This window comes from Bactrocera dorsalis, chromosome 4, assembly GCF_023373825.1.
Source record: "Bactrocera dorsalis isolate Fly_Bdor chromosome 4, ASM2337382v1, whole genome shotgun sequence".
NCBI lineage: Eukaryota > Metazoa > Arthropoda > Insecta > Diptera > Tephritidae > Bactrocera > Bactrocera dorsalis.
Window position 1 is genome coordinate 62,354,917 of NC_064306.1, and position 281,533 is coordinate 62,636,449.

General features: G+C 34.7%; 17 protein-coding genes across 42 annotated transcripts in view; 8 read left to right on the forward strand and 9 right to left on the reverse strand.

The window, feature by feature from the left end:
- The first annotated feature begins 33,212 nt into the window (after window positions 1–33,212).
- Window positions 33,213–49,439, forward strand: LOC105229783 (uncharacterized). Its single transcript, XM_011210233.4, has 3 exons — window positions 33,213–34,777; window positions 40,401–41,613; window positions 42,398–49,439. Exons 2-3 carry the CDS (start codon window positions 40,594–40,596, stop codon window positions 47,675–47,677), a joined length of 6,300 nt encoding a protein of 2,099 aa, XP_011208535.2. The 5' UTR covers window positions 33,213–34,777; window positions 40,401–40,593; the 3' UTR covers window positions 47,678–49,439.
- Window positions 49,440–50,585: 1,146 nt separating this feature from the next.
- Window positions 50,586–68,273, forward strand: LOC105229788 (NIF3-like protein 1). The gene is made up of 4 exons (XM_011210239.3): window positions 50,586–50,890; window positions 50,970–51,101; window positions 51,168–51,312; window positions 67,612–68,273. Exons 1-4 carry the CDS (start codon window positions 50,715–50,717, stop codon window positions 68,026–68,028), a joined length of 870 nt encoding a protein of 289 aa, XP_011208541.1. The 5' UTR covers window positions 50,586–50,714; the 3' UTR covers window positions 68,029–68,273.
- LOC105229786 (ileal sodium/bile acid cotransporter) lies at window positions 52,289–56,248 on the reverse strand. 4 transcript variants are annotated; one of them, XM_049454248.1, is made up of 3 exons: window positions 56,111–56,248; window positions 52,952–54,417; window positions 52,289–52,872 (listed from the first exon to the last, which is right to left on the reverse strand). In XM_049454248.1, the coding sequence occupies exons 2-3, from the start codon at window positions 53,975–53,977 to the stop codon at window positions 52,495–52,497; spliced, it is 1,404 nt and encodes a 467-aa protein (XP_049310205.1). In that variant the 5' UTR covers window positions 53,978–54,417; window positions 56,111–56,248; the 3' UTR covers window positions 52,289–52,494. The 4 variants fall into 4 exon arrangements, with proteins under 4 accessions (XP_049310205.1, XP_049310206.1, XP_049310207.1 ...); XM_049454249.1 differs by having other exon boundaries at window positions 52,952–54,403; window positions 55,939–56,231; XM_049454250.1 differs by lacking the exon at window positions 56,111–56,248 and adding an exon at window positions 55,927–56,075.
- On the reverse strand, window positions 62,221–64,400 carry LOC105229785 (sodium/bile acid cotransporter 4). The gene is made up of 2 exons (XM_011210235.4): window positions 63,054–64,400; window positions 62,221–62,988 (listed from the first exon to the last, which is right to left on the reverse strand). The coding sequence occupies exons 1-2, from the start codon at window positions 64,089–64,091 to the stop codon at window positions 62,602–62,604; spliced, it is 1,425 nt and encodes a 474-aa protein (XP_011208537.2). The 5' UTR covers window positions 64,092–64,400; the 3' UTR covers window positions 62,221–62,601.
- LOC105229784 (small nuclear ribonucleoprotein-associated protein B) lies at window positions 66,632–67,505 on the forward strand. Its single transcript, XM_011210234.4, has 2 exons — window positions 66,632–66,785; window positions 66,844–67,505. The coding sequence occupies exons 1-2, from the start codon at window positions 66,783–66,785 to the stop codon at window positions 67,432–67,434; spliced, it is 594 nt and encodes a 197-aa protein (XP_011208536.1). The 5' UTR covers window positions 66,632–66,782; the 3' UTR covers window positions 67,435–67,505.
- Window positions 68,274–68,488: 215 nt separating the features above from the next.
- On the reverse strand, window positions 68,489–73,204 carry LOC105229789 (actin-related protein 2). Of its 2 annotated transcripts, XM_011210240.4 has the most exons (8): window positions 72,911–73,204; window positions 72,082–72,192; window positions 71,741–71,755; window positions 70,477–70,692; window positions 70,203–70,412; window positions 69,979–70,128; window positions 69,644–69,922; window positions 68,489–69,194 (listed from the first exon to the last, which is right to left on the reverse strand). In XM_011210240.4, exons 1-8 carry the CDS (start codon window positions 72,956–72,958, stop codon window positions 69,024–69,026), a joined length of 1,200 nt encoding a protein of 399 aa, XP_011208542.1. In that variant the 5' UTR covers window positions 72,959–73,204; the 3' UTR covers window positions 68,489–69,023. The 2 variants fall into 2 exon arrangements, with proteins under 2 accessions (XP_011208542.1, XP_011208543.1); XM_011210241.4 differs by lacking the exon at window positions 71,741–71,755 and having other exon boundaries at window positions 72,911–73,203.
- Window positions 73,205–74,935: 1,731 nt separating this feature from the next.
- LOC105229790 (armadillo segment polarity protein) lies at window positions 74,936–89,279 on the reverse strand. 5 transcript variants are annotated; one of them, XM_011210243.4, is made up of 7 exons: window positions 89,123–89,279; window positions 87,437–87,496; window positions 81,506–83,145; window positions 81,229–81,429; window positions 80,895–81,167; window positions 79,344–79,437; window positions 74,936–75,917 (listed from the first exon to the last, which is right to left on the reverse strand). In XM_011210243.4, exons 2-7 carry the CDS (start codon window positions 87,465–87,467, stop codon window positions 75,682–75,684), a joined length of 2,475 nt encoding a protein of 824 aa, XP_011208545.1. In that variant the 5' UTR covers window positions 87,468–87,496; window positions 89,123–89,279; the 3' UTR covers window positions 74,936–75,681. The 5 variants fall into 5 exon arrangements, with proteins under 5 accessions (XP_011208545.1, XP_029407628.1, XP_029407630.1 ...); XM_029551768.2 differs by lacking the exon at window positions 89,123–89,279 and adding an exon at window positions 87,876–87,974; XM_011210244.4 differs by lacking the exon at window positions 74,936–75,917 and adding an exon at window positions 77,426–77,587.
- Window positions 89,280–90,770: 1,491 nt separating this feature from the next.
- On the reverse strand, window positions 90,771–91,991 carry LOC105229792 (protein-L-isoaspartate(D-aspartate) O-methyltransferase). The gene is made up of 4 exons (XM_011210247.4): window positions 91,810–91,991; window positions 91,611–91,747; window positions 91,314–91,554; window positions 90,771–91,250 (listed from the first exon to the last, which is right to left on the reverse strand). Exons 1-4 carry the CDS (start codon window positions 91,862–91,864, stop codon window positions 91,000–91,002), a joined length of 684 nt encoding a protein of 227 aa, XP_011208549.1. The 5' UTR covers window positions 91,865–91,991; the 3' UTR covers window positions 90,771–90,999.
- Window positions 91,992–92,426: 435 nt separating this feature from the next.
- On the forward strand, window positions 92,427–94,859 carry LOC105229795 (tether containing UBX domain for GLUT4). Its single transcript, XM_011210252.4, has 6 exons — window positions 92,427–92,686; window positions 92,742–93,160; window positions 93,218–93,593; window positions 93,655–94,009; window positions 94,100–94,310; window positions 94,363–94,859. The coding sequence occupies exons 1-6, from the start codon at window positions 92,606–92,608 to the stop codon at window positions 94,511–94,513; spliced, it is 1,593 nt and encodes a 530-aa protein (XP_011208554.2). The 5' UTR covers window positions 92,427–92,605; the 3' UTR covers window positions 94,514–94,859.
- LOC105229793 (FHIP family protein GJ17503) lies at window positions 94,815–102,783 on the reverse strand. Of its 6 annotated transcripts, none has more exons than XM_011210250.3 (7): window positions 102,306–102,783; window positions 101,266–102,204; window positions 100,803–101,199; window positions 99,141–100,227; window positions 98,552–99,073; window positions 97,889–97,927; window positions 94,815–96,077 (listed from the first exon to the last, which is right to left on the reverse strand). In XM_011210250.3, exons 2-7 carry the CDS (start codon window positions 102,015–102,017, stop codon window positions 95,611–95,613), a joined length of 3,264 nt encoding a protein of 1,087 aa, XP_011208552.2. In that variant the 5' UTR covers window positions 102,018–102,204; window positions 102,306–102,783; the 3' UTR covers window positions 94,815–95,610. The 6 variants fall into 6 exon arrangements, with proteins under 6 accessions (XP_011208552.2, XP_029407647.2, XP_011208551.2 ...); XM_029551787.2 differs by having other exon boundaries at window positions 99,141–100,251; window positions 102,446–102,782; XM_011210249.3 differs by having other exon boundaries at window positions 99,141–100,251; window positions 101,266–102,176; window positions 102,306–102,782.
- A 248-nt stretch (window positions 102,784–103,031) lies between these two features.
- On the forward strand, window positions 103,032–105,054 carry LOC125778433 (rabenosyn-5). The gene is made up of 4 exons (XM_049455843.1): window positions 103,032–103,716; window positions 103,780–103,927; window positions 103,988–104,625; window positions 104,688–105,054. Exons 1-4 carry the CDS (start codon window positions 103,171–103,173, stop codon window positions 104,931–104,933), a joined length of 1,578 nt encoding a protein of 525 aa, XP_049311800.1. The 5' UTR covers window positions 103,032–103,170; the 3' UTR covers window positions 104,934–105,054.
- Window positions 105,055–105,322: 268 nt separating this feature from the next.
- Window positions 105,323–106,525, reverse strand: LOC105229796 (acyl-CoA-binding protein). Its single transcript, XM_011210253.4, has 4 exons — window positions 106,419–106,525; window positions 106,280–106,328; window positions 106,064–106,178; window positions 105,323–105,725 (listed from the first exon to the last, which is right to left on the reverse strand). Exons 2-4 carry the CDS (start codon window positions 106,292–106,294, stop codon window positions 105,583–105,585), a joined length of 273 nt encoding a protein of 90 aa, XP_011208555.1. The 5' UTR covers window positions 106,295–106,328; window positions 106,419–106,525; the 3' UTR covers window positions 105,323–105,582.
- A 140-nt stretch (window positions 106,526–106,665) lies between these two features.
- Window positions 106,666–113,025, forward strand: LOC105229797 (BTB/POZ domain-containing protein KCTD5). Of its 2 annotated transcripts, none has more exons than XR_007422692.1 (6): window positions 106,666–107,254; window positions 107,335–107,592; window positions 108,075–108,260; window positions 108,340–108,405; window positions 108,468–109,154; window positions 109,211–110,552. XR_007422692.1 is itself a non-coding variant. In XM_049455845.1 (6 exons), the coding sequence occupies exons 2-6, from the start codon at window positions 107,410–107,412 to the stop codon at window positions 111,916–111,918; spliced, it is 639 nt and encodes a 212-aa protein (XP_049311802.1). In that variant the 5' UTR covers window positions 106,666–107,254; window positions 107,335–107,409; the 3' UTR covers window positions 111,919–113,025. The 2 variants fall into 2 exon arrangements, 1 of the variants encoding a protein (XP_049311802.1); XM_049455845.1 differs by lacking the exon at window positions 109,211–110,552 and adding an exon at window positions 111,906–113,025 and having other exon boundaries at window positions 108,468–108,658.
- Window positions 113,026–117,583: 4,558 nt separating this feature from the next.
- Window positions 117,584–240,999, forward strand: LOC105226921 (rhophilin-2). 2 transcript variants are annotated; one of them, XM_049456526.1, is made up of 13 exons: window positions 117,584–118,038; window positions 125,421–126,417; window positions 221,444–221,560; window positions 221,675–221,802; window positions 232,189–232,342; window positions 232,755–232,896; window positions 235,148–235,464; window positions 235,604–235,748; window positions 236,046–236,320; window positions 238,905–239,037; window positions 239,198–239,520; window positions 239,589–239,741; window positions 239,838–240,999. In XM_049456526.1, exons 2-13 carry the CDS (start codon window positions 126,301–126,303, stop codon window positions 240,039–240,041), a joined length of 2,208 nt encoding a protein of 735 aa, XP_049312483.1. In that variant the 5' UTR covers window positions 117,584–118,038; window positions 125,421–126,300; the 3' UTR covers window positions 240,042–240,999. The 2 variants fall into 2 exon arrangements, with proteins under 2 accessions (XP_049312483.1, XP_049312484.1); XM_049456527.1 differs by lacking the exons at window positions 117,584–118,038; window positions 125,421–126,417 and adding an exon at window positions 183,775–183,930.
- LOC105229798 (putative odorant-binding protein A10) lies at window positions 173,295–173,982 on the reverse strand. Of its 2 annotated transcripts, none has more exons than XM_011210256.4 (2): window positions 173,664–173,982; window positions 173,295–173,583 (listed from the first exon to the last, which is right to left on the reverse strand). In XM_011210256.4, exons 1-2 carry the CDS (start codon window positions 173,902–173,904, stop codon window positions 173,351–173,353), a joined length of 474 nt encoding a protein of 157 aa, XP_011208558.2. In that variant the 5' UTR covers window positions 173,905–173,982; the 3' UTR covers window positions 173,295–173,350. The 2 variants fall into 2 exon arrangements, with proteins under 2 accessions (XP_011208558.2, XP_011208559.2); XM_011210257.4 differs by having other exon boundaries at window positions 173,295–173,567; window positions 173,664–173,980.
- A 16,547-nt stretch (window positions 241,000–257,546) lies between the features above and the next one.
- Window positions 257,547–263,101, reverse strand: LOC105226922 (mucin-5AC). 7 transcript variants are annotated; one of them, XM_011206048.4, is made up of 4 exons: window positions 263,029–263,101; window positions 259,567–262,138; window positions 258,746–259,500; window positions 257,547–258,600 (listed from the first exon to the last, which is right to left on the reverse strand). In XM_011206048.4, the coding sequence occupies exons 2-4, from the start codon at window positions 261,312–261,314 to the stop codon at window positions 257,750–257,752; spliced, it is 3,354 nt and encodes a 1,117-aa protein (XP_011204350.2). In that variant the 5' UTR covers window positions 261,315–262,138; window positions 263,029–263,101; the 3' UTR covers window positions 257,547–257,749. The 7 variants fall into 7 exon arrangements, with proteins under 7 accessions (XP_011204350.2, XP_011204352.2, XP_049310896.1 ...); XM_011206050.4 differs by having other exon boundaries at window positions 259,567–262,044; window positions 263,029–263,090; XM_049454939.1 differs by having other exon boundaries at window positions 259,567–261,365; window positions 263,029–263,087.
- An 848-nt stretch (window positions 263,102–263,949) lies between these two features.
- Window positions 263,950–281,533, forward strand: part of LOC105226924 (homeobox protein 5) — a 137,395-nt gene continuing 119,811 nt past the window's right edge. The window contains exons 1-2 of one of the 4 annotated variants that reach the window (XM_029550504.2): window positions 263,950–264,961; window positions 265,825–266,929. In XM_029550504.2, the coding sequence (XP_029406364.2) occupies window positions 265,928–266,929 (1,002 nt within the window). In that variant the 5' untranslated portion in view covers window positions 263,950–264,961; window positions 265,825–265,927. Of the gene's footprint in view, window positions 264,962–265,799; window positions 266,930–281,533 lie in introns of all 4 variants that reach the window. The other 3 variants (XM_029550502.2, XM_029550501.2, XM_011206054.4) reach the window with 3 other exon arrangements.

Sequence of the window (281,533 nt, forward strand, 5' to 3'; positions counted from 1 at the left end):
AACGGTACAAACGAGTCATGCGGTCCATAAAAAGTATTACAGTAGTTCTGAAGGTATACATACATTTTGCATAAGATATAGATACAGGTCAAGGATGAAATCGGAAGATAATCCCGATCACTGCCCTTATAACGGTACTGTTCAAAACTACTAAAATCGCAGTGAAACAATCTCCGTTGTGCAACATTCGGTCCGGAAATGAAATTACAGTAATATTCTTCCGGTGTCCATCAACATCCCAACCGGAAACAATATTACGGTTTCCTATTTTCGGTTCGGGCATCCGACAGGAAGTTATAAACCGGAAAACCGGATGAAAATCTTAAGTATTTACAACATCCGGGCCGGAACTGAGATTACGGTAGTATGCTTCCAGTTCGAAAGTTTGTCCGGATGTTATAAAACGGAAATCATATCATTTACATCCGTGTCCGGTTTACAACTTCCGGTTATACTTTCGGACCGTAAGTATAGTACCCTAATTCCACTTACGGTCGAGGACCTGTTCCCTTTTCCGGACCGTATGCATGCCTGGAGCCGTGCTCCCTATTTAGCCTCTTTTGCATATGCTGCAGGCTACATGTCACACTGTGAAAATGGGTGATATCGGCCCACAACCACGCCTACTTCCCTTTTTAATTTTAAAATCCATCTGATTCTTTCACTTTCCAGTGCACAAATGAAGAAGTAAAAAATAGAACGTAGCGTATATACATATATAATACTATATATAAAACTGCTTACATTCCGATCCTCTGGTTGATGCGCATCCCAAAATACGGACGCCATAACCTTGTCAAGTTACTATTGCGTTTTTCTACGCTTTGAAGCGGGTTCTTCGCGTGCAGTCCACTCGGACGACTGTCGATTGAACTTTGAAGTGCAATGATGCAGCCACGTTTCATACATTGTTACATATCGTAGTGCCATCTACATATACATATGTCAGGCGAGGGACTTTTCAATTGACCTTTTAAAAGCGAACCGCAGTCCTTTAGATATTTGATTTGATTTTGAAAAAAAATATTTTATTTGACAATATACATACATGTCGAACGAGTGTTTTAGCTCATTGGCCGGTATGGCCGCCAGTATGCCGGTACAAGCCTTTTGAATGGCCTCTTCGTCTGCATAACGGTTTCCTTTCGTGGGCAAATGCATTTTCCAGAAAAGGAAGAAGTCGCACGGTGCCATATCAGGTGAATACGGGTAGTGCTTAATGGTTAAAATTTGATTTTTGGTCAAATAATCAGTCACAAGCGTGGATCGAATGTTGGATTCTGCGCAATTTTTGGTTGTCAGTCAATTTATGCGGAACAAACCGTGGACACACCTTTCGTAAGCCCAAATGTTCGGTCAAAATGCGATAAATCGATGTTTAAGAGATGTTCAATTCCATTTCCATGAATTACAATGATACTTAATTTTGACGGATTTTTGATGAATTCACGCACAGTTTCGATGGAATTTCCCGTGGTAACGGATTTTGATTGGTCCACATTTTGATCATCATTTATGCCTTAAGACCACTCTGAAAACGTTGAAACCACTTGTGCCTTCTGCTACGGGATAGGCCATCATCGCCATAAGCTTGTTTCATCAATTGAAACGTTATGGTAAAAGTTTCACCAATTTGAAAACAAAATTTAATGTTGGCTCTTTGTTTGAAGCTCATTTTCGTACCGATAACACGAACATACTGACACTTAAAACGCTATAAATCGCTTTATAAGGTAAGAGCGAATACTCGTATGTGAATCAGATTTCAGATCTACTATGAAAATTTTTCTCAAATACCGGCGTTTGCTAAGAAATGTTTAGCCATTAAAGTGCATATGATCTACAATCTTCACTATTTTACCTTCGCAGGCGTCTCCATTATCTAGGAGTTCTGTTCCTATTGCCACCAGCTCCAGATTTGTAGTGGAATTATATCGATATACATACATATCTGTAGGAACTTATTATTTTGGCCTTTTCGAGGACTCTTTACATAACCGGTGGGTACTGCTTTCGTTTTAACAGACCAATAATAATATTTTCTTCTTGTTTTGCGAATCAAAATAATTATCTTTGTAATCTATTAATTTAGGAATATTAAAATTGTTTTTGATATTAAAAAATAACTAAAAAGATAAAAATATATGTAATTATTTATTATTTCACAATTTCTATTTTTTTTATCAATAATTTTCTAAGATAAGGTGATGTGTTAAGTTCAGTAATTTTAGATGACACTTGGATACATACATACCTACCGGTTATTAGTTTTCACCCATTCCAAAAGTGGACAGTATCAATAATGATTACCATAAGCTCTAAGGGGACTATCTTTTTAAAATAACCATTTCAAACAGTTTCAGTGTTTCTCTATTTGGACCCTATGTGGATTGACCGATGTAAAGATAAAATTAAATTCTATTTTTGAGAACTACTGGCTGTCTACTCTCAGAAGTATGTACAACAAGAGAATAACTGAACGCTTCGCAAAACATACTTTTCTAGATCTCTGTAATCTGCTGGCTTTCTACGCTCAGAAATATCTACAAATCGTCTTCGTCTTACGTTCAGACGCTGGATTTGGTACTAAGGTTCTCGTGCGAAGTGTTTATGAATCTGATATCTTTTTGGAATTCGCTTTAACATTATTTGGTATTATACGAGGTCTAGTGGGTGAAGCAAAATACGAAACCAACTCAGTTTTAAAAATTTTATTTGCGCTCAAATAAATTTATTGTTGGTCTATGATATATACTCGTACAGACCTTTCTAGTAGATCTACTATATTTTCCTTAAAAATAGAAAATAGCCTCTTAAAGAGCTCTTGAGTTCAAATACTTCCCATACATGCTCTCAAAACGCAGAAAACGATCGAGAGCGTACATCAATACTCCTAGTTTGTAAAAATTATAATAATAACTTAGTCATGTGACTGAAAAGCACTCAGAGGGTATTTCAAAATATCCAAAATATCTAAACAGTAAAATATTGCCGAGCAATATCTCCAATATTTGAACAAGTACGAGCACATTATCCCATAAAAATACCAAATCTAAAAGAATTACTCATTGAGACATGTCGCAAATATTGAAGGGGTGATTTACTTTCAAATACCGAAAATCGATAAATATGTACATACATATGTACATGTGTATATACCTATGTATATATATGTACATACATATATGTAATGCAGAACAAGTACATAGTATATTTTTGAAAGAATAACTGTTGTCTTTGTGCTTGCAGGTGTTAAAATAAATACTTAAGTAAATAAAGATTGAACGACTATGAGGCAATAAATTTGTGGCAATAAACATCCCACCCTATTTCCTGCTCACAATACATACACATATGTATATTTACAATGAACATGCCCACATACATGTGTTGCATATTTACCGATCTAATGCAATGTGTGTTCAATAAAAAGATTTCCAGGTTAACACTTTTTTCCTTGAAATTCTGCTCGAAGTATTTGTAATACTCTCGTAGTCTCTTGCCATGTATCTGACTGCCCGAAGGCCGACTGAACTTACTGATAAGATGATAAATCGTTGTTCACCTGCAATTTGTCACATTTTCTGCGGCATTCTATCATTAGTTTATTTTAAGCTGTTATCGGTGATGAGGGTGCAAAATGCCCATTTATATATGGTGTGTCCGTATGTATGTATGTACATATGTAGCTTTTTAATCAATGTCCATCCAAGTCCACGTCTTTGCTATCTTTATGTTTCTCCGCGCGTATCTCATCGCTTATGATTTGAACGCATTGTTCGATTTCGAAACGCAATTTGCTTAAAGGTAATAAATAAAATTTCTGAAAGGAAAACCCGAAATATTTTATTACCCACATGCCAAGTGGTCGAATGGAATGGTGTGCTATGCTCTTTTACTTAAATTTACTAAAATCCCAAAATCTATGTATACAACATATAGGAAATTGAATATTCTTCTTCTTCTTTTAAATTCGGGATTCCGAATTTTTCGGGACTTATTGCAAACTTAATATATCTACCGATGGTTTAAAGTTAAGGCCAAACATTAAGAAATTGGATTTCGAGATTTTTATTTACGAAAATCGGTATCCCAAATTTTTCGGGACTTATTGCTATATTAATATATATTTCTATAGTTTCAAGTTAAAATCAATCCTTAAGTTTTGACATTTCGAGATTTTTACTTAAGAAAATCGGGATCCCGAATTTTTCTGAACTTATTGCAATAATCTTCCGATGGTTTCAAGTTAAGTCAATTCGTACTTTTTGGCATTTAGGAAAATCGGGATCCCGGAAATTTTCGAGACTCAATAAATTTTATTATTTCTTTGTATCTTGACGAGTTATATTAACGTATTAAGTACAAGGTTTCGGAATTTATAATTTTCAAATTCGAGTTCGCGAATTTTTCGGGACTTATTATAATATTAATATTTCTTCATATATTTTCGAGTTACATTCAATCCACCAAGTTTAAAGTTTTCGGGATTTTCATTCGGGATCCCAGCATTTCTTACAGGGTACAGCAGCTAAGACACTAAAATTTATGAAAACACCTGTATATGTATGTATAAAATCGTCTAGAAGAAGAATAAGTACCTATCAATCATCTGCGATCATTAGATACTCAATGTGTTCAACCTAAATATGGGAAGGTTGTGGGTTTGACAGCCGCCACTTTTTGAAGATTACAAAATCTAAGTGATAGACATATTGAAAACACTTCACCAATTCATTGCCTGATGATATTTCTAATTACCAAATTGGAAGAAAATTTCCCGGCATTGAAGCTGTTATTGAGGCACGTGATCGATATGATGGGATTTACCATCTCGAAATATCTTAAGGCGCAAATATGCCGGAATGTTCATTAGGGTGTTGTTCTAGAGTGGGATAAGTATTTTATAATATTGACAATTCAATTTATTGCACTTTTGAATTTGTCTAAAAACCATAAATCTTTTCATATTTATAAGTCCACTAAATCTCCTCGAACAAGTATCTTTGAGAACTGTTTTTAAAGGAAACTATTCGAGTGCAGTTCGACATCCAAGTGTCAGAGAACCAATGAATAAATAATAACAATAAACTGCACATTTAGACTTCCATATAAAAAATGAGTCAGCTTCATTTTCGACATAAATTAGTTTCGTGACACCTAAACCCATAAATTGAACCGTCATCGTTACCTTCAGAACACACCTAATATACGTATATGCACTTTCATGCGATACATACAAATAAAGGGTGATTTTTTAAGAGCTTGATAACTTTTTTTTTAAAAAAAAACGCATAAAATTTGCAAAATCTCATCGGTTCTTTATTTGAAAGATAATTTCATTTAAATGTTGACCGCGGCTGCGTCTTAGGTGGTCCATTCGGAAAGTCCAATTTTGGGCAACTTTTTCGAGCATTTCGGCCGGAATAACCCGAATTTCTTCGGAAATGTTGTCTTCCAAAGCTGGAATAGTTGCTGGCTTATTTCTGTAGACTTTAGACTTGACGTAGCCCCACAAAAAATAGTCTAAAGGCGTTAAATCGCATTATCTTGGTGGCCAACTTACGGGTCCATTTCTTGAGATGAATTGTTGTCCGAAGTTTTCCCTCAAAATGGCCATAGAATCGCGAGCTGTGTGGCATGTAGCGCCATCTTGTTGAAACCACATGTCAGCCAAGTTCAGTTCTTCCATTTTTGGCAACAAAAAGTTTGTTAGCATCGAACGATAGCGATCGCCATTCACCGTAACGTTGCGTCCAACAGCATCTTTGAAAAAATACGGTCCAATGATTCCACCAGCGTACAAACCACACCAAACAGTGCATTTTTCGGGATGCATGGGCAGTTCTTGAACGGCTTCTGGTTGCTCTTCACCCCAAATGCGGCAATTTTGCTTATTTACGTAGCCATTCAACCAGAAATGAGCCTCATCGCTGAACAAAATTTGTCGATAAAACACATTTCGAACCGAACACTGATTTTGGTAATAAAATTCAATGATTTGCAAGCGTTGCTCGTTAGTAAGTCTATTCATGATGAAATGTCAAAGCATACTGAGCATCTTTCTCTTTGACACCATGTCTGAAATCCCACGTGATCTGTCAAATACTAATGCATGAAAATCCTAACCTCAAAAAAATCACCCGTTATATCTGGGTAATTTGCTTAACGTATGTATGTATACTTAGATATGGGGCATCTCGAGGTGTGAAGTCGTCAAATTTGGAATTTAAGATAAGCGCTCTACAACAATAAAAACATCAACGAGACGTGAACACCTTCCGATAAGGCAATAACGTAGGAAATAACTAATAATAATAACAAAAAATTGGCCTGTCATCATCACTAGTATTCACTGGTAAGGCAATCAACCGCCAGATCCGAAGATATAAATGAAATTCTGTAGATATTTTATCCTTTCACCTTATTACTTTCATTTCTAGTATTGAATTTCTAACTAATTACCTCCAGTCCTGGGTGGGAAGAGAAGGATTGCACATCTCTTCAATTTCCACAGAGGTCGAGGGTTCGGCTGAAAGCCAGACACGAGTACGAGGCCGCATTGAGAGATCAGATTTGGCCGTCGCCTTGAGCTTTGCTTTCCTCCACACTTTCCACTCCCTGGCTACCACCTGCTTATAAAGGGATGCCGGCCGTCGTCGGCACACTTTGTTAGTTTGTGTATACCAAAGTGGCATCCGACACTCTCTAACATATGTGGAAGTTCAGGGTTTCCCCTGACCACCTAGCCGTTAGCCACTTCCATTCTGCATAGGAGGTGGCTCTATATCCGTTGCTGCGAGCGTACACGCCAAGCTCTACTGAGCAGTAAAGTTTCGCGATTTCCGATTCGATTTCGTTAGGGAGGATTCCCCTCTTGCGATCCCTGATGTTTAAACGAAAATTGAGGCCCGTTAGGTCCCGCTTTTCCTTAGCGCGCGCCACGTAACATCTTTTGGTTCACTGAGTTGTGTTAGAATGCTGGTCAGATTCCTGATCAACCTGCTTGCCACCGTAACACTCTCAAATTTTGACTACAGTCTGTTTTCAGCTGCGATCACACGTTTCCTCAAAGGGCTATTAGCGTTCGCTGGGGATTCCGTGATCCACTTAGCAGAGGTTTCTCTACTAATGCTGACGTTTCCGTCTCACACTTCTACACTACCTTTGGTTTATATTGGTAAATTTCTACCGACTCCCCCTAACTTGCCGCCTCTAACGACGGTAAGCCATACTCCCCTGGTATTGCTTTCACCCTTTTCGGGGGACGACTTCGCACCCTAGGTCCCTGCCGTAAGACCGACCGATGTCGTGTCCGACCTGATATCTCCCCCGTCCTTTTTTAATTAGTTGTCGTTATTAGAATTCATATTTATTGTGTCCCCCATCAGAGCAGCTATCCACCTTACGGAAAGGTAGTCGCCTTATATAGTCCCAAGGTTGCCCCAATTATGACACTAAGGTGATGATTGACCGATTCAGCGCCGACCAGCGCAAATTTATTTATCATTTTCCATTTGCCAACACACTTTCATCCATCTAAAGCCGACCACGACTCCCCCACAATAGGCACCGCACCTCCACAAACACCTGTCACCAACTACAAATCATGATCGGCAACTTCAGAACAACGTGTAAATCTCTTTTCTTGGCCGCCACATGAGCTGTATCTATTTATGTGTGTATACATGTTGCCGTTAGTTATTGACTCAGCTTATTTATCAATTTGATTTTAAGAATGATAAATTGCTATGGATTAAATGTAAATTCTGCGGGTAAATAACGTCTCAAAATTGCTTCGAGATAAAAGTCTCAAAACTTCAATGGTTCGGGTAGCCGGTGCGGGTGGGTATGCAGCCGGAAGGCTTACTGACATTTCGAGGTAAATCGATCGATTTACGTAAGAGAGCTATAGAATCACTTACTTGGTGCATGGCAAGTATTCTGTAGAGTTCTATTTCTTTATTAGTGTCGATACATACAGACACGTAGAGACGAAATGTATTCGTGTATGAAGTCGATTCAAAAAATTCCTCGTTTATTACCTATTGACACATTGATCGTTTAATATCGTGGAGAAATTTTCAACTTGTTCTTCTTTTATTTGAGAAAACCCTTTCGCATACACAAATAACTGAATATACTTATGTGCATATGTATATACCCAGTTTCAGACATATGTATGTATCTGTGTTTAATTGGGATTTTACGCCTGTTGCCAATTTTTATTTATGCACTACTCATGATCGCCATAAAATTGATCTCATCAGTCTATAGCACAAAATTCCAAATGATTCCGTCCAACAAGATTAGATAAGGAAATTGCTAAACGTTGAAATAATACTAAGTCAAAATAATCAATGAAATTAGAAAATCGTGAAAATAATTGTGAATAAGCAAAACGCATTTTAACATAGAAGAGTACGAATTATACTATATTTAGATATGTATGACTAATGTCCCTTACTGCTTAAATAAATTAAATCAGCCACTTTGGAACTGCCGATAAGATCTCAGAAATCAAAGAAAAACATTTGGTTATTAATGTTTAAAGAGAGTACATACATACATACGAGCTACTACTATGTTTAGGCTACAATGAGGTGTCAAGGGGGTATTCTAGTAAAGACGACCAAATTTTGATCTTTGGCAATCGACAAAAAAATTTATTCATCAATATTTTTACTATCAATTATTTAATTAATCATATTTCAAGAGTACATAAAATAAATATATTAGAAAAATCATAAATTTATGGCGAGTAAAGAGAGAAAGTAAAGACCACCGGATTAGGTATTACTTCATGGAAGAAAGAAAGAAACTCTTTAAGTTTTATCTGTCATACGGACTGACTGGCGCCTTAATACACATACTCTATATTTCTTCGTGTTGTCATAATTAGAGCTGACGCTTCTTTGACAGCTTTCAATTTACCAGAAGACTAAAACATGAGTGCTCCCAAATTTTCTACCGAAAAACTACCACCAAGTAAAATTCTTAACTTTTCCCTTGCATTTTAAAAACGAGAGCATTAAAAAAATACCTTATCAGAGTCTTCTATGCAATCTGTACACTCTGTCAGACAGTGCGGACTAAGATCGTAATGGAATCGAAACAGATAGCTTCTAAAGCATCCATGTCCACTCAATATTTGGGTTAGGTGGAAGTCTAGGTCCCCATGTTGTCTATCTATCTACGAATGAATGTCCGTCATTAATCTGGCCACCATCCTTTGGTTGGGGTTTGCAACCGTTGCTGTCACAATTTTATCCTTTTGGTTCTCTCCTCTTTTTCTACGCCCACAGATGGCTCCGATAGCTGATCCAATCGCGCGAATTCTTCTCCCTGAATATCAATGGACGGCATACTAGCTAGAACTTCAGCCGCGTCGCTTGAATATAACATGGTGTAAAAAGATCTTTATGCTGATTCTGATCGGTCAGTTCGTATGGCAACTATATACAGTAGTGGTCCGATCTGAATAATTAGTATGAAAATTGTAGCGTTTCCTAGGACAATAGTTATTGTATTAACATCCGTGCCAACTTTTGTGAACAAAAGCATATAGTCATGCGATGTTGGCGATTCCAATAAATGACCAGCTTCTAGGGGAGAAAAATATGTGTACAATTTCTTATCGATATCTCAAAAATTCAGGAACTACAATTACAAAGGAACATATTAACATAAAGCATGGCTAAATCGAACCAGCTCGTCACGTGGATCGGAGCTATGTATGCTCATTCACTTTCTAGAATATTTTGTGAAAAGATCTTGGCTTGCGGCCTCACAAAATTCAAGTCGTACAAGAGCTAAACTGAGAATGAGTCCAAAACAAAATGGTCCCCTCGCCGATTTTCACAGGAAAGTTTTATTCAGCGATGAAGCTCACTTTTGGTTGAAAAACTGTTGTGATGTTTATCCACAAGCCATTGTTGGGACGCCGTTTTATCCTCAAAAAGTCACTGTTAGGGTGCCCGGTCAGCAGTGGTAGTCATTAAAATATGAACTTCTTCTTTCAAAAAGGTTCCAACCAGACCGCCGTCTTACATACACATACATACTATAAAGCCAACAAAGCGAGAGTCTTCGAGTGTGGCCTCCAAGATCGTGCGATTTAGTACCGTTATGTGCAGTCGCTTGTCGGCGCAGATAAGCCCGAGAAGATTGACGTCTCGGAAAAGTTGCTTAGTTCAGACATGGCAGAACAAAAAGGAGGCTCGTTCCATATGAAAGTGCTATTACTCATATTTTCCTTTGGGACTAACCGTCGACTCATCTTGAACGCATTTTTTCCGCACTCGTGTAGTCATTTATTCGTTGTCACTAGTCGGCTTGAGAGAACCAACACCCACGCCTATACACATCTACAATACTATAGCAAGCCACATACATATGAAAATATGTTGCAACAGCATGGTAAGTCCGATTGTCAACGCGATTTACAAACTCTTGTATTTGCAGTGCAAATATATTAAAATGGAAATGAAAATGAGAAAACAAAAGAAAAATGCACAAATGACCAAAAACAAAAGGTAAATACAGGCCAAACTGATAAGCGTTCGCATTTTGTTTACAAATACTTATTGCCACAATTCACATTCACACACACACACACCTGCATATGTACATATGTAGATATAAGCATGTGACATCAGTTATGCAACGAGATAGCCGAGATTGATGACTGCATCCGCGTGAGCCGCATCGACGGGTACTTAGTCAGCATGTGCTTAGCGGAAGATTGGTGTGTGTGTGCGTGTATGTCATTATGCAAACTGATAAGGCAGGAAGTGTAAAAGTGAAAATCTCATTTTGACATTTACAACTGCATGTACCTGTGGAGCAATGAATGAGTTTATCTTATAAGTAAATAAATATTTAAAAATAAATATGTATTGCATATATAAACAACAACTACACACATCTATCCATGTATATGCATTCAATTTTGGATAGTGTTCGACCGAATAGATCGCGTCCAGTTCACAGTGAAGAAAATATAGCAGCCGTAGCTGAAAATGTACACGAACACCGTGAAGAGCCGATTCGGCGTCGTTCGCAACAACTCGGACTGACGTTAAACCGCATGATCATGGCGGCCAAATGACTGGGCCATTTCCCAAAATTAACGAGTCGACAAATTTTGCCCGCAATGTCTTCATGCTTGGACGTGAAACATGAAACGGCGCACCGTCTTGGTGAAAATAGAGATCGTTTGCGTCGACTTCATCGAATTCTGGGGAAAAAAAGTTGGTCAACATTATGTAATATGTACGGCTACTTATTCCTGGTAACGGTCTTTCCTGCGTCATTTCGAAAATAAGACCCGACGATGCCGCCATACCACATACCGCAACAAACGGTCAACTTTTAAGCATGGCATTGCAATTACTGAACCACACGACGATTTGTCTTAACCCGATGGCGACAATTTTGTTTGTTGGTGAAACCATTAAACCAAAAATGGGATTCTTCTAAGAAAATTAAGTGGCTCTTACAGTAGCCACCGGAGAATGTTGTGCCGAAATGTTCTGAATGTTGGCAAAGGCCTTCGGTGATATGACGGATGATTGCTTGTCGCGAGCAGGTGTTTTGTATTAATACAAAAATTATTCAAAGAGGTTCGGGAACGTGTTGACTATGAACCACGTCTAGGAAGGCCATCAACATCAACTGATGATCAACACGCCAAAAAAATAAAGGAATTGGTGCTTGAGAATCGACGATTAACAGTCAGATATCTTACTGACATCGTTGCAATATCGGAAGGTTCCGTGAAAACCATTTTGAAACAACATTTGGGCTTAAAAAAAGTGCAAGCACGATTGGTTTCAAAGTAACAAATTTTTTCGAAAAACAGCGTCGCGTTAATGTCCATGAAACAATGCTTTCCGACTACTAGGATATCATGAAACTTATTAATACTGTCGATGAGTCTTGGATCTATGCTTACGACCCGAAAACAAACGATCAATCGACCGAATATTGTGGCAAAGGTGAGCTGAAGCCGCGAAAGCCACGTCAAAGCAGGTCAAAATCCACGTTATATTGACAGTATTCTCCGATTATAGAGGTCTGGTGCACGCCGAATTCTTTTCGACCGGCCAAACTGTCAACAATGTTTACTATTTGAGTGTTATATGTCGTTTGCGCGAAGCTAATCGTAAAATGAGGGCAGAGTTATGCGCCGACAACTCTTGGTTTGGCAACGCGATAATGCACCACCGCATATTAGATTGATTCTTCGTGAATTTTTCGCCAAATACTTCAACCAATATCGTGCGGAACCACCATATTCGTCTGATGTAGCTTCGGGTGACTTCTGCCTATACAGCAAACTCAAACAACTGCTTCGGGGGAAACGCTTTTGGTGAACTGAAGCCATTAAACGAACATAGCTACGCGAATTGAAGGTTTTTTCGAATATTGACTTTACTAACTGTTTCGAGAATTGTAATAAACGTTGGCACAAGTGTATTGGTGCCAAGGGGAATTACTTTGAGAGGGATGACATAGATTTTGAAGAAGAAATGAAGAATTTTAAAATTATGAATTAAGTCTCACTGTGAAATTATGTTCATATGACCGATTTTTTAACATTTTGAATATAGTAACCACATACAAACATACACATATGTATGTATATGTATGTACATATGTATGTATCTGCAGTAAATCTTCTTTAACTGTCTTTCACTGCTCTCCATTTCAATAGTCATTCATTTTTATCTGAATTAAATCACTCAAATGCGCGTTTCTCGAATTACTTTAATTGGGGCTTAATTAAAATAATAATAAAAACGACAAACAAGCTAACAAATGATACATACATACATATTTACATATGCATACATACATACATAAGTATATGTGTCTTAAATCTTACTGAATTGCCAGCACACGCTCGAGCTTTGCCAACACACAACGAGACATGCTGACAGAGCATCAGGATCGCAATTTTCCCAGGCCTGCTGGACTTGACCAAAACTTTTCTCAAGCCACGCTTGCTGCTTGAAGGCATTTACTTGACTATATAGGTATATATGTACATGCTTATGTATGTACATATATGTATAGGAAAGGTAAACCACGTAGCACACCTGTACATAAGCGTTTACGTATGTATGTATGTGTATGTATGTACATATGTGTACAAATAGATGCTTGCTTTTTTACGTTTTTAATTTATTTTCATTTCACAGTCTCCAGCCCTTCTTGCTTGCCTTTTATATACGGCTTGCTTGATTTCGCGCTTTTCTCCATCTCCAACTTCATCTTCGACGCTCACATTTTCGTTTTACAATTGCAATTACACTTGTACAAACAAACATAAGCAAACAGAGCGACAATAATAATCGTAGCGAAAAAGTCAAACAACAATACGAACTAAAACAATAAACAAACCATAGACATATCTATATATAGATGCATGTACATATGTATCTGTGTATAACCCTAGCTGTTCGTGCGCTTGTGTGTGGAGTCCCACAATCGCGCATCCAAATTACCGTTTTTTTGTGCGGCTGATAAATCTCCATTGAAAGCTGAGAACTCGGCGAGATCACTTCTCAGTTGTATCTTTCGATTGAACGTGAAAAGTTAGCCGTGACTTTGTACTTTGCGCGCTCGGCACCGGAGCGATCACATAACACACACGCACACACACACTCATACTAAGTGCTTTATATAGATATATTTGGGTACTTTTGGACGCAGAATCCAAATGTTGTAGTGCCACGCAGCTTAAAACCATAACGGTAATTATGAAGACTTAATTTTAATATTAACTTAAAGTTTATATTTTTTGAATTTATAAATAAAGTTTTTCTTTTGTGCTTTTGTACAAGCTATCAAGGGCTAAGGTGTGTAGTCAGATTGTATTTCATGCAAATATGTACAGTGAACTCTCATTAGCACGAGCAATTCAAATTTTATTGTGCACGTGATAAGAATAATTGCCGATATTTGCTGATCATTGTACCCAAGTACTTAAGAGCCTTTCTCACTTCAATTCAGAGTGTAGACGATTTTGAAAATAAAGAGATTCTTCTAAAAGTCAACAGCTGTTCGAAAGTCGGTTATAACTAACGAAATCCCATATACGCTTTTTAAATATATCTTGATAGCAGACCGATAAGTACTAAGCCAAAATTTACAAATTTACACAAAATTTAGGAAAAATTGCGATTTATTGCTGTTTATAAATTCTTTTATCTTGATAGATCTGACCCAGTGATAGTACCACTTTTTGAACTAGTTTGATGGTAGTTAGCAAAATTTCTAACCGCTATTGGCCTCTTCCAATGTGGAAGCAAAAAGAAGTCTCACGGATCTCAAACTGCCAAACTCGAACAATTTGTCGGTACCGTGCGGTTTTTATGGTGGAAGATACCTTCTGCGTCAAATGGGAACATCTAGTGATTCTCCGAGTTTTCTTTAATCCTCTGAAAGATAACTTTCTTGGACGTTTAAAAATTAGACGCACGTACAAGTGATCAAAATATCTAATTCGGAAAGACTTTTCCAACTTTGAAAAGAAAATGAGGCCGCAAGGGAGCCAATTTGCTCAATACGGTGGATGGTTTTATCTATAACATAGCGTTTGAAGAGGAATTTTAAGAACTAGTAGGACCTCATTTTTTCGCAATAATTCAACTAGTAGAATCGCTGCCACCGTTTTGTTTTTTTCCAGTTAGTTCATATATCCCACAGTGGTTTGACAATTCGAGATCCAGTTTAGACCGAGCTCAAATAGATCTTCTATTAGACAGCGATCTCATACTTTAGATAATACTCGAAGGTATTATGAAAGTTTCAAAAACACTATTAACACAGAATACTATATTCGGTTGGATACTGAGTGGAATGGTTACGGAACCAGTTAACACAATGACAACTCAAGTTGAGAAAATCTCAAACGATCAATTCACAATTAAGAAAAATTTGCGAGTTAGAAGAACTCCCACCATTTCAATTACAACCCCGGAAGATCAGTATTGTGAAGACTTTTACAAAGCCACAACTACTAGATCAGATAACGGTTAACAATTTCCAGACACACTCGTCATAGGTCACTCTCGCATCTCTGCCATAAAGCAGTTTTCATTAAAGCATGAAAAAAAATCTATTTGGAAAGGGTGAGCTCAAGCAAGATTATGTTGGTGTCTAAGATGAATACCACCATATGGATATTAGCTTTGTTCCTTAAAAACCTAACGCGTGCTACCCTCGCAGTCGACAGAGTAGTTGAGAAGTAGTTGAGATTAATATTAGCCACCCTTACAAACTTTTGGTAGGGCCAAAGCGCTTCGACGATCTTTAACGGTATGGTGATCCATATCTAGGAATTTCGGCAATCACAAAACACCAGTTTCGAGTGGGATCTTGTGAAACCTTTGGTATGAGGTTCAGCCCCATATTCCTCCCTTCTAAAACATGAATCAAATCACGGACTGAAATTGCTCTCTTTCCATATTCATAAAATTAACAGTTATAAGCTCTTCGGCAGGATACAAAAACAAAACTAAGAGTTCGACTTGTACGAAATTTTGACAGTAATTGTCTACAAGAATTTATATATCTTTAATAGTTAACTTTTCTTGCGATAGTGAGACTATCGAATGGCGAAGCTACTTACCGAACCGCTCTCGTGTCTCTATATGCATACATACATATGTCTATCTCATTTGTATTTATTCTCTTGCGTTCTTATTACCGCTTTCAGCTACGAAGTTTATCTGTCAGTTAAGTTCTGGTTAGCTTAACCAGGACTCCTTCTTTGGGTAAAGTTAACCAGAACTGGTTGTTAGCCAGACATTGAGAAAATGGTCCTTAAAGATAGCAATAATATTTTGAATTTGATTTCGTGAATTTCGATTAATCACCAGTGGGAACATATTCACACTGATAACATTCAAAAACAACAGAAAACTTAAGGAATTGTGAAATAATTTTTTTTGAGTAAAAATTTGTTACTATATTTTTGAGTCAAAAAATTTCTTAGAGTAAATAAAATTTTTTGAGTAAAAAACATTTTTTGAGTAAAATTTTTTTGAGTAAAAAAAATTTTGAGTCAAATTTTTTGAGTAAAATTTTTTTGAGTAAAAATGTTTTTTTTTTCAATAAAAAAGGTTGGCTTTTTAGTAGTTCTAAGACTAGGATTTTATTCGCTTCTTTCAAAAAGTGTTCAAATCCTGTTGAAAATGAAATTAAATTTTATGAAATTTGAAGCATTTTTCTTAACACTGTCCCACTGTGCACTTTGTCTTATAAATTAATATGATTTATGACGATTTACTTTAACTTATCTCGTATTTACATGTATGTGTATAGCAAATAATGCAAATTTATGAGAAAATATTTTTTATTCCAACATTTTATGAAGTAAAATTCTAAACCTCTTTACAATCAAATTAGTCATTGTAAGCGATGAGTTAGGAAAATATTTGGAAAGTCTGCAATTGTACAAATAAGTCTGCACATTTTGGAAAAACCCTCACTCTGCAATCTCTTCGCAGCAATGATGGAATTTTTTTCAAAAGGGAACAGTTTTATTATTCGCATATTGACTTATGTAGATACGAATAGTCGGATAAAAACTTCAGAGAGCCGCCGACATGGAGATTTTATATCACAACGTCAATAGATTTCAAAGGTGTGTACGCTGACTTACTTATTTGCTCAAATGATAATTACTTTGGCACAAATAATATAGAAATCGCATTAGCGGTGCACGGCTATACCCTGTAGGAAATATTATGTTGTGTTGGAAAGTTTATTAATTTTTAAAATTATAAGAAATTCTATATTTAAATTCTATGTTTATTTACTTAATATTTGATATTAAAATATCTTCACATTAAAGCAGATTTTGATAATTCAATACTTTATATTTTTTCTACAAGGGTTTTACAGATATTATTCCTAAAAACCTAGAAAGGGTGTAGCATCTTTGCTTATATAATATATTATTTATGATTGTCTGGCTTTATGTTTACACATATGTACATATATACATATATATTCACGTGTTTGACGAGTGATAGCACTGGGTTTAAATGGATAACTATTACATATTATAAAGGATGATCCATTTTGTGGTTTTTACAGAAGAAAACACAGAAACTTCAAATTTAATGGGAATGTTTATTATCATGCGAAAGAACATTCGAGCATTTCGGCTGGTAACTGGCGAATGACAGGCTTCAAGACTTCAATCGAAACGGAATTGTTCGCAAATCCTTAAGCCTTTACATATCCCCAGAGGAAAAAGTCTAATGGTGTGATATCAAACGAACTTGATGGCCAATGGCCCCAAAGGGTGAAATTATCTGCACACCGAAGCATTTTCTTAATACATACATACATTGATTGATGCGATATGTGGGAAGTGACGCTGTCTTGTTGAAACCAAATATCGCCGAGAGCACGAACTTCAATTTCAGGCATCAAATAGTGGGTTATCATGGCGCAATAACGGTCGCCATTGACGATTAGGTCTTCCCCGGCATCATTTTTGAAGAAATGTGGACCGACCCACAAACCATATTAAACCGTTTTCTTTTTTTTTTTGTATGAAATGTCAGCTCTTGAATCTCTTCAGGCTGCTCTTCATTCCAAATTCGGTAATCTTGCTTGTTTACATACCTATTGAGTCGGAAATGGCCCTCATCGCTGAACAAAATTTGGCTCGAACACGTCGGATCCTCTTGATCTTTTTTCAAGAGCCCATCAATCGAAGCGATGTCGCTTAGGAAGGTCAAGTGGCTTCAGTTCTTACAAAAGCCGTATTTTGTACGCGGCAAGTCGTTCTATACATCAATCCGAGTTGTTGCGAACGGCACCGAATCGGCTCTACACGGTCTTCCTGTACACTCTTAGCTGCGGCTACTACATTTTCTTCACTATATGCTAGACATGGTCTATTCGGTCCATATTATCCAATAATAAATGGTGGGTGCCAAAAGGGGTGATGGTGTTGCGAATAGTATGCTAGTAGGCCGCTTATGTTGACCATAGATGTAGCGAAGCACAGTCTTTACAGAAAGAGAAATTTCGTGATAAGGTCGAACGAAAAGACAACGTCGTTCAGACGTAAGTCGCTCCACAATAAAATGCCAAACAATGCTGAACAAAAATAGCTTAGCAGCTTGACATGACTCACCCGCGATCTCTCAAAAAGAAGTTATTGATAAAAATACATCTACTTGGATCGCTCTTTATAACAGCTGAGAATGCCGGTCCTTTGTGAATTACTTCTTTCGATCAATAGAAAATACTCTCAAAAGTCAGCGAAGCCTCTTGGTCCTGCCACAAATTTGTTGAGACGGTTGATATAAATTTCGGCTATTTCAGCTCAACCTCAGACTCGCAAAAACTGGATAATGGAGGAGAAAGTACCTAGATGTTTTCACCTCACCTTGCTCCATACAACTTACACTTAGCGTTCGACAAAATTATCTGCCTCACCGCATATCTATTGAACAATGGAATTTCTACGATTGAGACAAGATGAACATTACTGAGAACGAGTAGTTCCGGACTAGGCCAAAAAGCTCTTGAAGTCGCACATGAATTAGCTATTGACCACGCCTGCTAAGCTCACGCGAAAACTAAACATGCAGCGCTAGAACGCTAGAGAGCAACGAAATCCCAACTTGTTCTCAATCCGATATAATCTGGACAAATGGCGAAAGAGGTCACGCCTTCATCTTTGCACTTTTCAGCAATTCCGACTGACCAGCCAACCAGATGCGGCTGATAATAAAGAAGCTTGATGCTATCGATAGTGAGGTCCGACACTTCTTAACTAACTTAGAACGTATAGTGAGCGAGCTCAAGATTAATGTTGCCACTCTCCTAACGATGTGAATGCTTACCTCTCTGAAGGAGGCTGCACTTCGAACTTTAATGGCAACCACCTCTGATTGAAAAACGCAACAGTGATCCGATAGCCTAAAATTATAATTGGGGAGGAGCTCCTTACAGAAAGCACCTCCCTCAACCTTCCCTCTGAGTTTTGACTCAATCATGAAAAAGCTTATTGTGCTCTTCTCCAGCGATTTCGATCATCCACATGTCCCTCAGCGGTAGATACTCTATAGAGCCCCTGAAATTTTTAAGAGGAGTTCTTTATAGAAAGCTACCCTTCAACCTTCCTTCTGAGTTTTGACTTAATCATGAAAAGGCTCTTCTTCAGAGATTTCGCCCAGCAATATGTCTCTCAGCGGTACGTATTCTATAAAGCCTTAATATTTCCGAAAAATCAGTATCAGCTCCTTATAGTCCCATGGTCATGATATACAAATATTTTTTCTCTTAAATAATCGACCTAGACATAACCCAAATGTGTTTCAGATAAACCACTCTTTGTTAGTGCCTACTCAACTCTCTTCTCAACACACCTATCCTCTCACTTCCTCATTTTAACCGCACTTACTTACAATTGTTTCTTTTCTCAAATAAAAGATATGTCAATTGTTGTCTTGAATAATGTATCCTTACGCCAAAGATTAAGCTATAAATGAATTACGTAATATTATCTCGCATAGGCAACAAATCACGCCGGCATTTGGCAAAAAGTACCCGACGCTGATTCATACCTTCGAAATATCTGCGCGTTTTATGGCAAAGCAATCATTAGTGATGCATACCAAATTCTACAAAGTCTTGCCTAAGCTATAGCACATCAATAGATATCGATGAAATATACATACATATGTATATGTGTGTGTATGTGTAAGTGCAGGCTTGTCAATAAGCGCCAAAGTCGCACAAGAAAAAACAAATAAGAAATTAAAATAAGTGAATGAAGTCAATGAAGTAAGAAAACCAGACAATCATACAAGTTTATACATGTGAGTATGTGTATGTGTGCGTGTTTATGTAGGCCTGAGCATTTGAAAGGAGGGCGCAAGGTATCTTATCAGCGTAAAACAAAATATTATACTAATGCCATAAACATAGCCAACCGCAAAAACAAACATAATAAAATTGTTAATGACCATTTCGATTTTATTTCGAATTTTTTCGCATTTTTTGTATTTTCTGCTGGCTACACTCACTACGTAATCACTGTGACCATCCGGCGTTGGCATGAGTCAATTAGTGTTAGGCGCACACAAACATACATATATATTTATGCACACACACAGCCACATACAGAGGCGCCTAGTTATGCCCTGCGATCAGCTTCTGTTGTCCTTGCTCTGCATATCCGGTACAGTGGCATCCTAATTGCCGCGCATGCGCAATATACTACATAACACCGTCACGCACACACACACACACAGGCACTTCCGTATATAAAAATATTTATGTATGTAGGCGGCAGGCGGCGTGTGTGTGGCTTCGCCGCAATCACTCGTAAATTAACCAAAGAAACATTACCCAATTCGGTATTGTCGCTCATAAATCGATCAGCTTGGAATTTCGGTCATTCCGCTGTTTAGACGAAATGTACCAGCAATGCGATAAACACTTACAAACAAATACGCACAAACATACATACATGTACATATGTATATAAATATTTAAGTAGCCAGAAGCCGAAATGTTATGGCACAGACACACTCCACTACAAAACAAAACAAAACAAAATGCATGCAATAACAAAAACAAGTGATTAGCACGAGAGTGGCGGGACGCCAGCGAAAAGTGGCCCCGTTGTGTTCATGCATAAGTCACGCCTCTTTGTTTGGTCATTCGTGTGCAATTGCAGCGGCCGATATTGCACTGGCTGCATGACGGTAGCGCCTGGAAGACGTGGCTCGTGGTGCCTTTGTTTAACTATGCAGTCCGCCATCCGGCCTCCAGGACGACTCAGCGCTTGTCTCAGTTTGATAATGGAAAATATGCAGCCGTCGTGTCGTCGCGTCGGGATGCTTCGGCGATGACGCTTTGTGCTCTAATTGCGTAGGCAAACAAACAATTACATCTTCGTACAGGTGACGGCTAATGAAGATGTCTGTCTACCTGTCGTGGCCGAGAGCGATCTTCGTTGGCTGTCGCCAGCATTTGTTTGTTGTGCGCAGTTTCCTGCATTGTGCCCAACCCAGACTTGTGGGAGAGCCGTGTCATAATTGAATTATCTTTGGTTGTCTGTTGTTGCCTTGTTTGTTTATGTAGTTATTTGGAGTTGGAAGTCCTTTGACTCTTTTCACACCAAATTAAGGTCGGATGTTATTCCAAAAGGCAATAATAATTGTAGTTTTAGGAGAGAGTATATTAAAGGTAGTGTCTACCTATACATATGTATATGTCATGATTTAGGGAACGCAGTGGTTGCGATTTCTGAAAGGTAAAATAGATCGAATAGATAAGTACCGGCAGACCTCCTCCACTTGTCGCTGAAGCATTAAATAATTGCAATACCTGAAGATATCATGCATAAATCTTCGTAAAATTTTACTCTCAAATACTTCTTAAAACTCGTCTCTAGAAATCTATCGATAAAACCATGTTTGGTCAGTCCTTCAAATAGTCAATGATATTGAACGCAATATGTGGCTTCGTCAGAATAGAACTAATTTCCAATAAATCCTAATTCGACTTAGTTTTTCCGTAAGCATACTAATATGGGTCCCGGGTCCTAATATTCTTAAAGACATTATTTAAAAAACTATGCTAACATGTTAAGGCGAACAATTTTTTGATTTGATGATGAAAAAGTAAGCTGAAACGGAAAAGTAATTAGTTTTTTTGTCTGAGTTTTAGATCACTTTTTCGAGCATCTCGAGCGATACGGGAATAGTTTAGAACAAATAGTTACCTTCAACTCGTTAATGCTCACTTTTACAATTTTCACATAGTGGCACAAAAATAAGTGGGGAGTCATGACCAGAGGTTTATTTTTCGCAATAAAAAAGTTTAACATACAAGGAATTGACTTCGGTCGGTCAGTTTGTATGTGCTCTAAAATCGGTGTTTTCGACAAATGAACAGCTTCGGGTCGATATATAAAATAATCTAAGGAACTGGTTCGAGTATATGCTACTGTGGGCAAAGAATAGTAAGACTTTTTAATTAAAATTTCACGTGAAAACCCATTTGTCTAAATTTTTTTTTCTAGATTGGTATGACTGCCAGTGGCATCTGTACCAAATGTCACATCAAAATATTCTTTAGTACTTAGTATACGCTTATCTTTCTGAAGTATGTACATAAAGAATATTATTCAGCGATGATGAATGAGTGAGCGGCTTTTATGAAGAATGAAATTCAATTCATTCAACAAAGAGTTCTATTAAATTTTCTGCGCAGAATCAAATTTCTGGTTCCGAAACGGTCAGAATGTTGGAAAGAGTCTTCGATGATAATTGTTTATCGCGAGCAAGTGTTTTTTTAATTTGTACAAATTACTTAAAGAGCTTCGAGAACTCGTTGACGACGAACCACGTCCAAGACATCAACTGAGGATCTTCTTTTATATAAGGCAATTGGTGCTTAAGAATCGACGACTAACTGTTAAAGATCTTATATCGGTGGAATATCAGAAGGATCAATGAAAACCATTTTGAAACATCACTCAGGTCTAAGAAAAGTAACTTGATTCCAATTCACGTTGACGTCTATGAAACAATGCTTTCCGACTACTTGTCATGAAACGTATTATTACTGGCAATTAGTCTTAGATCTATGCTTACAAACCGGAAACAGAGACTCAATCGGCCAAATATCGTGCCAAAGGTGAGCCGAAGCGAAAAACCACGTCAAAGCAGGTCAAAAATCAAGGTTATGTTGACAGATTTCTTCGACCATCGAGGTGTGGCCAGAGACCAGAATTATGGGCAGTGAGTTCGATAAGGTTTACAATTCTTTCATGTCATGTTTCATTTTAGTACAAAGCTTAGAAATTGCCCAGAATCGATTATGTAAATTCACGTTCTCCGATAGCTACTGTAAGAAGTCTTTGCTCAAAGCACTGTCGTCATAATGCTCCTTTCGAGCGCATAATTGCAAATTATTATAATCTCATCATTCGGTAGAATGTCGCTCTGCACAGTTGGATCTCTCTCCGATGACGACATGGTGAATTTTGCGATTGAGTTTGGCTCTTCAACCTTATAAGATTGTATTGGTACGAGAACTAAAGCCGACAGATTATTTAGGTAATTGCTGATTGGGTGCTGAAAATGAGGAAACCAACAAGGATTTTCATTAAAACATCATCTTCTCTGATGAGACCTATTTTTGACTTAATGGCTTCGGCAACAAAAAAAATGTTCATCACTGGGGTGCGTCTAATCGTCTTGTGGTTCAGGAAACGCAATTGAATCTCCAAAAGTTGACCGTTTAGTTTTTTGCTGATTGTAGCATGGTGGCATCCTGGCGCCTTATTTTCGAAAGAAACGCCATTACCATCAATAGTTAGTCTTATCACACGATATTGACCAAATTTTTTCACGGAATTCGATAAAGTCGACGCGGACGATCTCATCCAACAAGATGGTGCGTCGCCTCATATTTCCCGTCCGAACATAGAGACATTGTATGCAAAGTTTGGCGACTCCTAAATTTCGAGAAATAGTCCAGTCAAATGGCCGTCAAGATCATACGATTTAACGCCTTTAGATTATTTTCTCTGGGGGTATGTTAAATCAGCAACGCACGAGGAGCTCGAAGACAGCGTTCAGCGCACTATAGCCGAAATTCCTGTCGAAATGCTGCACCCAGTCATTGAAAATTGGCGTGAACGGGGGGAGATATGCAATCAGCGCCCTTGGTGGTCATTTGGCCGACACTTTCTTCAAATCATATGCTCTCAACTTAAGAGTTCTTACTGCAATTCTAAATTCAATTGTCGCTAACTGTAAACTTTGAAAGAAAAAAATATTTTCATAAACAAAAGTAAATTATTAACTTCTATCTAAAATTACAATAACAATACCAAAAGCATTGCTAAGCACCGTGTAACTTAATTAATTATGTAACAGCAAACACCTAGCAGTAGCAACGACAATACTTTAAACAACGTCACACTAAAACAACAACAAAACAAACTATGCTGATTCACACGCTCAACTTTGCCCATCGACAGCCAAACACGCTCGCGAAAAGATACAAAACACCTACATACATACATGCATAAGCACTTGAAGATATCAGCACACAAACAAACGCTGAGAGATACACGGGCGGAGACAGCGCTCGCGTTTCGCTTGCGAATAAATGTTCAAATCAAAAGTACAAAGTTTAATGACAACATTTGGATTGAAAAAAAAAATCGCTATCAATACAAATGAATAACAAAAGCAGCAACAACAACAAACGACCAGTATAAATAAAAGTGTGACTGGCGAAAAAATGAAATAAAATAGAAACACTTATAAAAAGTGACGAAAAAAGCCAGCAGAAAGCAGAAAGTGAACACTTTTTCCCAACAATCAGCATAGCAATGCCGCTCGCCCCTCCACAAGCGCTGTGGCAAGAAGCACTGTAAGCGGCAAGCAGCAGTGGCAATTTGCCAAAGAAAGAGTCGGCGCACGGTGGCGCTACACCATTTACCGTAATAGTTGAGACAATAGATTTATGCGCCACTCGCGCCTGCTCAGCTCACAAGTCTCAGGTTACAATTTGCCGCTCGGCAGCACTCGACAGTAAATTTACTGCGCGCAGACGCAGAGCAGACTTGCGCTGAAGGTGTGAATTCGTCGGCAAGTAGCTTCGTGTGGCGGAGTTCATTGCTTGTTGGGTGTTGCACTTGCTAAATAGCAAATATTAGATTAATTAACACGACGGCACAGCAACAACAACAACAATGTTGCTGTAAAGGGCACACGAAAGCGAGGTGATGAATTAGAAATGCAAAAACAATGCGCTGGTGGAAAAAGTGTGGATGTGTGAGTGTTTAGGTGCATAGTTTTGATCGTGTTGGCGCACAGTGTAACAAATGGTGATGTCATCAGTTTTCAATTGACGCAGATTTGGAAAGATAGTAACAATAAGATAGTTTCTCCTCGTTCTAACGGGTGATTTTTTTGAGGTTAGGATTTTCATGCATTAGTTATTGACAGATCACGTGGGATTTCAGACATGGTGTCAAAGAGAAAGATGCTCAGTATGCTTTGACATTTCATCATGAATAGACTTACTAACGAGCAACGCTTGCAAATCATTGAATTTTATTACCAAAATCAGTGTTCGGTTCGAACGCTTTTTTATCGACAAATTTTGTTCAGCGATGAGGCTCATTTCTGGTTGAATGGCTACGTAAATAAGCAAAATTGCCGCATTTGGGGTGAAGAGAAACCAGAAGCCGTTCAAGAACTGCCCATGCATCCCGAAAAATGCACTGTTTGGTGTGGTTTGTACGCTGGTGGAATCATTGGACCGTATTTTTTCAAAGATGCTGTTGGACGCAACGTTACGGTGAATGGCGATCGCTATCGTTCGATGCTAACAAACTTTTTGTTGCCAAAAATGGAAGAACTGAACTTGGTTGACATGTGGTTTCAACAAGATGGCGCTACATGCCACACAGCTCGCGATTCTATGGCCATTTTGAGGGAAAACTTCGGACAACAATTCATCTCAAGAAATGGACCCGTAAGTTGGCCACCAAGATCATGCGATTTAACGCCTTTAGACTATTTTTTGTGGGGCTACGTCAAGTCTAAAGTCTACAGAAATAAGCCAGCAACTATTCCAGCTTTGGAAGACAACATTTCCGAAGAAATTCGGGCTATTCCGGCCGAAATGCTCGAAAAAGTTGCCCAAAATTGGACTTTCCGAATGGACCACCTAAGACGCAGCCGCGGTCAACATTTAAATGAAATTATCTTCAAAAAGTAAATGTCATGAACCAATCTAACGTTTCAAATAAAGAACCGTTTTTTTTTTTCAAATTTTATGCGTTTTTTTTTAAAAAAAAGTTATCAAGCTCTTAAAAAATCACCCTTTATAATAATATAGAGATTATTATATAGAGATTGTTATAAATAATTTATGTGGGATCTCATGCCAGTTCTAAGTTGAATATGTGAAGCTGTAGAATCTAGCGAATTCCAACGAATGTATTTTACCAATTTTTTGAAGTTGGGACCTTAGAGGTTGGTGCCAAAACCTTTTCTTCTTTTTTACTGACGTAGACATCGCTTACGAGGTTATAGTGAACTAGTCTCCTCTGGTCTAAAAGTAGAAGTCTGTCCACCATGAACAGATATGTGATATGCCCTGTGTAACACTAGCAACAAGACCAGAGATGGTCCTCTAGAGTCCATTGCTTCAGGCAATTCTTGATGGAACTGAATGCGCTGGTGAAGCTTGAAGGATTTGTGTTCCCGGCTATAGCAAAAGCATTGCTAAATTTTCCGCAAAATGTGTCCACCTTCGCAGTATAGATCCCAAAACTGTTAGCTACAACCGATAACCGAAAAGACAAGTATTATTTGGCCCAAGTTAAGCTAAATTATCCGATTGGAAGCGAGTAGGGTTTTCGATTCTGGCGTTGGATCTTTGGACCTCCCGCGAGCTAAGCAAAAACTGGTCATCAACTGAAGGTGATCTGGCTGGGCACTATTCAATAGTTCACACGCGGTGTGGCTAAATATTCTGTCGGACGGTCTGTATAAAGGAAGGCAGGCTGAGATTGAAATATTTCGGTGAGATTGATATTAACCGCCTTAATAAATTTCTGGTAAGCTCAAAAGGCTTCGTCGATCTATGAGCTTCTGTGGATCCACTTTATTCTTATAAAATTATGTTTTATGTGATTATACCAGTTTAAGACACTTATACCAGTTTGTTCGATTCGATACTTTCCAAAATTTAGTACTAAGTTAGTACTTTACTAGTTTTTCTTACCAAATTAGAGATCATAAAAACTAATAAGACTATTTATTTCATTATACCAGTCTGCGAGACTTATACCAGTTACTTGCGCGATTCACAAAAATATATTTTTTCTCAGCAATATAAATGTAAGGAAAACAATAATAACTTAACCTATTTAATTATACCAGTTTATGTAATTTATACCAGTAGTTTACTATTCGCAAAAAATCGACCAGTATGTGTTTATACAATAAAAAGCATTTTTCTTTATCCAAGTAGATGTCATAAGAAAGCATTGCAATATTTCATTATAACGGTTCGTGTAATTTATACCAGTTGCTTAAATCTAGCTACTCTCCAAACGAACAAACTAACGAACTGAAAACTGGTCAAAGTAGGTACCTTAAAACATTAATAGCCTAACTATTTCATTATACCAGTCTATATGACCTATACCAGTTATTTGTGTGGTTCACTACTCCTCCACTAATCTAAGGAATCGAAGATTGGACAAATAGATGTATCAGAAAAAAAATTTTTCTTTATCAAAGTCGGTGTATTAAAAACCATTAAGCCTCCCCAAATGATTATAACAACTCCTGTGAGTTATACCAGTTGCTTATGCAATTCAAATTGCAGACTAGGATAATAGATTCTCAAAAAAAGTAACTTTCCTTCCCAAAATAGAGGTCATAGAAACCAATTAAAATTTTAATTTCTTTATACTAGTCTACGAGGTTTATACCAGTTGTTTCTCATTATACAAGAAAATTCATTTTTTTCATCAAAGTGGGTGTATTAAAAACATAAGCTTCCCTATATCATAATAACAGTTGCTGTGAGTTATACCAGATATTTGTGCGATTCGAATCTAAGACTAGGATATCAGGTTCTTAAGAAAAAAATTCGAATCTAAGACTAGGATAACAGATTCTTAAGAAAAAATATTTTTTTTCCTAAATAGAGATTTTTCTTCATCATAGTAGGTGTATTAAAAACCAGTAAGCCTCCTTAAATCGTTAAAACAGTTCGTATGAATTATACCAGTTGTTTAGCGATTCAAATCAAAAACTAGCATAGTAGATTCTCAAAAAAATATGTTTCCTTCCCGAAATAGAGGTCTTAAAAATTAATCAGAGTAATTTATTTCATTATACCAGTTTATGAGACTTATACCAGTTTTTTCTTCGAATCGCTACTCACCAATTTCTAAAAAAACGAAGACTTGGCAAACTCCAAAAGACAACTTTTACCCACTGTGCACTTGTAATTCGGAAAACATTTCTACCGTTGCATTAAAATATGCGAAAAATATATAAAAAAAGTGCAAAAGAAAACACAAAGAAAGGCCAAATGCTTAGATGAATACCAGTTCCAGTGAATGAATGAAAGTGAATTTCTTCTCACGAAAATCATAATTACCGACTTTAGTGGCGATTATGCCGCAGCTAAATGCTGCTAAACGGCTAAACGGGTTGTAATTACCGCCGTCACAACGGAATGGCATGGCATTTGCGTAGAAACGCCAGCGCTTGCAATAAAAACAACATTTTGAGCCAAACAAAAATGAAGGAAAAAAGCGCACTAACTACAAGTACGGCAAATTGGCGAGCACTTGAACTTTGCGTTTATTACGCGGCCACCGCTGAAGCAAAGTAAAAATGCACAAACAAAAAGAAAAACACTTAAAAAATAGCCAACTGAAAATAACAGTGAAAACACTGACACTTCGGCCACAATTCAATATTATTTAAATATGCGTGTGTATGTGTGTGTGTGTAAGCAAGTTTATTTATATACCAAACATACACGCATGTACATGTGTATATATGTATCAGCGGCGGCACATAAACAACGCCACACTTCCGCCGCGGCTACAAAGCAAGCGCTCAGCGCTCACCTGCCCGCCCACCAAGCATTCGCAAAGCGCATCGCCATGCAGAATGAAATCGAAAGCGTTTATGTGCTTTTATGTTTTTGTTATTGTTGTTTTTCTGTTTTTTGCTTTTAATGCCGCAAATTTGTGCTATAATTGCAATTTTTTAATGGGAAATGAACACGCATATAAGTTTTCCCCCGCCTTGCGCCACCACACCCCTTGCATTGCTTGTCGTGCCTACCCTTCTGTCCAAACATGTCTTCAGTAAGTGTTATAGGAGCCGGTCTATAAATCACCTTCGCCGCGACTGCCATTCGGGTGTATTGAACTCGCCAGCGCGAATATGTTTTGTCGCTTCTTCTTCTTCTTGTTCGTCGTCTTTTGTTTTTGTTTTGTGTCGTCTTGAATTAAATATTATAATTGTTAATTTGATCGCTTGGAATTTATTGGGAACGTCGAAAAATTACAGCTACACTGCGTCGCTGTTGAACAACGGTATATTAGCGCTCTAATTTGCCGCCTTCCTCATATACTTTAAGATTGTTTTTTTTTTTGGAATATGAGCTTTATGTGTTTTGGATGATACGGCGTAGACTTTTTTGATAACTGAAAACAAAATAAAGTAACGATGATTAAAAACATCAACTTAAGGATTGGAGAAATGATTGTTATGGGGTATAATTCCTTTCCGAATGAGGCAGTACAAAATACGAAAAACTAATAATGTAGACGCGTGATCTATAGCTTAAGGTATTATAGAGTCACTCAGAGAATTTTAACTGTAGTACATCTAAAGAGAAGACTGGTCAGTTCTATCATAAGATGCAGATACCAGACTTCCTTTATTGTGGACATGTGGCGTGTTATATGGTAAAACAAAAATTGAGAGAACCTACTTGTACGAGTATTATTTGTGGAACTAACCACCTAATTAGAAAACTTCCATGAAAACTTGAAGATTTGACCAAAAATCACATTTTAACCATTAACCACTACCCATATTCACCTGATATGGGACCGTGCGACTTCCTCCTTTTCGGAAAAATGCATTTGCCCATGAAAGGCTTGCCGGCATACTGGCGGCCATACCGGCCAACGAACTAAAACACTCGTTCGATATGGTTTTGGACCGTGCAAAAAGCTGTATTGAAGCAGAAGGAGACTATTTTGAATAAAATAAATTGATTTTGCCGAAAAAACCATTTGTTTACTTTGGAACACAACTTGTACGGAACGACTTCGTCGAGACATCAAATAGAAAGAACAAAATACAGCTTGTGCAAGAACTCAAGCCACTCGACCATCCCAAGTAACATCGCTTTGCTCTATGGGATCTTGAAAAGTTCCAAGAAGATCCGAGATATTCAAGAACTACCATTTCATCCAGAAGAAACAACGGTTTGTCGTTTGTGAACTGGTGCAATCATCGGTTCATAATTCTTTAAAAATGATGCCAGTGAGAACGTAACCGTTATCGTGCCATGATAGCCAACTACTTGATGCCTGAACTTGAAGCTCGTGATCTCGGCGACATTTGGTTTCAGCAAGACGGCGCCAGTTCTCACACATCGCATCGATCAATGGATTTATTGAGAGAACACTTCAGTGAGCAGATAATTTTACGTTTTGGGCCGATCGATTGGCCATCAAATTGACCGTTAGGTTTTTTTCTGTGGGGATATGTAAAAGTCTAAGGTATATGCGGACAATCCCGCTTCGATTCAGACCTCGGAGCAAAACATCACGCAATTCATTCGCCGGTAAAAGTCGAAATGCTGGAATGAGCCATCAAAAATTGGACTCAAAGAATGGACCATCTGAGACGGAGCCGCGGCCAGCATTTGAAAGAGATAAACTTCAAAAAATAAATGTCAATAATGTTTTTCAAATGATAATAAAAATTTCCCATTACATTTGAGATTTCCGTGTTTTTTCTTTATAAAGTAGAGAATGTCGAAATAGATCACCCTTTAGTTGAGAAATTTCTAAAATTTCATGTTTCTAATACTTATTGATTTCCTTCATTGCAAACACATATATATGTACATATGTTTTTATTCAATATCTCGTCAAAATATCGAAAATATTTACCTAATATTAGGTAAAAAAATTAGGTTTTAAATTTAATATATCTATGTATGTTGTAAGGGTTGTTTGAAATAAATATCATTACATTTCCAAACAATAGTAATAGGTATTTAAACTTGTAATGCAATTTACTATTGCTAAAATATAAATTAAATAAAAAAACGTTTTTTCCAAATGTACTTACGTAGGTGCTGTGTGCGTCAATTTGCTTTAGTAATTTTTCATTTTCACGAACTACACTAACGCTATTGCATTAAAGTTACACAAACAAATGCAAAATAATGAAATTACGTCATAAACTTAGCAGTTTCGGTTCACTCAATTTCAACCCCCTTCACATTTGAAGTCACTTGGTGAAGACACTTTTGCCACATTGACCTTGAAACTTTGATCTCTTTATGGCATAAGTTTATGCCGATATTCACAGGGGAAAAAAGACATTAATTGCTGCAGAACCCTTTTCGTCGTATCTATGGGGTGAATATGTGTGCATACTTGCATATTTCTTATGTAGATCAAGATTATTCCAAGGGGTAAAAATGTCTTCATTATGTATATAATGAGAAGTTTCCGTAAAAAAATGAACGAACGAGAAAACTATTTTTTGAAAGAAAATATTTCTTAAAACTAATTATATTTGTATTTTTTATCTTATGTTAAATAATATACTTTTTTCAATATTTTTGCATAATTCAAATTAATATTTTAAGTAGACTATTAACAATTTTATACAACAATCGTGTTCAAGACTGCAAAATCTCAATTTAGTTGATTAAAACTTCGTTTTCAGAGGTCCGATTTCCAAAAAGTAGTTTTTGTGGCTTAAAGAACTTTTTAGAATCACAGTTTATATATGCAATAGTAAAAAATTGTATTTCGTCTATCTTGGTACCAGTATTAATAACAACAGTGTCAGACTCGAAGTCGAACGTAGAATAACTCTTTCGAACAGGTGCTACTTCGGACTGAGTAGGCAATTGAGATCTCTCGACGATCAAAAACGAAACTATATAAGTTACTCATCATTCCCGTCCTACAATATGGTGCAGAAGCATGGACGATGACAACATCTGATGAGTCGCGTCGCGTCGTTACGAGTTTTCGAGAGAAAAGTTCTGAGGAAGATTTATGGTCCTTTGCACATTGGCAAAGGCGATTATCGCATACGATGGAACGATGAGATTCACGACGACATTGACATAGTTCAGCGAATTAAAAAACATCTGCTACGATGGCTAGGTCCACGTTTCTAGTTAGAAGTATATCTACATTAAAAATATGCAAAAGAAAGCGATTTTCTTAAACCGCGGAGATAGATGACCTCCTTAAGCAAAAACTAGTTAACTTTAAGGTAGAAAAATAGCAACAAGCGATAAATCAGTTTAAATACAATGGCCCGGCAAGTTGCACTTCCATACCTTTTATCAAAAAATTTCCAAACTCTAACTTGCTACCTATATATAAGAAATATGAGTTACTAATGATGAGAGGCTTGGAGCACTTTTTTACATTAACGCAGCAAAAAAATTTTCTCATGAAATAAACGAATCAATAATAAACGTCATTTGCACATCGATTTCTGCAAAAAAAGATACATACATACATATGCTCTTTCATTTTCCATTTTCTCAGCAGCAAATCAAGAGACACTGCCCTCTTAATCCGCAGCGAAGGGCATTACCATCCTCCATTTCCTGTCGCGGCCACGTCATTGGTGTTGCTGCTGTCTCGCTTCGGCCCATTGGCTACGTGCGGCAGCGCAGCATTCTAGCAGCTATGTTGCTCCTGCACTACTTAATGGCCAAACACAAGGCAAAATGAAAATTCCATCTTGCACCATCTCCGCGCAATGTGGAGACAAAAGCAAATACACGCAAATAGCGAATGCTTTAGCAACGCGGTTCATACCACACACGCTTATCTAAATATATGCGAGTTCGTTGTATGTGTGTAGGCACACAAATCTTCGAACCGCGTATGTGCGCGCCCAATATAGGCTTTCTCGCATCTGCTGTGCCATTGCTGCTGCTGGCGCTGCTCCTCATAGCGTACCCAATCCCGGTAGCGCACACTCCACCGCGTGATGACATCGCCGAAAGTTAATCCTATTTTCTCGACGGCGCGCTCACACACAGCTAAGCCCATGAGCTCCAATGATGGCTGCTTGTGATAGCAACGCACACACACACACACGTACAGGCATGTGAATGCATCATTTCCCCTTTCGTGCTGTGCTCGCATCGCGTCAGCGCTGCCAACGCGCCAGCCTGCGAGAACCACTCGGTCTCCTCTGTTTTGAGAGTGGTAGTTTATCTACAGCGTCTCATCCAACTAACACAAGCAAGCGCTGGCCAGCGTAGATAATTCTACTTTGTTTGTTTTTGCTTTTTCCGATTATTTCTTTGCTTGCGCGCGCTCTCTTCACATAAACGCGAACGCTGACTTATCTGTATGTGGGTAAGTATGCAGGTGTGTGTGAGTCTGCTCTGCAGCTCTGTGTGCCAGCTAAATCCAACCAGCCATCAGTTACACTCAACAGTTCAACTGGGGTTGGACGTCGACTGCAGTCGATTCGGGACTTGGTACTACTAGTTGTTGTTGTTGCGATGATGTTGCGCTTGTGCTAGTTGCTTGCTCACTACTGCTGCTACTCACAATTGGGATTAGTTGGATTTGTTTGTGTGCTGCTGTTGAAAGCGCTGGTCGTCCCCCTTTGCTTGACACACTCAGCCGCAGACGCGCTGTCGCAATTCATCCACCTCACCCATGCGCTCAGCGGCACACCAACTGGCTTTTACGATTTTCTTTAAATACTACTCCGTCGCTGGGCTCTCGCAACAGTCGTCTTTCATCTGGCCAACGGTAAAGGAAGTGTTGCTTGCGCCACTCTGTGATCGACCGTCGGATGCACTTACGAACTTGTTGTTAAAACCACCAAACGAAGTTATAGTAAACTGCTGCAACAACACTAAAGTGTTACAAAAAAGTATTTCAACAATTTTTGGTATGCCGTATATATATATGTACAACAAAAACAACAGCAAAGTGAAAAAGATAAGCAGACACTCATTGCTTTAGCTACCTTCAATTGCGTCTCCGGCTAACTCCACGCGCGCCCATCTTTTGTGCTCGTGTTCAACAACGTTTTTTTGTTGGTGTGTTTCGTATATGAAATTTATCGTCTTGCAGCCAGCCTTCATTGCGTGCGCGACGCACTGCGCTGCTCTTAGCTATCGCTGCTCTGCTCTGCTCTGAACTGAAGCGTCGTCTGCAGAGCTGAGCGCTACTTCGATCAAACTCATCGCGCGGCGAATGTATCATTCCGTGTGCGCCCGTGAACGTGGTTACATCCACAGCTCGAAATATCGGGTTCGCCCATCAGTCAGCTTCAGCTTAAGTTCAGTGGCATGAAATTTTGAAGTGAAGTGGCCAAAAAAATAAATACAAGAAGCGGAAGCACATTAGACTTCAATAAGAAATATAAAATAAAACAATTTGATCAAGTGCTGTGTATGCTCACAAATTATTTAGAAAAAAAAAAATAATATAAAATTACAAAAAATAAGACTACGAATTATATATTAATTATTATTTTAAGAAAAAATATTTAAAAGATTTTTTGTGTAAGTTGTAAGTGTTCAAGGGGAATTTGTGCGCCAAGTAATATAAGAAGTGCTCACTACTTTATTAAATTAAATTTCAACAAAAAATATGACGAACCAAAATTATAAATAAAAAATTAATATTGCATATTTGAATTAAAAAAATTATAAAAGTATAAAGTGGAGTTGTGTAACGACCTACCAAAGGATAACCAAACAATTGCGCGCTGCTACATTAGCTAAAAATATACGCTAACTATTAGTCAAGCAAATATATAATCATAATAAAAAGCCTAGAAAAACACAAAATATTTACTGTGACTCAGCGAAATTTTGAGTGTGAAACAAAAATCGAACAAAAATATGTTTATTTGTATTAAAACACGCTGGATTAAAAACTGCTAAGCAATTTCAAGCTAAACGGACAGAAAAGGTAATTATAAATGTTTTAACATTTTTTTTAATTATTAATAAAAGTCAGGAAAAAAAGAAAGCATAGATATTTTTTTGAATAGAACTAACAAAATGAACAGAGTATATCGTCATTTAAAAGGCAGAACAACGTATTATCATAGAAATCGAAAATAGCTGCCAGATAAAGTAACCATTTTAACTTAAACTTTGTATCAATTTGAGTGTGTGATAACCAATATATAACCATTTTATAACCAAAACTCAAATTTTGTTTCAATATGAGTGGTTTCTATTATAACGTTTTTCCTTCGTCTGTAAACTTATGAAAAGTGATTTTACGTTATTTTGCATTTTAGGTGACGATGTGTAAGGTATGTGGCAGATAGATTAAAGTATATTAAAAAAATATATTTTTTAAATATATGTAGGTAATAAAATAACAGCAAAGTACGGACAACATTTCTAGTTTAATACAAAATATATACATATATTTTTTTACTTCGAAAATCTCTTGGAGTTATTAGAACTCTTAACTATCTTAACGTTGAAATCAATATCAACTTCAGAAAAATATAAAATAGAAACGAAATTTTGAAGTAACTCAATTTATAAATATCAAAAATAAAATAAAAATAGTAATATCTATTACTAATAGCTAGTTTCCAATCACACATAAGCTTTGAGATTTTTGAGAAGTTTTTTGCGGCTTTTCTTGTATTGTATTATCCGTCTAATATACATATGTACAATTTCAAAAATTAGGTCTTTAGTTTTTTAGAATCGAAATTAGCTCAAAGCTTGCTGACAATAATAAAAAATATGATTTTTAAAAATAAAATAAAATATAAAAATATAAATAAAAATTTATAAAAACATAAAAAAATGTTATAAAAACATAAAAAAATGTATAAAAATATAAAATTATAAAAATATTTTTTATGCAGCTTCCAAAACTTATAAATATAGTTTAGAAAAAACCTTGTATATATGCCTTAATAAATACTAGAAAAGAAAATGTTTGAAACTTATTGAAAAAATCCCAATTAGCGAAATCTTTTAACTTTCTAGCACTGATTTTTATTATTTTATACTTTATTTTTTTTTTTTAAATGAATGTAAAATGTTTCATTATTTATTACAAGTATGGCAAGAAATTGATTTAAATTTTGTGCCAAAAAAAAATACTTTCTAAATTTGGATATTTGTGTTTTTTTTTGTAAATTTCTATTTCCAATTTCTTTATAAATATTTTTTATAATTTTGAGCAAACATTTTTTTGATTTGTTTTGAAAAAATTTGCATAAATTATGTTTTCGAAAAAATTATGCATTTTCGTAAATTTAGTTATTTGTAAATCTCTATTTTAAATATTGTATAAAAAAAATATATTAAAAAAAGAGCAAAAAATTTTTGATGTTTCTAAAAAAAATTTTATAAAATTTCTTTTCGAAAACATGCTTATTTTTTAAATTTAGTTGTTTGTAATTTCTTTTTTTTTTTGTAAATTTCTATTTTCGACTTTATTATTTTTTTTTTTTTGAGCAAAAAAATTTTTTGATTTGTTTCTAAAAAAATTGTATTCATTTTGTTTTCTAAATAAATTTCTATTTCTAATTTTATATATAATTTTTTTTTCTTTTTTCTTTGAGCAAACAATTTTTGGATTTTTATCTAAAAAAAAAATAGAAAATGTGTCAAAGCAGAATTAAATTAAGGCTTTGAAGAAATTTTAAAATATTTTTTTCATTTTTTATATTGGGCATTTCTAAACAGTTCTTCATTTGTGAAGATTTCCATATCTACCGTTTTTTTATTGTGCAAATGTATTTTTTGTGTTGTTGTTGTTTGCCGTCGCAAGCGTAATATATTGAAATAATCCCTTTTTAGAACACTAATGCTAACTTTCAATAAGATCACTTTGATTCCATATGTAAAAGTTCATATGTTTGTACATACATATGTAAAACGATTCACACTTAACAAAGCGGCTTTAGCTATGTACTTGTTAATATAATAAAAACAATTGTATTTACATACATACATATATACATACATACATAATACTGCGTTCGAATCCCTACTAACATTGGCGAGATACTCGCTTGTAAGCATGATGCAGCTATATACCTAGAGCAATAAGATTTCGATTTGCGTTTATGACGTGTTCATAAAATTGCATCCGCCCAGCGGCCACTGTAAGAGCATACCTACATATAACTATTTATATATACGTAGTTCGTATAGAAATATAGTTATGTATATATTATCACATATTCATAATTGCGCTAACAGCAATTTTTCGGCCGGGAAATCAATACACGTAATTAGTTCTAATCTAATTTATTTTACCTTGCACATGACTCAACGCTCCACTTTTCCAACCAAAGTTATAATCTTAGCTGCTTATATACATCCATATGTATGTATCTATCTACTTACATATAAACGTGTGTTAATGCCCAGTCATATGTTGATAGATAAGAATTTGCTTAGGTATATGTAAATCAATGAAGGCTTATCAGCAATATTGACGAAGCAAAACAAAAATTGCACATAGATAGTTATAAGAATGTTTGCACGTACATAGATATTTGTATGTATGTGTGTATATAGCTACATACATATGTATATATTTACATACTGAAATGTATTACAAGTGTCTGAATCATATTAAATTCATTATAAATTGATAATTAGCGAAACTCCCAAGCTAAATGGAAGGTGAAAACTTTTCAGCTTTACCGTCGGGAAATCAATTATACTCCCTCATAAGTTATATCAATAGTATTTTTTGAATGTAATTTTATTTTAATACCCTGAACTTGGTATATGAAGCTTGCTACTAAGTTTACAACACCCAGTAGATAACGCGAAAGAGCCTATAAAATATATGTAGTATATGTATATGTATGTATAAATGGTCAGCATGATGTGCTAAGTCGATATAACCATAGCCGTCTGTCTGAAAATACGCGAACTTGTATCTAAGTTTTTGAGATATCAATCTGCACACGCCCTTTTCTCCATCTAATTTTCAATAAAATTTATATTTTATTTTTTGCAAGCTCAATTATGCCAAATTTTATTACATTTTGATTGCATATACTTACACAAACATACATAGAAATGAGCTAAACGAAACCTGTATACACTCCAGTCCATCTAAATTGATTTCTCATCCACAACATTTCATTTCATCCCATGTAAGCCAGCCAATATAAAGGGTGATTTTTTAAGAGCTTGATAACTTTTTTTAAAAAAAAAACGCATAAAATTTGCAAAATCTCATCGGTTCTTTATTTGAAACGTTAGATTGGTTCATGACATTTACTTTTTGAAGATAATTTCATTTAAATGTTGACCGCGGCTGCGTCTTAGGTGGTCCATTCGGAAAGTCCAATTTTGGGCAACTTTTTCGAGCATTTCGGCCGGAATAGCCCGAATTTCTTCGGAAATGTTGTCTTCCAAAGCTGGAATAGTTGCTGGCTTATTTCTGTAGACTTTAGACTTGACGTAGCCCCACAAAAAATAGTCTAAAGGCGTTAAATCGCATGATCTTGGTGGCCAACTTACGGGTCCATTTCTTGAGATGAATTGTTGTCCGAAGTTTTCCCTCAAAATGGCCATAGAATCGCGAGCTGTGTGGCATGTAGCGCCATCTTGTTGAAACCACATGTCAACCAAGTTCAGTTCTTCCATTTTTGGCAACAAAAAGTTTGTTAGCATCGAACGATAGCGATCGCCATTCACCGTAACGTTGCGTCCAACAGCATCTTTGAAAAAATACGGTCCAATGATTCCACCAGCGTACAAACCACACCAAACAGTGCATTTTTCGGGATGCATGGGCAGTTCTTGAACGGCTTCTGGTTGCTCTTCACCCCAAATGCGGCAATTTTGCTTATTTACGTAGCCATTCAACCAGAAATGAGCCTCATCGCTGAACAAAACACGCGCGCGAAACACATTTCGAACCGAACACTGATTTTGGTAATAAAATTCAATGATTTGCAAGCGTTGCTCGTTAGTAAGTCTATTCATGATGAAATGTCAAAGCATACTGAGCATCTTTCTCTTTGACACCATGTCTGAAATCCCACGTGATCTGTCAAATACTAATGCATGAAAATCCTAACCTCAAAAAAATCACTCGTTATTTTCTATTTGTTTATTTCTGCTTAGCCACCTGCCTGTATGCATATACATATGTAAGCATTTAATCACAAATATACATATGTATCTATGTATCTATGTACATGCGCTACTACACACATACATAGTACAGCACGAAAAGTAGCCAACAAGATAACACTCATAGGCAGGCAGCAGACAGCGCTCTCTCTTGTCTAATCACAAGGTACATATGTTTGTATGTACACATGTAATAGCTACCCGATCGAATTCGTCGCATTCGTAGATTTCAAACTTGATATGTATTTATTTTATTTGTTGCTACACACACATATATGGGCTACTGTATTTGTGTGTGCGTGTGTGAATGTACAACCGAAGCAGCAATACGAAACGAAGACGTCCCAGAAGACATTACCGTTGCGACGGCTGTCAATGATGGCCAATGGCTGCACAGCCGCAGCGATTCGAAGGTTCGTTTACTTGTTTGCTTTTACGATGGTTGTTAGAGGCTTATTGTGACATATTTTTGTGCATATGCATGCATGCATGTGTGTGTACATGTTGACATGTGTATTGCGGTTGGTACATTTGTAGCGGTGTGAATGCAATACATACTTGTACATAGATAGTATAATATGTACAATGCATCCACTTTATATATTTTGTTACATATTGTACAATACCGTTATTTGCTGTATAGATATACATAGGTAATTTTATTATAAATTTTACACTGAAATACACAAGTATGTAAAATTGTTTAACCGTCACACATACTGGCCGAACAAAATCTGGCCAAAGATTTTTTCATACCTTTTTGATACAAAAACTGCTTAGAGTGAACCTGTGAGGGGTATTATAGCTTCATTGCATACGAAGTTAACGTTTTTGCTTGTTTTTATTTTTATTTACAACTATAATTTTAGTTTCGTTTCTACCTAAATTATTTAGCATTTAAATCCGAAAGCTATGAATGTTTTTGTTGTTTTTGTTTTTTACTTAAACTATTTAGTATTAAAATATGGAATCCATGAGTCAGAAAATGTTTTATATTTAATCAAATATGATTAAGATTTTAACTAAAAATAAAAAACGAACCAAAAAAACTTTTCTCAGCGAAACCCAGAAGCTGTAAGCCTGTCAGACAGCATATAAATATTTGCGGTTATGTTAATAAGCGATAAGGCCAATATATACATACATACATATGTATGTAGGTCAATATATTTCTATGGATTTTATCAAGGCAAAATTACATAATGGAAAACCCTCAATTTTTATATACACATAAGTACATTAAATACATATAAACAACGCTAGCATTTACATTATAAACACAAATATAAAATGCATACATACATATATCTGATATATAATGTACACCAAAATTTACAATTTCGCCACCTTGTCATGCCGCACTTGTCAGCTCATTTCAGATATTTTCATCTCAACGCACACAGATCGAAGAATCTAATCACGTTACCGTTTTATTTCCGCTCTCATTTCAGATTTATTTCAGTCTCGTCTCGCATAGCTCAGTTTCTCAGCCAAAAATTTCAGCAAATAAAAAGCAACTAAAGGAATTCTGCTTCAGCAACGAATCGAACCAATCAAACAGTGGCACGCGCCTGCATACAACGCACACAAACACACATACATACATTAATATATAACATAATTATATCGAATAAGAACAACGAAATGCTCGCCACAGCAGCCGCCAGCACACAAGCAGCATTGGATGCCATACAAACGAGCGTCACCAAAATGGAGCGACGTGACTCAACGACTTCGGAATCATCGTTGGAACACTTGGATTTGGGACGCACACCAAAGAAGCTCAGCGCACACTCATCGGCCACATCGACGCCGCATACAAACACCAACAGCACCAGCAGCAGCAACAACAGAGCCAACGGCAACGATGTGCTTGCAAAAGATGCCAACAACACAAATGCCACAACAGCAACTGTTGGCTGTAGTGCCACCACCAAGCCCGTGCTACCACATCAGCAGCGACACATCAACGACTCCGATGAGGCGAATGATTATGACGATGACGATGAGGAGTCGCCCGACGAACAGTGCCTTGGCAAGTCGAATGCACACAATTCACGATCACAGCGTCATCACAAGCGTCGCAGCACAGCGCCACGTCTAGACAAACGCACCAGCGTACATTTGGAATTCAATGCAGACGATCCCAATTCGCTGCGCAAGAAGTTTCGCTTTAATCGCAGCAACTCTGCATCCGAACAAATGTCGAGCAATAATGAGTCTGGCTTTGTGGACGCCAGCTGTAGCAGTCATTACCTGAATGCCTCGGCAGTGTCATTGGCGGCGGCAGCAGCGGTGGCAGCGGCAGCCGCGACGACGACGTCGACAACAGGCACCACAGCTGCAATTAACATGACGCCAACAGTGCATAGCTCAATCTCTGCGTCGGCATCGGCATCGGGTTCGGTCTCGGCGACAGGCTCGCACAGTTCGTCGTCGGCCGCTTCTTCGCCGCGTGGCTGTGGCGCCGGTTTGGCTACATCCTCCGCCTCGGTGTCGAGTCCCGAATCGGGTATTGGCGATAGGGAACGCGAGGACATGAAGTTCGTGTGCACCATTTGCGATGTGGTGTCGGCGACGCGTCACGAGTTCACAAATCACATACGCTGTCACAATTACGCCTCCGGGGATACGGAGAACTACACATGTGCTATTTGCTCCAAGGTAAGTGCGATCTTGGGGTGTAATAATTGTGAGAGAAGAGTTATAAGAAATATTTGTTTAGAGTTCTTTAAATAGTATATTTCCCTGTGAAGGATTCGTTCAATTAACTGAAGAGAACAATTAGAGGTTTGCCTTAGTCTACGTAGTTTTTCATTTACGGTTAATAAGCCTTTCTAAGACTCTTCTTAGTTGGTTTTTAGAGAGTTTGAGTTAAGTTTCCACAAAGCCTAGGTCGACTTTGGAGCTTCAAAGCATTGGATTTTCCGCTATTCGTTATAAATTTTCATTTACAACTGATTATGCTTCATAAGATGATTCGGGTCACTCTCATAACTTCAAATCTCACTAAGTTTTGGCAGAAAACCATAAAACGAGGGAAACGTCTTCTACTATTTTCGTTAATATTTCAAAATTCTTAAAATGTATAAACCGTTTGAGAATTATGCTTCATAAGACGATTCGGGTCACTTTCGTAACTTCGAATCTCTGTAAGATTTAGTAGTGTACCATAAGACATTGGAAACTTCTCCTACTATTTTCGTTAATATTTCAAAATTCTTAAAATGTATAAGAATTCTTAAAATGTTTGAGAATTATATCAAACTATGAAGCACTTGAATGAATTCTGAGTAAACCACGCGTCTTTCTTGACATAAGGCACAATTTTTGTTGGAACCAACATATTTTCTATTGCAATCATTTACCAATTACACAATTATTTAAATTTCTCTTTTCCTTCAATCATTTCTCTTCCACTCTACTCTCTCTCTCTCTCGCTGTGTAGGTGCTCTCGTCGGCCTCCTCACTGGATCGGCATGTGCTGGTGCACACGGGCGAACGACCATTCAATTGCAAATATTGTCACCTCACCTTCACCACCAACGGCAACATGCACCGGCACATGCGCACACACAAGCAGCATCAGCACAATCATCATCATCGCCGCAACTCGAATGGAACAAAGCAAAGCAGTCATAGTCACAACAATAACAACAACAGTGCCGCCGGTATGCCCGCCAGCAGTGGCGGAACCGACGCTTTCGCCTCAGCCACCAACAATTATGCGCAATTAGGTAATGGCTTGATTGGTGAAGGCGTCAAAACAGCAACAGCATCAGCCGAGGCTTTAGCGCTCACGAACGATGGCAGTACGGCCGCCACTGCGCAAGCTGGTGGTGACGCCGCCGCGACCATCGGTGCAGGTGTTAATGGTAAACGCTTACACAGTAGTGGCGTAGAAAGTTGCGAAAGTGACGGCGGTTGCTCAACAGACTCCTCATCAAGTGCCATCAGCCATAGCTCAAATAATAACCATAGCAACAAAAACAATAACAGCGACAATATTAACAACAATGCCACAAATAATTACAATAACAATATGAACGCGAAGCGTAGTCGTTTAGGTAACTTTAAGCGTAAAAGTAGTGAACAACATGACGAAGACAACGCGGACGCCGAAGCTGACGGTCTGACAATGATGACAGCGACGAAGCGACGCGTGAAGACCACCATAAACAACAACATAATCGGCGAGGATGTGGATGAGCTTGATGCGCGCATGGTCGCGCATAATAATGAGAGCGCCATGGTAAACACAAAAGCCAGCGCATCCTCTTCCGCATCGGCCATGTCGGCAGATGAACGTGATGACGATGATGAGGACGTCGAGCACAAGCCATACTTCGCCTGTCCAGTCTGTCCAGTGTGCAATGCGGCTGACTTTGCCGATACACGCGCCTTGGACAACCACTTGGACAGCGAACACGCGGACATACCCGCCAAGTGCCGACACTGTGAGGTGGTCTTTCGCACACACCGCCAACTGAGCTTGCATCCGTGCACGCAGCGCTTGCTGGGCAGTCGTCCGATGCCACTAGTGGAGTGCGTGAAATGTGGTCAGAGCTTTGAGACTGCCGACGCTTTGGAGCTGCATGCGCGCGATTGCCATACCCACGAGTTGAGGCATGCGCGTCGTAGTCGCAGCCTAAGCGATAGTTTCGTAGCAGCGCCTCTGACGGAAGCCGAAATTGAGGATAAGACAAACCAAATACGCAACAATTTCTTACGTCAGCTGTATCTGCAAAGTCAGAAGCCTTTCTGCGCGCAGAGTTTGATCTCGCTACCGTCGCCGCAGCACTCCGCACACGACGAAGTGGATTCGGCGAACATGAGCAATACCGATATCAAAGTTGAAGCAGCCGACACTGAGCCAACCGACCAATTGACAAGTAATTTACTTTCACAACAATCGCACGACTCGAAGGATCTTGCCGATATACAATCGATACTCAATATGACTTCGTCGTCCTCAACATCCAATTTTCTGAAGAACTTCGAGCAATCAGTGAACACACCATCCAGCAATTATAGCATGGACAAGGACGAGGAGGAAGCGCAAGATGCCTTCACGTCGGAGTTTCGTAAAATGAAATTGCGTGGTGAGTTTCCATGCAAGCTCTGTACGGCCGTCTTCCCGAACTTACGTGCGCTAAAGGGACACAATCGTGTGCATTTGAGCGCCGTGGGCCCGGCAGGACCGTTCCGTTGCAACATGTGCCCTTACTCGATATGCGATAAGGCTGCTTTGGTGCGCCACATGCGTACACATAATGGCGATCGGCCATACGAATGTGCCGAGTGCAATTATGCCTTCACTACGAAGGCTAACTGCGAACGCCATTTGCGTAATAGGCATGCGAAGACTACACGTGACGAGGTCAAACGTGCCATTATTTATCATCCATCCGAAGATTCGACCTGCGATGATCCCGCCAAAAAGCTGCATATGTTCTCGTCGCCCGACTTCGATGACGATATGGAGTTGCAATATCAGCAACATCATCCCAAAGATCGCTCGACGCCCGTGTCGCACCTTAAGGAAATCTTAACCGCCGAAAGTCCACTTGCCAAACCGATCAAGATACAGGTTAAGAGTTTGGAGCAATTGTTGGACAAGTCAACCGGTTCAGTTGGCAGCTACAATGACTCGTTCGAAGAACGTACACCAGCGCCGTCCAGCTTGCAACACAACGAGACAGCACCCATCGACTTGAGTATGGATGTTTTGGACCTTAGCAAGAAACCCACAGCTAAGCCCGTCGAAAAGGAGACCATTGCTGCGCCAGCGCCACCAGTTACGGAAAATGGCATTGATCCGGAAAAGAAGCTGGATCTATTTTCTTATGTGAAAGAAAATTTAAACATGCCAAAAATGCTGGAACTCTGGAGTTTGTCCGCACAATTCCCATTCATGCCCGATTTCGCGCCACTAATGAATCAGATGTTTGGCGGCAACGCTGCTGCTAATCCATTTCTACCACCCGGTCTGGACCTAAATAAAAGCATGCAAGCTTCGGCGAACATGACACCACCAATGTTACCGAATTTGAACTCCCTCATGGCCGACAAACTAAACACACATCCGCATACCACACCAGATCCCAATATAATGAATCAAATGTTGCCCACATCCATGATGACGCCACCTCCACCGAACACCGGAATGAATATGCCGCGTCACTCGCACATCCCACCCACGGTATTGCCAGGTGGCCCCGTCAAAATGGTGATCAAGAACGGCGTACTGATGCCCAAGCAAAAGCAGCGTCGTTACCGCACCGAACGGCCCTTCGCCTGTGAGCATTGCTCTGCGCGTTTTACGCTCCGCTCAAATATGGAGCGACACGTGAAGCAACAACACCCACAGTACTACGCACAACGTCACCGCACCGGCCACCACAGCATGCGTGGACGTGGCGCCACCAGTGCAACGACAATGAATAGCATTTCCCATTTACAAGCGGCAATTGCTCAAGCGCACAATAACGCCACTCAAGCACAAGGCAATGGACTGGGCGCCGCGCCGATATCGGAACAAGTGAAATACGCCATACTAGCGCAGCAGCTGAAGGCGCGCAAGGACACCGACTTGCTGCAACAGGCGCTGGCGCACGGCTCCAGTAGCATTGCAAATAGTCATCATATGTTGCTGAATGCTGCCGGCGCTGCTATCGGACCGCTGGGTCCTCCAAACGGTCTTCAGTTCCCATTCAACCATTTGGGTCAGCCTGTGAACATTAACGGTAACGCGGAAGACGATGAGCCCAAATTGATTATTGATGAGGATGAAGATGACGACGTCGAAGAGATACTGGACGACAATGAAGAGGACGAAGAGTTCCAAGTGTCGAACGAACACTTCGAACATGTGCGCAAATTTCAAGCGCCTGCACCCGTCGTGGAGGAAGTAAAGACTGCACCTCCAGCTACCAATGAGTCAAACAATGAGACAGCCAAGAAAGTTGCAGAAACCATACTGGAACAGGCGAAGAAGACTGTTCAAAAAACAAATCAAACGACCAGCAAATCCAACGCAAACTTTACCGCCAAACCCACACCTACTAAGTCCGCTGCACCAGCGACCACACCGGCAGCACCTGCGGCGCCTGTCACGCCGGCCAACACAATGAAAGCCATGATCGCACAAGCCGAGTCGGTGGGCAAATTTCTGAAAGAGGTCGCCAGTTCACCTTTCAAAGATGAATCGCAAGATCTGGTGCCGGTTGCCAAACTGGTGGACAATGCCACCAGCAACGCCGTTTCATTCAACAACTATTTCCGTCCCAGCGATGTAGCCAATCACATGGAACAAAGTGACGAAGAGGGGCTGGTGGCCTCAGGTAGCGCCAGCGAAAGCAACCACTCCGGCACCGAAGACGTAGCCGCACCAGCCGAGCCGAAAAAGAAATCAGCCTATAGTCTGGCGCCAAATCGTGTCTCATGCCCCTACTGCCAACGCATGTTCCCCTGGTCCAGCTCACTGCGACGCCACATACTCACACATACCGGCCAAAAACCCTTCAAATGTTCGCACTGTCCACTGCTCTTCACCACCAAAAGCAATTGTGATCGACATTTGTTGCGCAAACATGGCGACGTTGAGTCAGCGGTGTCGGTCTATGTGCCAACCGAAGATGTCAACGAGCCGATACCAGTGCCAAAATCCGTCGAGGAGATCGAACAGCAGCAGCGACAACGCGAAGAGGAGCAACGCAAACGCAAAGCTGAAGAGGTGAAATTGGAGCGCGAGCGTCGTGAGAAGGAGCAACGCTTACAGCAGGAGAAGGAACAACAAAACAAACTCTTCAAACAATTGGCTGTCGCCCAACTGCAACAGCAGCTCAATGTCTCAATGAGCGCGGCCGCTAACGCGACCAGCAACGCCGAAGCTGATGCACGCGCCAAAGAGAATCTCTCACAGCTCAACGCCGACTTGCCATACAAATGTCATTTGTGTGAGAACTCTTTCGCCGAGCGCTTCAACTGTCTGGAGCACATCAAGAAGCAACATGCGCCCGAATTCACATTGCTACTCAGCAAGGGCGCAATCGTCAGCGATGCCGAAGCCAACCAGACGCAACTGCTCGAGGACGAGGAACGACGTGTGGGCGAAGAGGCAAACAACTTTGCGCTGCTGCCGAAACTACCGGCCTACACCAATCGCAAAGTGATTTGCGCCTTCTGCGTGCGTCGCTTCTGGTCCACCGAGGACTTGCGCCGACACATGCGCACACACTCGGGCGAACGTCCCTTTCAATGCGAAATCTGCTTGCGTAAATTCACGCTGAAACATAGCATGCTGCGTCACATGAAAAAGCACACAAGCCGCGGTCAAAATGGCGCCGCCGGCAGCGATGGTGCCTCGCCAATGGGTAATAGTGGCTCGGACTTTTCGGACGATGAACAAATGCCGATACCAACGTCTACAGCTACAACTCCATCGGCCCTCACGAGCGCCGCTACGGCAACGACAACGTCACCGGCGACCACAGCAACAGCGGCAACCCTGCGTTCACCCAAAATACAGGAGCTGCTGAGCAAAACCAACGAGTGGCGTAGCGCTCACTTGGCTGGCGAACAAAAGGAGAATATTGCCGAAGAACAACCGAATGGACTGCACAGCGATCTGATCGGCAATCTGTTGGGCATTAGCGATCAAGGTATACTCAATAAATTGCTGTCGTCGCCCGACGAAGCGGCCAAACTGTTGGGTGTGGAGAAGTAAGCTAACGCGGCAGTGGCTGCCTTAGTGCAGTCGGGTTAATGGAAATGCGAGAAAGTGCAAGAAAATGCGTTTAACTTTTTCGTTTGAGAGTCATCTGTGGCTGATGCAACGCTCAGCATTCTCTACGCTGTCTCGTTCTAGTCAAAACTGTAACAAATTATTACAACAACAAATAAGTTGTTGATATTTCTCATTGCAAAAATGGTAGTGGGCTATAATTTTGGTGGCGTTAGGCGGCAAGGCAGGCAGCTAGCGCCAAAATACGTAATTTTTAATACAAAAACACGCAGTGTTGCATTTTGGGTGCAACTTGCTGCCGTTAAAAAATAGTAAATAAATATTTTAATAACTAAAAAATAGCATTGTTAGCTTTTCAAAAAAAAAAAATATTTTTACTTTTTTAATTATATATTTTTTTTTTATAAATGCACCAATTATTTTTGAAAATTACTAAAAAAAACTAAAATAAAGATCTTTTACCAGCCGGCTTAGCACGCTCAAAATTATTTTCGCACAAAAATGCTTGGAAAAGTCAATTCTGCGCATTTTTTGCTGAAAATTTTTGGCGGCGCAGCTACTAACGGTCAACTGGCACTCGATCTTTGCCTGCAAACTACTTTTAACGCGCTTAAAATAATCGAAAAATATTTATTATTATACAACAACGAAAAATAGACTTAAATGTTGCTGCTGCTCTGATATTCAAAGCAATCGCAAACTGATTTTCATGTACTATAAAATTTTATAGCAACCTCTCTCTATATATACGCCACCACTGTTGCTACTTGTCAAACAGTAATACATAAGCACTGTTAGCTATTAAGCATTACATCTTAATTACTTGCATTACTTGTAGTAAATATTTGTAATTATAGCAATTTTAATTACTTTAAAGCACAAAAGTGCAAAATTTCCCCACAAAAAATATACCAAAGCTTTTCTATATAAAAAAAAAAACATTGTAATATATTATGCATAAAAAATCGTAAGCAAACATTGTTTTTGCACTTGCAGCAAAACTTATATACATATAGTATACATACATACATATATAAAAATAAGTCATTTATTGTCTCAATTATTGTAGTTTTACATGTTTTCATAGACTTTTGCCTAATTTTGAGGTTATGCTTGACAAAACAAAAGACTTAAATCTAAAGTATAGCATAGTTAAATACATAATATATAAATAAGCGTTATGTTTAAGCAACGAATAACTGTAAAATGCCTTCAATACAATTGATATGTACTTAATAGAATACTTAATTAAAGCAAACTATTATAAATAACTATAAATATAATTAGTTTTTTTTTTGTTTGGTTTTGAATTATGACGAAACACTTGAATTACAGTTATGTATGTTTGGGTGAGGCCTTCAAACCGCAAAGTGGCTTATAAAATATTAAAAAAGAATAGGTAACAAAGACAAAAACACAAATACAAAAACAAAAACAAACTTAAACTACTTAAACTAATGTTAATTAAAAATTCATGAAATTCTCTAAGGATCAATTAAAACTATTATAATATTAAATGTCGCTTTGTAGTTGTTAGTGTTAATCATATTGATGTTATACGATCGATTTTTGCTTTACATGCATGCGCATGTAATTTTTATATATTTATTATAAATTATAAGCAGTGAGAATTGGAAAATATGGCCTTAAATTACTCAATAACAAGTGAAAGTCTAATAAAGAACTATATACAGCAATAACCAAAGTATTCTTTTGTCAAAATCTTATTAGAATTTACAAAACCATATAGCTGCGGTTATATTAAGCAGAGTTTGACTAAAATATATATAATAATTATTTAAGTTAAAGTTAAAAAAATACTTGAAATTGTAATGTACGTAAAGAAAAAGTGAAATAAAGCATGGTACTTAATAAAATTATTTGAAAAGAACGAAAAAATTTGGCGTTTTTGTATTAAATTTACAGATACATAATTACAAGAACATACATACATACATATGTACATACATACATATGTACATATATAGACAGAAAAGTAATAAATTATCAGATAATTATTTTCATTTTATTAACTAAAACGAGGACTAAACCATTGAGCGATGGCCGAACGTTGATTTTTGAAAATAACCTCAAAACCGTTTCTTTCTTTTTAATTCTAACTTTTTGGTTAAAAGACTTATTAATAAAATTTAATCCCAGCTTTTTTGATGTAAAAATTAGGTTTTCAATTTTTGTTTCCAAATTCGGAAATATGTACTTATATTTGGGTTTTTGAATTAAAAATTAAATTTTCACAATGGTGGAATTAAAATTGAAAATTTAATTTTTAATTATAAAATTTACAATTCTCATAAATGCACATGCAATTGTAATATTTAGTTTCTTTTCATCAATTCAATTTCTTTGAATTTTCATTATCCTACACTCGAGCAGAGAATGTTAATTAAATTTAATTAACAGAAACATCAATGAAAACATTCTCTGCTAATCCAGTCAATAACATTCTAGAATGTTAATTAGATTTCATTAACAGAGACAAATGAAAATAAATGAAAACATGCTCTGCTAATCCATTCATTAACATTTCTGTACCAATGTTGACATTTCTTATTGGCAATATAAATAACGACAACAGCTGGGCCATCGTCAATAATATTGTGCAATATTCCATGAGTATTGCACTTGTTGAGCAATATATACTTATCGATAACAAAATATCGGTTTAGATACAACGAAATATTTCTTATGAGAAGCAACGCCGAAAGAGCTGCTTTCAATAAATTAATTTTAAAATATATTAATAATAATTAATATAATATAAATATACCGAACCACCGCTTACAAATTATTCCAATTATTTTCTTAATACTTCTTCATTCTTACAATTAATCTATCGCCAATTGTTGCACATTGCGTTAATACCATCACTAACGCACAACAGCTGATTTTGTTTGTCCTCCCGGTTTTTTATTTTGCAGTGATATCATCATCGTGTACATATTTGTATATATTTTTTTAACAATTTTGAGTGCAATTCGACATACGTTGAGTTATTTTTATGCTTACCAATTTACTTAATAGCACTGCGTCTTTAGTTTTTAAACGCACTTTATCCAAAATGACTCGCGGAAGAACACTACAAAACGTTGTATCGGAGTTGAATAAATTTGCGCCACTCAATTTAGCCGAGAAATGGGACAATGTTGGACTCCTGATCGAACCTTATAAAGCAAGGTATTGTACAGTGTTTCATATAATACTTTGTTCATATAATATTTGTATAATATATGTATATAATTTATTTATCTTTAAGACAAATACGCAACATTCTGTTAACCAATGATTTGACGGAGAATGTCATGCAAGAAGCTGTCGATACAGGCACTGACCTAATTGTGTCTTATCATCCGCCAATATTTGCACCACTTAAACGCATTACACAAAAGTAAGTGGATATAAATTGTTATGTTTGTTATATTGCTTGTAAAGCAATTTTCTTTTTCTTCTATAGAAACTGGAAGGAACGCATCGTTTCCATTTGTTTGGCTGAGGGTATTGCTTTATACTCGCCGCACACAGCTTGGGATGCAGTTCCTGGCGGCGTGAACGATTGGCTTGCCTCTGCACTGCCGTGTGTTGATATGCAACCAATACAGGTAAGAACATTTTGTGAAAATTTTTACAAACAGGGAGGAAAGTGTTTATTTTATAGATTTATTAAAAAATATGTGTCCTTTAAATACATATTTGTGTAATACTGTGAAGTGTTTAGTGCCATTGCGAATCGCCTTAAAATGTGTTACTCTTATTATTGTGACTCATTTAGCCGCAGTACGTTGATGTGTTTTTTATTTATTTTTGTGTAGCCGAATTCTATATGCTTTCAATTTCAATGAAGATTATTCTCGTATCTACAACACACTTTTTGGAGTAAAACCACTCATTTTAAATGAGCGTATATTTATTTCTCTTCTCACATTGCAAAGACAAATATTATTTTTTCACATTCTTCGCTCTAGCTTTCTGGTTAATAAATATAAACAAAATAAATGCAAAGAAATATCACTTTACAATTTTTATGCAAAAACCATAACAAAATAATTTTATATGTGTATAGTGAAATTAGTACCTTAAAATCGTCTTTGTAGATTGAGCGGTAGAAAACAAGTTCTGAGGTTTGAAAAGTAATAAACTTACATATAAAGAAATATTTACTACATTTTCATATTAAACAAGAAAAATACCCTTCACAAATAAAAATGTTTTCATACAAAAACTTGACTTTGATCGTTCAGTTTGCATGGCAGCTATATGCTATAGTAGTTCCATGCCGAATCGTGAAGATATCTCGTGTCTAAAAGAAGTAGACATTAATCGTTTCGTTTGTATGGCAGCTATCGTTTCCGTCTGTATGGTAGCTATATACTATAGTCGTCCGATATCAGCGGTTCCGATAAATAGAATGCTTCTTGGGTAGAAAAGAACGCATACAAAATTTCAGAACGATATTTCAAAAACTAGACACAGACCAACAGACGGTTATGGCTACATCAACCCAACTCGGCATGCTGATCGTGTAAAATCATATTTTATAAGGTCTCGGGCGTTTCCTTCTTTCTCATAACAATATACTATACATACATAGTACATAAATATTTACAAAATATTACATTTCTTATAAATTATTATTTTTTACTTAAAATCTAAAATTGTTGAATTGTCAAGCTTGCATTTTAAAAATAAATGCAACAACTTTAAAAACTACAACAATTTAGTTACAATGGCAATAACAACGAATTAAACTAAAATTTAATTTGATCACAAACGACACGCACAATTCACTGAGGATATTTTGAATTCACTTTCTCCATCCCATTCTCCATAAAAGTGACCAGCTCACTTTCTTTGGCTTCCTTTGCGTTTGCTTCGGCATCCACTGATTTCTCACGCTTGCGACAAAAGCACAATTTCAGAAAATAGATTAGTAGCAGAGGCAGTGGCGTCACCATAGAATTGGCCATTGGCACCGCACTCGTCATATCGGCCTGCGGCTGTGGCAATGTGAAGTTCAACATGAAAATCGCAATGCCAATATTCTGTATGCCCGTCTCAATGGCAATGGTGATGGCGTCCTTAGGTGGCTGACGCAAAACTGTAGCTATAAGCCAGCCAATAACATAGCCCAACCATGGCAGAATGCAGCTGCCGATGAGGATCTGTGGAAAATATACATATATAGTTTGAAATATATATTTTTATATATGTGATTTGAAAGGCAATCAGCAACTCGCTTACCTTCGTTGTGAACAGTTTCCACATATACGAATTGAGCACACAGCCGAAAATCGTTATCGCCAATATGAGCACCAATGAAACGGGTTTGAGCAGCTTGGACATCTTTTTAGTCACCTCCGGTGCATACTTCTGCAGCATAACGCCGATGGCGATGGGCACCACCAACGTGCAAGAGACCGAGGCTATCGATTTATAGGGAATCGCAAAATTACCATCGCGGAATATCAAAGCGCCCAATGTAAAGATCCATAACGGCATCATGCCGAATGCCGCTAAATTGCTAATAGCGGTCATTGTGATAGACAAGCTGAGATTACCATTCAACAGCACCGCGAATATATTCGACGAGCCACCCGCTGGTGACACGCCCAAAAAGAACAAGCCCAAGCGTAATTCGATCATTTCGCGAAAGAGAAAGTAGCCGATGACAAAGCTGAGTACAGGCATCACCAAAAACTGACAAAACAAGCCGATCGCCGGTCCAACCGGTCGTATAACTATGCGCTTCAGATCCTCCAAATCCAAAACGGCGCCGAAGTTCACATAAATCACCATCACAAAGCAGGCAATCGAAATATTGAAAATGATATCGGCCAAATTCAAGGAACGTGTCACAATAACTCTCAAACTTTCCGCTGAGCGTACCGCTTCATAGCCAGTGCGTTGCAACTCCACATAAACCTGTGTATAACCCAAAAGCGTCGCATGCAAAGTGAAATTACCTTTGACCTTTGCAACGCCATTCGTATTGCTTGACACCGTCGTCACTTCGTCTATGTAGGCGACATCGCCGTTATCATTCAACACACGAAATTCGAAATCACTTCCCAAAGCCGGTTCAACGGCCGTGATAACGAACGAAACTTTTTGCGCATTTCGCATTGTCATATTTAACTGTTCGTATTCAAATTGCACAGCCCAAAGTGGCGGCTGCAAGTGATCTGTATCAACTGTGTTCACCGCGCCGCTGACAACATGCGCCGCGCTGATTATGGCCAACACCACGTAACCCGGCCAGTAGTGCATTTTCACTTTTATTAGTTGTTGCTGTTGTTGTTTTTCGTAAATAATTTCGGTTTTTCGCGTGTACGCCAACGCCGCAAGCGCGATGCAAGTGTTCACCGTCGCAAGATCGCTTATTGAATAACCTGTTAATTGATCAGTTCAAATTATAGTACCGTTGATTCTTGTAGTCGGCACGCCGACCACAACCACCTTCTTGCAAATATGTGTTTGTATGTATGTGTGGATTATTTAATCATTATTGTGGTTTAACTTTTTCCGATAACTTTTACCGACAGCTTTGCCGATTTACCAGCTCTGGCTCTTAGTTTATAAACACTCACAAATACATTTACCGTTATACGCGTATTTTGGTTGTATTCAAATATTTATAGCACTTTGTTTTGAATTCTTCCTGGATATCAGAGTTCAGTTTTTTATCAGCATGATCTGGCAAATTTGATCTGAAAATAAGGTGTTATAAATTTTAGCGCCAGTTTTGATATCAAATGTTTAATTTTAAATAATATACATACATTTATTTTTTTATAACTAAAAAATCTTTATAACTAAAAAATCTTTTTTTATAAGGAAAAAATTCGTTTTCCTCTCCGACTCTCAAACTTAAAAACGTTTTAGTTCTCTTTGCTCTTAGCCTTTATTAATATTAACGGTTTCATTGTCACTCTCAATTACCGTGAATTAATTGATAGTGCTTATCAAATAATCTCGTCTACTTAGTCTTATCACTAAACAACATGCTTAAACAATATTAAAATCACTATTGCTTATTAGTTGCAAAAATAAGTTCAATAACGTTGAGAGAGCAGCAGAAACTTATCAAAACATGATTGCACTATCTTCAAAAATCTGAAAGTTTAGTCAAATACTCCTATACGGCGAAAATTTTAACCCTTTTTTCTTTAGTTGAAAAAAAATCACTTTTCTATCATCTGATCAAATTTGACCCAGACTGACAAGAAACTTTATTTTCACATTTTTTAGGACAAATCTTAACCCTTTTTTCTTTAGTTGTAAAAAAAATCACTTTTCTATCATCTGATCTAATTTGACCCGGACTGGCAAGAAACTTTATTTTCACATCTTTTAGGACAAAGCTTTACTATAAACTTCAAAATGTCCGATCTTGTTAGAAGTGCCTTTGTCCCACTCAAATACTTGTTTTCGTCATAAAGTAAACTTTCCAAAGAGCTTCTGCGACATTTTCAACGCTTCAGTAGTCGTGATTCCATCAAAAATACAAAGTCTTCTTTAGTTAAAAAAAAACATTTTTCCAACGTTATAATTAATTTGAAACTTAATGTATTATATGATCAAATTTGACCCGGACCGGAAAAAAATACATTTTCACGTCTTTTAAGACAAATTTTTACTATAGCTTTCAAAATATGCACCTGAGTCCATGAGTTAATGAGAGCTTTCCAACGACCTTGTCTCGTAGCTTTGTGCCTGTATTTGTATTCGTCATAAACTAAACTCTCCAAAGCGCTTGGGGGACATTTTCAACGATTCCGTGGCCGTAAATCCATTGAAAACACAAAATTTCCGGCAAAGTCGAAATACAATTTTATTTTTCATAATAAAAATCGCCAGTCAATTCGCGTCGTAAACAAACAGCTGTCAGCCACACTCTATTTGGCATATGGAGATCTAACTTCATAACAATATTAAAATTGCGGTGAAAAAAGTGTCGTTTGATATTATCCGGGTCAAATTTGATCAAAGAGAATATGTATCAATACTTTTCGCGTCGTAAACAAACAGCTCTCATGTGTCAATTCAGACCAAACTTCATACTTCTACATTAAATTTAGCGAAAAAAAAAATTTGGATTGATATTATCCGGGTCAAATTTGATCAAAGGGAATATGTATCAATATCTACTTCAGTTTAAGCATCCTTAATTTTCCACAATTATTTCTAAGTTTAGTAGGAAAACATATTTTAATTACTTTATTTTTAACTTCACTTTAACATGTCTCTTTTTTATTGGACAGCGCTGTATTAAAATTTCGGCTTATTTTGTTTAAATTTTTTCTGAAATTTTACTTGTTATCCAATACTTTTCACTTATTAATTTTTATTTTCACACTCCAAAAAAAAAAAATTAATGAAAACAATTATTTTTTTACGCACGAAAACAACTTCGATTCCTCTGTTGCCACTATAAATGCGTTTAATTTACTTAATTTGAATATAACTAGATCTGTATCTCGTGAGCGCAGAACCAGACACCGCCGCGCTCAGTGCATTTTTGCAACTGTATATCGAACCTGTATGTTTTCTATTTTAATAAAATCTGCAATAAAGTAAAGCTCAACTTAATTTTCTCACATGTGCTTGTATGTATGTATGTGTGTGTGTTTGTAAAGAAAGCTTAATAGAAATAAATATTAAAATTTATCACATTTTTGTTTATAATATGCCTGGGTAAAAGTTAGCCCAGTTGGTACGCACTTAGAATTCTATGGAATATATGCCTTATACACATATTTAGTCAATGACCCAAGCAGTTTAGCTCTTCTAATTATTCTAATTTTGACTAGAGGTTTCCCGTTACTTATTGCTAACATATTTAGTAAGTCGCCGCGTATTAGTTGAAGGTTGAACTCTGCCCCAGCCAGCAAAAACAAACCATAAATAACAGGTTTCTTAAATGCCGTACAGACCATATGAGCACTAAAGACCATAGACTGGGTATCCAAAAGTTGCTATATCCGAGGAAAACATCTGAAAATTGCGAAAAATATGCTTAGATAATTCTCTAAAAATATTAAAGGACCATGTTGACCATCTTGTTTAGAAATATTGAGGTATGCGAAAGCTCTACTTAAGGTGAATGCGCCTCTGGCTCACTATTGACCTGATAGACGTATAAGAAGCGATACAAAATTGCATGAATTACGCTTTGATCTGTTTCAACATTGTCCGAATCAGTTGCCCAGCGGGTTTCCCTATCCTCAAAACTCAAGAGAAGAAGCTTGAAGAAAATTTAGTAACAATGTTAGGTTATCACCGAGACTGAAGCCTATTTCGAAACAATTAAGCAATTCAAAGTTTTACAAAAAGTAAAGTTTTCTATAAAACGACTCCATCTGGGGTCCCCACAGTACAATACACGGGACGAGGTATCAATAGCGAGGTCGCAAAGTCTGTTAAAATTCGCGTCAAGCGCAGGCATCCTAAACGATGACAACTCGTCTTGGACTTAGCAAGCGAACTCCATCTGGTATCTCAAAGGATCAAATTGATCTAAGCGTGGCTTATGGGTCTACCAGACTTACCTAAACTAACACGTTTCCAACATTTCCAACGGCCTGATACAATTTATAAGAGATCACGTTATAAGATTATGAGCCAGTCAATATAATATTGGCCACCCCCTCTCTTTTAGTTATTTTATTACTGAGCTCTAACTTTCCTAAGAGGCACATTTATTGCATACTTATGTCCCATGTGCACCTCGTAGATAAGCCAAACTAGCTATTTTATAAATTAATCAAGTTTAAGCACCAGCTGATAATAAAAGAAAAGCTCGCCTTTTTTTTGCCAAGCTTGTTATATATTTTTACACCGTTAAGTTGAAGTGCAAATAGACACATGTTTGTTTTTATAGAGCACAAGCTTTTAAGGGGTGCGGGAGCAGCTCAATAAATTAAAATTCATCTCGTTCAGAGATGCATTTTACGTTACACAACTAAAAAATGTATTAGAGGAGGGACGCACGAAAGATATTTTATGAGTTTAAAAAATGTTGACAAGGTTTAAGCTCAGGCAATAACTGTGTTTCCATAATCATACCCTAAACCGGGTAGATAGAGTTTGCCAGCAGGAAACGTGGGTTACACTATAAAATACTTATATAAATGAGCAGCACGACGAGCTAAGTCAATTTAGCCAAATCCGTCTTTACACAATTCGGGGCGGGTTGTTGTCTATGGCAATAATGCAAACCTTGAATAAATTCTTGCCATGCTGATACATGCCAAACTGAATGGTAAAAATGAAGTTCTTGTTAATAACCTTCGGTACTTGTGAAGAGTATTAGAGCTTCTTTAAAGTTAACGTTTTCTCTTCTATTTTTTTTCTTTTTTCAGTTGATTAATATTTTCTTTTACCATTTGCTTTCTAAAGCAGTTTTTGAAGTAATTTCTAAGCAATAAGTATCGAACTTTTTCGTATTCCTCATTAATGTGCAGTTAAATGCTATGTGCGAGGGTTACAATTTACATTTCTGACCTAACTATGGAAAAATTAATACTCTTCATTGAAAGTTTCATTGTTTTCAAAATATGCTTCAGGTCAGGTATGTAAAAGGCACATCGATATAAACCGATTAATGAATCCAGCAAAAATGGATTAATTCCGTTTAAAATTTATCGAAAATTATTTTAAAGTCGCTTCAAAATACTGCTGAGTGCATTTAAAGTAGCATACAATATGATAAAATTTGACTCGGACTTACAAGAAAGAAAAGATATTTTTATATATGTATATACATATATATTTTTATTGATTTTAATATGTATATCACTCTTTATTATCTGCTTCAAAACAAACTCTTGAGCCAAAAATCATTCCTGAAGTAATTTCGAAGCAAGATACCGAGTTGACAGTCCTTGGCCGGATAAAAATCCGGGTCCGTTCCGGTTACTTACACCCGACTGTCGTGGGAACGGCTGGCATGACCTTCAACGCCTTCAGCAGTTTAGATTCTTGGGCAGTTTCTGCGTAATATTTATAGACCCATCGCGACCTATGTATTTTCGATATCGTTTTTGCAAAAGATTCAGCTCTGTAGGTTAGTACGAGTCCACCATTTACATAAACCAAAATTGATGAGTCGCTCAATAACAGATGTTCTGATCCTCTGATAACTCTCTCAATCCAATACAACGATTTTAAAGCCCTGTTTTGTTAACTTTTTCAATGTCATAATTAAAAAAGGCGGATGAACGACTCGTATGAGGCAAGTTTGACTGAATTCTTGACCTCGACGGAATGCTTTGTGCCACTCAAAATCTTCAAAACACTTATTCAACATGTTTAACGAATCTGTTGTCGTTATTTCATTAGCAATAGACACAATTTGATGCAAACTCTTCCCATTTTTTTATCGAGATAAAAATTACCAGGCCAACTTTTCGCGTTGTAAATTAACAACTCTACGACAAAGACAAAATAATTTGTCTTTGATTTCGTTTTCTCACGCACTTTAAATAGACCAGTCCGGGTCAAATTTGATCTGATGATACATACAACTGTGTTCGAAATAATAGCAGTGGCATATCCAGAAATTCACCTCTATTAAACTTCTCACCTAATAACGCTACAATTGCCATGAACAATAATATGGCAGGCAACCCTTGTATTTTGAAGCTCATTTTAGAAATGTAAACAAATAGTAATTACTATTATGCATGTTAATTTGTTTCGTAGAAAATTTTTATAATTATTTTAAATGCATTTCCTTTAGTTTTTCTCATTTGCATATATGCTCTCAATTCAGGGAACTAATGTACAGAATACACCAGTTAACTAGCGTAAAGTTGTGCAACCTATTAACAGTTAGATAAATATTTCGCATATAAATACTTTCAAGTTTATGTAAATTTCGTAATTAAACAAAAAAACTAAAATATCGTTCACAGTTCTAAAATGTTCATTTTTTAATTCAAAAATTTTTTGTTTACCTTTTTAAAGTGATTAGCGTGAGTTAATAAATTAAAATTGCTATAAAAATATACAGTAATTTATAGAACAGTTCGATTCGCCACTTCTCAAGATTTATAGCAACAATAGAGTTGTCTCTCCCAAGTATATTCAATAACTTTGAGCTCTAGTCTGTTGTCAAAAGAATAAAGATTGAAAGTGATTCTGTTGAAATAAATGCAAGGAGAATATGAACTATATATCTTAGTTGTACAGAGAAGATGTTTTTCTCTCTCTCACTCTCTCTATTTTGCTTCTCTCGATGACTATGAAATGGTATAAAATTCGCCCGTTCGATTCGCCAGTCTTCAAGCTTTGATAATTCGCGAATACAGCTATTAAGAACTAAGAATCAGTAAGCTCAATTAAGCGGGAACTACTGTATTGTTTTCATTGTCACTAATGTAAATTTGTAACAAATATTTTCTACGTTAGCATTTATACTGGCAGTGTGAACATGATCACACCTCTTTTTAACATTTCTAGTGAAAACACACGTTTTAGATCTCAATTACTTTATTATTATTACTACAACATGTTGGCTTTATGTAATTTGTACGAGGGATAACACTTAGCTCTAATGTAGTAAATTCTTTACAACATACAAGTATAACAACAACCATTACAGCAGACTAATCACTAAAAACTAGTACCCTGGTGTATTTGTGCTAAAAATTTTCACCTATAGAGCTACTGTCCTTGGCTAGATATAGTCTCACAGTTCAAACTAACAATTTGATAGTTGGTATATAAGGGTGATCCATTTCGAGGTTCTCTACTTTTTTTAGAACAAACATAGAAACTTGAAATTTAAAGAGGAATGTTTATTATAACTCGAAAGAACATTCTTTTGCATTTATGTTTTGAAGACTATCTCTCAGACGATTCATCCGTTGAGTCCAATTTTCGATGACCCGTTCGAGCATTTCGACTGGTAACTGGCGAATGACACGTGTGATGTTTCGTTCCAAGGCCTGAGTCGAAGCGGGATTGTCCGCATACACTAAGACTTTACAATTCTCACAGGAAAAAGTCTAACGATGTGATATCACACGATCTTGGTGGCCAATCAAACGGCCCAAAACGTGATTTTATCTACTCACCGAAGTATTCTCTCAATATATCCATTGATTGATGCAATGTGTTTGAAGTGGCGACGTCTTGTTGAAATCAAATGTCGCCGAGATCAATAGCTTCATATTCGAACATCAAATATTCGGTTGTCATGGAGCGATAAGGATCGCCATTGACGGTTACGCACTCACCGGCATCATTTTTGAAGCAATGTGGACCAATGATTCCACCGGCCTACAAACTAGTACACCAAACCGTTGTTTTTTCTGGATGACATGTCAGCTCTTGAATCTCTTTAGGTTACTATTCGTCCCAAATGCAGCAATTTCGTTGTTACATACCCATTGAGCCAGAAATGGACCTCATCTCTGAACCAAAATTTGGCTCGAAACGTCGGATTTTCTTGGAACTTTTCAAGAGTCTATAGATCGAAGCGATATCACTTGGCAAGTTGGAGCGGCTTTAATTCTTGCCCAAGCTGTATTTTGTACAATTTCAATTTAAGATATCGACTTAAAAAGCGTCAAGTCGTTCCATACGTCAGTCCGAGTTGCTGCGAACGGTGCCGAATCGGCCCTCTACGGGCTTGGTGTACACTCTCAGCTTCAGCTGCTATATTTTGCTGCTGGACGTGGTCTATTCGGTCGAATATAATCCAATAATGAATGCTAGGTCTCAAGGATGGCTAGGTGATCGGGTCGTGAATAGTACGCTCAGTATCGCGATTATTCTTTACAGAACGTGAATTTTCGTAATAAAGTTGAACGATTTGTAAACGTTGTTCAGGCGTGAGTCTTTCAATGATGATATGCCTAACAATACTTAACAAAAATAACATGACGTGACTGATGCGTGATGGATAGCAGAGGATCTGAATATTTCTTATGTATCGACCTAACACAGTGTTAATGTTGGACTCGTACCAAAAAAAAAAACTGTATACCTAAAAACAACTTCAAGTAGAGGTCGCAAAAAAGTTGATTGACAACTGAGGACTCTGCATTCATCAAACGCATCATTACTGGTGACGAAACGTAGGTTTTTGCATATGACGTCGAAACTGTATAACAATCCAGCGAATGGTGCTTCAAAATTGAGCCGAAGCCGAAAATAAACAAAATTCCTTGAAAACACTGAAGGCCAACCCAGCCGGGGCTTCTAAGTAGCAAGTGTATGGGAAATTGGATTAAATATTGGTTAGCTCAGGAGAAAATATTGAATGCCATAATAAATATTTGTAACAAAATATGGGAAAATATTGTTTTTTCTGTCAGTCCGGGGCAAATTTAATCTGTTGGTAGTTTTTGTTGAAATAGCTATGGGGAAATAATTTTTAATAACCTTATAGTCGATATTGTCCAAATTACAATATATGTATGGCACTTAATTTCTCATAAAATGTTTATAAAATATGTTTAATTTTTTATTATTTTTGTTTTATTTCAATCGTTTTCACTACGAAGAGTAAATACTTTATATAAATTGAAATTGTTTTTGCGTATAAAAATCGATTATCGATACTTAAATGCTATGCCAATTAAAAGCTATAATTAAATAACTTGTATCTATGTTAATTTAATCTTATAAATATTGCCTCAAACTGTCTGGGCCTCTTTTACGTCGTTTCAACTCAGACAAGTTTGATAAAAATCTCGACATTGGTTGCGTTGAATTGCCGTTCATTAGGGTGAGTCGACTGTTTTATACCGAACGGAAATCCAATCGTAAATTTAGAACTCGCAAATTATCGCAAGCTTCGTTTGTATAAATAAAAATTTCGATGCGTAAAATGATTTGATATGATAAGAATCTAAAAAATATATGATCTAACTTTTCTACTGTTATAATGCGGTTTTCTCATTTTGATATGATATATGCGAAACAATGATTTCCTCCTTAATGTGTTCGTCGAAACTTATGAGCTCCACCTTCGACGCAAAAGCATCACCATCAAGATTCTTATTCCAGCCGAATATTCGACGTACGGTATAAATGACAATCATCATTGCCAAAGAATTGAGAGCAGCCGTAATTGGCACGATAAGCGTCATGTCGGCTCTCACTTCGTCGAAGCAATGCTGCAGCAACATAATGGGCACGGTCATATTTAGGACACTCGTCTCGACGGAGATCGTCAGCGCGTCTGCTGCGGAACAGCGCAACAGCTTTGCAATGCCATAAGAGAGAAAATAACCACATATGGGCAAGAAGAGAGCCGCTAAATAAATCTACAAAAATAAGTCAAATTATTAGACACCAAATAATTTAATTAACTCCCTAATTGTATGCTCACCATTCCGGTTAGTTCTTTGAACGCAAACGCATTTATGCCCACCGTCATGGCAATCAGACCCAAACTGACGCACGCGCAGAACGGTTTGAGGAATCGGAAAATATACGCTGTCGTCTTTGGTAAGAAAATGCGCGCCAGCATACCCAAAGCGATGGCGCAGACCAATGCTAAAGCGCTGCCGGCGAGATCCAGAAACGGCACATCCAGTTCGGTGTTTGTAAAGATTGTTCGCACGAGTATAAGTATCCACAGCGGAAATATCGCCAGCGACATAAGACTGTTGATCGTTGTCGTGGCAATCGAGAGATTCACATTACCTTTGAGAAAAATCGCACAAATATTCGCCAAACCGCCGCTGGGCGACAGTGCTGTGAAGAAAAGCGCCAAATGCAGCTCTTGATGTTTGGCCAGGAAACAGTAACCGATCGCAATAGCCAGTACTGGCATTAAAATATAACTGGTACAAAAGCCGATGGTCACAGCAATCGGACGCAACATAATCGCCTTCAAACGTTCCAAATCCAGCACACCGCCCAAATTCAGAAACATCAACAACAAGAGCGCCGAAGCGGTATAAGCGAAAATTTTCTCATCCAAACGGTCTCTGCGTGCTATTATAAGCGTTAGGTCGTCGGGCGAACGTTCCGCGTTGGCGCCGTCACTTGTGTTTAGTGTCACATAAATACTTGTAAAACCGAAGTGCCGCGTTTGTACGGGCACTGGGCCTTGCCATGAAGCTGGCGTACCCGTTAACTCACTTCGTTCAATGCGTTTTTCGATTGACGCCAATTTCGGGTCGCTAGCGTGCACTTCGAAATAAAAGTCTGCTCCAGAAGTTAGATCCACATTGTGTATTACTAAATCCACGTACTGTATGTCATTCGAAATGGTGAGCTGTTGCTCATTGCCACCATCCTGGTAGGTGATATTCCACGCGCCTGCGACTTGTCCATATTGTCCTTGAACCTCGCGGTAAGTCAAACAAATAACGACCATAAATATCAGTCGTGCGCGGTTAAAAGTAGCGACTTGTTTCATGTTGTTTTCACTTCGAAATGAGCTCTCACAATAATCGCAGACCTCTTGTATACCTTATCGAGCGTCAAAACCTTTAGAACCATTGAACTTTTTTGTATAATTGTATAGTATGTTCATAAACTGACTTATATACGACATGCGTGGCTTGTCAATAAATATCAGCAAGAGGGGCCTTGATGGCTAAATGTTCCCCACTCTAATCGGCTACGGCGATAGATTAGGCTTTGACTGATATGCAGCGATTTGTTGAAGAAGTGTTATTCCATCGCGTTTTTCTATTTATTAGCGTGGGATTAAGGCTTTTCTTTATCATTGCCGAATACTTGGAATAGTTGTTGTGACGTCGGAGAGTCGTGTGTCGTCTTAAAATGAGTCATCGACTTGTTTATTGAGTTCCCACGAAAAAATTTTCAACTCTCTCTACTACAGTTAGATCGAAATCATATAGGATCACATGAGAGATCGAACAAATTTATTAAGACTAAATTTTGTCCAGAAAATAATGGTATTCCTGAAGCATGAAATGCCGTTTCTAACCTGAAAAAGGTGCTCTTGAAAGTCCATTACTGCTAGGACGATTTGAACATTCTGTAAAGCTTTATTTTACCGGTGTATTTGGAAGTCTAGAACTCCCTAAAATTTTTATTTTTTCTTCATGTCTTCAAAAATCAAAGGATCACATTTCCCCTAACATTTAAACTTTAACGGTCGGACGCCCATGTCTGGCTCCAAAGATAACCACGTTTCTTTAAGTATCGCGTCTAGTTAGAAGATAGTAAATTCCAGTAGCAGGTGTAGACATGTCACGTTATTTTTGCCTATACAGTATGTTACATGCATCCAAAATTATATACATTCGTGCATACAGGTGTCTGTATGTCAATGGCCGAGATTAATTTTTAAATAATTTATTGCACTATTTTATCAATTCTACGTATGGACGCACATACGGATTGCTACCGATGGTTCATCGTGAGTTATTTTAGTACTTGAGTACGAGGGTTACTCATGTCGCCGGCTATACCGGCTTGTTTTTCAAAGTTTGTTTACAAAAAATTGAGCATAGTAAGCAGAGAAGCCTGAATCATAAATATCTCTTTCGATTTTGCGAACAAACAACCGGAAATATTTATTGTTTATTCTTGAAAATATCCGCCTCACTGCACCACAACCTATAGTATATACACTTCCAAAGAAAAACATGTCTCGACAGACAGTAGATTTTTGACAATTGACATAATCGTAATTGGAAACAGTTTTTTATGTTAAGCGGAACTAGTATTGAACTTAAACCATGCGGAGTTGTAGTGCGAACCTCTAACTACAACTTTTGGGTGGCCTCTTCCTGGCAAGGAAGGGATCATATGTACTTAAAATCCCTTCCAGCGACAGTAGCTTGCATGTAATCGAAACGGACCTGGTTTTTTAACCGAATAAGGGTTGGATATTCGGCAAGATTCTTAAAAATTATTCGAGCAATATATTATGCTGCTACAACAGTCAGGTCTGCTTGGAATTTTATTTAAAGCTGAATTTTACCAAAAATCTAATCACAAGTTGGTGCAATAAGTACTTAGCTTACAAAAGAACAATGAAAATTTTGGAAGATGCCGATTTATTCTCAACAAACAACACTCTTGCCCCAACAGTGGTCCAACTTCATTAATCCTTCGGATAAATACATTTTATAGTGATCTGTAAGTGGTCCTCCGAGGCAGAAATAACCTTCTCCCTGAACTCGACTGAAGCTTCTGGCTGCTAGTGACTTTTGCAGTTCGGAAACAAAAGAAAGTCGCACGGGACCACATATGGAGAATAAGATGAATGAAGTAACAGATCGTAGCCAATTTTGGTCAATTTGGACGTATGAGACGGCACATTGTGATAGTAGAAGAGTGTGAAGGGACCATCGGTTACGCTAGCGTACGGGACCATATCTGGAGAATACAGTGAATGAAGTAACAGTTCGTGGCCTATTTCGATCAATTTGGAGGTACGAGACGGCACTTTGTCATAGTAGAAGCGCATTTGTTTCGAATAGTCAATGTAGACTTCATAAATCGCAACACCTTTCCCATCGTTGGGACAGTCTTCGCCTTCTTCATTCGTCTTCTAATGAATCCACTGTATCAATTACTTCTTGATCTTGTTCCACTGGATTCTTAGATTGGCGATGGCCACAAATTGAGGTCGAAACTCAATATGATTGCGCTTAAACAGAGTCAAGAGAAGGGATTATCGGTTATTTTTCTTGCAATAATGGCGCCAACAGACGGTGAGACTAAGTACTTATCGGACTCACTCGTACTTGGCATTTACATTATAGGTATACGCCTAAATTTGTTTAGTTCAAAAGCTACCCCAAGAACAAAATTTAAATTTGGTACTAATAAGAAAACAAAAATAAAATATAATAAACAAAAATTTTATAAAAAAGTTAGTCATTAGCCTACTAATATGTATAAAGATGCTTGTAAATTAGTAAAAATGCCCAAATATCAATATATACGGCAACACCATTGCAATTGCAACTCTGCTTGAATTGTTTTGTGCAAATAAGTTTTTCTTGCGACTGGCAACACTGAAAATTTTCATTAAAGCGGTGTGTATGACAGATCTTTCACAAAACGCCAAAAATTCGGCAGATAATCGTTTATTTTTCGGTGCTATTTCTAAAATAATTAAGCAGCCATGGTGAGTTATATATAAATCAATTGTAAATACATGCAATTACAATGTTATCAATTTGCAGACGATTGGAAAGAACAATAAAATGATCCAGCACCTTAACTATAGGGTGCGGATCATGCTGCAAGACTCGCGCACTTTCATTGGCACATTTAAAGCATTCGACAAACACATGAATTTAATACTTGGAGATTGTGAAGAATTTCGTAAAATCCGTTCGAAGAACTCAAAAGTGCCGGAACGTGAAGAGAAGCGTGTTTTAGGTTTCGTGCTGTTACGTGGTGATAATATAGTCTCATTGACCGTCGAAGGACCACCGCCACCAGAGGAGGGACTACCGCGTGTGCCGATGCCCGGTGCAGTTGCTGGCCCTGGGTTAGGACGTGCTGCTGGCCGTGGTGTGCCGGTTAATATTGCTTCGGCACCGGCTGGTTTACAAGGACCTGTGCGCGGTGTAGGCGGTCCAGCTCAACAACATATGACGCCAATGGGTAGAGGCGTACCACGAAATCCCATGATTGGTGCACCCTTACCCGGTATGGTGCCCGGCGTGATGCCACCAATGCCTGGTGGTATGGGGCGTGGTGGCCCACCACTACGTGGACCTCCACCCGGCATGATGCGCGCTCCACCACCGGGACGTGGCGGTTATTAATTGTATTCATATGTATTTTCCATAAAGTCTATTTTACCTAAATAAATAAAATGAATTATGTAAACACTCTGTGGAATATTTTTGTGTTATTGTTGGTGTAAGGTTTCTGACAGCTCAAATAAACAAATCTTGAAATTATAGAATGACTTAAATTATTAATTATTTTTATGTTTTCAGCCTAATGCCTTGGGTGGTGAGTTTGGCGGCGCCGGACGTACTTTCACCACATCGGTGACTTTGAGCCAGGCCGTGGCTAGCGTTCAGCGACACATTGGTCTCGATGTACATTTGTCATTGGGTGTAAATCATAATCTAGAGACACCAATTACTGTCGTGGCGGTTTGTGCTGGCTCTGGTGCATCTGTACTTAAAGGCTTCGAGGCGGATCTTTATATTACAGGCGAAATGTCTCATCACGACTTACTGGATGCAAGTCATCAAAATGTTTCCGTGATCTTGTGCAATCATAGCAACTCCGAACGCGGCTTTCTACGTAAATTCGAGACGAAACTGTACGATATGCTAAAGGGTGATTGCGAAGTGACTATTTCAGAAAAAGACAAAGATCCCTTAAAAACGATCGTTAAAACTTAAATTTCGACGATAATGATTCACATGGGCATTTACTTAAAAGTTGCATTTCTTGGTGATTTTCGATTGAAAGTTTATTTAAAAAGTTTAAAATTCATTTAATAAGTTTTTATTATTATTGTTTATATTATGCAAAGTCTAACAGTACAGCGGCTGTTGTGGTAGCGGCAGAATTCTGTCTAACAGTATAACAGCTGTTGCTTTATTTACTGCCTCGAAATAAAAATTTTTGCAAAGCAACATTTTAATATTGTGTGTTTTTTATGAAAATGTGAAAATTTGTTATATTGTTATCGAAAAAGGATTTTCGAAAATTTATTGGCAAACTAAGCATAAAAATTAATAACTTTAGTATAAACATTTTGTAGCGTGTAAAACAAATCTCTTCAGCGACTAGTTATTAAAACTCTTACCATTTATTTTTGATTTTTTTCCAATTAGTTAAGAAACAACCAATACCAGCTTAGATTAAATAAAAATATTTCATTTTTTATCTTTTAAATTATAGCAACAGTGAAAACTTGTTTTCGTGCTAAGTAGAATTGGCATACAATGGGATAGAAGTAGTAAGATTTTTTAGTTTACAGTACATTTAAAAATGGTTTTTCATAGCTTACGCACACAAAAATTAAATGCATTTTTTAAAATTACCTTCCTACACAAAGCGTATATGTAAATAATATTTGTATCTTACGGCAATAGTGGCGAGCAAGTCATAAAAAACGAATGTTTACCATTTTATTTTAAAATAGAAAAAAAGGTTTAGAAACTAGAAAGTTAAAAGCGTGTGAGGAATAATCATTTTCACAAGTAGAGGTTGTTAATATAGACTGTTTGAAAATTATTTATAGATAACAGTACTGTCTTGTCATTTTTTAACTTAAATATACATATTTGTAGTACTACAAGTTATAAAAACATAGTACAAAACGCAACTGTAGGTATAACTTGATTGCTAACAATATTAATTTCTTTCCATAATTCTTTAGCCTTTGCTACTACTGTGTGCTCTTCGTAAGTTTTTGTAATACTTTGAGTCCTTGTTCTTGATACTCTTGTTTCGACATCCAAAAGCCATCGCGATCTTTTGTCACTTCAGCCAAAACAGCGCCACCAATGAAAACCATATCTTTTCGTCGTGGCGGATCTTCAATACGAATTTTGAATTTCTGCAAAGAAATATATTTTTATATTTTTTTTTGTTCAATATTAATTATTTTTTTTTTGTTAAATTTTTTATTTGTTTATTGTTAAATTTTAATTTTTTTAATTGTTTTTAGTTCCTTTTATTTTTTTTAATACCTTTTATTTTTTTTATTCCTTTTTAATTTTTTTTTTAATTTTTTATAATTTTTTTAAATTTTTTATAATTTTTTTTTTTTATTTTTTATAATTTTTTTTAATTTTTTATATTTTTTTTTTTTAATTTTTTTTTTTAATTTCTTCCTAATTTTTTTAAATTTCTTTTTATTTCTTTTCTTAATTTTTTTTCTTAATTTCTTTTTATTATTATTTTTGTTTTATTCTTTTTTATTATTTTTTTTTATTTTTTTTTATTTAGCTTTTTTTTGTTAAAGTATTATTTTTTTATTAATTTTTTGTTTTTACTTTTACGTACCGCTAATTTATCTATATCGTTCTTGAGCACTCGTTCCAAATATAATTGCTTAATTTCACGTTCCAATCGACTAGGAAGACCTGGATACATGGTTGAACCTCCAGATAGCACAATATGCTTATACAATTCCGGGCGCATATCGATATCGGCCGCTTGTATCGTGTTAAACACTAACTCAGCGATACCTTGCCCTTCTACATTTATTAAATGTGGTTGGAATAGCGCCTCGGGCGCCTCAAAACGCTCACCGCCTACCTTTATCACACGACCATCGGGTAACTATAGTTAGAAAAATTAATATTATATTGTTCAAACAATTCGCGAGTATTACGCACCGTATACGACTCAACCAGCACAGTGGTTTCCAACGCCAAACGCTGTTCCATCTCGATGTCATAGCCAATATAACAGAGCTTTTCTTTCATCATGCGCACGGTTTCAAAGTCAGCGGAATGATTAAAAGCATAACCACGTAACAGCAGTAACTGTAAAAAAATCAATTTACAAATTTTAAAATTTTTTTAAACTTTAGTAACATTAAAATGTTAAGATAACTAACCTTAATCAGATATCGTGTGATATCGCGACCGGCAATGTCCAGTCGTCTGGTTAAATGTGGCAATGCGAATTCCTCGTACACTGGACAAATGTGAGTCACACCGTCACCCGAGTCGATGACCACGCCCGAAATCAGACCCTGCGCGTAGAGCGTTAACACCGCTTGTATTGCAATATAAGCCGAATCGAAACCGTACTTTTCAAACATCACCTGCGGAATATTATTGTATTATTAAAATTGCATGCATTGTAAAAGCCATTTTTAGTAGACTTACTTCGATCATCTTTTCCCGATTTTTCAGTGGATTCATGGGCGGCTCTGTAAGCAGAATTTTTGTATTCTTTGGATCAATATTCATTTTTTTCGGTCCAAAAGTGTAGTCCCACACGTGACACATATCCTCCCAATTGCGTACCACACCATTCTCCATTGGATAGGACACCTCTAGAAGCGAACGCAGCTGTGAGGCTTCATCACCCACCATAAGATCCTGTAAAAGTTTTGTTGTGCGACACCAATAATAGAAGCATTTAGTAAACCAAGCATGCGAATACAAAATTACAATTTATAGAACGCATAACAAATTAATCGGGAAATTGCTGAAACACTGTACAAACAATAATTATGTATATGTATTGTATATAAAGCTCTATCTAGACTAAAACGCGATTTCAGCTTCGGTTATTTGCAACTACGAATATATACAATCAGGTTCCGTCCGCTAGGACTAAGTGGCAGATTGGGGATCTAAATATAACAGCACACAGTGAAAATGTATTGTGGAAATGTTTGCAACAAAAAATATTTTGCGAGTTGATAAATTTGAAGAGATTTTGAATTTTTATACTTTTGCTTGAAATACTAGCTCAAGATAGTCTAAATTGTAGGCAGATATTTCGAATATTTGTGTTTTATAAATTTGCTTGAATATTTACTTTTTAAGCTGAGAAATTTCAAATAATTTTTATCCAACCAAATATTTATTTTCTGTCCAAAATGTTCACACTTACTATATAACTCGAAAAGTAAAAAAATATTTATATTTTATTTTTTCAAATTCAAACTGCGCTTGAAAAACACTGACATGCGAAAAATGTTAGTATTAGCTACTTTGTTAGTACGAAGATGTCAACGCCTTTTTACACCATAAAGTAAAAGTGGAATATCTTAATGTAAACACGAAAAACATTCTGCATTGAAATAATAACAGTAGATAAACAAACTAGCATAATATTAGATTTTCTCGAACATTCAAAAAACAATAACAGATGCTTAGCTAGCAGCGGCTTTCTATGCAAGGTGGTCGAGTTAGTCAATAGGTATGCGCCAAAAGTAGCCTCAACATTTGTCTAGCAAACAATTTTTACATGAGTTGCAGCTGTTTGCGAAGCGTTAGCACTTGCATACAGTTTTTATATTTTAGTAATTATCAAGACATTTGGCAATTATATAAACTGAAGGCATTGCTAAATTAAACTAATAACTCTAATTTGTTCACAATTTTAAGTTTAATGGTGTCACTAAAACTAGAGACTTACATCGACATGTAAATCCTGTAAAAATATTTATAAAAAAGTCAATGAAAAGAACAGAAAAATACGTAAGAATAGTCTTTTAATATAAATGTAATAGTTTTGTTATTTAACTTTTAGTTACATTCAGTTTTTTATGTATGTTTGTATGTAATAAGAAAAAAGCACTATAGCACATTAACTAACGACATATTTTCAATCGAATATTGAAACTTTTATCAACAACTTATTTAAGTTGAATTTTAAATATTACTCACAAATTGTTGATAAAAACTTAATTTCTAAAAATATTGAAGACCTAAGTAAACTTAAGTAAATTTATAAATTTGTAACAATTTCAAACTCACCTTCACTTCGATGTCACCAATTTTATTAACCGCGCGTATGATCGGTCTGCCTACCATGGAGGGAAATATGTGCGCGGGGAAGTTGCTGCCAGCATAACCGCATTTGACAAACTGCAAAGAATTAAGAGTAAAACATATGAGAGCGAGTAGCACAAATGTACACAAATTCATGTACAAGCGAGTGTTTTCAGTGCAAAGACTTTGGAACTGTGAAAGTTTAAATTTTTAGGAAATTAATTAAACCCGTTTAAATATAAAGCCAACAAGCTTAACATCATATTAGTATAACAAATAGCATATATAAAATATATAGCTTTGAAATGAAAGAATTAGTGATTTAATTTTCTTATAAATAACACCAGCATGTTACTAACAATGACTTCAAATATGTATTGTAAGCAAACTCAAAATCATAGATAATAAAAAGCAGATAAAGAAAGCCCCATTTATGGCTGCTTTCAATAGCCACTTGGCGTGACTAATGCAACAGACCTTCTTTTTTACTAATTTCAAACATTATATCGGCATGGTACTTGCATATGCCAGCATAAAGTTAAAAACGACATTTATTAGCACAGCACTAAATGCATTTTGGAGCCACACGTATCACGTATGTATGTAAATATTTAAATTTGCTTTTGGGCAGCTTTGCATGTACATAGGGCCAAGTTGGCAAACAACCAACCAAACAAATACTTCAATGCAAAGTGACATTATGCACAAGTTTAATTTTGATAAGGTAAACTTGTATTGTAAGTATTTTAGAAACACTTCGCGTAAAAATGAAATCTGTATAGGTGTGGTCAGACCTATAAACCATAATACATACACCGGTTCCATTATCGCACACGATAACATTGCGTCCCTTGCTATCCATTTCCTCTGTTGGTAATGTTGACTGGTCCACCAACAATTACTGCTATCAAATACTTCTCTTGCAGATCCAACCGCTGCTATATTTTTGCTGTTTTTATACACTATTACACTTTTTACTTCACAGTTAATAGATGAAAAAATAATATAATTATATTGTCAGCCGCGAATTTGTGAACAATTGGAATTTCTTTAACTTCTTTTCTGCGGCGATGACTAACGTCAAAATCCGTGGGGCCATTTCTTTTCAAGCGAACAGCACTTGTGTAGTAATCAGGGTTGCCAATACTTTGTAACAAACGATTTTTTAAATGTCAAATTGAATAATATTATTATTTTTCTATTGAAATGTAATATTTTATACCTAGTGAAAAGTAAATATTTTATATTTTCACTGAGAAGTATTTACTATTTTCAACATTTAGCTATTAATGTGTTTCTGCAAAAAAGCGGCAGCGCCAAATTACTGTCAAAAATTCCTTATAACCATAGATTTTGTATTGCGTATACCTAAATAAACGCGGCGGCAACGCTGAGCGTTGAAAAATTCGAATTTTGACAGCACGTTAAGGAGTAAAATTGGCTTCAAAAAAGGAAAGAATTCTCATTTTAAGAATCAAACAAATTATAAAAACTTTTTGAAAAACTTTTTGTCGCGCGATGTTTATTGCTTGCATAAACAAAATTCTTTTATGTTCTCTGGTTCAACGCTTTTATTTAAGTACGCTAGTAAATGTGGCAATAATTGTTAATGTTCAAATCTTAAGCAAAGACTTAAACCAAATAACAAGGTACAACAAATGCAAAATTGTAGTATCGAAAATAAATTTTTAATGCGGATTTTAAAAATTACGGTACATACATCTACCTAAAACGTTGGTTAACGGCGATTTCAATAAAATCCTATTACGGTTTAGTAGTCAAGTAACGAAGAAAGTGCACTGTCGATATTACAGCTCTTAATACGAGTTCCTGTTTTATTTATTTTTGTAAAAATAGTTGTTTTTGTTGTAACGCCTACCGAGCTCTTCGTCTGCAATGGGTGATAGTTTGACTCCAAGAATGCCATTCACTGAGAGGGAATCCGAAGTCTAGTCGGCGTATTGTTTAATATCGTCAACCTAGTTGAGGAAGGACCTCTTGATGCCCCTAAGACGCGGTTCCGCTCAAGTAGGTGCCTACAGGGATGTTTTTTGCGAAAGCACCCCAGTAGAAACAATTCGGGATCGGCATGGCATGAGGTTTCGCCTTCATTAGCTGAAACAGCTGCTTCGGCAGGGAAATTTGGGCGGAGTCCAGCGATTCTTTCAACCGGGATGAAGCGAGCGGTAGCTGCTGTGATCACCTTGCGAAATTGATGCTCGCCAACGAGTACGTCCGTAGGAATGGGAAAGCGGTGAGGTGTTCTAAGTAAATACTGTGAAGCTGACCCAGTTAGCTTTGTTAAATTTAACGAAGGTGTGGTTGTCTACAGAAATAAAGTCGGGAAGTTTCTCAATCGATATAATTATGGGCAGATGGTCGGATGGGAGAATTAGCAGAGGTCGCCAGGTTATGCTATTTATCAAACCACCACTATCGGGCGAGCTATTACAGGTGCCCATATTTCTGGGGGGGGCTTCATAAAAATATTTGTTGAGGTTGCTTGTATAATTTTGTGGAATGCTGCTGATGAGTTGTTGTAGCGGCAGAAAACATTCATTCCCGACTACCGAGGAAACGGTCCGAATGAGTCTACTCCATATGATCGGTTTGAGTCCATCATTAATATAAATCCCAACCGCTCAGACTACATAGACATGATTGTTTTGAGAGTGCCTGTAATGGAAGTTGTTGTACGGCTACAACGTTATTCCTGAAACAGCGCAAAAGATCACTTGAATTATTGGGAGCAGGTGACATCTTATTCAGGTATCGTAGGAACATTATTAATAATACTTACAATTTCCATTGATTGCATATTTAATTAAACACTTTGAAATTTAATTCCATAAAATGTGAAAACATTCACATATTTATTCAAATCGCGCTTACGCTTACACTTGTTACAGATAAGATTTTTTTGTTTTCATGAAAAAAATAACACATATGTAAATGTGTAATTTTGTAAGTTCAGTAAGTATGTATGTAAGTGTCTTATCTGTGGATATGCTTGTACATTTAAGTAATTTTTAATTTATTCCTTCTACAAAAATTCTTGATAATACTCATTTTTCAAATTGTGGCTGATTTTCTTTCATAGATATTTTGGATTACAGTGATGTGTTGTTTATTTCTTATGTAATTTATTTTTTAACTTTCAAATTTCAAATTTTTAATCGGTTTTTAATGTATCTATATGTTTTAAGACTTAAGATTCGATGCACTTGAATATTTGAATCTTCTAAATGCGTTTATATGTTTGTGTGTACGTATTTTTTGTTCTTATTTAAATAGCCTTTCGGTAATTTGGCGACATTGCGTTGCGGAAAATAAAAATGCTTGCTTCGTTTTAGATGCCGAAAAAAATGTGTGTTTTAATAAAAATCAATATGTAATTATAAAATGTAAATAGTGTATGTATGTTTGTATGAATGTAAAAGGAGTAATTCATAAGCTTAATCCTCGAATGGAAGCAGAAACTTAATACTATCGTAAATAAAGAATACGAACTCATATAATCAAATAAGAACAGTAGAGTCGACTTTAAAATGTTTGATTTTGTTTTGTTTTCATAATATTAGCTTATTAACAATCGGTGTCATACCAAGCGGCCAAGTTGTTGTTGTCATTTGGGGGAGTCGGCATTGCATCCAAATCAAAATTCAAGGCCCCAGCATCGATTTCACCTACATCCATATCCATTGAATATGGTGAAGTTGGTGCACCGCTTGGTGGCACACTGTTACCACCGCCGCCGCCACCACCAACTGGGCTGCTTATTTCCAAGCCTTGCATTGAATCTATTGGTAAAGTATCATATCCTGTGAAAAAAGTGTTGCAATAGTGAGTATTCAGTTATAATAGAGATTTCTTTTAAACGTAGTTTCACTTTTTTATACAAGTGGATTTGGTTTTGGTTACATAACGAAATCACATGCAAAAAATCAGGTGTCATTTGCGCAAAAGTAATTTGATTTCAGCAAAAAACAAAAACAAAACAAATCGGTTTCCAAGTATTTTCATGCAAATTTAAAACATCACTTTCCTATGAAGTCTTCTTGGATTTATGTTAATACCTGGAAGTTGTTTACCTTTATAAGCTCGCAAGAATTGCAGAGTATCTTTTTGTAATTACTTTTGATCTAGGAAAAAATTAATAGCAAATTCCTTGAGCGGGAAACTAGCAACAAGAATAATCACATTTGATAAATATGGCAGTTGGATTGTGTGAATTTAAGAGTATAAACGCGCTTTACCCTAGTGGCGGATACTGATCGGAAGCGATATAACAATCTTAGGTACCAAAATCACATTTTTAAATTTATTATTTTCTTTAATGCTATGAAAGGATGGATATCGCGTTATAGCAATTGTAATATCAATTATCGAACATTAATCGATTAAACATCAAATGACAACAAATGTCAGTTTCTTTTTTTTTTTAAATACATCTAATGAATTGTTGGTTTTCATATTTTAGATTTTAACAGAAAGTCGAATACTAATGAAGATTTGCTTCATTTAGTGTACATAATTTCCATAATCAGAAAAAAGTTTTATCGAAAACTTAAGAGAGTGCAATAAAGCCATGCACAGACATGAATGCACAAAAAATTCTACAATTTAAGCATAAAGGGAATATACATATACATAATACACATGAGTGTATATAAGTATGTACATAAATTTCATTTCAAAAATTTAATAATAACGTGTGCAAGAGTCAAATGTACAAAATAAAGCTGCAAAAGTACTAACGAAGAACTAAAATTTTATGCTAAATTCTAAATCAAAAGAAGTTAAAATTAAATTAAAATTCACGAAATAAATCTACTGCCAACTTACTACGCACTAAATTTAATTTAAATTACATACCGAAAGTCTATAAAATTGATAAATTATAAAATGAAAGCAAAATCAAAATCTCATAACTGTACGGTAAAACAAAAGGCACAACAAATTCATTTTTAGTCACCTATGTGGAGGAATTTGTCATTGCTTGTACGCGCAAAGCGAGTGCCATTCCTAAGCTGGCTGGCTGTTTGGTTTGTTTGTTTCTTTGACTGGCTGGTGGTTTGGATTATTGATTTCGGATGAGTAATCTTAGCTTTAAAGCATTCAACGGGTACGCTACAGTTGCTTTTTTGTTTGTGTTTTTGTTTTTTTTTTTTTGGAATTTTCATTTTTACTTTCTTGCTTTTGGTTTCGAAATTCAGTGAGTATGCTTGCTCGCAATGCAAAACTTGTAAATCTTAAATCTTACTGCCTACGAATACTTTGAGTAATGTATACATGATACGTTTTAATACATTTTACTTATGTTTACTAATTTTTTTTTGACTAAAATTTGTATCGCTTTAATATTTTGTTTTTAAATTAGATATATTTTTTAAATAATTTTATTTATTTGGTTTGGTTTCTTGCTTTAAATTCGTTTATCGTTCAGAGATTGTATTTATTTTTAGTGATGATATATGTTAGGCTGGCTTAACTGTTTATCAGTAATTAATTGATAACAATTTAAGTATTATGTATTTATTATAATTTACATTATTAACGAGCAAGCAAGCGATCCGTTGAGAAATAGCGAGTAGAGTAAACGAGCGAGAGATAGAGAGAGAGAAAGAGAGAGAGAACGTTTGGTTAATTCTTCGTTACGATATTTTTTGCACAATTTACGACTACATAGTATAGGTAATTGAATCGATTGCTTTACTTTGCTTTTTGGATGAGTGAATTTGGTGAATGGATGGATGTTGGTTGGTTGTACTACTACTAGCTTTGTGAGCGTTCTTCTACATATCAATACATGGCATGGTAAAGCACGGCATGAGTGATTAATTGGCAAATGAATGGCTATTAAACCCCTACTAATTTATGCATACGCACTAATTGTTATATTTATATAGTAATTGCATTGTAATAACTGAAAAATTCGTGGAAATTAACTGAAAAAGCAGAAATAACGGAGATAACGCATTATTTAAGGTGAATGAACTTGTAGCGTTACTCTCAAATGCTTGGATTTCATAAAGGATTTTCAATACTACAACTTGCGGTGAGATTATTGTGACTTGGTTCAGGTTGCATGGATATATGGTAGTAGGCTATTATTTATTATTGTTTTTTTTTCAAAAATATTTTTTGGGGTATTAAAACAGCTAACTGAAGTGAAATATTTTTGTTATGAGTAACTGGCTTAGACTTTCGAACACAAAGTTGTAGCGTTCGAAAAATTCTTACTATTTAGTTACTAATTTATATTGCAAAATTTAATTTAATAATTGGTAAATTTTCAAAATCTATGTGTGGCGGTATGATTTACACATTCGAGCTTAAAAATATATAGTGCTCGAAAACCGATTGGAAAACTAAGATAAATTTATGTTCAAATTAAATTTTAATGAACAACATAATTAACTTTTTTAATATATTTTAAGTACTTTTAAATTTTGACACTTATATTTCTTATTTAGTACGTTGAACGCCTCAATGTAGGCAACACTTAAATTTTAAATTGAATTTGAGATGTTAGCACATTTGTTTCAAAGAGTTGCTAGCTATTTCTTTGGTTACCACTAATACAAACAATGTTTTTCTTAAAAAAAGTTGTATAACTAAAATATTTCACTTCATTGGCACGGGTTTAATATAGGTGTATATTTATAAGGTTGAACGTGTATTTTAGCATCGGATTTGTGTGCATTATTTTATGTTACTGTGCTTTGTCCAATTTCGGTTGATGTGAAGCATTTTTCCAAATACTTTAATTTTATTTATTTGGATGATAAAACGTCAAACAAGCGTATACAACCTCATTTCAAGTGGTTTTAATAACATTTAACTAAACAGGGTTGATGATTAAAGGGTAATTAGACGTTTACTTCAATCTGGCAGTGAAGGGCGATGTTTAATGTGTGAGTTGAAGAAAATGTAAAAGAAACAATTTTAATGATTTAGCATAATTATTATGGTATAATTTTGTTTTGCAGCTCTCAATCGAAGTTACGTAATTACGCTGTTAATGAATTTTGATCTCTTTTTTTCATTTCATATTATGTTTTTTAGTTTTCGTTTTTTTTTTTATTTATTAGTTTGACGAACGAACGCATCATGCTGTCGTAACGAGTTTACATATTTACGAAAACCGCAAGTTAACGGAAAATATTTCAACTTGTATTTTTTTATTCAATTTGGTTATTTTTCTTTAACTGGCGTGAGTGGGTCTGGGAACTCATCATACATACCTTGTTGGAATGCTCGACCTCCATGTGAGCTGTGCACACTCGGCGGGCCCTGCCCATATAAACCTTCATATGCTTGTTCGGGTCCAAGCATATCCTGTGTGTGACGTTGCGAAAATTGCAAAAAGTTGTTAGGATACAAATGATTTTCAAGGAAGTGCAATTGGACAGGTGTTGGACAAGGTTTCAGTGGTGATATGGTGTTGGTTGTGGCATTTAAACGTTTAATGTTTGTTTTTTTCATATTTCATTAATTGCAATTGAATTAGAATTGTAGCGATAGTCGTTGTGATTTCGTGATGGTTATGCGAATTGTTTAAATTTTCAACGTTTTAGCACAAATTGCGGTGTTTGGTCAACATAATTGCGACGGTGTTTATGGTAGTAAGGTGAACGGTTGTTTTTGTGATTGTGTTACAAACGAAGTACATAAAAAAGGAACAAAGAAGAAATCAAAATTATAAGTTAATTAACAAAAAATAATAACAAAAATTAATAAACTTAAAGCTAATACAAGAATAAAACTAAATAACGGTTGCAAAACCAAAAAACTACGCTATGCCAATACAAGTATAGTGGTCCTGTAAACATATTTATTAGTGGCTCACTGTTAACTAATGTGCTTTAATGCTAGCGCTGGATTAGTAGGCAAGTGTCAGGTTTAAAAATTAGGCCTCAAACCTGTTTTGTAGGAGTTAAGTGCCTAAATGTATACTACAGTGATCAGGTGTGGAAAAATGGAAATTTTCTTTGAATATTGTAGCCTTGCCTTCGAAAATAAAAGTAAAAAAGTTTTTCAGACAAGGACTTAACGATCAGTTTGCATTGCAGCTATATGCTATAGGTGTCTGATAATGGCGGTTTTGGTAAATGAGCAGCTTGTGCAAAATTTCAAAGCGACATCTCAAAAACTGAGAGGCTCTTTCGCGTTTATACAGACAAATAGACGGACATGGCTAAATAGACATAGCTCGTCACGCTAATAATTTACATATGACGATCTCTATATACATATATACTTTATAGGGTCCTTCTCAATATACTTTATTTAGGGTATAAAAAAAACTGTGCTCAACTCTAATAAAAATTTCGACAGTGAACCGCTTTGAGGACCGCCTATTACTTGCGTGAATAATTTATAAAAATTTAATTAAATCTGTTTTATTGTTTAATTAAATAAAAATTAATGTTTCCAAGCATAAACGCTTATATTATTTATATTTACAATTTCCGCTATGCTCTAAGTAAATAAAGGTTGTAACAAAATATAGGTTATGTTGAAGCGAAATAAAAATTGTAGACTAGGGTAATTTATTTATGTTGGTATGTATGTATACAAGTAAACAGTTGGAATACTTTAAATACGCATACAGAGAGTTTTTGAGCAGACCAATTCGTTGATTTTTTTTTTATTTTATGATTATTTACTTTTGCTAAGTTTACAAAGAGATAAGCGTCTAATTTACGCTACGATAGCTTAGAGTTTTCTTTGCTTTACACGCTAAAAACTCACAAATGGTACTACAGTGCACTAAATTCACACTGATGACTCACCTGTAGATCCGGACCCATGCCTAAATCAGCATTTCCCCACATATTGTTGTCTTCGCGCAACAGCGAATTGGTCAATTCAATAGAAAGACGCTTTTTGTAATCTTGTGGCTTATCCTCGCTCATGCGGAATAGCACGGCTGCTGCATAGGTGGCAACACCTTCGTTACGCGAGTGCAATAGGTCGGTAAGCGGACCAGTGGCACCTTCTTGCTCGATCATTTCGGCGCCTTCTTTATCGGCGGCCAACTCACAAAGTACGCCGGCGGCAACGCGCTGCAAAAGACATTGTAGATTTAAATAGACACAAAATACAATAAGCGTATGGCAGACTAACCTGTATATTTTCGATTTCATTGAAAAGTAGACGCACAAATATCGGTATGACAGATTGTTGCCGTATCAAAGCGCGATTGTGTGATTCACGTGCTAATATGTGTAGAGCACCGACGGTGCCCTCGACGATCTCCTCCATGCGTACGCCGTCGGCATAAGCGGATGGCTGTTGGGAGCCAGTAGTGGCAACAGAAGAACGTTGCTGCAAGTAAATCATTAAAATCATTATACAAATTTAGTAAGGAATTTGATTTTTAACAAAATATTTGGCCACTTACGCGTTCAGTATCCTGGAATGCGCGCATTAAGAGGCGCACCAAATTGTGTATGGCGCCATGTTCGCGCAGTGGTGCATGGTTGGCCGAGCACAAGGCCAAGTTGCGTATCAAGCCGATGACGGCCTTGATTAGCGGCCAACGTGATGGTGGATGCAAAAGCTTTACAATCACTGACAGTCCATAGTTGAGACGTACGGCGTTCTGTGCCGATTCCGAGTCCACATGACGTGAGGTCAAGTGGCGCAATGCGCACACAGCCGGCTCGGTGATCTCTTCACGGTCACCGGCATTTATAATGGTGCGCACCAGTGCATCGACACCACCAACTTGACAAACGATAGCCTTGTTGCGTTGGTTATTGCAAGTTAAATTCGAAAGTATGCCAGCGGCACAAGTGACAACATTCACGTCCGTCGAGGCTAATACCTGCACCAAGGATTGCAGTAGTGGTTCGAGACCATCTACCTTGGTGGCGGCATCGGATAGATTACGCAATGTCCACAAGCAGTTTTGCACTAAACGTGGTGAAGGATTGGCTAAATGCATAGCCAAAGCCTGCATGCCACCAGCATCAACAATGGCTGGCTTATTGCTCGAGCATACGGAGAGTACCTTCAGCACACGTGAAGTAGTCCAAAGCAACTTCTCGTAGTCGTACGAACGCATAATTCGTACCAGTTCATTGGGACCGCCCGAAGCCAGTATGATCAATTTGCTCTCCTGATTGCCATAGGCCAAAATTTGCAAGCAATCCGTAACGATGGCTAAGAATTTCACATTATTGCGCTGCAACAAGGTGACCATCTTTTGCAGGCCACCAGCCAGGCGTACGGCCATTTTCGAACCATCCTGATGCAACAACAGATTATGTAGTGTAGTAATTGCATAGAAGAGCACACTCTCAACAGGTGATGACAGCAATTTCACCAAAGCCGGTATGCCACCACTCTTGAAGATAGCCAACAGGCCCTGACGATGATGTGACAAATTGTGTAGCGTACCGACGGCAGCTTTGGTGCTCTCCAAGTCATTGCTGTTAGAGATGGCACGCACTAAAGCGGCAACCATTTGAGGACTATTCATGATGGCATGGCGAGAAGCCTCTTTCTTCGACAATTGATGGACCATCATGGCTGCTTGTGAAACAACTACTTGATCTTCATCATTCAACAACTTGATCAATTCGGGTATGGCACGTGTGGCCAACTCGGCATCATCTTGATAGTTGATAAGATTTACTACGGCATGTTTCAGCATTTGTGATGGCTCCGACAAGCGCTGCACTGCAGTGGGCTGTTGTGGATCGAACTGAGTCGATGGTATTTCGATGCCCTCCTCCAAGGTCTCGGGGAACATGGCGGCACGTACACGCTGCGAACGTGTCTGACTCAGCTGTTGATTCATATCGTCCACCTGCTCTTGGGTGAAGTTCTGTGGAAAGCCAGTATCCAAATCGAACATAAGTGGATCGTCCTCCATTTGTTCATCCTCTTTGCCCGACAACGATGGTACTTGTGTGACCGCACCGGAATGAATACCAGAATCGCCCAGATACGAATTCTGCTGCCACATTAACGTTTGCTCCTTGGCCGAGACCATGGGCGGCAGGTCCGGAGGATTGTATTGATTGTTATGCGACACTGAAATTGAAGAACGATTATATTAAATATAATGCATATAGGTAATTTCCCTAATTTTTTGTTTTTGCATTTTGTTTCAACTTTTACTATTATTTTCAAGATTGTTTATAAATTAAATTTTTTTAAATTTTATTTATACCTAAATTAAGAATTTTTAAGATAACTTTTTCAACTTTTTGTTTTCAAATAAAATTTCCTTACTGATTTTATGCCGGACATTCTTCATAAGTTAACGCTTACGCCTAAATGTAGGCAACATATAATTAAATTTTAGCAAATTTTAGTCCCTTTACAAAAATATTTTCCGGGAATGTATTTTGAAGAGCTGCCAAATGGATGTGACTGTGCCATTCACACTTCAGTCGGATCTATATTACCGGAACATACCCGAGAAATCGTATTCATCTCCAGTTTCAATAACTTTTTACTCTGATTAATTATTAATTTCACTTTAGAAAAGCACCCAGCATCTTCTATTGTTAACGCATTAAATTTCTACTAAAAAAAAGAAAAACAAGAACAAGTCAGGAGAGTGGAAGCGCAGTCACTGACACTTCCTGAACGAAGACTACGTAAATGGATACGTAAGCTCATAGGTAAAACTCAACGCATAGTGTGAATGAGAACATTATTTTAAAGTAAACTAAATGGCCAGAAGCGCCGACCACGGATATTACGACACATTGTCACAAAATGACAACGAAAAGAACAAAACCAGCATTGACATTAAAACATTACAAAGCAGTGACAAGCACTGGGATTACAAAGCGACACGAATGCAAACACAACAACGGTAACAGATATGTTGACAGCATAGTACATACATACATACATGATTCTTAGAGAAAAAGTTAAGAAAAATATAGAAATATGTATGTAAATGTAAAAAGTATAGCACTCCAAAGTGCATTGGTCAGGTTGGTTAGTATGTGTGTAGGTGTGTAGGCATAGCCGGCAGTCGAGTCGTCACACTTTGTTAGAGTGACAACAGTTGCATTGTGCTGACAAAGGTCTGCCAACCGCACCGCCTACTGGCAGCCCACACCAACCACGTTGGGAAATGGGGGTTGGTCGTTGGCGTGGCGAGCGCATAAAAAATTAATAGAAGTAGAAGATTTGGCAGTGTGAAGCTGAGTACATTTTTAACGGTTTCAAGTTAACAGCACATAATTATTGCAATCATAATGCTGACGATTTTGCTGTTTATGATGATGATGATGTTTCGATATGCAAGGCCTTGTGATATTCAAACACTTGTTCAGTTACATTTATACATATTGAATTTCCATCAAAAGAACAATTTTGCTGATGCAAACCCATTTGTGTGCATAAAGTGTTTGATGATATTGATGCTGTCAGACATATTGGTCTGCTGTGCCAGACACTTGAAAGAAAGGAATTTTTTAAAGCCAGACAGTTTAAAATTCAACGATTCATACAAATCAACCAGACCACAACACTAAAAAGGACGCAGCGGTGTAGCAATGCTGTGTGTGTGTATCGAAGGCACGAAAAGTAAATGCGACCAAATTATGACGTTGGCGATTTTTAATATACCCTAAAAGCTCAATATTTATATTGTCCCCCTTAATAATTCTTCTTAAATATTAAAATGGAAGAATTATCGCAAAGATGTAAATTTTTAGTCTCCGAACAAGTTGTCCAGATCGGACAACTATTACATATAGCTGCCATAGTAACTGACCGGTCAAAATCAAGTTCTGATATGGAATCATTTGTATTTGTGAAGTGTTGTTGTTATTGATGTTGTTGTACCGACAACATTAGAAAATTCCTGAAGTAGTTTGGAGGAATGTCGCGATTTGGCAGTCCTTGACTGGATAAAAATCTCCCGGTTATAGCCTTGACAGAAGGCAGGCAACGCTGACAGCTGTTTTTAAAATTTTCAATAACAAAACAAGAAGTTTTATGTTATGATGAAGTTTTAAAAATAATGTGTTGATATGTTTTTGTAATAAAAAATGATTTTGTAACCGCAATGTTTATCTTCTATCCATTTTCATTGAAAATATTATAAAAATGACAATCAGCTGTTTACGAGAGTTCCATAGCTGCCGTCTGTCACTTAATTAAGGTAAGACCCAACTGTCGTAAGAACTTGAAGGGCACTACAGCTTCGGTGCAAACGAAATTAACGTTTTTTCTTTTAGTGTAATTTAAGTTTTTCGTTATTTCTTAAATTGAAAAATTTTATTTATGGGTAAACTGTTCGCATATATGTATGTATAGTGCGTTAGACATATTGACTGTAAAGTTGACTTTAAATAACAAAACTGCTAAATATGTTTAAATTGACTTAATGCCACCAAAGGAGATCATATAAAGAGGTTTTCCATGCGATAAACTAGAGGTAGCGAAACGAACAAACAATCGGCTTATATAATATCAAAGAGACCGGCATCAGCAACTGGTATAAATTCAATGCAACTACATAGTATAATGGAGGATGAATGGAGATGGAATAAAAAATTGTTAATTGATATGACAAGTAGAAAAACAGGAAAACATCTGAGGACATGTCAGCCAAATTAAAAGCATTAGCTAAACAAATTTGTTCTTTTTATTTATTTAGAAGATTTGTATTTAACATATAAATGCTTACTATGTATATACCCATACAAATAAGAGTTTGCTAACTACCAAACAGGGTGGAAACGACAATTCAACTGCATGAACACCCTATATACATACATACATAGTATATGCATATCAATGTATATGTGTTTCATGCATCTCCAAAGGAGCAAAACTTTGGTTAATCAAAGCGTAAAAATCGTATTTTTATGTAAGTCAGCCCAAAAAAGTGGCAGTAAAAATCAAACACTGATGCATGTCAAAAGCGCAGACATTGCAGTGTGAATGGCCAACATGGATCTAAAGAGCAGCACAATGTAATATACCATATATGAGCATAAGTTTTCTTTGTATACTCCAGTTGTTGCTGGCAATGCGCCTTCATCAAATTACAGCATTACAAGAGCTCTTCAACGGGCTTAATGATAGCTTGATAATAAAGAAAAATTTCCAACCGACATATGCCACCCAAAGCACTTTTAGATTCATATGCAAATATATATCAAGATTTCAGAAAAGTACGCGTGCATGCGCATGCATTTCTCCCATTGACAGTGGTTAATTTAAAATGCCTGCTGGCAAAAGTCCGCATCAATTGCCTTTGAAATGAAGTATTGGCATAAAAACCCATCGAACTAAAATGGGGGTGGTTCGCATGCGTTCATACATACATATGTACATATGTATCCACTTGTGTACTCGTGTCAAGTATAAACACAGTTCCACCAAATGTCGTGAAAAGTCTACGTTTGCAATATTAACAAGTAGGCATACATACAAACATAATTTTAAGGACTCGATTTAGTCATACTGCACTTTTTTTGAAACCATACATTTATATACATGTACATACATATATACTACAAGTAATATGGGTACTCAAGAATTTGCGTTTTGTCGACAAAAATTTAATATTTTTCACACATATGTTGTATGCGTATACATACGTACGTATTGAAGTAAATATAAAAAAGCTGAGAGAAATTGCAACACATGTTGCATTTAAACATACATACATTATCGATATATAATATAATTCTAAAGATCAGGAATTAGGTTAAAGAAATATTACTTGTTTAAAATTAGTTTGACTTCAGTAACACTTTGAAAATACTGTATTTAGTACTTTGGGACTTTACCCAAGACACTGTGCTATTTTCGTGAACACAACTGTGCATGTGGAAATAATGTGGGTAGCATTATATATGTATGATTGCATTTTTAACTCCCGCAACCCTTCTTTTATATTCTCCTGGAAATGAAATTGTATGCGTAATCAATTTAACGACTTTCAAGTATATAATTTCAGCAATTTCTAAAATTATTATGGAGGAAATATACTTCATTTTACCGGAAAAGCACTTTAGCCTACAGACTGAGAAATGCCAACCAAGAAAATTTAATAAAAATAAATAAATTTAATAAAAAAAAAATTAATAAAAAATAAAATAAATTTAATAAAAAAAAAATTAATAAAAAATAAAATAAATTTAATAAAATAATATTATTACAAATTTAGAGCATTCAAAAACACATTTTGTATATATAAATATGTTGAACAACATCGGTTTTAAATACATTTCCCATTGTAGTAATATTCACATACACTTAAATTTTATTCCTATAAGTATGTTTACCAAATCATTCGAAATAGTTTGTTTACATTTGTGAATTTATTCTTTAATTTTCAACTTACTTGTACGGTTTTGCGCTGGCATGTAACTCATCTTGGTGATTTAGGAAGAGCACACCACACCTAAAAAATAAAAATTAAATACATATATTTAATAATAAACTCTAGATAATAAGGCATTTATAAAAGCTATTATGCTACATATTGCCTGAAGGAAAGCTTTTGTCCGAAGATATTTTATTATTATTTTACCCCAATAAAGTACCAAACGCTATAACTAAATTTGTACGGCACGCAAACAATACTATAATTTTAATGAATTAGTCAATGCTATAGACAATCTCAGAGTACGTGGATCACACAGAACTACAAAAATCTTTCACCCACTTAATGAATATGTGATGTGTAAGCATTTATACAGAAGGAACAAAAACAAACAAAAGGTGTATTTTTTCTTGCTTTTACAGGTAAATATTTTTCAAAACATGTTAATTTGACTCACGTTTTACACTATACGACGTTTTAGCGATTTGTTTATTGATGTATGCAAGCCGACAACGAACAGTCGAGTAAAACAGAAAAATGCCAAAGAAGCCCAAACACAATCGGCCCTTGCAAGACAATGAAGCAGGCAAGAATTGTGCACAAGCGCAGGTCAGTCAGTCAATGCAAGAGTTACCAGCAAAGCGATAGCATACATTTTTTTAAATGTTAGTTAAAAACTATTTCTTCGAATTGCATAATCTTTTATAAATAAATTTATGCGTGAATCTGTATGTACAAATAATAAAGGAATGCCCGGAAATTGAACCTGCTTTTCACAACCATATTGTAACATAATAATTTTGACCCATCTTAAGATTGATAGACGGCAACTCTATTTAATATGATTGGAGTTAAAAAATAGTGCATGCATTTCTATTGGCTTACTTTTTTTGTTACCTGCAGGAAATAACTCCCCTAGACTTGGGACTCCTTATTTTATTAATTAGACGTTAGTTATTCAAAGAATACATCAATTCGAAACAATTATAAATGCACTATATCATGAGAATAGAGCAGTATGAGAAATATATATGGACTTTTTAAACATATCTTCCACTTTTAAAGATACAAAAATGTCAATATCAAACCAAATACCTTCTTGCAGATAACTACTACTAACTTCAACAGTTTCAAGATGGCTACTATGTACATAAATGCAGAGACTTGCCGCAGGTTAATTACTTTATGGAACGGGTTGTAGTTTTTCAAATTCAGGTAGAAATTGATATGGATTTTTATATTGCATTAAGAATTAGACTAGTATTTACAAATCGTTTCATGAAAACATTTACGATTTCAAAAAATACACAAAATACCTGCTAAAATACTTGAAACGTATATATGTATGTATATCGCCACAATTTCAGAAAGATACGATGAAATCAATGCAAGATTATAAACATGGATAATGATTATCCATGATTATAAATACGTACTGCAGTTCCCTCAGAAGAATTGGTTATGGAATGTGTAAGAAATGCTGAATGCAACGTTTCGACAAGTAAAAACAAATATATGACCACACATGTATACACACAAAGCATTGCACCAGCGGAAGCAGCAACAACATCAAGTGCGAGACTTCGTACACCTCTTTTATGCACCACACCTCCAGCAAATACACTTCACTTCCAAATACCCAACTATTTACGAATCGATATTGCTCGAAAAAACATATATCTCTTTTCACATTTATTAACTTACCGCTTAGTTTATATAAGAAGACCCTTTTTCACACTTTTTAATTAATTCAATGCACTATTTTATTATAAAAAACAAATTTTCGCGGAGAAGAAAATTTTGAAGACAATACGAGTTCACGCAAATTACACGAATGCTTTGCTGAAATATTCAACACCACTCGTGAAAGTGCTGAATATGTAGAGCTGCATTTACAAAATCTGATTATGAATTCTTAACAATATCGATAACTAAAGAATTAATCGAGTTGTAACAACTTTTCGTATAAGAAATATTTTTTCTTCCCTCTAATGTTAATACTAAAATTTAAGAGATATGTTGGTAAAGTTGAAACAAAAAAATTTTAATTTTTATATTTCGCTTACGTTCTATTGTTATCGTTTTAATCCATTTAACAATAATAAACAATATTTGTATATATGTATGTATATAGAGTTAGTATGTATTTATTATTTCAGTAGTCTTTTTATACATTTCCATTAGTTGATTCATTTCTTCTTTCTATAATATAATCAATAAACACAATTTTCAAGTGCACTCCAATAATTTAATCATTGTTTCTAACTTAACTTTGTCTCCATTAGTTCTTTCCAGAATTTCATTAAACAAAAACTCTTAAAACCTTATTTTATGTTCGATTTAGTTGCTTTAAAAATAGCACCACTAAAATTAAGGAACCCAAACAACCAATCAGTAGCATTGCAATTATGGTCAATATTACACCTTGAAATTAAAAAGATCATAAAATTTACTTAAAATGTCAAAAGGTACAGGTGTGGGCGTATATACCTTCTAAAACCAAAAATCCGGTGAGTGTCATCAATAGAGTCGAAAGTCCAATACCCAACATTAACAAAAATGGTAGTAAAAAGGCCAAAAAAGCTGCAAATATACAAATGGCTTTATGAGGATTTCTAAGACTCCATTGCACAAGCCTGTCGAGCAATTGATAACCGCCAAGATCAACCATTACAAATGATGCTAGAAGCTTTAGTTGGACCCCTATAAGAATAACCAATATTACACCAAATGCAAATGAGGGAAGAACATAAAATGTATCATACATAGTTTCCAGAAAGCATCCAAAATCATTTTTACCAACAAATCAGAACTTTCTTCAGGGCTTTCGGGTCCACCAGCTCCTTCAGTACTGGGTGGTAACGTTTGAATTTTGCATTCAACTTCCTTTTGTGGTAGTTTCATACTGGTCGCCTTAAATCTACTACTTGAAAGAAGTATATTGTTTTTGTTTAATTAATATGTTGATTTCGTTTTTATCCCGATGTCCTTTTTATCCTACATATGCTTCGATGCAATATCTCAATCACCGGTTTCAGCAAATAGACTTGAGGAATCGAAAACATTGAAATTCATATACCTGGACAACTAAAATTAATATAAACAAATGAGAAATTCAGGGTTGCATAAACAATCTTACCGCAGGTCTGTACTGTCAACGCTAAAACTTCGTTTGCTATCGATAAATCTATTATTATTAAGCAAGGTAGAAATAAATTTTAATGGGTAACTGAAATGGTTTAATGGGTCCTGTTGTCAGGAAATATCCAAATAGAATATTGGCCATATATTCTAATATAATCTCGAATATACTTGTGTCGTGAACTAGAAAATTTTCAAAAAACAATAGCAATTATATTCCAAGCAGAATTAACAATAAATATATTATTTAAGTAAAGATGTTTTCACATTTTTGATACATGCAATAACTAAGCCTTTTCATATTGTATTGAACAAAAATACTTGCTGATAGCGATATGCTATATTTAAGCTCTGTCCTCGATTGGTAGCTTTGTCCATATTTTAAAGATGATTATTCCCATAATTAGCAAACCGATGCATATTTTTAAAGCTAACACTTGTCAAGATCGGTTTAGGTCTGTTAGCGGCACATACATAACACCCATAAGACGTGTTTCTTTTACTTTTCCGTCGGTGTCCTTATCATACTGAGTCATATACTGTTCTCCACCTTCTGGACCAACTGGAACAATTAACCGTCCTCCAAGTGCCAATTGCTCTAAGAGTGCGTTTGGCGTTATAGCAGCAGCTGCACCGACATGAATGGCATCATAGGGAGCATATTGTGGAACACCTTTACGTCCATCGCCCTCTGAGTGCATTTGTAAAATATATGTTTAAGAAAAAAACTTATTTACTTTTCTATTAATCTCACCAACAATAATCAACCTTCCTGACTCTAGCATTTTTGGATCATCTGTGTTTAGGTTTTTTACACTTTGTTGTACGAGTTCAGGCTGATGTTCTATGCCTACTACTTTCGTATTAGGGTCCTCTCCTTTTTCTTGAATATATCGCAGAAAGCAAGCTGTTAAGTAACCGGAACCACTGCCAACATCTAAAACACGAGCACCAGGATGTAGATGATCACGCAGATATTCCAACGCGAAAGCATGCTGGTAAGTAAAACAATAAACACTGGAACTTTTCACAAATAAAATTTTTGATTTACCATATGAGGAGCTGAAATGGTGACACCATATCCGATCGACTGCGGCGCATCCATATACGGGTTTCGAGGGGAATAATACTTTCTATCTGTCTTCATCATTGCCTGTGCTACAGTTTCAGATGCAATTATTCCAAAATCTGCAACAAGTAGATTGATACAAATGTATATCCTCTTTTCCAAATATTCGTATTTACACTACCCCTCATTTTGCGAATGAGATCTGCATTGTCTGCACCAACTGAGCGCCAAGCCATTCTGCGAATTGCAGCGCGATGTTTTTCTATAAGTTTTTTAAGCACTTTAAATTTTAAATTTTAATTTTTGAAGAGAAAAGTTGAGAAATTTATTTGCTTGTTTACGGAAAAAACAAAGATGATATTGACCTAGATTAAGGGCCATGTATATCGATTGTAAAATTCAGTGATGCTCATTTTAAAACTTTATTTAAATTTATGTAAAAATTGGGCCTTATTTAATCTAACGGTCACATATTTAATTATGTACGTTAAATAATACATTAATCGTATTATTTTAATAATAACAACAATTTAAGTTTGTTAAGCAAATATTATAATTTTTTATCCATTATGTACATATATATTTGGTTTAACATAGTATTTTTATTTATTTATCTTCAATGCTTTATTTTCGTTGTTAAAATTAATATTATCAATATCAATATTATTTTAAATGTTTACATTTGGATTTTCGTGTATATTTTTTTATTTCATGTTATTTTTTTAATTTATTGTTCAACACTGAAATCAGCTGTAAATCATGATATTTTCATTTACTTTTATATGTTTTCTTTGCTGTGTTCTTAATGAAACAATAACAACATTACAATTCGAATATTGCAATCACAAATATATGCAGTTTTTTGACATTTCAATTTTTATTATTCTACGTTTTGTCTGATTGCAATTTATATTAAGCCGGCAGGCGAAATTTGACGTGGTTTGTAAAATTAAATAAATATATTTCAAGTGAATAATATGGAAGGAAAGGTGACCGTATTGACACCAAATTTTCGGAGACAAAATGTAAAAGTCACACCTAATACAACCATTCTACAGGTATATTGTTTATAATCACATTCCTTTGGATCATTGCTCATCTAAAAAATTTTAGATTTTGGAAGAGGTTTGCCTGAAGCATGGCTTAGACAGCCATGAATATTGTCTAAAGCATCATAATAAAGAGGTTGGCCTTACGCAAATGTTTCGATTTAGTGGATTACCCAACAATTGCTTATTGGAAATGTCACAAACTGAACGCAGAAGAACCGAGTCTGTGGTAAACATCTGCATTCAACTAGAAGATGGTTCTCGAGTTCAGGGAGAGTTTAAACCAAGCAATAGCCTTTGGCAGGTTATAGAAGAGCTTGACTCGGAGGTATTGAAAACTTACTCTAGCCCGGTCGCGATTTATATGCGTCAAGAAATTATTGGAAAGGAACGTATGACGGAAACTACACTTAAATCTTTAGGTATCATTGAAGGACGTGCCATGGTGCGTGTTATAAATAAAACAGCTGAAGATTTGAAGTCGTACGTGTGTAACAAAATATATATTTAATTGATTTATTGACATTTTTCACTTTTAAGTCAAGCTAACGTCTACGTACCACCAACGGTTAAAGAGAAGCCAAAAGAAGATGAAGAAAAGGGAATACTAACACAACAAAATTCCACAAAAACTAGTGATAGCGGTAGTGGTGGTTTTAAAATTACAAAAGATTTAGTGCAATCTCTAAAGAAATCAACATCTAATGCAAACGCTGAAAACGACGCAGCATTAGTAAATACGACTAGTACAGCGGCGAGCAAGGAGATTGAGCCGGAAAAGCCCAAATATGACTGGGGTTCAGGTGTGGGTTATTCCATACAAAGCTCAAGGCATGAGCAGGATTCCGCAAAGGACCTCAACAATTTGAATGAGGACGATGCAGCCGAAATGGATATTGAACCGGAAGTAAACATTGTAAGTTCTTCAAATCATATGCTTATATCATCAATGTTAATTATGATTTTTTTTAATTTAGATTGGCGAACGAAACGCCGTATTATATTCGCTCGACGAGACTCAAACTCAGGCTGAAGAATTGCCTGATTCATTTTTCGATTTAACAGTTGAGGATCTTAAATTGGTATTAAGAGATTTAAAAAAGGCATCTCGAGGTGATGAAGATGCACCGTTACTTACGGAACGTTTGCGTCAATTAGAAGGACAGAAGACAATGCTAAATAAAATTGCGCAGTACAAGAATTGTGTGATAAGAATTCAGTTCCCAGATCGACTTGTTCTACAGGGTATCTTCAAGCCCATTGATAAAGTTTCCGATGTCATGGACTTTGTGCGAAAATTTCTGCATGACGCTCAAGCAGATTTTCATTTGTGTGAGTGAACGTTATACATTATTACCTTTACGTTGAAGAATAGTTATTAATTATTACATTGTTTTTTATTATTGTTTTGCATTTTTGTAGTTACTATACCGCCGAAATATATTTTACCCCTGGATAAAACGCTGTTGGAATTGGATTTCGTACCTACAGCTGTCGTGCACTTTGTCTTCCAAGATAAAGAAGAAAATGCTACTGCAGCTGATCCAACGCTGGAGCCAAAATATTTGAGGTTGGAGTTGAAGGAAAAATTAACCACTGTAGAGGGCGCTTTTTATGCAGCAAATAAAATGCGGTAAGCATGTATGGACTTTCTGCAGATGAATCTAATATGGCTTCTATTTTAGTTCAACGGTTGCACGAGGTTCAAAACCTAATTCGAACGATGCTGTAAATGAAGCATCACTGCAGGCGCAGAGTGAACGTCGAAACCCAGACACATCATTGGGCGCCATACCAAAAAAGCAGCGCAATGATAATGTCAACAATGTAATTTGATCAACATAAAAAATAAGAAACGATTTTTTTGTATCGGACCAGGGATAATACTACTTGCTTATTTTGAATTTTATTAGTAAATCGATGTAATCTTTTTTTATATACACATTTTACATGCATTTTCAAAATAATCAAGAATAACTAATTTTCACACAATAATAATATACAATATGTAAAATCATGTTAGACTGTATCAACTAAATCTGGCTTATTTATGGGATTGTATGGATATTTTTTTATTTGAAAATTTACAGCAAAGTGCATTTTACCACTACACATAAATATATTTATATTACATGTAAATGTTATTTATTATATATATTATTTGTTTTTTTTTTGTGTTTGTATAAGCAATGTTTTCAAAAAATACCACATTTTCTTTAATATTTGACAATACCTCGCCCTCAGCATAGTTTATATATATTTTTTCTATATTACATCTTGTTCGCGTAGAAAAAAGTACACACGGAGTCATGAGGCACTTTCTGCTTTGTTCGATTTCGTCTTAATATTTTGCGCCTAATCTTAATTTATTATTCTATATCAAACTACAAATCATAAACATGAATACAAATCTTTGATCTTCTCGTTATCAATATATGCTAAGCAAAATAGATCGCATTTATATAAACTTTAAATTATAACAAATATTAAAATAATTGAACAAGATAATAAAATACTTTGCATTTGTTGCAAGCGGTGAATCTCAGAAATTATTTATGAAAGCATCATTAACTTTGTGTACAAATTTTTGTGTAGCTAAAACTTACAATTTATATTTATTTAATTATTTTTTGTTTTATATAAAATGGGGATATACAATAAAATTAAATAATATAGGTACAAAGTAACTGGAAATTGCTTTTCGACCAATTTGGTGTGTATATATATATATAATCATTCGTTAATTGGCATTGTTCTTTTCAACCATTTACGAAATTTTCCTTAAGGATAAAGCTTTTATTATACGAATCTGTACAATCGTATGCATATATGTATTGCATACATAAAAAAATGTATATGCGTATTAATTTAGCGCGCAATATCACTTCCAGTCAGCAACATACCTTACGACTGCGACGCCGTTTACACAACCATCAAATATTTTCATTAATTAAAACCACACTCTGCTCCTGCGCAATCGCGGCCAACTCCTTCAGCCATTCGTCAAGTAGTACAGCACATAAAGCCAGATCACGTGTGCGTTCTGTGCCGCTTGTATTGGCTATAGCGCCCATGGATGAGAGCGAGTCCAAGGAGACGGGTTCCGAACCGGAGCCGCCAAGCGTGGTCACACTACTATTCGACACGAGTAGCGTACCCGCACCGTGTGGTGTGTATGTTGTATGCGTATTGTGCGTGATGTTCGTAGAAAATGAACCGGACGGTGTTGTGCTGCTTGTCATTTGGCTACTGTGCGTTCCAGCGCCTTCAGCTGATTGTTCAGCAGAAGACGTTGTTGAAGGTATGGTTGTTAAACTTGTTTCACGCGTGCTTGTGCCGCTTTGCTGTTGTGTTGTTGTGCTACTGCCGCTATTGGCGAAAGGAGATCCCGTTGAGCCGCCTAAAACAAAATCGGCAAGCGTTAAAATTATAAGATATGTACATATGTATGTAGTATAAAGAGTACTATAAAACACGGATATGTGCAAAAAGTGGGCGAATTGCAAATTTTACGAAAGTGAATAGTTTACAAGTGCAATGTGTAGTTTGAGGGTTAGACAACTGAGCGCTATTGTTGTTATGATCAAAGTAACAACTAAATAATATTTATACCATGTACAGGGGTATATTAAGTTTGCCACAAAGTCAACGAAACGTCTGAGCTTCTATAAAATGTATTTACAAATGAACACCGAACTAGTTCCCCGTTTTTCGAGATATCTATATGAAGTTTTGCACATTTTGCACACCATACAAATTGAACATGTGCTTGTATGGAAAACTTTTTCATTTTACGGATTACCTTCATGAAATTTAGCATGGATTGTTTTCTAAGGTAACAGTACAATCTCCCAAGAAATTATTCAGATCGGACCACTATAGCATATAGCTACCATACAAACTGTACACGTCCTTATATGGAAAACTTTCGTATTTGAGGAGTTATCTTCACGAAATTTAGCATGGATTATTTTCTGAGGCAACTGTACAATCTCCCAAAAAATTATTCAGATCGGACCACTATAGCATATAGCTACCATACAAACTGTACACGTCCTTATATGGAAAGCTTTCTTATTTGAGGAGTTATCTTCATGAAATTTAATCTGTATTATTATCTAAGGCAACGGTACAAGCTCCAAGGAAATTATATTGAACGGTCCACTATAGCCATACAAACTGACCGACCAAGAAGTCAAGATGAAGATCTTTATATACCCTTTTCTGCTATTAGAAATGCACACGTTAAAGGCGTTATAACTTCAATGCAGCCAAAGTTAACTTTTTTTATTATTGAAAGCGTTCAAACAATTAATTTTGTTTAAATTTATGTACATAATCGCTAGATAATTTTTTTGCGATATTGTTATTTTGATCATAGCTAAAATATAGGGTATTAATATAGAAAGGCATGCATTATTAAATAGTTGGTTTATATACATATGTATATTAATAATTAATCAGTTCAAGCAAAAATATTTTCTATTTTAAAAAATTTAACAAAAATTACATTCAAAGTAGTTTTGCAGGTATTTAACTTGTTATTGTAAATTACCATATATACACCCTTGTTAAATCTATATGTTAGAGCTTCTGGCTAAAGAAAAATATTTTACTTACTTTCAATAAACTCCACTACCATCTACATTATTATGATCTTTAAAAATACTTTTAATATAATAAACAATGAAAGGATTGAACTACCAACTCAGTAGGGATTTAAAAAACACTCGTTATTAGTAAAATGTTTCGACAAAGTTAAAAGCAATTACTAGATAGCACTAGATATGATATGAAGATCCAATTTTACAATGAAATATAAATCAATAAACTTAAAAAAATTTTTTTATTCTTATTTTTCCTTGAAATGTTCTAACGAAACTCGATAGAATTGTGAGTGAACTTCAAATTTAGAAGCAAACCTTTTCTACGACAATTTGATTGGCACTGTATTAAAATGAAATGTTTGTGGTTTAAATCTCAATAATTTATCAATGCAAAAACACAAAAGAAATCACAATATATAGCAACAACAATATATACAGCAACTCATACTTGTGCTAAATAAAGATATCAACAAACATACATATGAAGCTATTGTAGCAACTACAAACGCATAAGAAGGTGAAAAGTATAAAATATCAAAATTGCGAACGTTTACATAGTATGCATATAGATAAATCACGTAATTTGTCACTGTGAAATATTTACCGGTGAAGAATGCGTAAATTTGTGATAAGCCAGATGAAGCTAGGAATTCAGAAAATACAAGAAATAATAAAAATAAGTATCTATTTTACCATTGGTCTTTTGGATTTTCAAAAGAGTCAAAAAATCACATATACATACATACATGTGTCACATAGTGGCCTTGACAAGATTTACAGCCAAATAAATATACAATTATTAAATTATTGTTAATAAATTAATTTACTGAGAATTTTGTCAAGACCCAAACTTAATATTCAAAGTGTGCAATGTGTAAAAATGCATTTAGAATATATGAAAAATGAATGAACTAATATTATAACGTAACAAAAACAAAACACCAAGCCATATGGTGAGACATTCAGTATTTGTAAATTATTTGTATGTGAAAAATATACTGCAAATAATACCATACATTAGAATCATTATGAAAATAAAAATTATGAATGTGAGCCATAACCAAAAAACAAAACAAAAACAATAAAAAACGGTAAAAATTAATAGCGGTAATATGTAAAAAAAAAATAAAAAAAAGATTTAAATTCCCATTAACAGAAAGGTATTGCGCTGCTAATTAGTTCAATTAAGACGCGGACAACTTGTGATGTGTGTTGTCAATGTGTGGCAAATAGTATAACGGTTTATGTGTGGGCGTTAACAACTTACCGCTAGCTTTGCGACTAAACATATTTGTTATGGACTTGCTGATGCTTTTGCGCTTATTATCGTTACGATGGAAGGGATCATACGACGAGGAGGGCGTCACTTGTACTGGCGACGCTGACGATATGTTTGCGAATGTCGTTTGTTGAGAGAGTCGTTGTTGCTGATGCTGTGGTGGCAGCGTATTTTTGGCAATGTGCACTGGTGAATTGTCAGTCGCCTTGCGAGCGTTTATCAAACGAAATTCGCGATCAATGAGATAAGAGCGCGCCACGTCGACAATTTCAAGTGAATCCTCACACATGGGCAGTTCCGCATCGATTTGTTGCTTAAGTATACGTAACATTTGATGGAACGATGGCGTATCCGAAGTGATAACTATATCTGGACGCAATAGTATAGAGTGCACCAGCGGTAGCGGATAGCAGGAGAGGCGCGTTATCAAACCAGTGAGATGCAAATTTACATATAAGGTATTGCTGGTGAACGTTTGCAGTTTACCCCATATCGCATTCAAGAAGGGACCTGAACGAGTAAGATTTTATTTTTAGTTTTTTTTTTGTATAATTTATATAAGATTTAAAGTAAATACCTAAGCTTACTGTCCCTTGCGCGAAAAGATCCTCCGAAAAATCCAAGTCGGTGAGCACTAATTCACTATGATTACTTGAGACGCGCCAAATTTCCTTTCTATATTGTTTTTGTAGCGTGCCCAAACTATTACCATTGCCGCTACTACTGCCACTATGATCCAACTCAACATCGCCGGTGTTCGTGCTTACCATTTGCATAGTAGAATTGGCAGCAGAGTCATTACATTCGCCGCCTTCATCTTCTACGGGCCGCCATCTAAACGATTCATAGCCACTGGACTCACCAATGGACTGCAGGCTGTCCGGTTGCGCTGTTTTCTCCACAGCACTTCTTGTGCCCAACACAGTGTGCGTACTATCATATACATGCGACGCGTCCGCCATTGCGCCCACACTGAATTCATTGAAGAACTGTTTCACCAGCTCCAATGTTTGTGCTTGTTGAGCGCGTATATTCTTTGGCGGCCACTTTTGATATTTATATGCATTGGCCCATTTGGCGCAGGCGTTCTTGCATTGTGTGATGCGACAGTGTGCCTCGAACAGATACGCATGGAAGTTGGCATAGAGACTGGTGCCCGTATGTAAGCCATAGTAGTTCCAATTTGCACCGATCGTTTTACTCATTGTAGACGTTGGCGACGGCAGCGCCGCGTGTGATGGTTGTGTGGTCACGGTGTCGCCAAGTGATTTATGCTTGGTCAATTCGCGGGCGCGTTTCATTACGTCCGGCGTCAGGTCTAGAAAGAATTCGACGGTATTTATATAAGGATCGATTTTGTTGATCTTGTGTCGATGCGAAATCGGTACATGCTTGCCGGGCAGTATGTACTTCAATAGCAGTTCCAGCATTAAATCCTCACAATGTAGGCCAATCAATGTGTCGAACAACGCCATTGTTACCATACACAAATTTGCGTCAGTGGCGCCCAAACGGTCGATTAAGGTGTCCAAAATGCGTTCGCCATCGAATTTTTCTGTGTCCAGAAGGAATTTTACAAAAGCGCGCAGTAAACTGGGCTCGGTAACGGACCTGAGTATAAGGTCCAAATAGGACATAGCCGATATTTGTGACTCAATGTTTGTCTGGAAATGTTTGCCTTTCAATGTCTGTAAAAATTATTTATGAATTGTTTCGATTTTTCGCTTGGTGTTGATTAAACTTATATGGGTGAATAACATACATACATAAGATCACAGAGGAGTTAGCAAAATAGAAAAATGAATACAAAATAAAATATAAGCAATGAAATAGTTATGATTAAAACATTTTACATTGAAATTAAAGAAAAAAAAAACTCAAAAAATTTAGGTAATAAAAAATCGTTTTTGTCCGTTTTTTTTAGTAAAAAAACTCACAGTCGACGTTATAAATCATTGGTATTAAAATTTATTGCTGACGATATCTTCGAATCGGTGAATCACATTCAGCGAATAATGTGTTACAAATTTTTATAACAAATGCTTACATATACTTATGTTTGTATGTATGTACAGCTTTGGGTGATTCGAGTTCTTAAATATTTACTCAGAGAGATAATATTTTGCAACACAAAGGGTTACCTAGCATAAATTAAAAATAATAAAATTGTTCATGAACCAACACCACAGACAAATCGAAGACAATTCGACAAATGTGAAAAGAGCACGCAAATGCTTACCTGTAATATTGCCGGCCCCAGTACCGGGACAATAAAGCCCTGATATAGAAAGTCTAATAACTGGTTCTTTATCATTTCATGCGCCACTTGCACCACAGCATTGCAGAACTCCAAAGCATTCATAAATAATGTCAGTTCGGGTATTTCCGTAACATCGTCCGGGGTTATGCGATGCCAATCTATCGATGTTAATTCTATAGAGTTCGGTAGGCGTGAATACAAGCCGCCTAGGCCGGTTACCAAAAGCGGGCACATGGATGAATACTGCGCAATGTAGGTGCCGACATTAGAATTTTTCTGCGATAGAGACATGCAGAGTAATAGCGCATCTCGCGCCTGATGACCGATGCTTCCTTCACGATGCACGTACGGTATAAGTAAGGAGAATATGATGAAACTGTAAAAAATTATGATAGCAATAAATAATTGAAATAAAAAAACTGCAATATGTGTGTATAATTACTTGGTGCCAGAACTGTTTCTGCTTGAGCGTTGTATTTCGTCACTGTTTGTTGTTTGCTTGTGTTGCTCTTGCTCCGCCGAGAAGAAGAATAGATCAAGTAGATGCACATTTTGCATTAATACTACGCAGAGTTGGTTGAGCAATATTACTAAACGTTTTTCCAAATCTGCTTGGAAAATTTCACCTTGGCTTGAAGCGAGTATTTTCAAAAGTGGCCTTAAGAAAGGTTCATGACAGAGTAACTGATGTCGCGAGTGACTTACAAGTAGTTCATACAATTTAAGTTGTTCTAGGCGTACAGCATCAGCATAACGTCCCGTTGTACGACCCCATTCATAGAGTTTATCTAGCAGATTTTCACTAAGCATATATTCCAAACATGGCGCAGGTGGAGGTGCAGCATCAGCGGAAGGTAGTGCAACTTTATTGCAATGATGTAGTTCCACCAAAAGCAGTGTCACCATAAAGTCCAAATGTGATACTACACCTAATACATCGTCGTGAGACGGTAGTCGTTGTGGTGGCTCTGAACGTTGTATGATTTCGTAGGCTTGTTGCCAATGTTTACAAAAGCTATCATAACATGCTCGCGGATCACAATCTGTCGCAGCGTCGATTGGCCTTTGCCTGAGAGCTGTTGCGGTGCTGGTGACACCAGTACCATTGCCATTGGTTGAAGAAAGAAATGATATACCATTTCCGCTGTTGCGTGTTAAACTCTGCCGCAGGGGGCTAGAACGTAGCCAACTCATTTAGTATGTATTTAAAAGTTATAGATAATTGAACGCAGTAGTTGTGGTTGGCTTAAGATAGCAACTTAGCCTCTGGGTAGAATTTGTTATCAATGTAACATTAGTCACAAATGCGAATAAAAATGTGCACTTGTACAGTGGTCTGGTGTATTTGGCGAACTATACATTTAAACAAGATAATTTAAATCTAAAAATAAAAAAATATTAAAACCATTACAATTTAGGATAACAATATAAAAATACACTTGTCAAGGTAGCATAAACAATTACACAAACACAGATACATACATTTACACATATTATTATCATCCAATATTATCATTTACTTCGATGTCAATGTGGCCAGTAACGAAAATGGATGGTACACCTTATTTTGATATCTATTTACTGTGTCACTACAGATATTTGCACTTTGAAATAGTAGTTACATTTGAGTGTAGCTCCATGAAGCAGCGAACTAAATTTGTACACCCTTCCTCCACAAGCCCCTCTTTTGTATCAAAATACTCCACCTCTATTATTCGCACTATACTATGTGTGTTGTTTTCTATATCAGCATAACAATTTTTCGTTTATATTTTCACTTGAGCAATTTCAAATATTTGTGCATTTTCGAGAACGGATGTAGGATTTTGTACGAACAATGTTAAAATATAGTTTTAAAATTTAATTAAACTACGTTTTAAAACCATATTTAATACGAGCAAATTTTTAATCAACCATCCGAATAGAGGAAAAAGAAAGTCCGTGACTAAAGTCACTCGTTCACAATAGTCAGAAATGACTGATTCTCGCTAGTGATGCACAAATTTATAACAAAAATTTTATGAGATAACAGTGTTTGTATTAAAAAAGTTGTTTAAGAAAAATTAATTTTATTTTAAATAAGAAAGGCTTATTGGTTTCATAACTACAAGTTCCAGCAGGACATTAAAATATAAATTGTAAACAAATTTATTCGATACGTACTTAAACAATCTATCGATTGATTCTCGATATAGTGCAATAAACAGCTGATTTACTTGTGATTTTGCAATTAAACGCCCACATACAATTAATTGTTATTTACTTCTGAATAAATGTGTTTGACTGTTTAATTTTTGGCACTTAATGTATTTATAAGTTAGAGGAGAGTACTGTGAGCTATAAGAAAATGTCCAATCCGTTCGGGGAACCAGATGATGACGAATCTTGTGAGATTTTGGAAGGTTTTCTCTGTCCAATCTGTAGAGAAGATCTCAAATCAGCTGAATTCTTAACTGTGCATTTCGAAAGGTCTCATGCAGAACAGCAGGATGCTCTTAAATCAGTTTTTAAAGATATAATATCAAAAGCTAAAAATAAAATCCTTAATTTCGACGAAACCTTTGACCTCTCCAGAAGCTTCGATAAAAATGCGACTATTAGCGGAGCCGCTAGTAGTGGAGGGACATCAGGTAATGTGGCGGCAAATGCAACTTCGGGAGCTGATAATAATGGGTTAAAAATGAGTAATGCGCGAACACGTATGAATGTCTTCAATTTTATGGATCGCCAAGAAGTTGGCGCCGAGCATAACCATTTGGAGTATTTTCAATCAATAAGAAACCCACGACTGGAGCGATATGCAAGTGAAACGAATAAATTGATTATTCGGCTACATAAATTATTAACCAATTTACCAATGGATCCCGTACTGCGAAAACAACATGAACGCAATGTGAGAAATTAATTTAAACCGTATATAATATTTACCTACTTTTATTTAATTATGAATTCGTAGATTGTTACATGGTTGGATGGTAGCTCAGTGAAATTATGCCCTAGTTGCGCCAAAAACTTTCACATTGCTCGCCGTCAACATCACTGCCGTTTGTGTGGAAGTATTATGTGTAACGATTGTTCAAAGTTCCTTCCAATAGAAACTGCGTGTAAGTAATTTAATTGTCTCTTGTTCTTATGCGATAACAAATATTTTACTCACTAATTAGTGCAACTTGCCAGTTTGGCTACATCACAAAGCGAAGCTATCAAGGAAATGCAAAGTTCTTCCGATGCGAATAAATCAAATCCACAACACCATGGTATCCGTTCCTGTGACCATTGTTTGTGGCTTCTAGAAACTCGGCAAGAAATGCATGAGAGTCGAACATACCGTCCGCTTATTTCACAAATTTATGCAGACATACAAAAACTGCGCAAAGATGTATTACCCGATATAGAAATGTATTTAAAGATTGTTGGTAGTCTTTACGATGGAGAGTCTATTTTCACCATTGCCGACGCAAGTGCGTTAAGGGGAAAAATTGGTCATGTAGCTGAAGCTATTGATTTGAGGAGTAAACGTATATTAGCTATACCTTGTCAAGAAGGTAGTCGAGAAGGGGCCCTAAAAAAAGCCATACGTTTATCATGCAGCCAACTAATCAAAGACAAAATTTTGTCAATACCACCCCTACCTGAGGAAGAAGATATACGAAAAATTCAAGATCGTAAACGAATGGAGGCAGAACAACGTATTGAAACCGAACGCCGTCAAGCAATGGAAGCATATGAACGACAAGCATTAGCAAATAACGCTAGTGGCGGTCAAACCAGAGTAAATAATGAGAACGATTACGCTTACGGGGTAATTTTTTTTTTTTGATATTAATACGTATGAAGTAACTGTTATTGTATTTTCCTTTGCAGTCTGACTTGCGATCTTTAGATAATTGGTCGGCGCAACCAGTAAATATATCACAAAGTGAAGATCCACTTGTTGAGCAAATAAATATTATTAAGGGCTACATAAAACAAGCTCGACAAGAAATGAATTTCGAAGTAGTGGAGACATTAGAACTAAATTTACGAGAACTGCAAAGAGAATTCTACGAAAGGCAAAGAGCTTCTAGAGAACTGAATCAGGACGCGGGAAGAAGCAAACAAGCAACATAGAGGAGAACTTACAAAACAAATATTATACACATAATAGGGATAATTGTAAGTGAACATTGTTTGCCAAAAGAAGGTATCCAAACTTGGCTTAAGACAAACTTATAATTGGCTATACCTTAAATTTTAGCAAACAAGAAAACGAGGCATGACATTATAAATTTCTCAATGTTTTCTTAATTAAATGACAAAGAATGTTCACCCTAATTGGTATTTTTACACTGAAAGTGTAATGTATTATAGTATAAACCATACATGAGCATTGCGTTTCAATTAAAATGGCATTTTCATCAATACTATGAGATTGTTATTCATATAATGAAAATATATTCCTACATTCCGCATCCAACAAGTTCTTGCTTTAAATATTTTCAGAGAAATGTATACGTAAATTGTTTTTTGATCGTTGCCTTTATTATAATTTACTAAAGAATACAAAGATTTATAAATATATTTTCATGTTAATAATCTATAAAAAATTGTGCATTAAAGTGCGTTTGAAAATAGACGGCTTTTTTCTTAGTGTTTATAATATTTGCAAGATTTAAAAACCAATTTATAGCAAATGCAATATTGCTAAAATGATTAAACTGCTATGCAATAGCATATTTTTTGGTTCTAAATTTCAGATGTATATTAGTATATAAAATTCTTAAGCTTTTAGCCCGTGGGTTTCTACTAAAGCCTTAACCTTCTCCACATAAGCAGTTTTAGCATCATCCTGGGATGTACCTTTGCGAGTGTTCCATGCTTCCCACTTAGCTTTGCCCTTGAAGTCCAAGAAACCAGGCTTATCTGTAAGTCAATATAAATAGAAAAATCGTATTAGTAGTAAGAATCAAATATAGTTTTATATGCGCGGAAATTTTGTATAATAATAACAGATAACACTTAAATAGAAACATTGAGTCACGTTATATGACATTGGGTTTAACAAATTTTATAAGTATGAGTGAAATAAATAAAAGCTATCAATTCTCTACTTTAATCATAATCGTATTAAAACAATAATATCATATATAAAAATTATCAATTCATCGGTTTAATCATAATCGCATTAAAATTATAAAAAGATAAGGAGCAATTATGGTAAACTTCCGTGAATGGCACTAGTTACTGAGTTAATGATATACCTGTATTGCAATCTCCTACAGTAGCCTGTTTAAATAAACTGTAAAGTTCCAATAAATCATTATCGGATGGCGTAGAGTTTAGATTCTTTACATTCTCAGCGGCTTTATCAAATTCCTGCGAAGAAAGAGACAAGGTCAAAGTTTAAGCTATGTAAAAACAGGCCATGGGTGACCGCACCCTGGTACCCGTTAGCTAGATGAAAAATTTATATTCACCTCTTGGCTAGCCATTTTGTAGATCGTTAAATTCTTTGTAGAACGAGAACTGCAAATAAATATTTCCAATTGTTAACAAAAATACTATATATATATGAATATTTTAATCTTAAATTAGTATACGTATAAAAAAATGTACCTGCTGTTAGCTTAACGCCTGATGTATAATTGATAAGTGAAATTAGCCGGTGTGTTTTTTCCCATGTGTGTGAACTGAACAATGGAGCCAGATTAGTTTGAATATAATTTACAATTTTCAATAGTAAAGGGAAGTAAAGTCAATAAATTGACGTCAATTGAAAATCAGTGATAGTTGGTTGTATAATAAATATAACGTTTTTAAATTTTTTAAATGAATCAATGATAAATTTCACACAGTATTCGGTAGTATCGGTATTTTATCGAATTATCGTTTCGAATTCATTTTGGAACAAAATACAACACTGTTAGCTCTCGCAGAGCGAGAAAAATATATAAGCTACGAATGAACACGATAAGCAAATGAATGGCAGAAAAGAAAAACATTTTTTTAGTAAAAAAGAAGTAAACGAGTGATTATTGAATGAAGAGTGGTGAATAGGCATGTAATCTGTATTATTAACAAATTAAAAGTAATTTGTGGCGGAATTGATTACAAAGATTGATTGTGAAGAATTATAAGATAAAACAGAAATATTTCCTTTAAAAGATAAGATACTCGTAAATGTAAGAATACCCAGAATTTGCGGAGTATTATTGAGTGCCACAGATTTTAAATCAATTAAAAGAAAAACATAATTGCAGTTAAGTGCTCCATAAATTGCACCTTTGTCCGGGTAGAGTTCAGTTTAAGAGAGTGGAAAACATTCCACAACTGCTGAAGGTTAACAGGCACCAATTGTACTACTAAATCGCAGTTGCAACGAATTCAGTGGTATATAATCAAACCTTGAAAGAAAGTACGTGGTCCACAAAATATACACAGCCATTGGCCAGGTGCGCAAACATGTGGAATTTGATGTATTCTTAATGTGTTTTAATTCATTTAACAATTGTTGTTTGTTGTCTTCTTACAGATTTAGAGTGCTACAAAACTTAAGCAAGGAAATATACGGAAAAGGAATTAAGACTCAATACTTTCAAATTTAATTATGACCACAATAAATATAAATTCACGAAAAAGTCCAATGCTAAAAAAGCAGGGCACGGACCAATGGGTGAAGCTTAATGTGGGTGGCACATATTTCCTTACAACAAAGACTACGCTATCCCGTGACCCAAATTCGTTTCTTTCGCGTCTAATACAAGAAGATTGTGATTTAATATCAGATCGGGTAAGCAGCCAAACTAATCATATTAGTGGTAAAATAGTCACCCATAAAATATCGTGTGTAAAAAAGATTAGATGTATTATTGATAGTGGCCATAATGCTTATTGATTTAAATTCAATTCCTTGACAATTCGAAAAACTGCACGCGACTAATAACAGCACTTAGATATGTGTGCAGTTATGTGAGCTAAAGCAGGTTATTATATTCAGGGCAAAAGTGGGGGTGGCGAACATGTACCAGCACACATAAACAAAAATGCGCCCCAATTTGCTATTTAGTTCAAAGTCAAACGAAATATTCTAAAATAATGATTTTGATATCTCTGTTCTGGTTTTTTACTTCACCTGAACGCAATATATACATACATACGTATGTAGCGATAGTGTTCATTCAATGCACTTTTACCACTGCATTAAGGCTATTTCATTAGTTCATTTCTTTTATATTTGTTTACTGTGTATTTCATCTGTTGGTCTGTTTTTAGGATGAAACAGGTGCTTACTTGATTGATAGAGACCCAAAATACTTTGCGCCTGTGTTGAACTACTTGCGACATGGTAAACTCGTTTTAGACGGTGTGTCCGAGGAAGGCGTTCTAGAGGAAGCCGAATTTTATAATGTCACACAACTCATAACATTATTGAAGGAGTGTATAAATCATAGAGATCAGGTGGGTGTCACTAAATTTTATTTATTTACATAGCAGCGTTGCAATGATTATATGTAATGATTTTTATTACTCATTTTAGCGACCACAAGCCGATAAAAAGCGTGTATATCGTGTATTGCAGTGTCGTGAACAAGAGTTAACACAGGTAAATACAAGCGTACAGCACAAGTTTATATATTAATTTGTAATTAATTTTCTTGCTAATAGATGATCTCAACATTATCGGATGGTTGGCGTTTTGAGCAATTAATTAGTGTGGGAATGCAATATACGAATTATGGACCATTCGAAAATAATGAATTTTTATGCGTAGTCTCAAAAGAATGTGGCACAACGTCAGGTCGTGAATTGGAACTGAACGATCGTGCCAAAGTGCTACAGCAGAAAGGATCTAGAATGTAAGAATTTGTGTATTCAAACTAATAATTCATCACTGCAGTCGTATATATATGTATTTATTAAGTAAACAATTTTTTTTTATATATAGTACATACATAAATACATACATGTTATGTGTGTAGTATTGGGTAGTCGATAAAACAAGATTATTAAATGCAAAACTTATATAGGAAACTTTTCGTGCGTGGAAGATAATACTTTCAATCGTATATTTTAGTGAATAGCGCGAATTTGTATTTACCGTTATAATGACGGGTAGTAGTAAGTGATTACTGCGCAAAAGCAGTTATATGCTGCTTATAAAGTAGATTGCCACTTCATTACTCTCTTATATAGTTTCTTAAGTTAATTTTTCACTAACAGAGTCACTACATTGGGTTATGTGTTTGTTTTTTCCTTTTTTGTATTAATTCTTACACAAGTAATTAACTTTTGTCATTAATCATTATCATTTAAAATTTAAAAATCGTATGCTGGTTGAAAAGACAAATATAGGTTATTTTTTATCAAATCATTTGAAAAAAAAATATTCTTGGGAAATTCAAATATAGGTTATGTTTTCCCACATTGACATAATTAAATGTATAAGATAAAATAGATAATTTATCTTGTTTGTAGCACTGAAAATGTAGCCTTAGCACCCCGTTGCAATCATCGCTTTTGATATTCGAAAAATGTGGACTGAAAAACTTTAAACTCAATACGCAGCAAAAATAATTAAATTCTGAATACTATTAATGCCACCAAAATTAGTTCCCCACCGAAAATGTGGTGAAAAATTCTTTGTTGGATCAACTGGAAATAATTAGAAATTATTCAGAGCGCGTTTTAAAATGTGAATGCGTTAGGTGGGCTATTATTAATAAGTAGGGAATTTGTGAACATTTTTTTGTTACAAATCAAATCAAATTAAAAAGTTACAGATACACATACTTTTTTTTGCATATTTCAAGTAAAATAAGAGAATCAAAGTTATTAAGATAACCAGAAATTCTCTAAAAATTTCTAATAAAAGTAACATATGGCATTTAGGCCGCCGTGTTTGCCACTTTAGCCCTTATTTTGACTAATGTAATAAATGAATAAATGATTGTACCGCGGGGGAGCTAGTGAATGTAGTACGCACAAAAATCCAAGTAAATGCCTCGTTTACGAACATTTTTGTCTTATACAAGTTATTAAAAAAACTATTGCAAAAAAAAAAAAACAAAATATAATAACAAATAAAATAAAACCAATAGAGATATACTCTTGCTATAATAAGTTAGGTCATGTCCACATGAAAATATTCAATAATCTCTATAACAAATTAATATATTCAAATAGTAATATGTATGTATATTTAAGGCAATAATGATAGTTTCTGTTGCATAAGATACATAATTACGAAGCCAAGCGCAATTATGCAAGTGTACAGCGTACTTATTGTAGCGTATATATAAGTATATACATATATTTATATGCAATAACTTTATATGTAACTAGTATACGTTGTTAAATCTGGCAACCAGCAGCTTTTATCCACATATACGCGCGATGAAAATCCTGAAAACCGCTTTAAACACTAAAAATATTTATATTTGAGAACACACTTAGCAAGATTTTTATAGCAAAATGTGAAAGCATTATTTTTCGATTAGCAACTTCAAAATAATTTTCAAAAAAGCAATAATTTGAAGACTAAATTTACGTACATACATATATTTGTGTATATATATATTGTATGTTGTATATTTTATATATGTATAGTTATAACTATAACTATAGTTGTGTGAGCGATTTATAGCTTTTTGTATGTGTATGTGTGTGTATGTCTGAGTGCATGTGTGCGCAGTATTAGAACTCACCGCTTTTTAGTTTGAAAAACGTTAATGTTTACAGCTTTACAATGAATGCATACATCCCGTGAGGCAAATATGTATATTTTGTGCTTTTTAGTTTGTAGTAATTGGTCAAGTGCAGGCTTTTTTAAGTACAGCTATGGTTATATAAGTATAAGTCTTCGGACTTTTAGGCAAAAAGGCTTCAATTTAAAAGATACGTCGCAATAAAACGCCATTTTCTTAATCAAAGCTCATGAAAACTGAATTCTACATTTAATTATTTGTTTTTGTCTATTTAAAAAGTTGTGCATTAGCATTAATTTTCTATACTATTAAAAAATAATAGTGTTCAAATGGCAAACCTTAAAGAAAGTCAGAAAAACGATCTCAAACAAATACTAGAAGACGCCTTGCTTTTAATATATAACTAGTATTTCTTTAAAAAATCCAGAAACGAAGAAAACCAATTAGTTCACATTCCGTATATGAGTGAAATAATAAAATTAAAATCCATTGCATTCTACTTGCATTTAAATCTATATCAATGCTGATTTTTGCATTCAAGTGTTCTAATATTTATTTTATTTTTTATGCCTTGATTTACATATGTATATATTCACGAACTAGTCTCTCCGTTTTCGAGATAGCAATCTGAACTTTAGCTCACGTCTTTTTTTCGTCGAAAAGCTACACATTTGTCGGAAACGCCGATATCGGACTTCTATATCATATAGTTGCCGTAAAAACTGTTCGATCAAATAAAGCTCTTGTATGGGAAATTTTTTCATTTGACGATATATCTTCACGAAATTTCGCAGGGATTATTGTCCAACGCGCGTGTACAATCTCTGCACAAATTGTTCAGATCGGACTACTATAGCATATAGTTGATACAAACTGATTGAGCCAAACAAGTTTTTATATTGATATTTTTGTATTTGTAAAGGGTGATACAGTTTTGAGGCCACCGAAGTTTTTTATTTACTTTTTCTTATATATATTTTTTTTGGTAATTTTTTTAAAATACAATTTTTTTTTAATTTTTTATTTTATTTTTTTAACTTTTTTAATTATATTATATTTTTTATTTTTTTAAATTTTTTTTTATTTTTATTAATTTTTTTCAAATAAAAACTTCTTCCCCAACTTAAAAAATCTCAATTGAATTTAATAATTTGTTCGTTATTAAAATTTAGCACATTTATACATACATGCATCCAGTCATGCTGGGTCCTTTCATCTATTTCATATTAGCGCGTGCTTGTGTTGTAGTAAATTCGTATGTGTGTATTTATACATGGCTTTTGTGCATAAAATTGTAGTATTTAGTAAACATATAATTATAAATATATCACCACAATTTTTTCTTATTGAAATTTAATGCATTTTCTTATTTCTTACTTGTTTTTTTCTTTAATTGCAGTCTCGGAATTTAAAGTAGAAAGAAAGCGAATTCTCACACCAACTCCAACATCCTCCCACACCACCACCCTAGAAACTGTATAGCGAAAACCTTTGCGTAATAGTGTGCCCCCCTCACAAAGCTTACCACCTACCACCAACACCACAACCACCGCCCGCAAGCGCCACGACCAAATAGCCACCATCATCACCAAAACACACACATTCATGTAAACACGCCCACTTTAAACAATCATCTGGCATTGTCACCTTAGGTTCACCAAGTAATACTTTCAACATAACAGACGGCAATCACCGCTAACACCAAACAACACCATCAATGATTCAATGATTGTACCGCTTTAAGAGTGCAAAAACAAAGCAATGCGTAGTTAACCACGTGCTCAGTAGTCGCTCACAATGACACACACATATGTATATTTATATTAATATATACTTGAATAACTGCAAATTTATAGAAAAGAAAAACGATATTATAACAGTACATGTTTCATAATTCTACTCACACATGCAAATTATTATCATTTTGTTGTGATTAACTCATTAATTCATCAGAAGCGCAAAACTGCAACAAAAAAATTGTGAAATTTTTTAAATTTATTTAAGTAATAGAAAACGTATTAAGCATTGGTGTAAGTAGTATGTCAGCAACGTTGAAACGCGTTAAATGTGAAGCTGTCGAGTGATTAAAAACACTTTGTTTCCTTAATAATAATAAACAAGAAAATAATTACAAGAAAAAAATAAAAATAAAATAAAAAACAATACTGTAAATCCTTACTTATATAATGAAAATGCAAATGTAAAAGAAATTGCACGTCAAGTTGCCGTTAGGAAAAGCTATAGCGTAGTTGCAGAGGCAAATCCCGTCAGAAGTTACATACAAACACACATATAGTGCATATTAGGCGAAAAATTAAAAAAAATAATGAGAGAAAAACTGAAAACAATAATCAGCAACTGTTATATACAATATTTTGCTATTAAAACGATATTAAAGTTTTTGAATATGTATTTCTTAAGTTTATTAAACGCGCCTAGGCGCTCTTGTAACTTTGCGGGAAATGCAAAAATCAAATATACTTTATTTTGGTATTAATAAACAAAAAATCGCAAAAGTATATTGAAGTTCTAAATCACTATATAAACAAACCCACATAACTGCAAATATGTATAAGCACGAGTTTCGAAAAAAATGAATAATAATAATTTTTTGGCTTTTAAACTTTGCTGCTCAGTGTGCGTAAATTGTTGATATTTCGTTGAAAATTAATATTGGCTATTGGTTGAAAATGTTATTTTCATACTTTAGCTGTTGAGGCAATTTTTTTATGTTTTTGATTATTTAATGCAATAATAGAAAATTTGATCGAGTTTGGGGGTTTATTTAATTTTTTTATAACTAAATTAAAAATACTAATGCTAAAAAAATATTCTGTTATGTTTTACAAATCGAAAATATTCACTACTCACTAAATAAAAATTGGAAAAAAATTTAAATTTGAAACAAAAAATATTTAATTTGGAAAAAAATAAGTTTTGAAAAAAAAATTAAATTTGGAAAAAATTAAATTTTGAAAAAAATTAAATTTTGAAAAAAAAAATTAAATTTTGAAAAAAAATTTATATTTTATCTGGAAGCAAGTTTTTCTTAAATTGGTTATGTTCTGAATCAGTTTCTTATAATTAAACTTTGTCGCATTAATATTTAACTATGAAGTGCATATTTTATGAATATTTGACAGTTTGTTGTTAAAAAGACTGTATTCAAGGTATTCTTGTCTGAAAAAGAACCATTATTTCAGAAATAAACAGAAATTTGAATTGGAAATAAAAAATGTGTAATATGTAAAAATGATAATTTAAAAATTAAAACATTAAAATTATTTTAAAAATATAATTAAATTAAAATATAGTAAATTGAATTTCAAAAATTATGATTTACAAATTTTAAATCAAATATTATAAAAAAATTAATTTTATTTTAAATTAATTAATTTAATAAAATTTAAAATTAATTAAGATTAAAATTTTAAAATTTAATAAATTTAACTGAAAACTTTTAAAATTAAATTTTAATTAAAATTGTTAATTAAAATTTTTCAAATTTTAATTTTAATTTATTATTCGAATTTTTGATAGTTTTTAGTTTACAAACTTTAAATCAAACTAAAATATTTTAAATCAAAAAATTTAAATTTTTAATTTTTAAAATTTAGTAAATTTAACTGAAAACTTCATCAAAAAATTAAAAAATTTAATGTTTAAAATTTAAAAATTTTAACTGAAAACTTAATCAAAAAATGTTAATTTTAAAATTTTTAATTAACAATTTTAATTAAAATTTAATTAACAATTTTAATTAACAGTTAACAATTTTAATTAAAATGTAATTTTAAAAAATAAATTTTTTGATTAAGTTTTCAGTTAAATTTATTGAATTTTAATCAAAAATTTTAATTTTTTGATTTAAAATTTTTTAGTTTGATTTAAAATTTGTAAACTAAAAACTACCAAACATTCGAATATTAAATTTTCATTAAATTAAAATGGAACTGTATAAATTTAATATTTTCATAGATACATAACTATACACATATAAAATTGTATTTGCGTTAATTTTTTTAAATTTATTTAGTTATGCTAAGCACCCTCTTGCTGAGCAGCAATGTTACATATAAAAGCACCGTGTGAAAACCAATAAAATTTATGCAAAAACAACTTATTCACAACAATGAACCGTTAGAATTAAAACATTAACATTTATACACACACATACATATGTAAGCAAAAAAAAAGTTGCCAACACTCATACTTACATACATGCAATTGTAAAAGTGAAACAATGAAAACTTTCCGTTATGCATAGCAACTGTAAATTTAGGCGCGAAACTCTTTAAGACACACACACATACACACAAAAAATGTTGCAACACATAGAAAACGCTACGAATGCGAATTTATTATATTAAACATCTAATTATAAGTTGAAACATTTTGCACCCATTCTTACGCAACGTTCGCGCAACATAAGCTTTTCTTATGTTTCGTTCCGTTATGCCGCGTCTTGTATTCACTGAAGTTTTATATGCTATAGTCTAAATAAAGCAAATGTAGAATTTACTCGTAAATAATTCCGACTGACTTAAAAACAAAAACAAAAAAAACAAACAAAAAACACGTAAAAATTATAAAAATGCTGCGCATGCGCTCCCCACACCCCCGCCGCGATATGGCGCTGCTTTGTGCGGGCTGGTGGGGCAGCAGTAGCAGCCAAGTGAAATACATAAACAAATTAAAATTTTAATTAGATATGCAATGAAAAAAACAGAAATTTACATTTAACAAAAATAAATAATTGACAAATTATTTAAAAAAATATTGTGACACTCATATTAGCAAAGACAAAATGCATTGCGTTTGTTCGAATATTTAAGATTTTTCGTTTTATTTACAGTCTTACATGCAGACATACATACATATATAAAAAAACAATTGCCTCTACATAAAAAAACAACAGATATTTGTGTAACGTTATAAGCTGCATGAGCTTGTATAAATGATATATTGATTCAATAAAACAAAATCCTTTTTTCTAAAAAAATATATGCATTTTTTAACTATTTAATCTACACTGTGAAACAAATTGAAAGCGACACGCAATTTTCATATACATAGTTTGTGGTATTTGTCAAGTTTTTCGGTGCGACAGCAGAGGGCAGTATCACCGTCAAAACGTGTTTTGATCCACTTATGTTAGATGGCTGATCAAAGATCACTGGCCCCCTCCTCCAACGGCTTTTTTCCACCCGCAACTCTCTCGTCGACATATGGACAGAGAAGGAGCCGCCAGAGTTCGTTTTGCCGACTCCATGAACCAAGTTATCCGGCATGAAGTCAAAGTGTGTGTGGATATGTTCAGATACATACGTGTTCTTTGAAGAACCCAAATTCTCAGAGTGTGATAGTAATTTTTATAGCCATACACCTTCCGTCGATGTCTACGGGCACTATGGACAAGATGGTCTTTCCTTTGACCATAAGTGCTACATCGTCTGCAAAAGCAATCACCCGGCAGCCACGATCCTCAAGTTTTTTAAACAGGTCGTTAACCACCAGGATCCATAGAAGAGGAGCGAGAACTCCACCTTGTTGAACCCCACAACTCACATTTCGCAGAGCGCGTGCCCCATACCATTTCTGTCGCACCGTAACGACAGCTTCCAGCAGGACGTTATTGAAAGCTAACTTAATATCAAGAGGGATCCCAACAGTGAATTCCTTAACCCTAATGGCTTCCTCAAGACATGACACGATAGTATGCAGGGCAGTATCCATTGACTTAACTTTACAATAAGCATGTTGCGCACCTGATAAATAGTCTCTCGGAATGTCCATCAGTCTATCCAGAGTTTTCAGTAAGAAGGACGAGCCTAAAGTTCTTGACCGTAACGTGGGAGCCCCTACCAGCCTTCGGGATGAACGTAACTCTGACTAGTCTCCATGCCCCCGGGATGTTACCCAGTCTTATGCAGTTCGCAGTTAGGTGACAACCAACTGAATGACATCTTAACAGCCTGCTGCAGCTGCGCTGGTATAAGGCCATCCGGCCCCAGGGGACTTGAAAGGTTTGAACAAATTGATCCCCCAGGTCAAGTACCGTTCATCCAGAAAGTAAACAAAGGCCGTGCAATCGCTTTGTAGCACTCCGAGAGAAATTCCTCCAGAGGACGTATTGCTCAGGAAATGAGCATCAAGGGGTATCCGAAGTGTATATTCACCAGCCCAGGATTCTATCAGTACAGTAGTAAATATAATATTTGTACACGACTGCTCCTTCCAACCAACCTCCAGTAGTTTCTGACGACCCATTGTCGGTGGCCCGGGGTCGTTCTGACCTAGAAAGCACACCAAACAGATATAAAAACCTTCTTGAAAGTCAGGCTATACCAACTGTCGACAATGAGACTTCCAGAGCGTGATGTATCTTTAACCAATAACACTATCTACATGACTTCAGTGACCTCTATATAACTTGATAAAACATCGTGATCATTCCAGCTAATAAAAGAAAGGTCTGTGAAGATTTATACTCCTGAGGCATGTTATATGCTAGGATGACGTCCAGATGTCCAAGAAGCATGTTCTACCATTTTAACTGGTCCTATCCAACCCGTTCGAAAACTACTATAAAACAGTGCTGTAACAACATTATTTGATGCAAAATTATATAATCGGCTAATTTGCTTGAACTGGGTAATATTATTTATTCTTCTAGTGTTTATTTTTTTATTGAAACTTAACAGTAAAACCTAAACTTAAAAAAATGTTGTCGGCAAACTTTTATTGAACAGTGTCTTTCGTGCCGCGCCATTATATTTTACGACTTTCAACAAGCTACCAATAAGTTTAGCAAAACGTGAGAGAGCGCTATTACTCCCTCAACGAACTGCATAGGGAATTGTAGCAGTTAGCGCCACAGTGGCTTCAAAACGTCGATACACAACAGGTGAGTTCAGCTCTTGCACTTACTGTACTACGCTCATACACATACACTCGCTCTCTCTCGCTAACTGGCTCCCCATTAAGCGATGGAAACTCACCTGGTGAGTAACTTTACGTGCACGGTTTTACTTCAACTGACATTTCACCACAGTTAAGACGACAAGCTAAACAATTCGGTTTAGTTTTTAACGAATCAGCGACAATTGCGGACGTGAAAATTCGATACGGTGGCGGTTGTATCAACATATAACCTTTTCATACCCAAACTCATTTCATATTTCGTATCATTTATTTACAAGTGGTTGTCAAACAGAGCTACGGGCGCACTGCTCTGTGCCGAGTCGGTATCAAATTCCACGATTGAGTCGTGTTACAGTTTCGGTTCGAAAAAAATAAATAAACAAAAAAAGTAATTAAATTATGCTTATGGCTTTTTATACAAAATTCAAATACATGCAATAAACGTTGGTATAATAAAAACAATAACAACAATAACTGTTAGTGGCGACAAGTATAGCGTGGCTATAACTAGACGTGGCAAATAGTGCAACAACAAACAATATAATAATATACATATACGCGTGAAATAACTGTGAACGGTTGGGAAGAGTTATTTAACACACCGGAAGGTAAATAAATATATATATTAACAGATGTACATAAGTATGTGTGCTATGTAAATGAATATCAATGCAAATGCAGCCCACTTAATTGTAGTGAAAATAGGCTGCAATATACAAACATAAAATAAATCAGACCTGATATACATATTGTATGTATGTATTATATATGATAATAAGTATATATGCAGCAAAACATACCGACATTCATCGTTTAAGGCGCGTTCTGTGCAAATAACTGAGTTGTGGGTGTGAATTGATCCCCAGTGTTGTGGAATGTTGCTGGTTAGACTACAACAACAATATACCAACAGCAATAAAGTGGAAGTTTGTTTGTACATGTGTATGATTTATTCAAATTTGAGCGCATTAAGAAGTGCTTGTTAATGATATTTATGCGAAATCGTGTGGAAAACTTTTGAGTGTGAATTTATTAAGGAAAATTTTAATTAAATCGTGAAAATGTATATAAAATTTATTAGAGCTGGAGCAAATATTTCATAAAAAATAATTATAAAACAAATTGTCGAGACAAAAAGCAGGTTTGATTGAATAATTTTTTATATGTATACACTTTTTGTCCGGGGTAAATTCCTAAACTAATGAACCGATTTTAGTAAAATTTGGGAGGCGGTGTTCAGTTTGACCCAACTTAAAATATTGGACAGTTAATATCTCAATGGTAATATTCAAAACAATTTATAAATTAAAAAAAATAGTAATAAAATTTCAAAAATGATATAATAATTATTATAATTTGAAGTAAACATTTTGTCCGGAGTAAACTCCTAAACTAATGAACCGATTTTAGTAAAATTTAGCAGGCGGTATCCAATGTGATCTAAGTTAAAAGATAGGATAGTTTATATCTCAATAATAAAAGTCAAACCAAATCTATAAATAAAAAAATAGTAATAAAAATTAAAAAAAAAAATATTTAATAATTATTATAATTTTAAGTAAAATATCAAATAGAAATTTGAATATTTTTTCCTTTGACAACTATTTAAATAAACTATTTTCAATATTGAAAATTTAGTAATATATTATATAGTCACCAATTTGTTTTTCTGTTGAAATTTTATATAAAAATTGCGAGCGATAGCTTGAGTTTAGACAACCTTCCCTTTATTATTCCATGGGTAATTTTGTACGCATTTATTTGTTGGGTGATTAACTATGATCGGGGACGTTAATTATTAAAAATCAGAGGCCTCGGTTTTAAGTCTCCGAAAAAAGCCTTGATAAAAATTTCAGATCCTTTGAAGTTAAAATAAATGGAATACGAAGTCATTGGTCTCACTATTATACAAAGCTTTCTTATTTCACTACTTATGTCATTATCTGAAATGAAAAACAACGTATCATACAACAAAAATCGAAAACTACATATAATAACTTATATATAACCATTTTATAACCAAAATATGAGTGTATGATAACCTATATATAACCAATTTATAACCAAAACTCAAATTTTGTTTCAATATGAGTGGTTTCTATTATAACGGTTTTCCTTTGCCTGCAAAATTATGAAAAGTGATGTTACGTTATTTTGTATTTTAGGTGACGATATATATAATATTTCCTGCATGACCTTGAGATTTTACCGGGATCCACTCCTCATCTATAAATAATTTAGAACTGATCTTTCTTTTTCTAACAACTTTCGTTTTCAAATTTGGGGTTTTTTATAGCCGAGGAATGGCTTGTGAGACTCTCAACTCTTTGTTGAAATCTATTGCATCTAAGCTTAGATATCCTGATTGTGGTCATGAATTATCCGTTCTTTAATCCGTTACCTAAATAACTATTATGATTATTTCACAAAAAAAGGAAATTTTTGAAAAAACGAATTGTTCACATAAAATTGTTGTGTAATTATTCCATTCATATTATACATACATATGTGTATGCACTACAAGTTCCAGCCAATTATAAAGAGATAAGCATTGTTGATAAAGATTGCATAAAAGATAGTGAGTATGATAATGTAGTAGGAGTGTTTATTTATTCATAGTATAAATACGGCTAAAATATGAATAGTGAGTCATTGTGAAATTTTATTAAACACACTATATATGGTCTTAAATTTATTGTCAATTGAAATACTTGCCATAAAAGGAATTTTGAGACACAATATAGTTAATAAAGTTGAAGTTTGGATAGAACGAAAGCTGCTTTTTACACTGGTACCCAGGCCTGTAGAGAGAAAATCAGGTCCCGGTGAGGCTATACAATGCGGATCCGTTGATTCATCAATTTTTGGTGGAAAAAATCCGCAAAAAATGGAAGGAATTGTCGCCGATTTCTGCCCTCTCTTGATCACTGCTGATATCCATATAATTCCTTTATTGAGAGTTACGGTTCCCGGGAAGGGAAAAGTAAACTACAACTCTCATAAAATTCAAAATCTTCAGTTTGGTTGGCATTAGAACTCTTCGTAATTAGTTTTAATACTTCACCTAACGAATTTTTAGACACTGACATATTCAATTTAAGCCTATATTTGTAGTTTGCCCTGCTAAAAAGCTCTTTTGATGCCAGACAGTTATGTCGAATACTCCACAGAACTAAGGTATTCGATTTTGAAGACTGATAAAAAAATGAAATATTGTTAGATATTTATAAAATAATTAGATCTTAACGTTGGAGAAACTTCTTCAACTTCCTATAAACTTATTTGGTTTAGAAGTCTTCCGAAAAACTGCAAGATTTTGTATTGCTTAAAGGCAAGTTTTTTTCAAAAGTAGCCTACAAATGATCAAATGATCAAGCGAGCTCTCATAGTCGTCTCTCTGTGCTCCAAAGTTCTCTCCGACTGCTAAGTTCTTATCCTACCTCGGGCAAAAAAAAAAAAATTTACTACCTATAATCTATAAAAGTGCCTCAAGAAATTTTTTAAAAATTTTATGACTCGCACACCTTATGTATGTTTATCTCAGAAAAATCAACGCTTTCGGGCTATCACTGATGGCTTTGAGGCATAACGGCCACACTGCTTTGGTGGTCACTTAAAAAAATATTTTTTTGAAACATATTTACATACAATTGTTGGTGTGAATCTGTGCAAATTATTTGAGTGTTAATTTAATTCATCAGAAATTGCATGACGACACCACAAAAATATGTGAAGAAGGGTTGGCGCCCGTAGCCAACATAAATTTTTTAAGTAAACTTAATGTAGGTACAAGCAAATACATCAAAATAAACACACTCACACAAACACACATGCGCAATGATGCTTGAAAATAGCTTTAAGAAGAATTTAATCTCCAACGTAAAGTTTTGCCAGCGATCGGCCGCGAGATATAATATCTTCAAAGGAAGATTTATACTTTTTATATAAATATGCATGTGTGTGTGTTTGTGTAATTAAATGGACGTAAGTGCTTGACGCATCAAATTTTAGGCAAGTTCAAGGCGACTTAACAACAACTTAGGGTTAAGGCATATCAAATTGACACGTTAACAACAAATATTTCCTCACACGGAGCTTTTGATGGCCGGGAACTAAGCTACCTGCCTATTGGAAATGTGTCTACTATTATTCATGCTGCTCACATATGTACATACACTCATGTATGTATATTTTATTTTTATTTCTGCGCTTGGTTTTTCAGTTGAATTAAAACGCCTTTATAGCTGGTGGGTGTGGTCCACTGCGGATGAGTAGTTCGCCGCATCTTTGTTTTGCTTGCTGTGATTTATCAATACTTAATGTGAGGTGGTTGGACTTTTAATTGTTGATTGATTGCTGGGAAATCGTTAAATAAATTTTATACGCATCTATTATGTCTAGTAGATATGCGTAGCTTTTTATTCGTAATTAGTCTTTGTGCGTTTAATGTGTAAACGGTCATTTTAATGACAATTAAAGTGATTGCGCCATTGATCTGAAGTTTATGTTCGTATTATTTACTATTAAGGAGCGATAACCGACAGCATGGTTCAAGTACCTGTTACCTGAGTAGTTTTGTTGTAGAGGTTAACACGTTTGTTTCGAAATTCGTTGCCATTCACTTGGTTATCGCATGATAAGAATATTTCATGAATGCACTTAATAGCAGGAATAGCAGACAGATCATATAAACTAAAGAAGGCTTAAGTTAAAAGTTTGTAATTGAATGTTAAATAAAAAGGTGGCAACTCTTCTCAAGTTTTATTTATCAAATACTTTGATGTTTATATGCTAATTTCACTCGAAATAGTTCAGTTGGCTCGAAAACATTTTTTAAAACAATATTCGAACAGGTGGCAACTCTTCTCAAAATATTTTTATATTTTTTACCTAACTACTTTGATGCTCATGTTCTAATTTTACTTGAAATAGTTCAGTTGGTTCGAAAACATTTCTTAAAACAATATTCGAACAGGTGGCAACTCTTCTTAATTTTTTTTACCTAAAATCTTTGATAACTTTTACTTATCTTGTAATAATTCGTTTATCTTTTAAATTTATTTTAATAGAGATTTTCAAACAGGTGGCAACTCTTCTCAAAATGTTTCCGACAATTTTTTTGACTAAATGCTTTGATGCTCATATTCCACTTTCACTCGAAATTTCAATTTGTATGAAAACATATGTTAAAACCATGTTCGAACAGGTAGCAACGCTTCTCAAATTTTTTTTATCAAAATAAAAACTATGCTCATATTCTAATTCTACTCTAAACTGCAAAAAAATATTTCACTTTTAATCTAAACAAAAAAATTATATTTTGTATCGAATTTAAAAGGGTCAGCCCGGGTCAAATTTGATCAGCTGGTATATCATTCAATATAGAATGCATATAGCGCGAAGAAATATTTTTGGTTTACAAAATTTCCTTGCAGTTGACCGCACTTAAAAGTATTTCACTTAAAAAGACAAACAAATTTTGACCAGCAAAGTAAATTGTTTGTCTTGTCTGTGGTAAATATTAAATTTGTTGTTTTAACATCGGAATATTTGGTATATGATAAGAAATTAATAACAACAACCTTGAAGCTTATCGGTGCAATTATTTATTTATTTCTGTTGTGTACCTTGTTCGATAATCAAATATCTTATTTTTAGCCTACCTCGTATTCTTCTGATTAAATGAAACATTTTAAGGAATGCCAGGTTTGCTTTCCTGGCTATGCTTCTACATTTATTAAACCTTGTCACTAGGAAAGTCTAGACTCTTATCTTTATTAAACCAATATTTAAAAGAAAAAATGTAATTTGTAGGTTAGGCGATTATCACTAAAAACTGTAATTATACTCATTTGTAAATGATTTAAGGCACGCAACATTTTTAAGGGAGTCATTCGAGTGAGGCACATCACTATGTCCGGATGTTATGTCTTATTAATTTTTCATATTAGAGTAGATTAATTCGCTAAACTAAGGCAATGTCGTGCAATATTCGACGTTGCCAATGCAAAAAGAATCATAAATCTTCAGCAGAACCTCGTAAAGTTGGCTCATCAGATGTTGTCATCGTCCATGCTTCTGCACCATATAGCAGGACGGATATGATGAGTGACTTGTAGAATTTGGTCTTTGTTCGCCAAGTAAAGTCTTCTATTTCTCAATCGCCTACACAGTCCGAAGTAGCACCTGTTGGAAAGAGATATTCTGCATTGGATTTCGATTCTGCTACGACTTCGAAGTTATGACTGTCAACAGAGACGTGGGAAGTCGCCAGTGTGACTACTGTTTGTTTGATGACAGGAGATATGTATTTCGCTTTGCCCTCGTTCACTACCAGACCCATCTGCTTCGCTTCCTTATACAGTTTGGAGAAAGCAGAACTAACAGCGCTGGTGTTGAGGCTAATGATATCAATATCATCGACGTACGCCAGCAGCTGTACACTGTGCCTTCTCGATTCAGCTCAGCAGCACAAATTATTTTCTCCAGGAGTAGATTGAAGAAGTCGCACGATAGGAAATCGCCTTGTCGTAAACCTCGTTTGGTATCGAACAGCTCGGAAATGTCCTTACCGATCCTGACGGACCTTTTAGTAGTATTCAGCGTCAGTTTATACAGCCGTATTAAGTTTGTGCGGATGGCAAATTCAGACATCGCGGCATAAAGGCAGCTCCTTTTCGTGCTGTCAAAAGTAGTTGTAAAATATACGAAGATTTGGTGTGTGTCGATCCTCTTTTCACAGTTTTTTTTTTTTTTTAATTTGGCGCATCGTGAATATACATATGTTCATTTTCTAGGCCCAAAGCTTCACTGATAGGGCCAATCAGTTCGATGACGGTGAGCTTTAATCTTTCCCACAGTAACCTCGATAGAACTTTATATGCGGTAGTTGGTGCACATTGTGGGGTCTTAAATTTCAATCGTCGGGCATGCTTTCATCTGAAAATATTCTAACTACAAAGAAGCTGATGCATGGTCTTTATCAGTTCTTCGCCGCCGAATTAATGAATAGCGTGGCCGGCAATTCATCGGCCGCCGCCGCTTTGTTGTCCTTTAGACAGGTAATTGCTATTCGAACTTCTTCATGGTTTGGCAATGGAAAGTCCACTCCATCCTCATCGATTGTGGAATCGGGTTCACTATCTCCTGGTGTTATTCTTTCACTGCCATTCAGCAGGTTGGAGAATTGTTCCCTCCAGAATTTTAGTTTGCTCTTGGCATCAGTTACTAGATCACCTCTGGGGGTTCTACAAGAGTGTGCTCCGGTTTTGAAGCCTTCTGTGAGTTACCGCATCTTTTCGTAGAATTTTCGAGTACTACTCCTGTCGGCCAGCTTTTCAAGGTCTTTGTACTCTCGCATTTCGGTCTTTCTTCAAATGCGTCTCGCTTTCGTCTAACTACTTTTTTAATTATCATATGTTAGGTTACCTAAGGTTACACTCTCTAAGTTACTAAGTTATTTTAAGTTTAGTTAATGAGTAATATAAGAGCATACACTCAATTGTGGTAACAGACGTACATATGTATGTGCATTCTAAGGCCCATTGTACATGAGTATACATGTCTAAATAATATCGAGAGTTTTTGTCACTTTTTCATGTGACGTCATTGCAAATATTAGCATAAGATTAATCATTGTGCCTAATTATATTTTTATTACATTAACTAATTCAGTCTATTGCTGGCCACTAAGGCGATAAGCCTTTATTTGTTCCTTCCGCTTTCAATTCAATTATACAGCCTATTTCTCAATTAAATCATTGTCTTTTCGTTGAGCTAACGCGGTCGGGTCGGTCCTACAACATAAATATTTGTTTTGAGAAATTAACTTTGCTTAGTATAAAATAATAATTATAGTATATATTTTATATGAATTTTTTTCCATAAGTAACTATTTGAATATTTTAAATAATAATTATTATAATAATTTAATAAAATTTCTAATTATTTTAAATAAAACTAAATAATCTCTCTGTATTTTTCTTTCCAGCTCCGGCAATAAGAACAAACATCCGTTTGTGTTTTAGCTTAAAACATAAAATACAGTTATTATTAATTCCAATCGGAAGAAATTAACAAATTGGCAAACAAGAAAAGCCGCAAAACAACAAAATTTTCAAAAGTCTCACGCAACACTTTCGTGTTTAGACCACTTCGTGCGAGTTTCCGTGGCTCCACTGCATGTTTTTCGGTCTTCAAATGTTCCGCTCGTGTGTTTGTGCTTGATTTTGTGCAAATTAATGGAAAGTAATTAAAAATCGGTGCATGTGTACATATTAATGAAAATTAGAAATAACAAAAAAAAAATATTTACAAAATCGAAAACGAGAATTAAGTGAGTTTTCAGTGCAGAAATAAGCAAGTAACAGTTGTTTTGCTTTTCTAACGGCAAAGCAAAGAAATCTAAAGAAAATTGCAACTGCTGTGCAACACGCTGAAAGTGAATATTTTTATCGCTTAACTCATACTCATGCAGATTGCATGCATTTGCCAGCCGCTGCTGTGTGTATGTGTGTGTGTGAGTAGCTGTGAAAGTGTGCGTGCGTGTGCATGAAATACTTGCAGTAACGAGGAAGCCGTGAACAGGTGCGCGAGTGAGAGTGAAAAACCAACGTCCATTGCGGAACTTCGAGGTATCTGCTTTCGCACAACACGAAAAACAAAAGAAATATAAAATTAACAACAACAACAACTTAAGCTAAAATACGCGCAGTTACTTGCTTCTGCACGCGATTTTTTTGTTTTTGTTTGTATTGGCTCTTTAATACTTTATAGCGCCAACAGAATAACATAACGGTGTTGGTGCGCAGATAACAGCATCTTCGCCAATCGTACTGTGTGAGCGTACTAACAAACACAACAACAGCAACATGGATAACACATCTTCAAGCAGCACCGCCGATACGGCCAACAGTAGCGGCAGCAGCAGCAGCGCCAACAGTAACAGCAACAACTCAGATGCCAATTTATCTTTCAGTTTCGTACGGGTGAGTTTCACTTTTTAAACATACTCAATGGTGTATGTGCATATGTATGTATGTATGTATTTGTGTTTTGGGAAAGGAATTTTTTGCTTATGCCCATATGTGTGTGAGTATTTGTAATTTTTATAGCAATTAAACTGCAGGAAGAACAATAATAATCGATTGAATGTATTCGAATTAGAAAAAGTTTTCGTAATTATTGTTCATTAATCATTATTAAAAAGTGATTGCAATCACATATGAAAAAGTTTACGAACAATTTATGAGAAATAGTAGTAAAATGATTGTAGAGCGTAGTATTTAGGTTAACCTCCCATTTTTTTATTTTCTTGGTCTTTTTTTTAATTTTATATTTTATTTTTAAACAGTTTCTAAATATATTGAAGTTAAAAAAAAAAATTATTTGATTAAATATTATGCATGCATGCATGTTGAATATTAAGAAAATTATACTTCATATCATTCTTCGGGGATTTCTAAATTAATTAATTAATTTTCTAAAGCAAATATTTGTTTCAATACTTCATTTTACTATCAGTAAGTTCATTGAGACTATTTCAAGTTGAGCAATTTCATTTTAGTTTACAGAAATAGTATTACAATTGCGTATCTGATATGCTATAAGTAGTGCAGTTTCAGTATGAATGTGCATAATTCATCTATGATCAGTCTGTCTAAATCTAAGACCAACTATTTTAACATTCGAGTGAATATCGTGAATATATCGTGAATAACTTCATTCTCATCGGAAAGAAAAACAAATCGAGAATAGAACAATATAAAAAATAACATTGGAAGCTGCTAACTTATAAATTTTGAGGTTGTGCTCAAGCTTAGTAGATTATTTGTTGAGAGGAATTATTTTTGGAGTAAAGTTCCGCTGTCACTCTTAATAGAAAATATTCTGGCGATAAAAAGTATATATCATATCAATATACACTGTGTGTAAAAAATAGTAAGACTTTGTTCATAATTTTAAAATTCTTAATTTGCTCTTCAAAATCCCCATTGGCCCAATATATGTACTTGTGCCAACGTTTTTTTCAATCCTCGAAACAGTTGTCAAAGACAATTTCCGGAATAGCCTTCAATGGGCGTAGCGATTCATGTTTAATGTCTTCAATTGACACAAAAGAGTTTTTCCGGAGCGGTCGTTTGAGTTTGCCAAAAGTCGAACGGGCGAAAAACTCATGAAAAATCATACGACGGTTTATTATCCTAGTGGACAAAAACAAGAATTGTCGGTCCATAATTCCGGTCTCTTTTAAGAATAGCTTCGCACAAACGACGCATATTATTCAAATAGTATTCCTTGTTGACAGTTTGATGGGCGGAAAGAATTCGTAGTGCACCACACCCCGATAATCGAAGAAAACTGTCAACATAACCTTGATTTTTGACCTGCTTTGACGTGATTTTTTGGCTTCGGCTCACCTTTGCCATGATATTCGACCGATTGATCGTCTATTTTCGGTACGTAAGCATAGATCCAAGAGTCATCGTCAGAATAATACATTTCATGACATTCTGGTAGTCGGAAAGCATTATTTTACATGACGTGGGCGGACGTGGTTTCTCGTCAAAGCTTTTGGGACCCTCTTTGAATAAATTTACCGATCAAAAACACTTCGTCGCAACAAAAAATTATCAACGAAGGCCTTTTTATAACATTCTGAAGGTGATTCCACACACAAAATTTAATGGTACTTCTTTGTTGACGTATTTCACTCATCTCAAAAAGTGTAAGGAAAAGTATAGACACTATTTGCACTTCAGAAAGACAAGCGTATACTAAACACTGATGATTATTTTGATATGACGTTTGACACAGATGCCACAGACTGTCATACCAACCTAGAAAAAAATAGTTTGATGAATGGGTTTCCGCGCGTAATTTGAATTAAGGAGACTCACTATTTTTTGCCCACATATAATTGTACCAGGATTTCGTCGGTCTACAAATTATAGCTTTCTCTTTATATACAAAAAATATTCCTCTTTGTGATCAGAGAACTAATCATAGATACTAACTACATACATTAGGGTGGTCCAAAACACCTTTTCAACGCTTTTTATGTCAATTAAATATTGAATTATCATGAAAAAAATAAACCGACGTTTTCTTTTGCGTGCTAAAAACATTATATCAAACTTAACATATCTTGTTTAGAATATGAATATTTTTGTGAGAAACTTTTAAAATTAAGCTAAAATCCCAAAATGCAAAAATTGTTCTTTAATGTTCTTAGTATCACTGCATCCTCAAATATTGGTCTCCGATTTTAAAAACTTTGGCCTCTCCACTGCATACATACATAATATAACTAAATTTCACATATGTACATCAAGAATTTATTATATAAAATTTATTATAAAAATTTGTCCGCACTTTCAATAACATTAAAAATTTATTTACACACAAAGAATGTGCTTGCTTTTTCACTCCAACCCATTGGTGAGTGTCTCCATGCAAAATTCGACAAAGTGCCAACGACTAACTTCTTGTTCTAGTTTTTTTCCTATACTCACTTAAGTCTAAGTAAACATTATACAATCGAAATAAAATAAAAGAAAAACATTAGCAGTACTAATAACAGTAATAATCGCACTTTCCCTTTCACTAAACACCAATAAACGTAATACGCGAGGAATCGAGAGTTGTACACTTCATTCATTCACCGTTTTCAGCTCCACATTTTATGCGCTTTTGGTGGTAGCAGGCGATTGAAGTTTTGATGTGTGCAACAACAAAAAATGTGCCACTCACTATTTTTCCGCCATGAACGCGTTTTGTTTTTATTATTGTTATTTTAAATTCATTTCAGTTTCCAATGGCGAGCTCAGTCTAAAAGTATTGGTTGGTACGCCTGGCTTGCGAGCCAGCCAGCCAGCCAGTCTGTGGGGCTTTTTATCTCCACCGAAAAACCAGTCTTTGTGATTGTACTCAACATTCATATATAAAATACATACTTTGCTGCATACATACATATACATATATAGTATTTTATGTGTTTGTATATAAGGTATGCAGGTTCATGTACATATACTGTATTTATGTTTTTGTTTGTATTTTTGTGGCTTTGTTTTTATTGTTAGCTATTTTGTTCAGCAGCAAATGATTTTGATCTGACGAACCATATAAACCATAAATATATTTATGAATCAAGTATGTATGTGTATATGTTTGTACATATATTTTAATGTTGTGGTTTGGCGTCCGCTCGATTAACAGCCGCATGAATGATTTTGGGGTATTTACAGATTTGATAGTCGGCAGTGCACTTTTGTATATAAATGTGTAATTAAAATACTTTAGGTGGTTTTTAGGCAACACCAAACAGGTTGCAGTAGTTGAATTTGGAAAAAACTTGTTTAGAGAATAAAATATATTTTATTTATGTATTTTTGGTGAATAAAATAATTTTTGATAAAGGTTTATCAGCTGCATTAAATATTGCTCTTTTTCAAGAGAATGCCGATATTATGTATGAAAACATGTGGTCAAAATCTTAATCTAGAACTTCAGTTCTATGTTTGATTGAAATGTGTGAATCGGTTAGCTTATTGTTATTTTATTTAACTGGTTACTTCCTTGTTGATTCGAATAGAAGAACATTTTTCTAAGGTATTTGTACTATTTTTGATTTGATATTATGGTTTCCTGTATGGAAATATGCCTTTAAATAACTTTATGAGTACAAAGGCCGCCGGAAAAATATTTTAAATTACATACAAGCAACAAATCCTTAAGAGAAAATTAAAAAGGAGAACAATTTTTAATAAGGAAGCCTAAAATACAATATTCTTAAGAGCATTCGCTAATATGACGTCAGCAAAGCAACTGTGGTCGCCCATTAACACTAAAATATTATCAATAAATTAACATCAAATATTGTGTTTTAATTTGAAAACATTATTTTTTAACCTAGTATTTCAATGTAGGCATTTCTTTTCGATATTTCATAAAAAGTTGTCGATCAACCTGAACGACCTTTCCATTCTGTTGCCATTCCGATGATTGTTGACTTGTTTGCCCATGTCTCATCGCCAGTTATAATGCTCTCTATAAATGTGGGATCGGAATTCGCACGATCAAGCATGTTCAAAGGGACCTGTTTGTGGTACTCTTTTTGAAAAAAAAAATCAGCTTTATCGGCAGAACTCGAGCAAGAACACGTTTCATCCCCAAAATATACATACACCAAAATGTTTCAAATGGACTCACGAGTGATGCCAAACTCTCTTACCCTACAATTTATACATATTATGTATACTTTATATATACTTCACTGTTTTCTTTTAGGATCCACAATCTTCGTGTAAACTTAGTATAGGGTAGTCGAAAAAGTCTTTTCGCATTTCTAACCAAACTTCAACTTATTTCTTTTATATTTATAATGAACCAAATACATACCATTTTGGTCGACCACTTTTTGCTATTTTTCCGCTATAGACATTATTCCATCAGTGTAAAGTTTTTCTGGTTTCTCGGCGAAAAACTGCGACAAGTAATTTTCATAGGCTTCTCTTCAAGCCAACTTTACTGCATTAAGCGAGTTCTGCATTGACTGAAACAAATGATATTCCGATGGTGCAAAGTCAGGGCTATAATGTGGATAAATCAAACCTTCCCAGCCAAGCTCTCCCCGTTTTTCCCGAGTCACCAAAGAAGTGTGTGATCTAGTGTTGTCCTAATGGAAGACGAAGCCCTTTCTGTTGATCAGTTCTGGCCGCTTTTTTTTGATTGCTTGTTTCAATCTCATCAGTTGTTGTCAGTAAAATGTAGAATCAATCGTTCGACCAGACTGTAGCAGCTCAGAGTGGATGATTCCTTTCCAATTCCACCAAACACTCAGCATAACCTTTCTAGTCCTCAATCCTGGTTTTGCGACCATTTGTTGAGCTTTACCATACTTGGATCATGATCTTTTTCGCACGTTATTGTCGTATTTGAACGACTTTTTGTCTCTTGTTACCATTCGCTTTAGAAATGGTTCGATTTCATTTCGTTTCAGCAAAGAATCGCAGATGTTAATTCGGTCCATTAAATTTTTCACAGACAATTCATGTGGTACCCAAACATTGAGGTTCTTTTTGTAGCCAGCCTTTTTTAAATGATTGAAAACTGTTTGATGATGAATGTCAAGTTCCTTAGCGATGTCATGGCTGCTTATGTGATGGTCCTGGTCCTTCTTTTCATCGACGTTTTGAACGATAGGTCGACCAGAGCGAGGTTTCACATCGGAATTTCGAGAACGGAAGCAAGCGAACCATAGTTGTTAAAGAAAATTAATAATTTTATCTAAACACGGTTTTTTCAATATCAATTTCCATAAAACCCATTCGCTATGAGCTCAGACACCCAAGACGATAGCAAGATATATCATTACTTACGCCCTTGTCTTATTTTTAGCAAACATTATGTTTTCTTTCACTTAAAATGACTTCAAATGTTTTTCCTGGACATTTTTTAGTATTTTCGCAAAGAGGTTCCCTTTTTTAGAATATTACGGATGAACGCTTCAGCGCAAACGCTGCCAAGCATGACCGCAGACAATTAAATCTAGAAAAACACTTACAAGAAATGCATGCTGGGTGTTTTAGGGATATATCTGTATGAAAACAAGTGCTAGAAAGTATGAGTACGATTGTTTCAGAACACGAAAACATAATTATGCACTTGCAAACTTTATTTACACTCGTACACGCCAAGAGAGAATCATACATTACATATGATAATGATGAGTTCCGTCTGCGCATGCGCAGAAATGCCGGTAAGCCACCACCCAATACTAATTAAAAAGTTTTGAAATGCACATTGTTGCTCTTGCGAGTTATTTATACACTTATTAAGCATTTCCTTAATTTTAAGAAGCACCAACGGGCGCTGAAGCGTAGGGACGTGCAAGTGAAAAGAATCGCACTTGCTGCAGGAAAGAAAACAAAATTAAATAAAATTACGAAAATACAAAACAAACATGAAAACTATACTGTAGCTGTCTTCCTGCTGTCACGGAGACAGTTTGGAGGGAATGTGATTGTGTGTGTGTGCTGGTGAAGTGCTTTCAAGTGTGGCACCCACTTGACGGCCAACGGGTAACTTCAGAACTCATTCATTGTCTCGGTTACGGTTGTGGGCATAAGAACAGTAGCGCAACAATAACAACAATAAACGCCAACAACCAGCAGTCAACAGGCAACTACTTTGCCTGCTGCCTACTCCTATAAGGGTCTTAAACACTTTTGTGAGCCGCAACGCTGCCATTAACGCAGCTGGCGTGCGCGTTGCTGTTGGTGTTGATGCCCGACGACAAACTACATGATTCATTGACCCTTTTGTGAAAAGCCAAACTGCGTCATTATGCGTGTGCCTCTTGGCAGTTAAAATTCTGAAAATTAAAAAAAAAATTCTCTGAGTCAAATTACTAGCACATTTTTCCCGCATTTGAGGCGTCCAGAAAACAAAGCCAAGTTAAATCCATGCCGGTATATAAATCTCTGTGGCATTTATAGTTTGGTTATGTGCATGTTGGATAGTTACCCTGTAGGAATATACTTATGTACAATGTGTATAGTTCAAAATCTAATTCTTGTATGAAAAACTTTTTGATTTAAAGAGATATCTTCACGAAATCTAGCTTGGGTTATTGTTCAAAGGAACGGTGCTATTTGCAAGGAAAACTTTCAGATCGGACTAATATATCATATAGCTGCCATATAAATTGGGCGATCAAAATGAATTCCTTGTATAAAAAACTTTTTGATTTGAAGAGTTATCCTCACGAAATTTGGCATGGATAATAGTAATGATGTTATCTTTAAAGAAAACTTTCAGATCAGATCACTATATCACATAGCTGTTATACAAACTGATCGTTCAAAAGCAAGCTTTTTATGGATTTTTTTATTTGTGAAGAGCATTTTGGGTTATAAATTAAACTGACTGAATTTTAACTTCTTCTAAAAATAGGTGTGTGATTTGGCTAAAATATGAATATTTGCCTAAATGTAGGCAACAATGTTGCAATATCTTTTTCCACATCAATCAACTCAATAGTGTCTACATCTAAGAAATTGTCGAATGATCATTGTAAAAATCGGCGCAAACTTAATAAAAAATACTGACGATTTAAATCAAGGAAACATTTGTGAATTTAAAGGTCCTCATTTACGTAATACCTCTTCACAATACTCCGAAATCATTACGGTTTTCCTCGCAGGCCTACTCTTACCTCCAGGTCAATGCTTTAACTTCACCTTCAAGCACATTTCACCCCCTTCTTAAGTATTATTAATGCTAAGCACCTTCATGTGTGTGAATGTAACTCGGTTATTGACACTAATTTACTTATGCGCATTTCGGGCAGTTGACCAGCGTACCCAAATACACACTCACACGCACATACATATGTATTTTCCCAGCATATCTTGTGTCTTCTCAAAATCTTCTCAAATTCACCGGCAATCTTTTTGACCATTTGGCTGCTTTTGGGAAAAATATTGCATTGCTTTTAATTTTCTTATTGTTTTTGCTGCCTGAAACCCTGCTCCTCTGCAACGCATCACCAACTTTGAGCGACTTCACACCGTAATTATGATAACATAAACACCGCGCACCGAACACCGAACACCGAAATTACGTGATGCCCAATTTCGTGTGCGTGCAGCAAGCGACGCGTAGCCACAACAACAAACACACAACTGCACGAATTGTCTTGCATTACCCACTAAGTTTGGTAGTTGTTGTTATTGTTGTTTTTAACAAATTTTTGGTAGTTGCTTTGGTGTTTGAGGGCGACTTGCAGACCGTCGTGCTGCCATTAAATCATAATTTTTGTTTGGTATATGAAATTGTTGTTGTTGTTCATGCTTTATCACTTTGTAAATTTGTTTGTGTGTGTGTGTGTGATTCTTTTATTTTCACTGTGTCGCTACTTTTTACGGCAAACACTTTGTAGTTAGCCACTCTTTATTCTTTAGCACTGCTATGTAAAATGTGTTTGTGTGAAATATTTTTTTATGATTTTTCTGCACAATTTTTCTTTGTTCTTTATTCTTCGTTGCGTGACAAAATTATTAACAAAAATAACGCTAAAAAATGTGAAAAAATACAGTACTCATTAAATCGTTAAAATTACTTTTGATGCTTGCTTTTGTTTTTGTAGTGGCACTGTGCTTCAGCTCTAAACAAAAGTGTCTTTATGTGTCTACAATTAATTTCCGTGGCTTTAGAACTTTCTTCTGCTGCTTATTTTGTCATTTCGTTATTTCTTTATTAACAAATTAGCTACTGGAAATAACTGTAATTACAATTAACATATTTAATAGACACTATTTTAATAATTTATGTGCGAATAATCAAGAGAGAAAACCAAAGGCATCACGAAATTTTAGAAAGCATTTTTGAAAATTTTTAATAAAATATAAAAACCGTATATTCGTACTTCTTCAAATACTGGAGGTAGCTTGTTTCTGAAAATAAAATTAAAATTAAAGCTAAGTTAGAGGGAAGAGAGAGCTAAAATTACATATTCTGTTTCAAGGGTCAAAAGAAAGTTTGAAGAATTCAGCGAAACTTGACATTATCTATCAGATAATTGACTGAGACTGGCCTCATATCGCTTCGGCCATAAAACATAAAGTTCGAACATTTTATATTCGGCAGTAATTAGTGTATCTAAGAGCTGCCACTAGTTTAGTAAGGATCTCTCCAATCCTCGTCTATTTATCTCCTCTGCGACGTATTACGTGGGCTGCTATATACATATATTTCTGGCCTAATAATGAAAATAGGCATATTTATCAACGAAAATGTTTTTTTTTTTTTCGTTGGATTTGGCTCGTCTTGGAAGATCCGCACGGGTCTACTATAATCCAATAAGTACCAATAATATGAACAGATTGAAGCGAATACTTAGACTTCATGTCGATGTGGTACGAAGACTGAGTCTATAGTATGAAATTTTAGTCGAAACTATTAAGCATTGAAATCTCATACAGTTCCCCGCAATAGAGGTTCGACCCCACATAGAGTTTGATAATATACATCATAGACATTATAACTTTCTTTCAGTTCATAATAATGCTCTGAACTGTGCATATTCAGTTTGCTATGATGTTTGTAATGTCCAGAAGGAATTGTCGGAATCTCCATCATGTACTACTGTGATCAAATTGAAAGGTGAATGTTGTCCCTTTTATCCCATACCGCTGCAATACAATTATGCCAACAAAATTTCCAATCATCAAAGCACTTGGAAAAATCCTCCGTCACGATGGCCATCAGAGCCTTCTTCGATTCAGCTTTTTTTTACTCAATTGACTCAAAATGGTGTCCTCAGAGTGGTCATGTGAGTTTTCTGAATAGCCAGAAGTTATGCGAAGGTTAATCAGGCGAATGCGGTAGTTGCGACTCGATATTAGTTGAAAGTGTGGCGAAATGATCACGAATAACCAATGCAGTATGAGATGGTGCATGATCGCACTTCTTTGTTCAAAAATTCAGACCTAATAAAAATCCAAGAATTCACTTTTAGAGCCTCACAAAACGACCAGTAACTATTAATGAATCTTTTGATTTGAAATTTGGCATAGGTGTCACTAACAGTATTACCAACTTACAGAAAAAAAAATTTACCGATTCGAAAAACACGCGAAGTATAAATAAAAATTCAATTTCACCTTTCAATTTGATCACAGTAGTATATAGATGATCAGCCTGATAAGCTCAGTCGATGTCCGCCAATCTGTCTGAATATACGCCAACGGCGATGTCGGACCACTATATGATAAAGCTGCCATACAAACTGCTCGGTTAAAATAAAGTCTTTGTATAGACAACATTCGAATTGGATAATAACTCTTCACGAAATTTTGCATAAATTATTGCCCAAGACAATATTACAATCTCCAAACATATTGTTCAAACCAGACCACTTTAGCATATAGGTTGGAGAGACTTGATTCAATGGGAGCCAAAAAATTAACAAATTGAGTATGCAAAATTGTTCTTCGGATCATTATGAGAAACTTTGTCTAAGAGACAATGGATCTGAAACCGATTTTCAGCCAGTGATTTTTAAAGCGTAAGTTTTTTGTTAGTTTTTGAAATTAAATAACGGGTACCTAGTCCCGATTAGGATTCTAAGGAATTGATAAGTTGTTCTATATTCTATTGACCATTTGTCGGAAACAGTCAGACCAGGCAACTGTATCAGAATCTTGCGTAAAACCTTTTATTCATATTTTTTAAACTTCCACTTAAAAATTGAAACCCGCTTTTGAGACTATGGGTAAGCAAAGTTTTTCAGAAGATGATCCGTTGAACATTTCCCGCATACGCGATTTTATAGACAAAAAAAATTGACCCGCTCTAAAATCACTATATAGATTTTATAAGAAATACACTCGTGAATAATTATAGCTTTGTTCCGGCGAAGTTTTTTCCTCTTTTTGAACTAAAAATTTTAGGTTTACTTCTACTCTATTACTCAGGCGACGTTTCGACAAAGTTCTTTGGGATCTAGAGAGCGATACAAATCAGAACTTTTTGTTTATCAGTGTAACCATAGCTATGAAACTTACTATAGAATTATGAAGGTATACTGATTGTGAAAGCAAATTTTACAGATGCCTCCGAAAGATAGGGTAGAATAAATTGAAGTACACTAGTTTCTGTTTACTCAAAAGTAGAATAAAGTTTAAAAATTTCAGTAGCAGTCAGTAATTTCATTAAAAACACCAGAAGATCATCTACACTGATTATAGAATAGATATATGGTATTATACCTGTGCGCAAATATTTCATGCTAATACTACTTCCTATGTTAATTGTATACATTTCAAAATATTGTATAGTTCGCTCAATAACTCGAACTTAAAGCAACAATTTTCAAAATCCGTATTTTTTTGTAATAAATAAATCTGAGGCACGCCCTTTTTTTATGCGGCACTCTTAATGCAGTTATGGTTTTGCATTGAAGATGCAGTCTTAGAGAAATTTTTGGATAATATTTACATATTTCACCATTGGAATCCATACAAATAAAACAACAAAAACTAAGTGTTATCACAGTGAAAAATGTCGACAAAAGCTCGTGGAACAATAGTCTCGTCACACACGGCGACAGTAGAGTCTGCTGCTTGATGTTAAGTGATTTCGAAAAAGCGGCAAAACAAGCCAAGAAAAGCAGCCACCACCATGTGGTCCTAAGCATAAATGAGCAGCAAAACGGGTTGTGAAAAAAATGCAAATGCAAAGCGGAGGGTCCAAGCGAGTGTGCGCAGACCAGACCAAAATTTATATGCATATGAGGCAAATGTTTGTGTGTAAGTATGTGGAGATTTGTTTGTTAGTATGTTTGTGCGTGGCGCGAGTATCTTGAAATACAGGTGAGATTTGCATAAGACAACAACAACTATGAACTATGCAAAACTAACTGCGGCGGGCGACGGTTGCGTCGCATATGCTTGCGCCGTTTTGTTTGGAAAATAATTGTTTGAAGAAATGAGCACAGTAGACAACAACAATAAACAAAACACAGGCGAAAGATTTTTAAGCAATTTTTTGTTGGTTTTGCTTGCAGCATAAAAATAAAAACGAAAACTTGTTGGCTAAGTTATGACATGGCAACAAAAAAAAACACTCACACATATACGAATATAGAAATACTGCTGGCCCAAGTCTTAATCGCGTTGGTTGTTGTGAAAAAAATGATTGCCACACTGCAGAGGTACTCAAAAATTTCTCAGATAACAAATTTTCACCTGTTCGCTCAAAACAAAAACAAAAAAATTATAATAATAAAAAAAAGATAAGCCATTTTAGGGCAGGTTCTCTTCCGGTTGTCTAGCCTAGGCGGTGACAGAGTTTTGCAGATTTTTTATGCGTGATTAATTGTGTAAATAACTGTTTATCAGCAAATTTTAGCGCCAACTCAGCCTTTTTTCTGATAAAAAATATTAAAAAATAATATAAATATATGTACATATTCTCACCTAAAATTCGAAATAATGTAACATTATTTTTCATAAGTTGACAGGCGAGTGAAAAACGATATAATAAAACCATTCATATTGAAAAAAAAGAGTTTTGGTTATAAACTGGTTACTATAACTGGTTAACTGGTTATATATTGGTTAGCGAAAATGGTTATATCGGTTATATATTGGTTATATCTGGCAGCGGAAGCTGAAAATTGAGTGCTACATATATGTAGTATGATGAGTGAAACGTAAACAATAAAAAATTCAATTTCGATTTTTTTGACGATATGTCATTTTCCATTTTAAGTGACGATATCCACTTCTATAAATAAATCAAATCGGCCTTCATTCAAAAGTTAGCAATTAATCACCATAACTCGGTGAATGGAATTCAATTCTGTGGCAGTGAGGCCTAAACCAAACGCTCGCATTTCATAACCATAACTGACTTCGTAGAAAAATTACCGTTATCAAACCAAATAAACAAATATGTATAGTATATATGTATGTATATCCCGCGAAATTATTTTTAATTGTTTTTGCCTTTAATGCTGGCATACTACAACAAAAACTTGTTGTCTCTACTCTGCCACATATTTTTGCTACATTGCAACTTCGCCGCTGCAACTTGTTGCATTTTGTGAAAGCTACTCACATTTCTTATAAACATTGTTTGTGGCGCGTTTTAGTGCTATATTTTCGCATTTTTATGTTTATGTGTTTTTTTTGTGTTACAACTTTAACTTGCGTCTGTGGCACTGTTTGCAGAGCGAGTGTTTTTCACTCGCACTTTTATTGGCAATTTGCTGGCGAATTGTTTTTGCAAAATGTTGTTAATTTGTATGGTTTATGTAGAAAAATGTTTTATTATTTGCTGTAAGACATACTAAAGAAAAATAATATAAATGGTTAGGGCAGTACAGTGGCGTGACAGAGGCTAATGACTTGGGGGGGTACGGTGATGGTGTGAGCGGATTTTATGAGTAGATAAGCCGAATACTAACGAGATGTGATTAAAAAGTCCGGTTTTGGATTTTTTTTATAGAAGTAGCCAACAGTTTTGCTTTTCATTAGGGTGGTTTCTAACATGCCGGGTCCCAAACCCAGCGTACAACTTTGGGAAGGGATGGTTCACCTTCTTACTTGAGCTCGCCTTCAAACGACTGTTCTTTGGCCAGTAAAGAAGAAAAATAACAAACTATTTTAAAACATGAGAGATCCAACAACTATAGCATATATCTTCCATACAACTGATCATTCAGATTTTTGCAATTTACTAGGGTAACCAGCATTGAGCTGGCTGACGAACTAGCCCGCTTAGCGGCAGCGTCCAGGGCCAGAACCGTGCATTGCGGTGGGGTTCCATACAATATAGAAGCTGCTCCGCATGTAGGAGAGAGTGGAAAGAGAACGGTAATGGCAGTAGGCAGCAGGAATCCGCCACGTTCATGTCTCCTCCAAGACATTTTCCGTCTTCTTTACGCGCTCTATACAGGCCACTGCAGGCTCAGAAAGTACTGTCAACATGAGCATGGTCTTTTGCGGAAACTTCCGGCTTAGCGACATGGAACAGGAACCTTCAGAACACGAGATTCTAGATTGCTCAGCAATTTGTAGAAGCAGGCTCAAGACCCTAGATTCCATCTAAATGGACACGGACCACATCGCCTTAGTCGCGCCCAGCAAGTTCCTGTTCAGGGTGCTGGACCTTTGTGGCCATATGTGATACGAGTATAGGAGAGGGCACAATAGATCATAGATCGCAGTGCAAAGCCTCAATTATTTTCTATCTATCTAACTTAAAAATATGGATAAGTTAAAGTTTTTGAACTAATATTGTTCGAGAAGTTCACCACACTTTACTAGCTTACAAAATTTGTTTAATAAAACCCTTTTGCTTTTACATTTTAGATCAAGTCAACTAATGTTTTCTATGTTGTATTTTGTTTTTCTCAATTCGCATATTTTAATTTCTACTTATTTTAAAAACATCTTAGATTGCGTGCCGGAATTCGAAACACCTGTTTAGCCAGTCAAATGTTTGACACTTACACGCACTGTAAATACACCTGACATGCAAGCATAGCTACATATACACCAATCTGACCAAAATTTCCATGCTCATTCCCCTGCAGACACCCGACATTGCGTAAATTGAATCCGTAAATAGAAAACGTTACAAGCTTATGTGGCTCGTTGGCGTCTCAGCTCCACTACTTTGACGTGTTCGGCACTTCGGCTTCGTAGAAGCAGGCACACGCTGACTTTTGGATGGTTTCTGCAGCAGCGATTGGCAGTTGATTTTGAATTTCCAACTTTTTCCAACCGCTTGTGGTTGGACAATTTTTTAATTGGCGAATTAAAATTAAAAAGTAATTAGAATTTAGCGATTGAGTTGTTTTTTCTATACCATAGAACGTGGCGTGAGGCTACAATTAATGTCTCTGAAGCGTGGCTTAGAAAGGTATAGTTTTATGTAAAGTAGGGAGTCTCGAAATGAATCACCTGTTAGAAACAAATATTTATATATCTTAATTATGAAACTGACTACTCTTTCTACTATTCAGAACTGCTGGGTATACATCAGCAATATTTAAATTGCGTGTTGGTAATTGAAACTGCTACTGTACAAGTGATTTGAAAGCAAATCGAGCATATCCATTACACCTGCCATATTTCAGTAATTAAAATGAGCAAATCGTAAAAAAACGCTTTACGAGTTTGTATGTATGTATGTATGTCTAATGTAAAATTGTGCATTGAAATAAAAAAGGCAAGCATTGAACTATGCGACAGGCAAAGCAACAATCGATTTTATTGAAATGCACAAAAAAGTCACTTTTCCGCTTGGCTGCTTTGGTCGTTGGTCGGTTGTAAATAGTTTTTGGGCGTTTTGCCCGTAGGCTGTCGCTTGTCGCCGTTGCTTACACGCTGCGCCGTGGCCGTCTGTCCACCATTTGTACTTATGTACACAAAGGTGTGTTGTATTTGTGAATACAAACTTGGTGGCAACCATTAAAGCCAACTGACTAACTGTTGCCAGTAATGGCTTAGGCGAGCAGTCAGACTTGCTAATCTATAGTCACATTTATGGGTGAAAGTCGTCGTATTCGCGGAGATGAAAACAAGTAGCACCAATCCGAGACGCAAGCACCTGTTTGCTGCTGGAAAAAGGCCAAAAAATTTAAATTTAATTTTCGAGGAATGCGCCGCTGCCAGAGACAAAAATAGAAGTGATAAAATAACTGGTACGTGCTATTTGCTGCTTGCGATGACTGAAAAGGTGGTCAAAGTTATTGGAAGCTAAAGTTAGTATTTTAAATTTATTTTTCAAAAGACATGAAAAATATTATTAAAATAGTTTAATATTGTCAAAAATAAAAGGAAAATAAATTTAATGGAAATTTGCCGAATGTTTCTCTCAATAAGATGCTGGTGAAATTTGGCGAAACATTCAAGAAGAAGCAATGCAGTTTGCGACGGTGCCTTATCGTTGTGCAAAAACCAAGAGTTGTCGGTTATAATTACGGCTTCTTTTTACGAATAGCTTCAAGCAAACGACGCATAACTTTCAAATAGTATTTCTTGTTGACAGTTTTGTCGGTCGGAAGGACTTCGGTGTGCACCATACCTCGATAATCGAAGAAAACTGTCAACATAATCTTGATTCTTGATCGGCTTTGATGAGGGTTTTTAGGCTTCGGCTTACCTTTGAAATTATATTCGGCCGTTTATCGTCTGCTTTTGGGTCATAATCATAGATCCGAGACTCACCGCCAGTAATAATAAGTGGTCTGGCATCTTGATAGTCGGAAAGCATTGTTTCACAGACGTTAACGCGACGCTGTTTTTCGAAAAAAATTCGTGATTTTGAAACCAATCGTGCTTTCACTTTTCTTAGGCCCAAATGATCTTTCAAAATGGTTTTAACTGATCCTTCCGATATTCCAACGATGCCAGTAAGATCTCTGACTTTTAATCTTTGAGTCCCAAGCACCAATTCCTTTGATTTATTGACGAGTTGATCATCGATTGAAGTTGATGGTCGTCCTGTATGTCGTTCGTCGTCAACGCGTTCTTCAATAATTTGTACCAATCAAAAATATTTTAATGTTTTTGATGTGACATTTGGCACAGATGTCACTGTCGAATGACTTTTCTTGGGGATTAAAAAGTCGTACTATTTTTTGCCCACAGTATTATATCAATATAAATATTTATAGTAAAAACGTCTACATTTCTTTAAAAAATGTATATCCTTCACAAATAAAAAGCTTTTCATACAAGAACTTGGTTTTTATGGCAGCTTCATTTCATAGAGTTTCGACATCGGTGGTTCCGACAAATGAGCAGCTTCTTGGGGGAAAAAGATGTGTCTAAAATTCTAGATCAAACTGCATAGACGGAGTTCGTCACGTGGATTTTGTATATTTAAATATTTTACAATTTCATTCCAAATACTTTCCAACTGAGAAATGCCTCGCAAGGCATATTCGAATGACTAACTTCCTCACGCCAATATTTGTTATGCTAATGCTGTCATTCCAGCCAGCAACAATAACTCCCCCAACGTGAGATTTCACTTGTTTTGGTTGCAATGCAACGCAGGTAAGTATATTTTAAAGATGGCGAAACAGCAACAACACAACATACAGTAACCCAATATCAGCTATCAATATTTTGACATTTCTCTTAAATCAAGCGGTAGACAGCAAAGCGGCGAAATGAAAACGAGAGTGCGTCCGAGGAAAGGTGAGCCCTGCTGTCATGTTACGCAATGCATTTCGGCTGTCACCCGTCAATTTCGGTGAGTTGCTGCCGTGGTTGTTGTTGACTGCCTGCCTACCACCGAAATGCCATAAAGAGAAATTTTGTAAATTTCAAATGAAAGTTTTCGGAGTCAGCCGCGCTAGGTTGGTCGCAAGATCGATAACACAGCAAGTTATGCGTAACCGGTTTTTGTAAAACAAAAACAAGACTGAGAATATTTCATTCCGATTTTTGTTTTTGTTTTAGACAATTGCGACGCTTACACAGGTCATGTGCTGCTTGGCGATCGCAATGTATTGTAGTGAAGATGTCTGTGAGGGTGTACCTCGCACCACCAAGCAATTTGCTGGGCATTTTGCCCATTTGTTGCGCGTGTACATGCGTGGTTAATTGTTAAATCTATTAAAATCGCATTTAGACTTTTTGGACAAGCGAAACGAAATTGTTTTGTGTATGAACTAAAGGGATTTGGTGCGTGTTTTCTACCCTTGAGTCAGTGTTGATATGCAGTAGGGGATTCTATGAGTGCATTGTAGATATTTAGCTATTTCATAACAAAAATTGTTTTCCCTTTTTTCATAACCTGGTGTTTAGTTTATGCTTACAAAGTATCTGATACTACATAATCCACAATGACTTCATAATAGGACTTTCGAAACCTGCTCCGTTTTCATCTATTGCATTTTCAAGGCTATATCAATTCTTGCATAAATTTAAATAAGAGTTCTTAGTGAATTTTACTAAGCGCCATGTGATTACACTGTGCAATAATTGACTTCATACAGAACTAAATAAATTGCTCTCGAGAGAGGGTTCCCATATTTTTACACTGTTAGGAAGGAAAAGGCAAACATTTCGAACATGGAGGCTAACTTCGAAAAACGGTGGAAATAGTTTTTCTACCAAAACCAATTTCTTTCGGAGAAGGTGCCCATATTTTTACACTGTTAGGAAGGAAAAGGCAAACATTTCGAACATGGAGGCTAACTTCGAAAAAGATAAAATTAGTTTTTTACTTAGCTCTCTCGAAAAAATTGGTTTGGTGTAATATCTAGGAGAGTCGATCTTGCCGTATGATGTCGTAAGGACATTTTGCGTATTTCTATATTTATCTCTATCTCTCTCGGAATCTTTCTGTTTTCACAGAAAAATCATTATGACGTTGAAAACAAAGATTAAACTCGCTACGAAAGAGCTCTGAGAGCTGTACTGGGTACTGAAAACCGTTAGATTCCATAAAACTTTAAGGAAAGGTAGGCTTAAGGCCTACTGTTTTCTAAGATTTTTAGGCATAATTCTCATGCAGCTCCTACCTTCAACTCCTACACAATGTTTTAATCGTAATATTCACCACATTCAGCTTCTACCTTCAACTTTTTGCTTTGTATAAAATTAAAATTACCTCTTAAGATAAAGTAGCCATCAGAAGATCTTTGAGGATTGGAAGACGAGTTGATATTAATTTGAAGAGGGACATATCTTGATGAACAAGTACGCATTTTTTGGGAAAAATGGAAATCGTATAACTTATAAAATTATTTATAAATGAAGTATATCTATTCTAGCGTTACCTAGCGGTCACATCTGTGCATTACACTGGACAGTAAAAGAACACACTCAATCATTTAATCTGTTTAACAACTATAAGTATAGGCTTTGACTGATCACACTGCCTTTCCCATTAAAGTGTCGCGCTTCACAGCCCACAATTTTCCCATAACATCACATTTTCCAGCAATTTGCTACAAAGTAACAAAATTTCCAACTGGGTGTCCAGCATCCTCATACATGCAATCGCCAATAAAGTGCCATAATTTCCAAGTGCCATTTAAAGCAAATGCCCTTTTTGATTAAAATGGTAGTAAGTTAACTAGAAGCTATAAAAAGGGTTTCTACATGAACATATCAGGCTTTGTACTACATGCATATGTATGAGAAATTTATACGTCGGCATAAATGCGTACCGCCCATGCCGCCTTTGAAACGCTATTAGCCTCGTTTAGGCTTGCTTTCCAACGTTTGGCCGTTTGGTTTGGTGCGCAGCATCCAGCAGTCACCATATCCGCCTCGTTCGGCACTTACACGTTGGTGTCATGCGTTATTGCCAAGTCTGTTGGTCGCTGCTTTTGGCTAGGCCCACTTCCCGCTTTTGCTGTCGCCCAACAATGTTGTCAAAAGCGTTCGTGTGCGTGCATACACATATTCACAGCTGCATTGTGCGCCTCTGCCGCTTGTCTGGCCGTCTGATGCGTGCGCACGCGCAAAAAGGAATTTCACTCAGGTTTTTCACGCCACATATGGTGAGTTGTACAAATTTTTACTAAAAGGAAAATCGCTTGACAAACAAGTCGCAAGTTGGCTGTTGGTTGCTGCGGCTGTGTTGCAAATGCAGCGTGTTGAAGACAAAGCAAAAATAAATACAAAGTATGCAGCTTATAAAGCAGGCGTAACAAGCTTAGCTAACAAGCAGAAAGCGTTTGCTGAATTTCTATGGTAAAAATGCATGGAGGAGGCATAAAAGATGGAGGAGGAATAAAGTTTGGCGGAGGAAAAATGCATGGAGGAGGTCTGCTTGTAATTTCTTGGCGTTTTTGTTTTTATTATAGAGAGTTATGGTTTATTAACTTACGGCAGAAAACATATTCTTCAAAATGAAAACAAAAACGATAATTTCGCAACACTGAAATGTCATTAATGTCATGTAAAACACGCTGAGAGACTTGAAGAATAATGATTTGGAATGCGTAAGAGGAAAGTTATGGTGAAGTGTCAATTGCTAAAATGATAATAGAATGGTTAATAAAAATCAAAAGCTAAGACGTTTTTCGATAATATGTATTGTCGAAATAGGTATTGTCTCTAACTTTTAGTCTTGTATTTATTTTTCCTCTTGAATATAAAACGATGGTGTCAGTGGAGCTGGCTCAAACGTCTAGACCAAACATTAGTAGACAAACGGTTCACTTTAGCCATGTTTTCTTAATCGGAAAGTTCAATTGCTGACCCTATTTGAAAATAAGCGGCTGGATGAACAACCCCTCACTCACTTACCCTACTTTTTTAAAGAAAAAACCAAGAAACTTCAAATTTAATGGGGAATGTTTATTATCATTCGAAAGAACATTCTTTGGCATTTATTTTTTGAAGATTATCTCTTTCAAATGTTGGCCGCAACAACGGCTCAGATGGTTCATCCATTGAGTTCACTTTCTATTACTCGTTCGAGCATTTCGACTGGTAACTGGTGAATGAAGCGCGTGATTTTTTGCTCCAAGACCGAATCGAAGCGGAATTGTCTGAATAGACCTTATACTTTATATATCCTTACAGGAAACAGTCTAACGGTGTGATATCACCCCAACTTGGTGGGCAATCGACTGGCCCAAAACGTGAAATTATCTGCTCATCAGAGAGTTCTCTCAATAAATCCATTGGTTGATGCGATGTGTGGGTAGTGTCGCCGTCTTCTTGAAATCAAATGTCGCCGAGATCACGAACTTCAATTTCAGGTATCAAATAGTTGTTAACAAAGCGCCGGTATCATTTTTGAAGAAAAATGGACCAATGATTCCAGCAGCTCACAAACCGTTATTTTTTCTGGATGAAATGGCAGCTCATCAATGTCTTCAGGTTGCTTTTCGTCCCAAATGCGGCAATTTTGTTTGTTCCATTGAGCCAGAAATGGGCCTAATCGCTGAACAAAATTTGGCTCGAAAACGTGGGATCTTCTTGGAACTTTTCTAAAGCCTATAGACCTATAGAGCGAAGTGATATCGCTTGGGAAGGTCAAGGGGCTTCAGTTCTTGCAGAAGCTGTATTTTGTACGCTTTCAGATCTCGTCATAAAATGCGCCAAGTAAATCATTTCTTCAGTCCGAGTTGCTGCGAAAGGCGCCGAATTGACTTTCCACGGTCTTCGTGTACACTCTCAGCTACGGCTGCAAATTCGTCGCTGATAACTCGTTATGAATTTAGGCAGTTGATACTCCACCAAAAGACACGCTTAAGCCAAATTAATAGATCGCGATATTAAACAAGAAAAATGCGGAAAGCGAATTTTTGATAACAATCGACAATTAACATTCAGGATACATAAGCCGTTCAGGTACACAAAGTAAAGAAAATAAACAACATATCGGTATTGTTTGAGTATGCATATACGTGTAGATATGTATGTACACAGATATGCAGTGAAATGGAAAGTTTTCTTAAGCCAATTAAAGTCCATTACAAACTAACATCGATATCAATTTCTGTGTATGACGAAACGCTTGTAATTATCTTATCAACATAACACTATTACAATAACAAATTGTTACAACATACATATGTACATACAAACATGTATATATACATATATGACTGAGGTTATTTTTCTATTAGTGAGCCATCGATCGTTAACTGGCACCCTATTGCATTAGATGTCGCACTGAGTCAATTAAATTACCGGTAAACAAGGTAAATGTTGCAACATCACTTTTATCTTCGTAAACAAGCTGTTTGTTTAAGCGAAATTTCGAAATGCCGATAAAAAATTTTTTTGTTTTTTAATGAAAAAAACCATAGACATTTCGTAACACTTTGATAAGCACTACAATGTCATCGTGTACCCGTACTGACATACCAAAGTAAACCTAACGCTAAGTGGCTGAGGTTGCACCCAAGGAGAGCGATATCATCGCTTTTGGCGATTTACTGAAATATTTGTGGAAGATTTGTAAGTACGCGAGCGCTAATGTTGGCACACTAGCGGATATATGTATGTATGTATGTGTGCACCTAGTACATTCAAGAGTAGACACAACTATGTATATAACTCTACTCATAGAAAACCTGATTGCCTGCCGCAATGAGAAAAAATGTAGTTTCGGTTTGACAACTTTTTAGATTTGCCAATTTAGTTGCATATACACACATTCGAATACACATACAAATACATACTAACACTCATATATGCACATATATACTCACAGATATACATACATATGTACGGTATGTCTTTTTGTTTTTTTGTACCTTTTCGGGCACTTAAGCCAACAAAGCCTCACAAATAACTCAAAATTCGATAATAAAACATGAGATAAGCAGAAATTTTTAATTCGAAAAATTGTCTTTACTTTTTATTGTGTACAAATTTTTTACCAGTACAAATAATATCAAATTTTTATTGAGTCAAAATTAGTTATTTGGCATGACCCTTGGTGGCAATTAACACGTAGTTGCGCACCCCATCGATTAATTGAACACTTGAGATGTTGTGGAATGTGTCATATAGTTGTGAGTTGCCTGTGAACTCGCCGCTCATTAAAAACAACAACAACGACAACTGAAAAGTCAAACAATGCCAACAAATTATAAATGCTTTTTTATGTAAACAAAGTAAAAATCATAATAAGACGAGGTTCACACCTTGCTCAATGGGGCTTTTAAGCACCTCTTTCAAAATGTACTAATTTTTACTTAAAATTTTGAGAAGTACAAGTTGTCTTAAGTTACCTCGGTAGATATATTGAATAATTATTATGAAAATTCATCTTATTACAAAAATCGAAGTTATATTATATAACCGTTGATAGACTATAACCGGACGAACGGAAGAATTTCAATAAATTTTAGCCAACAATTCCATAGTCCTATTCTTGTTATGTTCGGTTATTTTACGTTTTCGAGGCATTCGTGCCTAATCAAAGTTGTTAACGGTCGCCTACGAAAGGTGTGTAATAGACAGCATATAACATCATTTGCCTTCAAGGTGCTATTTCCCTTAAAAAACAGGGATCGAATTTCGCCTGACCGACCAGTATTGCTCCTTTTCCGTTTTTTTAAAATCCGCGAATACGTCCGTACGAAGTTAAAACCAAATCACAGATCCTATTTGGCTGAAATTTTGATAAAAGAAGTATTGCATAATAGTCTGAGACTGTACTCCGTTATAGGAGATAATTGCCTTCGGGTAGTGAGGTTAATGCATTGACGGACCCGAAAAGAAACGTCAGATATCCGTTTGACAAGATATCTTCACGAAATCTGGCATGGGTTATTGTTGTTGTAACGGGTACCTAACTCCCGTTATTCACTGAGAGGGAGTCGGTGAAGGTGTTAGTGGCTCCACGGTGAATGGCGATAATCAATCAATCCCACAACAGCCGGTGCTACATTATCGAAATTGACCCGGATTTAATCCGGCCAAAGACTGTATTTTCGAAGATCTAACCTCGTTTGGATCAGTAAGTTTTAGAATAAGATTGTTATGGGTTTTTGACTATGGCATTGGTGCAGTCTTCAATGAAATTGTTTAAATTGGGTATTTATATTTTCGAACGCAACACATTCGTGTTCTTTGGAAGCTTTAAAGATACATATGTATTCGGTTCTAGTGGTAACTTCTCGATTAATTATTAAGTACTTTTCAGTCTTTCAGTGATATGAAATAAATGATGATACATTCCTTACTTCAAAAAGCATAGAAACTTTTAAATGGGGAAGGTTAGGTTAGGTTAGATGGCTGATCAAGAGATCGCACATGGACTAATAGAAGTAGTCCGTTGTGAAGCCATTGAAAAAGAAACGAACTCCCATGTTCGGACTTAGATATCGGCAAACCGTTTAGTATCCAATACAAATTTGCAGAGGCGCTTAATTTCTATATCTGAAGCTATGTGCCCCCAAGTGTCTAAGTCTTGACCTCCCAAAAGCAGGGCAGCCAAGAAGGAAGTGCTGGCTAGTTTCTACTGCATCTTATTCCAAGCAGCTTCTGCATGCGGCCTCCGGTAAGATTCCCAGTCTTACAGCATGTATGCCAATAGGGCAGTGGCCCGTCAGGAGCCTCATCATTAATGAGAGGCTAACCTTACTGAGGGCAAAGAGATCACCAGATCTTCTGCGATCTATCTTGGGCCAAAAGGCCTTTGCGACCGCACAGGTACCAATGCTGGACCATCGTTGACCGAGCAGTCGCGAGGCCCAGCCATCCAGTAGTAGAGAACAGGAGGATGCAGGAGCACCTACCCGTTCCCATTCTACCGATAGCGATTCTAGGGTGCTTTTCCTTGTCAGCTCATCAGCCTTGCAGTTACCTACGATTCCGCTGTGGCCCTAAAATGGGGAATATTTATTATCATTTGAAAGAACATTCTTTGGTATTTATTTTTTGAACATTGGTCTATCCGTTGAGTCCAAATTTCGATGACTTCTTCGAACATTTCGACTGGTAACTAGCGAATGACACTTGTGATGTCTTGCTCCAAAGCCTAAAACGAATCATTATTGTAAAAAAATTGTTTACAATGTTAATCTCAAGAATATCAATTTCACAATATTTGCTTTAATAAAACGCCAACATCTCAACTTCTAACCTTCAAAGCACGTATTCTCGCAAAAAATATTTAATTTTTAATTTGTGAGTAATATAGGCAAGTAAATACTTTGTTCATAAATTTATGTGTGTTAAAGTTGAAGATCGCTTACAAGATTTTAAACTGGCGATCCCAGTCTTCACTTATCTGGTCTGGTGACTTTTCGGGTACAAGTACAAGTATTTATATATGAAGATAACCGCATGAAAGGCAGACAAGCTAATTGCGCTGACGCACTTACAAGAGTATTACATGTGCAACAACACACAGCTGAATATATGCTTACTGACAAATATTTATGTAGAAAAAAATTTTATATATAGTCATAGTATATATTATATTTATATCTTTAGTATGCGTCTGCTTACAGCTGTTTAAATAAATTTGCTTGTGGAACTTGAATTTTCGTTGCGGCACTTTAATAATAACGCATTTCGAAAGAAAAGCTAGTATAGATGTCAAGTTCACTTAGCGCGCTGCTTTTTGGAGCGCACAATTAAATTATAAAAATTTGGAAAACCAACAACAAGCACACAACGCCGCCGAGTGCAGTAAAAGTTCACTAGCACCTGAGTGTTTGAGTGTGTGTGTGTCTATGTAAGTTGGTATGCTTTTCGTGATTTACTGACTGGAAAATCGCTGGCTACAATGCTTTAGAATGAAAAAAGAAAAATAAAATAAATAAAACCAAAAACGTAAAATACCAAATAGATAACAAAACGTGGTCGAGGCGCCGAAATATTTGCATTACAGCGGTGATAAAAAAAAATTACAACATATTCACCTGCTTGCTAGCGTAAGTGTGTTTATCTATATATAGTATATATGTGTTTATGCATATGTAGGTATGTCAATAAATACTCGCTGCATTTAAGCAAATACGAGTACTCGTGTTGAAGCGAAAAGCGATTTTATCAACGACTGTCAATTGCGACTCAGGGACTTTGCACGTTTTAAGGGCATTTAAAAATAAAATTTAATTCTCATATTCTTAACAAAAAATGTCTTAATTTACTTTAAGATAAAAGGTGCAGTTAATAATATTATTCACTTGTTTACATGAACAGTTCAAGGTTGCGAGGCGCTTATTCATGTTTTGTTAAATAAAATGAAGTAAAAATTCTTAACTGATTTTCAAAAAAAAAATAATGATAATAAACAAGAAAAGGCGTTAATTTCGGCTGCACCGAAGCTGAATACCCTTCACAGGTGCATTTCTTACAGCACAAAAGGGTACAAGAAAAATCCTGATATTGATTTTCATCGATTGGTATGCATGGTAGCTGCATGCTGTGGTGCTCAGATCTGAAAAATTTCTTCGGAGATTGTACCGTTACCTTGTAAAATATTCTCTATCAAATTTCGTGCAGATAATTTTTTAAATAAAATAATTTTCCATACAGGAACTTGAATATGTTCAGTCAGTTTGTATTGCAGCTATTGTATATCCTATAGTGCGCCGATATCGCCGGTTCCGACAAATAATCAGCTTCTTAAGTAGAAAAAGACGTGTAAAAATTTTCAAATCGATATCTCATAAACTGAGATGGACGAGCATTTAGATATGTCGAAATCGATTCAGCTGTCGCTAACTGTTAATAAAATTCGAAATATTTATTTCTTCGCCTTCAAAGTAATCTACACCATATAGAATCCACTTATGACAACGAGTTTTCTAGTCCTCGAAATACTAGCACATTTTGGGATGGCCTTCAGCCCCTTCAGCGAATTTTATTTCTTCGATCGCCTGAAAACGGATTCCATGTTACGGCAATTTCTTTGTGGGGAACAAGAAAAAATCAAACCGAGCCACCGTGAAAACGGCAGTTGATCGATGGTATTCATTGCGTTTTTGGCTTTAAATGCGGTCACAATCGTAGCTCGAAGCCATGGTGTATTATCATCGTGTAAAATCCATGAATTGTTCTTCCACAATTCCGTCCGCCCGTCGTCATGACAGCGACAGATGTCCTCACGCAAACGCCTCAATACGGTCAACTCCATATTACCGTCTGTTCCTCCGGAACAAATTGATGATGCACCAAACCACGAATATCGGAAAAACAATAAGCATTATCTTGATTTTTGAACGGCTTTGGCGTGGCTTTTTTTTGGTTCCGGCTCGTTTTCCCCCCTCTATTCCGATAATTATTGACTTATTTGTCGAAAATAACCCATGTCTCATCTACAGTTGTAACGCTCTCCATGAATGTGGGATCAAAATTCGTACGATCAAACATGTTCATAGAAATCTGCTTATGGTACTCTTTTTGAAAAAAAAAATCAGCTTTATCGGAACGTGTCGGGCAAGAACACGTTTCATACCCAAAATATTCACCAAAATCGTTCAAACAGACTCGCGAGAACTGTCGAGCTGTCTTGCCTTCTCTCTAACACATGCCTGACGATTTTCAAGCACCATATCCTTCGCTTTTTTTTAATATTTTCATCAGTAGAAGAGTCGTCTAGAATAAGACATGTTTTCAACCATCTCTGGACAATAAATTCTTTGTTCGATAATTTTATCCATTGTAAAAATCGCTACGCACTACTAAGGTGTACCGACTTAAGCAGCTGCTGTAAACAAGCTGGTTGACAGATCGCGCTCATATTTGGCATAGTAATTAAGGACAGCCCAACCAAATTAGCAAAATACATTTTTTTGAAATGTCATTTAAATTTTGAGTTACACCGATTTCATATTTTTCTGTTCCCACCATCTTCTTTATTAACTTCATGAAATGGTTTAAAAAACGGCTTCTAAAAGAAGTTTTACTACTTATATAAGGTATATAGATTTTCTTTGGTGTTAAATACGAGCTTTTTTGCTGTCCCCACATTTACACAAGAAAACAGAAGTCAAACACAGTAAGCAGATCAATAATGTTCAGTATATGGTACAAGTTGTGTTCACTATAAAGTTTACATGACGGATAAAAAATGTATAAATCGACCGCTTAATATTAGTTTCGTAATTGTGATTAATTGCTGTCACAGCCATGCACCAGTCTAATTATGCAAACAAACTCGCTTTGACATTCCCACTATTGCCAATAGCCTTTTAAGGCCTTAGCTGCTGCTGCTCATGCCATGAATGCCCTTAAATATTTTTGGCGCCGTTCGATGCCATCTACGTGAATAATGAGGTTGTGACTTGACTCTGAGCAATGTCAATTCCTTACTTGTGACATTCGAATATTTATGTTAATTTCTTTTTCGCTTTGTTTTATGCGTTTTGTACGCAAAAACTTAATTTTAAATCCAAAATTTGTATCCATAAAATTGCAAAAACTCAACTAAAAATTTGAAATTTAGTTTTTGATCCAAAATCGGAGTTAGGAATTAATAAAATATTTTTTAATTAAAAAATGGAGCAAAAAAAAATTTTTTAATAATAAACTAGAGTTGATAGAGGTAAAAAAAGTTAAATTTACTTGGGCAGAGAGGAAGATTGTGACAAAAAAGTACCCGGAAATTGTAAATAAAATGCAAAATTTGAAATTATTCAATATTTAATTTCTCTTCATCAAAATATTTCAACGATATTTCTAGTCCTCGAAACACTTTTCATAGGCATTTTTTGGCATGGCCTTCATCTTCTTCAGCGAATTTTGTTTTATATCTTCGATCTACTACAAAAGTGTTCCACGGAACAGTAATTTCAGTTTAAGAAACAAGAACGGAAGAACAAGAAAAGTCCCACGGAGCCAAATCTAGTGAATATGCTGGTTGATCGATGGTATTCATTGCGTTTTTAGCTTTAAATTCGGTTACAATCGTTCTCTTTTTGAAAAAAATTCAGCTTTGTTGGGACAAGTCGAGCGAGAACACGTTTCATGCCCAAAATATTCAACAAAATCATTCGAAAGTACGCGAAGATGTCCAGCTCTCTTGACATCTCTCTAACACTAGCCTGACGATTTTCAAGCACCACATCCTTCAGTTTTTAAAAGTTTTATCAGTCGAAGGTCGTCCAGAACGAGGCATGTCTTCTACGGTCTCTCGGCCGTCTCTGAAGGCTTTAAAGTTTTACGATTTTTCTGCTTGACAAACGTGCTGATAAAAATGGTTGCACTGATGGTCAAACATTTTCATATATAAAAATACTAATTAATTAACTCATCTAAGCTGTATAAGAATGGACCTGACCTACATATAAAAACCATGTAGGCTTTTGATTAATCACCATGTTCTATAACACTCAGTGTTTTCATGCCATTCGTTTTTAACTCACCTACATACATACACATATTTTTATTGGCCAACTCACCATAGAATACTTTCATACTGATGTACTAAACACATAACGACGACCAGACGACAAACGACAAACGAGAGTACGAAAGTGAAATGAAAACAAAACAACGCATGTACACAAACAACGCAGCTGTCCATTTTGCATGTACACAATTTCGTTGCCATACTAATACCTTGCACTTCTAAGAAATTTTAATATTTTGTTCAAAGTTAATTTTTTTTATGCAAAAAATAAGTAAATAGGTATATATTTTTGTTTTAAATTATCAATTGTTATTACAAATGATATAATAGAGCTATTTTATGCTTTTATTTGTAAAATAACGCGAAGTTTGTAAGAGCTGTGAATAATTTTACATTTTACATATTAGTGGCATCACCACTCTTCCTCATCTCTCTTCTTCCATTCTACTGTCGTTCTACTCTCGTTGGCAAATAGGAATTAGCGAGAATGACAACTGTCGGCCTACAGTCGTGTTTTCGTGTCGTCATCGAAATAAGTGTCCATAAGAACGTGTGTAATATTTGACAGTCGTCTGTCGTCGTATTGTGTTTAGAGCTTCAATGTCACTAATTGTGGGAAGCTTTATCTTGGCTGCAATAATAAATAACCCGCTAACAAAACGCTTCGACAGCATTAATTATTTATATGTTCTGAGTATATGTACATAAGTATGTATATATGTATATATACATATATAAATGTGCAAACGCTAACGGAGCATATCTCTTAACTGCCAGTAAAACATACATAACGGTTAACATTTTATTATATATGCCTTCCTTCCGTTTTTGTTGCAATTGTTGCTGTTGTTGCTTATATTCTTAATGTGTCTTTTTATTGCTTTGCCATTGTGCGCTTTTCTAACGCAGACCATCTTTGTAGGTACATATATAGATGTCTCGTTGTATGTGTGTGTCCGAACGTGACCGCGCAAACTAAATTAACTTGTTCTTTAGAGCCACCAGCAACAGTAAATATAGCTACTAGATTGTACATCATAATAAATATTGTGTGTTAACACTGAAGAGAACAAAGTTGTGATACGAATTAATTTTTGCGGAAGAAGACTGCATTTAAGAATATATTAATAAATATGAATTTTATTTGCAATTTCAAAAAATAAAAAATAAAAAAAAATTAAAGTTTGAAATATACAAAAAAAAATTCCCATTTATTAATAAAAATTTAAAATTAAAAAAAATATAAAATTTTAATAAAAATTTAATATTGAAAAAAATAAAATTTGAAAAAGAGTTTTTTGAAATTTTCAAAACATTATCTTCTTTAATTAAATTTGAAACATTCAAAATTTTTTTTTTTAATTTCACATTTGAAAAAAATTAAATCAACAAAAAATTTCAATATTTTATTAAATTTAAAATCTTTTTTCTTCAATTTTAACATTTGACAAGCAAATTTGTACTTATATATAATACTTATTATACTTACATTTGAAATACATATGTACTGAAATTGAAGAAAAAAATTGAGAATTCACAAAATTAAAAAAGATAGATTTCAAATTTATAAAAAAAATTTTAAAGAAAAAAACTATTAAAAAAAAAATGATTTTTGAAAATTTCATATAAAAATTAAAATTTTACGTTTAAAAGAAAATTAAGAAAAAAAAAACTATTTTTGAAATCTTTTGAAAAATTTGAACTTTCGACTTATATGCATTTTCTTTATATACTTACATTTTAATTGAAATAAAAAAATAAGTTCCAAGTATAAAAATATTAAATTTCGAATTTAAAAAAAAATTAAAATACATAATGAATATGATTAGTTATTTTCAAATAATTCAATTTTAATAAAAAAAAAAATATTTAAAACAAGTAAGGAAGGGCTAAGTTCGGGTGTCACCGAACATTTTATACTCTCGCATGATAAAGTGATAATCGAGATTTCATTATCCGTCACTTACATATTTTCATACACATATTTATATTTTCTATTTTGGTTCCTAATGTATACAGCCATGGACACATAAATAGCACACATCTGAATCCCATATTAATTCAATTTTTTTTTTAATCCTAAAGTAGCTGAACAATAAAAATTTGGTATGTATATACTTGTCACTGTTATGAGGCTCATTTCCCTGCATAAAAATACTGTTTATTTTCTATTAAATTTTGTACGCGACAATTTTATTGCGTATAGTGTTGATTTGAGGTGGACACATAAATAGCACATTTTTAAGTTCGTACTTTTTTTTAATTTTGTGTGAGGTTCTCGCATATTTTTAGTTTAATTCTGCGAATATATAATTATTTCATCGATATTTCGTTAAAATGAGAAGGAAAAAAACATTCCACGCCGGAAAAGGGAGTCCTTATATCCAATATGAGCAAAAAAGGAAAAGATCCTGTCAAAATTGCTAAAATAATATATTGCTCTCCAAAAATGTTATAAAATGCTCTTTATGCAACAAAACAGACCCACCTTGTGTCAATAAAAAGATACCAAGAAAACCAGGACCACGTAAATCCGATATTAGTGTTGACAAATACATAGTACGGAAGAGCAAAGCGGATCCTTTTAAGTCAACCAGAGAAATTATGATCGAAATTAATGACGAATATGGTGTGGACGTGTCCAGAAAGCTTGTAGGAAGACGACTCAACTTATCTCAACTTTTTGGACAAATTACCAGCAAGAAACCACTCCTGTCAAAACGCCACATCAAAATTCGACTGGCATTTGGAAAGGCCCACGGAGACAAACCAGCACAATTTTGGAAGAACGTGTTTTTGAACGACAAAACCAAGATAAATAGGAAGGTTCCAGTTGAAAAATCATTTTTACGTCGGCCACAAGGTCAATCCCTTAAACCTAGGTATACCAAAAAAACCATTAAGCACGGCGGTGGAAGTATCATGGTCTGGAGCGTGTTTTCATGGCATGGCATCGTGCCAATTGTTCGAATAAATGGTAAAATGGACCAGTTTTAGTTTTTGGATATACTGAAAAATAAAATGTATTTTAATCCATGCCCATAAACTGGACATTTATGCAAGACAATAATCCGAAGCACTCCGCAAAGGTAGTAAAGTATGGTCTCGGCAATAAAAAATTTAAAATATATGAGTGGCCTGCGCAAAACCCAAACTCCTTTTCAGATTGTGCTATTTATGTGACCAAGCTGTCATATAGGAGATTGAGGTTTTCGTCTTTTTTTGGCGATAATAAAATATTTATTGTTTCAGTGTTATAGTTATATTAAAGTGAATAATTTTTAAAATAAAACGCATTCCTCTTTAAATCCGTAAGTGATAAACCTAAGGAATAAATAAATGTTTTCTTATTTGATGACCAAGTGTGCTATTTATGTGTCCATAGCTGTATATTGTACTATACAGAGAAGGCATCAGATAGAATTCAAAATAGCGTTATATTGGAAGAAGGCGTGTTTGTGAACCGATTTCCTCCATATTTCGTACATGTCATCAGGGTATTAAAAAAGTATTATATACCGAATTTCATTGAAATCGGTCAAGTAGTTCCTGAGATACGGTTTTTGGTCCATAAGTGGGCGACGCCACGCCCATTTTCAATTTTTAAAAGAAGTCTGAGTGCAGCTTTCTTTTGCCATTTCTACGGTAAAATTTAGTGTTTCTAAGGTTTTTCGTTAGTCAGTTAACGCACTTTTAGTAGTTTTCAACATAACCTTTGTATGGGAGGTGGGCGTGGTTATTATCCGATTTCTTCCCTTTTTGAACTGTATATGGAAATGCCTGAAAGAAACAACCCTATAGAGTTTGGTTGACATAGCTATAGTAGTTTCCGAGATATATACAAAAAACTAAGTAGGGCGCGTGGCCACGCCCACTTTCCAAAAAAAATAACGTACAAATATGCCCCTCCCTAATGCGATCCTTCGTGCGAAATTTCACTTTAATACCTTTATATATGGCTTAGTTTTGACACTTTATAGGTTTTCGGTTTCCGCCATTTTGTGGGCGTGGCAGTGGGCCGATTTTGCCCATCTTCGAACTTAACCTTCCTATGAAGCCAAGAAATACGTGTACCAAGTTTCATCACGATATCTCAATTTTTACTCAAGTTACAGCTTGCACGGACGGACGGACGGACAGACGGACGGACGGACAGACAGACATCCGGATTTCAACTCTACTCGTCACCCTGATCACTTTGGTATATATAACCCTATATCTGACTCTTTTAGTTTTAGGACTTACAAACAACCGTTATGTGAACAAAACTATAATACTCTCTTTAGCAACTTTGTTGCGAGAGTATAAAAATTAAAAAAGAAATTGAAATTTGAAAAATTCATAAGAAATTAAAATTAAAAAAAATATTAAAAATTTTAACATTTGACAAAAAAGAATATACTTATTATACTTTCATATGAAATATGTACAGTAGAACTCCAATTATGCGAATTAATGGGGACCGGGACCCATTCGGATAATCAAATATTCCGATAAACGGTTTTTTTTTTTAAAATTGCCATTGGAGAGAATAAGAGGTACGTTTTGATATTTTTTTTTGTTCTTCTCAGACGGTAGGCCTTTCAGTTTATTCCACGCACGTCTTAGCGTCACTGGCGTAACTAAACTCCAAGCTTCCGCTACCATGTAACAGCAGTCCTTTAAATTTATTTTGTTATGATTTGCCAAAACCAATTCTTCATCTTCAGTATTCAGAATAATAGCGCACTTAGACTTTTTTGGACAATTTTTTGTGATTCGGATAATCGGCGATTCGGATAGTCGGAGTTCGGATAGTTGGAGTTCTACTGTATTAAAATTTAAGAATTCACAGAATAAAAAAAAAAATAAATTTAAAATTAAAAAAAAAATGTTAAATTCAAAAGTTGAAAACACGCATATTTTATATTAAACTTATGCATATTTATATATATAAATGTTAAAAACAAGTTTTATTTTAGTTTATTTTCATTTTTCATATTTTGTTTTACTATTTTTGTACGCTTGATTGCGCTTCCGGTTCGTGGTAGTTAGTTTGTCGCGTCGCTTCATCAAAAACCTGTCAATTATATGCGTTTCTCTGTTTTTCCAACGCCAATATTTGAATATTGCATCTCTTGTTGTAGCTTCGCTTTCTGTAATATTTATAGTTTGTCAATCAATGCACTTGACAACCATTGTTTAGACTCAACGAACCTTTTCACAGGCGAGGTGAGGCATTATAACGGGTGATTTTTTTGAGGTTAGGATTTTCATGCATTAGTATTTGACAGATCACGTGGGATTTCAGACATGGTGTCAAAGAGAAAGATGCTCAGTATGCTTTGACATTTCATCATGAATAGACTTACTAACGAGCAACGCTTGCAAATCATTGAATTTTATTACCAAAATCAGTGTTCGGTTCGAAATGTGTTTATCCACAAATTTTGTTCAGCGATGAGGCTCATTTCTGGTTGAATGGCTACGTAAATAAGCAAAATTGCCGCATTTGGGGTGAAGAGCAACCAGAAGCCGTTCAAGAACTGCCCATGCATCCCGAAAAATGCACTGTTTGGTGTGGTTTGTACGCTGGTGGAATCATTGGACCGTATTTTTTCAAAGATGCTGTTGGACGCAACGTTACGGTGAATGGCGATCGCTATCGTTCGATGCTAACAAACTTTTTGTTGCCAAAAATGGAAGAACTGAACTTGGTTGACATGTGGTTTCAACAAGATGGCGCTACATGCCACACAGCTCGCGATTCTATGGCCATTTTGAGGGAAAACTTCGGACAACAATTCATCTCAAGAAATGGACCCGTAAGTTGGCCACCAAGATCATGCGATTTAACGCCTTTAGACTATTTTTTGTGGGGCTACGTCAAGTCTAAAGTCTACAGAAATAAGCCAGCAACTATTCCAGCTTTGGAAGACAACATTTCCGAAGAAATTCGCGCTATTCCGGCCGAAATGCACGAAAAAGTTGCCCAAAATTGGACTTTCCGAATGGACCACCTAAGACGCAGCCGCGGTCAACATTTAAATGAAATTATCTTCAAAAAGTAAATGTCATGAACCAATCTAACGTTTCAAATAAAGAACCGATGAGATTTTGCAAATTTTATGCGTTTTTTTTTTTAAAAAAGTTATCAAGCTCTTAAAAAATCACCCTTTACTTATGTTGTTTGTTTGCTTATAGCTAATGAAGGGTGTTGGCTAAAAGGGCTTACAAAATTTATTTATTTAAAAACGCTGGTATATATATATATATATTTATCCATTTACATATATAAATATATGTATATTGGAATTCTTCTAACCTGTTAGAGCAGTTCATTGCAGTATAAAAGTTTCGGTCGTTTCAACTATTCAGACTGCATGAAGATTAGTGATCATCTTCTTCTTCTGAGAATTTTCTCAATTTGTCATTTATTTGGTGAATTGCTGCTCAGAGATTCTCGCTTCTGCTTTTTCAATAGCAATAGTTGATTTTATCAACTCTCTAGCCTTTGTTGTCTCTGCATCTCTGCTGTCTCAGTAGTTTTTGAGTTATAAACTGACTGTTGCTTCTAAGATTAAGCAATAAATAAACCTACAAGAAGTTATCAACTTCACTACCATTCACAACTAAGAGATTATTATCCTATATTTCAAGCCTTTCGATTATCGTTTCAAATCTCCATTAAATACTCTTAGACGCTTGTCATAAGTTAAATAAAACCACGCTTTTATTGCCATATAAAATTTAAATCCAATCAAAGTCCCACCAACGTGCCCCACATATAACTATTAGTACATATACCCACACACACACACATAGATAAAATCTCGAACTCGTTCAATAATCATAAATTGCTGCGGAAAAAATCAGCGTTATTTAAGCGCAAATCTCTTGCGGTTACGCGCTTATCACTGACTTCTGCAGTAGCTTAAAGAAAAATCTATTTTTTCCGCCAATGTAGCGCACAGTATTTATTATGTGCCACATTCCACAGCAAGCAGCTAACATTTGGTGCATTGTCACTGCGCGATTTTGCGGTGCACCATAATCATAATCACCATAACCATCATCATAATCGTCATCATTGTCATCATCACGATCAACGTCAGTTGCAGATTGCACGATCCAATCGCTCTTAATTGAACTAACCAGTTCACTGACTACAAACAACTTGCCACTCGGGCTGACACTCCTCTTCCATCAGACATCGAACGCCGCCAACGTGATTGCAATGGCATGCCATTGAAGGAGGGGTGATGAAAAAATTCATATTGGCAGTGTTATTTAGCGAAAAATGTGGAGCATTTTTGGTTTCTCTAATGGTAGGCTTAATTTGTGGGTTTGCAGTTTGAATACAACTCTTTTTTTTGCTGGATTTTTTGCATTCCAGAATATTTTGATCTTTTTTAGTGTCATTAGATTGTTTCATTGTTTGTAGGCGTTTCAGACAGCCGCTTAATTGAGTCAATTATCATAGACTCAGCATTCGTATAAGAAAATACTGTTAATTGTCTAAATAACAGAGCTCTCTGAAACACCCGTTGCTGTTATGTTCGATTGAGTCTAATGAAATGTTTTACAGTTATTTTCACCTCTGAAAAATTTTTGTTTTCTTCACTTTGGAAAACGTGTTTAAGTACTGATGAGTAATCTTTTAATTTATTCTAATTTCTTCATATAAAATAATCAAAAAATTACTAAAATCTTTCAATCTCCCCACCTCTGCAGATTCAGTTACCATTTTGTTGTTGCTTCATTTTTTCATAATCTCAACTACAATGCGCTTCTTCGCCTATTACACATTGCACTCGTTTCCTATTGCTGCTACTCGTCACGGTTCAATGCAATTTATTTCAAAAGGCTGCTTGTCGGTATTGCTGTTGTTCGAAAGGGAAATGAAAATGCAAATCTGTAAAGATATTGAAGCGAAGTATGCGAAGTTATGTTGTAATAATTAACAAAAAAAGGTGGAAGTTAAAATGGTGTTGCTTATGATCAAATTGTAACTGTGATGATTTTTTTTATGGTGCTGGCGCTTTTTCATCATTGGATAACGGAAGATTTAATCGAAATCGTTAAAAATATGAGGGAAATATTCACATAACCTTATACAAGGTGCCTTCCAAAGTAATCAGGACTTTTTGAATCTAGCGCCCCCTGGTAGCGCCATCTATATGTCGACTAGTGCGTTCGAATCTGCTATCTTTATCGATTGTCCGGTGAGATTTCATGACACTTCATCGATTGTATGTGAAATTATTGCGTCTTAAGTATCAGTATGTTTGTGTTATCGGTGCGAAAATGAGCTTCGAACAAAGTGCCAACATTAAATTTTATTTTAAAATTGGTAAAATTTTTACCGAAGCCTTTCAATTGATAAAACAAGTTTATGGCGTTGATTGCCTATCCTATAGCAGAGTCCACAAGTGGTTTAAACGTTTTCAAAGTGGTCGTGAGGACGTAAATGACGATTAATATGTGGGTCAATCAAAATCCGTGATCACTGGAAATGTGATCCGGCATACTGGCGGCCATACCGGCCAATGAGCTAAAACACTCGTTCGACATGCTTTTGGACCGTGCAAAAAGCTGTATTGAAGCTGAAGGAGACTATTTTGAATAAAATAAATTGGTTTTGCCGAAAACACTATTTGATCTGTTTTTTTAAGTCCTGTTTACTTTGGAAAGCACTTTGTAGTAATTATCATCAAAGTTTTCACAATCTCTTGAAAAGCACTGGTTTCGTCCAATACTGACTTGTACACTGCTACTGTACAATATAAGGTCCGTTTTCTCATTGTCTATATAGCAACCAGTGGTCTGTTAAGTTCTGGTTAAAAAAAGCTTTTTCTTATCGAAAGAAGGAGTCCTGGTTAAGTTAACCAGAACATAACTGATACATGCACGAAACCAGACATTAGGAAAACGGTCTCAACCATCTGTCAGTCAAGTTCTGGTTAAAAAAAATTCTCTACCGAGAGAAGGAGTCTTAGTTCAGTTAAACGGAATTTCATTTATAGATGGCTACTAACCGGTCATTGAGAAAACGGTCTCAACCATCTGTCAGTCAAGTTCTGGTTTAAAAAAAATTGTCTACCGAGAGAAGGAGTCTTGGTTCAGTTAAACGGAATTTCATTTACAGATGGCTACTAACCGGCCATTGAGAAAGAGTATTTCGTTAGCGTTAGTTAGCCGTCGAAAAAATGCAGCTTATAAATTAGCTTGACGACGTATAAAACTATATAAGTATAAAAATGTTTTTACTAATTAAATAATTATAAACATAAGCCCAACCATTTATGTAGTTAGCTTCAGCAAGTGTCCTGTATGCCGTCTGCCTCACAGCGCGGAAACCATAAAGTAGTCAATACGTCAAGCGTTCAATTGCCAGCAAAAAAAGGGACTCGCTTCAAATTTATGCTAATTGATACCGAACCCTTTGGCTAATAAACTGTAACTCGCTCCCTTTTCAAGACTTACAATTACTATATTTCATGGAGTGTGAATTGGCAGCGCGAAAAACGGACGCTGAAGGGTTGTGGCGTTAAAAAACTGCAACAGAAAAAAGTGTGTTGGAAAAAAGTGCATACATAAGTATATACATGCATATGTTGATATGTACTTTAGCTAAAGTTATGGCATTGTAATCCTAGTTAATTTCACTGTTTGTGGAACAACAGGTTTCTTAAGCGCCCCAACAATTTCTGGTTTCCTGTGACAAGTGGGAAACACTGTGCTGACTAAATACATGTCATAGACTAGTTAGTATCATAAATATAGAGCAACACATATACAATTAAGATATATGTACTATATATCTATATACTTGTATGTGTACGTATGTATATTTCTTTTTATATATACATACATACATATGTACTATACTACACGTACTATATATTTTCATGAGTGTTTACCCACTTTTGTATGCGGCTTGTAATATATCATTTTTATCAAATTTCTTTTGCTCCATTGTTCTCATTTCCACGGCGGCATTTGTTGAATCGGGTCGCACCAATTACGAAAGTTAGGTTAGCGAGTCAATTTTTCTATACTTTTACCCATACACATATAGTTTGTTTAGCATGGTATAATTACATATGGATACTTGTATATTTGTTTGCTTTTATATAAGATTAAATATTGTTATAAAAGGTAAACTTTTATTCAAGCTTTAATATTACATTTGTTTCAGCCAACCATTTTATAAGGATACTCCAAGTTTTCCGTACAAATACTAATTTTCTTCCGCAATTATGTTTGGTCATTTGGCATTAATATGTAAAAATCTATAACAAAACACCTACGTACTTTTACCTCTGTAAATACTCAAGTATATTTTATATTCATAAACATGTACATTCATACATATTTACGCCTATTTTTCTGTTTTTTGCTTTTTTATTAACACGTTTTTTCACGCTTTTAAGCTCGTTAGCGTTGGTTATTGAACTGTTGCTGTTACAATTTCCCGCTTTTTCACACTTACACTTTCCGTTCGCCATAATTGCCGGAACTTATTTATAAGCGATTAGCATATATGGGTCCATATCAAAAAAGGTTGTACTACGAGTTCATATCAAAAAAGTCCATATCATTAAACGTTAATAGTTTGTCGGGTATATTATATTTTCATTTATTTTAGGAGAAAAAACAATGGCATTCTACACCAGAATTTTTTGTACAGTAAAAATCGCGATCTGGTAATTTTCCTCTTTTTCTTTAGTTCATCGACATTTTGCCGAGTTTATCAAAACAAACGTCGGTTACAGTGAAGTGTAGACACTCTTCCATACATCTTCCAAAAAATAATCGTTTCACTTCTACCAGAGTTACTGCAACCGAATTTTTATTAAAACTTCAAAAGCTTTTCTGTTGAGCTTAAAGTTGAAAGCTCTGAATTTTTTAATGCTTCAAAAGCTCCTTGTTGAACTTAGGGATGAAAGCTTTGAATTTTTATTAAAGCTTCAAAAGCTTTTCTATGTGACTCAAATGTGAAAGCTCTGAATTTTTATTAAAATTTCAAAAGCTTTTCTGTTGAACTTAAGAGTGAAAGCTCCGAATTTTTATTAAAGCTTCAAAAGCTTTTCTGTGGAACTTAATGGCGAAAGTGAAAGCTCTGAATTTTATTACAACTCGGGACAGTTGTAGTTTACTAATTATTTTATCGACAACAGCTTTTGAAACTATTAAAGCTCAATGTTGCATATTTCATGGTTAGTGTTGAAGGTTTATAAAAGCTTTAAAAGCTTTACAGTTAAACCTACGAATTAATGCTTCAAATTTTATAAAAAAAATTAATACAGTTGAAGTTTTCTAACCATTTTAATATTAAAAGCTCTGGAAGTTCAATCGCATTAAACTTTTCAAAATTGGTGTTAAAATCTGGAAATTTTATTAAACCTTTAAGAGATTTAAAATCATTAACCCTTAAATGCATGATGATGTATATATACATCAGTGTTTTCTTCCTTACATAATTTCTAAACGGTAACTCAAACACAGTATTTTTTACTTTTATTAGGTGCTAAAAATATCTGTGTTGACTTTTGAATGCAAACTTTCATGATATGACATTTCACTTTTTAATTTTAATAATTTGACAGCTTGGCGCGCCAATTAAAAAATACACACTTGGTATTTAAAAAGGAAAAACCATGCATTTAAGGGTTAAAGCTCAATAATATTACATTTTTCATGTTTAGTGTTGAAGGTTCAAAAAAGCTTCAAAAGTTTTTCAGTTAAATGTACTAATGAAAGCTCCAATTTTATAAAAAATTAATACAGTTGAAGTTTTCTAACCATTTTAATATTAAAAGCTCTGGAAGTTCAATCACATATGACTGCTATACATACATATGTCGTAAATATATACTTTAAATTTTACGTTTTTTGTGAAATGTGAATGTGAGCTGAAAAATTTACCACATAATGTCTTTACTGATTTCTTCCACACAACTATTCGACTAACTCATATTCCCTTTGAAAAGCGTTAAATGCTTTCCAGCCAACCAACCAATAAATCTTTATATCAATTAGGAATCATCACTTGCAACTAAAATTAATCATAATCTATTAGGTAAAAAATAAGAATATATCAAATTTCCGCCCCCTAAGTGCTTCATAAAACCATTTGCAAAAGCTTTAGGGAAAATAAGCTCCCCACAGCACAATAAATCATAAGCGATTGGCATTGCGTCTGTTTCAAATTACATATGCTCAAAAGTTTTCATGTGTTAACACATTCAATATATGACTACATTAAGACCAAAAGACAGGTAACAAGCTTCTTAGCCAAAAACCAGCCCTCTAACTGCTTAGTTTGCTGGGCTGAAGCCCTCCAAATGCCCTTTCAATTCTTATTATGCGCTGCATAATATGACCGACCGTCTTAAAATATATCTGAGACATTCTAAATTGCACACAGTTGGCTAAATTTGCATGCATTAGCATAGACTGTACACTGTCTTCAATGACTGACACTAAGTAGTCTAACAACCTGTCACCTTTTACCTTTGCATTGACATGCCTGAGTGAATGACAAGCAATGAAGGAAGCGTGGAGAATAACATTTAAGGGGTTCTTTGTATGGAAAATATGAAATAAATATACTAGAAATACTGAACTAACATAGCAGCAACAACTGAAATTGACAAAAATGTTCCTGTATTCTAATAAAATTAACAAAAAAAATTTATTTATATTTTTATTTTTTGTTTTTATTATTAAAGCTTTTCAAGCCTACATTTCTAATGAATTTAATGGTGTAAGCCTTAAATTTTATTAGAATAAAAAAGAATTCAAGTTTTCGAATTTGCTGAATAGTGAAAGCTCTGAAATTTATTAAAGCTCTAAAAGTTTTGATTTTTTATTTTGCTTAAAGGTGAAAGCTCAATTTGATTAACAATAAAAGCTCAATAATGTATTTAAAGCTTGTTTATTTTAAATTAATTTTTAAAAGTTAGAATAGTGAAAGCTCTGAAATTCATTAAAGCTCCAAAATCTTCAATTTTCTGGTAAACTTAAAGCTGAAAGCTGCTCGTCTTCACAATTTTGTAACCAACTTAGCTATGGAAGCCCCAAAAGTTTTGAGTATTTTATTTTACTTAAAGGTGGAAGCTCAATTTTTTTACAACTTTTACCAAGTGTAACAATAAAAGCTCCATAATGTATTAAACGCCCGTTCTTTAAAAATAATTTTTATAAGTTAGAATAGTGAAATCTCTGAAATTTATTAAAACAAAAACTGGATTTTCTGTTAAATTTCAAGTGAAAAGCTTCTCTTCTTTACAGTTTTGTAAGAAATTTGGCAATAAAAGCTTCAAAAGCTTCAATTTTTTATTTAACTTAAAGGTGAAAGCTCAAATTGTTTAAAATTGAAAGCTCCATAATTTTTTAAATGCTTGTTCTTTTAAAATAATTTCTTTATGTTGTAATAATGAAAGCTCTGAAATTTTTTAAGGCTCCATAAACTTTGATTTTCTTTTAAACTTAAAGCTTAAAGCTCCTTTTCCTTACAATTTTGTAAGAAACTTACTTATAAAAGCTCCAAAAGGTGCTAAATTTAAATGCGATTGTCCTCATAATCATTTTAAAAAGTTCGAGTGGTGAAAGCTCCAAAGCCTTATCCCTTATTGTAGCATATAGAATGAAAGCTCTTTATCTTACGAATCATATTATTTCTAGTAAAATTATATTTCTTTTAGAGCAGACATTGATCTCTACATATAATCCTTTGAAATGCTTTCAAATCGTTTTTATAATGGAATTACTCTATTTTTCAATGAAATATCCGGTACACACATAGACAGATGTACGAAAAAATTAAAAAAAAAGCTTTTAGCATTTAATATCCCATACTTTAAACAAAAAAATTTCATAATTATGATTACAGTAAGGTTAATATATTTAGGTGTGCAATAATTGTTAGCGTCCCGCCGAACTTAATGCTAGACTATTAAGAAAATATTATGGAAATTGCAAAAAGTTTATGAGTTCCTATAATAATATTATCCATATTAATTTATTCTAGTTTTTATTCATATACTTATTTGCATTACACAGTTACGGTCAATTGTATGTGAGCTTTTTTATAAAAGTATTAGATAAGCGCCATTAAACTTTGATAGTATCAAGCGGAAATGTTTATTTCAAATTAGCTGTTACTCCATGCTCGTGACAACAACAAATAATTGCAACTAATTGTTAATTAATGTGCTTGAGTATCTGGGAGCTTATAAGTCCAGATTATAAAACTTTCTTAAATATATATTTGTTTTTAATCGCGAAATTCAACTAATATTTGTGCTCTTTATTTATTGAAGAAATTGTTTTTACTCATTTACTAGTCATTATTGACTAATTTCAGTGTTATAACTATTTTCATGGATATTCTTTTGTTTATTTCCTTATAATTATGCAATTATATTTGCTATTTATCCTAATTTGATTATAATTTATTTCTCTTGTCTACTTTATTTTATTTGTCTCAATTATTTGTATTTTATTTACCTTTTTTTGATGTAACATATTTACTAATTCTGCTCTACTCTCTTTCCTTTTAGGTAAGCATCAAATTGAAATGACATAAGTTCTTGCGTTAATGTGAAAATGTTCTATAAGTAAGTAGAAAATATGTACGTATGCATATATTTTGCCGTTTCATACAATTCAGACCTAAATTCCGTCATGTTCAGCACGCTTTTTTGCCGGTGTGATAGTTAGAGCACAAAAAAGCTACTCGTACTCGGTAGCTCGTTCCATCGAGTTTTAATTTTCTTTACCATGCTTCTGTCAAGATCGTCGTATAGACAATGCATGGGCTTTCCAATGCTGATTACGTTTTCGATTGTTAGTCACACACCTTTCTTGGCAATTTTGTCCACTATTTCATTGCTCTCGATGCATTTGTGACCTGGCACCCAGTAGAAGTGAAGTTGTTTACTTTTGGTAACTCTGCTTCCCTGCTTTCCAAGACTTTTCTGGTCAATATGCGATACGAAGTTACTGCCTTGATTTCTGGTTGGCTGTCTACGTAGATGTTGACTTTGGAATTACCAGTAGGTGCATTAGAGGCCAGTCTGCTGCTTCCTAACAGCAAACACAGCTCAGCTTGAAATATACTGCAGTGGTCCGGCAATTTAAAAGGTTGTCTTATGCCTAACTCTGGACTGTATATCCCCGCACCAACTCCATTATCTATTTTCGAGTCATCCGTATAGATGTTTAGAATGTTGCGCGTAGCTAATATACCTTCACACCAGTCATATTTTTCTTTGTTTACTTTGAACCTTCTTTCCCAATTGAACAGTGGGGTCATGTAGTCGGCGTTTGCCCAAACGCCATTACCCATCGAGCTATGCCCGAAGGTTCTATGTGTAAATTCTCCTGCAGCCATTTGTCGTCTCGGCGATTTTGCTGCGCAGTTTTCAGCGAAGAGGTCTGTAGGTGACAGGTTTAGAGTACGAGTTGAAGAGTCGCCGTTGGAGTTAAAGGTCTCATTATGCACAGCACAGTGAGCCTCTGAACCCTTTCCATTAACTTCCGGTAGGTGGATTTTCGTACGCCTCTTTTCTATGTAGTCAGAGCAAGAAATTTTCTAGCAAAATTATTTTATTTCAATTGAAATTGTCTCTTCGGAAAAATTTAGTATATTATACTACTAGCTGGAAAATTAAGAACTTGCGCTGTCTTTTTAAAATATTTGATACTCGTATATGTAAGATATTCTCCCAAACAATAATAGATGATGGGTTTGATATATAGTAAATAATATCGTAAATATACTTGCTAGTTTTCCTTGAGTGATTACCAGTTTTAATTTTTTCACTCATATCTATCAATATTTGTGCAGCTTCATTGGGCAAATGTAGTTGAAAACAATAAAATCGATGTAAATGTGATACATTAGAGGCTAGCTTACATGGTGAACTACATGGTTTTACCGTTAACATATATACATACATACATATCTAAGTCATATGCATGTAAATGCTAATCAGTTTGTTTCATACTCCTCAGATAGTTGGCTAATGCATCAATTAATTCATGCAGCACATTAAATTGTGGACCAACTTTCCTCATAGGAATTCGTAGCAAAAGATAACAGCAACAAAAATAAATAAGAAACCAAAAAATTATAACAGAAACATAATAAACAAATTAACGACTGAAGGCAAAACTTCAAAAGAAAATCGAAGCTCAGAAATTTTTGGCGTGTTAATTTAATGGCCATCAAATTGCGTATAAAAACTCAAATATTAAGACTAATATGAATACATACATATGTATGTAGATCTTAATATTTGAATTTTTATACGCAATATTTTTTTTTTGTTTTTTACTAGTATAAATCTATCTTCATACATAGCTATGTGACAACTCAGTAAGCCGCCGAAATGAAAGCAATCGCATAGAAGAAAAGATTATGATAACAAAACCAAATTGGTGACCGAAATCCTAATGAAGTGCATATTTCATCCAAAGCCAACAACAATGCTGCTGATATATGCAAATTAGTAAAAAAGCTTCAAAACATGCACAGACACACTTACACTTACATACATATACAAGTATAACTAGCGGTAGGCTCAGCGTGTGAGCGAAATTGGGCACAAGCTTCATTGAAAACTAATAATTATATTCATCCATGATTATATACTCATATATATTTGCTTATGATTAATTTTGGTGTATTATAATTTAGTATGCACCGCATTTCTTATTTAATCAAGCGGTTTATTTATGCGCGGCGAAAACAATTTGGTGGTTGTGTGCATCTCTACAAACCGCTTGGACCTGTTTCAAGTTGTTTTGAGTGTTTATTGTGCTTTCCATTTCATTAATTACAACTACTAATTGATTGAAAAAACATAATTGAATTCTAAATGGCTGCGATGTGTGAGCAATTCAATATGCTTTCAAAGAAATGTCTACTTTCTTTAGAGGATTGATTTGTTTTCTGCGCTTTTCACAATAAAAGGAAAAAAATATTAATTATTTCATTTTTGTAATTTTTTATTTGTGTTGTAGGTTCTAGAATTAGTGAGAGAAAAATTATTTACCGTAATTAAAAAAAAAAAAAACAAAAAAAGCTGTTTTCTTGTCATTTGCGGACTTAGTATAAAGGGAAAGTTAAAAAATTCTCTGGCACCCTGTGAACTCTAATCAATTTTCTCATAATTTCTTCATTTGATCTTCAAATAACAACAGTGTGTAGCTGTTACTTGCAAGCCTTTACTTAAAAATATACTCGTAATTCGGTTACAAAAATTCTTAAAATACCTTATCAAATCACCCTATAAACCTATAACTAAAAAAAATATTTTTTAAAGTTGGCAATTCTATTCAAAATCACATTAGGATTTAAATGTGTTTTTAAGAAAATAAATTCCAAATAACTGCACTTACACTAACGACTAATAAATTTTATTATGTGGCAACTCTTTTTCAATATAACATAGTTTTAAAATAGGTACCTCAGGAAAGTAATTTTCAAATGCCTACACTATAACTGAACATTAAAAATTGTTTATATATGTATTATATGGCAACTCTGTTGCTTATTTTCTAATGTGAGTTTTCTATAGTTGAAAAAATATACAAATTGGATTTAAAAACCATTAATACACTTTATCGAGTCACCCTATGTACTACAACTAAAATCTTAAAAAATAATTATTTTATTATATGGCAACTCTGTTTGAAATCACATGTGGGTTTAAATTTGTTTTCAAGGATACGAATTTCTAACAACTGCACTAGAAATAAAAACTAAAAAAATAATATTTTATTATATGGCAACTCTGTTTTCGTAAAAAAAAATACTGAAACTGTCTTTAAAAACCATTAACACACCTTATCAAGTCACCCTATAATCTATAACTAAAATGTATAAAAAAAATATTTTGTTATATGGCAACTCTGTTCGAAATTACACATGGGTTACAATTTTTTTTTTTAGGATGCGAATTCCGATTAACTTAAAATAAAAAAATAATAAAATTATTTTAATATCTGGCAACACTTTTTAATTTAAAAACCAGCTATCTCATAAAATTTCCTAATGACTGCAATACATCTAAGAAGTGGAACAAATTCATTCTCTTATATGGTAACAATGTTCAGAATTTCAACAGAGTTTAAAATTGCCTGAATATTTATGTTGGTCTTCTACACTCGAAGGCAAATATTTATGCTTTGTATTATATGTATACTAATGCTTAGCCGAAGTTTTCACCTAAATTTCTTAAAATCTTTAGCGTACTTCTTGTGACATATGGTGTGTCTGTTGAGGCCAAATGCTTTCCGAAAGAAACACTTTAAAAATATAATATTTGAAGACAGTTGGCAACTATGCTCTTCACTCATTTTGTGCAAGATTTATTTTTTTTAGAACTTTTTGCTGAATTTTTGTTATGATTTTTTTTTTTTAATTTTTGTTTTGCTTTTTTATATTTTTTTTGTACTTTTTGGAATGCATCTAAAACTAAAAACATGTCCTTTTAATATTGAGCCATTCAGTGTAAGTTTTATAAAATACAACGCTGTTCAATTGAGTACTACATATAACGGTCCATGTTTGCGTACAGTTGATATAGCATTATGGTTCAGGCTTGTGTCTTAGTAACCGCTTCCGTAGTTTTCTCCACGCCATCGCCTTTGTCCTTCGCCGCCAAATAGTTCAAACGGTAATTGCCTTGCGGATCGTATATCTGCTCCAAACGTGCCCAATCCTCCGGACGATTGTCGATCAAAAAGTGCGTCACCTTCGCTGAGCCAAGCCTCTGCTTCTCCGAGCATTTGGCGCAATCGGTTGAAATAGCGTCGGGGAGTATCTCTGAAATTGGCGAAACCTCAAAATATACATACATATATATAACATAATACAAAAATATTACTGTTAGCTGCACGATCATAGTATATGCGTACATACCTTTCAACATTTTGGAATCGGGCGTGCAGGGACCTGTGTTCTCCAGGCACTTAATGTAGTTGCGCAGCAGACGCTCTTGGTTCAAAACCTCGTCCAGATCGATGTTATCGAATTTCGTGTCGTAGGCTGCCTGATTGGCCACCAGTGGCGCTGCTGTGGTCGGTGGATGCGGTGCAGCACTTGTGGTTGTCACATGGTAAACGGCGCAAATCAGCACCGAAGCGGCTACGAAGCGCAACATGCTTTTAGAGCCTTTGCTTTACCGCTAATAAATTAGTGTTTTGAGTTGACACTTGAATACTTACTTTAGTCGCACTGTGTGGTCCATCTAGCGCATTGCAGTTTTTATAGCCAGATTGTAATTTTGGACTGTTAGATGAGCTAGTTGGGATGTGATTGCGTGTTGTGCTTGCAATTGTTCTAAATTGAAGATGATGAGGCACACAAATTGCAACTCGATTAATTTGAGCCATTTATGGAATTAACGGCAATTGTTTTAATGAAAATATAGTTACTGTAAAATAATTATTTGGAGGTGGGGAAGAAATTGTTAAAAAAAGACCTTGCGTAATACAATATTTTCAAGTTAATTCGTAATTTTTAAATTTTTTCAGTTTATGTCCCTTATTGAACACGAACATGTGATAAGATTCGTAAATGCCGGCTAAAACGTGTATGATTCACTTCATTTTCTGTATTGTCGTAGACAACGCTTACGCAATTACAGCCGTCTTACAACAGCGCCTCAATCGTTCTTCCTTTCTGCTGTTTGGCGCCAGATTCCAAGCGAAGCTAAGACCTTCTCTACCTGGTCTTTCCAACGAAGTGAAAGTCTTCCTCTTTCTCTGCCCGCCGGGTACTGCGTCGAATACTTTCAGAGCTGGAGTGTTTCCATGCATTCGGACGATAAGATCTAGCCAACAGCCGCTGTCTCTTGATTCGCTGAACTTTGTCTAGTGCAGCTTATCGTTCCATCGAATGCGCTATTTGCCATTGACTTTGAGGCTCACATTGTTCTTGGTGTCGCGAGTGCGACGACTGTTTGTTTGATGACAGAAGATATTTCACCTTGTCCTCGTTCACAACCAGACCCATTCGTTTCGCTTTCTTATCCAGTCTGGAGAAAGTAGAACTAACGGGGCAGTTGTTAAGGTCAATATCATCGTCGTGCGCAAGAAACTGTACACTTTTATAGAAGGTTGGACCTTCCTTATTCAGCTCTGCAGCATGAACTATTTTCAGTCACCTTGTCAGAAACCTCGTTTGGTATCGAACAACACAGAGAGGTTCTTTTCGATCCTGTTGGTGCTTTTGGTATTGCCCAATGTCACTTTCCACAGCCGTATTAGTTTTTCAGGGATACCAAATTCAGGCATAGCGACATAATGGCAGCTCCTTTCCTTTTCCTTTCCAAGATTTGGCGCATGGTGAATATCTGGTTAGTTGTTTATTTCCCAGGCTTAAAGCTACACTGATAAGGTCCAATCAGTGCTTTGACGGTGGGCTTTAATTTTTCACACAATACGCTCGATAGAACCGTATCGATGTTTTGGAGGGTTTTGCCATGATAATTGGCGCAAATTGTAGAGTCCCCCTTTTCATGGATTGGGCAGAGCACACTTAAATGGGCATGATTACCATATACTAACTACAAATAATCTGATGCATGCTCCTTATCAGTTCTTCGCCGTCGTATTTCAATAGCTTATCCAGCAATCCATCGGTTCCCGCCGCTTTGTTGTCATTAGATGAGTAATTACTATTCGAACATCTTCATGTTCGGGCAATGGAATGTCTGCTCCATTGCAATCGATTGGGGAATCTGGTTCACCATCCCCTGATGTTATGATTTCGCTGCCATTCAGCAGGCTGTAGAAGGTTTTCCTCCATAAATTTAGTATTCTCTTGATAAAATGTCGCATGATATTTTTGGAAAATCTCATGAAATGTAAAAACTTGGATTTTTAGACCGACACTTTTGCCCACAATTAAAGACCGCCAGTATAAAAATATGAAAGTAAAACGATTTGAAATGGAAAATAATTATGATTACGGGAACCCCTAGCAAGTTAAATATTTAATAATCTATTTTGATAATTTTGACTTAATTAGATCACATTCAATGGAGTTTGAAATTAAAATTACGCAATTATTTTGAAGTCAGCAGTTGGTGTAATGAAAAAACACTTAAATCACTCTAATATCTGTTAATGGCTATCAAGTATCTTTATAATTTTTGTGGCGTGCACATAAAGTAGAGTTTATCTCCGGCTCAGCTCAATTTGATTTAATGAAACTTAAATACAAAACTTACATCACACACATACAAAAGTTTGAGGCAAAGTTTATAAATACATACATATGTATGCATACGTATGTTTGTATTTATGTATACTCGTTTAAATGCCATATAAGCATGCAGTTATGTGTTTACATAGTAGCAAACATATTCATTTATGCCCACATATGCATGTCATGTAAACTCTGCTTATTCGCGGCGCATCAAAGTCACTGTACTCGCAGTTACAACTCACGAAATCTCATTAAGAAATATTTATGCCAAGCAATAAATTTAATTTACACTTAAGCCTTTATTTGTGATATTTTAAATGGCTCTTTATATGTCATATTTGCGCGCTAAAGGTAAATATTGTACACAGAAGTCATAAATACGCGACTAAAAATACAGCAAAAATAATAAATAAAAGTCGCAAGAAATCTGCAAAAAAAAGTAAGACTAAAGAGAGCAAAACTAGCGTAAATATGGGTAGATGCTGAAGAAGAAGAAGAAAAAGAGGGTAATTTTAAGTAGACAAATGAGAAATTAAATGGCTTTTACAGAAATATGTAGCAAAACAAATAGTCAAATAAAATGTGCGCGATTTCTATGCAGTCAGTAATGCTTTTTATTCGGCACTCACTTGTTCAGTATGTGTATGACTTGCTAAAATATTTGTATGTAACGCAAATTTATAGCGTCGCCAACAGAAATTCGCACAAGCGAATGTTTATGTGAATGGTAATTTGCTGCATTTAGGGCACACGCACCAATGGTCCTCACATACCCTTTCGAAACTTTTCTTTAAAATTGTCAAAAAAATGTATTTAAACTTTCAAAAATGTTCCTTAAATTTTCAAAAAAATTTTACTATTACTTTTAAAAGTTTTCTGAAAAATTTAAATTTTATTTTTAATTTTCAATTTTTTTTATTTCCAAAATATTCTTTAAAATTTTTTATTAAAGTTTCTTTAAAATTTTCAAAAAAATTTTATAAAATTTTCAAACATTTTCTTTAAAATTAAAAACTTTAAAATATTAAAAAATAATTCTTTAAAACTTTCCAAACATTTTCTTTAAAAATTTCAAAAGTTTTATTAAGACTTTCAAAATTTTCAATTTTTTTTTTAACTTTAAAATTTACAAAAAATATTAATAAATTTTCTTTAAAATTAAAAAAATTCTCTTTTTGTTTAACTTTCAAAAATTTTCAAAAAAAAAAAAAATTTTTTTCAAAAATTTTCTTTAAAATTTCCAAACATTTTTTTTAATTTTCAAAACTTTTCAATGAAATTTTCAAAAATGTTAAATAATACTTTCAAAGTTTTTTTTAAATTGTCAAAAAATTTTAATATTTTCAAAAATCTTTTTTTTTTGTGAATATGAAAGAAATGTTGAACCTTATTTTGTTATTTCATACTCACAAAGTAGTGCCAAAAATAAATATTTTTAGATTAGATTGCTTCTAATAAGCTACTTATTTGGTTTCATTATCGTTGCAAAAATATTTATAAAAAATTATAATATTTTTAATTTATTTTTTTTTGGCACTTTTCACTAGTCGCTGCCCACTGTGGAATACATACAAATGTATATGTACATGCGTATGCCGCCACATAAAAAACAATTCACGCATCTAACGACCTGCCAGTTTGCATAGTTGCCGTTTCCACTTCTCCTTTCAAAGCAATGAAAAAGATATTTATGCGAATCGCGGCTGCAGATCATTAACAGTGCTTTAACTCTCTGCACGCCTCGCTGCTACACACAACTATGTACAGATGGCGAAGTGTGTGCACGCAACAAATTATGCTGCTTTACGGTGGCGGCCTGTTTACGATGCGTTAATTTGCCGCACAAACTCAATTTGAGATTTTCTTTCTACATTTCTTTGGGCGCTTTTGCGAAGACACTGTGGCACTTGCGGCTGCTTTGTAGAGGAAATGTGGATTTGTTTAGGCATTTTTTTGTGCACAGTCAAATATACATATATGTGCCATATATGGTTATATATTTGGGTAGTGTGTATTTCACCTATTTCGTATATTACCAAAAAATTGAAATTTATGCTCTGATTACAGTACACTTGTGCAGTTAACGGGTTTTGTTTTTTTTACGCTAACTTTTTGGGCGTTGCGGCATTTGCATCTGTTCAAGGTGTGAATTCCCAGCATGTAGCACTCATAGTAAAATCACGCAACCCTTTTGAGGTTGGAATTTGTTTTGGACTTCCCCTTTGTTTTATCTAAATTTACATTTATTTAATTTGATTAAATTCGTAAACTAAAATAATATCTAACACTTAGCTTTTAGGTGTGAAAAGTTATTAATATTTCACAATATTTTTTTTTTAATTTTTTTGTTCACCTATGGGTTACATTTAACTGGAAAACGATACTTAAACTACTGAACCTTTCCTTAATTTCATTACATAAAAAAATTAAACATGTGGCAACACTGCTTAAATATTTTTAGCTGTAAAATTTATTATTCGTGGATAAATTTAATTGCATTAAAATTTTTAAACTGTGGCAAGCCCCTTCACAAAATGTGGCAACACTGCTTACATATTTTTAAATATTTATTTTATATTTGATATTGTTAATATTATTATTTTTTCTTTATTTCTTTGAAAAAAATGAAACATGTGGCAACCTCTACATAAAATTTCAAGTTCAGGAAAAGGCTTACTCAAAATTCTTCACTTGACACTCATGGCATTTGTTATGCAATCCATTTATTGGTGTTCTAATTTTTTAACAGGTGGCAGCACTTTACAAAAAAATGTTTTAAAACGAAAGCTATAATCGATATTACTAGTTATACTACTTTTATCAGACAAATTATTTTACTTAAATAATTTCAAACAGGTGGCAACCTGCCAAAAATTTTTTTGCAAAGAACTAACGGTATTATATAATACTTGGATAAAATATACCTACATATGTATATAAACTGTATAAATATTCTAGCTTTCACTGTAGTGGCGCACTATATGCTGTGAGTGTGACGGAATTTCGTTGCGTTACACTATTTCGCTGCACTCTAAGGCCTTTACTAACATACCTAAAGTTGTTTATTCTTAAACTATTACTGTTAGACTTTGAAACAATTTGTTCAACTTACCCAAATCTGAATTCCCTTTCTAGCTAAATACAATTTACTAAGACTTAGTGTCTTCATTGACTTAATTAACAATATTTTACAGCCATTAATTAAGTAAATTAACACGTCGCCATTTCAAAAATAATTTGAATTTGCATATTCCGCTACCTAAAGATATATTATATATACATATGTATATACTATTCAAGTTGAACCTTTCTTCGCCCATCTGTTCACTTTTTTCTCACCTATTGCTAATGCTCAGAATTTATGCCACCAAATTTCCAAAAACATAATTTACTAACATGATTTATGAGGAGTTGAAAAATATGCTAATCTACCTCTAGTATGCTAATCTAGTAGGTAGGGCATAACAACTACAAACAAAATTAGAATGCGACCTAAAAGTCATTATTAGACTAAAGACTTAAGCAGCAAACTCGATGTGTGAAAGCTAGAAAGATTTAATAAACGGGAGAAAGAAGCACAGTGACGTGTGAACCATTGAATTTAATAACAGGCAATAAAATGTATCGTTTGTAGTAAATTAAAATTTATTTTAGCTGAATTTTAATGTGAGCATGGGTTGGTGCTGGTGTTCTTGTAAGAAATCTGCTAAACTGTTGTTTGTTGATTAATCAAAAGGGCGATTAAATCTGAAAACAATGTTTTGTGTTTTTTCGCAGACTTAAGGCTTTTGCGCTTTAATATGCTTAATTTTTTTTAATTTTTTATGTTTTAGTTAAAGTCAGAATTTTACGGTAAATAATTTATAATTGAACTCATTTAACCTTTAGTCTAATATAACTCTTCTCACGTACTTTTTTCTAACTTTCTTAGAAGATTTATAAAAAAAGTGATGTATTCGGTTTTTTATATAGAAATCCACGAACTTCACTTTAAATTTCATAAATATCTGTCAAATAAATCTAACATATGTGCATATATTTGTATGTCATAGATGTAATGAAGGGTTTTTTCAGATGTTTATAGTATAATGGAAGAATTCAGCTTTGCCAACAACTACATACACTCTTTTAGTTTGAGGTCAATTTACCAGAATTTTTTGTGGAAACTTTTTATTTGAAAAAAGTTTAATTTTGTTGAACAGTGTTATTATTTTCAATAAAATACTTGGAAAGTTTCTCAATGACTACAGTTTAATAGCCATATATTGTCATAAGTTATGATTTTTTTAGAATTAAAAACCAGGTGGCAACATAATTAATTAATTTTTTCATAAAATTTTTTCCACTATCAAAAAACTATAAAACAATATTTACGTTAATATGACAAATCATCATGTTTTTCAAACATATTTAATCGGCTGGCAACTCTATAAATTTTCTTTTGCAATAAATTTTATTTTTTTCTGACTTCTGTAGCAACTGTACATTTATTTCTAAAAATTATTTAAGGTAATATGGCAAATTTTCGTATTTTTTAACAAATTTAAGCAGCTGGCAACTCCATTAATTTTTTTTCGCAATAAATTTTCATTTTCAAGACTTTTGTGCTAACTTTAGTTTAATTCTAACAATTATTTACGGTAATATGGCAAATTTTCATATTTTTCAAACAAATTTAATCAGCTGGCAACTCCATAAATTTTATTTCGCAAAAAGTTTTAGTTTTTCTAGACTTCTGTGTCAAATTTAATTTAATTCTAACAATTATTTACGGTAATATAACAAATTTTCTTAATTTTCAAACAAATTTAATCGGCTGGCAGCACCATAAATTTTCTTTCGCAATAAGTTCTCACTTTTCTATACTTTTGTGCCAACTTTAATTTAATGCTAACAATCATTTACGATAATATAGCAAATTTTCACACTTTTTAAGCAAATTTAATCGGCTGGCAACTATACAAATTTTTTCGCATTAAATTTTAATTTTTCAAGACTTTTGTGCCAACTACAATTTGATTTTAACAATTATTTACGGTATTATGGCAAATTTTCATATTTTTCAAACAAATTTAATCGGCTGGCAGCACCATAAATTTTCTTTCGCAATAAGTTCTCACTTTTCTATACTTTTGTGCCAACTTTAATTTAATTCTAACAATTATTTACGGTAGAAGAGCACATTTTAAAATTTTTTAAACAAATTTAATCAGCTGGCAACTCCATAAATTTTCTTTCGCAATAAATTTTAATTTTTTCTATATTTTCTCATTCTTTCACTAGACTTTGTGCCTTTAATTTAAAAATATATAATATTTATATTTAAAAATATAAATATACCAAACATTTTAAATAATATGGCAACTGTGTTTTAAGTTCTTATTAAACTCTAATATTGGTACAAAAAATATTTAAAACTTTTACTTTTGTTCCTACAACTTATATTTAAATTTTGGGTGGGGTAAATATTAAAAAAAATCCTCACTAATATTGTGACCTTCAAATTTTCAAAAAATTTGAAACCAGCTGGCAACTCCAAACATACCTTTTTCATATATACATATATATATATTTTTTTCTAAAAATATATACTAGGCACTTTCAATTACTTTAATTTTAAAATTTAAATAATTTAATTTTTTTAAAAAGTGTGGCAACCTTGTTAGAATGTATAATTGTTTTTTTATGATTATTATTAGTATTTTTTATTTATATTATATAAAAAAAAATTTGATTTTAATAATTAGTATAACAATTTCAAATTAGCTGGCAACTCTATAAAATAATATTTTTGCAGTAACACCTATTAAAATACAAATTTTCAAAGAAAAACATATTTTCATTGTATTTGCATCCTATTATCCCATCTTTTTTTTGTATTTTCTTTGTAATTTTTACAAAAACAATTAAGTATAGAAAGTAGAATTTGTAGTCGTAATCGATTTTACTCGGTCATAGCAGCGTATGCGATGTCTAAGCTATTAAAGAAGAATCGATTGACGACGATATTGCAGCTTAGCTGAGCTCAAATAATCTTCATTGAACTAAGTAATCAATATATACATATTTTTTGTTGTTGTGTAATTATTGTTGTTGTTCAAATCTGCTGTCAAAATTGTTATTCCACTATTTAATCTTCATAATTGTTCTTTTGTGCTGGAATGTTGCAACGCTTGAGCTAAGAGCAGCCGCTCCTCTAAATGCAATGTCATCACTAACGCCACGAACAACACGCCAACATGCCACACCAAATATGGCTGCAACAAAAAAAACAAAGCAACAAAATATAAATGTTCTATGCTCATACAAAAATGTTGTAATAACAATAATAATAAAACATAAAATAAATGCCGGCATGATGCTGCAGTACTTAACAGCGTTAGTGGTATATATCTATATACATATATATATATGTGTGTACGTATGTTTGTATATATGTTTGTTTAAGTGCATGCTCGCATACATTTCTTTTAAGAACCGGAAAACGCATGCAACGCTGCGACCGCTGGCAACTACTTAGAGAAATGCACTCCACACACGTATACATGAAACAATAAGAACAACAATGATGGCGCAAAAAAGCCACGCGCCCGCTTTGCCGCATGATGTAAGCCTAAACGCTGGGAAACTGGGAAATCAGGCAACTAAACGCCATAAATGACAGCTGCCCAAGCGCACTGCCGCCGCCAACGCTGCCACTCAACGATAATTACTTCTTTAGCGCCGATTTAAGAGTGCAGCGAGCCAGCCCACCTGTTTCTTTCACCAACGCTCGCCACTCTCGCCATCGCTTTGGCCATAGCCTGTGCGCCCCTTTTCGTGCTTATACGCGCGCTTTGCGAGCATGTTTGCATTAGAATAAATGAGGAGACGAAAGCGTAGAGCGAGTGTAGCAAAATGAGCAGCACAATTGAAGAAGATAGCGAAGATATGTGTATAAACAAAGCAGCGAACACAGAAATTAATAAGCAAGCTTGAGGAAGAAAAGAACGACAACGGTCCATTGATGACTTTCTTCCATGCTCAGCGCGAACAAGAAAGCCTCGACTAACACATGCAAAGCAAATACATATATGTAAATAAATATACGCATGTGAGTGTGTATGTATCTGTCTGTGCACCACACATGCATTCCCATACATTCCCGCGCATCTTGCTTATTTGTACGCGCTGCTCTGCGCTCTTGCCTTAGCTTGGCTCGCTAACTCGGCACTCTGTACTAGGCTGGTCCAAGAATGATTCTCAATTCGACTTCTGAGCCGGCTGGACGTGACGCGCAACACTTTTGCATCTCGCCAGTTCATTTCTCTTGTCTGTAGTGCATTGAAATATATATTTTTTAATAAGAAAAATAAGTGCGCTTGCAAACGAACGCGCTTGTGTCTATTAATAAAATTGGTGCGCCGTGTTTATTTTGAAAATTAGCACTTTGCTTATCTGTTTGCTTTTTGCGAAATTAACTGTAGTTAAGTGGCGGTTGCAACGCATTGCAATTGCCCGTTGTTGCCGAGTAAGTGCCGCAGTGTCCGCTTGCAACGGAAACAATGGCGGCTGTGATGTTGTTTACATTGTTGCTTCTAAGCTGAGGAAGCCTCATGAAAATACAACAACAACTTAATAATACAATATGAATGTAGCGCTTTTATAGCGTTGTTGCTTGTGTGTGTCTGTGCGCGCATATAACGGTTTTGTCACAACGGTTGCGTACTGCGGAAAACGTGGTTTTTGCTAACAAGTTCGTTTCTTAAGTCTTTTGTGTAATAAGTTCCTGTGTTTTTACTTGTATATAAACGCAGTTTTTGAAGAGAGCTGAGAGTATACATGTATATTTCAGTGTGCGTTGTCTCAATACAATAATTTTGTATTTTTATTGCAAAATAGTGATATTGAAAAAATTGTGTTAAAAGTGTTTTGCTTATTGGAATATAAATTTCTTATTATGAATTTGGATTATATTAATAAACTGGAGCAAATGGTAAGCAGCAATTTGTAGTTTAAAGCATTAAGTTCTATTGTAAATTATAGTTTAGGTGTCTTTATTTTACTATAACTGAGAAATTGCATTAAAAATTTTTGTAGTTGCCATATATTCAATAAGAAAAGGTTCTAAAAATATATGAAACTGTCCCAAAAGGAGCTTAGGCATTTGTTGTTCTATGGTTCAGTGATGAAAATTAAATATAAATTTAAAATTAAAATATATTTAAAATTAGAATTTTTTCGAAAAGTATATTCTTTATACTGCAAACTCATACTTTTATTCATTAACCAATCTTAAAAAAATCAACCTTTTGTTTTTTGAGTTTTCCAAAATGACTTTAGCTCCAAGTTTGTCAAATAATTTTTTGGCAACTCTCAATTAATTTTTTTTTAGCATCAGAACACTGTTGGAGCAAGTATAAAGTTACCGCAGTTAAGAAAGCCAGGGTTTCTTGGTGATTTATGGCTCGTTATTAAGTTTAAATATTTCTTGCTGCGCTACTAAAAATAGATTTACTTTTCACGTATTTAAATAGAAATATTTGGCGTTCTAAATAGATTCTTGAGCCAATAAACATAAACAGGCTTACACTGACACCAATTTTCCTTACACTTGCTATAAATCTGTTGTTGTTATTTTTGTAGCGGTGGAATTTTGCTGAGTTGACAGTCCTTGGTCGGATAAAAAATCCGGGTTACGTAGACCTATTGTAAGAACGGTTGTTACAAGTCTCGGCTGGGGTGGTCTTCAGTGTCTTTCGCAAATTCTATGTTTATCGTTTTTGGTAAATTTTTGGTGCATCACTCGCTAAATTTTTGTACAATTTCGAAGCTGCATTTATAAATATACTAGTACATTATCAAATAACTCTTTTGCGAACTATACTCGTCTTCGTTTTTGTAAAAGCTCTGGTTCGGGTTCGGGTCTAGCTCTGATTCAAATCTAAAATGTATTGATGCGGTCCTCTTATATAGGGTGGGCCATCTAAAGTTTTAAATTTGAATTATCTATATTTCGACATTGGAAACGTCGAATACCATTCGGAAAGTGGCAGATATTCAGCAAAAAGTCTAAAATTTACGAAAAGGTGTTGCTATTTACTAGAAGAAAACTGAAAAATACTTCGCAGATTGGGCAGAAGATCGTTTGACCGAGGATGGTCAATTTTACCGAAAAATCATCTTTTCGGACGATGGCGAGCGATATCGCGAACCGAACCGAATTTTTCTTCAAGCAAATTGAAGAGGAAGACTTGGACAACTTTTGGTTCGAGCAGGACGGCTACGTGCCATAAAGCAAACGCTACACTCAATCTTTTACGCCCTATCTTTAAATTTAAAATTTTATATGGCCCAGAGTTGATATCACGACCTTCACTGCATACTTTGTGCCGCTCAAATACTTGTGTTTCTGCTAAAATAGGCTCCCCAGAACTTATCTGCAATATTCTTAATGATTCTGCAACCACGATTTCACTGGTAAAAATTCATTTTTTCCTTGGTAAAAATCGCCAGAAAAGCATTCGATTTTTTTACCGATTCGGTTAGCAAGAATAAATTTGGTGATTTCATATGGAAGGAAATAAAACCTATCTTAAAGAGTTCTTCATTACATTATCATTTATATTATTAAAGCAAAATGTAATATGATTATTATTATTGAAAACATTATTAGTCGTATTCTCTTATATAAAACTTCTCAATCCAATAATACTTGCGAACTATTCCTTTACAGCAGCAATTTTTTGGAGTATTTCCTACAGCAGAGTACTACAGCTATGATATGCATCTAATATACACTGCTAAAGTTCCTTAGTACTCAATTTTACTTGCCTTCACTATACTGCTAAAGATTGTTAATACATCATTTTACTTGCCTTCCCCAGTTAAAGAATTATTGTCATACCGAAAAATAATTTTTTTTTTATTTCAAGAGTTTTGCATAAGGTGAATTTTGAATTATGATTGTGAGATGATTACATGTTCATGTCTTTAGACGAAATATGTTTTTTCCTTACTTGCCTCACGAAAGAAAAACTTTCCAAAGTAATAAATACAGACATGAATCTAAATATCGTCAGTTAAAATGCAAAATAACAGGACATCACTGTTCAGAAGTTTACAGGCTAAGGAAAAACAATATAATGAAACCACTGATATTAAAAGAAAATTTGAGTATTGGTTATAAAATGGTTATATATTGGTTATACATGGGTTATATATTGGTTATATCTGAGAACAAAAGCTTGAAAAACTTACATATATAATATGATGTAGTGAATCGTAAGCGATAAAAAACTTTTTATTATTATTTTTAATTTTATTATTATTGTCAGTTTATTTAGTAGGTAAATTACAAAAATAAACTTAATACTAAAATGCGCCATCGACCGAAAATATATTTTTTGATAAAAAGTTATTATCAAATCGAAATTCATTTTAGATACGATTTTTGTACGCATCAAAAGAAATTACTGGCAGTACATATTATGGTTGATAAATAGGCTTAAATAATTGCCATTATTTCTTCATTATTATTTTATTTTCTGTTAGCGGCGCTTTTCTATATTTTTCTCAGAAAAGTAAAGTAAAGCAACATATTACAATTGCTTCAAATAAATAATGAAAAATTAAAAAACTCATTGATATTTGAAAACCAAAAGGCAAAATACATCCAAAACTTTGCTTGCACACAAGTCTTCAGTAGCTTATTCTACTACATTGCAGTATACCGTAGATAATTTACAAATTTATCATTTTCTACAAAAAATTTGGATCACTTTTACCATATATGACAGCTCGCTCTACTTTACCGCCGTCATAAATTTTCGAAACAGTTGATAAAAAAGACCCTCAATTATAGCAATAAAAGCAAAAAATTGTCATGACCTCGTCTACAAGAATTATTTACAAATCATTAGAATTTGTTTTCTGTACCACAGCTGACATTTAAATGGGAACGCTTAAGAAAAATGAATACAATCATTAATGAAAATTACACATACTTTGTTTCGCAAAAGAAAATTACTATGGAAATTCTTAAAAACGCCAATTATTCACGCTGTCAACGCTACTAACAACTGGTCATTAGATACAGCAGACAATTGTCAAAATAACGCACAAAAAATGCTAGAAAAAGAACTGACATATTTTTCGTTGATAAAATGCCTTTTGAGTTGACGAAAGACAAGAACGCTTTGTAGCAACACGCACACGATTAAGTGCGAGTATGCAAAGTTTCGTGAAGTACAGCGTAAGCAAATAAGCACTGAGTAATCAAAAGCACAACGCAATTTTGCGCATGCGCACAGGTGTTCTCTCCCACAAACAAGTATAATGCTACAAAGTACTTGTATTTGTACTTTTAAGTATGCATGTAGTGGCAGTTATGTGTGGGAAGCGAATCTTATGTTTTGAAGCAAAAATATTTCATTCAAACTCTCGGCAATATTCAATTGTGCAAATATTTGCGCAGGCGTTGTGGGCTCTAATTGTTAAAGAGATTTAATTTTGCGATTCATTGAATAAGTAGCAGTGAATTAAGCGACTCTGTGGCTTACAAAAATGGATAATCAATGGGTTTACACTTCATTTGCCAAAGCATTACTGTAAACAAGTTTATTTATTTTATTTATTTTCAAAATATTTGCGCCAAAAGTAGAGTTTTTGCATGAATGCGTGTTTATGTATACCGTAGGTTGCTTTGGCTTTTTCATTTGTTGCTGTTTTTGTGCTTGTAATGACGAAAAACCTGCTCAAAAATCAAATATGTGCCAGCAATGTGGTTTAATCGATATTTTGGGCAATAAAATTAACTTGTTTCAATCAATCGAAATTTAGGTTTATGGCTAAAAAATTTAGTGCAGAAAAAAAATTTCCAGAAAAACCAAAAAAAAATTTTAAATACAAATCGCTATACCGTTAAATTGAATACCGTTAAATTGAAAGCGCGATTTTGATTTATTTATTTTAAAATATTTAGTAAAAGAAAATTATAAAAGTATTAAAGGCGGCAACCCTACAAAATTTCTTTTCTGTTTACTTCGGTTTGTAATTTGATTTTACAATTTTTTTTACTTAAAAAAAAATTTCAAATATGTAATATTTTAATTGAAAAAACTAACAGGTGGCAACCCTTGCAAAAATTATGATTTGATATCAATATCAAGCATTTTATAACTATAAACGAAGTGAAAAATTATTAAAGGTGGCAACTCTAAAAAAAATATTCTCTGTTTACTCCAGTTTGAAACTTTATCCAATTATTTTTTACTAAAAATTTCAAAAATGTTAAAATTTAAATTTTGTGGAATGTCTAAGAAGTATACCGAACAGCAAAATAAAAACTAAAATAAAGAAAAAAAATTAAATTGAATAATATGAATAATTAAAATAAATCCGAAAAAATAAAATTAAAATAATTAAATTAAGTTAATCAAGTTACTTACATAATATTATATATATTAGAGTAATTCAATATAAAATAAAATTAAATTAAATAAAAAAAAAATAAAAACTAAATTAAATTAAATTAAATAAAAATCAAAATAAAGAAAAATTTATTAAAATAAAAGAATAAAAAAAACTAAATTAAGCAAAAAATATTAAGAAAATTTTTTTCAAAAAAAGATTAATTATTTGTATATAAATAATTTTTCTAATACAGAAATAAACCTTAAATTTATAATTGAATTCAATTCCAAAAATCTTTATCAATAATTTTTCAATATTATACTAAGAAATAATCCTTCCATTAAGACATTAGTGTCAATATGCCATCGATATTTCAAAATCGAGTTCGTCGCTTAAGTCTTTCGTTTGTTTAGCACCGCTTTCATCGGCTTCTGACTATTCAGTCGATAAACAAATTCGTTTTGTTTTTGTTGTTTTTCAATGAGCTTACATATTTAAATAATTCCACCCAAATAGTTTACCGTTGCGCCACCACAACCGTAAATTCCAGCACATCACTCGCAGAAGGTGCCAAAGTGGGAAAACAAATACCCAACAACAATTGAATACAAATACACTTAGTCAACTTGGCAACAATGCGTTCGTTAGAGATTCGTGCGCCATTGACGACGCCACATTTTGTGGCAACATGCGTCAGTGCTACCATATTTCAGTTGTTGATATTGTTGTTGTTGTTGCTATTGCCATACAGCACTACAGCAAACATTCTTAATGCCAGTGCGCAGGCCTAGCTGTACAATAACAGCTGCGATAAGTCGACAAACACAAAATTGCTACTTAGCAACACACACACATACAGCCACATACGATACATATTTACATACAACCATACAAACATAAAGTGTGCGCCAGCATTTTGCCGCTATGTGCTCATTTAGCTGCACAGCTGTGTGTGTGGCAGCTCTGTCTCTACAACGCCGGTTGAGTTGAGTTGCCGCCATTGCATCGAGGCCCGACTGTTGCTGATAAAATAGCGCGACAGCGGTAGTATAAACAACAACAACAACTGCAAATGCAGTAAGCGCTGTGCGGCAGCCACTTGCAAGTGGCATCCAACTGACCTACATAATTTTCTAAACCGAATGTCAGCAATGAATTTCGCTAAATAAATACTTCACAACAAGTTAGGCATGCGCAGACAAACAGTAGCTATACATGCGGGTATGAAATATTTATGTATGCACATACATATGTGTAAACTTATATATAGTATATATATACATTTGTTTATTGGCTTTGTATTATTTGGTAAGCAAAGAGGCATTTCATGAAATGGTCTCTGCTGGATTTTTCTCAAATATTTCCTGCAGAAATATTGAGCTGCTGTACATTATGACGAAACCATTAAAGTGGCAATAAAAGTATAGTATTTTGAGAGAAATATATGAAATATTTTTCTTTATTAATATATAATCATATTGATTTAGATTTAAAATTTTTAAAAATTAACAAATAAGGAAGGATTTTAATTCAAAATTTTTTCCAAAATTTTAAGAAAGTATTCCGAGAGACATTGCCTTCTACTGAGGGGCATTTCGATAAAGTTCAAATAATTCTTCGAAAAGGTGGCAACACCTTCATTTTGAACAATCATATTTTCATAAAAGAATATGCAAAGGGTCTGACATTTAATAAAAATATCTCAAAACAATCAAATCAAATTATGATTTCAGCCGAGTTGCCACAATGTTAAAACGCTGAGCATAAAAATTAGCTTAAGAAAATATATGTGTCAAATCTATGTTTTATATGTAGATATCTAACAGAAGGCATTTAAAAACATTTTGGGCTGAAAAAGTTTAGGAATAGAGTTGCCACATTTTTCAAAAAATTAAAAGTGGTAAATTAGTGTTGATATTGATATCATTTCAATACATCAAAATGTTAGTTTAATAATTTTATTGAAGTCAGAATTAATTAGTTAATAATATGTAATATAAAGATAAAGTATTTAAGCTCATATTAATTAGCAAAATATTTTATTTACAATGGCTTCAAAATAGTTTTTGTAATATTAAAAATTTACAAAATTCAAAAACAAAAAATTGAAATGTCTAAACACCAAATAGATAATTGCTGCTTTTTTTTTTGTTTTTATTTGCTTGTAGAGATTTTAGCATATTTTCCCACACACAGTTGGCGAAAAATATAATCATTTTTTGAAAAAAAGTGCAATACACCCGTTTAGTAAGTGGAATACTAAAAATCTCTTAAGAAGAAAATATCTCCAGCTTGAACTCAGAAAAACCGCTCAAAGTTGATATTTTCTAATTTTATTATTTTTAATATTTTCCGTTATTTAAAATAAAAACTATTATTTTTTGATTTTTTTTTTGTAATTTTTGTTGCTACCAAATTTACTTTTTACGTATACATGCTTTATCATTTACATTTTCCTTCTCAAATAATTCAAAAACCCTCCATACTTCAAACTTATATTATATTTAACTAACTGCTCTGTACTGTTATCTCCACAATTTGTTCATACACACGTAGTAAGTGGTCATAAAATGCACCTATATATTTATTATATATTGTATTTATGCATACCCACATAACTCAAAAATTCATGAGAAAATGCTCATTTATGTATTTTCCTCTCAAATAACAGTTAACAAATTCCTGTGCCCACTTCCTTTAACAGCCACTGCTGCTAAAGTGGCCTCTGTTATCTCTCGTTGCAGTAGCAGCGTCATCTGTTGCTCACAACAGTTGCACTGAGGATTTTCAGTGCTGTAAAGTGCTTGCAAATATTATTCACTTTTTGGTTTGTTTCTCATTCCACTTTTAACTATTTGCATATTGCAAGCGCTATTAGCCTACAACTGCAGCTATGCAATAAAAATATTTTACTTTGCATTTCGCAATTTCTAAGCGCTTTTTACGTGCTCTTCGGTTGTCAACGACACATTTCGTTAGTTACGAGACTGGAAATTCGACTATTTTGACTGAAAGGCTTATAAGAAATTTAAATGCTGTCGAGTTGTTAGAATAAGGTTTAAAGGTTACAAGGCTTAAATACGATTATAGTGAAGTATCTAAAGATTTCAAAAGATGCCAGTTGTTTGGATGATTATTGATAACTGTTGAGGACATTTATGACCTATAAAATCTTCTCATAAGAATCTTCATAAGAAGTATCGTCCAGTTAGAAAATTTGGAACTTACTAGGTTTCACAATTAAAAGATTCGTTGATAATCTCAAGTCCAACGAACAACCCAGGGGAGGGATATTTCGCCTTCTTACCTTAACTCGCCTTCAAACGCATATTTTTTGGCTACTCAGAGGATACTTGGTTTAAGACCGGAAGTCGTGAACTGCTTGAGCCATATGTAAAAGAATCAATTCTGGCTACTCTCAAGTGAATAGCGCTCAGAGAACTTTCGTCACTTGCTTGAACTTCTACAAATGATTCTATCCTCATTCTCATCCATCTAAATATATTCTTGATAAATCCTCGACAAAAATAAGTTGGATCGGTGCGGTGTTATGACCATATATTCTAACTTGTATTTTCCTGCAGGTTATACGTCTTTGGCATGAGCTTCCCTGTATATGTGTGTGCCGTATTTTAATTTTATTTTCAACATGCCATCAAGTTTTCCACTGGTTTCCCAAAGCCAACCGGCAACGGCATAGCAAAACATTTATTCTTGATTCTCTAAGTGGGTCACTCAGGCAATGTAGCAATCTTGTGACTACAAATTTTCATATATACATACTACATGCAAACAAAATGTAGATATATATGCAGTTTTAATGTACATATGTCTATATAAATATGTTCTCTAGTATTTTAGTTATGTCAGCAGTGTGAGCAGCTATTTTGTACTCCTTTGCATATCAAGTCTGAGTATATTTGCAAATATTTCTCATAAATTCTGAATATTGGCGGCTTGATTTATAAGCGCAACATCATAAATATCTTACGTACAAATATATTGGTATTCAGTTGAGAAATTTGCCGAAGTTGATAGACTAGTTTCGGTGTTTTAGGAATATCAGTTAAATATGTATAATATACAAATATATAATATAAAGTGTTTACATATAAACAATCACAACTATTTATTGCAAAACTATATAATATATGTAAGTATATAAAAGCGCATGTAATGGCAAGTTTGTTTCGGTCAATGCAAGCATTCCGTGGCACACTGTAATTTAAACAGCGGAGATTTGAGTTAGCAAATGAGAAATAGAACTACTTGCTGTGATGAATATGTGGATATGTCTATTTGCTCTTAACTATTATATTGCTATAAATTGGTAACTGCGCAATTCGGTAGTTGGCTTTTCACCATAAACCATGTTTGACACATAAATTGTGACAAAAAATTTAAGAAATTGTAAAGAAAACGCAAAATATTTCATTATTCATCAATATTTATTTTGCAACCTTCAAAATAATCCCCAGCAGGAGTAAGCACTTAAGTCAACGATTTTTCCAGTACTCGATACACTTTTCACATGTACTTTTTGGGATGGCCTTCAGCGAATTTTATTTAATCTCGTCTATCGACTGAAAGTGGGTTCCCTGGAGTGGCAATTTTAATTTGGGGAACAAACGAAAATCACACGGACCCAAATCTGGTGATCACGTTGATTGATCGATGGTATTTATTGCGTTTTTGGATTTAAAAATTCGGTCACAATCGTGGCTCAATGCGATGGTGCATTATCATCGTATAAAAACCATGAATTGTTCTTCCATAAATCCGGCCGTTTTCGACGGATGTTCGCACGCAAATGCTTTAATTGGGCCAAATAGAACTCTTTATAGACCGTCTTTTCCTCCGGAACAATTTCTTGATGCACCAAACCACGAATATCGTAAAAACCAATGAGCAATACCTTAATTTTTATGCGGCTTTGACGTGTTTATTTTCGGTTTTAGCTCGTTTTTTCCCTTCATTCCGATGATTGTTGACTTGTTTGCACGTCAAACTCATAAACTCATGCCTCATCGGGGGTTATATTGCTCTTCATGAATGTGGGATCGGAATTCGCACGATCAAACTTGAACAAAGATACCTGCTTATGGTACTCTTTTTGAAAAAAAAAAATCACTTTTATCGTGATGAGTCGAGCAAGAACGCGTTTCATGCCAAAAATATCCACCAAAATCATTTGAATGAACCCGCAAGAGTTGTCGAGCTCTCTTGGCATTTATCGAACACTTGCCTCACGATTTTAAAGAACCATATCCTTCACTTTTTTTTAATATTTCCATCAGTATGTTTTTCACTATCTCTCGGTCGTCTTTGAAGGCTTTGTTCCACTTGTAGGCTTGTATTTTTGATAAAACTGAATCTTTGTAAGATGAATATGAGGTTAGACATACAAAATTTGAGACAAATTCTTTGTTCGATATATTTATTTATTGTAAAAATCGCAGCGCAATGCTGAGGTGTACCGACTTAAGCAGCTGCTGTAAGCAAACTGGTTGACAGATCGCGCTCATATTTGGGATAGTAATGAAGGAAAGTCCTGCCAACTTAGCAAACACCATTTATTTTTAAAATATTATTAACCGGGGAATTTAAATTACAACTTTCCGGGTGCTTTTTTTCACAATGTATACCATATAGTATATAGAAAAGATCATAGTTGACCCAGAATTTCTTAAAAATTAAATTAAGAAGTCGTGGCAGTTGAATTTAAATAAAAATTTCTAACTGTAGTTTTGGCTTAACGTGAATTGCAAATAGCGACTATTCTCTTCTTACTCATTTAGAAGAGATGCTGTAAGTATTCACTTCTTCTCTTCGCGTTTAACTAGTTAGCATCTCAGTGTTACTTTTAGTTAAGCCCAAAATATGCGACTTTTTGCATATATGTATTTCACTTTTTGGAGAGCAATTCGTAAAATTTGTTGAATTATTTCGAATATTTATTAAACACGTGTTAGTTAGTTTACTTTTCCTAATTATATAATACATTCTTAGTCTTTTTACAACATTTTAAAAATGAACACTAAAATAATATAACTAATACATCCATAAATTCGTAATTATGATTGATATATACGCTTTATCCTACTAATTTTATTGACACAATATTTATACAGCTTAAGCATTTCGAAAAACAAATACAGGTCAAAATTATAACTTAGCTATTTATCATAAATTTCTGTTTAAAAGTAGTCACTGTCTTTAACTTCTCCAAGCGCCTAGGCAATAGGTCAACTCAAATCTTTTGTTTCGAATTTCGTTTCATGCAAATTGATGCTAATGAGTTTTGCGGCATTTTTTGCTGCTGCCTTTTCACTGCGCCACAAAAGTGAAGTTTTTTTCAAACTTTTGATGTCTGACGATTTGTAAAAAAATATGGCTTCATTCCACATATGACTTTGTACAATTTCCGTATATGTGTGTGTGCGTGTATTGGGCACATTAGAGACGCATAACTTTCTACCACTTTTTCATAAAGCAAAAGAACTTTGCAGAAAAGAAAACAACAATAAATTAAGCAAAAACAATGCAGCTTTGAATGCATGGAACAAAAGCTAATGAAAAACGGCAGTGACAAAACATAAAACAAAGCGCGAAATAGACACAAAACAAAACAAAAACTAGAAGTTATCTGCTGACATATACGTATATGTGGATGTGTGTGTTTTTGTAAACAAAGCGAAGTCAAAAGTGTCACTCATTGATGCTGCGAATATGCTAAATAATTGCGAACGCTTCAAAAAATTACTTTCACCCATTTCATTTTCGCATTTTTAAATACCCACGTATGGCTGTGTGTCTGCTCTATGTGTAATTTGTTTAACTGCGGGTGTGTGAAGTTGTTGTGACGGTAGTTAAAAGCGACAAGTGGCAATTAATGTCAGGCCATTGTGCTTTACTAACTTATTTTCTTTCATATTTTTTTCAGTACAATGTAAAAATAGACAATAATGTAAATTTCTGTATATAGGGAAGTGTCTCCAATGGCATTGAAATGTTTCTTTTTTGTTTTTTTTTTTTAAGTCTTCTATTCATAAATGAACTTTGACGTTTGTGGGAAAAATAAATCTTCATTTTGTAACCTCAATTTAGTTTAAGTTTGTGAATATTCTTTTATTCATATGAAAATTGATATGATTTATATTTTCCAATTGGAGTTTACTATGGACTAAGATATGAGAAAAGAATTTAGAAATTTATGAAGGTTGTGTGAGTAAGCTTTCTTCGTGCTGCTTCTATGTCTCGTGCAGTAATTCATGCTGCAATGTCGTCCGCGTAGCCAATTAAGTAAGGCTGGTCTGGCATTTCGAGTTTTAGTATAGCGTCGTAGCTGATGTTCCATAAGTATAGGCCTAAAATCGAACCTTGTGCTGCTTCTGACGTGATTGCTATCTGACGTGATCCCTTTCTAGCATGGTACAGCAGTTTTATTTTACTAATGTACCTCCGTACCATCGTCCTGAGGTAGTCGGGGATTTTAAAGCGTGGATCCTATCAACCCATCTAGCACTGTTGAAGGCGTTTCGGGCATTTCAAGCCGCCAGCAAAACAATTTGTTTTTATGCCATTACGTTGTGCTTCTTCTACACTTTCCATGACGCATTTTATAGCACCTAGAGTTGATCGGGCATGTCTAAAGCCCTGCTGTCTAGAGGAGAGTACTCCAGCTTCGTTGATAGCCACTTCGAGTCTGGGTTTAGGTAGCTTTTCATACAAGTTAAGTAGCCTTTCATATTGGACGTTATGCTGATGTCAAGTTGGGATCTTCTTTTCCTTTACTGATTAGTACCAGCCGGATACTCTACAGTGATTATTTTCAGTATTTCTGTTGGAATTCCGTCCGAACCGGGTAATTTGTTGGCTTGAGCTTGCCAGTGGCTAGCTGCAGCTCTTCGATCTTCGAGGGTAAGCTGAGGGATTTCCGGAAATCTTAGAGTCTGTTCTGGATCACTAACTCTTTTTCGTCTGAGGGAAAGAGTACGTTTACGATGTGATCCATTTTGGTAGGGGTTAAGTCAGATGGCTTTGCTCGAGCGCCGAGTTTCTTCATTACCATTTTATACCCAAGTCTCCAGGGATTTTTATTAATATCCTCGCGTAGTTCCCACCGTTTTTTCTTTTTGCTATCATGGATTCATGCTTCAGCTTCTTTTTTTACTCGGCTTCTCGGGTGCGGCTCCTCTGCGCCTAGCTCGTGTGCGATCTGCAAAGGCGGAAGCATGTGCGTCTGAGTTAGGCGATATTTTCAGCCCATCAGTAAACTACTGCTTTATGCTTGCTATGGGAAGCCTTGGTCATTTAGTTTTGACAGTCTCTTGTTATATTAAACAATGTGTGCTCGACCATTTTCCTTGCAATTTTGGGATTACATTCTGTCTTTATTTTGGTCAATGTTACACTCACTTTCTTTCGACCACTGCTTTGTTGCCAGCAAATAGTCGATGAAGAAATTCTTTTATGTTTTTTTTTTTAATGTAGATACGTGGTCGCTGTGTTATATGTATGTATTTATACCTATAGAGACTATATGTGTTTATGTATATTAATTTCTGTGCTCTTAAAATATTGCTCATTCGCGCCAATCACTGCCAACTAATGCCTTTTTAATGACTACTCTTTCGTTATAAATAGTTTTCCACTCATTTTGGCATGAAAGAGGAATGAAAATTATTTTTTGGGCAATTTTTAATGGCTCAGTTGTAGTAAAATTAGCACAAATTGTATTTCTGTTTTATTAGCTTGCCATTTTTCCCCCAAAATACATGACTACTATGCAACAATAGAAAGTTCTACATCTCTTTGCGAAATGCTTAATGTGCTTGGTAATTATTGTTATGTATTTGCGGTTGTAAATTTCAGACACGCGCGTAGTTTATTTCAAAAATCGATGAAATAATAATAACAATAATTGCTGGCAGAATAAAGCTTTGAAATTTGATTTTTTAGTATGATTAAATTTGCGAATATAAAAATTTTTTCTAGTTTATGATATCATATGAGATTACACCATATTTTGTAAAATTTTATTTTTGGTTTCTTGTTAAAATGCAATACTAAAGCTGCTGGTGTTGATAGCAGTAAAGAAATAAAATAAATTATATCGATACCGTTATTTATACACTTTTGCCATCACGAAATTAACCACCTCCTGGCATGCCTCGCCAAATCAACTCACCTAACGCCTCTCCCTCTTTGGTCAGACTCCATCGAAACAGCTCGTTTCTTGGATCTTCCGTTGGTGGATTTGGTTTAATTTTGCGCTTTTCCTCAAAAAAGTTTTAGATACAACAACAAAACCATTCTACAATGTTCTAAATGTCTATAAAGAGATCATTTTTTGTAAGAATTCATGTAGAAATGTTATTTCTTGCCTAAAATATCGCATGTTTTGGCTGTTGGTGGTTTTTCATTGGGGGTGTTTTTTACGTGGCGGGTCCCAAACCCAGCGCACAACCCTATGCAGGGAGAACATATGTATAACCGATTTTTACTGCCCGAAGCCAATTGAGTTGATTACTGTGTGTGCAGAACTCGAATTATTAAAATACGCGTCAAGCACAGATATCCTAAAGGATGACTTGACTACTCCTCGTGGACATAGCAACTGAATTCCATATGGTATCGCTCGTCTATGCGTGGCTTATTGGCCTACCAGATTAACCTAACCTAACCTATCAGAACTCAAGTTTATATTTATCATTTTACATAGAATATCGGATATCCTCATACACTTCGACTTCATACCTGATCACTTGGATCATGGAGCCTCCAAACCGAACCCTGGCAGCTCCTTCTCTGCCCATATACCAGAGAGGGAGTTTTTGGTGGGAAGAAGCCGTTGCAGGAGGGGGGCAGTGAGCTTCTTTATTGTTGCGTTAAAACTTGGAGGGCAGGTTAGTGGATGGGTTTCCTGTCAAGAGCTCTCTATCAACTCCATTTTCAGACTTCCTGACTACTGCATTTTTTTCCTAGCAAGAAAATACACCCTAGAACCGCTATCGGTAGTGTGGAAGCGGGTCGGTGCTCTAGTAAACTCTTGTCTTCTACTACTAGATAGCCCTGAGTTACCATTCGTAACACCAAGATCGATTGCAACTGATCTAGTGATCTCCTTACCCTCAGTAAGGCTAGCCTCTCCCTAGTTCTGGTTCTTTTAACAGGTCAATGGCCTATTGACGTCCACGCCGTAAGGCGGGGAATCTCACCAGACGGCATCTGCATAAGCTGTGTGGAAAAAGTCGAGATGGAAACAACTCAACACTTCCTTTTTGACTGTCCCCCGTTTGGGAGGTCAAGGTTCGGGGCCTACTGAACTGGCGGGAATGTAAATTAAACAAATCCGTATTGGCAACTATGCGTTTTGCTAATTTATAAATTCGAACACAGGTGTTCTTCTTTTCTATGACTTGACAAAGGACGATATTAAGCGGTCCATGTGCTATCTCTCAAAATCAGCTACCTATGCCAACCGAACCTAACTTAATATATATTATATTAGAGAATCATATTATACTTAAACTCATGTTATACTTATATATGTGTGTTCATATTTACTCACGTATATCTTTCCTAAGCGCCTTAAGAAGCCCTTCTTTATGGCAAACTTAAAATTCCCCAAGTGAATGTACTCCAATACTTAGCGGCAAAAACTACTTTCAGCATTAAATAGGTTTACAAAATGAAATTTAAGCCATTTGGCTGTAAGATTTGCAATCTTTTCGAAAGAAAAAACCGAAATCCGCTTATATAATTTATATGTCAGCTTGTAAGTACAATGTATAAATTACAATAATTTCCTTTCCCATAGCGCTAATAACTGTTGCCAAAGAAAAACCGTAGCAAATGGAGCATTTTTTTTTTTTTGTTTTTGTTGGCTATTTTTCTAGCCGAGCAATGGAATATGGAAAAGTTTTGTTTCAGCGTTCAAAGATTTGGAAACCCGCCAAATGCTTTCTATACGCTTGCTCCCTTTAAGTGTTTTTCCCTAGCATTTTGCATAAATACCCACTTGTTGCAATAACAGTAAAAAAAAGTGAAAGAAAAAATTAAGTTTTCTTTGTAAAACCACCGACAAACAGTCAAAGCATTGCAAACGCTTGCCGCGGCTGCCGCTTGAGTGGCGTTAGTGGCTTGCATATATTGCCAGGTCCAAGTCTATTGTTGTGTTTGTGTAGTGGTTCGGGTTAAATGGCACCGACACATTTTATATACAGATACATACATACATATGCACAAATACATATTTACACATATGTATGTACAAATAGATAACTGCCTTGCGGCATTATTTGACAATGTCACCGTCACTTCACGGCCAACCAACAATGAGACATACGGCGACAAATTGCAGCAACGCGTACAGCAACAAGCAACCGTTATTGTATGGCATACACGCTCGCGACACACGCTTTTCAAAATCGAGCCTTTGTAGTATCACTTTGAAAGATGGTCTATGCAAAGCGTTTACCAACTACTGGAATAACGCATAACCACTTGAGTTAAATGTGAGTTAAATAATCAAACATTTGGGTTAATGTTTTACGCCGATTTGCACAAATCCGCATTTCAATGGCGCGTAACTCCGTGAGTTCGGACGATTTTTTGGCGATTTTTAGCAATTATTATTGAACACAATCACGAGTAGATAATAGATAGATTGCTCAATTATTTCAGCCGAACATTAAATTTTTTTTTCAAACAAAAGTTAATAATAGATTTGCTCAATTACTTTATGTGAACGTTTAAATTTTTAACAATTTTTTTTATTTTTTTTTAATTTTTTTTTTTTTTTAATTTTTTTCTATTAATAATTTTTTTTTCACATTTGCAGTTTAGTTTTTATTTTTTTTTTAATTTTTTTTGGATTTTTTTTTCTTTTTTATGCATTGTACTCAAGCACCTTCCATTAAAAAAAAAAACCAATCATCCCAATTTCGTTTAACGGTTTTGAACTCTGCATTGCCTTACCGCTAATTATTTAATTTAGCCGAGCCGCAATCACTGCAAGGCATCCGGTTGTAACATGAGTTATCGCCGGTAGTAGCAATGGTCAATGTACTTTTCGCCGTTGAATTTTATTAATCTTTCCATTTTTGGTTTTTCTAATTTTTCATCTCTTTTTACAACACATTTTTTAAGTGCTTGATTGATATTGTTTTTGTCACGCTTTGCTAATATTTTTTTATACCCAGGCTAAAGATATTTCTTAAGTATTTTCAAGTGTTGTGTACTTAGTGGTTACTAACCAAATCTAGCCATATTTTCTATGGAATGATAACTCGAGTAGATCGAGTTAAAGCAAACTACATTTTGGTATTGAACATTTAATCAAGATCGGAAACATGTTGAGATGTTAAAGCTTCTGAGACTTTCTGACTTACGATTACGATTGCGTAAATAACTATGTATGAAAGAAAACATAACCTCAATAGCATGTATAACCAGAGGTAGATCCATGAGGACGGGAACTGCAGGAGAAAAAAAATAAATGTTGAAATATGTATCAAAAATAAAATTATAGTATACAGTTACACATTGCTCAAATCAAGTAAAAAATTATATAGGTACCAAAAAGTTCTACTCTGGATCCGCCCCTGTTATAACAAGGCCGACTTTTAGGCATCTCGGAAACCACATAATTTCATTGAAAAATTCTCAAACAGAGTTAATGTTCAAAGAGTTCTAAGTTTGTTATGCTAACTCTACCAATCAGAATTTATACAAGCTTTCTTGACTCAAATATATACCGGAAAAGATACCTCGACATGGCAAAAACGAGTACTCTATAGATAATTTCCAGATCTGCTGGTCTCGAAAGTGAAAAATTAGGGTCATTGTTGTGCACCGCAAAATAATAAATACTGGGATGTTTTTTAGCAACCGCAGCCAATACTATTCAAAACATTGGCAACAAGATCTGTAGTCTTCTTCTTCTTCGTTGACAGTTCAGTTTGTCATAAATATATTTATACACAAACGTTTTTGAAATCGCTAAATTCTCTTAGGGTTTCAGCAAGGATAGTGAAGAAATGCCTTACTCCCTTAGTGCATCTAACAACTTATTTCTCGATAAACTTGCAATGAGTTCCAGAACATTTTGATAATCCTAGTAAATGCGAAGCAGGTCACTAGCCAGAGCAGGCACCTCCTTTCCTTTACACTTCGATAAAGAAGTTTTTGGCTATTGGTAGATATTTAAACGAAAAACATGTTATAAGATTTAACTAAGCCTCAGTGGAGTCAAGCCTTAACCTGATCAGCAAGCAGTCAAACGCGGCATAAATGTAATATTGGCCGCACATAAGGACTATTAAAATTGAAAAAGAATGACATAAGAACTTTGGTCGAAGTACTAACAGGTCACTGTCCAATTGGCAGAAACGCTAGCTAGACTGGCTAAAGTAGATGTTTTCAGGAGGTAGAAGAAGAAGAGACTATAGAATGTCTTCTATACGAATGCAAGACTTTGTAAAAAAATAGAAACGCAACTATCGGTCGAGGGTTTTTTGAGGATTTATCGAAGGTTGCACATATAAAACTATTTGTATTTATGAATTTTATCTGACACACGTGGATATCCAGAGAGAACATAATAAAGTGAGAGGATTCTAATGCTCGGCGGTTTCACAATGGGCTTTCTAAAGGCCTAGGTGCGTAGTCAGACATCCACTCTACCTACCTACCTATTAAAGATATACAACCAAATGAAATCTCAAGTGAAAATAGGAGCTGTAATCTGAATATTAATAAAGTTTGTAAAATGAAATGTAGTATGAGAATATTATCCGGTTACAAAGTCGTAAATTTCATAACCAAACCAAAAAAATTGATTATAAATAAATTCAGCCTAATTTTTTCTAACCTAACCTCATTTTAAGAGCACATAAATAAAATATACAGTATAATATACAAGCTCCAGCTGAATTTATAACCTCCTTACTAGTAATTTATGCACATTATACATCATCTGCATATTTGCGTCGCTCATTCGCTCGTGTGTCCACTGCAAACTGCAGTCTAACGGTGTGCTGCATGCTGGCAGCGTGCTACAAGTCAGTTGCCAGAAAGGGTCCATTTCACCAGCAAACGAGCCATAAATATTCAGATTTGCATTTTGCATTTTGCATTTTTTTACAACTATTTTTTTACAACTACAGAGCGTTTTTGCATATTTTTTGCAAAATATTTTTTTGTGGATTTTCTATTTTGCTTGACTAATTGGCAGTGTTGAAAAATTTGTGACTCGTGATGGCTGGAGTATAGAAGAAAGTGCACTGAATTATTAACTATATGCAATAAAGATATCAGTATGTATATATGGATGCATGTACATATATATGGATGCATTTATGTATATGCAGCAAAATGCTGCAGTGACGGTGGGCCAAGTGCAGTTATCGTGCATTAAAGGCCAGTGTAATATGCTGTTGGCGCCGCCTCTATAAATGGAAAGCTGTTAGACGTCGTTGGACTTTTGCATACAAATTTTCTCTGCTTCATTTACAGCGTTAATAAAAATTTATTTAGTGTAACAAATGTTGCTATTACGAGTATGCATATTTTACCAAAAAGATAAGCTTATGAGGTTTTATGCATTTATTACCTTTATTGCTGTTATAATTAAACGAGCTGCATCATATACGGACAGGATTGTAAAAAACAAATATTTAATGCCTTTTACATTCGCCTTCGAAATTTGATTAGTTCAATATAATTATAGCAAATGGAGGTAATTTTCAATATAATTATAGCAAATCAACGTTTGCATGGAATATTTAATCCAGTATTCCATGCAAACGCCGATCTGCATGAGCTTAAGTTCAGCCATTGCCTTTCTGATTGAGGCGGTATAAACCTTAATCGACTGCTGAGCTGATATTTTGATTTCCGGAACAGAAGAAACTCATAGAAATACAGCGATAGCTTTTCTTGGTTTTGTTAAGAAGACTACATTTTATATTCAGCACATATTCAGCTCTAGCGTCCGTTAGCTGAATAATGCACTGAAAACCAACGCCCCTGTAAAAGTTGTTCTGAAGTTATACTCTCACATTTTTCATGACATTTTAAGCAAATGTAAACTCATTTTTACTAAAAAGCCTTATCAAACCCTCAGCGAGAAAGCCATGACAATTTTATGAAAGTAAAAATGGTGAAAACAATGATGAAAGTGCGCTTGACATATTTTTCCTTGCTTCCTGGCGAGGTCATTGAAGCTTGCCAATTACCTTCACCGTTGCATATAATTTTCTTTTGTGACCAAACCAATCATTAATTTTGTTAACTCCAATTTTAGTTTTCATTTTTATTTTCACACTTTTAGCTCTTTTTGGTTTGGATTTTGGTTTTGCCGTTGACAGCGGCATTTTTTGTTTGGCCGCCTCGCTTCGTGTTGGTCAACAACTTTATCGCATCTAATCAATATGGCTGACAACGACAACGGGCAATGACGTGCATTATAATTTTAGTCAATTTGTAACTTGTGTGTCTAAATTTAAGTCGCGTCAAAGTTAAATCACAAATACAGCACGTGTTATGTGTACAGATGTGTCTATTTATGAAAGCAAGCGGTTATGATGGCGAGTGCATAAGGAATTATATATATAACGATATGTAAAAAAATACGAGGGTAGGCGCTATATATGTTTTTGTGGAGCTCAGGTTTCGTAGCATAAAGGTTACGGGATAAAATGTGTCTTGCTTCTTGGATATCCTTTTTGGCTTATGAATTACGGAAATTTCTTGATAGTGGATCAAATATTCATTTAAATTTAACTTAGATGAAGGTTAGGTCAGATAGGTTAGCCTGGTAGGCCAATGAGCCACGCATAGAACAGTTTTGGTCCCTTGCGATACCAGATGGAGTTCAGTTCTATGAGGAGTAGTCATACTTTAGGATTAACGCGAGTTTTAACAGACTCTGTGGCCTCACTATCGATACCTCCTCCAATGTATTATACCGTGGGGATGCCCTGTTTCCCTTACTTAGTTGAAGGGTCAAAAAAAGTAAGAGTTATTGATATAAGCAAGAGTTTCCAATATTAGAGATAGTAAGAAGCCATGAGAGTCCATGGTCAATAGAGCAGATCGTTTCTTTTCTATAAAATTAATCTATAAAACCTTCTACGGATCATTCTTAACAACTTTACCTAAGGAACTGTGAGTTTAAAACCGATTACCAACCTGCAATTTTTGAGGCGATGTTCAAAAATTTTGAATAATCCGTTGTATGAGAGAAATTTATACATTTTATAATCAATTATTTATAAATCCCGAAACAAATCTAGTAACCCTCGCATCAGTTACAATTTTACCCATCAATTAATTTCATTTCAAGCAGCCATTTCTTCAAAGTAAGTGCTTTCTATTTGTTTTGAATGCGGCTGCATACAAATACAGCTAAGCTAGATTACTTCATACAAATTTATAGCATTTTCTCCACATTGAGTGTCAACGAGAAAAACAAAAACAACCGCCTAATAAGCGCCCATTCCACGCAGGCGCCCAAATTGATTTGCTATTCAGCGCCGACTACTGTGGGCAAGAAAAAGGGGGCGAAAAGGCAGCAGGCCTTCAGCCAAACAGTTTCGATTTCAATGGAATTTCGACTGCCGAGCTACAAACATATTCAAGCAGATTTATGTATTACCGATCACGTTTAGTATGGAATGCTAAGTAGCTGATTTATAGCGATTTCATAACTCCATGAACGATTCGAGTATTTTGCAAGGTAATTGGAATTTTTTAAACAACTACTGGAGCTGCTTACTTCGCGTGGGAGGAAAGCTTGCTACTAGTTTTTTTGGGGTTTTTGTGGCAAAAAATCATGTCTTCTAAATATTCTTGGTGAATTTGGATATTTAGTGAAGTAATGAAGTAATGAAGAGTCGAATTTATTCGACTAACCGTCCATAAGCTAGATAAATCCAGAGCCAAGAGCAACATTTAACCCATTTTCAGCAATTTTGATTAATCGTGGCTTTTGAGCTCATCTTCTTTACATTTAAGCTTTCGTCAGAGACCACATTGTATTTGTAATCAAATAATACTCAGGGCTTTTTTGCATTATGAAGTTTAATTTTGTAATTAAATATGCTTGATTGTTTCGCCAGCTTCTTTCCCACCGCTGCGTAATATTTCATTCCATTATTTCTTAATTCGAATTTTCATTATATTTGCGGTGGATTTACATAGCTTATTTACGTAGAACCGCCTTTAAGTGAAAAAATCACCGGTTTTTATACATTCTTTCTAATTGACTTTTAATATCTTTGTATTGAATTTAATGCGATTTGTTTTCATTCATTTCAAGTACTCGGCAATTACCGTCGTCTGCGGTGAGTTCCGGTTCTCTAGCGATGTTTTATTATTTAAATAACAAATTGAGAAGCGTATAAAAAATGATAATTAAACAATTGTAATAAAAAAGTGGCATTTTTAATCAAATCTACAATAAAGATGGGTACAAAATGTGGCACAGTGGTGTAGTTTAAGTGATGTGGCATACAAATATGCATTAAAAAATGTATATATAATGTCTCAGTTGTATGAAACTCTCAACTTCAGCTCTTCAAAAATTAAAATTATTTTTAATAAATATTTAATTTTTCTATTTGATTATGGAAAATAGTCGTAATATCTGCATATGTTATCTAAACTGACCGCCTTCGATTCGCCATATTGCTTTGAGAAGAGTTCTCTTGTCAACAATTTTATATGTAAAAGCAAATACAAATTTATTGTAGGCAGATATGGAGGTAGAATTCTGCCAAGTTTTGTTTCACACATTTTAGATTAGTCTTAGTATTGGGAAAGACTGTTATGAGAAATTACAGCCTTTTTCAAATAGCTGTTATATTTTGTTCAATACTCTACTGCCAAGCGTTTGCCAAATCAAAGGCCAAGTAAAGTCAAAACTTAATCTAAATTGAAGTTTAAAGTTGATCCCTATTTGAAAACATGGACACAAGGCCTTTATCCTGCGCCTACAGACTGCTGTGAAGTCAATTAGCTGGTGTTCTGGACTTTCAGGATCCATGTCGCAGAACCGGCAATTCGCACAAGAAGCTAGGCCCAAGTTATATAAGAACTTCTTGAGGCGAAAAATAACCTGAGTTTGTCTCTAAGGAGGTTGATTGCTTATTTAAACCTTTTAAGATTGTAACCTCCCTACTCACTCATTCCTCCTTTATGGTATGGCAGCAACTGCAATGAAAGGCTCAGGTTCTACGATGTTGGTGGATGCCGTGGAGCATGTGAGCTCATAGGCAGTTCATTCCCGGCTATACCTTTGTGACCAGACAAGATAAGGTGCACTTGCTTACGATCTGACTAATGTCTATCTATACACTCCTGTATAGCGATTTGATCTCGTATGCAGAGATCGCTTTTAGTGCCGTTGACTGTCGCTGAGTATAACTATACGTTCATTACTATTCAGCCATCAGTACGGGTACCTCAACACCTTGGCTTAGGGTGGTGCTGGTGCGTTTATCCTCATACTTCCACATAAGAAGATGGGCGTAAAACCTAGGGTTTATTCATTCATATCACCATTGTGGGAATGATGAGGTGTCCCTCTTAGTTTATAAGAGTAGAGTGCGTTTCCTTTGGGATGCACACTTTACTATTACTTAAGCCCCAGCGCCACGGCAAGGCGACCAACATTAAAGGAATAGTATTTGATTGCACTAACCCTAAGCAGTAGCTCGAGAGCGGAATCGTTCCATTCAGCCTTACTGCTGAAGGTAACCTTAAACTTTCTAATGAAGTTGCCACTTTTGGTAAAATTTTAAGGTACATAAAGCTGAGTTTTTAAGTCTCATATTTACTTTACAAAATAAACCAATTGCTTTATATTCCAACTTAGTATACTTTTCGCTTTCGATGCGTTAAATTGAAGTCTAAAGTAGTCCTTTTGCCTTAAGAAGGCTTAATCAATTATTGTAAACAAGCCATATAATAATTTATCCCATAAATGTATATAAAACTCGTTAATTATGAGGCTTCAAATCGAAAAAGTTAACAGAGAAGCTCCGAACTTCAGCATACTTTGCCTCGTCAAGATAATAGACAACTATTACCAACTCTTATAATATAATATAATAAATATATAATAACTATCAGACACAAAACACAGTACATGAATACCCAAAGGTTATCTAAGTATAAAAGAACAAGTAAAATGCTTAGCTCATCACTTCGTCAACACTCGAGTATCAACGTCAAGTCGCATTCCGCGCCGCAACACGTGCACACCGCCGATCTCTAGCACCGTAGGTGTGTCCGGCCAGTTTGCTTGTTCTATTCACTACGTTAATTTATTTTGTATTGGCACATACAATACACTCATGCACACAAATATATGCGTACATGCTGTGACGAGGTAATCGCCTTTGACTTTAGCAAGCATTAACTCCTTCTGCGTAAGCGAGCGATGTCTACGAGTATGCTATTTTTAACTTGAGTATGCGAACTTCTTTTTAGCTGCTTTCCTCATTGTTTTTTTTTTTTTTTGTATAGACAAATTTATTGTTTCTTAATTTAACATAATTTGTGTTTATATTGTGCTTTTAATTACATATTCATATGAGTGTAGACAGGTTGGTGAGTATTTTGAGACTACAACAAGGAATTGTCTATTGAAAGTGAAAAATGAGCAATTAAATTGTTGTTAAAAAAAGAAAAACCTTCAAAAGAGGAATGTTTGTTATTATTAGTAAGCATTAATTGATCGATGACGCACTAAAAGTGTATGCAAGAACGATCTTTATACTGGAAATATAAATTTTTCGTAAAGAATGTTGCCTACATTTCGGCGCGATGATCAAAAGATGAGGAGTTAAAAATACAGGTTAAAAATTTTTATTGTCTAAAATGGTGTATTAAATTTTCCACGAAGTTTTTAACACCCATAAAAAAACGTCATATAAATATTCAGTGTGACGAGCTGAGTCGATTTAGTCTTGGCCGTCTGAACATGGCGAACTGAAGGACTTTTTTCGCACACGTTCTTTTCTCAAAAAGTTTCTTATTTGTCGGAACCGATACCGATGTATAATCGCGTAAACGGTGTCTACGCCAGTAAAGCAGAAGAAGATATCAGACCACTTTAGCATATAGATGCCATACAAAGTGAATGAAATCGGGATCTTATATGAGAGACTTTTTTATTTAACGAAATATCCTCACTAAAATTTACCACGAACTATTTTCCAAAACAACGGTTCAATATCCGTATCAATTGCTTAGATTCGATCACTATAATATATACCTGCCATACAAACCGACTGATCACAATCAAGTTCTTGAGTGAAACCTTTTTATTTCTAAGAGGTATTATAGCTTCGGAGCAACCAAAAAAATATCCACTTCAAAAATTATGAGAAACAAAGGTACCAGAAATTCACCGTGTCATTTCATTTAGTCTAATTGGTCATATAAGTCTGTAGATCCAGCTATGAATCAGTCTTTCTTCACAAAGATATAATTTTCTCAGTAGAATTAACTCATGACCATAAATTATAAGAAATTGCTCTACTCCAGTTCAAACTCGCTCGACAGTTCACTTATACGCCTGTCGGCAGTGAGAGTTTCTACGTAATTCTGTTGCTTGGTGCGTATTCTTTATACAGTTATGGGAGTTCTCAACAAATTAAATAAAAATAATGGCTGCAGTCTTGCCGGTAACAATAAAATAATTAATGCAGATTAAGTCAGTACAGTTAGCCTTTTCTTTTAGCTGGCTAAGAACGAGAGAAGCAAGCACACAATTTACACACATGAATATGTTACATACACACATACAAATGCAAGCAAGTAAAAGTGTGGTGTGGTAAAATGCTAATTTAATTAATATGCCATACATACATGTTTACCTATTAATTAATTTATTATTAAATTAATGTGGCTGGAGTTACACCTTAGTTCTTCAGCTTTCATTTTACTCAGCAACAACAATACAGCATTGTAGTTTGTAAAGGCTGCAGTGTGAGTTTATCAACTTAATGCTGCTGCGTGGCTTCCAATACGAGTTAAGCCGAGCGGCGGAGACCACCTTGTAGTAAAAGCAGATGAAAATAAAGGGGGAAATTTTGAAGCATTTTATACCCTCAATAATTGGACAAAGCTAGATACTGAAAATCTACATACTGGAAAAAATTGTGATGCAATATCAAAAGTCGACACGTACACAATACACAGATCACCGATTTATAAGATTTAGTTCAAATCAAAAGGTAGTGAGATTGCCACCTGTTTGCAAAACTTAACTCAAATATATTAATAAGGTAAAAAATAAACAATATAACTGAAATGAACTTCAAATAGCTCAGAAAAAAACATATGTTTGAAAGGGGTTGCCACTTAGTGAAATATTTTTACTGCAAAAAAATTATAAATATGTAGGGATATTAAGCTAAAGGTGTTTAATAAGACTTACAGTTGAAAATGTGAACTTGAAAAAACTCACCGATAAAAATATTTTTGAAAAAGGTTGCCACTTAGTGAATTATTTTAGTTCATCCAGTTTAATATCGCAAGCAACTTATAAATATGAATGCTTATTAAACTAAAAGTGTTTAAGAAGATTTACAGCTTAAAGATAGTTTTAAGAAGTGTTGCCACCTGTTCAAACTTTTTAAACAATCAAATAGATAAAATGTATGGATACTAAACTAATGGCGATTAAGAAGACATATACATATGTAGTTAAAAACTCGTTTGCGAAGTGTTGCCACCTGTTCCAACTTTTAAGAAAAGTTACATTTGAAAATTAATTTGAGAAGTGCTGCCACCTGTTCAAAATTTGTACACAATTAAATTGATATAATACATGAAATGTTGGAATGCGTGTAGTAAACTAAATAAGTGGAACAAATATTTCTTTATACATAGAACAAAAATGGGTGCGGGTTGCCACCTTTTTGAATTTTTTTTATAAAAATGTTTAAAGTAACCAAACTCAAAAATGACTATTAGATAACAGCTGAAAGATACATTACAAACTATTATTTTTTTGAGGGGTTGCCACCTATTTAAAAGAGAATTTTATAGCAATTTATAAGGTAACGAAACTCAAAAATAGGTTTATTAACATTAACATTACATATCAAAATATGATATCTTTGGGGTTGTCACCATAGTTCTGTGTTGCCTAAAGAAAATTTACTCTAAACATTTCAAAACCAAAACTCATTGTTTATACCATATAAATAATCTATATATAACCTAAATACCAGACCACTAAGTTAAGTATGTTAAACAAATTGCCACACACATGGCCATCAAGAAAATATCGGCACAGGAAAATATTAATTGTGTGTGACAAGCGTAGAATCGTTGTTGTTGCTGAGGATGCGATGCTCAACCAAAGCAATGTGGCACGCTGTTGCAACATTGGGCTATATTTTTACGCCGTTTTCAACAATATTGCAAGATTGTGTTGCACCTATATATACTGTGTATGTATGTTGCAAGTGTTGCATGTGTTCTTCAACAGATTTTACGGCAGCATGCCAACACAATCACGTGCCCGAGCGAATTGTTTCCACTTCAGCAACACAACGCGGCAACTAGCTGCTACACACATGTAAAATATGTGTGGTATCAGACCGCAATGCCCAGCAGCCAATATTTGTAACGCGGCGATGCGCCTGTCGGCTTGTGTATTCTTGGCTTATCGCAGTGTTTGCAATTCTTGCAAATTTATTTAACTTTGAGTGCCACTGCTGGTTTGTGTGATTACGCTGATGTTGTTGTTGCTACCGCTGGTGGTACTTGTTGCTACCTATATCTGTTGTTGTTGTTGTTGCTACCACTGCTTTTGTTTTTGTTGTTGCAGTTGTTGCTGGTTCTTGTGTTTGCTGCTGCTAATGAAGCAATCGCCGTTTATCGCACTATTCGCTGTCGCGTCCGCATTTCGCTCAAAGCCCCAGCGATAAGTCGAGCATTCGCAAGAGATTAAGATACGCCTATCAACACTCATTCTTTCATTTCTGCAGTCTACTGAGTTTTTTTAGTTTATTTGCAGTTAAATAAATATTTTTATGCAGTTCAACTATATTTGTTTAAATTACATGCAATTGTGAGGAAATATGTGATATTGTGTATTAATTATTTTTGTTGCTGCTTACTGAAAAATATTAAACAATTAAATTGTTATCAGTTGCAAAGTATTAACTACTCAAGAAATGCATTAAAATTAATTTAAAGTAAATCAGGCTGTGCTGTCATGGAAATTGTGTCAGGACTTTACTTTGCAGGGATTATAGGATTGCTAAAATCAAATTTGACCCGGAAAAAAACAACAGTAAAGAGTCACATGGAATTAAATCTGTTGAATATGCTTACTGAGCGATAACTCATGTTTCGTTTCGTCAGGCGCAATTAAGCTGGAATATGAAGGCGCATTTAGGTATTTTGGTATGAGTCCAACATTGGCTTGCTTCTTACCCAAAACATTAACCAAAATATCTTGAGTTGATCCACAAGAAATGTTAAAATCTTCTGCTATCTCTCAAGCACTGTTTTTTTAATTTTTCCGATATTTCATGTTGTCACCATTAACAGAGGTGGCATGGCCCCATCGCAGAAGCCAAGTTTTCGATGACCTCCCGACCTTGATTGAATGCCACAAATACTGACTCAGTATACATAAATTTGGATGCAAACAAGTTTTTGGTCCATGTAAATACTTTCAAAACACGTTTTTTGAAAAAAAAAAAATAATAATACTCAAAAACTCTCAACATAGCCTTGATTTTCGACATACTTTACGTGAAGTTTTCGACTTCGGCTCACCTTTGCCACGATATTTGGTCGAATGATGATCTGTTTCGGGGTCGTAAAGCATTGATCCAAGACTCATCGCCAAAAAAATACGTTTCGTTTTCGTGCTTTTACTTTTCTTAAGCCAAAATGATCTTTCAAAATGGGGTTTCACTAAATCCTTTCGATATTTCAACGATGCCAGTGAGATCTCTGACTTTTAATCGTCGATTCTCGGGCACCACCTCCTTTATTTTATTGACAATATTATTATTATTTCAACGAATGGGTTATCGTGCGAAATTTAAATTAAAAAGTCTAACTATTTTTTGCTCACAGTTGATAGGCACTAAAAATGCATGCCGTCTAAAGCGGCCCACTCACGACAAATTTGTTTGACAAATCTGTTTGAGTTTGAGGTGGTTTTTGTCGTGAGTGGCATGTTTCCAAACGGATTGAAGTTTGCGACAAATTTCAAAAACTAACAACCGATTTGTGGATTCGTTTTGTCTGAGTGGCGTGGAATTTGCAACATTTGGTCAGTTGCCTTGATAATTTTGTGCAGAGTAAACATCATCGGATAAAAAATGGCAAGCATGAGCAAACATTTTTTGGAAGAGTTTATTGAATTATTTAAAATGAACCGGCTTATGGCAATGCAAAAGTGAAAATTTATAAGAATAAATGCCAAAAAGATAAGTCGTGGAAAAATCAGCTCCATTGACTTAATAGTTTTTTACATGTGAGTGGTTATATCTCTCACATAACACTCTTTCATCCTTCTTTCTTCATTATTTATTTTTTTTGCATTTGGCTTTTTTCGCTTCATGCACTGGTGTATTACTAGTAGCGGCAATTACATCATCCGCGTTATAATCAGACTGCCTGTTAACTCCGCGAAGCACATTTTCATATGGAAATAAAGTTTGTCAAATCGGTTTGTCGTGAGTGCTCATGATGTCTTCAAACAGATTTGTCAAAACAATTTGTCGTGAGTGGGCCCGCTTAAGTCAAAACTTGAAAAGTATGTAAATAAAAAGTGTCACTTAGACAATAACAGTAATTACTAAACTGGAAATACATTCGCACACACTTAAAGATTACACTTGTAAACTACTGAAGCTCTTGTGAATTTCCTTAATATACAACACCTGTTCATATTGACCATTTATATCTATTATACATATGTGCAGTATATACGTTATTCTTATAAAAAATACGCTATACATTGTTATAATATGCACTTAAGATGGTTATTAATATCACTGGCTCTAAGAACTGTGTGAACATTCATATGGTTCGAGCTACGTCTCAAAATCAGTGCAAATAATTACAACACGGTTATCGCTGAAGAGTGAAGTAGAGGACAGCGTTGACAAGTGGTAATCAAATATGTCAATCAAATTGTTGTTGAACTTCTTTAAAAATTCTATAATTGCTTGCAAACATTATAAGGTATGATACGTGTGTGTTTGTTGTTTTCAGAATGTTATTGAACGATTAGATGCGGTTTTAAGTAACTGCCTGTGTTAGCATAATTTTCATATGTATAATTTTCACTTCCTATACTCGTATGATGTAGTTAGGACAGAGTAGAGAAGTTCTTATTATTTTTGTTAAGGAGGGTCCAAAACGCTTTTATATGCTCATAAATAGCTGTTGGGATTCACGAAAAAATTTTTCAAATCGTCAGAACTATGGCGAATAGACATGTGTGATATTTTTCTCCAGGGCCTAAATCGAAGTGGGATTGTTCGCAATAGGCTTTAGACTTCCCATATGCCCACAGAAAAACTACTAAGGTGTGATATCATACGATCTTCGACCAATCAACCGGCCGCAAAACGTGAAACTATCTGCTCACTGAAGTGTTCTCTTAATAAATCCATTGACTGATGCGATATGTGGGAAAGTCGCGCCGTCTTGTTGAAACCAAATGTCGCCGAATATCACGAGCTTCAATTTCAGGCTCAAGTAGTCAGTTATCATGGCGCGATAACGGTCGCTCATTGACATTATTGTTGAAAAAATTGATGCGACCGATGATTCTACCGGTACACAAATCACAACAAACCGTTTGTTTTTTCTGGGTAAAATGGTAGCTCTTCAAACTCTTTAGGTTGCTCTTCGTCCCTACTTATATTTCACGCGAAATCTGTCAAAGTAAAACTATTGAAAAAGGTACTTCTACTTGGATCAGCCATTAAAAAGCCTTTTTCTAGAAATTTTACTTTACTCAAGCAGAAGAGCCTGGTCTCTTAATTATACTACGTTTTTCAACTCCAGTAAAAAAAGCTGTTTTTATAAATAAATTTGCTATAATTGACTTACAAACGCATGCGTCTTAATTATGACTCACGTTTGAAGACGTCACGAAGCGACACGCAACTTCAAACGCGCCACAACACCATTAAATATTCTAAGCTGACTGCGCACGCCAGCGGCAGGAAAGAGGAAAAGTATCTGTTCACACCAAACATTAATTAAATCTAACTATTTCCGCAATTAAATTCAACTGACAATGTTATAAAATTGGAAAAGCTTATCGTGAGCGCATGTATTTAGGAAAACAAACTCCAATGTGCTACCATATATTCTCCGTGCATCACGTTGTTGGGGGCGAAGTAGAAGCTAAGCGCGCCTGCCTACACAAGCCATTCTAAAGTACAAGCCACCACCACCAACTACAGCAACAGCGAACACAAATACAAAACAAAATCAGAAGCAACATTTAATGCTTCCTCCATCGCATGAAACGCTGCAATAAATGTGTAAGTATGTATGTATTTGTATGTGTGTGCGGAATAAACAAATCTAGCTTAAAAGGTGGACAACAAAAGCATAGAGCAGCATTTTGCTTGCAACATACAATATATAAATAAATGGCCACAAAGCGATCAGCACCACAGATGACCAACCGACGATCAGCCAGCCACCCGTCACAACGCCTAACCGTCCAAACAATCGACCAACGAGCGACGAACGAACTCCATGAGTTCTTGGCCACCGCAATCGATTGGGCGCTGCACGGCGAGTGCATTGACAGCTCTGGCGGTCGCCAGAGGGGAGAGCTCGCTGTTTGGCGTTTGATAGTGCTGGTGATGACACTGCTGGTCATGTTGACGTTGGCGGACTAGCGCCCAACTCTAGCATTGCAGCAACAACACATACTAGATATAGCTTGCAACAATGGCGAATGAGTTCTGGGTACGTGACATTTGCGGCAAGCACGTAATAGCGGCAGCGCGACGTCGACGACGTTGATGATGGCGCGCGCAGTCGCCGCATTTCCATTCAAGCCAGTGAGTGAGTGACACTGTTGCATTTTATGGCGGCAACTGGCCTCGCTTTCTGGCTGACTTCTTGCTTATGCGCTCCTCTTTTGCTCGCTTCTTGTTACAAAACGAAGTTTGTTTTTGGGTTTTCATTTCACATTTTCCATTTCTAACTATGTGGCACAAGCACCAGTGGCAATTTTGTTTACAGCGACGTTTTCAAGCTCCTAGGTCAATATCTGGGTTTCTTATGTAAATGTGAATGCGCTTTATGGCTTACATATATGTATGCAAAAATATATATTTATGCGGTATATATGTATATATGTACATATAATATATTCACATAATAAATGCCAGAAGTTTTAATACCTGCAATTAATAAGCACAATGTCTATATTTTAAAGGTCACTCTCTGTACTAAGTTCAATAATAATTAAGTTCAATAATAAAATGAAATCTCGAGATTTTTAAAAAAAACAAGTGTCAAAAACTTGTGCCCTTACTGCCTGAATTTATTATTCCAAAACTTTAGATGTCTCTCATTTGGCTGATTTTAAAAAATGGCACAGAAAACTCGATATAAATAAATTCTGAAGATGGGGTTCGAGAAGTGTTCTAGAGAAATATTCTCCGAAAGATGAATGATCCACTGGTGAATATCGCAGAAGATGAGCCGTATATCATAGAAAATGAACTGTATAGCGTACATGTCAACTGAACACCTCATCTGAATAGCTATCAACCTCTTTCTGAGTGGAATTTGCAGAAACATCGATTGATAGAAGCAGATGAGGAGCATTCTGCATTGCGTTCGAATAATAAAGTGGAGAGAGCAACTTTATTATCTCGAAGAGCGACTGGTACTAGTTATAATAGGGAAGCGATTAAGTTGGCTAGGCAAAGAAGATCATCATAAAATCAAATGTATTTAATTACAAAAAATAAGTAGCGCTTATGGATCATAATTGATTTTGAAAATATCGATTTTCGAATATCGAAATTTCTTGCCATTGGCTGTTCTCGTCAAACATGGTCTTTCGTGGCCATCAAATTGTCATCTATAATATTCGGTTAAGAAAAGACGATTTTTTTTGGAAAAATTGGACTATAGTACATTTCGTGGGCAAATAATATTAAAACTAGGTTTTCAATTTTAGGCTTAGGTTAGAAACCAAAGGCATTCCTCATCAAAATAATCAATAGGGCTTAGTATACGCTTGTTTTTCTGAAAGTTCTTACTTACTGTTGAATATCGAAAGTCAGTGAAAACCATTTTGACAGATTATGTTGCCCTAAGAGAAGTAAAACCACTACTGTTCAAAAATCATTCAAGTTTTTCGCAAAACGGCGTTGCATTAACGTCTGTAAAACAACTAACAAGATGTCATGAAGCGAATTATAACTGCATAAATCTTGAATCTAGCTTACGACCCAGAACAGACCCGGAATCGGCTGAATATCGTGCAAAGGTGAGCCGAGGCCGAAAAACCCACGACAAAACAGATCAAAATCAAGGTTAATTATAAAATTAAACATATTTAATAAAAATTAAACATTGAGGTATCTAGAAATACAGAAATAATACAAATACAAAATATTCTGTTGTACTAAAAGAAAAATGCATTTGAAGGTTCACATGAACATACGAGTGGTCGGGAACCATACTATTATTGAATACTCCAAAATATTTAACCGATTTATTTCAAATTTTTAGGAAATATTCTAAGATTTATATTATAATTTTGTATATGGAAAAATCTGACTACCGGCTTATCTCAACTCAAAGATGTTTTTTTCATTTCCAAGTTTTTCTATATGGAAGAAAATTTAATTCTATTCAAACATTAAAAAATTCCGATTTCCAGAATTTTTCTGCGAAAAGTTTCAAATTTATTATTTAAAAATTTATAGTATATATACAAGAATTACGAGTATGGTGTCTTTTCACTTTATATTAAGGCTTAGTATTAGTAAAAATATTTATTTAGAAAGGGAACTACAGCTGAGCTTCGAAAACTTCTCATCAAAAAATACTTTTCGCTGAACCACTATTTTTCTGAACTCTATCCTCTGAAATTAAAAACAACAAACAGATTTCATTAAAGTAATATCAAATCTAGTAATTAATCGAAGGAATAAGCAAAATATCATATTTTGACAAAAACTGACGCTTTCTCAAAAAAAAAAAATGATTTTTGAGAAAAATTTCGGCGTAAAATTGTTTATAAAAAAATATTTATCGGGAGAAAACACCAGTCTTCCTTCAATTACTAAAAAAATATATTTAGGAGCTCATGTTAAATTTGAAACTAATCGGTTTAGGCCGTTCGAACTATATTGGTCAAGGATTTGAAAACACCATTTTGAGAAAAAACTCGTTTAATGTTTAGAATGCTCTCTACATAGGAAAGGATACGCCTTTTAAAATTTGCTTGTAACTTCGAAATTTCACCGGAGCGATATGAATTTTTCTATATATGTTCCTAAATATATGTACATTAAGAAAAAAAAAATAAAAAAAAACAATTTTTTAAAAATTCTAACTGTATATAACCCCTTAAACTTAAAAAAATAAATTGTTAGGAATTAAAAATTTCGAAACAATATTTATGAAGGTAAAAGAAGAATGGTATAAATTTTCTTAAAAAACGTTTAAAAGAATTAAAATTATTTTTTCTAATTTTTCTTTTTCTCAAATTCTTTGTTTCTTCTCTGGTACTCTATGAAATTTGCCACAACTGCTAAAGTTTTATTGATCATATTTACATATATTCTAAATAACAATAGTTTTTATAGTATACAGTATATAGAAATGTGTACGTATTTATATGTAGGTTTGAGCAATATGAAATATGAAGGAATTTTGCATAAAGGTTCGAAGCTAATAAATATATACAAATATGTAATGTATATTTATTTACATAAAAATATCTATGACGATGTACCGTGGTTCAAATATTTGTTAAGATTTAATTTTTTTCATAATTATAATTTTTTCAATTCTTTTGCTTTTCGACATGCGTTATTAAGGCTATAGACAATACTCTCTCGCTATTTATCACCATTTCTATACCGAGCGCCTTATTTGCTTTTGCCATATTATTTGCTAAAGAAATTATTATTGCGCTTGGAGTTTACAACTTTGGCAAATATGTGATATGAACGTATGTATGTATATATCTACATACAATACTTACATATGTATGGACATTGTGGGTGCTTTGAACAGAAAAATCGATGTTCCCTACAAAGCTGTCTGTGTATGTAACATAAATCTCTAGAAGTTTATGAATAAATACACATTTCTGTTTGTAAGTCGGTAATTGCCACTTTTACAACATTTTTCGCCAACAACATTCATGTAAATAGTGTCAACAACCTTTTTTGTGTTCTTAACTGTGTTTGCTTGATGTCTTGACGCCACGATTTTTTTTTAACTCTTCATTCAACTGGCAGCCACCAATAACACAAATGGTTGCACCACAAAACAAATAGACACACACATACTTACATAAAGACATACACATACATGTGTACAGTGGTACTTGCGGTTACACTTTGTTTGACACGCTGTTCAACTACTCACATACACAGTTGTTGCTATTGTTGTTCTATTTACATTTTACGCTTTACCAATCGGCATTGTGATTTTTCATGGTTCGCTATAAACAATTGTCGACAGTTGTTGGTGCGCTTGGTTTGCTCTTGGCTTTCTGGTGTGGCGCTGTTTAGGTGCTGTGCAGAGCATTGTTGTTGGTTTATAGCACGACGCATTTGTTTTTGTTGCGAGTGTCGCCTCTGCTGTCGTGTCTTTGATTGCCATTTGCATGCGATGACATTCGTCAGTTGGTGGCTCTCGGTTTTGTTGTTACTGTTGCTAGTATAGTTGTAGGTATTACCACTTTTTTGCTGCTTTGTTCTGTTTACATGATTTTACATACATATATACATACATATGCACATATCTGCTTGTGCAGCTTTTGTACCTATTTTTATCAGCGTTTCTGTTTGTTGTCCATCATTTTTGGCAGTTGACATTTGTGGCCATCCGCAAGCACGCTTACAAGCCAATATGTATTTAAGTGTTTGTGTCTGTGTGTAAGTGCCTGCTCTAACATGGTTATGCCATTCAACTTTGTTATGTGGGCCAAAAGTTGAGTTTTGTTCACCATAATTTTTCATTTAGACTAATTCTGTATTAATTGGCCGCTTTTGGAGGGCAAAGCTTTGTATGGCATTGTAATAACTAGACTGTTATAGGCAGGCATAAGTAAATTGGTTCCGTTGTAAAGCTCAAGAATTAAATATATTATTATATTTACGAGGCATAAGCCCTAAATATTGAAAAATGGTAGAAAAGTAAACCAAAGCATATAGTTTGCTTATTGCAAGAACGTCGTAAGTCGAAAAATGTGATTTTGAAATAATAATCAAGGACTGATCATTATATAAAACTCTATATTGTGTCAAAGTTAAATGTTTTTATTCATAATAGTTTTGGGGTGAAGAATTTATATGACGATATATTCTGTAGAAATAGTGCGAATCTTGAAACTTTTTGAGGTTAGCAAAGGAGCTTACTTCAAATCTATATTTTATAGCTTAGCAAATCGAAGTACTTTGGTCAGTTAATCTCAGGCATGTTAAAACTTTTACAAGCTTGTCTGTTTTTCTTATTTACAGTAGTCTATAATCTTTATAACTGATTTGGACTCCAAAGGTTTGGCTGATAATAATAAATCTATCGATGAAAAATCTTTATCAGACTTTTTTTCAGACTGACATTTGTAAGAAGGCTTCAGATAACTGAACAAATTGTTCCAGCTAAACTGTACAAATCATAATCGTTAGTTTTGAAGAACTTTTCTTCGACCTAAACATGAAATGGTTTTTATTAATTTGCCCTATGGTTATATAAGGGGTTACATGGGTTTACGGGTTTCAAAAAAATTAATTTTTTTTATTATCTAATTAAATTCTACAACATTTCTGGAATATTGTCTTAAATTGTCAATTTGTTCTGAGTAATAGTTTCGGAGATACAGCCTTCAGAACATGTGCGCTCGAGGCTAGCTAGGTTAAGTTCAATGTCTTTAAATGCGTTTTTCTCGAAACCATGTTTTTAAAGTCGGCTGTTAAGATTTTTCCAGAATTACTCAACCGATCTACATGAAATTTTACGCAGGTTTTTGTGATACAATTCTTAAAGACTTGGACGAGAGGGTTTTTTTTTCGATTACAACTATTTGCATGTTGCGAAATTTTCACAGAATTTTTTTTTTTTGTAAATGCCAAAATGCCAAAAATCCAATTTTCAGCTGTTTTTCCTTCTTCCAAATTCTAAGTCAAGGTTTTAATTAAAAAGGGGGCGCATCTTCTTTCCGAGGAGTCGCCGGAAATGGCGTCACAATGGCCGAGTGCAAAATATTTTTTTCCAAAAATTCAGAACTTCTTCGTTAATAGTGTATGCTTGTAACAATAAAAAATTGTAATAAAATATTTCTTTTTTTATATGAGAAAAAAATGTTGAAAAAAAGCTATTTTTTAACCGAGGAACCCATTAAACCCCTTTAACGTATCATAACTGACATGACAAACCGCTTTTAATGGGAATACGAGAAGGCAAAATTCAAATAATTTATGTACGATTAGAGTTATGTATGTGTGTCTATATTCGTAAACATAATTTCCCACCGATTGTTCTATTGTATCTATTTCAACTAAGTCATCTGACGAATTTTTTCTCCAAAATTCATATTAACCTTATTTGGTGCACTAAAGTATTATCCAATTACCAGAATAGATGTAACGCAATTAGTTTGTGCAAAAACCCAGAACTTCTGGCGTATGTATGTATGTCTTTTTAGTCTGCGATGTGATATTAATGTTCATTGTACTATGTACATTAATAAATTTGATGACTCATCGCCGGGCTACAGAAATTATAAAATAATAATCAAAATATGTTTTTACAACCTTATTCTCAAAATTAGTTGACTAATCATTAATCTATTTCGGTTATTCTTCATTTTCCAGGGCTCCGATCCGCGTGCGGCGACATGCCGTGGCAAGTTGCAGAGTCGTCGCTGTAAATTGAATCAGGAAATCAACAAGGAGCTGCGACTACGCGCTGGCGCTGAAAACCTATTTAAAGTGAGTTATGCCTGTATACTTGTATAAGCATTTAACTATTTCTGTGTGTTTATTTAGTTGTTTGTAAAAAAACATTACTAATCTCCTACTTTATTTATATGTGTGCAATTGTAGGCCACCACAAATCGCAAGCTGCGCGACACAGTCGCTCTCGAGCTGAGCTTCGTCAATTCAAATTTACAGTTGCTGAAAGAACAATTGGCTGAGTTGAATTCTTCGGTGGAAATCTATCAGAGTGATAGGTGAGTACGAGTGAATATTTACATATCTATTTATGCATATATATGTATGTATATGTATGTAGATATATAATATTTTATACATATCGAATATTAACCAGTTATTTCTTACTCAATTTTTTTATGTTATCGTTGTTTCAACAGACATACCAGGAAGTGTTGTTTAGAAATTGCAAAAATTTATTACTTCAACCATTTTATTATCTATAAATGGAATTTTATGTTCCTATCAGTTTCAGAACAATGAGCTGACTCGTGTTTTTGAAATGCATTAATCTTAGTTACTTGTGTTTAATGATACAAAGCAACAGTTCTGCGTGACGATTTGCATTTTTATTGTTATATGAAGATTTTAGACATTTTTATCGATACTGAAAATAGTTGAAAACTCAATTTTTATGAAACAGCTATGTATGCTATATAATCTTCTTCAAGAATATTTCTTTCTGGTGCAGGGTTGAGGTGGAAAAACAGGAAAAATTGCTGGAAAAAGTTCTTTTTCGAGAATATATTAGAAAAGGATTGAGATTTGAGATTGAACAAGCAGAAAGAATTTCTGAAAAAAGAGTGCTCCTTCGACATGATACTTTCTAATATGTAAATTATACTAAAGTCCGCTCAAAAGTACCAGTGAAGGTATCAACCATCTTAGATACATTAAATGTATTGGTTTTTCTAATTTCGAGGCTTATCTCAGGAATTTTCAAATTTTCCGTTAACAAGGAAAAGTGATTTGTAGACCTCGAAGAACCTCGAAAAAAGAAAGAAATGAAAGTAGATGCGTGAAAGTGTAATAATAAAGAGAAATTCTGAACAATTCTTCATTTTATTACGCATCCACTCTCATCTCTTCGAGGTCTACAGATCAAGTAATAGATAATAATTACTCAAATGAAGTACAGAATGACGTTTACTTGAAGAATATAGAAATTTTCTGTAACAGCGATATATTTACAAATTAGTTCCGATCTATAAGTTAAGTCTATAGGTCAAAATTGTTGATTATGAATGCAGTTGACCTACTACTTCTTTTAAGGGGCAATGCTACAGGTTTGAAAATAAACAATGCTAAATATATACATAGATATGCATAATAAAAGGAATAATCTCCATTCCACATGCATTATTCTACGTTGAATTCTGGTAAATATCCGATTTTTCCTAGATTTCTTGAATATAGTAAGTACTCCAGCGACTATATAGATGAGTTGCATTTAGTTAAGTCTCCAGAATCTGAGAATCTTTTCATGGCTGAAGTGTAGTGGCTTGCGATCAGTTCTCAATTTCATTGTGTTTTGGAATTCTCTATCCAAGCAACTATCCATCCAACGAATTCCAAAGAGTTTTGAGTATAAAAACAACACCGATTTTATAGGTATCATCCTTCATGATAAGCTCCAAAAGTCTGATTTTATCGGAGTCACCTTTTTAAAAATTTTCATGATCAGCTCCAAAAGTCACGGAATGCAATAAACATCAATTTTTCAACAAATAAGTCTAGTTTTTAAAAAATTTAAAACTTCCTTACTACAAACTACAATAACTTTTTACTTCACTTTTTACTTACCGAAGTAGTTACAACAATGTATTTAAATTTAAAAGCTAATAATTACTACAACAAAGTAATCATATAGGTAAGAATTTCTAATTTATAATTCACCTAAGTTTTTATAGCGGGGCTTAATTTTTTTGCAATTACTTACTTTGTGCCAATCACCAAAACGTGTTAATATGCGATTATATTGTAGGTAATGAGTGTAACCCATAGCTAAAGCCAAGTAATTAGCTGTTGACATTAAGACGAGGAATTTTCTATACAAATATACTAACTGTACTTCTACTATATACATGTATGTTACAACATTTGTTTTTGTAAGCTATAGCGCGTGCTAAATGCGAATATTTGAAAAGTACCGTAAATAATAATGACTAATAAAAATATTCTCGTTATTTTTGTACTCAACTTGTGGTCGGCTTAATGTGAACGACACACGACTACACGGGAAATAAATTTGTGGTTTGGAAAATGTAGTAGACAACAGTAATTTTTTGTTAGTAATAAAAAATTCTGCTTTAAATCTTATGAAAAATTAAAACATATAGTAATTATTATTTTTTTAATATTTTTTTAGTACTTTTACATAAAAAATTATTTTAACAAGTTAAAAAAAATATTTTTTTTTAATTAAAAATGTTTAAATATAAAAATGTTTCTCAAATAAAATTTTTAAACATATAATTTTTTTTATTAAAATGATCAAAATAAAATATATGTTCATTAAATATTTTTTATGTTCTTATATTTGTATTAATTTTTTTTGTAACTCTCATAAACATTCCATTCTAACTCTTAGAATAAATTAAAAAAAAAAAATTTAATAAAAAAGTGTAAATAAAAAATTATTCTTTATAAATAGTTTTTTTTTAATAAAAAAATAAAATTTTGAATAAAATAAATTTGTTAACTAATATAAACAAAATATAATAAATGCTCTTTAGATACTTTTTTTAATATTCATAAATTGTTAATAAAATTTTTTAAAATATTTTTTGTAACTTCCAATAAAATTCTATTTTAACTCTTAAAATAAAATGTATCCTAATATTTTTTTCTTTAAATAAAAAAGTGTTAATATAATTTATAAAACATATTTAATAAAAAGTAAATGTAAATAAAATAATTTTTTTCACTAACAAAATTTTTGAATAAAAAATTTTTGTTTATAAGTAAAATTTTTAAATAATAAATACTGTTTTACAAATAAAAATTTTTAATAAAAAATATTTTCTTATAAATAAAATGTTTAAATAAAAAAATGTTTTATAAAATATAAATAAAAAAATATTTTTTTTGAATTAAAACAAACAAAATAAAATATATGTTCTTCAAATATTTTTGTTTAATTTTCATAAAATTTGTCATTAAAATTAATTTGAAATATAAATTAATTTATATATAGAACAGTTGATTTAATAAGTTATCAAGTTCTATTTTTCTATTTATTCGCTTAATAACAAAAACAATAGGAAATACTTCACGAGTTTTACGAAATATTTTATGTAATTGCTCTAATTCCACCAATTTATTTCATTATTGCTCGCTTAAAATGTTAATATTGTTTTTGTTGTTAATTCAATTGCAGTTAATTGTTGCAATTATCATTAAAACAAAGTTATTATTCACAACCTCTTATTTATTACAGTTATGTACATATAAATACATTGAAAAAACGGGGAAATACCTAAGTTGATTATTTTTAAATGCTGGAATGTTCAAACAAACAAAACACATATTTATCTAAAATAATAACTGCATAATATCAATAGTTTTCCTTGTTTTTATCAAAGAAAATCGGATAATAGAACGAAAGAATCCATATACACATTCCATAGTACTTGAACACTAAATATGTATGTCTTTATATGATTAACCTCTGAATACTCAATGGTTATCTTTAAAATTTAAATTTAAATATTTATTTTTTCGACATCTATATTAATAGAGTCTTAGAGACCTGTCATTGTTTTTCTGCATTAATATTTACATGAACATCCCAACAGGTTAAAAAAGTCACTCATACGCACTGTACTTTTTTAATTAAAAATATTCTGACGTCAGATTTAGCAAGCATAGCAAATAACTCTTGTATACTAAGTTTTCCAACAATTTGCTACAGACCAAGAGAAGAAATAATAGATTCTGCTATAAAAATTACTAAAAAATTTTATAACCTAAAATTGTTTATTACATACACTTATAAGAACTTATGACAAAATTATACGCCAGTAATTAGTTGCTGTCACAGAGTTATATATTAATGCAAGCAAAACTATATACATATGTATGTATGTATATGACTACATTTTGCACAGTCTCCTCTATTTATGTATGTACATATATTTGTTTTTGCATTTTACTCATTTGCGTCGTTATTTCTGGTCAAGCGCGTTTTAACTCAACCAAGCGGAACTCCCAAAAACCTGCCAACCGTTGCTATTTAATACTATATACATACATACATATTTATTAGGGAGGGCAAAAAAATATCTCGTATTTTTTTTTGCTTGGTACTGAAAAATAAATTCATAGACACCTCTAATAACATCTCTCTAAGTATGCGCTCTTAATTGTTACTGGTAGATCCTCGGCCTTACAGTTTACTATTTTTTTCTTATTATCAGAGAAGTAGAAAAATAAAAATCTCGTTATTAATTTTTTTTTACCCACCCTAATATATGTATATGTATTTATTTTTCATTGCGCCTCCTAATATTTGTGTTGTTGCTGATAACAAGTGTTTTCTGTTGTTTTTATTATTATTGAATGCCGAATTTAAATATTTGCGAGAAATTTCTCTCATTACTTATGTGTTTGTAAGGAACAAATACCGGCATACCGGCACACCTGCATAAATATACATATTAATACTACTATAAGTGCGGCTTTTAATAGAATCGAAGGTTGGTTTATAATATTTTGCAACTTTTTATATATTTATAGCATGAGAATAATTTACTGTACTGTATAGTTATCATTAAATAATTATTATAAATAATAATAATGGCCTTAGTGCTTGTCCAAAACTAAAAACAGACTTTTCTAATCAACAAAAAGGAAAACAATACAATATTTACCTTTTGTAATTAGTTTTTATTTTTCAAAAATATATTTTTTTAAGTCAGTAAAAGGCTTATGACGGGCGTTAGAAGTGAGATAAGAGTGAGTTTTTATTTATTTAGCATATTGCAATCAATAATGAACGGTATGAATATTCAAATATTTAATATTTTAAGTTTTTTAAAAATATCTCTCCTAACTATTACTAGCTAGCACAATTTCTGCTGAAAAGCGTTTCTTAACCCAGATCTCAGCTCCGTATAATAGGTCGCTGATTGTCGTCGACATTAAGAGATTACTCTTTTCTTGTCGGGGGCCTCCTATGTTGGCCATTAGGCTGCTCAGTTGGGAGGTGATCTTTGCTTCGTTTCCTGCGGCGTGCTGGACTTGTACCCAGAAGGTTAGTCTGTGGTCCAGCCTTACACCTTGATATTTTACTGCTTTTTATGTCCTATCCGTAGTCGTTTGCATACTTATTTCGAGGGTGTGTGTTTATTTGTTAGCAGTAGCAGCTCTGTTTTTTCTGTAGCAAGCTGCGGTTATTTGAATCGAGCCATGCATGCGTCCATATCTTGACCTCATTAAGTTTTCTTCGCGCTTCTTCTATGTCTCTTGCTGTAATTACTGACTGCTTCAACGTCGTCCGCGTAGTAAATTAGTACGACTCTTCTGTCATTTCGAGTTTTAATATACCGTCATAACTGATGTTCCACAAGTCTGGGCATAGAATTGATCCTTGTACCGCTCCTGATGTGACCGCTATCTGTCGTGATCCCTCTTTAGATTGGTATAGCAGTTTTCTATTGCACCACGGCTCTGAGGTAGTCGGCGATTTTAAAAATTTTTTCCACTCATCTAGCGCTGTTGAAGTCATTTCGAAGATCTAAAGTCACTTCTTTTGTATTTATGTCATCTACGCTGTGCGGCTTCTATGCTTTCAATGGCATATTTTATAGTTCCTAGAGTTGATCTACCGGGTCTAAAGCCGTGTTGCTTAGGGGAGAGTCCTCCTGCTTCGTTGATAGCCGCTTCGAGTCTGAGTTATAAGTAAGTTTTCCACGGTTCAGGGAATATTCCGGCTTCGGGGCAGGCGTTTTACATATTCAATACTACTGCCGGTCGCTCTGCTGCGATTGTTTTCAGGATTTTTTCTGGGATCCTGTTTGGGCCTGGTGATTCGTTGGCCTTGAGCTTGACAGCAGCTTTATTAATATTTAAAAAAATTGCTTTGAATACTTAAAATTTCCATAAATTTTAATTTTAGCACCAATATTTTTCCCGAGGTGTATTATATAACGTTTAATGCATTTTTGTAATTTTATTTTCAAACAAATTAAAAAAATGTAATCAAAATAGTTGGAAAATACTCAAAACATAGTTTGTAAGCGAAAACAAAAATTCAAAATCTCATGTTTAATTGCTTTCGAGCAAATATTTAATCGCTTTCGAGCAAATCGCTTCAATCTGCAGCGTGAAAATTAATTTCCGTTATCTTGCTGCATTATTTTCTTTTAATCTGCTTGATCTCTCACATACATATCTTTTTTAATTAGGAATTTTTTATCGTTTTCTTCTTGCATTTTCCACATTTTTGTTTATCTAATTTTTAACGCTTAACCGCAAAGTGCGCGAAGCTTGCGTGTTTCGTAGGCTTTTCAGCGAGCTTGTCGGCATTTGGCGTTTTTGCTTGGCAGCAATTTACAAAAGTTTTTCGTGCTTTTGGGCGTTCGTTGCGTAGCGCCTTAATGGCTGAGGCGCGCTGTCTATCTACTTTTGTTGTTATTATTGTTTAATGTTAGTTATTATTATTGTTGTTATTACATGCTTGACTTGCGGCGATCCGCTTGACACGCGCTGGTGTTTAAGATTTTTCCAACATTTTTTTTCCTTTCATTTTTTGGTTTTGTGTTTAACAGTTTTTGCAAAGTTTTTCCAAAGTTTTTTAATTGTTGTTTTTGTTTTTATATTTTGATTATTTTTTTTTCTACTTTTTACTTATTTTTTTATTTTTTTATATTGTTTTTTTCCATACACTCGTATTTACTGCAGCTTCAAGTCATTGCTTTGGTTGTATTTGCCGTAGCTTAGTGTTGCAGTTGTGATTATTTAACAGCCATTACAGCAACAACTGTATTTACTAATCATATTGTAACAACAATCGCACATTTGCAATTATAATTATACTCATAAATACTTTGCAGCTCGTGAAATTATTTTTTCTTCACGTTTTCTAAATTCATTTGTCGATAGTGTTTTCGCATTTTAAATACGGCATTTTTTAATTTTTTTTTTTAATTATTCAATGCATTTATTTTCCCCTCTCTTATTATTATACAATCGAATAACAGTCATTAAATGCATTACAGAATCAGTATCGACGGCCAATAAGGTAGCGTAAGAAAATATTTTTGCCACACAAGTGGTTGAATTATTGTTTGTTTTGACTTACCGTTATTGCAATTAAACTTGTTTGGCACTCAAACACAACTTGATCTTATCTAATATGAAATATGTTTTACTGAGTTGTGATATAATGAGTTATAATTTACGTTAAGTAAGAAACAACGAGGTTTGGGCAGGCTAAACGCGTAACGTAAAGCTTAATGTTTTGAAATCCCTTAAATAATTCTTTAAAATTCATTTTTGGGCCTGAACACTTGAGAGTAATGCACCGATCATAGCGTTCGAAACAGGTCTCAGTCTCGATTTTTACTTATTAATTGCCGCTAAACTCTCTTAACATGAACAAATTTACAGTTTTAGAAAATATTGTGAATTCGGAAGTAATTGGAAGACCTATACATGCAATTTTGATTTCAAATATTGTTCTTTTCTGCGATTTCCTCGCGCTAATGGTCCAACAGCTCTACTTTCTAGAGCTGGTTTTCTCTTTATTATTATTTCATGTGTAGTCAATGCGAAGTAGCACCTGTTGGCAAGAGTTATTCAGCATGGGATTTCGAGCTAGACGTTGTTGTTGGTGTTAATGCTGATTCCAAGATACACGAAGTTATCTACTACTTTAAAGTTATGACTATCAAAAAGTGGTATGGGGATTAGCTGGACTATTGGACGTTTAGATGTTAGCGGTGTAATCTCCACTAATCGGAACGCCGAACAGTTAGGGTAATTTGCGCGTGGGTTGTTTAAGCGGCGAAGGTGTTTAGCTGGCGTATTAGAGTTATATTTTATATGAGTGGTGTGTGTATGTGATTGTGTATGGCATCCAACCCCTGGCCACCAATCCATAGCTGTATGGAAGCTAAACTGGTAGTAGTTTCGGCTACGAGGTCTGATCGGAGACTAAATGCCAGTACCACGGAGAGCAGGAGCTCTTGGAGTTCGCACCAACCTGCCCATGCGGACTGAGCCCTCGGGGAGTATCGTGGTGGTTGCGCTTAAAACCCAAATGAGGGAAGAACTGACACTTCTTCAGTTGAATTTGGAATTGCATTGCAACCGGGAGCTGGATCCAAAGTACGGTAAAATGTTTAAGATGGGCCTCGAACCTTACCTAGGTGGTTATTCTATCCATTCCATACTGCCAATTGGTACTGAAAATGTCAGGGCTCTGATCAACGCATTGATTTTATCCGCTGTGCTTTTGACCGCCGTGAGATAAGGCTGTCGTCAGCAGGTACCCACGTTAAACACACCGGACGTTGTCTTATTTAATTTTGTCCTCGTTTACTACCAGACTCGTGGTTGTTGAGGCCAATTATATCAATATTATCAGCGTACTCAAGCATCGGTACACTATCACAGAAGATTGTACCTTCTCTGTTTAGCTCTGCAGCTCGTATTACGAGTATTTTCTCCAAGAGATTGAGGAAGTCACACGATAGGATTTCTCCTTGTCTGAAACCTCGTGTGATATCGAACGGCTTGGAGAGGTCCTTTCCGTTTCTGACGGAGCTTTTGGTGTGGCTCAACGTCAGTTTGCACAGCCATATTAGCTTTGCGGGAATATCAAGTTCAGACATAGCGGCATGGAGGCAGTTCCTTTTTGTGCTGTCGAAGCCGGCTTTAAAATCGATGAAGAGTTGGTTTGTGTCGATCTTCCTTTCACTGGTTCTTTTGCATAATTTGACGCATGGTGAAAATCTGTCCGATTGTAGATTTTCCAGGTCCAAAACCAGATAAAGTCCAATCAGTTGGTTGACGGTGGGGTTCAATCTTTCAAACAGTACGCTCGATAGAACCTTATATGCGATGTTTAAGAGGCGTATCTCACGGAACGGTTCGTTTAGTTTAAAATTGAAAACTAGAGGTCTAAGCTACCTTGTTAAGTGAGTAACGCTCCAGCCCACTTAACAAGGTAGCTGTTGACATCAGAGATTTAAAAATATGCTTATGACTTGTGTCACTTCAAGAACTCTATACCTCACCATCAAATTTTATGCGGTAGTTGTGAAATTTATACACGAGCCTTTTGAAAGCAAGTTCTCATAGCAAAACACATGTGTTCAGTACTATCTAGGGCACTATCGTCGAAACGATGCAAAGGCTATAACCCCAAACGAGAGATCGCCACAGACAAAAAGTTGCTATACATGCTTCTGATGTTGGATGTTGTTGTTGCCTTAGATGTTGGTTCTGTTAGTTGAAATTATTGGCATCAAATCATTTAAGAACTTTTAGGAAAAAAATATTTTATGAAATCCACTATTTGTGACATCCACTGTTGCCATTCTAGCTGCATCTTTCTTAATTATCGCCATAATCAAATCAATGCTCTGCAATTTCAAGGTGTGTGCACGCTAGATGTATGTCAGCTGTCACCGTTATTAATCACAACTTCATCAAAACAGCAGCTTAAAATCTGACAACAACAGAAATTATTACAACAAAAGAGGTGTGCCTTAGCCCAATAGGTGCGAATACAGCGCTTCACTGGGCTTTGTGTCACCATTGCCAATATAAGCCAATTAATGAAGATTCTTCACAGCAAAGAAAGAGCGCTCCATACAAAAGCAAGAATGCGGCCTCTTATAGAAACAGAACAAATGAGCTATTGTGACAATTGGGAGCTGTCACGCTTACAAACGCACACACCTGTATATTTAACACAGTTTGCCTGCGCGAATATTCGTATGTGGAGTAGGACAGCTACAGTTGGAAATTCGGCAAATCATTGCTTTGAAAATGATGTTGATGATATTTTGTATTATCGGCTGAGTAGTTGATAAAAAGCGTGTCACGCTGGAGACAGCTACGAACATATATAAATATGTATACTAGTAGTAATTGCGCGCCAAAAGCAACAACGTAAAACCGCACTTTGATTTGAGTTCGCCATTGTACTCACCAAATTGCCATCCGCTGCGAGAGAAAATCACGCGGATTACAGTCGCATTATGCTTCGTCTTATGGAATTAAAGCTTTGCGCTTTGTTGTTGCTTTTTCTTGCGCTAATGCGCCTCAGAACATCCGCAGTCGGCGAAATTTGTATAGACTGTGTCGTTGGCCCAAATAGCTGCAGGCGATTGGGGTCAGAGTGCCAAATGGCACTTGATTGCTATGAACTGAAAAACAAGGAAAAAATATACAAAAAAACATCAACAGAAGAAAAGTTGAAATCAAAAAAAAAAAATTATAAAAATTAATATAAATTCTCACAAAGCGGCTGGGGCAAAAGAAACATCGGATAAAGGCCGAAAAAATACATTTTTACTTTTTACTTATTTTTGTCGTTCCTTTTAGTTTTTATAGACCCACAAATTCTTGCGCTAAATAATGCAATATTTTCCCGTTATTTATTTCCTTTGCAGTCATGAAAATTTTATGCCAATGATACCACTTGGCTTGAAGGAAACAAAAGAAATCAGTTTTATGGAACCATTCTCCGACTTAATATTGGAACATTATAGTGAGGAGCCATCTTTATACGTGGATGCCATTGCCGACATCACAGACACCAGACAGGTAAGTTATTTAGCCTATATGTCGTCATAAAATGCAAAATAACGTAACAGCACTTTTCATAAGGTAAGAAGTGAAGGAAAAGCGATATAATAGAAAGCACGCATATAGAAATAAAATTTGAGTTTTGGTTATAAAAATGGTTATATATTGGTTATATAATGGTTATATAGTGGTTATATAATGGTTATATATAGGTTATATAATGATTATATCTGACAACGGAAGCTGGAATTTTTATGCTACATATATGTAATATGATGTAGTGAATCGTAAGCTATAAAAAACTCAATTTCGATTTTTTTTATGAAACGTTGCTTTGCATTTTAAGTGATATTTCATATGAATCAAAAGACTTAAGCAACGAACTCGTTTATGTAAAATATATTTTTTTTCTTGCACTTGCACTCTATAGGCGTCCCGAACACCATCACGCGATGCGCAAGGCGTGGCACTGCTCTTCCGTTACTACAATTTATTGTACTATGTGGAGCGGAGATTCTTTCCGCCAGACCGGAATTTGGGCGTTTACTTTGAGTGGTACGATTCGCTAACCGGTGAGTATTTTAAAAGTTTTGGAAAGAGTTTGGGAAATTTTTGGGGAAAAACTAATTAAGTAAGGAAGTGCTATTTTTGGGTTGAACTGCATATGGAAAAATGTTCTTCTAAATTATTAAATGGCAATTTGAGGAAAATATTTGGAATTGTTGAGTTGTTCTATATAAATTAAGAAAGGAAACTGCGTTCGGGCAAATTGAAGAGATGGATAAATGGATGGAGATCATTTTTGGTGTTAGCAAAAATATTTTATTTATGAGCTCGACATTCGAAATAGATGGACGTCCGTACAAACGTCTACGTTAGTGCCATAAACTGTTAATGCTATCATAAAATATTCACTGAAGAATAGAGAGGATGCTTAAAGATTTTAAAATTATGTCAAATTATGGCGACCAGACCAAGGTCTGGATGAATTTCATTAATTCTAATGCTGAACCATATTATGGTCAAGAAAAAATTTTCACTAACTTTCCTCTAAATATCTCAAATATTTATCGAAATACATATTTTATACGAAGAGAAGGTCATAAATTAAAAATAAGGATGCTAGAGGAAGTGACGGAGATTTCAATAAGGACGCTACAAAAGTAGACCAACAGAGACAGCAAATGACGCCATATTTTTCCCCGCTCTTTTGACATTTCTCTTCAGTAAGATTTGCCATTTCTTCATGGAGAGACATGCGATCCAAAAACGAGTCGAATTTATAAAAATTTACTACCGAAATTCGGGGTCCATGGTCTCAACTTTAAGAGCACTACGTCCAATTTACAAGTCGCCATAATCGTCCTGTCAGATCAACAATTGTACGCCTAGTGGAAAATTTTTAATCCACAGGCACAGTACAAAATGTTTTCCTGCCACTGAGATAAAGAAGTGCCTGTAGTGTAGAGAATGTTGCTGCCACTAGCGCTTCAATTGAAGAAGACCCAAATTAGTCTCTCACACGTCGTTCTCAAGCGTTGGGCATCTCTGTGACGTCGTTGTGGAGAATTTTGCGAAAAGATCTTGGTTTACATGCTTACAAGATCGAATTGATACAAGATCAGAAGCATCTTGACCACCAGAGTCGTCGTATGTTTGTGAATTGGGCTGAGCAAGAACTTGAAAATGATCCGCATTTTCATCAAAATCATCTTCAAGGATAAGGCTCATTTATGGCTGAATGGCTTCTTCAAAATATCTGTTATTGGTCAGACAGTAATTCACACTTACTCCTAGAGTCACCATTTTATCCCGAAAAATTACAGTTTGTTACGGTTTATGGGGCGGCGGCGTCATTGCGCCATACTTCCTCCGTGATGAACAAGACCGGCACGTCACTGTGAATGTGGAGCGCTACCGCTCAATGATAACCGAATATTTTTGGCCCGAATTGGATGATGTGGACTTGAACAATGTGCGGTTCGAACAGGGCGGGGCCACCTGCCACATAGTGATTGTCACAATCGAGTTATTGAAAACCAAGTTTGGTGAACGTGTTATCTCACGAAATGGACCAGTCAATTGGCCGCCTCGGTCTTGCGATTTGACGCTGTTAGACTATTTTCTGTAGGGCTACGTCAAGTCTATGGTATATGCCAACAAACCAGCGACGATTGATGAACTTCGTACGAATATCGAACAGGAAATTGTAGCAGTATCGGCTGATTTATGCTTGAAAACCGTCGAAAATTGTGTTCAGTGTCAGGATTTTGCTAGCGTGCTCTTGGTGACCATGCAAAAGAAAAATCTATCTATCTAACTATCTCATAAATTACCCATATTTTCAATTATAGACACTCGGGTCCACATATTCGTTGGTTTGCCTGTCTGTGTATACGCGAACTTGTCGCTTAGTTTTTGAGATATATATCTGAAATTTTTTGCATGATCTTCTCTACTCAATAAACTGCTAATTTGTCGGAAGAGCCAATATCAGAGCACTATCTCATATAGCTACCATATAACCTGAACGATCGGAATCAAGTTCTTGTATGGCAATTGTTTTCATTTCACGAGACATCCACCCAAAATTTGGTGTGGATTATCGAATCGAATTACTATGGTATATAGCTGCCATGCAAACTCAAAGAACGAACAGAACGAAATTAAGTTCTTGTAAGGAGTTTGAAGGGTATTATAGCTGCGGCGCAGATGGTTCTCTTTACTGTGTTTATGTAAATTTAGCAAGCCACTAATTGATTCAGACCATATTAATGAAGGATTAACACTTATAAACCCACTTTTCTACTTCTTCAAACACAGGTGTACCCTCCTGTCAGCGCACCATTGCCTTCGAGAAGGCCTGCACGCTCTTCAATTTGGGCGCCATCTACACACAAATCGGCGCACGACACGATCGCACCACCGAAAAGGGTTTGGATGCGGCAGTGGACAGCTTTCTGCGCGCCGCCGGCATATTTCGACACATCTACGACACATTCACCAATGCGCCCTCCATGGACCTGAAACCGCAGGTGCTCGACGTGCTCGTCTCGCTGATGCTATCACAGGCGCGCGAATGTCTCTTCGAGAAGTTGCAGCTGCAGATCGAAGCGCTCGGCCTCACCGAGTCTAGTCATGTAAGTGGATATGCTAATGCAAAGCGCTGCCGATGACAGCGACTGATTATGTCACTAGTTATCTAGTTATTCTACGCAGTTGCCGCTATAATATTGTCAATATATTTACTACTATTTTTTCTCTTTCCGCTCCGCACAGCTCTTCAAAGACCTGGCAGGCGAGGCGGCGCAATTGACGCTCGAATACAATGAAATGCACAAAAACATACAAATGAATGACACACACACATACTTGCCGGAGTGCTGGGCCGGTCTGGTGCCGCTCAAAGCTGAGTTCTACAAAGGTAAGCATTTAGCTTGGTGTTGTTATTGTTGTTGCACTTGACGCGCGCGCGCCATTTGCAGCTGAGAATGTCGCGTTATGCTGTGGCGCGCTTGGAATGCGACTGGCTTGCCTTGTGCTCACACACACACTCATACATATGCGCTTACAAATTTATTGCGCACGTGTTCATGGCGCGCTGCACAATTCAGCAATAATCATAATCATAAGCTTTACTAATCGTTCGTCACCTTGTTTACTTATGTGTTTTTCTATCATTCCAACTCTTTCTTACGCTCGCCCGCGCTTGTTTTTGCAGCTCTGGCCCACCACTACGAGGCGTGCAGCGTTGACGTGGCCGCCGACAAGACGTCGCTCAGCACCAAGAAGAGTCAGGCCACATCGCATGGCGGCACTGCCAACGAGTCATTTATCGGCAATGCGCGGGAGGCGTTACGCGCCGCCGCCGCTGCCTTTGACGAGAGCGAGGAGGATGCGGCGAGCGCGACGGCGCTGAAACGCGCCCATCTCAAGGAGGCTCTGGCTAGTCATGAAGAAACGCAACGCCTGCAGCGCATGTGCAGATTTTTGAAGGTGAGTCTAAGCAGTTATTTACATACATAAATACATGCATATACATATATACATGTATGTATATGTAGGTGTACATATGTTAGTAGCAGTATAAAATAAAATGTGTGGTATGCCGCTAATTGCTGCTGCGCTTGCTTTCAATTCATAAAGTGCTGCCATTCAGCATTGTTGACATTTGACATTAGGTAATCACAACAACATGACATGATTGTTGATGGCACACCACAAAACGCCCACCGCTTGGCGTTCGGCATGGTGTGCCTTACCATGTTTGTAGTAGCACTAGTAATTTATTGATATATGCTATTGTAAAGTCTAATTTATAGTCGGCCTTGATTATGTCTGAGAAATTATAAATCTTCAATAAAGAATGCGCTTCGCTGCAGAATTTATTTAGATGCGCTGATTTGATTATTTTAACGCAAATTAAAGATTTTTAATTCCATCAAACATTATTGTATGAAAACAAAATATTCTTGGAAAATTTCATGGCGAGATCAGTATTAAAGTGTGAATTAAAACTTTGTATAAGGAAAGCAATATGAAAGGTCAGCAAGTCGGATGAAATATATTTCAAGGTTATGTAATCAATAAGTATTGACGAATCAGTTGATTAAGGAATAACTTGCAGGTCACTAAAAATCCGCCCTCTAAGGAACCGTCACCCACCCTGGAACCACACTACTTCAGGGTGTCGTTCTATTTTACTCATTGAGAGATTTACATCTGCGCACCTGTATCCAGGTACCGCCTTTTGCTGCGTAGCAAGTTTGCTGCGAATTTCTTGATAATTCCCCAGTTTGCTTCACTCTCCAGCAAAGAATGTATCGTCGTCTTCTGTCGCGTCGTTATATAGGCTTGACAGCTCTTTGACTTTTCCCATCCTTTGGAAATAACAGCTGAAATGTGTAAAAATCGACTTCCCCAAACTTACGGCTTGTCCATAAGTTTAGATCTTCTATTAGTCTGGCCGTCCATCTGCCGCGAATCTATTCTCCCATGTTATTATGTCTTTATTTATTTGATCTGGGAGGCTGATGCAACTCTGATGGCTGCGGTGCAATGTCCTCTGGCCACTTCCTTACGCCGGTTTTCGTTTTTAAGCACAACTGCCCAGATTTCAGCTCAGTATAATAGGACGCTGATTGTCGTCGACATTAGGAGCTTCCTCTTTTCTTGGCTGGGGCCTCCTCTTTTGCCAATATCCTGCTGAATTAGGGGGTGATTTTCGCTGCCTTTCTTGCGACGTGCTGGATTTGTACCCAGAATGTTAGTCTGGAATCCAGTCTTACGTCTTTTTGCGTCCTAAAATATCTATATCTAATTGTTCGCATAATTATTTCAAGGGCAAGATAGTAGTAACGCTGTTTTACTGTAGCGAGCTGGAGGTTGTATGAGTCGAGCCATGCTTGCGTCCTGATTGAGCTTTCTTCGCGCTTCTTCTGTGTCTCTCTCTGTAATTAATGCTGAAGTGTCGTCCACGTAGCCAATTAAGTGTCGTGATCCCTCTTTTGTTTGGTAGTCGGGAATGTTAAAGCTTTTTTGAGAGCGCTAATTATATCCACCCATCTAGCGCTGTTGAAGCGTTTCGGGCATCTAAAGTCACCAGCAACACTATTCTTTTGTTTTTATGCCATCTACGCTGTGCGGCTTCTATACTTTTAATGACGAATTTTATAACTCATGAAGTTGATCTGCCGAGCCTAAAGCTATGTTTTCCTCCAGCTTCGTTGCTAGCTTCCAGTCTGGCTTTAAGTAGCCTTTCATAAAGCTTTTCCGCTGTATCAAGTATGCATAGTGGACGGTATGCTGATGGCAGTTGGGATCTGTTTTTCCCTTACCAGTCGTTGCTTTTCCCAGGGCTCAGGGAATATTCCGGCTTCGAGGCAGGCGTTATACATATTCAATAGTACTGCCGGTCGCTCTGCAGCGAATTTTTTCAGGATTTCCGCTGAGTTCCCGTCCGGGTCGGGTAATTTGTTGGCCTTAAGCTTGTCAGTGGTTAGTTGCAGCTCTACGAGGGTAAACTGGGGGATTTGCGGAAATCTTAAAGCATGTTCTGGATCACTAGCCCTTTTTTCATGCGTGGGGAAGAGTGCCTTTACGATCTGATCCGTTTTGGCAGCGGTTAAGTCAGGTGGCTTTGCTCGACCGCCGAAGTTTTTCATTATTATTTTATACCCTCAGGGTCCTCACAGGTTTTTGTTAATATCCTTGCGTAGTTCCTCCCATTTTTTTCTTTTTGCTACCACCGATGGCGTGCTTCAGCTTCTCTTTTGCTGAGTTTTATTGCTCGGCTTCTCGGTATGCGGCTCCTATATGCCTGGATCTGTAGGATCTGCGAAGGCGGAGACATGTACATCTGAATTGGGAAATATTTTCAGTCCACCAGTAAACTGCGGTTTTATGTTTGCTGTGGGAAGCCTTGAGCAAGTCATTATTATCGCTTTCAAAACAGGAGACCATTATCCATTTGAGATACTGTAGTAGATATATTATAAAAATTCTGAGCTGATTTTTTTATGTTTGAGTGTGTAATAAAACATTTCTCTTAAAATAAATTTGTGTCTTCTTCTTCTTCCAGAACAAACTAAGTCTGACGCAGGTGCTTAAAGAAGCCCACTACAAAACACAAGACGAGTACGAAAAATTTCTAGAAGAAGCGCCACAAAACGATATACAAGATGATTTTCACGTGATAGATGCGGTAACAGAAGGTAAGAAAAATAGACGCCTCAAAAATCTTAAAAAATAATTTAAAGCTGATAAAAATTATATAAATACATACATATAAAAAAATTCAACTAAATTTAAAAAAATATTAATAGTCCAAACTATAACAATTTCCTGTAAATTATTTCTATCTCCACTCTACAGCCTGTTCTAAATTCACACTCTCCCTAACCGGCCCTGATTTCACATCATATAAAGTGGAGGACCCTTTCAAACGCCTTGGACCCATTGCAATTTTCTCAGCACGTCGCCATTGGACTGCGCCACGCTGTGTACGCCTGCAGAAAGGCTCATCCATATATCATGAGAGCGCGCACACACACTACCGTTGTCACTGTCCGACACCAAACGAAGGCCACGAAGTTGGCTGCAGTCAATATAAAGAGGATGTGGAGAGCTTCGGCTTTCATGTGCGTGGCGATGCGCCGGTCATTATAGCGCATGTCGAAATCAACTCGCTGGCTGATGTGAGTTGTTACCTTGAATTTTACATAGCACGATACTCATTTTTTATTGTTTTTATTTTTAAAACCAGTTGGGCGGCATTAAAGAGGGCGATTTTATAGTGGAAATCGCCGGCATCGATGTGAAATGGTATTCGCACCAACAGGTGGTGCGCTTAATACAGTCATGTGGCAGCACGCTGGAGCTGAAAGTCATTACGCCAATGGATAGAAATTATCTGAAGGTGAGGCGTTAAAGAAATATATATTTTTGATTGTTTTTTAATGAATTTTTGTTATTTTTATTTAATGATTTTTATATTTTTTTCCCAATTTTATAGCCACTGTCATCGAAAGGCTCCATATCCACGCTCTCTGCAGCCAGCTCATCCGGCGTTTCGTCCGGTTCATCCAGTCCCACTGGCACCACAACGAAACCAAAACCACGCTTCAAGACCACATCGCCGAAGAGTCGCCTGGGCAGTCTCTCATCGAGTTCATGGAATCCCTTCAGACGCACGCCGAGTTTAGCGAAGATTTTCTGAAGCGACAACAAAAGCAAAAAACATTTAAAACTCCATTGGTGGCCATTTTGTGCGTTTGGCGAAAAATCCTTCCGCATTCACTTTCAATATTCATTTAACCTAATGTAATGCAGACTTAGTAACCGTTAGATCATATATATATACTTATTTTTATTATTTCTTCTTTGTTATGTGTTCGTGTGTTAATTTCTTTGTTTTTCTTTTATTGTCAGAAGGGAAACAGAAGAATTTTCAGTTGAATTGAAATTTTCTTACGATTTTTTTCAAGTTTTTTTTTGTTGTTTGCATGCCGCAATAATTTCGTTTATTTTCTGGGTTATGGAAAATATTTGTTAATTGTAAATTATATGCAAGAAATTTAAAATTATGCTATAAAATATTTTTTTATCTTAAAATGTAAATGTATTAATGTTATTTAGAGGAAAATAAGTTTAGTTACGGCAAAGCGCTTTCAAACCAACTGAACGCCACTTAAAAAATATTGAAAAAAAACAAAACAAATATGAGTAAAACACATATATATTTCAAAAATTAAAAATTTACTGTTATCTGGTATATATGCATATTTTAAATATATATTTTTGTAAATCAACCGACGAACGCAGTGTTTAAGTGCAAAATCCACATATTTACACCTTAAGTGTTTTTTATATACCAGTAAATATTTATATAGTATATACTTATGGCTTTTGAGAAGCTTAAAAAATTATTTTATATGTATGTATGTATATTTTAACGCCATTATATATTTATAATTATGGCGTATGTTTATAGAGTTTATAGATATATGTTAAATATGCACAAAATATTATATTTAGGTTCGATAATGTATATAATAACATATATGTACTATATATGTATATGTGAAGCTGTGTTTATATACAAATATACGCATTTATTGTATCATATATATATTTTATTTGAATGTAAAAATAAAGAATATTCATTTAATAAAGGAGTAATGTCTCTGTAGAATTATTTTTGGTTTAAAAAAAACCATTTTGAAGGTTAGTTTGAAGATTTGGAGAGTTTTTGAAGTGAAAATGAAACTATAAGGAAGGTTGACTTTTATATTCCGGTATTTGGAAACCCAAAGAAAAAAACTTGGATTCTTGGCAGGCGTTTTAACAAAAAAATTAAAAAAAAAAAAACAATAAAAATTTTGGGATGTATTTTTTTCAAATTGTTGTAAACGAAAAAAAAATCCTTCGGCCAAGTCTTTAAGAATTGTATCCCTCGAATTTTTGAAACTTGTAAACCCATGTAACTCCTTAAATCGGAACAATTTTGCGCGATTATTTTTCACAAACATAGACGTGGATTAACTCATCAAGAGTGCATCAATGAAACCAATTCAATTTTTGATGATGAAGCTCCATCAAGGACCACTGTTTATCGATGGTGTGTTGAATTCAATCGAGGTCGTAGATTACTCCAAGATGAATTTCGCGAAGGTCGTCCAAAATCAGTTGTTGTTACACAAACTATTGATAATGATATTGCAATATCGTCATGTGACTTATGGTGAGATAAAGGCAACTATTGGCATTAGTGGAACCAAGATATGTATGTACATTCAATATTGCGTGGAAAATTGACGGTAAGAAATATTTGTACACGTTGGATCCCACACAGTTCGTCAATCAAAAAAGGCTGGTATCGATTGGTGAAGAAAAATGTTAAAAAAAAATACGATAACGCTGATTCGAAACACGTCTATGATATCATGACTAACGATGCAGATCGCAGATTTACGTGTAAGTATATGCCCGAAACCAAACAGCAAATATACATAGAGTCTATGGGTGTTTCAAGATGAGCCGAATCCAACAAAAGTTGTTTGTGCACGAAGCACTTTCAAACAAATGGTTGCCTGTTTTTGTTTTTTTTTGGAAAAACTTGTCATGACATGACCGAATGACTTTATTCATCTGAAGAGGCGATTGATGCATTCAAAACGCATGTTACCCGTACTTCTTCTTCTTCTTTATTGGCGTAAACATCACCTATGCGGTTATAGTCGAGTTTACAACAGCGCGCGAATCGTTCTTCCCCATCGCTGTTTGACTACAATTGGAGATTCCAAGTGTAACCAGGTCTGGTCAGGCGGCTGAATTTACTGACCGTTGTGCCACCCGAGCATTAAAGTAGCCAAGCGCGGTTTTGACATTGTGGTGGGGGGAGTTCTCATAGCTGCGCTCCAAGCGCTCATAGAAGACATTTTTGGTCACATCGTTCTTCTCTTCCGTCGGGGCGTGTGCGCAAATCAGCGACATGTGGAAGAACCTCGCTTTGATCTAGATTGTGGCTAAATGTTCACCCACCGGGGCTCCACGGATTTTACTCCGAATTCGCGCTCCTTTATATCACCGCTGTAGTAAATGCCACAAGGACCCATTTGTCTGAGTCCTTTTCCCGTCCATCCTATTTCTTAGACGGCGATGATGTCAGCCTTTGCTCTAGCGAAGACATCAACCAACTGGTCGGTACCTTCTCAATTGTGGGAATGGACATTTCAGGAGCAAACCCTTAAATCGTAATCCTTAATACGTTTTTCTTCATCATTCTTTTCATTGGTAGTGTTTTTTACGCAGCGGGTCCCAAACCCTGCGCACAACCCAGGGAACGGGCCTTCAAAAACATGTTTTTTGGCTGCTTAGAGGATACTTGGTCTACGAGGTTTGACAATTAAGTAATGAGACTGATTTTATTGCAACGCTTGTGGTAAACCTGTGACCTTGAAATTCTCTTTCTAGGAGGAGACTACTTTGAAGGGGATGGCAGAGTTGTAGAATAATTTTCAAATATACCGTTTTTATGGAATCAGTCTCATTACTTAATTGTCACACCTCGTAAGACCGGAATGTAAGAAAATCATTTCTGGTCACTCCCAAGTGAATGGCGCTCTGAGAACTTTTCTCACTTGCGTAACCTCTAAACATGGTTTCCTCCTCAAAAACTACACTGCATCAACAACGATATAATAAATAAAGCACCAGCATTTGATTTTCACTACATTTAAAATTTTTCATTTAATGACGATTTCTTTTATTCATTCAATAATATTATAATATATATGTGTGTATTTATTTCAATAAGTTTCAATATTTTATCTCTTCATTCATTTATTTATTTATATAATATCATTATATTTCTTTATCTTACCGTTTGTTGTGTCGTCACGTATGTACTTTGTTACTTTTGGTCATTAATGTATTGTAATGCTTGTGTATTTCGATTTAATTTGCATTGAATTACCATTACACAATATACACTGTACTGCAGTTGTAATGCACTCAATAAGAATTACATATAAAAATCAAATAATACTCATAAACGTGTTAATAATCATAATTATTACATATTTATCAACTATTTCCATAGAGAATTGTCAGCATTCTTCAACTGCTCTCTTATTTAGCATCACAATTGGTAATAAGAAATATTTGCTGTATTCATAATAGTAATCATAATAATATAATAAATAGTAACTAACTTAGACAATAAGTAATGATAAAAGATAGCTTAGAATTTCATTATTTAGTCGTTAAGTACTAATAATTTCCACTCACTTGGTATGTTTGTATGTTATGTATGTATATCGACTTCATTAATTTTTCTTTCATGTTTTTGTTTTATAAATACTTTTTGTTGCACATTCACATTGGAAAATTATTTACTAAGTTTGAATGATGCGATAATATCACGACCAATGACATTGACTAATATATATTTTTAAAGTTTTTTTTTGTTGCTTTTGCTGAGTGTTACGATTTATTGTTTTCATTTTTTTTTTAACCATAAAACATTGTACGCGCATGCAACGCAATACAGTTTTGGTGCAAGAAAATCAAAAAATAAAAATAAAAATAAAAATTATAAAAAAAAATAAAAATAAAAAAAATTAAAAAAAATAAAAAAAATTTAAAAAAAAATATTTGGAAAAAAATTTGATCTTAAGTTAGAAAAAAACATTATAAAGATAAATATTAAAAAATTATATATAAAAATATAAAAAAATAAATAGTAAAGAAATATTTCAATGAAGTATATGTATAAACTGGAATCCCATTATCCACTTATGGAGAGAATTTACCTTAGTAAATAATGGTAGAATTGAACACTTTTGGTTTGAAATGTGTAAGAAATAAACGCTTTAGGCTAAAAGAACGCGTAACTTATCCTTCCTTCCCTTTGTATGCTTTTATTTAATAATATAATATATACTATGCTTTGCTCTTCGTTCAACTATGGATTCATTCTTGTAACATGAAGGGATACTTATGTTCGACAAGCAGTTGAACTAAGACAGATAAAAGTAGGTACATAATTTTAAATAAAAATGATCTTCTATTATTCAGACTAATTCAAAATTTTAAGATATTGAGTATAAATAAAAACACTCTTCTTTAGACAAATTCGAAATCCTAAGAAATTGAGTACTTAGATCTTTTTGAGAACTTAAAAGAGCAGAAACCCTTCTAAATCAGATAAATTAATGGAATATACGACGGTTTTCTTGTGAACATAAGGTAATATCGTTAATCCATTGCATACGATATACCATTAGCAGATATAGCTGTTGGAAAGTTTGTTGGCCAGAAATTATGAAATTAACCAGAAGTTCCATTATCTAAAATATGTCTGAAATCTCTCCGAAATTCACAAAAATACTGTTTATCACAACTCGAGAGAACAGGTATAAAAATAATTTATTTCAAAAATGGCAGAAATTACTATACAACCATAATCGGCTATAAAATTCAGAAAAAATGTCAGGAAAAATTGGATACATAATACTTTCATGTTTGAAGTAAAGGCCATTAAGGCTCAGTACATAGTGAATTTGAGAACTTGGCCTCAAGGAAAATCCAGAAAAAATTATGGAGTTTATATTCGCTATATTTCTTATGTGGATTCTAGTTTTAAATATAAAGAAGGGTCAAAAATCTAATATTATTTTCCCTTAATAACTGAAAACTAGATTCTTAGAGACATCTAAGCAAGTTTCTCCAAGTGTCAGCCCTTAATTGTAACGGAAAGGTCCTCCGCCTTTAAGTCTTCTATTTTTTTCTTATAATGAGATAGAAAAATTTATAACTCGCTACCCACTACTTGAAAAAATATACCGGTTCTTAGATTTTGTAGAAAATTTAAAGATCTACAAAATGAAATCTTACGATTTTTTCGTGAATCTATACGTTTAAAGGTTATCAACGATGGAAATTTGAAGGATTTTATTTTTTTCTTATGAATTTTATAACTCTATGAATTGTTTCAATATGAGTGGTTTCTACATATTATATCGTTTTTCCTTCGCATGTAAACTTATGAAAAGTGACGTTACTTTATTTTGCATTTTAGGTGACAATATGTATGGATTTCCACTTAGAAGGGTCTTGCCTTATTCTAAGTCTAAAACTGCTACCAATATATGATCTTAATATGAGAAAAACTTATATGAACCGGATATCAAATGTTGTTGGTTCTATTAAGCGGCTAAAACCGCATTTTACGCTCGGATTAGTTCTTAAAGCATTTTCTAGACTTTGGACAGGAATTGCGGTTCGGTTTGATGTGTTGGAAATAATAAAATTTTTCTTAACATTTGTTTAAAATTTTCACTCAGCACTAATAGAATATAACTTCCAGCAAAGTCTCAACAATATTTTAAAATATGTCTTGGAGAATTTACTGTAGATCAGTTTAACAACGGCTTATAAATAGTTGCGGATACGAAAGGAGAATTTAGTAATGGTCACAGATTCAGCTGTAAGGATTAAGGAAAGTGGGTTATATGGTAGTACAGTTTCTGTAATCTCTGTTAATTTAAGGTGAGTACATAGAGAAGTTTGAATTATCTAAAACTACGGTCAATTTCGGTCCTAAGGTCCGAAATTATTGAGTTAACGTTATACATAAATAGTTTATACTTTTAGATAGACCATCTACCCACAACTGCTTTGTTTTGATATTGGATTTATAATGGTTAGGAACTCCTCTTAAATAATTCCTAGCAGATCAAAGGAAAAAAATACTAAGATGGAAGTCGCTTAGGTTTTTTCGCTACTATATTCAGAATTTTATTACTGAGGAAACTTGGTAATACCGTCTAAATATATAAACTTTCGATTTGAGATTCGAAAACAGAATATTTTTGGTAACTGTACATTCTTCAGTAGCAGTAACACGAATTATTGAAAACGGAGAAAAACAGTCGAAAGGAGGTTCGATTTTCGATCAAACTTTTGTGGACAGTTACGATTTGGGTAATAATCTAACTAATTATTAGAAAAAAAGCATTTCCAGTTCAGTAACGATTACGTTCAAAACCGATTCAAACTATATCAGAACCGGAAATGTTTTATGCTGCTACAATAGCAACAATATATGAAATATGAATATTTTGTATGCACTTCGGTGCCAATATAAATTTTATGAATCATTTTGACGTTGCCATATCAGAGAAAAATGTACGGAATATGGGAAACGACAGTCAAAAGAAAGTTGAAAAATTCAGCAAGGAAGTTCTGTTTTCGATCAAACTTATGTGAACAGTTCAAAAAAAAAAATTATTATAAAAATAAAATAAAAAATTATTATAAAAAAAAAAACAAAAAAAAAATAAAAATCTTTTACATAAATTAATGCATGATTTTTTTATTTTGAATTAAATTAGGAGTATTTTAAAAATAATAAAGACAAACCACAATTTCAAAATTGAAACTTATCAACTTTAATCAAAATACAACGCACAAACTACAAGTACAAGTGAAATGACAATAACCATATACAATTATGATAAAATCATATAAACTAAATAAAAATGCATAAGAAAAACTTAAATACATTAAATAAAAAACATAAATATGTTCGTATATATATACATATATATATGTATACACTATATATACAATGCGTTAAATGTTTGTATGTATGAATAATGAATGTAAGTTGCATTTAACAGTGCACCCTGTATCTACGCGCATGCGTACTTTGCTAGAGACCAGCGTCCCTTAGCGGCGCTGCCACCTGTTTACATATGCATATGTATGTGTGTATGCGCGTACATTGTTTATATGTTTCTGTTGCGTTTTTCACACACTTCAACGCCGCCGGCTTTGCTCAATAATTTCTTTATGCACGTCGCTCAACGCAATAAAGTTGTACGCATGCAAATATATATAGATTTTTTTTTGTGTTTTATTATTTTTATTTATATTTATATTATGATTCATATATTATTTTAATGTTAATGCGAGAAACTTAATAGCTAAAAACATACAGACATCCATTTTATTCACATACTTTTTTTTCATAGATTTTTCCTTGTTGCTAATAAGTTGTATTTGTTATTTTTGTGTTTTTTCGAAAAATCTATTTTTTTTTGTTAGTTTTATAGACAAAGTTTTTGTGTTAAAAAATGCTTCTAAAAAGGTTTCGATATATATATATTTTTTTGTTGTTTTTGTTTTTATTTTTCTTTTTGTTGTTGTAGACTTTTATTTTGTTTGACTGGCTTGATTGGTTAATGTTATTGATGTTCTGCAGTTGACACGTGTTTTGCTGCAATGCATGAGTTTTGTTTTTGTTGTAATATTCTTTTTTTCAATAATCTTTATTACTTCACATATTTGCTTTTTTAGTTTTTTTTTAATGTTTTTTTGATATTTTTTTGTTTGTTTTTTATACATTTTCATAATACTGAAAATACGACTAGACATTTATATGTATGTATGTATATATGCTTGTATATTAATTATAACTATATATGTACCAATATATTGTATGTATAAATAATTTCTCTTATATATTTACTTTATTTCATTACCGGGTGGTTAGTGTTTTCACTTCATATCTTTTCAATTACATTATTCTCACATTGAATATTCGTTTTTGTGAATGATCAGTTTTTAAATTTTTTGTTTTTGTAGATTTCAATATATTTTGTCAAAAATGTTAAGCGAGTAAACTAAAAATTTAAAAAATAATAAAAAAATTAGAAATAAAATTAAAAAAAATTTAATTAAAATTAAAAAATAAATTATAAAAAAACAAAAAATTAATAAAAAAAAATAAAAAATTTGTTTTAGAAAATTAAAAAAATTTATTACAAAAAAAAAGATAATTAGAAAAAAAAAATAAAAATATGCATTTCGAATAAATAAAAAATAATTATAAGTAAAAAATTAATTACAAAAAAAAATAATTATAAAAAAAATTAAAGATTAATTAGAAAGACATGAAAAATTAATTATAAAAAAATTGTTAAAAAATAAAAAAAATAATAATTAAATAATATTAAACAATAATATAAGTGTACGCAAAAAAAATTGTTAAAGATTTTACTTTGTTTAAATTTTTCTAAATTTTTTTCGAAAACAGAACTATTAGAATATTCACAAAAATTTAAATCTTTTCTAATGCACAAAAATTAAAAAAAAAAATACTATTTTCAAACCTCGATCTAAAACCAAAGCCCGGGTTCTTAAATATTTTGCAATTAAAATTAAAAAAAAAACCTGTGAAACAGGAAAAACTAAAAGAAGAGAAATTTCGAAACATTTTATAATTAAAAATTTGAACATTTTTGCTCTTGGAGAATTAGGAAACATATTTTTCGTCAGAACAGTTTACAATTAAAAATTTTAAAAATATTTTAAGCCAACAGTTTTTCAAGAACAAAAAAAATCTTTAAAAAATACAAAAAAAAAAATTTCTTGGAAACTAATCGAAAGTTCGAAACATTTTGTTTCAAAAAATTACGTTTCAAAATCGACGTTGCCAATAAATATGTAACTTTTGACACTTATGCTGAATTTTAAATATTTTTGGTGAAAACTAATAGAACTTTCGAAAGATTTTGCAATCAAAAATTAAAAATTTTTAAAATTTTATTTTTTTAAGCCAACAGATTTTCAAAAAACCAATAAAATATTTTTTAAAAAATAAAAAAAAAATATTTTTTAAAAAATAAAAAAAAAAAAAATATTTTTTAAAAAATAAAAAAAAAATTTTTTTAAATAAAAAAAAATATTTCATATCGGAACTAATTGAAATTTCGAAACATTTTGTTTTAAATTCATGTTACAAAATCGGTGTTGCCACACTTTTGACACTTATGATGGACTTTAAATATTTTTGTTGCTTTCTCGAAACATTTCACTCAAAAAAACATTGAAATCTACGCTTGTGTCCTAAATAACTGTCACTCACTGTTTTCTAAGTTTAATTTGCTAATTTGCGAATTTGCTTTTGAAAATTTTTATGGCTTACATTTTGATCTACAATTATTGTTATGACATATTGCTATTGTAGCTTAATATTTCTACACTTTTTACACACACAATACATAATATTATAATAATTAAGCATTTTAAATAATGGAAAAAAAATTAAAAAATTTGTTACAAAAAAAATAATAATTAAGCATATTAATAATGACAAAAAAAAATTAAAAAAAATTTGTTACAAAAAAAAAACAAGTATAAGAATATTAAAAAAACTATAATAATATTGAAAGAATTATAATAATTTATAAAAAATTATGATAACTTTCAAAAAATAATCATAATATTGTAAAGTAATAATTATGTTAGAAAAAATAATAGTAGTATTGTTACAAAAATTGTTGATTTAACTTAAAAACAAATACAAGTAAATTATTATAATTTTTTTCGAAACAGGAAAGCAATTGCTGCTTTAAAAACTATTTACTATCTTGTTAAACATTTGTTATTGTAAGTAATTATTTAAAATGTACAATTTTACACGTAAAATAAATTTTTTTGTAACAAATATAAAAAAATTACAAAGCACTTTTTTAATTAAAAATTATGGGTAAAATAATTTTTTTTTGTTATAAATATGAAAAAAAAACACAAAGCACATTTTTAATTAAAAATTATGCGTAAAATAATTTTTTTTGTTATAAATATTAAAAAAAAAACACTTTTTATTTAAACATTTTACATGAAAAAAATAAATTTTTACAAATATTTAAAAAAAACATTTTTTTTATTAAAAAATGCTTTAAAAATTAGTATTAAAATAAATATATGTTTTTCTGCTTGTTGCACACGTTCGTTAACCCACTGTTTAAGATTTTGGCATACAATTTTTTCACACTTTTTTAATTACAATGTAATTTTTATTTATTTTTTTATTGTTATTATTGTTTTTTTATAACTCAGCAAGTTCTCGAAATTGCAATCAACCGAATGCGATATAAATACAAATGTGTTTGTATGTATGTATGTACAATAAATGCAAAATTGAACTTAATACTCTTTTTTCCGCGTTTAAAAATTTAAAATTATTAAGTTTTTTCGCAAAAAATTAATGCTTTAATTTAAAGTGTTAATTAAATTAGTAGTAATTAATTAAAGAAATATATTTTTTATGTTAAATACACATATATTTTTGTTCGTTTCACAATTTTGCTGCAACGCATCTGCAAACAAACGGCAACAAACAATTATGCTAAGCTTATATAACAACAACATATGTGGTTCATTCATATGTAGTAATACAATTTCATTTTACATACATACAATCGCTTGTGCCACTACAAATTAAATGCTAACATAAACGCCATATTCATAATAATTAAATATAAATAAATGTTTGTATGTATGTATACAATATAAATAAATTCATTTATATTTACGTTTTTTTTTCTTTTTATTTCACACACTTTTCGCTAATTTGACCGTCTGCAGCGTGAGCTGCTTTGTGCTTTGCAGCTTTTTCCGCTCGCCATGCAGCGCTTTTGCGCGTTTTTAGTTTTAGTGTTGGTGTTGCATTGCTTTGCGCGCACAACTACTTGCAATGCACATGCAGTTAAATACGGTAAAATGCATTTCATATATGTATATGTATATACTGTTATATATTCGATTTACATACACATAGGGTATTACAACTACACCAACTATCGACACACACATACACACAGTACAAGAAATCTACATTTGTATTTATTGTTAGTGTTGTTATTAGTTTCTTTTTATTTATATAAATTTTTTGAGTTAAATTATGTTTATGCATTTCTTTTTGTGTTTTGCTTAATTTTAAGTATAAATTGAAAAGTCATCAATATTAAATATCTGTTTGTATGTATGTATTCACATTCATTGCTACTTTTCATTACATTTTCTTTTATTTATTTATACTATTGACGCTTTTCTGCTTTTATGCCCTCTGCACGCAATTACGCTAATAATATTCATATATTTATGCATTAATTTATTTTTCATAGATTTTTTTTTTTTATTTTTATTTGTTTTGTTTTTAGATTTAGGTACATTTAAAAAAGATTATTACAAGTAATTGTTTGAAATGTCCAGCTATGCAACCAACTCTTTGCGCATTCACCATATTTCTTGTGTGTTTTCTGCTCCCTTTTCTCCTCAGCTTTGACTTTCGTTTATAACTGCGCACAATTTTCATGTGTTTTTTGTTATTGTTAGTTTCCGTTTATGTTTTGTATTTGTTATAAAAGTTACTAAAAAACTTGCTAATTACATTTTAGTTGTTGCTGTTGTTATTGTAAGTGTTTAGTACCTTATAACTTTAAGACATTATTTGCTACATTTCTCGCATTCTTATTTACTTTTTTGTTGTTTTATTTCTATTTTGCACGTTTAGTAGAAATAGCAGACATTTATAAATACAGTACAAATATTGTTGTTGTTAGGTTCTCAGTAATTTCCTCTTGAACAGTGTAAAATGTGAAAATAAATACAAAATTTCCGTTTTAGTACATTATGCGACTCGGCCTCTAGTCGTTAGGTTCGTTATCACTACCACATTTACAGTTAGATTTTTAATATTAGTTGTAAAAATTGAAATAAATGTTAAAAGCATAGTCGTGTACTGCAGTCCTCTCTTTGAAGCAGAGCTTATATCTTCTATATATACATATTTGTATGTATGTATGCTTTCAAATGTGTTTTTTGGCTTTTGAATATTCATTGGTGGAGTAAAAAGGAGTTTACGTTGGCAAGTTGGATGTGTGTTCTGTTGTTACTTTTAACTTGTATGCTTTTTTGATTGAATAATTAAATGTCAGTTATAACTGTTTCCAAAAGGGAGAAACTAGAAAAAAAATTAGAATAAATAAAACGAATTTAATAAAAATAAAAAAAAAAATAAAATAAAAAAAAAAATAAAAATAAAATAAAAAAAAATAAAATAAAAAAAATAAAATAAAAAAAAATAAAATAAAATAAAATAAAAAAAATAAAATAAAATAAAAAAAAAAATAAAAAAAAATTAAAATAAAAAAAAATAAATAATAAAAAAAAAATAAAAAATATTAAAAAATATAAAAATAAAATAAAAAAATATAAAAAATTAAAAAAAAAATTGAAATAAATTTAAAAAATATAAAAAAATTAAAATAAATTTAAAAAATAATGAAAAATATATAAATAGAAAAATAATTAAAAAAAAACAATAATGATAATATAAAATGAATGATTTATAAAATTTATCGCAATTTTTTTTCATTGAAAAAATTATAAATATTTAAAAATACATGAGAAAAATTAAAAATATAATATTGTAAATATTAACCAAAAAAATATATCATAAAAATTAAAAACATTATAAAATGGAAAAAATTAAAAAAGCATAAAAAAATTTAAATGGGTAATAAATTTTTGTTTTTGACATTGAAAAAAACTTAAAAATTAAAAAAAAACCTTAAAAATTAATAAAAAAAACCGGTAAAATTAAAAAGAAATCAGAAAAATTAAAAAAATCTTAAAAATTAAAAATAAAACTGAGCAATTAAAACAAAATTTCAGTAATTAAAAAAAAAAAATAATAAAAAAATTAAAAAAAAAACAATAGGAATAAAAACTAAAAATGCAAGCAAAAACAAAAAAATAATTAAAATTTTAAAATAAAATTTTTTTTTGTTTAATAATAAATAAAGATTTAAATAAATAAATTAAAAGTTGTGGACAAAAATTGTGTTTATGACTCCTCTAAGCTATATTTTATTTGTAGTATGCACTAAAATATTAACATTTTAGATTGCCTACACTCAGGCGCATAGTTAAATTATATTGTAAAGAGCAAGAATTGAGTGTTGAAATAAGCCAAAATGATGGCATCGATAGGTTCAATAAAAGTGTAATTGAAAAGAACATAAGATGTGAGGCAAATCCGGAAACTGTAATCTAATACACGATCTCGCACAGCTGTGATATAAACTGCATATAGAAAATAGTAAAATTGTGTCGCAAGTCTTGGAGAGTGTCATTGGAATATTAAAGAAATATGAAAGCTTTCGATTGTCAACATTCTTATATTCTGAAATTACGGTTTCTGAAAGCTTAAAGCTCATACACCTTGAGCTTTCACATATGATTAATAGTATGAAAGCTAGCAAAATTTTAAAAGTAGGAATATTACAATCTATATTTTAAATTTATAAAAAGCTTGCAACTTTTGTGAAGCACTTATACATTTCAATACATGATTTATAGAAAAAATTAGTGCTAAAAAGCTTTCGAAATGTGATTCATAGTGGGTATGGAAATTTTAGAAAAACATTGAACATAGTTCCAAATTTCTATAAAGTCAATTTACATCATTAAAGCTTTGGCTCTTACTTTGCATATAAATCTGAGAAGGAAACCTGCGCCTAAAAGATACTTTCAAAATAGAAAAAGTGGTATGCCTGTTTCGTCTAGTTTTAATATATTTTTTGCGAAAATTTGACCATTTCGGGTGCATTTGTGTTTTTTATTAATTAAAAATAAAAAGTTTTTATTTAAGAAAAAAAGCTTTCTATTAAAAAAAGTTTTTTATTAAAAAAAATGTATTAAAAAGAAAAAATTGTTTATTTAAAAAAAAAGTTTGTTATTAAAAAAAAATGATTGAAAAAGTTTTTATTAAAAAAAAAAGCTTAAAAGTTTTTGTTAAAAAAAATTATTTAAAACAGTTTATATTAATAAAAAGAAAATTTTAATTTTTATTACAAAAAAGTTTTATAAAAAAGTCTGTTTTTATAAAAAAAAAGTTTTATAAAAAAAATATATAAAAAGAAGCTTTTTATATAAAAAAAAGTTAAAAAAAAAAACTTTTTATAAAAAAGATATTTAATTAAAAAAAATTATTTATTGAAAAAAGTTTTATTTTTTTAAATTTTTAAAGCATTTTTGATTGCAAAATAATCAGTTAGCCATAGAATGCGCCTAAAAATATGCTAAAAGCAGCTCAGCAACTAACAAGTGCCGCATACTTTCAGGCGCCACAAAACTTTCGCGACTGAAAAACCTACCAAGCCAAGCTCCACCGCTGATCGAGTGAATAATGAAATAATGCGAGTCCAACAAATGCACGACTACAATACGGATATGTTTAAAAGACAGTTGTTAAGATTATATAAATATGTATAAAAATTATTAATATCAAATAAATGTTTGCATATATACAATTTTAATTTTTCTTTGATTTTTTTTATCTTTTTGTTTTTGTGTTTGTTAATACATGATGGTTGCGTTAAAATATGTGGATTGACATTTTTTTGTGAAGTATTTTTTTAAAAATAGCATTTATGCGTTCAATATTACAGCTTTAGTTGCAAGAGGTTTTGTACAGTAAAACCTAGATATACATACACATAAAAAATAATAATTAGTAAAATATAAAAAAAGGCGAATAGCAAATAAAAATCCGTAAAAAAACATATTTTAGCTTAAATGATAATGTATGTTTGTGTGCATACAAAGTAAAAAAAGGAGTAATATTAACGAACATTTCGTATCTTTGGTTTAGGTGTGAACATAATAACATAAGTAGAAGCGGAGGCAAAGAAAATGGAGTATAAACTTATTTTATAAAATTGGGGAAAATTGCATGCCAGAAGTTTGAGATTTTTTAAAGAAAAAATATATATACTATTAAGGAAAATAATTGTAATTTAAGTTTAAGCAAACTTATGGAATTATAAAATTAAGATAAAAAAATTTATATAAAACTAATTAAATTAATTACGCGCTAAATTAACACCTTTTGAGTTAGAAAACGAAAAATTTTGTGCAAACCTTTTTTTTTGTGTACAAAAAAAATTAGTAAGAAAATATATGTGTGCTTTTTTTTTATATATTTCCATCTATAAATATTTTTTTGTAACTTTTAAAATAAATATATTTTTTAATTTTTTAAATAAATATATATTTTTTTAAATTTTTTTAAATATTATATTTTTTTTGTAATTTTTTTAAATAAATATTTATTTTTTTTTTTGTTAAAATCAAATAAATAGCAACCGTTAGTTAGTTCGCATTGCGCATGCGTATTCACATTTATTTTTTGTTTTTATTTTCGCCTAATACATTTTATGATTTTTTTTATTTTGTTGCTGTTGTTGCTAAATGAATGCAGGCCGTATATAGTTAAAATTAGTGCGAAAAATGTGAGCGATTTTTTTTGCTGAAAGAAACAAAAAAACAATTATTTGAAAAAAAAAAAAAATTTAAAAAAAGTTATTTGAAAAAATATAAAAAAAAGAATTATTTGAAAAAATATAAAAAAAGAATTATTTGAAAAAATATTTAAAAAAAGAATATTTGAAAAATATAAAAAAAAAATATTTGAAAAATATAAAAAAAAAATATTTGAAAAAAAAAAATTAATTGAATAAAAATTTATTAGAAATTAAATTTTTGTATTAAATTTTTTTTCGAAATGTATTAAATTTTTTTTCGAAAAAAAAAATTATTTGAAAAAATATAAAAAAAGAATTATTTGAAAAAATATAAAAAAAGAATTAATTGAAAAAAAAATATAAAAAAGGTATTTTTGTTTTTGAAATGTAATTTTTTATTAGAAATTAAATTTTTGTATTAAATTTTTTTTCGAAATTTACCATTATTTTTTTTGTGAAATTTTTTAAGAGTTGTAATACAACATGCAGCATGCAAAAAATGCTTTAAAAATTTTTTTGACAATACCAAAAACTTTGAAAAATTATTTAAAATTCAGAAACAAAGTAAAAAATGTCATGAAAGGTGGAAATGCTTACTTTTGAAATCTAAAAAATGTAAATGCGATCATCTCGGGCTTTTGAAATTATGAAAAGAAATTAAATAGCGAGCGAGAACAACGAAACAATGCAAAATCAGCTGGTTAATATTTACCGAAATCTGTTGGCGCTAAAAAGTAGGCAACGAAAGTTTCTATAAGTTTTTTTTTTTTATTTTTTACTCCCACGATTGCTGATTGTGATCTTGTAACTAGTACATTTCAGCACTTTCACTTGCAGTTTTCGTTCCCACGACAGTCGGGTCCGAGTCAATGTAACGGACTCGAATTTTTAGCCGACCAAGGAGTGTAAAAATTACTTAAGGAATATTTTCTGGCACTATAAGCACAAAAACAGCATTTTCAGCAATGAAAACTATAATTGTCGCGTAGGCGCTTAAAAGTATGCTTTTGTTTTTAGAAAGATTACAATAAAGCTCACAGTTGAGAACTTTAAATGTAGAAAGCTGCTACGCAAAATAATAAAAATGAGCATAGCATGGTACTCAAACATTTTGGCACCTAAATAAATCCCGTTAGTCATAATTACAGCGCACTAGCGGAAACAAATTGTTTCTCTGTTGATAAAAGTAGCTAAATCATGATATTTTGATATTTTTAAAAACGCTTGCATTCATTCGGCAACAACGGAGCGACAAAACGAATGCTCGAAAACCACAATAGTACAGTAAAAATGTTTTGAAAATATTAGCATCTTTTTTTAGTCACAATTTTACACTTACACTTTTTACGCACAACACACAAGAATTTAAAAATCATAATCGATTTAACTTAAACCAAAATAAATTAGTAAAATATTAATAAAAAAAAAGTAAAAGAGTACTTTGCAATAATATTTACACACACATATAAATTACGTTAGAGAATCGTTAATTACTTATGCGCTATATATTGTATGTATGTATATAAATATGTTTTATATGTATGCTTGACGCTTTTAATTATTGCTAAAACTAAAATCATTTGTGCTAGCCAAAAACAGTTTGAGATATAGAGTTAGAGAGAGTTACAGTGAGAGTTAGAGTTCGAAAGAGAGTTAGTGTGCTTTTGAGATTGCGAAACGAGTGTCATGGAAGAAGCCACTTCCTGCAGCAGTTCCTTTCGGTCAGTCAAGTTCGCGCTGGTGAGCAATTACACACACGCACACACAACTACTCATACATATACATGTGTAAGTGTGTGTATATATGTACATTTACATATATGTATGTAATATTATTTTATAACTACTGATTGCATTGCCTACATTGCGCGTATTCACTACCACGGTTTTGTTTTGTTTTTGTTTTTGTTTGTTTTTTTTTCACGAATTTGACATCCAATTGGTTTAGTGTTGGTGGTTAACACTAAAATAACAATATTTTCCATTACATTGAGTGTTTTAGGGTTTTTTTTTTGAAGAATTTCTAGCTTAATTTCGTTTAACAATACAGACAGAAAAAATACTTGCTAATATTGGCATTTGTTGTACGCAACTTTATCATTGCTTCCTTCTGGTCGGCACTCATCGTATATATATATATATGTATATAATATTCGATTTGCATACATCAATAATGTAGTTCACGGCGTACGCACAACTACACTTTTCGATTCTTGATAAACAATCACACTGCTCAGCTGATCATATGGGGCGCTGCTGCTGCTCAGTCGTAAATGAAATTCGCCGAGTCGCATAGCGCATCGCTATCATCACCGAATTTCCCGTTCATCGTGTAATTGGAACCTGTGCCGTAGACCCATTCTTTTTTGATGAAATCACCATCGGTAGTGGACGATGATGTCTGATGCAGCGGTCCCAATGAGCTGTGATCCAGTCGAAAATCATCATCATCGTCCGGATACAATTGCACTGGAATGGTATCGGGTATGGAATGCGGGTCAAAGAGATTTCCATATGGCGGCAGCGAATGATTCAAATCGACATGATGATCCAAATCGCTATCGAAATTCGACATGCGAAATTTCGAACTTGGCGGCGAGTGTGGCGAATGATGAGCCGAATCCTCGAACATCACCTCTTCTTTAATGAGCATTTCATTGGAATTGTCGCCCGAACCCGATGAATACAGATTCGGTTCGACTTTGATAATGGCCGCTGTGGCCAAGGACGGGGAGGATTTCTCATCGTCGTCATCATCATCAAAATGCTGACCATTCACACGCAACGAACGATGATGCGCACGTGTCGAATCGACAAAATCATCCAAATCGTCATCATCATCATCGTCCAAATGTGTCGGATGTCGACGCCGGTGGTTGTTGCTGCTATTGTTGTTATGATTTCGGTGGTTATTATTGCGCTGTAACGCACGGTGGTGACTGCTCGATGAGGTTATAGACGAACTGAATTGTGACAAGTGATTGCGTGTGCTGCGTATGGTGGAGGTGCCAATGGCGGTGGATGCGAGCGAGAGCGGAGCACCTGATTTCGACACAACCACTGACGAGGAACATGATGTCGACGAGGATGAAGGCGATGGCGAGGGTGAGGTGCCTATAACATTGAAATAAGAAGCAAAGATGTTTTAGTAAAGGAAAAGCAATTAAAATTGTTAAACGAGAGAAATTTAGCGAACCAATGCAATAACAAAAATATTTGGAACAGCAAAACAATTGGAAAAAAATCAACTTGCGCTTACCGATTTGTTGCACCACACTCGCCAAAGCGGAGGAGAGTGTGCCAGCGCCACCTGTAGAATGTATTATAGGCGTCTTGCGCAACAATTGTTGTTGCAGCGTGCTACTGCCACTTTGGTTATTACTCTGTATGACGTTAGTCTGATGCTGCGTTTGTGGCTGTGCCAGTGCGACACCCTGTTCATTCTGCATATAATTCTTGATGACAATGGTGCGTGTGGGTGTCACCAAGAGTGGTTGTTGCCGCAATTGTTGCTGTTTTAAATCGTGTGATGTATTTGAAGATTCATTGGAGGAATCTTCACCGGTAGTTGTTTGCATATTCTGGCCACCACCGGTGGTCAAAGAAGAAGTGGAGACAATGCGACTAACATTGCCGCCTCCTTGAATACTATCACTCAGTCCTGAGTTGTCATCTTCCATATCTTCGAGTAACTGCTTTTGCAAATGACGTTGCATGCCACTGGTGCTGGGACCATCATCTTTATTCTGTGGCTCTAGCTTTACAATTGTGGCTGTCGTCGCTGCTGCTGACGTCGACGCTGTGGAGTTGGTCGCGCTTTTATCATTCTTTGCCGTATTGGTGGCCTGCGAGTTCTGATCGCGTTGATGTACTTGCATATGGGTTTGTAGGGAAGATTGTGTATGCAATTTCTTCTTGCACACTTTGCACTCAAACGGAAAGTCGCCGGTGTGTGTGCGCGCATGTATCTTCAAATTGTAGCGCTGACCGAAACCTTTGCCACACACATCACATCTGAAAACAAAATGTAAACAAAAAATATATGTAAAAAAAATACTAAATCAGCATGCATTTACTCACTTGTGCAATTTCACACCCGAATGCAATTTGGAGTGGCCACGCAGTGACGCCAACGCGCTAAATACTTTGCCGCAAATCTCGCAAGTCAAATTCACATTTTCATTGTGAATCTTTTTGTGCACCTTGAAATACTCAAAACTCATGAATTCCTTGTGACACACGTCACATTTGTATTTATGCCGTTCGGATTGCTGACCCGTGTGCACACGCATGTGTTTGATGAAATTCGGTCGGAAACGTACAACACGTCCACATATTTGACATTCGTACGGCTTGCAGCGCAGACAATGTTTCTCATAGTTTTTGAGTGATTTCAGCACCATGTTACATATAGCGCATTTCATGTTGTTGGCATGGCCTGAGACATGGATGTCGTATAGTTCTTTCGATTCGAACTCTTCCACACATGAAAAACATTGATAATTGCCAGTAGTAGTGCCACTGGAAGCTGAGTTGGTATTGCCGCTACTATTTGAGGTGGCGTGAGTTGTACTACTTTTGGCCGCCGCCGTCGACGGGGTCGCCGGAACAGCAGCAGTAGTAGCTACCACGGTGGAAGACGCAACATGACCAGAAGACGATAATGGCGAGGATGATGATGCGGTCGATGGGGATGTAGATTGTGCTGGTGTTGGTGTTGCAGCTGTTAATGCTGGCATTATTGTTGGTGGCGTGGCAGTGACTGCCACTTCTGTGACGCCAGTTGATACTGGTGGTAATGTGGGTACAGTGGTTGCTACAGTCGGACTAGAAGTAACCACTGTCATTTGTGTGCCTGTGTTTGATACAGGTGTTGCCTGTAGGATAAGTTGTGTTGGCCCACCACCCGGTACTCCCTGTTGTACTACATTTAAAACAGTCATCGGACTGCGACTTATCACAGCTGGCATACGCACGAAAGTAGCACCAGTCATGCCACCCATGGCATTACTGATATATACCGGACGACGTTGCAGTTGTGCCAACGCTTCGGATACGGGCACTGCCAAAGTGCGGCCTGTCGCTGTTGTGCCTACTATTGAACCGGCCGGCAAAACAATTTGCTGTGTTTGTGCGCCATGCAGTTGCGTATGGTGTGCAGTTATCGTGGGCGTACTTATATAATTTATACCACTTCTAATAAAATCTTGTTCCACATTATCATCTTGTTCCATTTTTATATCTGCTGTATGCTGTAGCTGCAATTGATTCTCCTCAGCTTCAGCAGCTTGCTCCTCTTCTTCAATATCTTGTAGATTTTCATCATTTAATTCGGGATCCGCTTCTTCTTCTTTAATCATATTTGATGTTTGTGTTGTTTGTATAATGATCCGACGACCATTCAATAAATGATGTTGCGCCATTGCTTGTGTTGCTGCAATTGTCGCCGCGGCACCGTCACTGGTCACATGTGCTCTTGGGAATTCGGAAGCGCTTGTTACTATGATATTCGGTGGGTTTTGTAGTTTAATGGTAGGGTTAGAGTTAACGCTGCTGACTGTATTTATATTCGCAGATCCGTCACTATTCAAATGATCGTTTATATCATTGTCATCATGCTCCATGGGAGCTTCTTGCAGAATAAATTCGATTTGTTGTGAAAGTGCGCTATCGTTCATAGCAATTAGACCATCTAAATCCTTGCTATTAACTAATGTGCTACCGCCATTGTGATCACTGACAAAGAGAGATGGCAAAGTATTGCCCACGACACCACTGTGAGAAGTTGTGCTGCCAGACCCATTTGCGGCGCTGCTGGCCATTTCCATCCTTTGTTAAATTGAAATTGAATTCGCTACAATGTAACTACTATTCAACTGCTATAATAAAATCAACTTTTTCTTTATTTGCCTTATAATTATTTATGCAAACTACTATTACAATAACTGGCAAGACAATCATATATTTCTCTAATTTGTCTGTCTCTTGATTTTCTTGTCAATCAGTCGAAAGTTTCTTGCAGTCCTCAGCCTCCACGCTGAAATTTTTTAATGTCCCGCATTTTCACATCATTTTATTACGATTCATTTTTTCTTTCCGACTTTCGCGCACTCAATTCACCTTCACCTTTTCCGTTGCTTCTTCTTAAATTCCACTTCCACTTGTGCTTCTACTACGGTCCGCTGTCCGCTTCTTGCGTTTATTGATTTCCTTTTTGTTTGAGATTTTGTGCGGTATCCGCGTGTGTGTGCGTTTGGTTGTGTGCGCGTGTGGGAAATTTTTTTAGCAAGTTAGTTTTTCATACAAAAATTACAAAAACCCTTTCATATTCCAGTAATTCACAACGTAATTTTTATTTAGTTTGCACTTGGTACACTTTATCACTTGTATTGCCTTATTTTTAATGAGCAGTTTTTTTATGAATTGAAAATTTTCCGTGCGCTTTACTTTTCATTGCGTTTTTTCGTCCTCCTTGCATTGTTCTGTCTAAATTTTCGCTGCGCCCCCTCAACGAGTTTGATTTTCTCTTTACGTTCGCTTATTCTATTTTGCCTGCTCCTTTCGTAGAAAACACGTTTGCATTTTTAAGTACTCTTAACAGAAATTTAAAATAAACCATACACCCGATATAGTGAGTGCTAGACAAATATATCTAAATAAAAAAATGGGTTCAAGCTTTAAATGTAATGTAAGAGAGTTATAATTACGCAAAAATAAAAAAAAAGACTTTTTATAGTACATAATGAACAACTCGCAGTAATCACATACACAACTAGGCTAAATAGCGCAATCAAACATTTTAGCATATATTAGCACCGCGATTATCTAATATTACCTATTTCACATCGTTACAAAAACAAAAAATCCGATAAGTTTTTGTAAATATGTAACTCTCTAAGTAAAAAAAGCTTTATAACTAAATATAATTGGGGTGCTCACAACCCGTCGTAAAGCATCGTAAAATTATAAATTTTTACTTGTTTAAAAAAATTGTTGTTGGATTTCATACAAAAATGAGTTTACACATTTACAATTCTCAATGCTATGTTTTCGAATCGTTATAACTTATAACTTTGAGACTTTTGAAAGCCCTAAATAATAAAACAACCTGCTTTTGCAACCCGTTTAAAATTTTTACATTTTTCTTTTCGCATTTCGCGTCTACGGTCTATTTTAGCTTTGTTCTTTCGTTTTGCATGGCGTTGCCTTTATTCCCATTCATTCTTGTTTCCTGCAACTCCACCTCATTCGCTTTATTAGCGCTTCTTTTCGGCTACTTTTTATTGACACATTCTTTCAACCCTTGCATTCCTCATTCCTCTTAAACAATCATTTTAAAATTTCTTTTCTCCCACTTTACTATCCCTTTGGTCCTTTTGCGTTTTGCTCAATGGCCAACTATTAATCACTTTTTCATTCGCAATTTTGTTAGCATGTAATTGGCTTTTTGCAGCTTTTTATTCATTGCGCACCTTAACAATATTATATACTTTAAATTATTTCGTAGTTTTTATACAATTTACCACTAGAAAATTTATTTACAATTATATTTTTTCACAGCGATCACTATTTTACCATTCACTACCGTTCCTTGTCCGACGTGCACACAGTGCTGCCACTGTCTTGTTGAATGCAGAGCAAGTTGTGTGAATGTTTGTTGAACGACGAAAAGTGGCATAATAAATATCACTCTGTTTTTCTTTTGTTTTTGAGAAAGAAGAATTAGCGATATATGATTAAATATATATGTTCTTTCTTATTTTGTATAATAATAAAAATCGAATTTTATTAAATTTTGCAGTTTCAATAGGCTCATTATCGGTGCTAACTAGCTAGTAGTCAATAGATGGCGCTGCGAGCTTTAGTTTATTATGAACTGAAAACTAACATTTTTATAAATTTCTTACTTATAAGAAAAATATGAATTTGTTAGTAATAATCTACCAAATTAAAGTTAATACCACTTGGTTTAATTTGAAACAAACAGCATCTGCAATCAAGCCTTTCACTACAAATGCCTATTCGCTATATACGAACTTTATCAAAAATATACATATATCTATAAGTTTTATAGCAAACTTTATCAAATGTCATATACTTTATCAATCTTAAATTATCCCCTTAATATTTATTATAAGAATAAAATTCTTCCCCGCATGATCTTAATTCACATTTAATGTAAAAATTAATAATCGATTTCTACTCCGTTATAAGAAATATGTTTTTAAATGCATATTGACAGGTGCTAAACTCGTTTTAATTGCTATATTCGATTTAATATTGTTTAATTCTAACTGACAATAAATAACAATAAAAGTATCAAATCAAATATTATTATTTACTCTTTTTCGATTATTAAACCCCGATAAATATTTACAATCGACACCCAGTTGAGAAATCGATAAATTATTTGGTACTTTTCTTGCAACCTGCCAATTTGATATTGAGCTCTGCTGGTTACATTGGTCGCCTGCAAATTGCCCAGCACACATTGTTTTGTTGTTGTGGTGAGCGGTTGGTAAACTTGTACGCAAGTTCGCAAGTTCGCTTTTGTAACGTTGATGACGGCGGTGAAAAGCAACGTTTGGCTTAAACTTTTTCGCATTAAAGTTTTGTAACGTGTTTGAGCGGAAAGTCGCGCTTGAAAGCAAAGAAAGCATCCAATAAATAATTGCAATACGCATAAATTAAAAAAAAATCAACCATTTAATTCAAAACTGTGTTTTGTGCGTGTGTGTGCTCAACGTAAAAAGAACAACATTTTGTTGTTGTGTGCTGCACAAAGCTGCAGTGTTTATTGGTCGAGTGTGCGATTTTTATTGCGAGAGCTCGGGAAATTTGTGTAAATCGATTCATATAGGAGAAAATTGTAGAGAAAGGATTTGAAGTAAAAAATATACAAATCGTGAAATTCTTTCTCTGAAAAAGTAGCAAGTGAAAAATATATAAGTACAACTATATTTTGTGCAAATTGGAAAAAAATATAAACCAAAAAGTTATGGTTCAAGTGATATAGTGAAGTAAAAGAAACACAAATTGCTCATTGTGTGTTGCTTATGGTGTTGCTACAATTGCGACGCATCGTGTTGTTTTCGCTGCCAACAACTTTTAATTCTCTACACTAAATGAAAAATCGCCTTTTGGCTGGTAAATATCTGAAGAGGTGAGATAAGCAAGAAAACACAAAAAAGTAACAAAATATCGTGAAAAAAATCAGCTAATGGGTAGATGAAAATCGCTGGTGTACAACTGTGTGGGCATGAAAAGATAGAAATATTTGTATATGCCACAAGAAAATTGATTGCCAATTGCTAAAGCAAAACAAAGTTCATTATAATATTTGTATGATTTTATGTATATTTTTTGAGGTGTGTGTGAAAACTTATCAAAATAAATTGGTGTTGCTAAATGTTGTTCCTGTGGGAAAAATCAAATAATAACAAATCGTGCAGTGAATTTGTTTAGAGCGAAATAAGTAAAGAAAATATAAGGCAAGCGTAGAGCAAAAGCAGTGAGAGCGCGCAAAAGCAGCTGAGAGCTGAGTATTTCCACTGCTGTTGCTGCTTGTACGAATGTGTGTTTATTGGGGCCAGTATTGGAAAACAGACGAAGAAGTCCAAATAAATAATAATAATAATAATGTGTACAAACGAAATATATTAGAATTTTCATATAATTATTGAGGGTGGTGCTTATTGTTTTATAATTTTAATGAGTTGTGGTTTTTCTTCTTGGTTTAAGATGTTTAAAATATATTTTTCTTTCAATGTGTAAAAGTACACTGGTCAGCACAGCCGCCCACACCCAATATGCATTATCTTTCATATGGATACATACAAACATAATATGTGTTTACATATCCATATCTTTTGCTTAAAGCATTCTGAATTCTTTTATTTATTTACTACGGAGGCTAAGGTCTACCACAACGGCGGCGAGGACGCAGACGTCATTGGAGCGTTGCTGCGGCTCAATGCCATATTACAAAGGCACCTACTTGTGTACACATGTGCATACATATTACACAATAAATAGCTAAAAATAATTTGTTTTGGTTATTTTTTTTTTTTGGTTGGGAAGTGTATGTTAAATATATTTTCCAATTGGCTAAATTTATTACAATGAGTTTGTGGTAGCGGCTTTGGACTCAGGTCCAATAAAATATCAATAATTAGAACTTCGCGCTAGCCAGCGGTTTAATTTTTTGAAGGTTTTAAATTTGTGCGTTTGATTTAAAAAAAATATATATATATATATTTTTGTGCGCCTAATTTTTTTTATCTGATTTTTCCATAATGCTTTTTGTATATAAGCACTAAATTTGCCTTTTCGCTCAAGGTTAATAACAGCGTGATAAAAATACAAAAATAGAAAAAAAAAACGAAAATTTAAAAACGCACATTTGCTGAAATTTTCCTTTGGCGGTACAGTAGCAGTGATAATGTCGACCACTTCGTCTATTGATACACCCACATCACCGAGTGCGCCATTGCCATCCCATCAATCACACCATAACCACCACCACCACCGGCATCAACATCAACCTCAACAACATCAATATCAACAACATCAACATCAGCATCAGCACCATCCGCATCAGCATACGACCACAGCAATTGTTGTCAGCGCTGGCGCTGGCTCCGGCTCCGGCCATCATCACACCAATTCGGCCAATAATTTCACTCACTTCAGCCGTCATCGCACCCACTCGTCCTCATCTTCATCGAATAATTCTTTTACTGGCGGCGTCACTGGCGGTGTTACCTCCATGAAGTCTGGCACAGCAGTTGGTAACACCAATAATGGCAACGGTAACGGCAATGGCAACGGCAACGGCAACTCTAATGGCAATGGCAACGGCAACGGTAATAACTATAAACCAAATAACAGCAATGACGGCAGTAGCTCCAGTGGTAACGGATGTGGCGGTGGCAATGCGGGCAATATGCACAATCAGTCGACACACTCACTACTGACCCCGTCATCGTCGACATCCTCGTCACCTTCAGTATCGGCCTCGGCCTCCACTTCGGCTGCTGTGCATCACTCACATCCGTACCAACAACAACAACAACAACAGCATCCCTCGTTGCAGCAGCAGCAACAACAACAGCAACAATACACTTCGTATTCACAACGCGGCGTTGCAAGGCCATCAACGTCATTCTCAACCCCTGACGGCACTGTAACCGCTGTGGCCGTCACGACCATCTCCACGAACACACCGGGCAGCATGAAGCGCCATCACACCGACGTATCGGTGTGCTCGTCCGGTTCATCGTCGTCTTGCTGCTCTAGCACCGGTTCGGTTTCGGCAGTCGGCGTTATGGGCGCCACTGGCTCTACAGTGAATGCTGCCATCGTAACTACACCATCTGTGGTAAGCAGCAATGGCGGTGCGGTGATTACGCAGAAATTGAGCAGGACAATTCCATCAGATAAGGTGAGTATTAGTGTGAGTGTGTGTGTGAAGTGAGGAGTGAGTGATGAATTTGACCAACTAATCGATAAATACCTATGTAAATTTATAAAGAGAGTAAATGAAGTGTATGAGCGTTTTGGTATACAAGCATGTATACTTGTATATAGTATGTGTGTGTGTGTGTGTATGTGTATAAGTGTGAGTGTGTGTTTTGTAGGCCGAAAGCCAATTAATTTCCAGCTCAGCTGGATTTCTAAATTCTATCAAAATAATGCGCAACAATAATCTGCTTTTAGGCGCACAGCTGTGTCTCTTGTTTCATTTGTTTGTGTATGTTTTCTGTTTTTTGCATTAAGATTCTCTTGTTTTTGTTTATTTTCATTTTTTTTGTTGTTTTCTACTTGTAATACTTATTTCCACATTTACCTTGTCCCGTTTGTCGCTCGGTGCTCGTATTGATTTTTATTTCTCCTTGCAATGAGAGCATGTTTCAATGTTAACGCTGTGCGAGATTTTAGGCGCATGAAGAAATAAATTCAGGGCCAACAGCGCAGCGCAGCGCGTATTGGCCTTCGAAAATTTGTTGGTAACAAGCTCAGTGCGCTCATTTGACTGTGGGTGCATTACGGTCAGAGTTGCCCATGTGACACATACTTATTTGTGTGTGTAAATATGTGTGCGTGTGTATTTTTATTGAGTGACACCAGCCAATCTGTTTGACAGATACTTTTATATTTCTAGGTTAGTACGAAAAATGTATAGCTGGGTAGGGATAACGGTAATGGATTCTTTGCAGAAACTCCAATAGAAAATATTAATGAATAATATAATAATTAAAAATAACTACGAAGCATGTTGAGGAACAATTATAATTTTTGGGTCCGTACATCCCTATAATTTCATAATACGTAAGCTTGACTGTAAGGAGAAGCTTTAAACTTCCCACAATCGGTATATTCTTCTTTGTAAGCTTTTCAGTATCAGGAACTTGGTATTGGCCGTTAAATCGTGAACGTAATTGGGAGAAATTTTAATTTGAGGTTATGTATCTGTTAGCATATACACGCTCAATTTATCGAACGGTAGTTACTAGTAGTTCGGGCAACAGGACCTGAATGTTTTCAGTATAATTTAGAATTGCCAATATTATAAACTAAACCAAATAGAAGACACCCTGAAACGATTTTGATGCAATCATAATTCGATTGCGATGGATCCTTATTTAAATTCATGTTTGAAGGTTTCTCTTCATGTCAGCATCGCCCAAGACGAATAGATTTGATAGGGTCTAAGCCATTACGAATTATAAAAAAACTCCAACCGCTTTCCACGACAGTCGGGTCTAAATTAAAACTGACCAAATTTAACGGGGTTGGATCACCGAAATAACAGTCCTTGGTCAGAAGAAATCTCGATCAATTCTGGTAAAGTAGAACCGGCTGTTGTTGCGAATCTACATCTCGAAACTTCCGTAACCACAAGATGGAGTTTATTATACCTCGTGCGCTGATGAACTCACGATAATGACTTCGGGCAATGGAAGCTATGGCATATGCTCAAACGGAAACGGCTATCTCTCCGACCTTTCTCGCTTCCTCGCTGCATGGAACCTAACACTCTCCCCCACTAAATCCACAGCGACCGTATTCACAAACTGGACGAAGGAGTACATACTTGATCTTAATATTGCAATCTATGGCATTGAGATTCCGACTGTCAATAACCCTATGATTTTAGGTGTGACTTTTGACAGTCTGTGCTCCTTCACTCCTCATACGACCGCGATTATCGCCAAAGTACAGAGCCGCAACAAAATCCTCAAGGACAAAGAAACGTTGTTGGCAACATACAAGGCAACTGGCTTACCGGTCCTTAACTACCAATATAGTCCTCGCACCGCGATGCAGTGAAACGCAGACTAGGAAGCTCCAGAATTGTCAGAACAGTGCACTTCGAACTACGACAGGATTCCTCTTGATGTCGTCTCCGAACGAACACCTGCATAGTGTGGACCGTATGCTCTCAGTGAAAGACCATAATGATGCTTTCGCCGAAATTATCCCTGCAGTCACCATCTTGGAGCGGAACCACCTCCTAGAAGCAACAAGAGGTCCTTCCGCATCTACGTCGAAGACATAAATCAAAACGCCGACTACAGACACTTCAGACAAACTTCACACATGCACTGACCGCCATTCACAATGGAGCCATTAACACCTTCACCGACTCCCTCTCAGTGAATGGCGTACTTGGAGTCAAAACACCATCCATTGCAGACGAAGAGCTCGAATTTCTGCGAGAAACGAGAGTGACCTTTGCGCAGCTTCGTTCTGCATACTGTAGCAGGTTATACTCCTGTATCTAGAATAGACACCGGCATATCCATCAGGCCACGAAAATCTACCTCTTTGCATGTCCTACTAACCCTACTCATCTGACACCCCTCTTCCTTTGTTCCGACCCCTTCAAAACAGCACGTTTCTTGGTCATACCATTGAATGACGTCGACGACAACTTAACTAATTCTTGCTATCGTAATGGGATTAGGTACCCGTAATAACAACAACAACAGTGACTATCGCAGTCGCTGACTCATTCCCATTTGTAGCCCAGTTAGAACTCGTGTTCTCGCGCATAAAATATTTTCCTTAATTTTTTTTCTCCCTTATTATACGTGTTTTAAGTCGCTTTCAGATCGTTTGCCAATCGCGCAGCTAAACAAGCCCTAATCTCAATTACCGCTGTCAAAGCAGCTTTGAGTTTTGAATTGCAGCCGACCTTTGTGTGCTATCCGCCGTCGCCATGCTTCACGCAACACATCAGAGACAAGCCTGCAGACTCACCTTCTTTCATTTGTGCCGCTTTGCCGTGCAAGTTGATGTCCGCAAAGTGGAGCCATAAAGCACAAACAACTCCAAAGCCAACTTACGAGTTCTATCACAATTAACAACAACAACAAGCAGTGGAAGCTGTTCACCGAAGAACTTGTAAAAGGTGGAAAAATGTTCAAAAGGCAAAACAACAACAAAACCCAAATGAGAGTACCATAAGCATGTATGTGTGTGCGTTTGTATAAAAATATGCTGCTCCACTTAACTCAGTACCTGCGGCTGCCACAGCTGTGCTCTAGCCGCTGCTACGCAACCCTCAAGGAACTCGCTGCCGCCGCCGCTGCCCAGCAATGAGTGGTATAGTCAGCAAATTAGTGCACAGCTGGTGCGGCAGCGACCGAGGACTTACGCGATGCACTCATTTCGTGGCAGCGACGCCAAAGTACAAGCATTGCAAAGGATCAGCAAGGATAAGCCTGCTTTGCTGCGCCGCGCTTCGGTGCGGCGAAATGCGAAGCAATTTCTCATTGTTCAAATTACCAGTGCGGCACTGTTGTTGTTGTTGCTGTTGCTGTTGCTTGTTTTGGTGCTTGTTTTCGCTATTGTTATTGTTGTTATTGCATTTAAGATGCCCCGCTTGTAGCGCACCGAAAGGAAGATGCCAAGGAATGTCGCTGGAACACAAAAAAAGAATCGCGCGCAGACGTGAAGAAGACCTGAAAGGGCCACAAACGGCACATCAAAAATCCAGTTTATATATAGATTGAAGCGCAAAGGAGTTAAGGAGCGTGCGCAGTGGAGTGGCGTGGAGTGGCGAGTGCTCTGGATTGGTTGGTGGGAAAAAGCGCGACGATGGTTGCTTGCAATGCGCTGTTCCGCAGACGCTGAATCCATTAAGCGCGCTTCCGCGACTAAAAATTCTGCTGAAAAATATATATATGTGTGTATGTGTGTATGTGCGCGCAAAGGAAAATAAATTGAAAGGCTGCAAGTAGGAAAAAAATATTAATAATAATGTGTGTTCTTCCACATCCACTTACTTTGGCTCGTCGTGGCCCAGCCGCACATCTCTGCAAAGCGTAAGACGAAATTCCTTTTATTTTTCTTTTTTGTTTTTGGTTTTTTGCGTTGTCGGCATTGAAACAAAAGCGCCGCGTTCAACTTTGTGCCTTTGTTCTGGCAGTTCTCCTATCTAAAAGCCAATTTTCGCTGCTTTAATATGCAGGTAGAATTCTTCTTTCGCTTTGCAAACAAAGCGGCGGCAATATTTTGATTGATTATTATCAAAATTAGCCATTTGGAATATCTTATCTTTTGACTTTATGATGTTGAGGAATACGCGATTTGATTCCTATACACATTAATGCGTGCATTTTTATCTGTGAGGAATTTTTCGAGTATATTTCAGCACATTAAAGTTATTTGAAGGTTTTATTAAAACGTCATTTGCTTTAATCAGCTTTTCGAGAAAAATTATTTCAAATTTTTTAGCATTTCTCAAAAATATTTTGGGATATTCTACCGCTATAGCAACAACAATAACACTAAATAAAAATTTTTATGAGATGTTTTCGGAACTAAAGAGTGATCCACTTCGAGTTTCCTCACTATTTTTTTTTTTTAAGAAAAAACACAGAAACTTCAAATTTAATGGAAAATGTTTATTATCATTAGAAATAACATTCTTTGGCATTTATTTTTTAGAAGATTATCTCCTTCAAATGTTGGCTGAGGCTACGTCTCAGATAGTGCAATTTTTGAAGACTCGAAGCGGGATTGTCCGCATAGACTTTAGACTTTACATATCTCGACAGGAAAATGTCTAACGGTGCAATATCACACGATCTTGATCTCGATTCGACCGGCCCAAAACATGTAATCTGCTCACCGAAGTGTTTTCTCAATAAATCCATTGATTAATGCGATATGTGAGATGTGGCGCCGTCTTCTTGAAACAAAATTTCGCTGAGACCACGACCTTCAATTTCAGGTACCAAATAGTCGGTTATCAAAGCGCTATAACGTCGGATCTTCTTGGAACTTTTCAAGACTAATAAGTGATCTTTCAAAAAAGGCTATTGAAAAAAGTACGTCTCCCTTGATCACCCGTTAGCTTTGGTAACACCGACTTATAAAAAAGCGATGCTATTTTTGGAGTTACTGAAGGATCTCCGATTCTGCTGACGTCTGGAAAGCCTTGGAAGTTCTTTTTCATATATTTCCGTGTTGGCCTCATAAGTAAACATATTTACATATTGATTATATTCGAACACGTGTCCATATTACAAATTATTTATATAAATTTTAGTGGCCTTGGTAAACCCGACTCAGAAATGTACGAAGATATTTTTAGCGTTACTAAAGGATTTTTTAAACAAAATAAATCTGAAAAGTCAAAACAAAATGTGGTTTCGTTATTTTTTAATGTATGAGGATATTTTTGACGATTAAAAAATACCGAAAATGAAGAAAAATATATTGTTTTTTATATACATTGTGAAATAACGGTTAAATAATTAAAAAAAAAAACTAGTATTTGTATTGTGAATATTTTTTTGTAACTTTGTTTTTTTTTAGTTTTTTAACCTTCAAAAATATATTTAATTTACTAAAAATTACTTTAAATATTTTTTATTATTTTCGTTTTATAAAAACAAAAAAACAAATATTTTTTTAACTTTAGTTTTTTAAAATTACGGTAAATTTTTTTTATTAATTTCGTTACATAAAAAAAAATATTTTTTTATTTAGTTATTATTTTTTATATTATATTTTTTGATAAAATACTTTTTTTTTATTTTTCTTTAATCACTAAAGGTTCTTTTATTTAATTTAAGTGAAAAAAACTAATTATTTTTTTCTTAAACTATTAAAAAAAACAATTTTTTTAACTTTATTTTTGGAAAATTACGGTAAAATTTTTTTTATTAATTTCGTTATATAAAAAAAATATTTTATAAAGAAGAAAATATATTTTTTATTTATTTATTATTTTTTATATCATATGTTTTGATATTTTTTTATTTTTCTTTAATCCCTAAAGGTACCTTTATTTAATTTAAGTGAAAAAAAAAACAAATTATTTTTTTTCCTAAGACTATTTTTTGTATTAACCTTTTTAACGTTTCAAAATATAATTTATTTACTAAAAATTGCGGTAAACTTTTTTTTTAATTTCATTTTATTAAACAATTTTTTTTTTAATTTTTCGGTAATTATTTTTTATATTATATTTTTAATAAAATATTTTTTATTTTTTTTTTAATTCATTTTTTTATATAACTTAAATATTTTTTTATACCAAAAAGTTTATTTATTTAAGTGTTAAGTCAATAAATTAATCGCATTTCCAAATTAGGCATAATTTTTTTTGCAAATTTTTCAAATGTATTAAAAGCAAAATAAAATTCCAAAAAAAAATGGTTAATGAAAAAAAGCGAATCTCGACTGCCGCACAGGTCAACGTTTGCTGCTGTTTCCTGTGGCTGTACAGCATCCGACTTTAAAGTTTCTGAACCTCCACACATGCAACACACACACACACCTGTACATATGTGGTTATGCTTACCTGCAGATGCTTAAAATGTTTTAAGTATACTTAAAATAAAAATGTATATTTGTGCTTTTACTTGTTTATTTACAATCACGAAATTCCTAAAGCGTCTTGCATTTTTCGTTGACTTTTTATTTATTTTGCCGCGCTTCCTCTTCTTCCTCAATGTTTTTTTCTTTTTTTGGTTTTGAGTGTGTTGTCCAAAAGTGGAAACTGGTTCGACTGGTTTGCGTCACGCTTCTCTGCCAGCACACAGCGAGCGCTCTTCTGCTCATCGCTCGCCCAGCATCCGCGGCTAATTTTCGGTGAATGCAAAGTGTATCATCGTGTGTTTGGGTGTATCTGGTCCGTGGCATTGTCGAATTAGATGCAACCGCCTGTGTTTGCGTTTGCTTTTTGTTGTTGTTGTTGGTCTGTGGGTAACTGGCAGGTTACCTAACATTGTTATCGGAATTTATTTGGCGCTGTTCGGTGTTCGCTCGTTTAAAGCTTTTGTTTTGTTTTGTTTTTGTCTTTGTTGTTGTGCATACTTTATGCATTTGCATACTTATGGATAGCAAATATGTAGATATGTATATATGGCGTCAGAGGTATGGGTTCAAAAACGAAAGCACGCGGGTCAAAACTTAAAGTTTTGTTTTAAGTGAAAAATATTTGAGGACTTGCGCCAGACTGAAACTTGTGATCCATTTCGAGGTTCCTTATTTTTTAAAGAAAAAACTCAAAAACTTCAAACTTAGTGGGGATTATTTATTATCATTCGAGTGAACATTCTTTGGCATTTATTTTTTGAAGTTTATCTTTTTCAAATGTTGGCCGCGGTTACGTCTCAGGTGGACCATCCGTTGAGTGCAATTTTCGATGACTCGTTCGAACATTTCGACTGGTAACCGGTGAATGACACACGTAATGTTTTCCTCCATGAACTGAATCGAAGCGGAATTGTCCGCATAGACTTAAGACTTTACTTATCCCCACAGGAAAAAGTCTAACGGTGTGATATCATACGATCTTGGTGGCCAATCGACTGGCCAAAAATATGAAATTATCTGCTTACCAAAGTGTTCTCTTTATAAATCCATTGATTGATGCGATGTGTGGAAGTGGCGCCGCCTTGTTGAAACCAAATGTCGCCGAGATCACGAGCTTCAATTTTGGCTCCTTAAAAAGTCAGTAAATCAGAATCAGTAATCAGCACGTAATTCCTGACTTCAGCCCGACCAATGTTCAGTGGAAATATGGTGCAGTGTTAAGTCCAGCCATTTCAAAGTGATACTAAACTCAGACTTACCATTTTAGAATATTGTCAAATCTCATATTCTTTTTTCCGCTAGCCGGAACTAGTGCGACTCTTGGAAAGCTAGCAACAAATGATTCCATTTCCAGCAGACAAAATGAAAAAATCAAAAATGAAATAGACCAAATGTACGACCATCAGTGGTAACGAAAAAGCAGACCACGGTTACCACGAAAGTGGATCTCAGAATTGAATCTGTCCAAGGACTCTCAACTCGACAGTTTTATGCTACCAAAACTACAATACAATAACTTAGATAGCCTCAAATTTAATTACTCTGTCTCTTAAGCCGATATCGTGGTTATAATGGAAGTCATCTGTACGGTAATTAAGACATTCCGTTATCACAACATCAAGTCCAACTGTAAATATATGTAGATGCCAAGAGAGACAGTCGGGCCTAGGTAACCGGCACGAATCCGGATTTTTGTACTTCTAAGGTCTGTCAACTTGACAGCATTTCTTCCAACCTCTACTACACCAAAGATGTTTTCTGCCGCTACAACAACAATAATAACGAATACAATCAACCAGTTTTTATTGAAGAACTCAGTGAAAATCCTTTGGGTCTGTAGCAATATACAGATTTAAGAGGCAACGCTTAAAGTGTATATCCACTGATGTAGTATAGTGTGGTTGATGGATGGACTAAAATTTTAAATTTTTCAAAATGGATTTAAATATTACGCCTCATGATTATCTATTTTAGGAGGCTAGGTAAGCTAGCTAATTGGCAGAAGAGAGGACATGCGCCTGGTATGATAAAACCTTATAACATTACTTCTGTAAACACCCCGATTATATAAAATATCAATCAATACCAATCAAAATCTATACATGAAAATCTGTTTTTCAGCTTGACTATTCATGGTTTTGACCTTGACTGGTTTATGTCTTAGATCATCTACAGAAACGCCAAATGAACTGTTTATTAAAGTTTCTATGTATTGTTACGCTGAAATTTCTGAGATATTATCAACATTGTCTGTATCTCCCACTGCAGCATAGGCCCTTCTTATCGCTAGAAAGATCATTGGCAATCAGGATTTAAGAGGAACTCAGAATTGTGGCTAGAAGAATCTTTGACAATTAAGATTTATTAGGAATTCAGTGAGACTCAAAATCCTTCGGAAACTCTCCTTCCCCAGTCGCTAAACGCTGTCTGAGACTGTTTATTGGTTGTTCACAGTTAACTCTTATAGTGAAAGGCATTTCATTATCTCGTGGATAAAACTCCGATTTAGATTTTTGTCAAGTTTTATTTATGATTTTTGTTTACCTACTCTCCTAACGTAGTTTCAAATACAACAACAATTTTTGACCTTAAAAACACAGACAATTTTCACTTTTTTTTAAAGAACTCGAAAAAATGGCTGTGAATCACCAATCATAATAAACTTTGAAATTTACTTTAGAAGACAAACATCCGTCTGGCAAACGCACCCAAAAAATAAACATATTTTCACACACACACACACTCACTCAAACTAATCAAAAGAGACAACAACTAAAATGTGTTTCTAATCTCTGCGCTCGCCGGAATATTTTCATTTATCTGCGTTTCAATCGAACACTTGCGTTCGCCAACGAACATACCTTCGCAACCATACCTCGCTAATTTGTGTTTGTGTGTATGTGTGCATGGTACTGTGAATGCTATTAATTGCAGTCAGTCACCTGCAATTGAACCCGATAATTGCCTTGTAGGCTTATCAATTTACAAGCCGATAAGTTTAGCGATAACAATATTAGACGACAAAAACAACAAACCGACATTTTTCCAGCCGTTTTATCAACATTTGTTTGATGAGTAATGCATGTCGTCAGCGGAGAGCGGCGAACTGTGCGCGTAGAGCGCTTGAGAGCGATGAGTGGTTGAGTGTTTTCTAGGGAGATCATCTGCAGTCGAGGAGTTTGGTCGCGAAATTGGCTGACGATGGGTGCAGCTGTTCAGTAATCTTTCCTCCACACACGCACACATGCATGTACATGTGTACATAAAGGCACGCACACACTTGACATTTCGGCTGACTTAAGTGACTCGCATAACTTTCCTTTTCAATGTGTTCAATGAATGCGCGCCAAGAGCCAACGAGATAACAACGAAGTGCACCCATTGAATGCGGCGAAGAGACGCACACGCACATACATACATATGTACATGTACACTTTCATATATAATTGCGAGTGTGCGACTTTATTTTGCCGCAGCTCAGGCTTCGCGTCAAGCGGAGGTCGTTGATTTTTTCTCTTTTTTTCTGCTTCTTCTTTGTTGTTGTTGTTTTTGTCGTCTACGCTAGATATCCACTTAGGTTGTTATGTCAACAAAAAAGTCATAAAATCAACTCGTTGCCATATTTCTTGTAAACCGTGCGATAATTTGCTCTGCAACAAAGCACAACATTAAAAGTTGAGCAAAAACAAAAGCAACAAAAAATATGTGCGCGCGATAAGACCACAAGCGCATTTGCTTTCAATGCATGTAATTTTAAATTTCTGATGTTAAGTACTTAATATTATTTATATGAAAATACAGCAGCGGGCAATGTCACTGAGTTGCAAAGTTATGTGTGCCCCTTGATTTACATACACATACATATATGTACATATAAATACATATTGTCAAATAAAATGCAAAATAACGTAACATCACTTTTCATAAGGAAGGAAAAGCAATGTAATTGAAACCACCCATATTGAAAAAAAATTTGAGTATTGGTTATAAAATGGTTATGTATTGGTTATCAATTTGTTATGTATTGGTTATATATTGGTTATCATACACTAATATTGGTTACATATTGGTTATTATATCTGACAAAATTTTCAATTTTTTTGATGATACGCTGTTTTGCATTTTAGGTGTCGATATGTACATATGTACATAAATATATGTACACTAGCTGACCCCGCAGCCGTTGTCCTGCGTGAAATTATATGCTTTGAAATGAAAAGAAATTTGAAATGAAAATTCATATTGTGTTGATATCATTTTTTGGTTTCTGTCCCGGTGCGTTAATGTACAGAGAAGATGGTTTTCCAACTCGTGTGCACGCCACTTATATCTGGCCGTGTGAAAAACATAGCATTTTCAAATTTATGCCACCCACTATGCGACTATCCTGTTGATCGTCATCTCAAATTCAATTTTCACTGGAAACGGAATACATTTGAGCTGAAATGGCAAATCGTTAGAACTCAAAGGAATTCGTACAATCAAGCATTCTGCGCCCTTGTTTTCGATGGGTGCTTCACAATCAGTCGGGTTTCATTACACAGTTTCGGTGCATGAAGATTGCGAAACATAATAATGACAGGTCCAACTTTGAGACGCACAGGATGCGGTGGCATACCAAGCCTCTCCAAAGAATTTAGAAATTTCACTGGATAATTGACGGCGTCGTCGTCATTGTCAAGATGATCGATTGATTTGTATGAACGCAAGTCTCCCGGAATTTGACTTTGAATCTTCCAGTTTAAGTCATCAACATCGGTATTTTTGGCAGCTAACATTGCGCGTGCACTTAAGGAATCGTAGTTACGATAATTTGGCCAATGTCCGAACATTCGTGATGAGTTCATCTTTCGTGAATTGATAAAGGGAAGATGGAATTGATATCGAACCACCGGAAGTATCAACCGTTATTGTACCATTTCCAATTTTTAGCGAAGACGATGTAAAATGTCTTTGACAATCTTTATATCGAAAAGTATGCGAACTTCATTTTCATTCCAGTGATTAACGTGTTCCAGCATTTGTAATTGCTGGCTTACTTCTCCAAAACTTTCACATATTCCCATATACCATTCACAGTAAACAATGACTCAAATAAAGTTGAACCGCGTACCTTAATCAATAGCAACCGAAGGTAGAAACAATCGTTGTTTTTCGGGTGGATTGTGTAAATTCGTCCTAATGCATTAGTTAATAAGACACCTGGATGTCAATCTACTGGTTGGCCTTGCTTTCTGCGTAACTATTTCTTCGACGATGCATCCCAATTATAATATCAAAGTATTTCCGAATGTCCTTGCAAATGGATCACTGACGAAAGTTGTGCTTCCTTTGGTCACGTATTTCCAAACGTATTTTATCGATTTCACCAAACTGCAATACTAAACACTGATATGAGTTTTGAATGTGAATTAGACAATAATGGTGAATACAGTACGATCCATGTGTTGTCAACTTCGATATTCACTCTTCTAAGTTGAATGCTGAACGTTCTGTTATCTGGTGAGCGACGCCGATAGAGTTGATATCTACCATTTCTAGTTTGTGCTTCCGAAAGAAAAGCACGTGGATAGTGTTTCGTGCATTTATTGTCAGACATACAAACCGAAGTTGGATTGTAATGTCCGCAAGGTCCATGAATCATATTATGGTGTAACCATCATCCAAAGAAGGATGTGTGCATGCAAAATAGAGGTTTTTGTCACTCAACAAAGTACATCTCATCCAACAGCACCACATATACGTTGCTTCAAGATAAAGACAATCAAACATCGTAACTGTTGTAGGAAAAGTCGTGCTGTAACATCGTGACGATCACTTGCTGATTGACCGCGAATTATAATTCCGAACGTATGTCTCCGCATCCTGGGAGTACTTCTTGCCTTGCCTTGCCTTGGCCTGCCATACTTTGTTGGCAAAAAGAACACCGACCGATATTAGGTCGACCTCTTGGTGGCTTCGTAACAAATTTCAATCTGCAATTGACCTCTTTGTGTGAAACACACGTAAAGTTTTCACTGAATAATTTTCAATAATTTTTCTTTTGAATAGACGAAAAAAAAGCAAGCGACCGAAATTGAACGAATCAAATCATTTTTACAAATCAAAATATTGAAAAACAAAATAAACAAAAATTGAAAAAAAAATGTGTATGGAAAAAATTTACTTTTTAGAAATGTCCAATTTTCCGACTTTTCCTCATAATGATATATATCCAACGATATCGCCTTTTACTTTGGCATCGTTTTGTTTCATACACGTTTACGCCAATTTAAGGTTTGAATATTGGATACTGCGATGGTAGCGCCATCTATCGATCAAACATTACAAAATTAAAAATTGATTAAAAATGAAAAAATAATTTAAAAAACATTTTCCAGTGGACCAAATTGTAAACATAAACCTTTCCCGAATCTCCTTGAACGTACAGACAAAATTTCATCAAAATCGGCCCATCCGTTTAGGAGCAATCTCAAGGCAAACACACGGTCAGAAGATTTATATATATAAAGATGTACGTATATTAGAGCATTATTCTTTCTAGCCGCTGAGTGAGGCTCATATCTTCGCTTAAACTCTGCCCGTTATCAAAGCCACCAGTACACATACACACAAAGCCAACAAACATAGCTGTAAATATATTTACACATATATTTATATATAAAAATTAAATTTATTCGTGGCCTGTTATGGATTGTGTCTTATCGGCGGCGCCCGTTGTAAATAAACATAAAATATTTACAAAGCTATTAACAATTTGTATGTAAGATAATTTATGCACATACACACTTTTACTTACATACATTTACACATACATATGTACGTTGTTATAATACTTAAATGGTGGTTCGAATTTATTCCATGGTCATGGCTAATGCGAGAGAAATTTGTATTTGTTTAGGGTGAATGTCTCGGTGTTTGGCTTTTCTTTTCTGAAAATCGGTGATAATCTTACGTGAAATGTGTGTTACAGAAATTTGATTTTAAATATTAAAAATCGTTGAAATTAGCTCAAAATTGTTGGTGTCCTGAAAAGCTATCGATATCTTCGCAGATCGTTCAGAAATAGTGTTATAATCGTACTTTTATATTCATTCATGCTCCACCATCACTCTACGTTTCACTCATCACAACAGAAATGGCCGAGATTTAATATTTAGTCTCGATCTAAACATTTTTATTTATTGTTCTCCCGATAGAGTGGATTTCAATGTACAGCACTGTTAAAACTCATGACGTTTTATGTAAAGCCTTTGAGAACGAAACCTCTCGAGCACTCCTGCAGACATAAATGGAATATAAATGCTTTTTTATACCCTGAACAGGACATATTAGTTTGCCATGAAGTTTGTTAAACTCAGAAAGAAGCATCAAGATACTATAAAGTATATAAATATATACATAAATGTTCAGATGGCATCTGTACATTTTTATGTACCCGAAAAAGTCCTTCAGTTTTGAGATATTGATATACAATTTTTAAGAATCCGTTTCTCTTCCATTAAGTTCTTCTATAGGAATCTTTTTTAATTAACAAGCTATCTTCGCGAAGCCTACTCTACCATCACCAGCAGAATAAAGTGCAATTTTTTAAAGATCTAACCTACGGAGGTATCGGATTTGTGAAAAATATACTTTGTTTGTTTTTGACTTGAAATATTTAGAAGCAATTCTGAATAAAAGAGTGCCCAAGGTGTACTATATATTATATTCTAAGATTATAGCTTGTGATCTCAAAAATAGTATGGCAAAAAAGTACACGGAAATTTAATTATTCATCAATACTTATTTTGTCACCTTAAATTAATCTCCACTAGATATACTACACTTATGTCAACGATTTTACTAGTCCTCAAAACACTTTTCGTAAGAACTTTTTGGAATTTTCTTCAGCTCCTTCAGAGAATTTTCTTTTATTTCTCCGATCGACTAAAAACGGATTCCACGGAGAACAAGACAAATTCACACGGAGCATAATATGGTGACTGCGGTGATTGATCCCCAGCACACAACCCTGCAGAGCGGGTTGTTTCGCTATCTCACTTTTGCTCGCCTTCAAACGCATGTTTTTTGGCTACCCAGAGGATACTTGGTCTAAGAACGGAAGTCGTGAGCTGCTTGAGCCATTTGTAGAAGAATCGTTTCTGGTTATTCATAAGTGAATCTCGCTCAGAAAACTTTCCTCACTTGCGTGAACTTCTACACATGA

What these genes read in the sequence shown, in the direction of transcription:
- LOC105229790 (XM_011210243.4), bottom strand. Translation starts at nt 87,467, where the DNA reads ATGAGTTACATGCCAGCGCAAAACCGTACAA. An exon ending in GCATGGGTCCGGATCTACAG is followed by an intron (nt 79,438 to 80,894) that starts GTGAGTCATCAG and finishes CGTCACACACAG; the next exon opens with GATATGCTTGGACCCGAACA. An exon ending in AGGTCGAGCATTCCAACAAG is followed by an intron (nt 75,918 to 79,343) that starts GTATGTATGATG and finishes CTTTTTTCACAG; the next exon opens with GATATGATACTTTACCAATA.
- LOC105229785 (XM_011210235.4), bottom strand. Translation starts at nt 64,091, where the DNA reads ATGAAACAAGTCGCTACTTTTAACCGCGCACGACTGATATTTATGGTC. An exon ending in TCAAAGAACTAACCGGAATG is followed by an intron (nt 62,989 to 63,053) that starts GTGAGCATACAA and finishes TTATTTTTGTAG; the next exon opens with ATTTATTTAGCGGCTCTCTT.
- LOC105229789 (XM_011210240.4), bottom strand. Translation starts at nt 72,958, where the DNA reads ATGGATAGCAAGGGACGCAATGTTATCGTGTGCGATAATGGAACCGGT. An exon ending in TGTGCGATAATGGAACCGGT is followed by an intron (nt 72,193 to 72,910) that starts GTATGTATTATG and finishes AATTCTTTGCAG; the next exon opens with TTTGTCAAATGCGGTTATGC. An exon ending in TGCTGGTTGAGTCGTATACG is followed by an intron (nt 69,923 to 69,978) that starts GTGCGTAATACT and finishes TTCTAACTATAG; the next exon opens with TTACCCGATGGTCGTGTGAT.
- LOC105229797 (XM_049455845.1), top strand. Translation starts at nt 107,410, where the DNA reads ATGACCACAATAAATATAAATTCACGAAAAAGTCCAATGCTAAAAAAG. An exon ending in GTATAAATCATAGAGATCAG is followed by an intron (nt 108,261 to 108,339) that starts GTGGGTGTCACT and finishes TACTCATTTTAG; the next exon opens with CGACCACAAGCCGATAAAAA. An exon ending in GTGAACAAGAGTTAACACAG is followed by an intron (nt 108,406 to 108,467) that starts GTAAATACAAGC and finishes TCTTGCTAATAG; the next exon opens with ATGATCTCAACATTATCGGA.
- LOC105229793 (XM_029551787.2), bottom strand. Translation starts at nt 102,017, where the DNA reads ATGAGTTGGCTACGTTCTAGCCCCCTGCGGCAGAGTTTAACACGCAAC. An exon ending in GCAAGGGACAGTAAGCTTAG is followed by an intron (nt 99,074 to 99,140) that starts GTATTTACTTTA and finishes TTACTCGTTCAG; the next exon opens with GTCCCTTCTTGAATGCGATA. An exon ending in GTTTAGTCGCAAAGCTAGCG is followed by an intron (nt 97,928 to 98,551) that starts GTAAGTTGTTAA and finishes CTGAATTCCTAG; the next exon opens with CTTCATCTGGCTTATCACAA.
- LOC105229792 (XM_011210247.4), bottom strand. Translation starts at nt 91,864, where the DNA reads ATGGCTTGGCGCTCAGTTGGTGCAGACAATGCAGATCTCATTCGCAAA. An exon ending in TCTCATTCGCAAAATGAGGG is followed by an intron (nt 91,748 to 91,809) that starts GTAGTGTAAATA and finishes TACTTGTTGCAG; the next exon opens with ATTTTGGAATAATTGCATCT. An exon ending in AGGAAGGTTGATTATTGTTG is followed by an intron (nt 91,251 to 91,313) that starts GTGAGATTAATA and finishes AAATGCACTCAG; the next exon opens with AGGGCGATGGACGTAAAGGT.
- LOC105229795 (XM_011210252.4), top strand. Translation starts at nt 92,606, where the DNA reads ATGGAAGGAAAGGTGACCGTATTGACACCAAATTTTCGGAGACAAAAT. An exon ending in ACAGCTGAAGATTTGAAGTC is followed by an intron (nt 93,161 to 93,217) that starts GTACGTGTGTAA and finishes TTCACTTTTAAG; the next exon opens with TCAAGCTAACGTCTACGTAC. An exon ending in TTGAACCGGAAGTAAACATT is followed by an intron (nt 93,594 to 93,654) that starts GTAAGTTCTTCA and finishes TTTTTAATTTAG; the next exon opens with ATTGGCGAACGAAACGCCGT.
- LOC105229788 (XM_011210239.3), top strand. Translation starts at nt 50,715, where the DNA reads ATGCTTACCAATTTACTTAATAGCACTGCGTCTTTAGTTTTTAAACGC. An exon ending in CTTAAACGCATTACACAAAA is followed by an intron (nt 51,102 to 51,167) that starts GTAAGTGGATAT and finishes TTTCTTCTATAG; the next exon opens with AAACTGGAAGGAACGCATCG. An exon ending in TTGATATGCAACCAATACAG is followed by an intron (nt 51,313 to 67,611) that starts GTAAGAACATTT and finishes TTATGTTTTCAG; the next exon opens with CCTAATGCCTTGGGTGGTGA.
- LOC105229786 (XM_049454248.1), bottom strand. Translation starts at nt 53,977, where the DNA reads ATGCACTACTGGCCGGGTTACGTGGTGTTGGCCATAATCAGCGCGGCG. An exon ending in GGAAACTGTTCACAACGAAG is followed by an intron (nt 52,873 to 52,951) that starts GTAAGCGAGTTG and finishes TATTTTCCACAG; the next exon opens with ATCCTCATCGGCAGCTGCAT.
- LOC105229796 (XM_011210253.4), bottom strand. An exon ending in TGTAGGAGATTGCAATACAG is followed by an intron (nt 105,726 to 106,063) that starts GTATATCATTAA and finishes ATTGACTTACAG; the next exon opens with ATAAGCCTGGTTTCTTGGAC.
- LOC105226922 (XM_011206048.4), bottom strand. Translation starts at nt 261,314, where the DNA reads ATGGAAATGGCCAGCAGCGCCGCAAATGGGTCTGGCAGCACAACTTCT. An exon ending in TCGGGTGTGAAATTGCACAA is followed by an intron (nt 259,501 to 259,566) that starts GTGAGTAAATGC and finishes TTTTGTTTTCAG; the next exon opens with ATGTGATGTGTGTGGCAAAG. An exon ending in GAGTGTGGTGCAACAAATCG is followed by an intron (nt 258,601 to 258,745) that starts GTAAGCGCAAGT and finishes TCAATGTTATAG; the next exon opens with GCACCTCACCCTCGCCATCG.
- LOC105226921 (XM_049456526.1), top strand. Translation starts at nt 126,301, where the DNA reads ATGGATAACACATCTTCAAGCAGCACCGCCGATACGGCCAACAGTAGC. An exon ending in ACATCACAGACACCAGACAG is followed by an intron (nt 232,343 to 232,754) that starts GTAAGTTATTTA and finishes TGCACTCTATAG; the next exon opens with GCGTCCCGAACACCATCACG. An exon ending in TGGATAGAAATTATCTGAAG is followed by an intron (nt 239,742 to 239,837) that starts GTGAGGCGTTAA and finishes CCAATTTTATAG; the next exon opens with CCACTGTCATCGAAAGGCTC.
- LOC105229783 (XM_011210233.4), top strand. Translation starts at nt 40,594, where the DNA reads ATGCTCGCCACAGCAGCCGCCAGCACACAAGCAGCATTGGATGCCATA. An exon ending in CATGTGCTATTTGCTCCAAG is followed by an intron (nt 41,614 to 42,397) that starts GTAAGTGCGATC and finishes CTCGCTGTGTAG; the next exon opens with GTGCTCTCGTCGGCCTCCTC.
- LOC105229798 (XM_011210256.4), bottom strand. Translation starts at nt 173,904, where the DNA reads ATGTTGCGCTTCGTAGCCGCTTCGGTGCTGATTTGCGCCGTTTACCAT. An exon ending in CGATTCCAAAATGTTGAAAG is followed by an intron (nt 173,584 to 173,663) that starts GTATGTACGCAT and finishes GTATATTTTGAG; the next exon opens with GTTTCGCCAATTTCAGAGAT.
- LOC125778433 (XM_049455843.1), top strand. Translation starts at nt 103,171, where the DNA reads ATGTCCAATCCGTTCGGGGAACCAGATGATGACGAATCTTGTGAGATT. An exon ending in GAAAACAACATGAACGCAAT is followed by an intron (nt 103,717 to 103,779) that starts GTGAGAAATTAA and finishes ATGAATTCGTAG; the next exon opens with ATTGTTACATGGTTGGATGG. An exon ending in CCTTCCAATAGAAACTGCGT is followed by an intron (nt 103,928 to 103,987) that starts GTAAGTAATTTA and finishes CTCACTAATTAG; the next exon opens with TGCAACTTGCCAGTTTGGCT.